The following is a 288,358-nucleotide window of genomic DNA, read 5'->3' on the forward strand; positions in this document are numbered from 1 at the left end:
TGACAGGACTGGTTCCCCTGCCAGGCTAGACGGGCTTGCGAGCCAGCTTCCAGCACGGGTGTGGCCTGCACGCCGAGAAAGCAAGGCCAGGCAGGCGTCGGCGAGGAGGCGGACTTTACCTGGAGGCTGGCGGTCACCGACGCCGGGGAGGGATGGGTGCTTGGGGGCTGCGGTTCCCCCGCCGGGCGGCCTCGAGCGGCCTCTAGCGGCCAAGCTGCGCGGCGCACGCAGGGCTCCCGGGGAGCAGGGGCACTTCTGTTCCCTCTGGACCTCAGCCCCGTGAGAACAGAAAACAAAGAAATTCGGAAAAAACAAACGTCTGTCATTCATTCCATCGTTAGTGCTCAGTCAAAGAAAATTTCAGATACTAAATACTGTTCTGAAATAGAAATAATTTAGGCCAATTCTTCTGAGGATGTATTTATTAAGTTCTAAGACCCTGAATAATTTTTCTTTTAAACATTCAAACGGAAAGAAAAACTAGGAAAACTAGAAATTCAACATCTTTCACAGAAGACTGCAGGCACCCCTATATTACTATTATTCTTTTAAATTTGTATTATTTGCGTACTGAAAGGCGAGCTAGTACTTCCGACAGCACCGGTGGCCGGCGAACTTCATCTTGGCCTCCACTTGATGTCTTTTACTCCGTGGAAATGTCTCTTCAAAGCAGTGTTATCTGCCCATGGAGAATTTAAGCAGGAGTCATCATCGTTTTCTTCCAATTTCTGGAAACAAACATGTTTTACTCAGGAAGGCATTCCTGGAAAGTGTTTTGCAACATCAACAGATCGAAGAAAGAACCCGTGTCCAAAGTCCCACTCCCAGCCTCCCCAGGAGGATGCTTCCAGAGGAGGATGCAGGTGGATGCCCCACAGGGTCCCCGTGGCCCAGGAGAGGCGGGAGCTCCAGCAAGACCCCCTCCCCACATCCTACAGAGCTCGCCACCCCCCAGAACTGCCCTGAGCACTTGGGGGCCAGGGGGTGAACACCCCTGACCCAGCTCTGTGGAAAACCTTCCGTGGACCCGCTACCTTAAGCTCCTCTTGTCTTCTGTGATAGTACAGCATCAGCTGTTTCTGCTCCTCACTGCTGATCACTGGTTCCCGGGCTGGAGCGCCTTGTCCCCTCTGAAAGACGCGGGAGGAGCAGACTGTGGATGACAGCCTCCTTTGCCCACAGCTACGCAGGGGACCCATTCTGATCACCACAGGAAGGCCTGGACTCCAGCAGCCCCTCGCCTGGGGCCCCCATGGGGACCCGAGACCAGAGGCCGCGCAGTGCCATCTGTCATGGCCATTCCCCCGTCAGCCACTGCAGGTCCAGTGGGGCAGGGGAGGGACACTGCTCCCCCAAATCAAAGAGAAATGGCTGTGACAGAGCACGTGACCCGAGCACCTTACGGACACACAGCTAGCTCTATACTACCCACACCCATACAGGCCTTGGACACATCCTCCTTGTTTTGAATAGCAGTACTTGGAAAACTTGAGATCTGTGCTCTAGGCTGTATTTTTCATTTCAAGAAACATTTTTAGTTACTTGTAGCCCATTTCTAAAGTTGAAATCAACATGGCATATCCACTGCCCCCGCCCCCCGAATAAACTCCAGATGGTGGCAATCAGTCCACTTTCTCTCCCAGGTTTTGCTGGTGCATAAAGGGGACAGTTTTCCTTTAAGCCTGGACCACTGGCATTAAAGTACTGGCAGCAAGGATGTTAGGTCAGGTTTACTCTAAATTTTTATCGGTTGGAAAATAATGAACAAAAACTCGAGACATGTTAAAGCCAAAGTACTTACTTGCTGAATCTTGACGATGATTTTGGTTTTTTCGTTCTTGCCCACGTAGTCAGAAAGCGTCTTTGTTCTCCTCAGCTCCTTGGCTGCCCACCACAGTTGCGCCTCTGATTCTTCGATGACACTCAGTCCTGCCTGCGGCCACGGTCAAACCAGCTCTAAGTCTGCTGGGACGCGGCCCCCGGTGTGTGATCCCACCCCGGTGCGCGGAGCCTGGCAGGTGCCCACGCCCCCCCAGCAGCGTGGGGCAGGTTCCGTGTGGGGCCACCCTCCATCTCCCCAACTCCTCTCCCCCCAACAGGAGGAAACCAAACCCTCCAACAAGTCAAAGACCTTGCTCATTTTTTTTTTTTTAAGAATCAAAGAGAGAGAGCGGGAGGGAGAGAGAATCCCAAGCAGGCCCCATGTGGATCCTGACCTGGGGCTCGATCTCAGGACACTGAGGATCCTGACCTGTGCCAAAATCAAGAGTCGGACACTAACCAACGCCGTCAGCCAGGCGCTCCAGCCTGGCTAACTTGAATGCCTTCCCTGATAGTTTTAATTCATGCCCCGACTCAGCTGACTTCTTGCTCTGGGGAAGCAGAGAGCGCCTGATCTCCTCTGCACCTTCTCTAGAAGGTCCTTCCCAGATGGAACTGCAGGACCCTGCCAGCAAAGAGCACTGGAATCCTGCTGGGGTTTACGTACAGGCGTAATGAGGCTGTGTGTCTGCTTCCGCACAGCCCACCTGCTGAAGACGGCTCAGAGCCACACACGCTGCCCAACAGCGTAAGGAATCAGGGAGAAAACCAAGGGAAAATGGAACATAAAGGCAAGAAAATAACATGAAGCAAAAGGTAAGGCTAGAACGCAAAATGCCATGCAAAGGGACGAATACATTTTGGGTAGAAACAGGGACAAACTGGGTTTCTGGCTTCCCAGTGGCCAAAGAAAACGGAAGGTTTTCAGTTGCTCCTGACGGGCAGCCTCACACCTGTCCCATCTGCCCTCCCCCGGGAGCACTACTCTGGGGTCCCTCTCTCAGCTCAGGACTCTGCCCTGAAGCTCGGGAAGCACAGGGCCAGCCCACGCATGGAGCAAAATGCTAGGTCCAGAGGTGGAGGATCAAATCCGACGTGACCCACCTTAAAGAATGCCCAGAGCTGCATACCTGGGTTCCAGACAGATCTTCCTTATTTTCAAACTCCATCCGGATGGGATCGTAGGGCGGCAGCCCCATGGGATAAACAATCATCACGGCCCCTCGAAGCTGGTCCAAGGCGTCTTTCACCATCTCCGTGGTAACGCAGACTCCAGCTTCCACCTGTTTCTGAAAAGGCCAAGGACAGGCATCACTATTTACAACGGGGCTAATCCATTCCGGGCTCTCGTACAAGACTCTCGCCAGCTGCTGCCAGAGCAACAGAAAGGACCCAAATTGGGGCGCCTGGGTGGCTCAGTGGGTTAAAGCCTCTGTCTTCGGCTCAGGTCATGATCCCATGGTCCTGGGATCGAGCCCCAAATCGGGCTCTCTGCAGGGCAGGGAGCCTGTTTCCCCCTCTCTCTCTCCACCTGCCTCTCTGCCTGCTTTTGATCTCTGTCAAATAAATAAATAAAATCTTAAAAAAAAAAAAAAAAGGACCCGAACAGCACTTGCTACCAAAGCCACTGTCTACTCCTGGGGTGTCTGTGCATCGCTCCCCCCGCCCACAGCAGGCAGACCATGAGCGGGGCTGAGGACACTGGGCAGCACCCCCCACAGGGATCAGAAAACACCTGGGGTGGGGTGGGAGGCGGCCCGGTGGGTGGGTGACAGGGTGGAGACGGAAACAGGGAGGAGCGCGAGGGGAGCAGTGATACACGGAGGAGTGATACACGGAGGAATACATCTGCTTGTCCTGGTCCTGGCACAGCACTTCAAAATCCCCAGAATTTCCTGAGCGGTAGGAATGTCTGTTGTTATTCATGAGCCCCTCTGGACTGCACCCGAGTTTATGCTGACGAGGTGACCCACGTGGGACCTCGTGTCCGTGTCCGGGGAGGGGCTGGCCACCCCAGGGAGACCAAACTGGGATTACAGGGTTGGAACTTCCAGAGCCCACTCCCACCATCACCCCCAGGTCGAGGCCGGGGCCGGAGAGGAGTTAAATCATGTGGCCAGACATCTCATCATTCACGCTCAAGAAATTCGGGGTAGATGTCTGCTGTGGGGGAAGGAAACAAGCGGGGTCCTGAGAAACCCAGAGCACCTCGGCTTCAGGAAGGTTCCTGGGAGGGAAAGGCCGACGTGCCGAGAGGGTGAAGCTGCGGAGAACTGATTTCCGGGGAAGGAAAGAGGCCCGAGGGCAGCAGCAGGGTGGACGCAGCCCATGGGAGGGGAGAGACTGGGCACTTCCCCCGTCTTGGGTTTCCAGAAGGGGGATCCAGACAAGCTGCAGTGGGGGTAATAGCAGAAATGCGAGAGCTCGGGGGATGGGAGATGCTGGTCATCCCGAGTCTGCAGGAAGGACGAGGGAGGAAAAGAAAACAGAGAAGTGAGGGCTCCTACCCCACAGCCCTGAGTCTCCGCCAGGCAGGAAGTGAAGCTGCCCACGGAGAGGGAGAGGGGACAGGACACGGGCCATTCGGAGCCTCAGAGCCCGGGGCCTGCTGCCCACGGAGAGCCGCCGTGGCCCAAGGGGGTGAGGTGGTGCGGAAAGTTGGGTTCGGGGGACCCCATGGCAGGGCAGGACGGAAGGTCCTGCACTAAGCGGGGACACATCGCAGCTCACATCTGAGCTGGGACGGTTCTGGATATGCGCGTTACACTGTCACCGAGTAGGAGATGAGTAAGATGGAAGATCCTTGCTTCTGAGAAAATCCAGCGTCCTGGGGCGCGGACGCCCCGGCCCCAGAGAGGGGTGAGGAGGGCAGGTGGGATGTGTGGCCTGAGGGAGGCAGGAGGACCGTCCGCTGGGCGCCAGACTGAAACTCTCCAAAGCTAGGTTCTCCTCTGTGAAACGGAGGGACAGTCCTGCCTCACCGACTCCGGGGCTCATGGATTGCTTCCTGACCCCCATCTCCATTACACACATCAGGCCTTCCCGTGACAGACACATGCCGGAGGAACGGTGAGGGGAGCACTCAGATACGGGGGTCCCGGGAGGGAAGGCTTCTGCTGGGAGCGTGTCACCCGCGCCACCAATGCTAACTGGCGGGGTGCCAGAGTCATTTTCTGTAAAAGCTCCTCCAAAGGCCAAGGGCGGTGAACCCTGGCCAGGGCACATGGAAGGGGACAGAGCAACCTCCATGTGACCAACCTCCTGCCACGGGACTCGAACCCTCCCCCGTGGCCCTGTGGTGTGCGGACCCACAGGGCTAACTGCCCCCACAAGGCAGGGCCTGGTGCAAGACAGTGACGTGCACTGCAGGTCTGGCGGCGGCGTGGAAAGGGCCCTGGGCGAGAAGTTGGGCTGCTGCTCGGGGCCTCTGCAACTGGGGCCCGTCGCTGCAGCAGGGGACCGGAAGGCCGCGGACGCTCTCGCTAAGCTGGGAGAGAACTACACAAACTCATGCACAGGCAGAGGGAAGAGGGGAAAAAAACGCCCAGAACACCATGTGGGGAGGGAAGGGTGCAGGACCGGGCCCAGGCGACGGTTTTCCTAACTTGTCCTGATCGGTGCTAGTTTGACGAGGTGTTAATCGTTATTATCATTAGCAATACTTAGAAAAAAAAAAAATTCTGGGGTCAAATGCATTTTCCAAACGCGGGACTGAACCAAAGCCTTCCTTGTAAGACTTCACAGAGCCTTGACTGTATTGACAGGCACAGAAGGTAGTCTTTCCTGAAACACTTAAAAAGCATGAGTTAGGGGCACCTGGGTGGCTCAGTGGGTTAAAGCCTCAGCCTTAGGCTCAGGTCAGGATCCCAGGGTCCACATCGGGCTCTCTGCTCAGCGGGGAACCTGCTTCCTCCTCTCTCTCTGCCTGCCTCTCTGCCTACTTGTGATCTCTGTCTGTCAAATAAATAAATAAAATCTTAAAGGGGCGCCTGGGTGGCTCAGTGGGTTAAAGCCTCTGCCTTCGGCTCAGGTCATGATCCCAGGGTCCTGGGATCAAGCCCCACATTGGGCTCTCTGCTCCACGGAAAGCCTGCTTCCTCCTCTCTCTGTCTGCCTCCCTGCCTACTTGTGATCTCTCTCTGTCAAATAAATAAATAAAATCTTTAACAAAAATAAATAAATAAATAAATAAAATAAAATCTTAAAAAAAAAAAAAAAGGATGAGTTTGGAGCTTGCAGAATCTGGGACATGGGTTCAGAAGCAGTGGTTTTGCCCAGGGTCTCAAACCCCGACCCCCCAAACTGTGAACTTCATCTGTAAAGGCCTGGGCGGGGGGCGGGGGGTGTGTGTGTGCAAGGATGGGAGCTGCCAACGCATGAACAGCACAACTGACCGAAAACCCAACTCTTCCAACAGCCTGAAGTCCTCCTCCTCCAGATTCGCGCTATCTGCCAACAGGAGGACGTCGGCTTCTCCGTCCAGGCAAGTTTTTGTATTGTCACCAGGATCCACAGAAAAGTAACTCCTATCCGCACGTACTAGGTCAATCAATCATCCAGAGAGCTAAGGCAGGGCCACAGCGCTTCCGTTTCTCTTTGCTAAGCTCTGGAAGCATCCCGCAGGCGCCGGCTCCCGGCTGTCCTACACACGCCGCCCTGCACTCGGCGTCTGCCGTCTGCCCAGCGCAAGCCAGGAGGACACTGTCACCTTTACGGAAAGGAAAAGCGAGGGCCCCCCGCCCCTAGCCTGCTGCTCTCCCTTGACTCTGGGAGGGTAACAAAGAAGAAAAGTCCCGTCCACCGAGAACTCTGGAAGCCAGACGTGGAGCTGGTATTCCAAACAACAGGTTTTAGGGCAGCATTTCCAGAGCTAACCTTCGATATTATCGCTTTGGCCTCTTCTACAGTCTTCTTTAAAACTTGCTTCATTTTCTCATTTGGAGCTATGAAAATAAAACAGGGAAGAGGGAGAGAGATGGCCATCTTTAAAACCGTTCTCCCACGGGCTAACCCCTCCCTGGCTGAGTCGGGGAGCTGGGAGACGAGAGAAGGACCCGCACGGAACTTGGGCCAGGGGCGCCGGAGAGCTGGCTGGGAGAAGGCACGGAAGACTCTCTCACAGCTTAATTTCTTAACAAAGAAAAGTAGAGATTAGACGATGAAAATGCTAGGGGCACCTGGGTGGCTCAGTGGGTTAAAGCCTCTGCCTTCGGCTCCAGTCATGAAACCAGGGTCCTGGGATCGAGCCCCACATGGGGCTCTCTGCGCAGCAGGGAGACTGCCTCCTCCTCTCTCTCTCAAAAAAAAAAAAAAAAGAAAAGAAAAGAAAATGCTAGATGCATAAAGCTGTGTTAGAACAGAAAGGGCTAATTTAAGACAAGGCCGGTTGAAAGACCAATCATGAACCATGAACCGGTTCTTACGAGATACTATTATTTTTCTCATTGGTGTAGTTCCTTTTAAAAAGCAAAGAATCTCTCCAAACTAACAATGAGTCTATGTACGAAAAGATGTAGAAGACAGTCAGCCATTTTCCAGGCTAAAACTCAATGAAGATAATACTAAAAATTCCTATTATCTTCAGTACTTTTTTACAAAATTTTTTTGAGCCTGTAAAGTCCTCATAGGGAGGGGCACCTGGGTGGCTCAGTGGGTTACAGCCTCTGCTTTCAGCTCAGGTCATGATCCCAGGGTCCTGGGATCGAGCCCCGCATCGGGCTCTCTGCTCAGCGGGGAGCCTGCTTCCTTCTCTCTCTCTCTGCCTGCCTCTCTGCCTGTCATCTCTGTCAAATAAATAAATAAAATCTTTAAAAAAAAAAGTCCTCGTAGGGACACTTTTGTATTTCTTTGGCCCCTAACAGTGTTTCAGGGGCACAGCGATACTTAGGTGTTTGTTTAATTAGAGTCTTTTCAGTGGAGCTTTTCCTGCAAGTTCAAAGGGTCCAGCTCCCCGAGCGGGGCAGCATCTTTTCTCCTTGCAATTCCACCCGATTGCGCCTTCGCTACAGGGGGACACTTTGGAATGCTCGGACACGCTCTGAGCTGCGGGCTCTGCTCTACGCCGCGGAGAGGCGCGCCTCCCTGAGAACAGAGACCCGAGGACCGACACTGACTTCCTTCTTTCTCATGGAGTCTCACTACCTGCAAACCATAGCACAACAGAACCTTCGATGCTTTGCAAAGATTCCCCTGCAAATCATGAGGATGAACCACATGAAACTGCCATCTGTTACCCACAAATACGGCAGCTTCAGGTGGTTCAGCTCCCAGATTTAAGAGCAGCAGCACTGGAGGCAGAAACAGCAGCCGATGCGTCTGTCCACTCGCTGCCCAGCTCACTCCGGATCTGCCGCAAGGACTGAGGTGTACAATGCAGCATTTCATCGGTTTGTCCAGAAAACTGAGGCCTGTGTTTTCACGGAAAGGGCCTCTTGCACACTTGCTGCTGTACTCAGGCATGCACACAGAAGATACAAGCTGGATTACCTTGCCCGTTCCTTCGGCCAATATCATCCTTTTTAAATACTGAGCCCCCGCTGGGTACACACTTCTCGCCCCACTCGTCCCTCAACTTCAGTTCTTCAATCTGGTCGTCGGTCAGTCCTTGCATATTGGGAGGGAGAAATATGCCATGTTCTGCTAATTCTTCCATTTCTTCAAAATAAGAGAGAGTTAGACAACATGTATCATGATCACCATTACAACGCTTTCTACCCACATTGAAATGTAAGCTCCCTAGAGCTTAGGGATCTTGCCCGTTGGGTCCCTATTTTATTCACCGAACACTTAGAAGTCACTTGCTTTGTGCCAGGCCTGCCCTTGACCTTTGACAAATGATCACAGACACGCCCTACGTTAACAGCAGCACGGAGAATTTAGGGGCTCACTGTGGTCACCGGCAGCAGCGCTGGACTTCCCTGCTCTGACCCTCGGCTGTGTTGTACTTCCTGGCCCTCAGGAGGCACAAATTCAAATTCACTGATACTCTGAACACATATCCACAGGCAGCGTTACAATTTCCAAGTGTGCTCACATGGATTATTTAATTTCACCTTGTGAGGTAGGTCAGAGAAGCAACATCCTCATCTTCCCTCATGTACAGCTAGCTCTAGCATCTGAGGCTTTCATGGCCTTGCGTTTTTAAATACCCGCTTCATAAATAATTTAGGTAACTGATCAGTGGGGAGAAAGTGAGGCAATGCACACCCTTCCCAAGGGACAGAGATGGAAAGAGACTGGTTTTCTAGTATCATGTCCCTATTCAAAAGCAGGGCTTTATATATTTCCTGTCCCACATACATTTACTCTGAATAATCCACATTTAAGCCTTGCAAAATTGCTTGCCCTTCCTTCCTTCCTCTAGAAAAGTACACAGATCTAGGTCTTCCCATAGCACTGTAGGAAGATACTAAACGGCCTGTAATAACACGATACCTCAAAACAAAGGCTGTAACTTCATGGGGTCTTTGCTGCCTCTCTCCCCACCAGACTCAAAATATCTGGGGGCAGGGGCTGGTCTCAGTCACCCTTGTCTCCTGAAAGCACAGCACCTGGGCCTGCCTGGATCAGTTCAGTGGGGGCTTGAGAACACACGAATGAGTCACTAACATGACTATTAACATCTGGCACCACGTTTTCAACTGGTAATTTTATTATAGAAAATGAAACTGGGAGTCCCTTTTCTCCCCAAGTGCTTTAATTAAAAAAAAAAAAAAAAGTAATATTGACCTTGTTTTAAAATCAATAAATTTTACTAAGGAACTTTATGTCTATCTCACAAAGGTAGAAACCATAACCCTTAAGGAGTTCTCCATGGCACAAAAATCACATCATATAGTTACAGAAACAGTAACATTCTGGACCACATCTGGAGTACGCTCACGTCCTAACGTGGTAGCTACTAGCTGCACTTGACTCTTTATATTTAAATTAAAATGAAATTCAATTAGGGACGCCAGGGTGGCTGGGTCGGTTGGGCCTCTGCCTTCAGCTCAGGTCGTGATCCCAGGAGCTCCCTGCTCAGCGGGGAGTCTGCTTCTCCCTCTCCCTTTGCCCCTCCCCCTGCTCATGCACGCTCTCTCTCTCAGATAAATAAATAAAATATTTTAAGAAATATATATGTAATTAGAAACACAGATCCTGGGTCGTGTTCCGCTAGTGGGTGCCTTACTGGACACACAAATAGGGAACACGTCCCTCCCGGCAAAAAGCCCCCGGACAGCGCCGCTCTCGATCTCAGGGTTGTGAGTTCAAGCTCGGGTCTTGATCTCAGGGTTGTGAGTTCAAGCCCCGCAACGATCGGTGACAAAAGCGACCAAACGCCGTAATATGAGGAGAAGGCTCTTGTTTCCTGGCGAAGGGCAGGAAGAGCAAGACCCTCAGCCGGTCTTCCCACGCCCGGGGCCCCGTCGTTAAGTCAGGTGCTTACCCCCTTGAAATGAATTCACCTTTTAGTTACTTTAAAGTAGAATCCACGCCCAATGTGGAGCCCAAATGCGGGGCTTGAACACAACCCTGAGATCAAGACCCGAGCTGAGATCCAGTGGGACGCTTAACCGAGACACCCAGGCTCCCCCGAATTCCCTTCTGAAAAGGGCCGGGGCCGTCCCGCCCCCCCCACCGCACAACCGCACGGCACCTGCTCGGCGGCCCGGAGTGGCGCGCCCGCGGGTCATCCCCTCTCCGGGCCTATTTCACTCCCGGCCCCGCGGCGCCGCGCCCAGCCCCCGGCCTCGCCCGCCCGCCCGCCGGGTGCCGGCGTCTGCTCGTCCCCTGGCTCTTCAGGCACCTCCGGGGGACCCCGGCGTCCCCCCGCCAAGAGCGCCAGCCGCACGTCTAAGCACAACTTAGCAGACCTGCCCCGCACCCCCAGGCCAGCCGGCCGGAGCAAGGCTCGCGGCTCCCGACGCACGTCCCCAGGGCAGAGGACCCGCTCCTCCTCCCCGCCCGGGCCCGCCCCGGCCCGCCCCGGCTCGGGCTCCACGGTCCGGGCCGCAGACTCGCGCGCCGCCGGGCCTCACCTGAGCAGACGCGCTGCACCTTGAGCCGCGCGTTGTAGACCCGGGCCACCCGCACCGTGAGCTCCTCCAGCTCCGTGCTCCCCGGCGCCTGGAGCAGGAACTGGCTCTCGTCGCCCCGTTTCACGTGCAGAAGAACCATGGCGGCCGCGGAGACCCCGCCGAGGCGGCGAGGAGGCCCGGGAGGCCTTAAGCCGCAGGCGAGCGGCGACCGCGCACTAACCGCTGCGAGGAGACGGAACTCGCGGCTCGGGCTCCAGCGGTACCGGGACCGGGGTGGGGAGGGCACTCGCTCCCGGAAGTGGCTGTTGCCAGGAGCAACAAAGAAACACATGGGCCTCCGGAAGCGTAAGATGGTTAAGCCGCAGCGCGCGAGTCCAGGCAATGTGTTCCCGGAAGCAGGTGCTGCGGGGCAACGACCCACGCAGTCGGAGAGGGCCACGGTCCAGGCCGGCACCCCGCAGCGGAGGGGGGAGGGCAAAGGGGGTGGGGACTAGCCGAGCCCCGCCCCCGGAAGTGCCTGTTGTCTGGGCGACCGCCCCCACAGAAGCCAAGCCGCCGGAAGGGGGCGCAAAACGCCCCGCGACTCGCCTGGGCCCGGGGTTCCACCCGAGGAGATGGGTGGTGGGAGGAGGCTGCTGCTAGGTCGGGACTGGGTGGGGTGGTGGGCAGGTCCAGAACCGGAGCCGCGCAGCAGGAGCCCACGGCCGCTCCGAGTCTCCGCGGGGTTTCCGCCGCCCGCGGTCACCACTTCCGGAAGTCCTGCCCGCTGTTTCCGGTCTGCAGAAGTTCCGGGAGGTGCGCGCGGGGTGCTGGGTCTGAGCGTCGCGGGGCTGGGGAGAGCGGCCGCGGCGCCGTGTGCGGGCTGATTCGGAGTCGGTATCCGGGGAGGCTCAAGCGGCTGCCGCCGGAGCGACTGTCCCCAAACTGTCCAGCGACCCACCGCCCAGCAGATGCTTACTGAGCAGGCGCTGTTTCTTCCCTCCCTGCTGGCCAGAAGTTCATCCCTCGTTTATCCTGAATACATTCTGTATTCATGGAGCCAACGACTGCTTCAGACTTGGCCGATGGTGCCTTGTGAGAACCATTTATCCACAGACTCCTCCTGTATTTCAGGGTCTCTGGGTATAATTTTTAATATTAAAAGTGTGCAAAACTCATGTACTGGCCATCCACTTTTGTTCAAATATGTAGTTTGTTGATCATTTGGTAGAAGATCTGCCAGATTTCCACAGATCAAGCCCTTGAAGTACCTTTAATCTTTGTCAGCACTGATTTTTGCCTTTGTAGTCCTGCTAAACTTTATTCTTTTATTATATTCCTGTCGGTGGTTTCTTGTGTTTGTTTTTGTTTTTTTCTGCTCATAGAGGCCATGTCTCACAATTTTGGGTGTAGCTTTTTCTCAGTGTGTTTCTGGTGGTCATAAATTTTTCCAAAATCTCGTCTTGCCACCACGGCAGTGGGTTCTGAATTTTCAGACAAAACGTGAGATTTGTGTGTTCTTGTGCAGTTTGGCAACTTTCCTCTGAATATTTTAGGTACTGTTGCATTTCTATGGTGACGGGTATCTTGGACCATTTGTATCTAATGAAGCAATCCATTAGTGATGACTGCTGAGGGCTAGATAATTAATAGGTCATTCATGAGTGCTGCTAGATACCAGGCAGCCAGGGAAGAAAAGAACACATTTTTAGTGTATTGAAAAAAGTTTTTTAAAAGCCCTAATACATTAAAGATACAGTTAAAGTTCCTACATATCGCTCTCTGATTCCATTCTCTTCTTCCCCTTCTCTACAGGTAAATACTACCCTGAGTTTCTCATTCCCATTGGCTATTTTTCTACCATCAACATATGTATGGCTCACTAAAGAACAGAGTTTTATATAATAAGTTTTATATAAATGGTTCATAGTGTGTTATTTGATAACTTGCCATTGGTTCCATAATGATTTACTAATTTTTTATTCTAACTTCATTAGATTTACTAATATTGCCTTCACTTGTTTTCACTGCTGTATTGTATTCCACTGCATGAACAGGTCACTCCATTCCCCTGCTGGTGGTTATTGTATTTCTGGTTTGTACCATTACAAACAATGGATGTCCTGCTCCATGTGCACTATAATTTCTCTACAAGTTAAACTTCTTTAGATAGAGTATATGAATCTTACTGGACATTGTTAAGTTGCTCTCTAGAATTAATTTGCTGACCTACTCTTCTCAACAACAGTGTATGAGTTCCCATTCTTCCACATGTTCACTAAATCTTGATGTGGTCAGACTTATGTTTCTAAAACTAATGAACAGGCATTTTTGATTTATACATCAGTTTTTTGTGAGTTTGGTCATCCTGTGTCAATCACCATTACTATAGTTAGTTTGTGGACTTGAGGCTACATGTGAAGGGGATGAAAAGATAAGTTACAGATTGGAAGAAATATTTGCAAAGCACATAGCTAACAAAGGGCCAATATACAGAATAGACAACCCTCAAAACACAATTGTAAAAAAAAAAAAACCCCAATCCATTTAGAAAATAGGCAAAAGACACATATTTCACTAAAGAAGATATTAGGTGGCAAATGAACACATGAAAAGACGTTCCCTACAATCAGCTTTTTTTGTTTGTTTGTTTATTTGACAGACAGAGATCACAGGTAGGCAGAGAGGCAGGCAGACGTGGGGCGTGGGGTGGGAAGCAGGCTCCCTGCCGAGCATAGAGCCTGATGTGGGGCTTGATCCCAGGACCCTGAGATCATGACCTGAGCCAAAGGCAGATGCTTAACCCACTGAACCACTCAGGCACCGCCCCCATGATCAGCTTTTAAGGAAACAAAGCCACAATGATATATCCTCCACTAAAATGGCTAAAACAAAAAACCACAAATGCTGGCAAGTACGCAGAGAAATTGGCTCACTCATACATTGCTGATGGGAATGTAAAATAGTCCATTCTGGGAAACAGGTTGGCAGTTTTTTTTAAGATACAAGCATGCTACTACGCTATGATCCACCAGTTGTACTCCTGGGCATTATCCCAGAGAAGTGAAAACTTATGTTTACCCAAAAATCTGCAGAGGAATATTTGTAGCAGCTTTATTTATAATAGCGCCCAACTGGGAACAACCCAGAAGTCCTTCAATGGGCGAGTGAGTGGTTAAACCAGCCGTGGTACATCCATACCATGAAATGCCACTTGGCGATAAAAAGAAGTGGACTAGGGGTGCCTGGGTGGCTCAGTCAGCTAAGTGTCTGATGCTTGATTTCGGCTCTGGTCTTGATCTCAGGGTCCTGGGATCAAGCCCTGTGTTGGGCTCTGCCCTCAGCACAGAGTCTGCGTGGAATTCTCTCTCTCTCTCCCTCTTCCTCTGCTCTTCCTCCTGCTCATGCTCTAACATAAATGCTCTCTCTCCAAAATAAATGAAATCATAAAAAAAAAAAGAATGGACTATTGACACATGCAATTTAGATGAATCTCCAGAGAATTATGCAGAGTAAAAGAAGTCAATCCTGAAAGGTCACATACTACTCTTGAAGTGGCAAAATTATAAAAATGGAGAATAGATTTGTTGTTGCCGGGAGTTAAGGACAAGTGAGGGGAGAAGGGATGGGAAGGCAGCGGGGGAAAAGGGCAACACAAAAGACCTTCCCAGCGATGGAACTGTCCTGCATCAATGTTAAGGTCCTGGTGGTAGTATTACACTATGGTTTTATAAAATGTTACCATGCAGGGAATTGGGAGGGGGGGACTGCTTAAAGAGCACATGGGATCTCTCTGTATTATTTCTTACAACTGCATATATATACATCTCAATCATCAAAATCAAAAGTTTTTTAAAAGCTTATCATTCTCGGGGCACTCATGTGGCTCAGTGGGTTAAGTGTCTGCCTTTGGCTCAGGTCATGATCTCAGGGTCCTGGGATCGAGCCCCACATCAGGCTCTATGCTCGGCGGGGAGCCTGCTTCCTCTCTCTCTCTGCCTGCCTCTCTGCCTAAATGTGATCTCTGTCAAAAAAATAAAATCTTAAAAAAATAAATAAAAGCCTATCATTCTCTATAACTTTTTAGAGGTTAATGAACATAATTCAGTGATTTAAGAATCAAGGTTGGGGTGCCCGGGTAGCTCAGTTGGTTAAGCATATGACTCTTGGTTTTGGTTCAAGTCATGATCTCAGAGTCATGTCATCGAATCCCCCAGTGGGCTCTCCGTGCTCAGCAGGGAACCTGCCTGAGGTTCTCTCTCTCTCCCTCTGCCCCACCCTCCCCCATGCTCACACTCTCTCTCTTGCTTTAAAATAAATAAAATCTTTTAAAAAATAAAAAGAATCAAGGCTACTGTCTTGAATAGCAATCATATAGGACTGAAAAAGTCAATACCCAGAAGAACTACCAGCCTTGGGTCTTCTTGGGTCAGTCTCTTACGCCTGGCTGTCCTTGGGCTGATCTCCCTTCTCCCCCGACTTGTCTCTTTTGCTGTGGGTAAAAAAAATCATCGTTCCGGCTTCAGTCTTATTTTCAAGCCAAGAAGACTTGGAATGAGGGCCTCTCTTACAGAGTAAGTGCATGGACTTCTTAATGATGATTTATAGTCTCAGAATGTCTTCTTACTTCTAGAGTATTACATGGAGAAGTGAAACAGATGAAACAGGGTCTTGAATTAAAATAACCTGATTTGACAATGCGAGTTAATCCCCAATTGTCATTAAACTTGGATACGAAAAGTTCAAAGAAAGTGGCTGAGAAAAATTCTTCCCTCTTGAGCAAAGCAGTCAGCATGGTAAAGACACGTATATTTATTTCATATGACAGCACATTTCACAGGATATGTACAGAATGTTGGTATACCACTGACTTTAATACTGTATTTCTATAAAGTATATAGTTATAAATATTGTATGCCACATAAGCAATAAAATTCTTACATATAAACAGCAATCTACTATAGAGAACAAAGAATTCACGAAGAGATCCTTAGTGTCTAATGTCTGCTCTGCTTTTAACAGAACTGGTAAATATTTTAATAACACAGAATAATGGCTAGTTATTTGCAGCATACCTTTGACTTTCAGAACTCTGTGTCCTTTCAGCAACATGCCAAATATAGTTTTCCTGATAAAGGCTGAGCTGCTGCCTGATATGTATAGTGTAGACAGTAGTTTATACTCAATAGGAAACATTGCTCACAGAACCGCGATCTGCACTAGTGAAGTAGATAATGAATTCTGCTAAGGGAGAGCAAATACCATATACACTAATCACATAGATGTTAAAGCCACAGTTTCAACACGTTAATTCACATTCTGAAGCACACTGCTTATAGTAATACTGCTGTTTAAAATATACTACTGCTGAAATGATTAGAACCCTCAAAAAGCACAATATAAAACTCACAAGAGTTATTTCTAACAGCAAATCTGGGCTGTCAACAGAGAGAGGATTACTTCTATAAATATAGTATTTTGATAACATTTGAGCATTTAGAAAAGTGCTTTTTTTCCTACTAGATTTGCTTTACATATTTGAGTGCAACTCAGTTTGCTGTGCTTTTCTCCATTTTACACAATCTTAGCCCGAATTCTATTTTCTGATATTCTCCCAATGCACCTCTCTGAAGGTTAAATGTGGACAATGGAATTTAGGTGGACATGTACAACTCTTTATATAAAAGGAACGTTAATATAAGTCTTACCCGGTAAAGATGATTTTAACTTAAACAACAAAACAACTATTGCCCAAGGAGTTTTCTTTTGGGGATTACTGAATGGTATCAAAATACTACACTGTGTAAAAATTCTGTGAACTTCATAAAATTAATAAAAGCAGGATCAGTTGCATACTGGCAGTGCAGGAGACAAAACCCACAGGTGATTTGAGGGGTGGCCTCTATTGATGTAAAGCAGCATCACGGAGCCTCTCAAGGGGACAGAGCACACACTCCAATTCCCCAATTCCAAGCATTCTGAGTAGATCCCCAATTCCAGGCATTCTGAGGACTGCTGCCTTCCTGCTAACGAAGTTCCAGAGTGAAAGCAGCAAAGACGAAGTGTGGGAGGGAAAAGGGCGACATACACCTTAGTGCAGAGAGAGGGGAGTGCGTTTAGCTCTAAAATTTCTCATTAAACTTGGAGGTATGTGTCTTCCTGACAGATAAGGCCACAGTGCTTTTTTGTAAGGGCCGGAATGTCCATCCACAAAATCGACTGCTTCCAGCTGCAAGAACCCCCTCCCAGAGAGAAGCATTTGGGGGTGCTGGAGTGCAGTAACAAAGATGTGTGTGTTCAGAGGAGCAGGACGGAATGGCAGGACAATCTGGTAGTGAGATTCTAGGTTTGGAAAGAAAGTCAATGAAATGTCCAAATTTCATTTATAGCCATCCTTTCGGTAATGAAATACTGAAAAGCGAATTCTGTTAGAACTTTTAGGTAAAATCTGGTCTGAGTTACAGCCTAGAATTTAAGTTATGAGTTTTACAATTCTATAAAAGTGTGTATGTGTGTGTGTGTGTGTGTGTGTGTGTGTGTGTGTGTGTAGTGTATACACACACTTTTTTTTAAAGCCACGCCTTTCAAAACTGTTTCAGTATAACTTTGATAGCTCTTTGGTGAATACTTGGAAACACCAATTGTTTCCAAGTACAAAAGAGCTGGCAGAAATGTCAGCTAGAAGTTTGGGGTTTTTGAGTTTCTTCAGAGAAGACTGGCAAAGAATTTCTGAATAAGGACTACTTTTTTTCCAAAGTAGTTTTGAGCACTGTTTGTGGCTACTACTCTCTCTTACTTATCCAAACAGAAACACACCAAAACTCCAGGTATTAATGAGAAGGACTTTTTTTTCCTTATTTCCAATATACACATATTCCAACTCTGTACACATTAAATAGTGGTATTTTATGACAACATCAGTGCACTGAACAATTACTTATTGCACATAATGAATAACTAATGCCCAATTCTTTTGGCTCTAACCTGCCCAAACAAAACAAAACAAAACAAAAAAACAATTGTTTTCTATTGCATAACCTTATCTTTCTGTAAAATCTAGTGTAGGTGATGCTTTAGATGCCAAGGTTGTGAAAGGGGCTCCCGAAGGGGTGGTGGCAGGGGGGAGCAGAGTGACAGGAGGTGGAGGTGGTCTTCTTGATGGCAACGCACAGAAAGGAACATTTGTCCCTTTATTCCAGTCATCATCAAAGGTCGTGCTGGAGCCAGAAAGTGAACTCGGCTGGTGATCCAGTAAGTCTGGACAAGCTAACTTTGACTTCCCTTTCACACCAAAGTCATCATCTTCCTCGAAGGTTACCCATCCTTTTGGGTTGCTGATTTTTGCCGTGGACTGGCCCTGCAGATCAAAACTGTCCTTAAAACCATCCAGTGAAGATGCGGGCTTGCTACTGGTACGACCCAGAGGCTTCAGAGAAGGGAAAGGATTGTTAGCAATAGGCTCTTCTTTGGAGAGCCATGAAGTTGCCTCAGATTCTTGAGACTCGGCTCTAAATGGGTTTCCGGGAGTGGCGGTCCTGTCCGTAAAAGGATTTGTGCTGCTCAAGCTAGTAACAAATGGGTTTGGAGAACACCGCATATTTTCCTGGGATTTACTCCGGGCTGGAATTGGAGGCATGCAACTTACAGAACTCAAAGTAGTCATGTTACTTTGTGTTGCAGAAGGCAACTGAACCAACCCCTTTGGGTTTGGAGTTAGAAGAGATGATGTTTGAACAGATAACTGAGGCTTGGATACAGCAAGCACATTAAATGACAGATCTTCAAACGGGTCACTCTTTAAGGGTGATTCCAGTCTGACAGCAGAGACTCCATTTGCTTTTACCTGAAAAGACAGCACTCAATAATCAGGAAAAAAAAAAAGGTAATATATAGTTTTTAACACCTCCCTTATGCTTCCTGTCTCAATTATTATTCATTCTGGAGGGGCAAGTATACAAACTTGAAAGTAAAAACAGCTTTGTGTAGTTCGTTACTCTGGTGGTTTCGGTAAGATGAAACAACTAAAACCTTATTCTTTAAAAACTCTCTTCTCAATAAACCCTTTTACACACATTTTTTAAACCCCGAAGAAATTAAAAAGAGACTGTTCCGTTCATGCAAGCCCTAATATGGTAAAATGGAGGTACAGGATTAGCAAATGACATTTGCTCATGCCCTGTTCTATCAAACGTTAGCACAAACTTCAGAAACCCATATCCAGAACTTACGCTAAATCTATACATTAGGCTTCCAACACCGATCTATGATGATGATGTGGTTTCATTGTTCTTTTAAATATATTTTCATTTAATGTTAATGTTACTATGGAAACTCAACTTCACAAATGAAATCGATTTTATTAGTATATTTGTATTCATAAGCTAAAGACAACACATCTTTTCTATTTTGAAAAAAGAATTTTCTGAGCATTCTTTGCCTTTTAAGTTCTCCTTCATAGACCAAACAATGTGACAATATTCCTCAGTTGATCCTCTTCATCTTACGATAAAATGTTCCAAAACAGAAGTGCTTATTAATAGTCATACCCAGTGACCGTTTAAAAGCAGGGGGGTTAGCCCATTTTCTATTTGGTGTACTCTAAAACTGAGATGAGTGCGACACAGTCCTTTCTACGTGACAGAGTTGGCTGTGAACTGGGAGGAGGAGTGTTCCGAATTACTTCTTGGTCGTAACAGGTGTGCACCCTGTGCCTAGCTCACAAAGAAACCAGCGGAAGTGGAGCGCAGCTATGAGCCTGAGCAAAGGCAACCTTTCTTATGGGAAGGAGAACCTTGGCCTTATCAGCAAATAAGCTCATCAGAGGCTTCATTTTAATTTAAAAAAATAACAACTGTACCTAATTATTGAAACTAAAGAGATGACTTGGATATTGATGCCGTATTTAAAGAGAAGACAAACTTGTTGGAAAGGGCAGGGGAGGGAGAATTTTAGCTCAAGCCCTGCAAGTAACAAAATGGAGCACTACCCGAAATGAATTCAGATAGTTGTGAAGTCAAAATAACTAAATGTTCATGAACTGCGCTGAAAAAGAGAACAGCAGTTCTTCCCCCAAAACATAATTGCATATTTTGAAACAGTAACTTGCTACTTTAACCATAGGGAAGGCTGTTCATTTGTATAAAGAAATCATGGGTAATTTCATTAAGTGAGTAACTTTCAAGTATATGATTGTTTTATTCAATTGTCCTAGGACATACTTTATAATTGAATAAACAAGCATGTTTATCTTCAACTTAATATGTAATAAATTTGTACAAAAGTAAACATTTAACAGATGCAAAACTGTATTCTAAGTGTATTAAAGGTAAACATATTTATATATGAAAATCTGCTTAAGAGAAATCTATTGGAGACATAAAAAATTACAATTAACTCTATATTACTAATAATCTCTGGATTATTACGATTAATACAACAAAATGGCAGTACCCAGTCGGGTCTGGGACCCAATTCTCCCATGACAGATGAACAGTCCACAACACAGAAAGGAGAATTTTATGTTTTGAACACTTTAGAATAGCAGGCCCTTGGCAAGTGAATGCTCTACATTTAAATATCTTTATTTTTATATGCAAAAAAATTTGTTTTCAAAACATATTAAGTATAATTTGACAGAAGCAGGATCATTTTACCCAATAACACTTGAAATTACAATGAGAGCCACAACACCATTCACTGTATTAGAATTAAGTTATAATTTCAGCAGGATTTGTGAATTAACATTTTTAAAATGATGGTAGCTTTACAGAGAAAGGTGTTGGAAGGACCTTAAAATAATCCTATTATAATATTAACTTTTATCATTCTAAATCATCAGTTCTTCCTTACCAAAAATAATCCTTTTAGTAAAATTCTTTGAAAAAAACAATTCCCAAAAGAAACCCAAGAAAAAAGGTTGAATTTTCTATTTATGTACTTATGCCATTATTAAAACCATGACCCAATTTGGTCTTGCCAAACAGACTTTCTAATACCTAAAGCTTACCTTCTTGGAGTTATACTTTTTAGTTTTGTTAATTTTCATAAAAAAACAAAGCAAAAAAATGGTAAAGCATTAACAAGAACTAAAATGGTTCCTAAAAATTCGAAATATTAAGAAAACAAAGCACGTTTATGGTATGATAATAGAATTTATTAATGTGGACAGGTGGTTTTAAAAATGGGTGAGACTTTAGATGTATGAAGCAAAAGATTCATACATCTAATGTGCTAAGACAGATGAAAAGCACAGATAAGATTGAGAAAGAGTCCAATACCTGTTACCCTGATGCTTGCTCCTGCTTTGAGAAAGGGAACACAGACATCAAAGGAGAGCGTTAGGAGGACAATCTGAGACCAACCGGCAACCCTAACAATTCAGTCTTCAAAATGCTTTTATGTCTGTATTATACACAGAACCTGAGGGCGGCAAAATGTGCAGGTCACAGCATGCGTTCAAGAGACAACTCTAATTTCTTTTGTAATTTTGCATTAAAAAAATGTATCCTTAAATTCGGGCTCAAACTTCAGTTCTGTCAGAGGCGGATGACTAGCCACTTTCAAATTTTGTTCCTACAAAAGTAATATCCCAAATAGGTTTTGGGATCTCTAAGAAAAGCAGTCTAATGTCCCCCTGCTGCTGCCAAGTCCTAAGGCGAAGCCCTAACTCTCAGTGGGATGGTATTCGGAAGTGGGGCCTCTGGGGGGTGACTGGGGTTATTTGAGGCCAGGAGGGTGGGGACTCGTGAGGGATCTGTGCCCTCATGAAAGGACATGTCAGAGAGCTGGCTCTCTCCCCCTCTGGAAGGCCCGAGGAAAGGTCATGTGAGCACACAGCGAGAAGCAGTCTGCAAGCTGGGAAATGAACCCTCACCAGAACCCAGCTGTGTTGGTATCCTGATCTCAGACTTCAAGCCTCCAGAGCTCTAAGAACACACATTCCTGTGATTTCAGCCACCCCGTTTTTGTTACGGCAGCCCAGGAAGAGGACAACGCCACAAGACAGCCCATGGGGTTATCACCATGAGAGAAAAGTACTTTGTAAAGGTACTACCCTATTGAAAAATCAGTATTTATTTTAACAAAATGACCAGGATCCAGGCATATTCTATATTAAGCAAATTTTTAGAAGGATGATAACACTATCATTAATTCACCTCAGAATTTATTCGTGGTAAGGTACAACAAAATAAAAAACCAGAGCCTATTTTTGTTGTTTAAAAATGAAATCATCTTTCCATAACACAGCAGTATTTTTTTTTAATACAGTCTCAAAAACAGTTTTGAGCAAATCTTCCCCAATATCTAAAGCTTACCTTATTTTAAAATATCAAAACTCATTTTTACAATTGAGGAAGTCACCACTCTGAAGTATATTAAACGTGAATAGAGTTTCCTGATTACTAAACATGAAGACTCCTGAATTTAAACGAGTACTTTTTCGATGATGTCAGGGCTACGTGTCTTGGCTTTGGCACTAAGAGAAGAAGGTCGGAGGTATTGACTAGATCCAGAGATTTCCTACATGGTCTCTTCCGTGGTCTTCCCTCCCTGTCAGCTCTCAGGACTACAGTATAGCAGTGAGGCTGTTCCTTCATCTCTGGCTGAATTTCCTGACTTCCAGTTCTTAGATGACAATCAGATGACTAAGGTGCCAGATGTCAGGCAGAGAAGGAAGGCATTTCTACATTTTGTACATGTTATATAGTCATCTGCATTGGACAAATCTTCTCTGTAGAAAATTATAGAGTCAAAGACCATTTAAATAATAATAAAAAGGAAAGCTGGGCCATGTATGTTTTTATGTTTTAAATACCTTGTAGATTTGGAGAATTAATAACAAAGACTTGTAAAAATTACCAAGTGTTCAATTCTAAGACGATTTCACATATTACCAAAATATCAGATACATCCTATTTTAAATTCTTATCGTTTTCAACCTATAGCTCTGGGAGATTTTTAAATTTTAGGCATTTAATATTTTTTGAATAGGCATTATTTTTATGGTTCAAAATCCAAGAGGTACGAGAAGGTACAATGCCTCCCTTCCTTCCCAACCCCCAGCACTCTCCTCTCCGTGGAGGAAATGAACCACTCTGTGATCCTTTCCGAAGACAAGCCTGCACACAAACAAGACCCCCTGCTCCCCCAAGAGAGAAAAGTGTGTGTGTGTAATGTTTGGAGGAATCTGGTATCAATGACTAAAGTAAAAAGAATATTTAGAATTTAAAACAAACATCTTTGGTAGTTTCAAAGAAGTGGATAATACAAGATTCGAGGAGAATGTTCTCTACCAGGCCACACAGGAAGCACATGCTGTCTGCCACCAAATCACCACACCCATTCCGATGAAAAACAGAAATCAAAACAACAGAAAATGACCTAAGAAAATGATAATGCAGTAGTCATGGGAATATTCGCCCTATGGTACATCCGTGTTGTTTTCTACTGAAAACTGCAATCTTACTGAACAGTTGGCTCTTTCTCGAGTTTTCCAGAGTACTCTATCTATGTTCATACTGGTCTAAGAATACTTAAACCGTTACAGACTTAGGAATTAAGGTTCACTTTTACTATAAGATAGAGGCTCACTTCCTCTCTTAAAAAAGTAGTAGAAAGCTCTAAGATGGCTAGTTTGAAAGTTTTTTGCTCTCCAATTACATCTAAAAAAAGTTTATTCAACATTCCTTTGGGTATTCCAATAAAGTTAAAAAAAATTGTTCTTTAAGATTTACTTATTTGAGAGAGAAAGAGAGGGTGTGCGTGTGTGCATGGGGAAGGGGTTGACAGAGAGGGAGAGAACCTCAAGCAGCCTCCCCATGAGTGCAGAGCCCGAGATGGGGCTGGATCTCAAGAACATGAGGTCACGATCTAAGCCAAAATCAAGAGTCTGGTGCCCAACCGACTGAGTCACCCAGGCACCCTGCCCTCCAATTACATAAAAACAAAACAAAACCAAAAAAATCAAGAGTACACATTTACAAGAAAATGAGAAGAAAAATTCAGGACTCACTAAAAGGGGGCTGGAAGAGAGAAAGGAATAGTGGACATTTGTGGTTTGAAGGATTTCTACAGTGTTTTATATATCACCAATGTCCTCAATTTTCTGAACTAAAAAAATGTAGAATACTTTATGCTATTCATCAGCTTAAGAGAACATTTTATTTCTCTCAATTACATATACTTCTTGAGTTTTTACAAAGGTGACCAACTGTCTGGGAAAGAGCTGAGTGTTAGCAATAGTCATTTTAAGACCCATGTTTACTTTAATATCTGTATTTCACCACATAGAAGCCCAAGAAGCTGTTGACTTCTGCCTACTAGCTGGACATCTCCAGATATCTGAAAAAATAGATACAAACTATTATTTATAAATGTGCCTAAGGGGCATTTGCCAATGTGTACTATTTGTGTGTTTTAGATCTTCACAAAGTTTAAAAGCAGACTTCTAAAGCTTTACTCATTTCTTTGGCCTTGATGGCATTTTCAAGTTAAAACTTTGGGATAAAATAAATTGTAAGGCTGGACAACAAAAAGTGTTCTTACTAAGCACGAATTTTAACTATTTTACCAGAATCTATATAACAAAGTAAAATCACATCCAATAAAGTAGAGCAATTTAACTTGCATGACGACCCCTGTATAAAAATAACTGTATGTACACACCACAAGTCTTTCCAGTGTGAAGTCAGGTCGGTAGAGCAAAAGTCCTTGTGATCCTCTGATTTTCACCCACGAAGGCAATGGCAATGCTTTCTGTGCAACACTAATGAGGTGACCTCATTCTTTGGATGGTTTCTACTTGGTCATTGAGCACACAGACAAAACATCTAAACTGGTCCAATGACTGACCCGGAAACACCTGAGGACCCCAGGGCCCACTCCGCCACAGAGAAGGACTACCAGTTGCCGCTGGAGGAACCAAAGGATTATTCTCTGCTTGCTGGAAATTCACCACACTGCCAAATGGTAAGGCATCTCGCTCCAGAAAGTGAAAGCCCAAACTAATATACTAGCTGTGAACAACGAGAAAAATACACTCCTGTTCGTCCTAATATATTAACTATCCAAAGTAAAATGTGCATTTAAAAAAATGAAAAAGTCACAAACACTGTAAATGTTAACAAGATAAAACAGCCCGGGAACCACTTGGAAATGCCCTCCAGGCCCTGATTTCAAGCTTGCTCTCTGAGAACCCCTGATCTCAGCGAAGACTACGCCAGAGGCTTTTTAGGGCGATCTTGTTCATCCGCGGGCCTTACCTGTGGTTGTGAGGAAGGCTCCGAAGGCAAGCTGTGGGACGACCTGCTGCGAGGGGGTGGCTGAGGCGGCGTTTCCAAGTTGGGCTGGGCGGCAGACTGAGGCGAAGGGGCCGCGAGAGGGACAAGAGGCTCCTGCAGCTTCTGACCAGGCGGGGGCGGAGAAGGCTGCACAGGCAGGGCAGCCTGAGGCTTCAGCGGTTCAGGAAGAAGAACAGACCCTACGCAATGAATTTTCAGATGTTAGGTATTTTCTAGAAAAACATATTCTGTTCTTCCTGCTGTGAGGTGTTGGGTGTTCTTGTCCCCCGCTCCCCCACCGAGCAGCCTCATTTCTTGCTGCCGGGAGAAGGAAGGGCATCCCGACCTGAGTACGTTGCGGAAGGTGAGAGGAGGGAAAAGGGCACGTGACAAATTTCAGAATGAAACTAGAATTTCTAATACGGGGTCTACCTTTCGCCACTTCTGGTGGTTTGCTTTGGCCTTCAGGGGTCAGTCTGCCAGCAGATGCCCGAGCATGGCTCTGCGGGGCACTGATCACTCCAGCACGGGGCGGAACAGTCTAAAAATGGGGAAAAAAAAAACATTTGAGACATTTACTCAGCCCAGGCGCCCGGCCACAGACACGTTAATGCGGGGTGTAATATTATATGCGGTAAAGGACTTTTAGGGTGGGTGTTAACTAGACAGCTACAACAGGGAAGACAAAGCTTTCTGTCTCAGAAAGGCTCTACTCGTTTCTTACTAGGAATTAGAAGCGGTTTCATCAGAAGCAGCCCCTGCTCTTCTCCGAGAGCTCCAGCTCCAGGGTCCCACAACTAAGCAAGGGCCCCCATCCAGTGCCAGGCACCACTGGACAAGCCACTGGTTCTGGTTTCCGTCTTCTTTTATTACTTACTTGTTAGAACCCAGAGAAAATGTTTATTTGGGTAAATATTAGAGTAATTTCGTGTGTACAAGAACAAAGGCTAAACACAGAAAACCCCAGATTTACAGGGAAGGGAAAAGCCCTGTGGCACCATCCACGCCTGGACTCTTCCTACCTTCAGAACCAGTTAGTACACGGACTCCTATCATAAATGTTCTCCCTTGCGATCCGGCTATAAAATTCTTCCTCTCAAAGGATGACTTTCTATCCTCATTAATTACTCAGATAATGCCTTAAAAAGCTTAAAAAGCTGCCCACACACACTGCCATCTCATAAACTTTGAGATTCTAAGTTATTTAGGGACCATAATTACTGAAGGACATCACTTTTGTTCAAATAATAAAGTATGTGTGTGTGCGTTTGTATATATTTTTTATATATATATATATATATATATATATATATATATATATTTATTTATTTTAGGGAAGGAAAATTCTTACAAAACTTTATTCACCATGAATTTTTCTACACTTCTAAAGACTTTTCTGTAAAACAGAAAGCTTTGGTTTAGTGTCAGTTAATACTATGGCAATAAAACAAATCACCATGAGAGACTATGCACTCTGAAAAACAATCTGAGGGTTTTGTTTTATTTGTTTCAGGGATACAGGTCTGTGAATCATCAGTCTTACACAATTCACAGCCCTCACCACAGCACATACCCTCCCCAATGTCCATCACCCAGCCACCCCATCCCTCCCCCTCCACCCCCCAGCAACCCTCAGTTTGTCTCTTATGCTTTGTCTCCCTCCTGATTCCAACTTATTTCATTTTCCCCTCCCTTCCCAGAACGATCTCCCCACTCTGCCTCTCAAATTTCTTATATCAGAGAGATCACGTGATAATTGTCTTTCTCTGATTGACTTATTTTGCTTAGCATGATACCCTCTAGTTCCAAACACGTTGTTGCAAAAGGCAAGATTCTGGCTTTTTGATGGCTACATAGTATTCCAGCGTGTGTGTGTGTGTGTGTGTGTGTGTGTGTGCGCGCGCGCGCGTGCGCATGCAACATCTTCTTTTATTTATTTATTTGTTTGTTTGTTTGTTTGTTTTTAAAGATTTTATTTATTTATTTATTTATTTGACAGAGAGAAATCACAAGTAGATAGAGAGGCAGGCAGAGAGAGAGAGAGGGAAGCAGGCTCTCTGCTGAGCAGAGAGCCCGATGCGGGACCCGATCCCAGGACCCTGAGATCATGACCTGAGCCGAAGGCAGCGGCTTAAACCACTGAGCCACCCAGGCGCCCCACGCAACATCTTCTTTATCCATTCATCTGTTGACAGACATCTTGGCTCTTTCCATAGTTTGGCTATTATGACATTGTTGCTCTAAAAACTGGGGTGCACATGCCCCTTCGGATTACTACATTTGTATCTTCTGGGTAAACAGTAGTAGTGCAATTGCTGGCTCATAGGGTAGCTCTATTTTCAACTTTCTGAAGAACCTCCATACTGTTTTCCAGAGTGGCTGCACCAGCGTGCATCCCCACCAACAGTGTAGGAGGGTTCCCCTTCTCTGTATCCTCACCAACATCTGTTTTTTCTGACTTGTTAATTTTAGCCATTCTGACTGGTGTGAGGTGGTACCTCACTGTGGTTTGGATTTGTATTTCCCTGAGGCCGAGTGATGTTGAGCAATTTTCATGTGTCTGTTAGCCATTCGGATGTCTTCTTTGCAGAAATGTCTGTTCATGGCTTCTGCCCATTTCTTGATTGGATTATTTGTTCTCTGGGTGTTTGTTATCTTTGAAGAGTTAATGTTATCCTTAAAGGGTACCCTGGAGGTCATCAAGTGCCATTCCCTCATTTTAGAGTTGAGGAAACTAGGCCCTGACACGTGGTTTTCTGAGATAACACACTTGACTGACAGCAAACCAGAACCCAGACCCTAAACCCACTGGCCCTCAGGCTAGGTGTTGCCTACCGGTCTGGCTGCACTGTATCCAGCAGGTCCTGGGCCTGTGAGTCCTGCCTGAGGAGAAGGCTGATTGCGTCCTGAAACAAAGACATCACACCATGTGTTTAAGTTGTTTTTTTTAGAGAAAGAAATAAGAACCCATGTACTTCTATCCCAAGTGTCTACATGGTCCAGTTTTAAGGTTAAGGAGCTAAATTCAAGTGTTTTTACCTATATTATCTTTCCGTGTAGTTCCAGGGCTTTTGGGTGCTTTGAAGCATGAAGGGGAAAAGAAACGAGTCATAAGTAAGCAATCAAGCAACACTGCGTAACATCAGTTGGCTGTTCTGTTTCATTACCAGCACAGATGGGGGCATGAGATGGGAACCAAAGGTACACTGCTTTGGATAATGATGAAGGCTACTATCTGTCCTGAAGGAAATGCCCCAAAAGAGAGAAAAATTAGAATACTCAGAGTGACATTCATGCGAGACAACTTAGCCCTCAGTCTGATCTCTCACTCACAGGGTGACTTCTAAGGTGACCTTCCCAACAGAGTTCTCTCCTGTGAACCTTGAAAACATAAGGTCAGCTTGTGTGAATGGCGGCAAGATGTGACCCTACTACCTCTGCTCCCCAGCATACAGAGCATTTTCTAGGTTATATCAGGGACTCCTAACAACCCTGTTTTAGAGCTTCATGCGGTAGCTATCACTGTGGATAAAGGAATCTTATGATGAGGTATTTTAGAGTTCTACAACAAAATCCTCTGATTAAAGTAGAAGGCAGGCACATCTCACAATTAAGTATTTGCCTTATGGAAGACAGTGTTAATATGCAGTTCAAATTCACTAGAAAGATATTAGACAAACGAAATGAAATAAATCACTCTGGGGGCCAAAAAGAGCATGGGGGACTATTATGGGTGGCATTTCAAATTTAATATTTTTTAAAGGAAATTCAAGTGCAATTGTCATATTAAATACATCAGCCCTTTGATAACTATAATCTTAATGAATGGCTTTTAGTCTTAATGGTCTTTTAAGCAAATTTAGTTCAGCATCATTATACATAAAAAATTTATGTTATTTGAAATCACCCACGAAATACTTATTCTTGGACCTGAATTAATAGGGTTTCAGGATAATTATTAATTTTTAAAACTGCAGAGTTGGTATAGTACATTTCTAAATGTTTGACTTACTCTGAAAATAATTTTGAAAGGCATTTTTCTTAAAATAACACTGTACAGTAATTCCACATCCTAAGTAGCTATGAAATATATACAAAACAGAGTGCAATACAATGTAAGAATCACAGGGAAATTAACTGGGTAGCCCGTTAGAAACGATCCACAACACGGAATGAGAATAGAGAAAGTACGAGGTTACACGGCATACACGGAGGAGGGGAAGGTTTACGGGCAGAATAAGGACAGATTTAGTGTGCCTTTAACACACTGCGGGGCTGACATTTAGCAGTGAGATGAGAGGTCTGTTTCTGTGATGCAGAAGTCTTGTTACCTTCCATCTCTCGCCTAGCTGCCCCAGGACTGGGAGGGGCTCCAACACCTTTTCAGAGAAAGAACAGAAGCTGTATATTGCTCAGGGCCCACAGCACAGAACAAAAGGCAGGCACACAAAACAATTCCTGCATCCAACTGACTTTTGCTAAAAGGTTCTTTCACTGCTTTAACTTCTTCAAAGATATTAATACAAACCAAAGTGACTTCAGAAGCCTAGCCGAAACCTCAGGCCTCCCCTTCCTCAAACAGGATAGAAAGGCAATGACAATTTTCTTTTTACATCAGGTTACGAGCTCTAGGGAATTTTAAAATCTCTTAATGAAATCCTTGGCTTTATGATCATCTCATTATATTCAGTTATACCACTAATAATAGCTCTAATATTTCACAGTCAAAAAGGAAAAAGAAACCACAGATCAATTTCATTTTAAATTTCTATGGGACTATATTAGCTTTTTAGAAGTTAGTTTTTGATGCATTATTTTAAGAAAACTCTAAAGGTACTGTAATGACTTTCTCTAAGTTACTGCCTTAAAGGAGTTATTAGTTTATAGGGTTCAAAAAGTAAGGTGCAAACATTGCTTACAAAAGAATTATGAAAAGAAGCAGTTTTTAAAAACTAAGTCAGATTTTAAGTTGTTTGATATAACTTTTCACAAATTCATTTAAAAATGTATTTATTTTCTGCAGGTTGCTTTCCTAATTGAAGGAAGAGGATAATTAGGTGTTATCATAAAAATATAAATAAAAGCAGGAGTTTAAAATGGGGACAATTAATTTTTTTTTGTAACTTGATGGAAAAGTTATTGTCCAGCAGCATTCTGCAGAAGCTATCAGGCGGAAATAATTGAGCTTTTATACAAAGTCCTTAAGATCAAAATATAAGCAGAGACAGCCTGGGATAACATGTGAATCGGTCAGCAACGGCATTAGGCAGCCGGAGTAGAAACAGAATGACCACACACGTATAGGGAGTGCACCTTAACAGTAGTAACAGTGGATCTGTAAAGGCTCTTCTACGGAACTATGATTACTTGGCTCATCTTCTCCTGAGAGCTAGATTAAATGAACTTATCAAATACACACATTTAATTGACTTTTGTGAGAAATTTTCATGTAAACCAAAGTATACTTTTTTTAAAAAGACCCATTTGTTAAGAAACATTTCCTTATTGTAAAAAATAAAATCATTCTCATGTTAAAAAAAAGCGAAGCATGAGTTTTATGACAAGTTATGATAAAGCCATGCAAAATGAAAGATATATTTCAAAAAATCATAGCTTCAATTTGCATTGCTAGGAAATTTTGCTAATCACTAGATTTGCTAAATTCCTAGAAAAGGAAAGTACTAGAGCATCACTAAGCAAATACTTGGAAAATGTTCTATATTTACTATACCTGAATTTCTTTTGAAATTAAAGTGATTTGGGGGAATTAAATCTATATAACCAACCTAACTATATTTATTAAGAAAAAGCATTATCAGTATTTGGTAATTTAACTATGTCCACCTGGAGAATGGAAGCCTGTATCAGGTTGGCTCATTAGTAAAATTAAACTCTGATCTTTTACTTAACAGGAAAACAATGGAAGTTTGGAGCTCTTTTTTAATTGAAGTATAAATATCATTCACTTTGGCTTTTACCAAACAAATCTAAAATGTCTTTCCATTACAGGGATCAAACTCTAAAAGATGAATAAACCAAGATGCATGTATTGTAACAAATATAAACGGTTACCTCCGAATTCTTTTCTAGCAGGTGCAGGACTCCTAGCCCCTTATAGTTCATAAGAAAATATGCAGCAGAAAGGAAAGGACATTAAATAAAGAACTGAAATGTCAAAGATTTACTACAGTATTCATGATGTTAAATATCACGTAGGATCTACATACTAGTATCTTGGTACTATAAAAAAGCTATTATTTAAGGCAAATATTTTTAATAACTTAAGTAATGGCACTATACTCACTTAAAAAGAATATTTAAGCAAATATATAAAACTTTATTACAAATAAGTATATGTATGTTCTTCAGTTCTAATTATATATTTTACAGAAATTCGTACAACTACATCAAATTAGCAAAAGCAAAACAAACATTTCATGCATACCGGTAAGAGGGCAGCTAGAAAAACCCATTACAGAAATCTAGTCGGGAGACACTCTTTCTACCTGTGCCACTGCTCCTACATGTTCCTCAGAGAAAGGCTCAGGCAGTAGCAATAATGATAGAAAAACAGTAAAATCCAGAAGCTCGAAGTCTGAAGACATGCAAAACATTTTAAAATCAAATGGAGGAAGATTTTCAATCTAGCAGAAGTGGAACTCAATTTGTTACCTGAAGGAGGAGGTGGTCTCTGGGGGGGAGCAGGGCGTGCAGGAGGGGCAACCGGGCGGGGAGGAGGAGGCCTCTTGGGCTCTAGAGGCTGAGAATCTCTTTGCTGCTGCTGGGCTGCTGGTAGAGTGTCAAGGGGAGAACCTAAAGAAGTACACGAGGTAAGATCAGGTTCCATGTGGGTGTGAACACAAAGGTATGGTACTTCCCAATACCTATGATGAATTCTCAATTCTGCTCATTTTCTCCCTTTGTACTGTAGCGTACTGACAAGCATTTTTATTATCAATAATGTAAGCAGTTCTGCCATTAAATTCCCCTCTGGTATCACGGAAGCAATGATGCTTGCTCCACGTGACGCCTTATCTAGACCACAGGTGCTGGGAGCTGATTTACTGAGTGGCCCAATCAAGAGGGCACAAAGCGTTGGTTGAATAAGGTCATTTGCAGTCTACTGGCCCGTACAGAGAAGAAAAAAGGAGTCTCTTCTTTTCTTTACACCTTGGCTTATCTTGAACTAATCTAATGAAGCCAGTCCTCTGAGAGTGGTATGGGAGAACTGGAGAAATTTACGAAATGCAGGACAGCTTCTGGAGATGTTGGTAAGCACAGAACAGTGATTTAGTCATGCCACATAACAACTTCCAGGACAAATCTTCTAATTCTGAAGGATTAATGACTCTTAAATTTGAATTCAAAAAAATTTTTTGTCTCTTTTTGCTTCATACCATAATATAGGTTATGTCTAGGTTATATATATATAGACAGACAGTTAAGCCCAGATGGTTTTGAGTGCTTACTCTAATAGAAAAACAACAATTTTAAGAGCTGGATAAACCTGAACTCATAGAAAAAAAGGTTTAATGAAAACCACATCTAATGAAAGTGATGATGAGTTTTCTTTCCACTTAGTGCTTACCATCTACAGGTTTCCTCTTTTGTATGCACAGAAAACACAGATCCAAAGGCATCAGAGATTTGACCATCTAAAATCAAACAGATCAGCTAGGGCAAGTCACAGAAAACTTGAAAGAAAATACATACTTTGTAAAGTTGGGTGCCCCGGAGTTCTCGATGGTGCTCGACTTGGTCTTACGGGAAGGGATGGTACGGGACCCTCTGATATGGTTGGTGACTGGCAGGGGCTGGTCCGGGGCGAAGAGCTCGGCGAAGTGCCAAGGCCAGAACTTGAAGACAGCTGGAGATGCTGGGGAAGAATTTCCTCAACTTCAGCACTGTAGTCATCAACATCACCTAAGGAAACAAGGTTATTAAAATTAGCACCATTTTCACTTTCTCAGAGGTTTGTTTTCACCAATCTCAGAGGTTTGTTTTCAAGGGGTTCATTATAACACTGCAAACATGTAGAGGTTAAGCACAGAGACATATATAAAACACATGTACAGAACTAGAACTAGTGTAAACACCCTTATAGATCATGTAACTAAGGAGAGCGACTACCTCAGAGCACCAGGATGCCCGTGGAGACCAACACCTGGAGTGGCGCTGACACAACAGCTTCCAGTGTTCCAAGGAGCAGTGATCTCAGCATTGGCTGACTCCAAAGTTTACTGCTCTCCTTCCAAACCTTCCTACTTTCTCCATGGAACTGCTCCCTCCCCACTGCCCTCAACTCAGCCCCAGCCCTAACGGCAGACGGGCTCTCAGCTCCATGCCCTTCCCCGAAAGTCTCTTCATGCTCCTTCCCCTGTGCTCTCCTGGGGCCTCCCCATGTCCCTCCTTCTCAGGGTTGGAAAGGAGAGTCAGGGTCCCCTTGCAACCTGATTCTGATTTCAGAACATTAAACCTCCAATCCTGACCTCTAAGGGCTACTTCTTTGAGGCTATGCCTGCAGGAATTTATGTTAATGCTCCCACATCCCCTTGCTGCCATAATCTCCAGCCTGCTCTGGCGGTGACTTGAACCCACGCGTCAAGGACTAAGCAGAGAGCAGCAGGATAGTCGCGTCCTACCATCTCTCTGGGTGACATCAAAATCCATGTAGAAGACACATCAACAGCTGAAAACCCTTGGTCTTGTCCTTACGCTCTCTTCCACCCAAACACACACAGCCCTCCCAGGTGCACTAGCTCTGACACATTACTCCAACCCTAGCTCCCAGCCTTTGAGTTTTCTCCTGCAGTGACTCTTCCCTCTTGAGACTTTATCAGGATCCAGGCCTTTGATCCCTCTCCTTTTAGCCCTCTGTGCCATTCTGCTTCTCCGAATCTGTCTTCGGCTTCAGCGGCACTTCAGCTCGGCCACCCCCGGGGCACCTTCTTCTGTCCCACCGCATCACTTCCGTCACGGCACCAGGGCTGCCGCTGGAGAGAATCCCATGGTGCTGGCCATTGTGCTCACATTAAATTTGCAGTTTTCAGCCTCCTCTGGGACCCCGAAGCTGCCTGGTAATTTCATGACTGTCTCTCTGCCGCTCTCCCCCCGCCCCCCAACTCCTTCTCAGGAGCTTTATCTGGAAACTTCTCAACTCTCCTGACGCTGTGGGTTGCCCTACTCCTGCAGATGACCTCAACTTTTAACACTTCTCAGAGGAAAGAGAAGTCTTAAGATGGGACCCCCGCCCCCCCCGCAACAACCTGCTGCCAAGCCAGAGTCTAATCCCAAGGCTGCACTCAGGTCTTTGTGGTTCGGCCCATCCCGTTTTCTCAGGGACCTGCTCTAACACCCCTTCTGCCCAGCTGGTCCCCAACATCGTCAGCCCTTCCCATGGCACGAAGCACTCCCAAGCCTTTCTCACTTTGAGAGCAGTGCTCCCTAGAACCCCAGTCTCCGAAGTGCAACCCCCCTCCCACTCCCCAGCCCCCAGCTTAGCTTCTTTAAAGAGTCTGTAGACACTCCCCGCTTCTGCACCTCTAGCCACACCTCAATTTACCACCATCTGGCTTCCTCGCTGCACCGCAAGTCCTCTCCTGAGTGTGACCAACAGCCTCCGTCACTGTCATTACACCCAAAGGGCAAGTTTCCCCCATGTCTCCTCATCCGTCTGAGACACAGGACTCCGCTCACTGTGCCTTCCTTGTTACCATTTCCTTCTTTGGTTTTTTAGGCCCACCTCTTGCCTCTTGGACAGTGCTAGTTGTTTCTTTTCCATTTCCTTTTGTGAGCAGCTGCCTTCTGCCTGTCTTTAAAATCTGGGTTTCTCTGTTTATTCCCAGGACCAGTTTTCTCCCGTCTCTATACAGTCCTTCTGGACAAGCCAGGGCGAACCCGTGACTTGAGCTGCCATTAGAGTGGTCCTGCGGGCCCAGAGCTCTCTGCAGAGTACCCGCCTCGCGCACCCGCAGCCTCCATGGGAGCCCGGGGGCTCCAAAGATACCTCAGCTCGACATGAGCCAAACCAAATTCATCTTCTACCCCGCACGGCTCCCCTGCTTGATTTCTTTCCTCTCTCGTTACTCCCTCATGAGCCTGCTTACGGACGAGGCCGGAGCCTTTTCCCTCTTCGGTCCCTGCACTTTCCTTCCTCCTGGATCACCCTGTCCACCTCCCCTTCTCGGATTTGCACCGAGCCACTTCGGACTCTCAGTTCAAATTTCAAGTTCTCTGGGAAACTTGCCCTACTTCCCAAATCCGAGGTAGGCCACCGTCCCGTCCCGTGAACTACTGCAGTGCCATTCACGACTGTATCTCTGTCACCTGACTGTCACTGCCAGCTCACTGGTAACACTGCCAAGCTAGGAATTCTGGAACGACAAGTCAGACATCTGTGGCATTTTCAGCACCCAGTGTGCACAGGCACATACAAGGTAGGACAGAAATGTATGGACTAAGTCAAGGAATGAACAGAGGAACGTGAAAGCTGGAGATGTCCTGTACGATGCTCAACTCTTAAATATGTTCTGTGGAATGTGCATGGTCTCACAGTATGATATATGCTCGTTTTATAAACTAAGGGATGCGCTGTCGTGGGAAATATACCTGAGTAACACAGCACATGGCATGAGAAAGCGCCGGCACGTCTTGATGACATTTAAGGAAATTATTATCCAGGTAACTAGGAACTAAAGGTGAAATCTGAAATGGCCACATTTGTATGGGTCCATTCAAATACATGTGTTCCTAGCGTCCTCGAGAATCTTTTTAAAATTGATTTGAAATGTATCTTCTTTTGTAGTAACAACTCTGAATGCCTTTCTGTTATTAGAACACCCACTTTGAACTTCTACTTCTCTATCTTAACCACAACTAGTGGGACCAAACTACACATGAGAATTATCAATTTGTGCTCTGAGCACAGAAGGACATAAACTCACACTTGTAAAGCTCTGAACCCTGAAATGGAAGAATGGCAAATACATTTGCTACCTGAAGTCTAGGTACAGGCAAAACAGACAATGTAATGCAAAACAAAATCTAATTAATTCTGCTCTGTGTGTTACAAGAACACAGAGATGGAAAAACCTGAAGACTAAGTGCTGATGGGAAAGGACAAAGTTATCTAGAAGCACAGAAGTACATGTGTTCCATAAACAAACCTTCCATATCGAAATCTGCTGTGACCTCCGCATCTTCTCCAAGCAGGGTGGAGCTTGTCGATGATGGCAAGGCAACATTTATTTTCTCTAAACTCATTTCTTCCTCCAAATTTTTGATCCAGTCTGGACTTTTTAGGGTAATAGTTATAGTCCGACCCAATAACTAGTTGATTAAAAGAGATGGAAAATAAAAATTCATTAGCATGAAAATTATTTTGGAATGAAGAGACTGCTATGTTACACTATGCTAGTTACACTATGCAGTAAGTCTAGGCTTAATTCAGCTAGACTCGATTCAACATGTACTGCCTCACACATGCTGAATTTTTAAGTGGCTTAAACATCGCTGATTTTCCCCTTAAAAGCCCATGATGCTCGGGAGGGGGTTTGGGAGAGGAGGGTGGGGTTATGGACACTGGGGTGGGTATGTGCTGGGGTGAGTGCTGTGAAGTGTGTAAACCTGGTGATTCACAGACCTGTACCCTTGGGGATAAAAATATATTATATGTTTATAAAAAATAAAAATTAAAAAAATAAATTACAAAAACATATAAAAAATGACTGGAAAAAAATTTTTTAAAAATAAATAAATAAATAAATAAATAAATAAAAGCCCATGTTGCTCAATCTAAGGTCTTCTCTTCTGGAGTGCACACAGATTAGGTTTCTTTTGCTGTAGCCAGTGTCTTTCCCTGGTCAGATGTAAATTCACTGAAAACTGTGCCACATAATTTGATACTTCCTTTGATTCTGGTCCACAGATTAAGTAATTGGTCCTACATGGAACAATTACAGAAGAGACGACTTGGCATTCTGCCTTTCCTATAAATTTGAGCAGCTTTTAGACCAAAGTATAATCTACAACAGTCAAACACATTATAATTAAGTCACACTGTCCTGTTGACATATTCAAAAAATAGTTTCAAAGAACGTGCAGACAGCCACAAGACTCCTTGGTCAAACAGAGACTGTGCACTAGAAAGACAGTGTCCCTTAAAATCCATGCCATGTAACAAACTTGCTTTCTAAAACCTAAGCTCTCTCCTACACAGTTTCAACTTCCTTCCTTTAAAGAGCTTCTGGAGTATATAAAATAAGTGAACTTTTCTGGTATTTCCAAAGGAGCTGTGTGGCTGTGCCTAACATGCTGTGAAGACAGCTGGCCCCTTTGTGGGTACAGATCTTGGTCGGCTCAATGTGCTATCGACATGAGAATTCCTTGAAGGCACCGGATGGAGACACTGAAAGCTGCTGGCCAGAATGGTATAGTCCTTTTTTTTTTGAAGATTTATTTGACAGAGAGACACAGTGAGAGAGCGAACATAAGCAGGCAGAGTGGAAGAGACAGAAGCAGGCTTCCCGCTGAGCAGAGAGCCTGATGCAGGCTTGATCCCAGGACCCTGGGATCATGACCTGAGCTGAAGGCAGACGCTTACAGACTGAGCCACCCAGGAGCCCCAGTACAGTCATTTTTTTTTTTTTTTAAGATTTATTTGACAGAGAGAAAGAGATCACAAGCAAGCAGAAAGGCAGGCAGAGAAAGAGGGGGAAGCAGGCGCTCTCCACTGAGCAGAGAGACCAACATGGGGCTCCATCTCAGGGCCCTGAGACCATGACCAGAGTTGAAGGCAGAGGCTTAAACCACTGAGGCAACCAGGTGCCCTTATAGTCATTTAGCACCCATGCTGAGCTTTGAAGTCAGTGTCCTAAGAAACTAATAATCCTTTACTTGCTTATCAGACCAAATCAATTCCATTTCAGAACTTGGTAATAGGCCTCATGGGTCTTTAAAGAACACGCTCAAGGGGCGCCTGGGTGGCTCCATCATTAAATGTCTGCCTTCGGGGGCACCTGGGTGGCTCAGTGGGTTAAGGCCTCTGCCTTCGGCTCAGGTCATGATCCCAGGGTGCTGGGATTGAGCCCCACATCGGGCTCTCTGCTCAGCGGGGAGCCTGCTTCCTCCTCTCTCTGCCTGCTTCTCTGCCTACTTGTGATCTCTGTCTGTCCAATGAATAAATAAAATATTTAAAAAAAAAAAAAAAAGTCTGCCTTCGGCTCAGGTCATGATCCCATGGTCCTGGGATTAAGCCCCACATCAAGCACCACATCAAGCCCCTCATCAAGCCCCACAGCGAGCCCCCTGCTCTACAGGAAGCCTGCTTCTCCCTCCCCCACTTCCCCTGCTTGTGTTCTCTCTCTTGAATAAATAAATATCTTAAAAAAAAAAAAGAACATTCTCAAGAAGGTCATCTTTTAGGTTTGCCCCACTTCAGCTATCTACTTTCCCTAGCTCCTTCCCTGGAATGCAAGAGCTCTTAAGGATCTACATCCTAGAAGATTTGGGGCTGAAATAATATTATTAACGAAGGCAACAGAATAGAGGTTTGGAAATGTCTAACTTTGAGAAGGACAAATTACACATATTATATACTTTCCATAAACATAATTTTTACAGTATTTTCAAAATATTTTTAGGGTGCTAAGAGTGGGTATTTTCTAAGAGCGTAATACAGGTAACTAGACTTGAGGGTAAGGGACAGGGCTGAAAAGGAGGGGAAAAACTGTGAACAAGGAAAATTAAACTATCAGAGAAAGACAAAAGAAATTCTCGGCAAGGGAGTAAGCTACCGCCAAGTTGAGAGTTACTCTTAAATATTTATATCCTCATGGGATGAAGACATGCTTTAAAGAAACTAAAGCTAAAATTAAATTTAAAAATCAGCAATTTCCATACAGTTAAGATACAATGAAGTCACAAGATTGACAGGTAGGAATATCTGCAGCCCAAATGCAAAGGGACTGAACTTTACACCAAGGCTGCTTCAGAAGATGAGTAAATACCCTGGGAAAAATAGGCTGAGGGTATATGCAGCTTATTTAGAAAGTACCAATGACCAATACATTAAGATAACCAGCGATGAAAATCCTAACGGAAATGACATACCACTTCTGGTTTTTCAGGTTGTCCAAGTTACAAATTACCCAATATTGATTAGGATGTTGACATTAGGTAATCTGAGGCATAATATAATTAGACCCATACTTTCTGAAGAGTACTTAGGCAATAAGCATCAAATTATAATATGCCTATATTCTCTCACACAGCAAATTTACATCTAGGAATTTATCCTAAGGTCAGGAATAAACAGGACAAGCACACAAAATTAGAGCATGTAGAGGACTTTCCTGGAATATTGGTTTTAATAATTAAATTTGGAAGCAATCTAGTTATTAATAAGGGTTTGTTAAATAAATTTACGTATCTATCCATGTAATGAAATTAATGCAGACCTTAAAAACATAATTCCTCATACAGAAAAATGTCCATGATACCATCTGAAGTGAAGAGGTAGTGAGAAAATAGCATTTACAACACAATCTTATTTGCGTTTGTGCATGTGCATATGTACAGATGTACATCCTGCTTGTGTTACTATGTACACAACTGTATGTATAACCCTATTGGTTTTAATACACATGCATCTATGAAGGTTAAGGGAAACTGTTTTGTAATGGTTGGATTAGTATTCTTCATTATTTTTCTTTATACTTTTCTGTATTTCATGATTTACTTGAGTGTATTACTATTACAATCAGGGAAAATGAGCATATAAAACCTATTTCAAAAGCAATGTATGTGTGGCAACTGTCCTTTTACTCCAAGGAAACTGAAGTAATATGACTGAAAAGCAATCTCAGGGAAGACTTTATGAGGTGCCCACTGTTGGAGAAATTAGGTCTGGATTTTAGTCCTTCCTTCTAATGACCATATACTTAGAAATTTAGGATCAGTCCAAAGCATTCAGAAAAAAATAAACAGACACAGCACTTTATAGAAGTAAAACTATTCCAGGCCATTGATGTAAATTTCCTCCATCAATAACATTATAAGTCACAGGTTAGAAATACCTCCACTAACTAAAACTTTCTAAAATATTTCAGTGGGATGAATTTGTTATCTATGGGAATTATTTTATCTACCTCTGAAAGAAGTATCTGGGTACCATGATCCAAGCCAATAAAAGCAGTTCCTAAGAATCAAGAGTACCTTGCTCCCTTGTTTAGTTGTAAATAAAGCATTTTCTTCCTCTGATATAAATCTTTCCTACCACGAATGACCCACAATATCTATCCCAATTAATAAAGTTTCCATGTAATAAAAATCTAGTTAGGTGATAAACATGTTTTCTTCTTAGTCTGTTACTAATGGTTAGTATCTTTAGGGAGGACCAAAATAATTCCTAGCTGGTTAGAAACCTAGTCTAAATAATAAATAATAAAGCATACCATAAGGTCTTTTATAGTCCTGCACTGGAAATACATTTAGATAATCTTGCAGCCTATCTATAACAACATAATCTTTGGATACCTTATTTCAAAATGGTTTCGAATCTACAAATGCTGCCTTACCTCTTTACCGTTTAGGTTCAGAACACTCAAGGCAGAGCTTCCCTCCAAAAATGTGACCCACATTTTATCTTCTACAAACCTTCAAGAAAGAGGAAAATAAAACATAAAAATTAGTCAATATCTTATATATAACTAGCCCAACGACTAGCCCAATGACTATTAACAAAGGCCTACAGAGGCCAGGAAGTAAAAAACAAAAACAAAAACAAAACAAAACAGGGAGAGCAGTAGGGCCACTGGTGACCTGGAGAGAGCACTCTTCCTCGGAAAGCTTCAAATTCAAATTTCTTTCAAATACTATGCTAATAAAGCAGTCAGACCTGTGGACCTCCGTTTGTGATCCCTGCTAATCTAATCCTTCATTTCACTGACAAGGAAAAAAAGGGCCAGAAGTTATAAGTGGCTTGTTCAAAGTGACCTTATAAGGATAATGAGTTACAGGGCTAGACTCCAAGTCTCCTGGCCCTGCAGTCCAGAACTATGTATTTTCATGGTCTCAAAGACTTCCCTGAAGCAAATTTTCTTTGACCAAGAAATAAGATAGGGAGTTTTCATTAGAATATATACATCTGGCTGGCCCCAAGGTACTTTACTTTATTATGGTCCTTTTCTTTATTACTAACAGCCATCTACTCTCTTGCAACTTCAGTGATTCTAAGTTTGTAATTTTGAAATAAGAAACCCCAAAAGGAAAAAAATTAAAAGGACTTTAGAACAAGTTCTGAATAAGATGATCACTGATACTTAATATTGTTATCATTAAAAAAAGAGGAAAACAAAAACATTACCTGTCTTACTTACAGAACAATTTTATACATTGAACTACTTCCAATTATATAAATCAAGATCAGAAATCCTTGCACATTTTTCAAACGGGAAAACATGTACATGTACACACACACACTTAACCTAGAATTCAAAAGCATGGCTTATGGATATCAAGAGGAAGAGGCTGTATTCTCTTCCTATCTTCGCCAACTAGGGCAAAAGCTTCTAGATTTTCCCCCCAACTAACAGAAGTATCTACATTTGTTCTAGTTACATTTCCAGGGAATCTCTTATTTACAAATAAAGTCTACAATTTTTATTTAATAAATAAATTTCATTAATAATTTTATAAATCTCTTATTTATAAATAAAGTCTACAAATAGACTTCGGTCACTCCTTGACAATTGTATTATTCTAGACCAAAAGGTAGTGGTCAGTTTAGCTTCGCTGGTGACAGCAGTCCTCTCCTTGTTTACTTCCATTGTCTCTCTATTCTAACCTGGCTGTCTGCAGGTATAACAACTAGAATATTCCATGTATGGAGACAACCCATAGTTTTATAATGTTAGAATAATACCTTGGTTTGTTATCAATACTTTCTTTTTTTTTTTTTTTTAAGATTTTATTTATTTGAGAGAGAGAAAGTGAGAGAGAGACAGCACATACAAGAGCGGGGTAAGGGGCAGAAGGAGAAGCAGATTCCTTGCTGAGCAAAGAGCCCAATGTGGGACTTGATCTGAGCCAAAGGCTGACGCCTAACCGACTAAGCTACCCAGGCGCCTACCAATACTTTTTCAAGTGATGCCAAGCACTTTGGGGAGAGTTTTTGGCTCCCATTTAATACCAAATTTCTTCAAGACCAGGTTATAAAGATAGGTTGTTTTCCTGTATCAGAGACTTTCATCCTTAATGTACACTTTGGATTCTCTCTAGCCCAGTGTCATAATCTACATTTGCTCGTGAGGACATGCTGCCCACACTGTGCTCCTGGTAGTTTGGCTTTCTGTACTTGGCAAAGCTTACTGTCATCTGTAAACGTGGAGATTTCACTATGTACTTTCTAGTGCCTTAGGAGTTTAGAAATGTTTTATTTTAAAGCTTTGGGGTGGATCTTTGTTAAAAGATTTGAGGGATATATAAATGCAATTTCTTCCCTAGTTGCTCATTTGCTTTCTGGAAGGACTCTAGGTTTCTTGGCCTGCTTCTCACTCTACAGAGAGCACACCATCTCCAGTCTGTGGAGTACTGTTTAGGATCTAGGGAAGCCATTACACAATTCTCATCTTCCCAACTAGATGACAAGTAGGAATCGAGTCTTCAATTTTCCTCTGCTCTACCCCAGCATCTAGTACAGAGATCTATCTACCAAACAGCTATAAAATGTACCTAAATGAGATGAAAAGCACAGAAAGAAAACAAACCTCTTCCTTATGAAATTCAAACACATACATATCATTCAGTCTCTCAAAACTGCTGTACACTTGGAAGAGAACATTTTTTTAAAACAAGGGAAGAAGCATCTGCTTTTGCAAAAGGCAGATGGTTAAGTTAATGACAAAAACCAAGACTGAAATGGATGACTCCTGGCTGTTCATCTGGAGGTGCTGCTTCTCCATTAGTTGGAAAATCAAATGTACTTAAAACTACTTAAAACATGAAATTTCTTAAACTGAGGGAGAAAAAGTCACTCTGCTCTACTCCGAGCTCTCCTTACAAAAATGAAACAGTGATCGCAGCTTCATTTTGCCATGGGGCTTTGTTATATATTAGATTGTTTGGGAAGTTTAAGATACCACATCTAAACGTGCACGTATCTCTGTCATCAATTGTTCACATAACGTTTTATTATTCAACTTCAAACTTTCTAACAAGAATTCAGTTTCAAAACCTATAAACTCTTTGAATAACATTTCTATAGTATGGTCTTCCTATAGTTTGGAAATAAAACTACAGTTGACCCTTGAACAACACAGATTTGAACTGCAGTTGTCCGCTTACGTGGATTTTTCCCAATACAGTACTGTACATGTCTCTTCTCTTCCTTACGATTTCGGTAACATTGTTTTTCTTCTAGCTTATTTTAAGTATATAAGACATATAATATATAAAATCTGTGTTAACTGACTGTTGATATTATTGGTAAGGCTTCCAGTCCACAGTAGGCTATTAGTAGTTTTGGGGGAGTCAAAACTTCTAAGTGGATTTTTGACTGTAGGGGATGATCAGTGTCCCTAACTCCCCCATTATTCAAGTACCAACTGTATTCATATGCTATTCAAACAATAACAAGGTAATTTCTAATACAGAAAATATTCAGGAGTCATGAGTTGCTTTTGGACGTGAAATATTCTACTCACCTTATCAGTATAACTTCTCCAAAATTTGTAAACTGCTGCAGAAGCTCATCAATCAAAGCATCATCGAAAAAATTATTTTCTGGGACAGAACTTTTGATTGAGACCAATACTGTACCATCTGGTGGACCCTGAACTGCAATTACTTCTTTATAAATGTTTTGCCTCTCTTCAGCTTCAACTTCAAATATATCTATATCAATCAGGGCAACGACAGGCCTTAAGGCATAAAGGAAGATGGATGTGTTAGAAATGTTTAAGAAGGGGTGTATTTCAAATAAATTTCAACCATTAGAAATACCAAGACTGTTTAAACCTATGGTCAGAGGTCTTCAGCTCGGCTCTTCCGTAGTGCAGCAAAGTGCCCGGAGTCCAGGTGTAGAGGATTTTGCTTCCATCTTGAAAACTAGCATTGAGAAGATCTAGATCTTCAGCTGTAGTCAGAATAAAACACACACACACATACAGACAAAGAGAAGCCATATGAGCATGACAGATCATGGTGAGCCAGGGGCAAGCTTCTCTGCTTTACTAGCTTCATCTGCTACACCTGTACAGCAGCAGGAAGTCTAAATACCTTTAAGTTAGAAGGGTATTTTGGTTAAATTATCATTTCATGCTTTACTCAGTCAAAATTAAGGCTTTATTTCTGAGATCACTGAAAGATCTGTGAATACACAGTGTTTCATAAGTAATTCAATGGACCAGTAGCCGTTCATAGTATTTCCAAGCCAGATTAGTTATTCAAATTAAAAACCTTCATCAGCACTCCACTGAAATTCTCACAAAAATTTCATAAAAATGTTTCCTTGCTTCTATGTGAAATTATGTCACTGAAAGAAAATAGACTAAAAAATTAAATTATTATAAGCAAATCTGAGAATATTTTTTAAATTGTTTTCTATTTCTTCTATTCTAGAAAACCTGGTTGAAAAAAGCAGCCCTCCTCCCTTGGTATTTACATCAGTCTCTTCTTCCTCATAAAATTTGCATTAGCTCATTTAAATGAAGAAGTCCATGTCCCGACCTGATCTATCAAAAGGCCACTTCCTCCTTCTCCAGAGGACACGGTCTGTCCAGGCAGGGGTGCGGCATTTTTCACTGGTGTCATAGTCGTCCGAAAACAAGTCATATTTGTATGTTGGAGCAAAGGTTACTTTTCCTTCTAAAAATCCTCTAAAAATCTAAAACAAACATATAAAATCAGACAAGCCATTCATTAAATGTCTATTATATGCTGGAGATTCACACAAAATTTGTGTCCATCAGATGAATACTTTTACTGAATGGCACAAAGGTTGAGAAAAAATAACCGAGGACTGTTCATGCCACTTGTTTGACCTTTGATGATACAAAGTGAAAAACATGAAGAAGGGAATTCTACCAGACCTTTGAGCTATAACACTTACAACTATAATGGATTTTAGAAATCCTATAGTCTGACATCTAATTCTCAAATGAGGAAGTAAGACCTAAGTCAGATAATCATGAAGGCAGCATATTAAGCGGTCTCAGTTACCTCTTACTTAAAAAAAAAAAATTATTTTAACCTTCCAAAATTTTGTGGTTGTAAGTTTTAAAAAATAAATTTTAGAAAGGCAGATGATATAAGAAACCAAAGAATAAATAAAGCAGATTACCACAAGGTCTTAAAGCCAAAAAACAGGGGCTCTGAAAACTAAGATTCCAAATTCACTATTTTTGAAAAAGAAAAAACCAAAAATGTGTACTCTTCCACTTGAAGGTGAATCTTACAGAGACCTTAATATATTTTCCTCCTGGGAATTATTACAAGTCTTCTTTTTCTTTTTTTTCAAAATTTTTTTAAGAAAAGGTAATTCTGTATATGTTAAACTAGAGACATGTATTTTAAGTATAAAGAGACTCCAAGGTGGGTGCCTGGGTAGCTCAGTTGGTTAAGCATCTGACTCTTGATTTTGGCTCAGGTTATGATCTCACCCTGAGATCGAGCCCTGCCATAATGTTCCATACTGGGTATGGAGCCTTCTTGGGATTTTCTCCCTCCCTTTCCCTCTGTTCCCCGACCCCCCTCCCCTCCCCTGGCCTTCTCTCCCCATCTCAAAAAAAAAAAAAAAAAAGAAAAGAAAAGAAAAGAAAGAAAGAAAGAGAGGGAGAGAGAGACACTCCAAGAGATTCAAGAAAAGAAAAAAAGGAAAGCAGGTCTCATAACAAAAAAGATTCCCCTTCTCCTCAATGCAAGTATCTTCTTAAATATGTATATACCTGACCAGCATTTTTTTGATTGATAAGCTGATCTCCTGCTATCAGAGAATCCCAATTTTGCTGTCTTATCAGCTCTTTAACTTCTTCATTAGGCAGATCAATGCGGTAGTTGAAATCACCACACCAAAATACGTAGTCATGGGAAAACAGCATCCTTCCCTGAAGGCAAGGAGAAGGGATTTTAGATTCTCAACAGTCCATCTGAAAAATGTTTTGCAACTATTTCTTTGCCTCAGATATGCTTGCCTTCCCCTGGCCAGGCTCTATTTATGTGACCCAAGACTAATAACACATGAAACTTCAATTTAGGTGAACACTGGTGATGTTCCTAGGAACTACCGTATGTTTTCAAAAACTGACAGAGAATTTGGGGTAAATTAAAGTACATATTTCAAAGCTTCATCTTCAAGGACAAGCAGTAAGAGCTTACCATAGGAAAACTCAACTTCCGTGCTATTTCTACAAAATCTTCATTTCTTTCTTTGACTTGTGATTGTCCTGCAGCAAAGTGGCTACAGACGAAGCAGAGGCTTGTTGTATGGAATAGCATTCGTATCGCGACTGCTCCCTTATTTCCAGTGGCGCCTCCCATTCCAGTCTTCACAGTATCGACTGCGACATCCCTTCAAAACAGAAGACTCTAAATCAAAGAGGGGAGCTACCAAGAGTTCTGTGCATGTCAGAAATTAGGAATGTCTACGACAGAAAGATAAAACTACAGTTTGAGGACAAGGCTGTGCAACAGTATGGTAAAACTCTTAGTGACTCTATCAAAAACACACTGAAAACCAAGATGCAGGAGTAAGTGTTTTCTCTGAAACAACAAACATGCCAGGTCTTTTCCTTGTCACGCCATGGTCGGAAGGAGCCTCGGGAGACGCTGTTCACTGACCTGATGAAAGGAGCATGCTGTGGTCTGATAAAAACAAACAGGCACACGCCCACCAACTGCTCCGAGGCCAGCAGCACATACTTGTTGTCTCTGCTGATGGTCTTCTGCAGCTCCACGGCCCACAGCTTCTGGTTTGTTGTGCTGGCAGAAAATATGACAAAGGGAATCTTCTAAAAGACATTGACAATACAGCCTACTTTACAAGGCAATTGTCAATGACATCTTTCTATACCCAAATTTCATAAGACTACCAAACAGTCATGAAATCCACACTGATGGAAATCTTGCTGTAGGCTGGTTTTATGTTGCTTTTAAAAAGAAATCCCTGGGGCGCCTGGGTGGCTCAGTGGGTTAACCCTCTACCTTTGGCTTGGGTCATGATCTCAGGGTGCTGGGATCGGGCCCCACATTGGGCTCTCTGCTCAGTGGGGAGCCTGCTTCCCCCCCAGCCCCGCCTGCCTCTCTGGCTACTTGTGATCTCTCTCTCTCTGTCAAATAAATAAATAAAATCTTAAAAAAAAATTTTGGTCAAAAGAATACCATACTTCAAAGTGCAGAACCCCTTTACGGAGGAAACCTGAGTGTCCTGACTAAACGAGTGAGCTTCACTTACACTTTAGTACTCATTAGAACAGAAAAGTACATGCTTCCAGACACTCCGTCCCCTCTCTTATTTTTCTGTACTATAATGAATGTCTTTTAAAAACTTCCCAAGGAAAACTTTAAACATGCACAAAAAAGAGAGAACCCTAAGAGAAAGCACCATAAACCTATTACCTAAGGTAGCTTCAACAGTTATCAACATTTTGCCAATCTTTTTTCTTTCAACTACCCTCATTTACGTGTGTGTGTGAATATTTTAAACCAAATATAAAACAAATGCCATTCACTCATATGTACTTTAGAATGCATCATCTAATGCAATAGACAGTTTTATTTTTATATAATCACAATGCCCTTATCACACAATTCCTTAATACCATCTAATACTACTCAGTTCACATTTAAATTTTCCTAATTATCTAAAAAATGTCTTCTCACAGTTTTGTTTTGTTTTTTAATTTATTTACTTGACAGAAAGATAGAGAGAACACAAGTAGGCAGAGAGAGGAGAAGCAGGTTCCTTGCTGAGTAAGGAGTCTGATGCGGGGCTCAATCCCAGGATTCTGGGACTGTGACCAGAGCCGAAGGCAGACGCTTAAGGACTGAGCCATCCAGACGCCCCTCACAGTTGGTTTCTTTTTTCTTAAGATTTTTATTTATTTATTTGACAGACCGAGATCACAAGTAGACAAAGAAGCAGGCAGAGAGAGAGGAGGAAGCAGGCTCCCTGCTGAGCAGAGAGCCCAATGCGGGGCTCCATCCCAGGACCCTGGGATCATGACCTGAGCTGAAGGCAGAGGCTTTAACCCACCGAGCCACCTAGGCACCCCCACAGGTGGTTTCTTTAAAATAAGGTCCGGGAGGCCCCTGGGTGGCTTAGTTGGTTAAGCAAATGACTCTTGGTTTTGGCTTGGGTCATGATCTCAGGATCCTGAGATGGAGCCCCACATCAGGCTCTGTGCTCAGTGTGGAGTCTGCTTGAGATTCTCTCCCCCGCCCTATGCCCCTTTCCCAGCTCACTCACTTACTCTCAAATCAATAAAATCCAAAAAAGACTAAAATAAAACAGGGTCCAAGTACGGTGCACACACTGCATTTGCTTGTTACAGCTCCTGAATCTTTAATAGTCTCTCAACCCTCGCCACTCCATCCCCTTTCTGATGCTATTTTATCTTTTAAAGACGTTGGGCCATTTGTCAGTAAAATGTTTGACAGCCTGGATTTGACTGATGTGTCTTCACAGGATTTTGACTTGTCCCTCTAACTCTTGCATTTGCTTTAAACTGGTTAACGTAGAAGCTTAAGAAACCCATTCAAATTGATTTATTTGTTTTGGCAAAAATAACCTCATGGCTAGTGCAGTCCCCCTTGCATCAAAGCGGGAAGCACCAAACCTCTGTGCTGTTATAGCAGATCTGCTGTGCAGACTCTGACAATCTAATCAACTCTTCACAATGAAAAGGTCCCCATTAATCCCGCTAGAGTCTTCACATTTATTGGTCACTGCCATTACTTCATGAGGGGCTGCACGGCTTTGATTTTGTAACCGCAGCATTCCACAGGCACTGTCCTAAGTTAGAATTCTTCTCTAAAGAACTTTTCTCAACTATTCCATTAGTCTGAAACACAGTTCATACAAAGATGGTAGCATAAATGCCTGGGTCTTTATAGATTTTCAGATTAATAAGCTTGAACCTCCAAAGCACCCCAAGAACCTCTAAAGGGAGCAAAAAAGTGTGTTCTCAGAGTTCCAGGCCACACATGATAAGCGGAAAGCCAGAGTACGACCTCACGCCCATTTATTCTAATCTAACACCGCCACAGCACCTCCAAAACACAAACCAGCACATGGATTCTCTTCTACCACCTACCATAATCCTACCACCACAGCTTGGGTTCTGAGAAGAGAATGATGGCTTTCATCTCTTTATCCAGCTCGCTTCTCAGGCCCAGTGCACCCTACCTGATCATTCTATTTAAATTGCACCCCCCCCCCAACTCCACACACTCCTTTACCTGTCTTTATTTTCCATTTCACTTCTACCACGCTACATACAAGCACACCTTGTCTTACTGTGACTTGCTTTATTGTGCTTCCCAGCTACTGTGTTTTCTACAAATTGAAGGTCTGTGGCAACCCTGTGTCAAGCAGGCCCATCAGTGCAATTTTTCCAATAGCATTTGCTAACTTCCTGTTTCTGTGTCACATTTTGATAATTCTCACAAAATTTTTCATTTTTATTGTATTTGTTATGGTGACCTGTGGTCAAAGATTAAGACTAGCAGAAAGCTCAGAAGATGATTAGCATTTTTTAGCAAAGAAGAATGTTTTAATTCAGGTGTGTATGTTGTTGGTTACACATAATGCCATCGCACACTTACAGTATAGTGCAAACTTAAATGCACCGGGAAGCCAAAAAATTCATTTGACTATGTTTAGTGTGGTATTTGCTTTAGTGCAGATTGAGAACTGAGCCTGCAGTATCACTTCAGCTGAGAAAAAAAAATGCCTATATTTATTCTGAAAATCTTAAAAAAAAAAAAAGTCATCAGATTTTAAAAGATGTGCAAAGGGGCACCTGGGTGGCACAGCTGATTAAGCGATGCCTCTCAGTTTTGGCCCAGGTCATGATCTCAGGGTCGTGAGATGGAGCCCCACATCTGGCTCTGTGCTCAGTGCAGAGTCTGTTTAAGATTCTCTCTCCATTTCCCTCTGCCCCTCCCTGCCCCTTAAATAAATCAATCAATCTTAAAAAAACAAAACAAACAAAACACCTTTAGATATATTACCCCAATCTATCTTTGTAAGAACTACTTAATTATCTGCCTTCCATGTCCCTCAACTAGACAATTACCTCATTGGCTTACCTTGCATTCACAATGTTTCCAGCATTCAACTCAACCATTTCTTCAAAACCAATTGCAAATATATCAGTTGGCTTACTTCTTTTATCTACAATTAAGCAACCAAAACGAACTTTTAAAAGGTAGCCTTAATCAAATGGCACCCCCCCAAAAAAAAAAACCCAGCACAACTAAGACCACCAAACCTCATAAAATTTCATTTTTGTATGTTTTACGTGTAACCAAATTCCAATTATAGGCAAAAACAACGAATGGGACAAAATTACTTTAAATTTATCTTCTATTCAGCCTCCGAAGTTTGCTTCTTTAAGACTGTTATTCTTAAAGATCGTTAAGTCCTTCCAGAAATCATTTTGAAAGAATTCTTGCTAAAGTCTGCACTATGGGCACCAGAGAAACAAGCCACTTCTCAAAGGCTTAAGTGAACAAAAGATGGGGACGTTAAGGGATTCTTCAGAAAAGGCACAAAGAGGCTGAGAAATCAGCTCAAATTAGAGATAATAGGAGGGATTTTTCACATTCAAATATGAAAACTAGAGGTTTGACCTTTTTACTATTTCCTTGGTAGAAGAATCCAAGAAAATTAATGGAGATCCGGGTGTTAAGATGTACCCCCCCCCCCCCCCCCCCCCCCCGTTTCAGCCATTAGCACTCTCCCAACAGACAAGGAAGACGAGAGAACAGGAGCTACCTGAGATAAGCAGCCCAGGGGTATCTGGGTGGCCCAAATATTCAGAAATGAAGAAAAGTAGCTAGAAAGGGCCTATAAATAGTATGAACTGGGAAAGGAAACAAATCAAACTCTTTATTAACTGCTATTATGTGCAAGGATTATACATGCCTCATCTCATTTACCACATACTTTATAAGACAGATTATTTTTGTCCTTTAGTTGCAGACAAGATCCTGAGGCTGTGGAGAACCTAAACAACTTGCCCCCAAATTTACATAAACTACAGTGTGGCACAATGACGCCAGAACCAAATCGCCAGAATTCAAATTCTGGTTTTGCCATTAGTAACCACACCCTTGGGCAGGTCACCTCCCCTGCTGTGTCTTGGTTTCTTCATCTGAGAAATCAGAATAATAATAGTGTCTATGTAGTAGGTCTGTTACGGGAAATAATGTACAGTACTTACAGAATTGTGGTGTTAGCTGTTATTTTATTATTATTACTATGACGGCAACTGCAATGTCAAATTATGTTCAGTGTAAGTGAAAAGGGCATTTTAATAGACATCCGGGGGGAAAACCTCTCAGGGTTTGAGATATAACTGATTGCAGATAACTACAAACAGGAAAACCTGTATCTCACATTTCTTCCTATGCACCTCGCCTTATACATATTACTTGCTGGCTGTGTACCATTTGAAAAAGGAATTTGAAGTGACTTTTTAAAAAAAAGAAGGCAGCCTCAAATTCACGATTCTAATAAAAAAATCTAAAAAAGCATCCTCAGCTCAGTGTTTGGTTTGGGCTATTAATGACAACCAAGTTTTTCCAAGGATAAAATCAGTACTGTTAAGTTATAAAGTGCCAACAAATGTCACAACCAGTTTTGTAAGATTTTTCATAATCTACCCCAATACTTACCTTAGTAGCTAAACAGCTAACTAGATTTGAAAAAATGGAACATACTAGGCTTAAAAAATCACCAATTACAAATAAGCTTGCTTTGTGTCAGTTTAAAAGATTAAGAACCAGTTTTTCTTATATGCGTGGTTACCCTTAAAGGTTTGGCCTTCACACTTAAAAATCCAAGTTTCTTTTATAGAGTAACGCATATTATGATGCGTTATATTTGCTTTATAGATTGATAAATCACAGTCAGGATTTAGTAAGTGAATCCATATTATAAAAAGCGGACCTTGAAACTCCTGGATGCCAGCTAACTTGGGTGCATCAAGAAGCCAGTCGGTGAGTGTCTGATTCTTAAAAGCTATGCTACGAAACTGCTTCCCACCATTCACGTTCCAGGTTCCGACACATACTCGAATCTTCTTGGGCTTTGAATACTTGTAGAAATTCTCACACATGCTCTTGAGTACTTTGGAAGATGCTAATCGAAAAGAACACATAACAGAATCTTAGCTGCATTAAACCACTTTCAGAAATTGATTTTTATATCTGAGAAAGGATGGACGGGAAGTATAATTATCATCATAAGCACAAACAAGCATAAGACACATGCACAGCCCAGCACGATGCCAGTAACCAACAAGATTTTTTTTTAAATTTGACATTTACTACAATTGTCACAGTAAAAATGCTATTACAGGATTATTGCAACAATGTAAAACATGCAGAAAAGTTCTGTTTCAATGAAGTAGTAGATTGTTTTACAGCGTATGAAACTAGAGACTCTACATTTTTAGGAATATAGCCATTGATTTTCATATATCTTTCATTTAAAGGCTGGTAAAAATATAAATCTTATTTCTTATTTCCAAACAAAAACATCTAAGAACATTTACATTTAAGATTCTAGCTACTGACAGGTGGCTTGATGAAAAATAGCTCCCAGACAAAAACACAAACTATGTATACTAATGAGAATTCAGAGATTGAAGTCACTACAAAATTCTTCCCATCTCACTGGGAGTAGTAGCCAAAGTCCTTAACAATGGACTACAAGGCCCTAAACAACCCGCATTGCCATCCTGCCCTCACTGGCTACCTCTTCCCTATTGGCTCCCTGCTCAGCCACTGACTCCCTGCTGTTTCAGTAAGAGGCCAGCGTGCTCCTACCACAAGGCCTCTGCACTTGACTGTTTCCACTGCCTGCAACATTCTTCCCCTTGACTCCTTCGGGTCTCTAAGTTCCAGTGAGGCTTTTCCTGACCATCTTATTAGAATTTGCATTCTGTCCCTAACCTTCCGTGTCCCTTCCTTGTTTTATTTCTCTCTATAGCATTAATCACATTTACAAACTGAGTTTTATTTATTTACACTGTAACTGTCTGTCTCCCCTCTCAAGAGTGGAAGTTCCACTAGGGCAGAAAGGTTGGTCTGTTTCGTTTACTGTAGTATCTCCAGTCAGTAGAAGAGTGCCATAGAAAGTGCTCAGTAAATCATTGTTAAATGAATGTTCAATACATTTGGATTCTCAATCTCTTTCCTGCATATTTTTTTAAAGATTTTATTTATTATTTATTTGACAGAGAGAGATTACATGTAGGCAGAGAGGCAGGCAGAGAGAGAGAGGAGGAAGCAGGCTCCCCGCCGAGCAGAGAGCCCGATGTGGGACTCGATCCCAGAACTCTGGGATCACGACCTGAGCTGAAGGCAGCGGCTTAACCCACTGAGCCACCCAGGTGCCCCATCTTTCCTGCATATTTTTGACTACTATCTTTCTTCCTTCTAAATCACACTTCAGTTTGATCAAATTAAATTCTCGGCATTTAAAGTAGCTAGAACCTTAACAGACCTCAATCTAAAAACAGAGAATGAACACTTAATTGGCAATTGGTGAGAGGAAAAGGAAATCACAATGATTCTCAGCTTTTACCACATGATTTTATTTTATTATTATTATTAATTATTTTATGATATAGCAGACTCCTGAGAGAATGAATGACAGTGAGAAAGGCAAATAACATCTTAACGTTATAATGAAAACAGTTTGACCAGTGACTCTCCCCAGGGAGCTGCTGTAGATAAAGGCCCACCCCCACTGTTCCCAGGGACAGATGTGCAGATTTCTAGCCCTCTTGCTATTTGATCTGATTACTTGTAGGAGGTGTTGGGTGGTAATGGAAGCAGATGATTTGTTCTGGTCTGTTGGTGTGGTTCACTGAAATCTGGCCCTACCTAGACAATCATTCTCTATGCCTTTGGTCTTTGGTCTTTGGTCTCTATGGTCTTTATCATTGCCACTGTTGTTATTATTATGAAGACTGCGTCTGTGATCCATTCTATATCAAAACACAAGTTCTGTAATGATTCAGCAGCTTAAGATACTCAGCAAGACAAATAATGAATTGTGTGAAAACATGTTGCCATGTTGTGTGAACTAATAAAGTCAAATCAGTTTATACATGGAATAAAACATTTTAAAAATTTTCTAGTTTATTCTTAACTGGTTGGCACCTTAATGTGCAGAAAGAAATGAGTCTGCGTTCAAACAGATGTCCATTCCTAAATGCCATATCATTTCAGAAAATGGATTTCATTACATAACTCAAAAATATATTCAAGTGTTCTCTTCTTCCATTCTTCTCACAAAAATAACCAATAATTTCTCAAAACATTCTGAACAGTAACTAAGCAAAACAAATTTTCAGTGGTACCAAATCTTAAGTGAAGGGAAGAAATGATGTCTTTTTCTGCTAAATTTCTGGCAAGGGTTCAGCCTTTTTTGTTCCTTCTGCCACAGATTCATGTTTAAGGACAAGTTCATAAACCTTGTCCAGAAAAGGCAGGCATGAGATTGATAGGAACAGGAAACGGTCCTAATCACTTAATTCCTCTAACTTTGTTAGCAATCTTCATGCTTTTTAAAAGAATTCAGATCACATTTTAGTGCAGGTCTTCTGGTTACAGAAAATATTTCCTCCACGGTATGAGAAAATAAGCCTATGCTTTTTTCAATTATTATATATGAGAAACGCTACAAAGTAGTCATCAGTATCACAGACAGTACTCTGAAATTAACCCAAAATAATCTCGTCTGGAGTTTTCCCATTTGCTTATTAAGAGTATAAGAAAGAACACAATGTTTGTTCAATGAAATTTAAAAATGAAATTAAAACTAGATGAGCTACATTTAATTTAAGCATTTGCTACAGGAAGACATATTTCCTTTTAAATGAGGTACTCGGTTTTCTTGACCTTGAAATTTTTCTTCTCAGATTAAAACAAGATATCAATTTATCCTGTTAGAATCTGAGGGCAAAATAAGAGGAAATTCCCATTTATACAGCTTTATTTATTTACAATATCAACTTCAGAGAAATAAAAAAAAATTTGCTTTTATTTACAGATTGGTTTTCTATACTGTACCTGACTGTAATGTCTGTTCAGAAACTATGGATGCATCAAGAAGAAAACAAAGAATCATTAGTAAAACAACAAGTTACAATTAAAATCTAGAGTGTTACGACAATACATTCTAAGATGGCCTCACTTTTTTCTTTTAATTCGATTTGATGACTTTATTTTTTTCTGATGGCTACAGGACACCAAAGATTAAAAGATTAAAAAAAATGACAATATCTGAGGCAAACTCTTAGCATCTAAGAAAAATCTTGCAGTGACTCAGTGAAGTCCAGAGTTTCATAATCAGGAGGTTCTCAGCCTGCTTTTCAGACTGCTCCCGTGTGTGTGGCTTTGTGTGTGTGCATCTCACACGGGGAAATTGTGGGTCTGAAAGCCTGAGGAGCTAGAGGATATTAAACACATGAAAGATACTACCCTAATATATACCTTTTAGTATTCTTTCTCAGACTCAGCTGATAAGTACAACCAGTTTAATTATAACAAAACATATACATTCCAAAAAAATCAGCATGCGGTGCAAAACTGTACAAATTCCCATAGCCACAGAGCTTTGGGGGAAAATGAGCTTAGGACACAACACTCAGAATCTTCAACAGTGAGTGACATGCCAAAAAAGATGGAAACCTATTAAAACCAGTAGTATAGTTTTATATCATTAAATAGCTTGAAAGATATGAATACTCCTTAAATATGGCATTTCATGTTGACAAAGACCTAAAGTTTGCTTGTCAAAGTGGGCGACAGGAAGGTGGCAGCTTGTGAGTAAGGTGACCCTTGAACACATGGGTCTGAACTGCACTGGTCCACTCAACATGTGAATTTTTTTCATTAAATACAGTACCGTAAATATATGTTCTCTTCCTTGTGATTTTCTTAATATTTTCTTTTTCCCAGTTTACTTTATTGTAAGAATACAGTATGTAATACATATAACATACAAAAAAATGTGTTAATCGACTGCTATCAGTAAGGCTTACAGTCCACAGTAGGTAATTAGTAGTAAGTTTTTGAGGAATCAGACGTCATACATGGATTGGCAATTCTAGGGGGTGGATTGGCAACTCCAGGGTTCCACACCTGGGGAACTGAGGTAGAGAGAGGTTTGAAGTATATGCCTAAGTGTATGTTTTGTGTCTTTCTTTCTACCTTTCTACGTTCTGCTGCGTGAAACCACACGTAAACTAATGGAGAACAGACATTATGCCCAAAATGTTCCCTCACAGAGCATCCATGTTGGAACAAATTCCCATTCTCAGAACATGCATTATCGCAGAACTGACTGTACATCTTTTTAGGCTTATTCGACACACAAGAAAATGTGCAGGGAAATAAAAAAAAGTGATGATCAAGTTTGGGAATTTTTAGCTACCTCACTTCTTTCCTTCAATTGTTTACTTTCAGCTGTTGCTTAGTAATGCCTCCATATCAAAGTAGGCACGGGGGAAAGAAATGGTAAGATGCAAATCAGCCAAGTCTCCACCACTGGGAGCCAGGAAGAAAGCCTGAAGTTAAAAGCAGTATCTAAGATCAGACTTTGTTTTCTAGAATTTTAGCAGGGTCTCAGTTCCCCAGCCTAGTTAACAGATATCTGAGGGGCTAACGGTAATCAACTACCCCCAGCGCCACAGAGAATTCTGAAAGAATCCATGATGACCTATTAGTCCATGATGACCTATTAGACTTATTAGACCTATTAGACCAAGTAATTATCCAAGAGTGCATTATTTGATGAGGAACAATTCCTCTTACATATACAGGGAAAACTGAAAGGTTTGGTGTGAGGATAACGGAAAAAGTAAAAATGTTCAGAGTATTTAAAAGTTAAGATGAAAAAAAAAACCATGGAATTAAGGAAGTTAATTCATTAAGTTCTATAATGAATATTGGGTTTTCCCATGATACTAAATACATATTCAATGACATGAGCTCAAATTCTTTTGATTTTAATAAGACTCAGTAAAAGATAAAAAGCTACCCTGAAAACCATATATTTATGTCAATATTAAAGTGTCCTATAATAAGCAATATTCTAAATTATTATGATTTAATGTTTGTTCAAACAATAGTAAGACCAAGTTATAGAAATCTGGGGTTAGTAATTAGTAAAATAACCAATAAAGGTACTTTTTTTCCTCAATTAATCATTTGTTTTCTTATATAATTAGGTTATTGAACATTCTATTAAAGGTAGTAGCTGAATATTCTATGAAACCCTGCCTTATACAAAGTTAGCGATACTTAAACCATTTACCCCCTCAATCATATCTATAAAAGAAAACATGCATGAGCCTCATTTCAGAGCTCAGTAATACCACTGATGATAAAAAACATTCTAAAAGAGCTCAGCTTCTTTAGAGAATGCAATTTTTAAAAACTACTTGGATAGAAATTTTCCCCAAAACTATTGTAGTCAACTCAATCTAAAAAATATTGATGAAAATAAATTAACATTTATTTCTTGGACTTCTGGAAGGGATATAAATAACATAAAGTAATCAAAATATAAAGTAAGTATGCATACCACGCAAACTTCCTGTAGTTAAAAGTGCTCGAGCTTTGTCAGCTAAATCACTATTAAGAGTATTTCCCAGCAGTAAAACATCTATGGCCTCTTGCTTGGAGCTGTCAAAGAAGTTATTCTGAATCGTTCTAGTAACAGAACGAGCACCATCTTTTAACTTTCCAGCCTGTTGGGGAAAAAACAGCATGGATTTTTGTTCCAAAGAGTGTTAATTGAACTCAGTAGGCACTTTGAAACTTTAAATCAGTTCTATATGACTTTACTGCAATTGAAAGGGCCTAATCATTCCATTTTGAATATCAAATCATCATAATAAAATGGCTCAACATTTCATTGTTTCTCTTCCTTTTGGATAACAGCTCTCTGAAAAAAGAAGGAAAAATCTCAATACCACAACCTCACCCACTAATGCTATCAAGAGCTGTAAATGCTTAAAATTGTTTACTATAAAGGAAATTAAGTGAATTGTACCTATTTAAAACAAGAAAATTAAGTCTTACCCTGTAACTTTTAGAACTGGGAATGGGATGGGGGTGAAGGAGATCCAGGATATCGAGCACGGATGTGCTCTGAGACTTCAAAGTATGTTAATGGTAAAAAATTAAATTTGGAATTGCTCCTAAATAACTTTAATATTAGTCAAAACTAAGACTGAAGATAAGAATGAAGGACTGGTCTAAAAAGAAATTTATAATTCCAGTTCATAAATATTAAATGCAAACTACAGTTTGTCATTTTGTTGGTCTTAGATCATTTTATTGCCTATGCAAATATAAATAATAAAAATGATAAACTGAGGCCAATTCCTCTAGTGCAAGAGCTGATTTTAACTTCTTTTTTGAGTACAGTTGAGACACACTGTTACATTAGTTTCAGGTGTTCAGCACAGTGATTAGGTAACTCTCTATGTTACACTAGGCACACTGCCAGCGTAGCTACCATCTGTCACCATGAAACGTTATGACAATACCGTGGACTATATTCCCTATGCTGTGCCTTTCATTCCTGTGATGCTTTCATTCCATAACTGGAAGCCTGTATTTCCTGATTATAACTTTTAATGAACACATATTTTACTTAAGCATGTTAGTTACCATAAAGATTTCTTTTGATCTTACGGATTTTGATGTCTTAAAACAAACAAGTAAACAAAAACAAACCCAAACTCTTGCCTTTTAGAAAACTGCTTCAGTTTGTAATATGTAATTTTCATTCCTTACAGAAATATCAGTAATTTGAGAATTAAAACATTATTTCCTTCCACATGGTAACACATACAAATGACATTATTTGAAAAGACACTCACCATTCACATTATCAGGCAATTAATCAAAAGGAACCCAGAGAAAGGAAAAGAAAGAGCAGTTCAGATGTTAGAGTTTAGTTTAATTCAGACTCGTATATTTAATATGTGAAATTTCATTTCTATTATGTTAGAGACAAAAGACCACTGAAAATATATGTAACCTGTATATATATATTGTCACAGTTACTGCAGAAACAAAAAGGCAGAAGAACAGAATATTTTAAGCAACGGTTGTAGAGAATTAAGCTTTAGCAGTAAGAATGATATTATCTATTTTAAAAGAGTAATAAAGGAGGTTTAACAATTTAAGGTTTTCAAAAATAGGGCCCATTTAAGAAGTAAATACTTGTAAATGTCAACAAAATCAATTCTGTGAACTGAACAAAAGCAGCTTTGCAGGTAAGGCCAATACCTCTGAAGAGAGAGAGGCACGCATTTATGAGACATAGAAGAGGAAGAAGACTTAGAAATTAAAAGAAGACTTAGAGATGATGAATGTAATTATTTCTTACTTATTTCTGTACTTGAGGTAATTTGAAGAACTGTAGAAATTTAAAATGTTATTAAAATCCAACTGAGAACAGGAGGCTTTAAAAGGCAGTGTTTAAGCATATAGAATAAGTCCCTTAATAAGTGCCAAACACTAGAGGAGAAAGTGGCCTGTAGATAAGGCCAGCAACATAAAGCAATGATGAGGCAAGAATTATAAGTAAGCCCATCTCTCACACTTCTTTTGTACATTTTGATAGCCTCCTTTTCAAGGTAAGATAAATAAAAGAACAGAAACTTAATAATCAAGCCCTAAAGGTGTTGGGCTCATAGGAAGTATTGCATAAATAGTCAAGTGATTTGTTCGTCCATCCACCATTTGTCACAATTCTATTAAAAAGTAGGCACTACAAGGGCTGGGAACACAAAGCCAAATGTGACAGGACCCTTCAGTAGGATGACTATGGTTTAAAAAAATCATCTTTATAATCAAAATAAACAACACAGTAAGTAAAACAGGTAGGTAAGGGAAAATCATGAAAAAAAAGTGTGAGCAATACATACATAGGCCTACTGGATTGTATCCCTAAACAACTAAATATGTCATATTAATACCCCCCAAACCTAGGGAAATAACTCTCTTCCATCCAACCACTAGTATCTCCTACAAAAGGAAGTGTTAAAGAGGACATAACGGCATAATAAAACAGAATTCTGAAACACATACTTAAAAAAACCCAACATTCATTCATTCCTTTAGTCATTCATTCATTCATTCCTTTATTCATTCATTTATAAATGAGAGCAAGTGGAGGGGAGGGGTGTAGTGGGAGAGAATCCCAAGCAGGCTCCCCATTGAGAGTGGAGCCTGCGAGGTACGGGGGTGGTCCTCAATCTTAGGACCCAATGGATTATGACCTGAGCTGAAACCAAGAGTTGGTCACTTAATCAACTGAGCCACCCAGATGCCCCCAACTATTAATTTTAAAAGAGATGATTTAAAAGCTTATTAAAAGGAAAATGAGGATCTTTTTAACATTATGATAAATCTAGATCTACCTTAGCCTTTCCTTCAAGAGCTCCGGTCCCTGCGTATATCTTACTGATTGAATCACCATTCACGGACCACATCGACCTAAAAACTTCTTGAAAGCGAGTCACCAACTGAGGCTTTTCAGCTAAGCCAAGAGCTTCCAGCTGTTTTGCTAGCATCTAAAATGGCAAAAGAGAAACTTTTATAAGTATGTTGATTGATACATTGTAATGTGACTTTTTAAGAACTACAAGAATCAAAAAATTCAGTTTATAGGACTATGTGGCACTGGATTCTGAAATTTTACCGGTTTACTAGGCTATACTCTATCCCACCATTTCAATTTTTAAAGTAAATACCACAACAGTGAAGCTTACAAGTACCTTAATATTCCCATGTAGCAATATCCTTTCTGGTTAAATGGTAAAATTAACCTTATTAAAATGTCTCTATAAATCAAACTGGTTTAAAACTTAAAGAACTAACTATTCAACAGCATGCATTGGAGCACATAAAAATATCTGCATAGGTTATCTAAATAGAGATACAAATAACTAATTTTCTCTAATTTTTGGATTGGGTGTTACACATTTGGGTGATTAAAATCACGAGATTATGAAAAAGTAGAGTTGTTCTTGAACTATCACAAAAATAAATAAATTAGTCTTATTTCTGAATAAAGTCATGACAGTTTAATGTATAAAACCTATATTGGTAATGCCTTTAAGGGGAGCTGACGGGAATACATCGTGCAAGAATGCAAGGTCTTCAGGCCACCACAATTCCTTCATCACAGGAACAATAAACGTGTTTAGAAGTCATTCGCCTTTGGAACTTTGGCCTTTAAATCTGTCAGTCAAAGCAATGCATAATCTTTACTCAGTCCATTTGTCTTATTTGGAATCCAATCGTGTTTTATGCCTTGCGTTTTTACTTAACTCCTTCCTGTTTATGTTTCTTTTTATCTGTATCATGATTATCCATACTTACAAAAAGATCAAAAACTAAAATAATATTTTAAAAAACACTAAACCAGGCTCATTTGTTACCTATGGACTTATAACAGAGCTGTTCTTCGTTAGCATGAAGAATAAAACAAAACTGGGTTCCAGCACCATCTCTATCATTTATAGCTCCCTCTTTTCAAGGAATTTGGGAAAACTAGTCTTAGCTTCTAGTTTGGCTCGGCCTACTCTAGCAGTAAATTTTGTAACCAGTCAACCAATTGCTATATACGAGGGAGTACTCTCTCACCTAGTTACCAACAGTGGATACGGGCTAAGTCAGATTCTGAGAACTAATATTTGCTACACTTTTAATGAAGACTTTCAAGTATTTCAGTAAGTTTACTCTCAGAATCTAAGTAAACATATTCAATCACTTGAAAACACAACTCAAAACAAACCCAAACCATGTGATAAATGCCATTCAAACAACCAGACCCCTGCTTTTACTTTTCTCGTCTCTGTCATATTCTCTACATAAATTATAATAAGACTCAATGACAGAGAGTTTAATAAAAAGGCAAAACAGTAAAAATTATTTAGCTACTGTGAAGAATACATTTCTGTAGCAGAGAAATCTATACACTGTGCTTTCATTTTTGAGACAGAAAGAACCTCAGTTGCAAAGTAACTAATTAACCAATGTCCTGGCCAAATTTAAGATCATTAACTGGAAAAAATTAAGAACACATTATTTCTTATTCTTGTTTTTATAGTATCTGAGAGCTAAGCTAAGTTCCTGTGTAACTAAATGAAGACCCATCACAGCCTTATGACCCCTACAGTTGCATAACAGGAAAGACTTAGAAAGCTCAGCATTGCCAGTATGTCTATATTAGACTGAATTTACAGATACGTAGTAAAGAAAAAAAAAAAAACTTTTAAACAAAGACTTTGTTACAGAAGCTCAATCTAATTCACTCTCATTCTCACTAACAACTGCATTTTCATCGATCCTGTTTTTTGTAGCTACTGATCTGAAAACACCATATAAATTGCACTGGGTTACAGACTGTCAAAAATATAACCCTATAGACGTGAAAAAGGATCCTCCCCAATTCTGAAGAAACTACACAAAGAACAAAGGCCAATATGTATACATACATTATGTATGTGTGTGTGTGTATATATATATATTTTTTTTCTTCCAGAAGACAAAAGAAGTAATTGTTGGAATAGTATAAATAGCAGTTTTTAAAGGGAAAATTAAGGAACAACACAGGGAAACATCAGCTATCTAAAGAGAGTATTTAAAACAGGTAAAGGGAACATTTAAATGAAAAGGAATTTTGAGGGAGGAAAAACCCATAAGAGAAGAAATACCTTTAATGAAACATAATTTCATTTTATGAAAAGTAATGAGAAACATAAATATTACAAAAACATTAAAAGGAGGTCGGATTACAAGGTGGTGGGTATTAGAGAGGGCACGGATTGCATGGAGCACTGGGTGTGGTGCAAAAATAATGAATACTGTTATGCTGAAAATAAAAAATAAATTTAAAAAAACTTAAAAAAAAAAGAGGTATTTGATACAAGTCACATACATACATTTCAACTTTTTTTTTTTTTTTTTTTTTTTTTTTACCTCTAAGCCAAGGAATGCCTGCACACTATTTGTTCTATCAAGACAATCCAAGCAGTTTGTTCGAACTGTACCACTCTGGCATCTGCAACAAATTCAGTAAAGTTTAACAGCTAGTTTGAAACACAAATAATAAAGCTAAAACAAAATGAGAACAATTAAGGTGATTAAAATATAATATCCACTTTTTTTTTTAAGCATCCAGTTTTTACTCCCAACTTTTTATTACTACACACACACACACACACACACCACAAATGAAAGAATTTACAGCAAACATCCATATACCCACCATCTAGATTCTACAACTGTTAACATTCTGTCATATACTCCTTATCACATATCTACTTATCTACACCCACTTATTTTTAATTAGGCCAGTAGTCAGAAGCTAAATATGCATTCAAATTTATGACCTCATAGCTCTTCACACATAAAAGATAATCAAATATTTATGGAAGAAATTTTAGGTTTTTAACCTAAGATGTTATCTCTACTGACCTATGCGAAATTCTATGGCATTGAAACTAAATATTGCACAAATTGATAAAGCTAAAAGTTTGAGCTTTGTTCACTGAAGTCTACCTCATCCCATACTCTGACCTTAATTTCTTCAGTACATACTTTCCTCCTCTACCACATAATCAAAAACTGAAGATTTAAATTATACTAAAGCAGATCATAAACTATGCCTTTTACTTCTATTTGCAGTTAATAGTCCTTACTGAAGTCAAGATATATTAAAATATTAGTTTTAAGGGAGAAGTGAGATAGTTTCACTGATAATAGCATGAGGTCTGCAGGCAGATAAATCCTAGCTCTAACACTTTTTAGCTATCTGATTTGGGGCAAATTATAGTCTATGCCTCAATCTCCTCAAAGGTTAATGGGGATAATAACTGAACTGATCCCTTCAACTGCTGGTACAGGTACATGTAAAGACTACATACACTGCCTGGCTCAAAATATGTGCCCAATAATATAAGCTCTTGTTACTACTACTTGTTCAATTCTAAAGAGAGAAAAACAAGCCTAAAATCAAGTAGCATAAAGATACTTTATTTTATGATAAACTTTGGTATAAAAAAAGGAAATTTAAGAGCTCATTGTTAAGAATAATTTTTACAATATAGCAAAGTCCCAACTCAAAAAGAAGAGAAACAGAGAAGTCAAACCTTTGAACTTCACTTCCATTGAAATAAAAAAATCCATAATCTACAAACTTTTGGACTTGAGGTTTAAGAACACTATGCAATTTTTCTGCCTTTCCTCCTTTAACCATTTGATGATAGTCAAAATTCACCATCTGGATATCAGCAGCATGTTCAGAAGCTTTCAAATGACTCTGAAAGTAAAAAGGCAAATACTCATCTAAATGTTAACTAAATACGACCTTATCAAGTAATGTTAAAATGGGACTTTACATTTTAAATTTAAACCTCGGCACGGTCCCTTGAAATCTCACTGATCTCACACAAAGCTTGCATCGATGCTGGCAGTAAAATGGAAAATTACTTTCTGATATCCAGTAACATCTTTTTTGTAAAACCTCACATATGGTCCCCAAGAGATTAGGTGACATAATTAACATCAGATAAGTTAAATAATATTCTCATCTGATTTAGAAAATTAAACCACCAGCACTTCATTTTTTATAAATTTAGTATCTGTATCTGTTACAGAATCTCAAAATAAAGTAACTGATTTAAGACAAAACCCATCAAAAACTGAAAAATTCATTTTTGATACTTTCATTCAAATGTTTTAAAGGTCATTTTCTAAAGTATAATCTGTCTAATAGCATTTATTTCACAAGCTTAAAAACAAAATAGTCAAATAATTAAGTCACTTCCAGACTTCATGAGACTAAACTTCAGAAAATGTTCTCTTAACTATTCTGTTTGATTTGAGCTTACAATCTTATGGAACACCATCATTTATATTAATTATTGATTCAATGAGTGTTTATGAGGAATATTTTTTCTTCAGAAGTTGAACATATCTTTGGGTTCTTTTTTACTTAAAATTCTCAAACTTTCATCAATACAAGAAGGTACAGCTTTGCGTGTATACAAATGAGTTATTCACCATTTCATAGGTTTAAAACAATGACTGTGGTTTCTAGGAAATAGGCAAGACGATGAACAGATGAAGGAGGAAACTGCCTGGTATCTTTTTACCAGTGACAGATGAACATTTTTTAGAGAGGAGGATATTCTTCTGCTTCTCCACGGCCTAAATAAGTACATTTCAGAAAACAGCATCAATTGCTTTGAAAGCTTTCCATAATCCCAATTTCAGCAACATTATGTAAAACTGGTTCTTAGTAGCCCGAAGAGTTAATGGTTCCAACAAGTACCCAGCCTTTTTCTAGGAAGTAATTTCATTATTGTATCATACGATTTTTTAATATCTTCTACACGTCCATGGGCCAGCACAGAAGAAAAAATGTTCATGCCTACCTGGAAAGCCTTACTTAGCATATGTTCACCTTCCTTAGATCCAAGCAAATTTACTATTATTTGTTTACCATATAAATTCTTAAGTGTTCTAAAATGCCTATTAAAGAAAAAAAGAGGAAATAAACATATGTCAAGTGATAAGTGATAAACTAATTTTTTCTTCAACAAACAGAAATCCATTAAATAGAACCTATAAGACGGTTTCCTAAATTTCTAGAATTGGCAAAACTGGATACAAATTCATTGACCAATTCATTCCTCTCAAAACTCTGAATTTATCAAAAATTCAGTTAATGCCTCTGACCCATCAATGCTGAGACTCCCACCTGTGCTGGAGCTGCTGGACCCACCCAGCCCCTCTTCGCTCTGTGTGGCTGGTGCCACCTAAGCACGGAGAACACAAGCCATCCGGCTTGGGGTGGCAGCTATGGCAGAGGGCTGCACCTCATATGTGAGGACGGCACATATTCCGTGGGTATCCAGGAACTCCTTAACGGTTCTAATCTTATGAAAAATAGGCCACCCACCCATCTCCCCTCCAGGAACCCTCCGCTTGTTTCCTAGAGTTAAGAGTCTCTTATGGTTTGCCTCCTTCTCTGTTTTCATCTTATTTTATTTTTCCTTCCCTTTTCCGATGTTCATTGGTTTTGTTTCTTAGATTCCACATAAGAGTGAAATCATATGGTATTTCTCTTTCTCAGACTGGCTTATTTTGCTTAGCATTACACACTCTAGTTCTATCAACATCATTGCAAACGGCAAGGTTTCATTGTTCTTGATACCTGAGTAATAGCCCATTGTATATGCACCACCTTTTTTTTACCCATTCATCAGTCTATGGACATCTGGGCTCTTTCCATAGTTGACTATTATGGACGTTGCTACTATAAACAATGGGGTGCATGTGTCCCTTCGAATCATTATGTTTGTATCCTTTGGATAAATACCTAGTAGTCAATTGCTGGGTCATAGGGTAGTTCTATTTTTAACTTTCTGAGGAACCTCTATATTGTTTTCCAGAGTGGCTGTATCTGTTTGCATTCCTGCCAACAATGTAAGCGGGTTCCCCTTTCTCTGCATCCCAACCAATACCTGTTGTCTCCTGACTTATTAATTTTAGCCATTCTGACTGTGAGTGGGATCTCATTGTGGTTTTGATTTGTATTTCTCCAATACCAAGTGACGTTGAGCATTTTTTCATGTGTCTGTTGGCCCTCTGGATGTCTTCTTTGGAGAAATGTCTGTTCATGTCTTCTGCCCATTTCTTAACCAGATTTTTTGTTTTTGGAGTGCTGAGTTTGGTAAGTTCTTTCTCATTTCCACTTCTGTTTCCCTTGCTTTTGGAGGCGTGTCTAGCAAGAAACTGCTGTGTGCTGAGTCTTTGAAATCTAGTGTGCATTTATTTAACACTTACAGTACATCTCAATTTGGACTAACCATATTTCAAGTACTCAGTAGCCACATGTGGCTAGTGGTTACCCTATTAGCATATATTCAAAGACGTGGTTTTGAGGCCAAGAGATCAAGACCCACAACCCAGTGCTACCAACCCCAGAAGTCATAATACTGGGTATCACTTTCTTCTGGTTAAATTAGGAGTCAGAAGAAATTTTACTTTGAGCCAAAACAAGCTGAAATGAATCAGTAAAATATAATAACTAGTTTTGTTGCTTAACAATATCAAAACTTATACCATTATATAAAAATAATTAGTTTTACCTGTCAAAAGCAGGGGCATTGGCTTCAAATCCCCTTGACATACGAACACGATGAGATCCCACCTACAAGAGAAACACATTTAATCATACCAAAAGCCAACATGTAGACAATACGTAGTAATTCATTTGTTGAATAAAAAATAGTACATTGAATAATTGATTTTCATTCATATTATTGTTTTTAAAAAGGCCAAGTTCAACCTTTCTTTTATTTTTAAAAACATGACCTCATTAAAAAGAAAAAAAACAAACAAAACCTAGAGGGGTGCCTGGGTGACTCAGTTGTTAAACTTTGGCTCAGGTCATGATACCAGGGTCCTGGGATGAGCCCCACATGCCTGTTGGGCTCCCTGCTCAGCGGGAAGCCTGCTTCTGCCTCTCCCACTCCCCTGCTTATGTTCCCTCTCTCTCTGCTGTCTCTCTCTCTGTCAAATAAATAATCTTAAAAAAAAAAAGAAACATTCATAAACTAATAACAATTTTTACTTGCAAAAGATTTTTTTTAAAAAGATTTCATTTATTTATTTGCCAGACAGAGATCACAAGTAGGTAGAGAGGCAGGCAGAGAGAGAGAGAAGGGGAAGCAGGCTCCCCTTGAAGTAGAGAGCCTGATATGGGGCTCAATCCCAGGACCCTGAGACCATGACCTAAGCCAAAGGCAGAGGCTTCAACCCACTGAGCCACCCAGGTGCCCCCAAAAGATATTTTTAAGAGGTCTTTTGTATACATTACCTGGTTTTAAGCTCAAACTACATGCCTGTGTAAGTTAACATATTACTACCATCTGGGTAATAAAAAAATTGAAATGTAGACAAGTGAAATAACTTGTCCCTCAGATCAAGAGAACTAATTAAAACAAACAAACAAACAAACAAAAAAGATTCACACAAGAATTCAGGTCTCCTGAACTAAATTTCTACTCTTCCAAGCTGCCTACAAATGCAATGTCTACATATTTTTCTTTGTTATGCTAAATGCTCTATTACTTCTCCTTCATCCCAAGATTCAACAAATTAAAAAACACTGTTCCTGGGGTGCCTGGGTGGCTCAGTTGGTTAAGCGACTGTCTTTGGCTCAGGTCATGATCCTGGAGTCTTGGCAGGGAGTCTGCTTCTCCCTCTGACCTCTCTCCTCTCATGCTCTCTCTCTTTCTCAAATATATAAATGAAATTAAAAAAAAAAAATCACTGGGGTGCCTGGGTGGCTCAGTGGGTTAAAGCCTCTGCCTTCGGCTCAGGTCATGATCCCAGGGTCCTGGGATCGAGCCCCGCATCAGGCTCTCTGCTCAGCAGGGAGCCTGCTTCCTCCTCTCTCTCTGCCTGACTCTCTGCCTACTTGTGATCTCTGTCTGTCAAATAAATAAATAAAAATCTTAAAAAAGAAAATCACTGTTCCTGGAAAAACAGGCTTTCCAAGTCAGTCTCACAGTCACACACAATCAGAAAATATGGGTTAAGAAAATTAAACAAGATGGAAAATATCCGCCTTCCTGTTTTGTTACAGTTTTTCTTTTCTCACATAGGAGAGTAGCAGAAAGATGACACAAAGTTAAGAAATATATAAGAGATGCCAAGAAGAAATATAAAAGTGACAGCAGGGGCGCCTGGGCAACTCAGTGGGTTAAAGCCTCTGCCTTCAGCTCAGGTCATGATCCCAGGGTCCCGGGATGGAGCCCAGCATCAGGCTCTCTGCTCAGCGGGGAGCCTGCTTCCTCCTCTCTCTCTCTACCTGTCTCTCTGCATACTTGTGATCTCTGTCTGTCAAGTAAATAAATAAAATCTTAAAAAAAAAAATCTAGGGCGCCTGGGTGGCTCAGTGGGTTAAGCCGCTGCCTTCGGCTCAGGTCATGATCTCAGGGTCCTGGGATCGAGGCCCGCATCGGGCTCTCTGCTCCGCAGGAAGCCTGCTTCCCTCTCTCTCTCTCTGCCTGCCTCTCCATCTACTTGTGATTTCTCTCTGTCAAATAAATAAATAAAATCTTTAAAAAAAAAAAAAATCTATCCTCTAAAAAAAAGTAAAAATAAAAATAAAAGTGACGGCAGATTATTTTCCTGAACTTCACTTTTAAACATTTCCCTCAGAAGCTCTGGTATCAAAGTTCCCCAGAATTCATTCTCCCCAGTTTGAACAAAGTGACTTTGAAAGGGCATGGGAAGAGGGCTACCAAACCAGTCACACAGTTTAACAAGTAAAATCAGAAAATAAGCTCTAATATGCTCATCCAGTTTGAAATTTGAATTAATAGTATTATCCATTCATCACACATCCTTCTCTCCTGAAAGTGAGACAATCTAGTGACTCTCCTGATAACCAGTATTTTCTCTTTGATGTTTTTTCTTTTCAATAAGAAATGATTTGCCTAATGTCACACCTATATTCAAGTTCATTTTATGGTGCTTAATAGTCTTTATAAAATTTTAAAATTTGAAAGATGTGTACCCCAAGACATGAAGCATTTTAGACTGAAGAAAACTCAGCAGAAGTCGATACCTTTTCTTTGGAGTACTCTCAGGTAATTGCCTACAACTATATAAAGGTCCAAGCCTCAGCATTTTTCTACTGATTAATATTTATCTTGCACAGTACTGCCAACTGCCAAAAAGGTAAAAAAAAATACAAGTACTGTTTTTCAGGCAATGGTTGTGATGGTTCCCCATCACTCTGGTCTTTGACACACAACTAGCTATACATCATAACTCTTAGTAACACATTGGTTAAACTAGACTGGTTTTATTACTGAATTAGGTTTTAGGACAACTGCCTAAAAAAAATTCTATAATAAAAGAGCTCTTATATTAATGGAGATAAAAGCAGTACTCCAGAAAGTTGTAAGGTTTTAAATAGCCATAAACTTATCCAATTTTTTAAAAGGTTGTACCAAAAATATCTTTTAAAAACAATTTAATTGGGTGGTATGGAACATCATTTTCCATTAATACTACTGCTTCATGTTTACATATTTCTCTAACTTCAATTAGACCCAAAGTTGAGTGTGCAGCACTATACGAGACATAGCTCTGATGAGGCTTTCCATCCTTTAAGGCTAATAGAGCTATAATATAATGTCAGAGTAACAGTTTAAATTGTAAAAGTTAAAGAACTTCTGAGAAAGGAAGTCATAAGTAAAATCCATGAGTGTGCCACCACTTAAAGTACCATTCTTATCTGTGTAACACCTTAGGACAACTCCTAGTAATTCCTCAAACTAATTTATATTGACATTTACCTGTTCCGTAAAAGGTCTACCCACCCCAAACAGATGATAAGCTCTCTCTGAATCATCAGTGTAGTCCTTAAATCTGTCAATAGTATACAGTATGCACTCAGTATAGAATAATATACACCGGAGGACCTTAAGTATTTAATGAAGAGATCAGTGTGGAGGAGGGACTGAAGCCATTTAAGGAGACCTGGGTGCACTCTACTGAAGGACGGCAAACTTTAATTTGGGGAGAGAAGATACTTGTTAGAAGACGCAAGGCATGAAGTTGGTTGGACAGGTAGAGGAAAGCAGATCGTGAAGAAAAGTGCGCCTCACAGAGCTGATGAGCATAACATAACGTAAGTGGGAAGCACTACCGGAGAGCTGGGAGGAGATAGTCCGGAAACCGTGAGAGTCTTCCAGCAATGAGGAAGAGCCGAACTGGGATGCCAGAGTGGGAAGTGAAAGCAAGGGAGAGTCCCAGGGCCTAGGAGGATGCTGGGTTAAGTATCACAGGGCTACCTATGCTGGTTCAGGACTGGCTGTTAGAGCAGACAGGGCTGGAGATGCTTCAAGGTCAACAGAATAACATCAGGTACACAGAAGTTCTCAAATGTGAATGGTAGGGAACTTGGTTAAAAATACAGATTTCTGGTCACATTTCAAGAGATTCTGTTTCAGCTGATGTGAAGTTGAGACCATGAATCTTTATTTTAAAATCACCTCAGAGGATCCTTCAAAATCTCACAATTAAAAAAGCCTCAGAGGAATTATCTGTGGGGATAAGAGGCAAGTGAAGGGACAAGTCCCAAGGAATCTCTGTCCGTGCCTCTCGCGAGGTAACACAAACTTCAAGGAACCCTAAAATTAATTCCAGTCCTGAGAATACAAAGGACACCTAACAATCATTTTCAACCACTCTCTATCAAAAGCTCTTGCTTGTTTTTTAAGGGGAAATAAATTTGGGGACTTTGTATTTTATATATTTAAAAATAAATATCTATTTTTCAGTTTTTAAAAAGTGATGAAGTATTTTCATTCCTTTCTTACCTATTCTTAAAATGAGGGGGGAAATGTTTTTCTGTAAAAGATACTTATGAAACTAATCTACTTCTGTTCAAAAAAAGGTTGACTTTAAAAACTACTAAGCTAGATAACTGATAACTGGGACAAAAGGCCAGCTCTATGACAATTTAGCAGAGTTGTTGGATTGCCTTGTCTTAAAAATTACTATATCAAGAAATGCGTGATTTTAAAATCTGTAGCTTTCAGGGCGCCTGGGTGGCTCAGTGGGTTAAGCCTCTGCCTTCCGCTCAGGTCATGATCTCAGGGTCCTGGGATCGAGTCCCGCGTCGGGCTCTCTGCTCAGCGGGGAGCCTGCTTCCTCCTCTCTCTCCGCCTGCCTCTCTGCCTACTTGTGATCTCTCTCTGTCAAATAAATAAATAAAATCTTTAAAAAAAAAAAAATCTGTAGCTTTCAGCTTTTAAACAGTATGACATGGGCAAGATAGACTATGTGGGCCAGCCCCAGAACACAGCCTCACCCAGGGTGGATCACTCAATGTAACTTAACTATTCAAGATCCAACCATACTGAATAATCAAACACTATGTTTCTGAGCTTCTAATAAAATATCACAGACAGCAGCTAACAGAGGGCCCGTAAATAGGTTATCCCCATTTCTTACACTGCCCTGTCTCTAAGCAAAAGAATTCACATTCCTCAAAACAAGGCTTTAGGAATGTTCTTAAAGCAAACATTCCAAACACCCTTCTCTGATCCCAGAGGCTTAGGAGAGGTGAATGAGGGTTGGGATTCTTTCCCAAAAGAGACTTGGGGAGAGATAGACCTACTTAAGTTACCCCTAAATGCCAAGTCAAAATTTTTTATAAGAACTCAAGAATTGTAACTGCTTTCAATTCCTGTTAATTCCTGGCCTGTCTTACATAAATTGCAGTATTGCAAAGGTTCAAGTGGTCTGCAATCTTTCTCCACTCCAGCTATCCTAAAATGTAAGAGATCTAGCTGTGAACTAAAAGGAGGCAAGATTTTTTTTTGTCCATTTTCTCAGTATTATAGGCTAAAGCATAAAACTTGCTAGACAATACATACTAGAAGTCTAAAATGAAAATAATGTACACTTTAGGGATTAAAGGTTTTTGAATATAAATAAAATGTAATGGGATCAGGAAGGAGACAAACCTTAAGAGACTCTTACTGTCACAAAACAAACAGGGTTGCCAGGGGAAGGGGGGGAGGTAGGGGGGTGGGGTTATGGACATTGGGGAGGGTATGTGCTATGGTGAGTGCTATGAAGTGTGTAAACCTGGTGATTCACAGACTTGTACCCCTGGGGCTAAAAATACATTATATGTTTATAAAAAAATTAAATTAAAAAAAAATCTACACAAAAATGTAAAATCACACTATTATGGGCCATCTAATAGTACAAACCTACAGGAAAAAAATCTTATATTTTAAAGATTAGATGTTTACATCAACAAAGTTAAAAATATCAGAAAGCAAATCAGAGAACATATTAAAGATAACAGGTTACTACAAATTATAAAGTAAATTTCAATAGCAGATGTATTATTGATAACAACAGCTAACCCTCACACATGCTGCGTGTGGGTACCATGCATTGGTCTTAGTACTTTTCATTTTATCCTTACATCCCTATGCACAGGAACTACTAATAGTATTATTTTTCCTGTTTTATAGATAAACAAACGGAGACATAGAGGCGTTAAACCACTTGCCCCAGATCATACAGCTAGTAGTGGCAGAGTAGGTATCCAAACTGAGAAATCTGGTTTCAGAAGCCTTTTTTTTAAAAACTACATTCTTCTAACTAAAGAGGCTAAATTATTATTTATTAAGATACTGAGACAGTAAATAAGAAACAATGAATATCAAGTGCTATGGAAACATTACAATTTTCATATTAAATACAGCAGTTAATTTCTATGGACATTTGAAAGAATATTAAATCAAAAATATCTAAGACAATTCCACGAACTCTTATATTTAGCCCTCGTTTGTCAATCTATCTAATATTACTAAACTGAGTAACAGAACTATCCAATGAACTGTCCTGAAAGTTTAGAAAACATGGAAAATATTCAAGAGAAAAACACAAGATAAAACAATGTTACACAGATACCTGCAACCCTGGTTGCTCCCAGAACAATGGAACAGATCCCCGGATTTGTATGAAAGAAGAAACAGAGTCATCTAAGTACACAACCTACAGAGAAAAATCAGATATAAAATATTTCCACAAAGTTATTTCCTCTACATAACAAAGACAAATTTACTAACATCTGTTGCCTGCTAGTTTTGTCTTATGACCAGACTCTCGCATATAATTAATTGTCCAAACAAAATATCTAGAAGAGGCAACTAAATAAGTTTGACTTTCTTTTAATAAGTAATAGTTTTGCTGTATATTATCCAAAAAAGAGTAAAAACATAAGCATATGTATCATAACTTTTAAAAAGGAATGCCTTCTAAATCTCAATATTTTACACACTTACATTTATATTTAATTTTTTTAGGTTTTTTTTTTTAATATTTTTCAAAAACTAATTTGAAGAACTGAGTCAGGCTTGGGGTGTGGCCTGAATTTCAATTCTATAGTTTCAGAGCCAAAAATGTCGTAATTTTAAAAAAATTCCACAACTCTACACATTTCTCAGTGCTCAACAAGGTAAGTGTTATCTTGACCCCTTTTATCTATTTCCCCCAGCCACCTGCCCCCTCTGGCAACCACCTGTTTGTTCTCTGTATTTAGGAGTCTTTTTTTTTTGTTTTGTCTCTTTTTTCTTCATTCGTTTTGTTTCTCAAATTCCACATATGAGTGAAAACATACGGTATTTGTCTATCTCTGACTGCAAATGCCATAACTTAATTTTAGATGGTATATATATCTACTTTTAAAGCTGGGTTTGATTTAATTTCACAAAAAAGTTGTCTTTTTATTAAGACATTTTTATTAAGTTGTCATGCTCTATAATTGAAGATTTTAAAAATTCAATACCAAAATGTACAGCATTGACAACAGCATGCTAATTAGTAAAATTCTTGTTACTCATTTGAAGAGCCATACCTAAGTTTGTTTATAAATAAGTTTGTCTCAGAGAAGCCTTCCTTAAGGCCAAGAACAACTACAAGATGACATTAAAGATGTGAAAAGGAGTTCTGAATCAAATGAAGATCTCTGGTTTTATTATTTTCTGGGCCTCTCATCTAATACATGAATTAAGCAATATAAAACACTATATACCTGTTCTGTTTCTACAAAATTAGCGACGTGACCGTCATCATTTGTTCCCCGGACGTTAAACCTGGTCCCAGCTCGTTCACAGCTGAGTCTGGAAATGAGGCAAGCCTTTGCCTGCTTATGAGCAGCATAAATTGTTCTGATTTCTACTCCCCCACACATGAGGCGTAATAGCCAGTCATCACAATTCACACCATAGTGCTTGAGATGCAAGTGCAAAGACTGATTCCTAACAGAAAAAAAATAACTCATTAGCTTACTGAATACCAGATAACATAGCATAAGTATTAAAACAATGCTCCTGAAACATTAATTTAATGCTATTCAATTAAAAGGGCCTACAAATAAATCAATTCATTTACATTTACTATACTAGGAATCAGAAGAGAAGGCTAGATAATGCGATTTTTTGGCATATGACCTGTAGGTCTACAGAAAAGAAGCCTATCTTTTATATGTTTTTAGTATCTGTGCCCCATTCTGTTGACTTCTTATATAATATATACATAAACTAACTTTTCAAAAAAACGGATTTCATACGCATATCCCCACACCACTTTATAAAGCTCTACTCTTAACGCTCCACTTTAATAAAGCTACTTAATTTTAATTTAAATAGCCAACTGAACTAGCAGCATCCATATCAATACGTGTCTAGAGTTTTCCATTACTCCAAATAGTTTAGCATTCTAGGTAACAGAGGGGGCCGTGTTTCCAAACCTTTCTGGAGCAGAAAGTTTTACTCAAACACAAGGAAGCCCAGTGATTAGGAAACACATCAAAGCAGAGTCCGGTATGGCTAAAGCAGGGACAGGGGCTGGAGTCCTGCTGGGTTGGCCACCTTCTCATCCTGCTGCCTGCCTCTACTGGGCTCTCAACAGGAACCTTAGTCCTCCAAAAAAAGCACGTGGAATTTCCCAACCAACGGATCACCAAGGAAACTATACTACACAGGAAAACTTTCTGGCTGGTCTCTTCTGATAACAAAGCATTATAAAAATCAATTTTCTATAATATTGAAGATTGGTTCTTTGAGTTTTAAAACTCTTCTGTTTTATGCAAATTTTTTCTTAAGTACTCTGCGCTATCTTGCTGTCTTAGTCATTAATACACAGCACTACTGCTAGACCAGCTGTTGCCCAGCCCTTCTCCGAAGGGTACAGGCTGCAGGACAGGTGAAACAGAGTGGCCATGTGCAGTTCTGGTAAGCCGTCCATGCAAGAAAGCATAATGTAACTGAGTGGTGAGATTACTGCTGGGCTGACACTGAATCCAATGGCCATTATGTATTTTCAAAATGCGACTTCAGTTTTCGTGCGTTGATCGGAGGCCAAGTTCAAACATGGCCAGCATATCCGGACACAACACCAAGTCCCATGACACGGCAGAGATCTAGGCAACGTACTTGCCCCCACTAAAAACAAGTGGGATCCTATATGTTCGTGCTGGTAGAGTTTCTCCCTCTGCCATCGGCTGTCATTTTTCTTTCCTGTCAATGTGTTGCTGTTTTATTTCTATTTAAATTTAAAAACAACTTTCAACGGGCAGCAGCTTCAAATCTCCAGTGGAATGACCTGACTTGGGTTTTGAGATAGGTGTTTGTGATGACAAAACTGACGTGGCCATATCCTGGGAAACAGCTCTACTAAGCTATGAGAGTAGGTACAGTTAATGCATAAAGCTTTCATTTTTCTATGCCAAGTGAAGCTCAAGAATGTCAATCCTTAGCAAAATTGCAAAAAGTGTAAAAATCAAAACTCATTTTTGGTGACTCTTACTTGTCTCCTGCTAGATGAACTCCCTCAATCTGTGACCTAAACTTGTTGCCACCTCCATCCTTAATTGAACTAACTAAATAAATAATTCCTACTGGTTAAACTTAACAAATGTGCTTAATTGCTGATCATTAAGCCAATGCATCCACTCCTGCTTAAAATTCTAATTATGGCAGGAAAACTTTTATCTCTTAATCTAAGGAATTTGGGCAAAGAATGAGCAGGGCAGAGGAGGGAAAAAAAGTGAGGCCAGCTGCCTGGCCCAGCTGTATCACCTTAAATGTTCAGGGATTTCTATGCCTCCTCCATCATGAAAAGTATGGAGCTGACATGAGCAGAGCTCTCTGCACTCAGCTGCCCTCAACCCTTCCTTCCCTAGGCCACGGCCATCATCTCCTCCTTTGTGGGGCTCCAAGTCTCTGACTACAGTGCACCAGAGTCTTTTTTCATTCTGCTACTATGCCACACCAAAAAAGTTCCACATTAGCTACAAAGTTTCCGCTAAAATTAGTTTCTTATCCTCACATTGTTGTTGGTTTTGAGCCCTCAGATGGACGGACAGCCAGAGCGATGGTTCAGACTCGATGTGCTCCTCAAGGACCATGGGTAGACGGTACAAGGGAGAGAGAAAGAAAATATACAGGAGGAACACCTTGATCTGACCTACTAAGGGAGACCCAAGAGCTGAGAGTCCTGGACTTTGGCCTTACAACATGGAAATAGAAAGAAATATAATTGCTACGTGATGTCAAGGAAAAAAATCAACAGTAATGCTGGCTGTGAACAAGAGAAGCACCATTCTAGAAATCTGGTCAGCTGCAATAAAGCAGTACTGATTAGAGTCACATATGCCTACCCTTCATGCGTACTTATAGTACAACACATTTACACATGACAATGAAATACATTTGTTACCTACTTAAGTCTTCCTTTATTATAGTATAAAACTTTATCCTAGTATGCCACTTCTTCATAGTCTATTGCTCTTGAATCAAGTTTATCTACCTATAACCTTTAAAACTAAAAATAAGGCAATGTTATCTTGGAGAAACAGTCTTGTCTCTGCCGGAGACTAGATCTCAAAACTAAGAAGAGTAAATATGGGTAATGCAATTTTATTATAACTAATTCATTCTTAATTTTAACATAAGTATCTTAAATATATTTCAGAAATGAAAGGTCAGTCTAGATCAAGAAGAGCAAATGGGTCTTGTGTCCCATGAGAACTTCAGTAAGCTGGCACTGGATGTGTGACCCGCTCTACTGGATTCTGGAGCAGGGAAGAGCGGTGTGCTCAACCAGCAGTGCCCGTCGCTGCTGTCTCTGGAAATAACTGATGAACACACTATGATCCAAATCAAACTATTGCCCAGCAAGCACATGACTACAAAGGGAAAAAAAATGTTTAACACAAACTCACCAGAAAAATCTATTATCAGTTGTGTGTTCTTGCATGCTACGATGTGCATTAAGACTCAGATCTAAACTAATTCCAGAGGCAGACCATGCAAAATAAAAGTTTCCCGAATTCAAAACTTTTCGCACTTCTGAAATGCGATCCTCATCTGAAGAATCAACTCGTAGCGATATAAATTCAGTGGAAGTAACTCGGAAAACTTCAGATTCTTGAATTTTTCCAACAGACATACACCCGGTGACTAAGACCAGGTAATGTAACATGGTATCACCTGCAAAAACCAAAGAATTAATTGGATTAAAAAGTCCCAATATTTTTCAGATTATTCAGTGTCTCCCAACTTTCTTGTCATGTCTCCAACTTTTTAAATCTGACAGCATGGTTATTTTAAACTGTCATGGACATGTTTATATTTACAACTGGATTTTGGCAGAAGATGAAAAAAAAAACCCTTGTTTAAACACATTTAGTATAACGCAGCATTTAAACATTAACAGAGTATCTCACATTGATGAAATTATTCCTCTACTAAATCTGGGGATATTCAAAATTTATCCAGTAAAAAAAAAAAAAAATATATATATATATATATATATATATATATATATACATATATGTTATCTTCCCCATCTTTCTTTTATGAATGCCAGGAAATCCAGATAAGACAATAAATGTGGGAATTCTTTGTAAATAGCACAGTGAAAAAAAAAATGGGAAAAATATCAGTGTGAGCTGACACATGAACAGAAAGCCCCTGCTAACAACTTATAAAACAATTTGGTTTACGAAAACTTTCACAGAGATTTTTCACTCATTTTGACAAAAATTCTATGAAATTAGCAGGAAGGCGAAATTCAGCGGTGGTGTACTCTGACAGTGGGCTTGGAGAAGGCAAACAAGGCCCTGAATCTTGGCTCCACCACTCCACCACTATCTAGACTAAGTTCAGTGTCTTAACATAACCAACCTGAGATATTCTCCTTCATAAACCAGGATTAAAATAAACCTTGATGGACTGTGACGGTATACCTGAGACAGTATTAGTTATGCATCTAGGGACAGTGCTTTTTACATTCGAGAGATTCATAACAAATGACAAATCTCCACTTTACACACCAGCCCTCCTCAAAGTATGGCTCATAAGCTGTCACAGTGAGAAGGGTGCTTGTTCCAGAATGGAAACCAACTACCTCACTGTTTAGTTTGGCTGACTTTTTTTTTTTTTCCTAGTAAGACTTTATCAGTGATGGAAGCCACGTGTTGGTTTGCGTGTTGGTTTGCATGATGGCGCAAGCTCCTTATCTCATCACAGACCAATAACAAAATGGTTCACGGACTGGTACCAGGCCTTGGGCCACACCTGCAGCCATGCTATACAGACAAACTGGTAATCACAAAGGTTACTCTGCAGCGCTCGGTGACACTAAGTGGCAGAGAGAGACTCAAGCTGAGATCTTTTAAATACAAAGCAGATGTCCTTTCCACTATAAACCAGAGTAATCAGGATGGTCCTCACTAGGACATCTTTTCCTAAAACACTGCACCAAAACCAAACAAAAAAGGGCAATACCCTGATTTTCTCTTTTGACAACAAATACCGATCTTAAATGTTTAAATAGGACAAATGTCTCTGGAACTTAAAATCACAAGAGCCTGAGTAAGTAGCATGCCTCTGTAACCAACAAACATTTTCCCAAGATTAGCGTAATTAGGGTTTAAAAGATGTTACCGTGCTTTTAGTTCAAATACAGAGTATGAAATTATATGTAAACAGTCTCTCAAATCCTTAGAATTAAAAATATGGAAAAAGATGAATTATATTGAATAATGAACTTACCAAGATTTAATCGTAAAACACCTAAGAGTCCATATGCATCCAGTACTTTGGAGTATGTACCCTTGATTGCCTCTTTTTCTGCAGATGCTACAAAAAAAAAATTTCAGGGTAAGAAAAATGGCCTGAAACATTAGATTCTATTTAGCTATAAAGCCAGAGTCTCAAAAAAAAGCTGCTAAATCGAAATCTGATTCTTTTTTTTTTTTTAAGTAGGCTGCATACCCAGTATGGAGGCCAATGCAGGGCTTGGAATCCACAACCCTAAGATCAAGACATGAGCTGAGATCAAGAGTTGGACAGTCAATCAACTGAGCCATCCAGACGGCCCTGAATCTGATACTTAACCTAAATGTATCACATAAACTATTTTCTCAACTAGTAACTCAAATGTCCTACTTGAAGAGTCAACAACTTGTCCCAGCACCATTGATGAATTAGTCCAGCTTCTCCCAATGATCTGAAGTACTGCCCTGAATAATACTTGCATGTTTTGGAGGTTGTTTTTGAATCTTCTTCTTTGTCCACTGATATGTTTGCCAATGTTTACTACCACCACTACCCTGGGTTATCATACCCCTAGTGGACATTATCCAACCCTTTTACCTACAATCTTTCAGAATCTGGCCTCAACCTTCTCTTTCTGCTTCTGCTTCATTTTTCATTACTCCCACAACCTGCGTTCTATGCTCTCATCACATTAAACGGCCCATTAATTAACCAAACGTGCTCTTTTATACCCCAGCACCTTTGCACAATTCTAACTTTCCTCTTGCAAGGCTCCACTTAACCTTCACCTTAAATAAACTTCACCCAAGGCCACTTTCTGGAAACCTCTCTTTACCTCTACAGGCACAGTTCTTTCACAGAACTCCCTCTCCATGCTGCCGAAACATTTCCTATAGACCCATCACTTGTCTTTCCCATTAACCAGCCTGATCCTAGAAGGTGGGAGGGAACACTGTCCTAAGCATCCTGTCATCCCTGACATTTAGAATCGGGCTTGAAACACAGAAGATGACAAATGTTGAAATGATTAAAGCTAATGGCAACACTTGACAACAGAGTTTAGCGTAGGAACACAGATCTTCAGTTTGGCCTTTGTCTTGATTCATTTCTTCATAATGTTGATGTTATCTTGCCATTGATTATACCCCCACAGAATCATATCCCTAGGTCAGGGTGTTGTGGTTACTCTATTGAGAAACAAAAACAAATCCTGAATCTTTAAAGGAAAACTCTTCCTAGAGCAAATACAGTTACTAAAAAGTTGACCCCAAAACTCCAAAGAAATATAAGCCACCGTTGTATCTCAACGGACAATTCCAAAGAATTCTAAAGTCCACCAAATCCAGAAAGGTATGATCCTCTTTCTCATTCTCTCCTTTCTCTTCTGTTTTGTTCCTTCTCTACTGTTCTCCCTTTCCACTCTCTATTCCACACCGCCAACTCACCTCCTGGCTGACTAGTTCACTCCTTATTTACCCTCATCTCTTGCCCCATACCCCCTTTTCCTTTCCTCATTCATCTCCTATACAGAATTATAGTAGATTTCAGCAATAGTATGTGTTCCACATTAGAAAAGCATGTTATGGGGCCTCTGGGTGGCTCAGTAGGTTAAGCGTCTGCCTTTGGCTCAGGTGAGGATCTCAGGGTCCTAAGATCCAGCCCTGAGTGGAGCTCCATTGAGCAACCTGCTCAGTGAGGAATCTGCTTCTTCTCCTCCCTCTGTACCCCCCCGAGCTAGTGCCCACTCTTTCTCAAATAAATACATAAAATCTTAAAAAAGAAAAGAAAGCATATTATTAGATCCTTATGACCTTCCCACTTCCTGTCAATCTTTATGGCCAAAAAAAGGGCTATCTTCTCTGCCTACTGCTTTGCCGAATACTTCTGAGTTCTTTGTATTAGAGAGCTTTTCCTTTTCCGCCAGAGCTCTTCTCCAGGGTTCTACAGACCATCTCATCTTCCCTGCCTCCTTCACCTCTTTTCAGACCATCTACTCATAAGACTTCTTCTTAGTTAACCCATTTCTGTCTTGGAGTGAGTTGTGTTCTGCTAGCTGGCAGAACACGCTAAAACTAATTATTCAATTAATCACTCAATTAGCAGATACTGTCATAATTCTCTAGCATGATCATTAAGTGTGGGCCTTTACCTTTATCAAAGCACCCCAAATGAAATTAGGGAGTAAGATTTCCCTAAGCCATTAAAGTTATGGGGATTTGTATTTCATTCTGCATTTGTAGAGTTCTTTTTATGATTACACCATATAGTTAAATAACAGTTACTCCTAACATTAAATGACAAGCGACACATATACAAAATGTCACATTAATTTTAATTATATTTTGTAAAGTAAATCAGGACTGCCCGTCCCTAAACACTCCCTCATTAAGAGTACTGTATACATTAAGGCAAACATTAGGGGCGCCTGGATGGCTCAATTGCTAAGTGTCTGCCTTTGGCTCAGGTCATGATCCTAGAGTCATGGGATCGAGCTCCACATCGGGCTCCCTGCTCCATGGGAAGCCTGCTTCTCTCTCTCCCGCTCCCCCTGCTTCTGTTCCCTCTCTGGCTGTGTCTCTCTCTGTCAAATAAATAAATGATATCTTTTTTTAAAAAATGAAGCAAATATTAGAGACTTGTTATATCTCTGATGACAGAAGGCATGGCTTCCAGGGAAAATTATTAGAGTTTTAGAGGTTACATGCTCTATGTATTTAACCCCACTAATACAGTAATATAGATATTACTAGATGTATCCGTTTCAGCACCTAAATCATTATTTAGGTTCAAATACCAGCAACCAGTAAAATTAAAAAGAAAATGAATTTTAATATTAAGCCATTACCCTCCCTTAAAAACAACAAAAAAGTCATTTTATAACTTAAATTACCATGCAACAAAATGGTCTCTCTTCTAATAATATATAATAATGATCTTTTCATTAACTGTGCTCCAAATATCTGAATATGTCATGTCTCTCAGGCCCCATGAAGACCCATCTATGAAACTGTTATCTGATTCAAACACGGCAACAAGTGTCATTTACACTTTTATGTTATATTCTAAGACTCAGGAAACAGGCCTACACACAAGCATACGATTTAAACTGAAGTGCTTATTCTTACGTAAAAGTATGCTAAAGGAAAGGAGAAATAATTTGAAGAGTAGATATCACTTTCCTTCCAAGGAATTCTTTTGCTTTCTCCTCAAACTCTTAAATGAAATTTTAGAGTGATGAATGGCGTTTCAGCTGAGCTATCTATATACTGCTTCTGTGGTGATTACGACAGAACACACATTATTCAATTTTCACAACACCCCCATGGGCAAAATTACAACTATTTCCCTCTGACATGAGGAAACAGGCTTAGAGAGGTTATCAATTTGTTACTAACTTGCCTAAGCTTCAACAGCCTGAGTCAGAGAACGCAGCTTCAGGAGGGAAGGGCTTTTGCCTAGTTCACTGCTCTATCCCTAGGGGCCTAGCTCAGTGCCTGGTGCTCAGCAGGAGTTCAAAGATTTTATGTTCAATGAGTTTGTCAATGAAATTTCAGAGCCATATGCAATTTTAACTCCAGACACTTCCAATTCCCTAAGAGAAAACCATATTCTTCCTAAACATCTTTTCTGTAAAAGACTGTAATGCTTCATGCTTCAAAGGCTTGGGGTGGAACTGAGGGAGGTCTTTTGTAGGCGGGCAGAGCCCAAGCAGAGTAAGAACAACAGTCCCGTGCATGGATTTGAAGAAGAGGAAGAGAGGGCGTCCACTTGGGGGAGGGATAGGCTGGGATAAGTCTGAGCGGGGTGAGGAGGGTGGTGTCCACCAGGGATGTTGGGAGTTGCCTGGTATGGTAGGTTGACGCTTGGGTAGGGCAGGGAGGGCAGGGTGCACTGCAGGGAAGCCCAAGGCAGGGTGCGAGAGCCCATGGGCCGAGGGGGGCACCAGTACGTTGGAGGAGGCTGCAGAGGCAACAGAAAAGTGGTTGGTCATAGAGGGGAAGGATCAGGATAACGGGGACCAGGTTCCTCACTGTCAGAGAATGAGAGTGCAGTACGGGAAGAGAGAAAACTAGAATGGGCACTCCGCCTTGACTGAAATTGGAATTACCAGTGTGAACTTGTAGTTTTCCAGACGGACTGAAAACATGGATATACGTGGGTGTGTATAACCATTTATACATATTCACACACAATTACATATTCTCCTTAGCTCTGTCCATCGACAGGGCCTGAGATCAGCAGTACTCCAATGGTGATAACCACAGCCAGCACCCAGATCTTGCTTTCTAATACCATTCTCCACTGTTAAGGACTCCTTGGAGAAATGGCTGGTAACAGGGCAAAGGCGGCACAAGTTAAGCCTGGAATATATTCTTGTGCCAGAAAGAAAGTGCTCGAAGAATAATGGAGACGTGCCATCAAAATACAGAAGCCAGCTTGAAGGGGCTTCTACTAGAGAAATCTGGAACAATTTGAGCTTTAAAACAAATTATAATAGGAACAGGATTACAGCACACCGAAAAAGGCCATAACCAGAAGTGTGATGAGTAATGGGGATGTTTATAGGCTCTCGAAGTACCGGACATCAAAACACTTTTTATACAAGAGAAGGGTGTCTTCCAGGGACCATCTTAACCTAAGAATCAGAGTGAACACCCAATGGTAATGGGATAAGACAAAATCGTGTGCCCCCTGACAGGATACCACAGAAAGGACACAGCACCACTTTGGTAATATTCCTGCTGATACAGAACCTCAACCTGAGCACGAGGAGCCATGAGACAAACTCACAGTGATGTACACTCTGCAAAACAACTGGCCTTTATCTCCAGAAGTTTTAAGGTTATAAACATCAAAGATTGAATAACTTCTCCAGATTTAAAGGGAATAAAGCGGCATGACAATTAATAAAATGACAAATCTGAACTATATCTTTTTGTTATTATGAGTCATTGGGACAACTGGTGAGCTTGAATGGAGTCTGAGATTAGACAGAAGTACAATGTAAACTTTTTTGATGGTTATATTGTAGTTATGAAGGAGCAATTCTTTCTAGGAAATAAGTAACAATATTTGTGGGTGATGGGACATCATGTCAGCAAGGTATTCTGAAATAATTCAGAAAATAGTTCCTTGCACTGAACTTCAGCTCTTCTGTACCTTTGACAGTGTTTCCAAATTTTTTTAAAGAATTGAATGTAATCATCAAAAATAAATTTTAAAAATACACATGCACTTTCCTAAATTAAGAAGGTTTTATCTCTACATAGTACTAAGATAAACTCTTACAGTACTATGTTATCCCCTCCCCATACACTTTTTTTTTTTTTTAAGATTTGATTTATTTATTTGACAGGCAGAGAGGCAGGCGGTGAGAGAGGAGGAAGCAGGCTCCCTGCCGGGCAGAAAGCCCGATTTGGGACTGGATCCCAGAACCCTGAGATCATGACCTGAGCCGAAGGCAGAGGCTTTAACCCACTGAGCCACCCAGGTGCCCCCTCCCCATACATTTTTTAATGGGGGAAAAGATCCCCTTATTTTATGAAACTCCATGAAATATAGAGAAATACACGCTGTAAGAGAGAGAGACTTAAATTATTGTCCTATTTCTCTGGTAATTTTTAATTCTAGAAAATAACCTGGGAATCTTCCACTATAGAGATTATTTAAAATAAAAAAGCCATACTACTTTAAAATAATGTGTATAACTTTTAGATAAAACACAGAATGTACAGATCGTTCACTCACTCATCCCCATCTTTCCTTTTCCCTAATACTTTCCCCTTGCATCCTACACTGCAGCCAAAATGAATAAAAAAGGAATAATGGGTGGCTCCTTCTGTGCGCCCCACATTGTTTTCCCTCTCCCTTTGTTCACAATGTTCTTTCCATCTGGAACACCCTTTAGTCATCTTTTGTGTTTCCAAATATCACCCATCCTTCAATACCTAACTAAAATGCCTCTTCCTTCTTGAAGTTTTTCCCTGATCACGCTGGAAGTAGATCTTTCTTCCCATTGTTTTATATCTCATTCACTTTAATACGAATAGCAACAGAAATTGTCTCATTTCTTTTTTTTTTTTAAAGATTTATTTATTTGAGAGAGAGCACACTCATGCACACATGCGTGGATGTGTGCACACAAGCTGGGGTGGGAAGAGCAGAAGGAAAGAGAAAAGGAGAGAGAGAATCTCAAGCAGATTCCCTGCTGATGGGGGAGCCCAACCTACAGCTCCATCTCACCATCCTGAGACCATGACCTGAGCCAAAATCAAGAGTCAGACACTTAACCGACCCACCCAGGTGCCCCTCGTTTCTTTTTATCTCAACGCAATACCAACCTAACCACAGATGCTGAACACCAAGACTATTAAGTATTCATCTAATAGACAAAAAATCCAGGAGCTATAGCACAAAAGGGAATGTTTTGTGAGTTTTAAAATAATACTTAAAAAGATAAACATTTAACTTTACTACCAGCATCCGAATGCCCTAAGTTTAACAATTCCTCACAGTGACATCTGGAAATGTTCAAATGTGATCTCTATGGCGGTACCTCTAGTGGCGTGAGGGTGGGAATGGGAAGACAGGCCTTGTTAAATGATTCCTAACCAGGGCTTAAACTAGCGAAGTTTATGCAATGGTAGGATGTGTCGAGAGCCCCGAGGAAAACAGAGTGAAAGAATGAGAGGAGAGAGTTCAGGGGGAGAGTTCAGGGGATACGGTGATACGAAGTTCAGGTTACTACTTGCCAGGGCTGTCTTTCAAGGTTGTCTACTGGGCTTTCAATGAGGGCAACAGCCTGCTCTGCATTTTTTTTTTCTCCTGTTCATGTTCATGTTGTTTAGTAAATAAGATGCTAGGAAAAACAAACTTTTCTTTTTTTACAAGTTACTGATTTCTAACCACCATCCAGACCTTGAGCAGCCCAGCTCAGGTAAGGAGGCCTGTACCTCTTGAGCTCACCTATTCAACATGTAAAGTAAGGAAGAGCCCAACCCCCAGAGTTACTGCTCTAACACCGCAGGGAAGAAGAGTACCTAACTCCCTCAAGGGCTTATTTTAAGGAGAAAATCTCTTCTTCTCTCTTTTCTTATCATGCCCAACACTACCATTCACTAGGCCTTCAATTTCTTCTTAACTTTCCATCTAATGTGAACATGTAGTTCCTGAGACATAAAGCTACCTTATGCATAAATCTAGTAATTACATTTTTCAACATATCCACGCATCCATAGAACTGCTAAACTGAAGGCTCTCTGATTCCAATCCTAGTGAATATGTACATATGAATAAGGTCACAGAACAGAATTTAAAGCAAAATAAAACATGTGCCATAAACACTTATTCTCATAAAAAATATTTATGGATGAAATTACATGATATCTGGAACTTACTTTAAAATAAGTGGGGAGGGGGAACTAGTGGACAGGGATATAGATAAACACAAGGGTCCATGAGTTGACAATCATTGAGGCTGGATGACAGATATATGGAGTCAGTGAAACTACTCTCCCTTCTTTGATAAATGTTTGATACTTCCCAAAATCAAATGATAAAATTTATTCTGACAATATTCTTTGGCATGCTGGGTAAGTTCAGAAAGAAGAGAAAACAAGATAACTCTGGACAGTTAGTAAGAGTGGAGGCTACTGGAATTCTAAGCAATCTGGGAGGTGCTTTCCTTCAATTACCCTAGACCACAAGTACACTCGTCAAAAGCTCAATGGGCATCTGGACTTTCATTATTTGAAAGGAAGCAGTTAGTCCTACTGCCTGTAGAATGACCCCATAGGGCATGCCTGGGTGGCGGTGAAGTATGCAACTCTTGATTTTGGCTCAGGTCATGATCTCAGGGTCATGGGATTGAGTCCTGTGTCTGCGCTATGCTCAGTGTGGATTCTGCTTGAGAGTCTCTCTCCTCCTCCCTCTGCCCTTCCCCCTACTTGTATAAACATGCATGTGCTCTCTCTCTCCCTCTCTCCAATAAATAAAATCCCCAAAAAAGAAAAAAAGGATGACCCCATAGCTTACTCTCCGGCCATCATATAATCATCAATAATAAATACATAATAAATTGGGAAGGAAGACTCTGCAATTAGAGAATGAAGACCCCGGGAAAGGTAAATACTGCTGTACTCTGCCATAAATGTTTTCCTTATTCATCCTAAATCACTTAGCTTTAGTATCCTCCTCTGTTGAAAACAGCCTTGGAGAATAACGAGCTGGCCCTGGCTCGTCACAGAAGAGGTTGAGAAATACTGAAAACTACACTAAGCCATGCAGTAGTAACATCCACACCTTAATTCGGACAACTTAACTCACTCAGTATTTTAGTTCTGTGCTGCTTTCAAAGTTCTTATAACCGAACAAATTATGACTGAACGTAGACCTAACCTACGTTTCCTACCAAAGCGACAGGAAAGGAATGAAGAGAGAAGCTACAGAGATGATCTATTTAGAGACAACAGAAAACACTCAAGAGTCTAAATATATCAATTGGCCTTTATCAAAACTTAATATACTAATTGTCCTCTAGCATGTTTCTCAGCATCCTCCTTTGCTGGAGTGACTTGCTTTTATAGCACTGTATCATATGACATCATCGGTATTATTCAGCATTATTGGTAACACATTCTCTTCTCAAATTAGAATATCAGGCAAAAAAAAAATGAAGCATAAGCTCATCTCTGGAAAGTCAGATGAAAACACAAGCATATACCTATTTCTTGGTTCTCATGACTGTGACTCTAAAACAGAGGTTTATTAAACATAGGATAACTGGTGATCAGACCTGCACGGCCAACTCTACCACCTGAGCAGAAAGAAACAGAATTCACTTATTATCTGGGATCCCCAGGTGATTACAAAGTCATCTGTTTTAAACTCCAATGGTACTGAGGATTAATTTTAAATGTAAATTTCTCTAACTTTTGACAATTACAAAAATTCAAACTAAACAGGGGTGCCTGGGTGGCTCAGTGAGCTAAGTGGCTGCCTTCCCTCAGGTCATGATTCCAGGGTGCTGGGATCGAGCCCAGGGAGCCTGCTTCTCCCTCTCACTTGTGCTCTCTCCCACTCTCTCTCAAATAAATAAAAAAGATCCTAAAATAACAATAATAATAATTCAAACTAAACAATGAAGCTACCTAATGAAGGTCCTGCTAACCCAATGTCAACATTCGGCTGTGGCTCCAACCTTCCAGACGGGCAGCAAACTGTCTTTTTTTTTTTTTTTAAGATTTTATTCATCATTTGACACACAGAGAAAGACCACAAGCAGGCAGAGAGGCAGGCAGACAGAGAGGGGGAAGCAGGCTCCCCGCTGAGCAGAGAGCCCGATGCGGGACTCGATCCCAGGACCCTGAGATCATGACCTGAGCTGAAGGCAGAGGCTTAACCCACTGAACCACCCAGGCGCCCTGCAAACTGTCTTTCTTCAGCTGATACTCCAGACCAAACCAGAGAAAGTCATTAAGAATGTGAAAGCAAGATTACACATTAGTATGCTCTTCCTAGAATCACAATTTGCCTGTGGTTGCGAGCACTGCAGTTTGTGGTTGGCTTATTTGCATACAGGTATCACTTTGGGGTAGTACCAGAGAGCCTCTCGTCAGAGGATCCTAGAGACGGTGCAAAACAGGCCACTCATTTTCAAAAGAAAAAACTAAGAATTTAGGTGATTCATCCAAGATTGTGTAACTACCTGGCAGTAAAGCCACTTTCCATTTTATCATACATAAAAAGAAAAATTGTTTTAAAAGGAAAAGGCTCTCTTTGTAGAATTAAAAAATTAAAATTCCAGTTGAAAGACATTAAACTCTCCAAATTGATGTTCTGTATAAACAGCAAATCCCAATGTTGGCAACATTTCAAAATAATAGTAACCTTTCACTCATTACGTAACAAGTATTTATTGAATGCTTACCATGTACCAGGACACTGGCAAAGTTCTACAAAGAAAAAAAGCCGGTGCTCTGACACCTTTTAATAGGAAGATAGCTATTATGTAAGTAATATATGCAAAATCATAAATGATAGTAAGTACTATGATGGAGTTACGACAGAGTACAACAGGAAGACCTAATTTAAAATTATTGGGGGGACAGCAATGGATAGGCCTGCCTGCAGATGTGCCCTTTAAGTTGAAATCTGAAGAATAAACAAGAAGTTAGCCAAATGAAGAGTGGAGGGAAAAACATTCCATGCAACATACAAATACTTTATGACCCAGCAATCCCATTCCTAAAACACATCCAACAGAAATGTGTATGTATGTGCACCAAAAGACATTTATAAGCATGTTCATACGAGTATCATTCATAAAAGAAAGAATTAGAAGGAAATGTCAACAGAACCAATACTGGAATACTTATACCATGGAATACCACATAATGAAAACTTTTTTTTAAAAAATACTTTATTTATTTATGACAGAGAGAGATAGCAAGAGAGGAAACACAAGTGCAGGGGAGCTGGAGAGGGAGAAGCAAGGCTCCCCAGTGAGCAGAGAGCCTGATATGGGGCTCAATCCCAGGACCTTGGGATCATGACCTGAGCTGAAGGCAGGTGCTTAACGACTGAGCCACCCAGGGGCCCCAACAATGAAAACTTTTGCCACCTGCTACAACACAGATGATCTCCCAGACAGAACACTGAGAGAAAGAAGCCGGCCCCAAAAGAATACATATTGAATGATTCCATTTACGTTAAGTTAAAAACTGGATAAAACTAATCTATGATGTGGGGTGCCTGGGTGGCTCAGTTGGTTGGGCGACTGCCTTCGGCTCAGGTCATGATCCCGGAGTCCCCGGATCGAGTCCTGCATCAGGCTCCCAGCTCCACGGGGAGTCTGCTTCTCCCTCTGACCTTCTCCTCGCTCATGCTCTCTCTCACTGTCTCTCTGTCAAATAAATAAATTAAAAAAAAAAAACTAATCTATGATGTAAGAAGTCAGGCAGTGATCATCTCTGCAAATCATAACAGAGAGAATAACTGGGGAGGAATGCGAGGGAATCTTCTGGAAAGCAAGTAATAATGTTTATTTCTCAACCCGGCAGTGGTAACATGTATGTGCTCATTCTAATAATTCATCGCATTCTACATTTATGATTTACGTATTTTTCTAAATGCATAAACACATTTTTAAATAAATACTGAGCAGAAGAAACAGCATATGTGAAGGATCTGAGATCAGAAATAATTGGGTACATTCAGAACTAGAAGGCCAAAGTGGCTGGAACACAGAAACCAAGAGGCAAAATAGTCTTAAGACTGAAGAGGGAGGCAGAGACTCAATGATATAATGCAGATCATCTTAAAGAGCTCGGATTTTAAGTTCCAAGTGGTCAACCATGAAAGGGGCTTAAACAGGGAAACAATATGATCTAAATTGTATTTTTAAACAGACTGGAGAGTGGGGGAGGGGAGTGGAAACAGGGAGATCAGTTAAGGAGGCTCTAGGAATGATCCATGGAAGGCACTACAGTGGCCAGACAGTAGCAGAACCAGCTAAAATGGTGACTTGCATGGATTCTCAGTGAAATTAGAAGGTTGGGCACACTGGACATGGTAATTGAGTGAATGTGTGAAGCTGGAGAGGAGGAAGTATAGAGGATGACTCTCAACTTCTGGTTTAAACAACAAGGTGGATGGATTGCAATCCACTCTGATAAGGGAGACCGAAGGAAGAGCAGGTCTGAAGGAGAGCAGAGATCAATGTGACTATTAACCCAGGACCACCTATTCCAACCTTTCCATACTGTGTAGTCCCCATTCAGGTTAGGGTATCATGAAAACCCAGACAATGATAGTAATTTCTACCTTATTTTGCTAATCAACAGCCCAATGCAAATTACTTATGATATTTCTACAACCACAGCAATTCAATCAGGAAAGGACACAAAACTCAGTTTGACCCAGTGCAAGGGGAAGAGCATGTTCCTTTTTTGGGTTTCAATCCATTCTCTCTGATAGAAAAAGCTGGATTTCAACTGTGTCATCCAAAATAAGTAATTATTCTACCCAGCTCTGTATCAGTCCCACACAGCTTTGCAACATCCACAAATCTGGTAAATATACTTTCCATCCATTCCCCAAGAGAATGATGAAATCATTCAACAAAATAAGCAAAAGACATGGGCCCAGTGCTGACCAAGGACAGACCACTAATGAGCTAGGAATTTACTTAATTATAAGATTCATTCTTCCTATATTTCACACAAGGTTCTTAGGATTACAAAACTGTATTTACCTACATTTCAGTAAGGTACTCAACAGACTACACCATCCTATGGTCTACTAGTGAACAGAATATGAAACTATATAAAATGAGGTTCGGGAGGTTGTCAGAGAAGGCCAGATAGGGAGATGGGACTTTCATCCCTAACGGCCAGTAATAAGATACCACCCACCTTAGTGTTAGTGGAGATACAACTCAAAATAAATATTGGTAAGAGCTAGTTTATGTAAGTAAACGCACTTTATATTTAAAGTTATATAAGAAAACTATAAAATGGAAGTGAGTATTTTAATAAGCATAACATTCAGTATATAGAAGTATTTTATGTTTGGGATGCCTGGGTGGCTCAGTTGGTTAAGCAGCTGCCTTCGGCTCAGGTCATGATCCCAGTGTCCTGGGATCGAGTCCCACATCGGGCTCCTTGCTCCGCAGGGAGCCTGCTTCTCCCTCTGACTCTGCCTTCCACTCTGTCTGCCTGTGCTCGATCTCGCTCGCTCTCTGACAAATAAATAAATAAAATCTTTAAAAAAAAAAAAAGAAGTATTTTATGTTTAAGGCAATAATTCAATCAGAAATATTTCCTTCCTTCCTTTTTTTCCCCTTTCCTTTCCTTCCCTTCCCTTCTCTTTTCTCCCTTCCTTTCTCTCTCTTTCTTTCCTTAGTTATCTCAGTATCATCTAGGAATTCAAAGAACCTAAGTTTCAACCTAAATGAAGAGAGTAATTAAATAGTGTCCAATTGGCCAACAAGTTAATCCATCTCCCCAAATGTCATATATACTCACAATAATGCAACTAGTTCAGCGGCTGTGAAATGCACTCTAGTGTGAACACATGCTTATGTAACATAACAATGGCTTATCTTTGCAAACTCTATTTTAGTAGAAAACAATAAAACACAAATTCTTACTTTCAACCATTAAAAAACCCAAGCAGATTTAAATTGTCACCAATAAAAGTATAATATTCAATTTTTAAAGCTGTACCTCCTTTTGGCACGCTAATTACAAGGCTTACTCCAAATGCACTAGGCTACCCTATTTCGTTTCTTTCAAAAGCACAGTTTATTTTCTTAAATTTTGTTTCATTACTTTCAAAAACACAGTTTAAATGTAACTAAGTGATAAACTTTCATTGATTTAGACTATACCACCTCAGAATTGTTGAAAATGTCGGTACTAGATGCAAAGGAAATCTATTCTATTTAAACTGCTACCCATTATACTTGGCTTATATATTTTTCAGCTTTTGGGTATCTGAAAAAGTCTTTATGTCATTTTAATTGTGGTTGGGCATAGAATTCTAGGTGTATGGTTTGTTTTCTTCGTCTTTCTGTGCTTTCAAGACGTCGTTCTATATCCACTGGCTTGGATTGTTTCTGAAGAAAAATTTATCATTATTCCTATGTCTTCTTTCTTCAGTCTTTTCTATTATGTCTTTTCATATTTAGTCAATATGTGTTTTTTCTTGATCTGTTTTTAAGATTTCTCTCCATATCACTGGCTTTAAGCAATTTGATAATGTGTTTGGGTATAGTTTGCTTCGTGCCTCTACTGCTTGAGGTTCATTTAGCTTCTTGGATCTGTGGATTTATAGTTTTCATCAAATTTGGAAAACTGTCAGCTGTTATTTCTTCAAACATTTTTTTTGCTTCTACCCCCTCCTTCTAGGATTCCAATTACCCATATATATTGGCCATAAGTTGTTTTCCAGCCCATTGATGGCTCTGTTTATCGATTTTAGTCTTTTCTCTGTGTTTCATTTTGAGTAGTTTCTATTATTATGTCTTCATATTCATTGTTTATTATGCAGTGTCTAATCTATTAATCCCTATCAGCGTATTTTTTTTCATTTCAGAGAAGTTATTTTTATTTCAATTTGATCTAGGTCTTTCATATTTTTCAGGTTTCTTTAAGATTTGATTTAAGATTTGTTGTATTAATTAACTAATGATTAGAGAGAGAACACAGAGGAAGAGGGAGAAGCAGACTCCTTCCTGAGCACAGAACTTGACACGAGGCCCAATCCCAGGACCCCCGAGATCACCACCTGAGCAGAAGGTAGATGACCAACCAACTGAGTCACCTAGGGCCCCCCACCATGTCTCTCCTTAATGTGTTTATTCTTTCCTCTACTCCTTGGACTTATGGAGTATATTTACCATAGCTGTTATGATGTCCTTGTTTATTCATTTGTTTTTTGAGAGAGAGCATGCGTGTGAGCCGGTGGGAGGGACAGAGGGAGAGGGAGAGAGAATTTTAAACAGATTCCACATTCAGGGCAGAGCCCAGTGTGGGGCTCAATCTCATGACCCTGAGATCATGACCTGAGCTGAAATCGAGTCAGATGCTTAACTCACTGAGCCACCTAAGGGTCCCTCCTTGTTTATTAATTTTAACATCTCTTTCTACAGATTGACTTTTCTCCTCATTACGGGGTGTGTTTTCCTGTTTCTTTGCATGTATGGCAATTTTTAATTGAATGCCAGACATTGTGAATTTGTTACAGAGTTGAATACTGGCTATATGGATATATACTTTGTATTCCTATATTCTTAAACTTTGTTCTAAGATACAGTGAAGTTTTTTGGAAATTAGGTTATTTGGAAACAGTCTGATCCCTTTGGGTCTTGCTTTAAGCTTTGTCAGAGAGCACCACAGAAGCGTTTAGTCTAGGGCTACTCTGCCCCATTACTGAAGCAGAATACCCTTCTGAGTATTCAACCCAATTCCCAGAGTTCCATAATATTTCTCCATTCTGGCTACTGACAACTTAAATACTCCCAGTCCTAGGTGAGGTTCAGAAAACTTTCTTCCTGCTGCTTTTGGTGGTACTTTCCCTGCCTTGGGTAGTTTCCTTCCACACCAGCAGTTACCAGTACTCAGCTGAAATCTCACGCGGAACCCTCTGCACATTTCTGAAACTCTCTGTGTAGCTACCTCCTCCTTGGTTCTAGTCCTGAGAATTCTCATTGCCTTGGTTTCCACAAATTCCCTACTCTGTCTCCTCAACTCAGGGAGACTGCCGGGCTTTCTCTGGGTGCATCTCCCTGCTACTGCAGCCCAGAAGCACTCCAGGTAATAAGCAGAGTGATCAGCTAGAGCAATCGTAAGGCTCACGCCTTTGTTTCCCTTCCCTCAAGGATCAGTGCCTCCTGCCACCTGTTGTTCAAAGTCTGAAAACTGTTTCTTTATTTTTATCTTTATTTTATTCTTTGTTATGTAAAGTGAGAGGGTCCCTAGTATACCATCATGGTCAGAAGCAAAAAAATCCCGTTATAGTCTTGTACTAGTTATATTTTATAAGATAAGTAAGAACACCTGGTAGACCTGAAATTATATAATAAAGTCACATAATGGGATTTTATTGTTCAATGAAAGACACACTGTGCTTCGCCTTTTATTTTCTCATAGCAAAGTTAAGTGCTTTGTTAGCACTTAGGAACTAATTTGGCTCTATGTTAACAAGCAAATTCTGCTAGCTGGCCCAGGAGTGAAATGTTAATTTTTTTTAAAGCATAGATATTTAAGTTGCTGTTTACTTTCTGTTCTATCAAATAGAACATTCCAAAAATTACTTACAAAAGGGAAACAAATTTTTGCAAACCTAACACAAAGTAATATGTAACAAGTCTAAATTTCATCATTCTGTGCAGAAAAAGTCAACTATAAAAAGTCACTTCCCTCAACTTGAATTTTTTTTTTCTTAAAAAGAGACAAGATACTGCAACTTAATCTAAAGGGCAATCATGCTGACTGCCAGCATTTGGCAATTAAAAACAACAACAACAACAACAACTATACACACTGCTTGTCATCACCACCTACTACACTTGTTATCCAAAATTTCAGAATCTGACATTTAACTTGGCTCAGCAAAGCAACTTTATATTTTTAATGACCAACTCTAAACCAAATCATGTTCTCTCTAATATATTAAAGTTTGTAGGCAAAAACAAAGCAAGTTTAATACTTCCCTCATTAGAAAATACTACCAATTTCACTCTTAACTTTAAAGTCCGCTGGCGGCATTCCCTTGTTTTTGCTCTTCATTCCTTGACCCCCAGAATAACAACCACCACCCTCACAGCAACCCAATCATTAAAGTAAAAAATCAAATGGTAGACTAGGTCATCAGAGCAGTTATTTTCTCTCTCAAGCCTCAGTTTGTACATCTGTGAAATGGAGATGAAAACACAACCCACAGAATTAAATGGAATCAAGGGTGCCCAATACCACATCTCCCTCAACTGCAGGTCGAGACACTCCAGGACACTTCAACAACCTCCCATAAGAGCTGCAGGAGATTTTTAATTTAAAGAGGCATAGAGATACTCAACAGATGTTGCACTGCCCAAACTATTGGCTTGAGGTAGTTCAGAGTTTTCACATTAGACTGCAATACATTCCCTTGATGATACCATATCTTTGTAAAGCTGGGTTTTCAGCAGTTGAGGTGATAAAAAGCAAATACCACTCCAAAATCAATGTGGAACAGGAAATGAGGGCGGAGCTGTCCAGTCTGATTCTAAGGCTTAAAAAGCTATTCAATGCTCAACAGGTACATGCATATCCCATTAGTAAGTAACTGGTTATTTATGAAGGAAATAAGTTATTTTCCATTTACTTGCATTATTTTTTTAAATAGCTACTAGAGTTGTTAAAGCAGACGTATTAACGTTTGGACCTAATTATTTAACAAGCAGAGCTGTGGCCTGGGGGTGCTGTGAAAAACTTAATGAGACACCATGAAACAATAAAGTTTAGGAACTTCTGGCTTAATGTTGTGACTTGCAGAGGAAGCTTTCAGGAAATGGCAACTATTATTTCACTATTATTACTTCCTTACAATGTGCAGTTTCATAAAAAAGTCAGTGTAATCCACATTCTGTAACAAAGATCTCCAGAATGTTGTCCTATAGTTTTATGGCTCATATTTCCATAAAGAAAAAATTAGGTAAATGAAGAAACTCAGATGAACAACGTGGTAAAACTAGGTCCAGAGTATAGTGATACGGCCTTGCCGTCTAGGAAGTACATGATTTGGGTCCTGGCTGAGTTGGAAAGCTTGAAATAATCTTTCCACTAGACAGAAGCAATTAGTTCTTACTTCCATAGTAGCATATATTGAAAAGCTCTAATATTAAGAGTTAGGAATTTATATCAGCACCTCCCATCTCATCTTTAAGACAGGTGATCTATAACTTCTGTTTTTGGATTATCCTCCATTTCCCATGTTGACCTTCCCTTCATTTTCTACTTAGGATACAATTATGAAGTAAATTATTTACCTCTACTGAAGCATGAGATGGGTTGAAAAATTATGGGACAGCTCGTGTGTTTAATGCATGTTTGGTCAGACTGGCTACTTGTCCTTCCTCTGTTGTCGTCTTTTTGTGTGTAACTATAGAAAGAGGATGAAAACTGAACCTGACACAAAACTGGCAGATGGCTTTTTAAATCTCCTATTTGTTTCCAATGAAACACAACCTGTAGTGTTATAACTTGCTGACCATCACACTTGCTGCTTACACTGGTCCAGACACAGTAGACTAGTTCCACAGAGAACACACTTGCTACACTGCACATCTACATGTCCACAGACATCAAATTTCAGTTTAATTAAACAGTTTTCTGGACTGCTAATTTTTAATGCCTTTTATAGCAGTTCAGTCAAATAGCAATTCTTTAAAAGATTAAAAAAATAAGTTTTATTAAAAAGAGTACTGTAATTTTGAACATAGAATATTGTATTTTTGTCAACTTTGTAAGCTAGTTTAGGTTAATTTTCCTCCCCAACTACTTCCCCCACCCACCCAGGGCACTAATTTAGCCATTTATTCCCTCAGTGAGCAAAACACTGTACTAAGCACTAGACGTACAGAGATTACTACATGGGTCTTTTCCTCAAAAGTACAGCGCCCAGACACAGAAGTTCCACAGAACCTGAAAGCACTGTATCAAAAGTGCTATGGGACCATTAGCACTTGGTTCAGGCGGAAGTTTCAAGAAAACTAGTCATTAGCCCAATAACAGTCAACAATAGCATTAAAATTGATGGAACACAATTACTTTGTGTTACTTGGATAAAACAAGTAACTTTGGTTACTTTGGATAAAATTTGTAAGCTAAGAATGTTATCCCATAATCTATCCTAGAAAGGCCTATATAAATTATGCTCAGAGTGATCATCCCAACCTAATTACATCAGAATCTCTAGGGAGCTGGAGCCTAGGCAGCCGCATTTATAACCCCCCACCCAGTGATTACGATGCGCATCCAAGGCTGAAAACCACTGGCTCACTAATTGATTAAGTCACTGTATCATGACTGATTTAAGTTTAGAAGCCTAGCAACATACAGACAGATTCCTCAGGCTAGATTTGTAGAAGAGATTAGTAGATGCTCAGGCTCTACAAAGATCCATGATCTAAAATTCTTTTCACTGTGTTTGTACTCGCACCTTATTTTTTGATATGTGCTAGTCATACAAAATAGAAGGTTTTATGTTGGGTATCTCTTGCACTTCTGGTATAAACCAAGAAAAATAAGTGACTGTCAGTCCTCAATGGTATGTACTACCTAAGATGTCTCATTTTGTCAACTTTAAAGCCAGAACAAGTGGGGCCTGTAGAAATCATAACTTTTCGGTGCATGACTGAATCCTGCAAGGGTCACTTCTACCATTTACTTCCAAAAAGAACACCTGCACATAACCATGTAGAGAACCAAAAGCCAGCACTTAAAAAGGATTTATCCTGGGGTATGGACTAAGTGCTAGACAAATGAAGAAAAGGAAGAACAAGAGTGAGATTGAAGTGGGCAGTGGGGCAGGTCCTCAGGAAGAAGACTTGAGAGAGAATACAGTCTTGGATTGGAAAGACAGAGAAAAGCATTCTAGCAGTCGTGAAGGAAGAGGGTGTTCACAGGAACAGCATGATGAAGAGAGAAAAAAAAAACCCGGTACCTTGTGAAAGCACTAAGGAGACACAAGAATTTCCTTAAAGGAGACCAACATCCATGCTGGACGAACAGGGTGGGGCCACGTTATGGAAGACCTGGATGGGCAGGTTGAGGATTTTAAACTTAACCTTACTGAAAAATGGGGTTCTACTTTGGTTTAACATTGTACATGATTTGAGAAGATTCTTCTTGCTGATTAACAAGCATAATGTATTGAGATTAAAAGGGCTGGGATTATTGAAGAGAAAAAGAACACCTCAGTACCTTCCAAACACTGCTCCCTGAATAAAACAGGCATTTAAGAAATGTGAGATTTTTAAAAATGAACACTCTACAGCACAATATGCACCTTGATACTGCTCCCAAATGAATGTCAAATTAATTTTATAGTCAAACGATTTATAAAAAGGTCTGTTAGCTCTTAATATTCATATTTTAAGTTATTACCATGAAGTTTATTATAGGAAAGCTAACAACATACCCACAAAATTATATATCCATTTATGCTTTTACCGAAAAGGGCAATATTTAACTTTTTCTCTTGACAGAACTGCTTATGCTGTCTAAATCTAATGAAAATAAATATAATCAGTAAATGTTAAGACAGTATTTTTAGGATTTTTTCCTTAAAATAAATGATAATGCCAAAACGGATGGTTTAGGGAGTTTGCCTTCTTAACCATTATTTGGCATAAAAGAGAGCTGCTGGACATTTGGAAGTATGATTATCCTTAGGTTTCCTAAGAGTAAAATACAGCAATAATCCTAATAGCTATGGGTAATGCATACTGTGTAAACATGTGACTCCCTATTATTACTAATAACCACAATTGAAGAAACATTTAAAATTTAGACAAATTAGAAAATCAGGTAATATCACCAAAAAAACCCACAAGCAGCTAAAAAATATTTCACAACTAAACCACACCATTTCCCCCCAGATATTTTTAATTAAGAATTCATCAGTATAAGAACTGTATTTGTAGCATGAAAAAATAGACTATGCAAACTAATATTATAGCAAGATTATATTTCAGTTTATTTAAATGTAAAAAACAGTTTGAATTAAGTCCATACTAAGTATAACCCATCTTATTAATACTTGTTTCTTAGAACACAAATAGCTCTTCCTGCTCACTCAAACCATGTTACTATATGTACCAAAACCATATACATTTCTTATACATTACACTCTGCTTAAGCTTTTCCATTATGTCACTACCCTTTTTTCCCAGTCAGGATAAAATTTTATTATTTTTAGAATATTAAGATCAGGTTAACATTTTAATAGGTTAATATTCTGTATGCAAAAGTTAGGGTCTTATGTGCTCTTCACTTACTGAATCTGAAGAAAGGTTAGCAGTTTAAAATATCTAGAGCCTTTTATTTGTAAGTATGACTTTTTTTTTAAGAGGCTTATTTGTTTGAGAGAGCGAGCGGGCGAGCCCGGCACACAAGCAGGAGTGAGAGAGGGAGACAAAATCTTGAGCAGACTCCCTGCTGAGCACAGAGTCCAACGCAGGGCTCAATCCGACCACCCTGAGACCATGACCTGAGCCAAAATCAAGAGCTGAATGCTTTGCTTAACTGACTGCGCCACCCAAGCACCCCTGTAAGTATGAGTGTCAAATGCTATTTTTAATTTATAAAATATGACCAGTAGCTAAACTGATGCTAAACAAGGCAAAAAATGGCAAAAAACAAGTAGCTATTACTAAAAAGCCCTTAAAAACACAATCACATTTCAAATAACTCCAAGCTGGAGTTATCTGCCAAAATCTTAAATCAAGAAATAAAATTAATATTCAAATTAATATATTTATTTTTAACTTCATCCATCTGTCCAGAAAATAACCTAAACCATTCTAATCCACTATTTTGCTTGTGGTGCAGCAGTCCTTTTCTTCAAATTATCAAGGATAATTTTTTAAATGATGTGAAATCAATCATATTATCTCAAGACATTTTAGAAGTTTACAATTCTCTTAATAAAAATGGAAGGGCCTCACCATAAGATACTCCAAAAAATATCAAATAAATAAGTACTCTTATAGTTCATTACTGTAACTGATATATAAGAAATCCCATTCATTACAGTAAAAATGTCAAGCAAGCCTTTACGGGTTTATGTGACATGATATAAACTGTTAACGGTAATTCTTTGGAAAGTAAGATGTTCTTTTAGAAACAGCCAAAGAACCCAAGAAAGCAAAAACCTGTAACCAAACGTGCATTTCCCCCTGAACCCCCAAAAGAAACCTGCAGCAGGGGACAGAAAAAAAAATGAAAGTTTAAAATAAGGTTTGATGCAAAAGAAAATAAAAACATCATCTGCTTCAGGAAATACAGCGAAGGGGTTGCCGGGGTCTTCTCTAGAGAATGGTTGAATCGGATGGTTTCAAATCACAACAGAGACCCAGTCAGTTGGGCTAGGACGGAGGACTTACAAAGCACAGCTACAGCCCCAGACTCGAACATGAGACATTCCTCCTTATGCCTAGTTTCCACTATGAGACTGAAAGGTGGGGGATCCAATTTGTGATAGATCCGAAATCCTTTGCTGAACGCCATTCTCCTTTCTTCGGAGGCGGCCCTGCGAAAACCAAGCAAAGCAAATGAAGCTAACGTCTCCTTCTGCAGCAAGGACTGCAAGGCATCCCGAAGTCCCTCCCTGCCAGGTTTGGGTGGGGGGTGGGGTGGAAAAAAAAGGGGAGCTCAGGGAGAGAATGGTTTATTCCAAAAGATAAGCCGTCACTTAATTTGACCAAAAGCCGGAGGAAAAGCTACCAATTCTCACCCCAAGGGAACCTAAGGTTTGATCACTCTGAAGTCCACCAACGGTTTGGCTAAGATGAGTTTCCCGTTTACTTCATGTTTACCAAAAACGAAAGATTTTTGAGCGTATTTCGTTCGGACTTGTTTATCAGCTTCCTGCTTCTGGATTTGTCACTACGCGGAAAGGGAACAGATTCGGAAACTTCAAGCCATTCCCTGGCCGGGGAAGGAGAGGAGGTGGGAGGGAAGGTTAACGAGGCTGCTTCAAAGCTCCTTAAGGGGCAGGAGGGAAAGGATTACCCGACGCGAACGGCTCTCCCGGGGGCGGCCGAGAAGGGCAAGGGAAGCGGCACAGGTTAACGCTGCCTCCCGCCCAGCCGCAGGCCACCGCCGGCTGCGGGGACGGAGGCGCGAGCCCGTAAATATGAATGGCCACCCGGGAAGACTCACGACACGGACCCGACCGGGGCTCCTCGGGGGTCCCGGACAGCCGACCCCCGGGAAAACGGCTCCTTCCCAGGGGGAGGAAGCCGCCCGGCCGCCCAATCCCTCCATTATGCGCCAGAGGCGATGACCCGTCGCCCAGACCGACGTGGTTCCTCTCCCGCGGACAGCCTGACAGCCGCTGTCACCACAGCCCCCCGCCCGACGCAGCGCCCCGCACGACCCGTAGTCTCCTCACAACCCCGCCCGCCCTCCCGAGCCAGGGCTGCCCGCGGTCGCCCCTCACCGTTCCCGCCCAGGCTGCGGCGGGGAGGCTGCTCAGGAAGCGTCCGCCCGCGCGCCCGGCTGCCGGTGGGTCTGGCCGCGGCCGCTCCCCGCCCCCCGCCGGCTTGCTCACCTCTTCCTCGGGCTCCTCCTCCTCCCTCTCCCGCAGCCGCCACCGCCACAGCCGCCGGGAACGTCACTTCCGCTCCAGAGGGCCATCTCTTCCGCATTGCGCCGCGGCCGGGGGCGGAAGGACCGCCCCCCGGGGGAAAAGGCGGGGCGCCAGGAGGCAGGCCCCGCCCACTCCGAGGCTCCCTGCGGGTCCGAAATCGTAGGCTGTTTACCGGCCTCTCAGTGTAGCGACCTTCGCCTCAGGCGGCGGGTCGGCCAGGTCGCAGCTACGGGTCGGACCGCTGGGGAGCCGGGGACGAGGAGGATCGGCCTCCCTGGGCCCCGCGCGTGGGCTTTTCAGAGCTTACCAGCCCTCCCCGTGGGCGCCAGGGAGGGGCTCCGGGGAAAAGCTTTGGGGACCGGGTACTGATATGTGCCCGAGATGGGTGTCAGGATCACCCCCTGCCGCCCCCAGCGACCTGAGGGCGCGGGGGGGAGGGCTCGGGACAGCCGTGAGCACGCCCGGCCGACGGGGCGGTGCCCGAAGAGCTGTCCATGGTGTCTCCCCGCAAACAGCGCCCAGGTCCTGTTCCGAGCATCTGGGTAGGTAGCACGAGAAACACGAGGGCCCTCTTTGGAGCAACTCCCTCGGCTGCCTTTTCTTCTGGAGTGTTCCAGAGCTCTCAGGAACACTACGGGAAGGAGTGCTCCGCTGTACACACGGTGGAGGATCGGAAGTCACAAACCGGACCTCAAGGCCGAGCTGGAACATGGCTGTACCGAGGCGGCTGTGGCGGGCTCTGCATGGCGAACAGCTTTCGTCAGCGTGGACTTGAACCGAAAGGCGTCTGAGCCTCTCCTCTCCTCATTTTTCAACCAGTCATGCTACGTGGCTAATAGTCGTGTGTCCCACGGCCTTCTCATTCTCTTTCCACTTCATAGACCTAAATACGAGAATGAAGTCAAAGCCAAGAGGGCCACAAGGAATTGAAATCCTGGAGAAACTGTTTCTGCTTGCCCTCGTTTTTTCTTTACCTCTTCCTCTTCTTGCTTTTATTTTAGCAGCGAAAGCAGAATTTAAATTTGTTGTATTGCACAAACTCATTTCCCCCTCTGGGCCCTGTCATGTGGCTTGATAGAACATTTCTTCACCCATTTTACAGAAGCTGGACCCACCCCGGTTTCAGGACTTCGGAAGCAGCTATCATTCACTAGAAGAGGAACCTTTTCTTTTCTAGAAGGAGATATGCAAAGACACATCGAGTTCTGAGAACTGGAGAGGGTTTCTCATTTAGTACTATTTACTTAGAAAAACGTTTTGCTCTTAGTAGTGGTTACTGACAGTAGCCTCAGAATTAAACTTATATTAAGAGTCTCTGCTGGACTGTGGTTGCTTCCCCCCTAGCCCCCTCCATTTCAATTAGAGGCTGCATTCAACGGAGGAAGTAAATGGGAGTGGGTGGGAATGGAAATTTTCTTATTTGCCTATTCAGTTACAAAGCCTCTCCAGCCCTGAAGGAATGCCAGATGTATGCACCAGAAAAACATATGGAAGGATATTGCTGCGGGAGTGATGTTGATATTATTGAATACTTTGCTTGGGAGTTGTTTTTTTTTTTTTTCTTTTTTTTAAAGATTTTCAGAGAGAGAGAGGGGGAGAGAGCGAGCACAGGCAGACAGAATGGCAGGCAGAGGCAGAGGGAGAAGCAGGCTCCCTGCTGAGCAAGGGGCCCGATGTGGGACTCGATCCCAGGACGCTGGGATCACGACCTGAGCCGAAGGCAGCTGCTTAACCAACTGAGCCACCCAGGCGTCCCTTGGGAGTTGTTTTTTATGTCAGCTGAGACCCAGGAAAGAGAAGTTGTTTTAAAAATTACTCAGTTTCAAGTGGAATTGGAATCTGAAACCAAACATGCCCACCCCTATCCTAAGATCACTTCCACCATGCCTGTCTGAGGCCACACAGGAAACCCCTCCTTCTCAGAGGGTCAATCATGCATGTTGGGCTCTTCTAGAAGCAGGTGCTCTCCCTGTTTCTGCTTTTCTTTGATTTTGAACTAAGGAGATTAAGGTGAAGGTTTCTTGGTTCTGGGTTTGAATTGCTGTTTCTTCCTTCAGAATGAACTGGAGGGGAAGGGGTTTTGGTAAGCAGGACTCTTATTCCTAGAGCTGTCTGAAGGCCAGGACTTTTCCAAATCCTTTCAAAATAGATCATTTTAGTCATGAAATAAGCGCATGGCCTGCGGTTGAAAAATAAGGGTCATTTTACTAGTGAATTCTTATTTTCATTTACTTGTAACGACAGACCAAAATCTTGTTATAATTGGTGAATAGTGAGTCCCTTTACTCTATGGACATTACCATGCTAGAGATGGATTCTTGTAACAATACAGAACCACTACAATGTAGCAGCCTACAACATTGCATTTTGCAGCTCTACATCTGACCATTTTTAGAAGGCTTTCTTGGTTTCAAGGGAGATTAGCATTTTTAAAATTTAAATTCAATTAGCATATCATGTACTATTAATTTCAGAGGTAGAGTTCAGTGATTCATGAGTTGTATATAACACCCAGTGCTCATTATATCACATGCCCTCCTTAATGGCCAATCACCCTGTTACTGCATCCCCCCCTGAAATTAGCATTTAAAACAAAATGAGGCACTTGTCAAAACTCATGGAATTGTATGCACTTAAATTTAAGAGGGTTAACTTTACTGTTTATAATTTATACCTCAACAAACCTGGCTTTACATTTTAGCATTCTCTCATGAGGAAAGTGCTCACTGTGAGGTTATGTAATCTGGGGGCCAGTTCCAAGAGAGGATGTTATCATCACCACAGGCAACTATGACTCAAGTCAACTGAAGCCCTCTGGGAGATGACGAGGAACATACTGGAGAGATTAGAAGTTGGTATGGGAGAACTGAAATTGCCCCTCCCCAAATCTCCCACAAGGAGACCCTGGGCACCTATGACTGAGTGCGGTGGGAAGACCAAGGCCAGCTCCTGGAGACCTTAACTCAGAACTGCAACTCTGGGTTGAGGAGTTCCCATCAGCCTTGCTGAGCTTTCTTAGTCTTGCATCTGAGACTTAAATCTTCCCATGCTTGCTTCAGATGTCATGCCTGCCTCATGATCTCACAGCTGTGGGGCTCTCCCAGCCCATTTCCTCCATCTCCTTCGCCTTTCCCCCTCAATGATCTGCTGTATTATCTAATGCTAGCTCATCCACAGCTCCCTAGAAGGCTAGAACTCAAGGGTTATTTCTCCTCCCACTCCCTTCTTTGGCTGAGGGCTGTTCTCTGGGACATTATCTGGTGGACAGTCCAGCCTGTTGCACAGGCTGAGAAAGAGCCCTCAGGCAGAACTTCGAGTGCCTGGAGGACCCCAGCAGGTCCTCGGGGGACATGGGTGGGGCTCCACTAGCATGTGCTATAATGTCACCAGCAGTCTTTGTGACTGTGGTTTATATTGCCTCAATAAAATAGCTTTCCTTTTCAAAAACTCCTCTCACCTATTTTGGAGTTAATTCAGAAGACGGATCTAAAAGAAAAAACTGAAGAAGCAAACCTTTAGCTTTATTAAAATGTCACCCCCTATCTTTTGCCAATTCCCTTAGTAAGAAAGGACATACTGTGGCTATTTCAGGAACAAAACTTCCAGCTGAGATAGGAGAGCTACTTGTTTTATGCACACATCTACGCTGAATTCACCTTCCATCAAGGTCCCTGTGTGGTATTCAAACCCATGCCTGAAACCAAAACAGCCTGAGGGCTTGCACAGGATAAAGTCTCCAAGCTTACTGCAGAAGTCCTTAAAAAGTAGACACAGGAAAAATCACCAGTCGAATGGGCTTGGAAACACAAATTTAAGGCACACGTGTTGCGCATGTCCTCTGTATACATGTTTATATCTTCTTATTCTGTTGACATTCTCATTTGAATTCTATTTAGTAGGCCACTACGGTGTAACAGAATGAATATGTAGTAGTAAGGAAAGTTCCTACAATAAAGATAACACTGATGAAGCACTTAAGAGTGCACGACACCGTTATAAATATTATTTGACCTGGCCAAGGGTACTCACACTACTAGTCTATGTTAGAGTCATATGAAATGCTCTAAAATCAGTCACCAGCAAAATACAACAAAGGATCTATTTAAAAATTAATTTAATGCTTGGCTAAAGCTTAATTACATATATAATTATCAAACAATAGTCCTTAATTTCCAAAAAGTTCCTCTTTTGAAAATCACAGAATCAGAAAGCATAAACTTTAAAACAAGTTCTCTGAATATTTACAACATGGTATAAACATTATAGAAGACCAAGGATATTAAATTGCCTGGGTGTAGCTAATCAGCAAGGCATATTCTTTATTGCATATATAACTCACATATGTGGGATTTTAAATAAAATGACAGACTACTAAAATTCAAATGCATGTATTTTTGTAAGCCGGTCAGGGGGTAAAATCATGAGATAGGACACTCAGCCCAAAACCATGCAGTGAGGTTTGTGGGGCTCTTATTTCCCAAAGTTAAGCTTCTGTGTTCTCCTCAAAAACCCATGTTGCATATATTATTTAGAGTTCATATTCAACCCATATTTGACCGTAACGCTGATTCAAGGAAAAAAGTTTCCATTCACCCAATGACTAAGTCCACATCCGACTCTCAATTTTAAGGCAGCAAAGCTACAATGATAGCAACTGCTAACCGAAAGGTAATGAACACTTAGTCACTTGCCAGCCCTTTTGTTGCAACAGTGTAGTAATTTCCCTAAGACAATTTACTACTGAATAATTTTCTGCTGTGAAAAGGCTTACTCTGTAGAAAAACACCACAAATTTCCAGTGTGAAAGTTAAATCCATGGTGGTATAAATATATATATATGCATAATTACACAATTTACACTGCACACATCGTTTACAGAGAACAATGAACTGAGAGGGTTAATCTGAATGACCATATAAAATACTTCTGTAAACAGAGTATGACAGGCAGTAAGGAAAACATGAATAGGCTTCCTAGAAATAATGTGAGTTCCATTCATTCCAAAGAAATTGCATTTAAGGACACAGTAATGAATATTAATGTTCTTTGTATTAAAACAAGAATCAGTATTTTACAGTTTAAGAAACTTTACATATATACAAAATTTATACACTGGGAATGGTATTAAAGCAAATAGGGTCTATTTTCCTTCAATCAAAGACTTAAATTCTTTCACATTGTGGTCACTTGCAACTGACATAGCATGATCCAGAGCGCGAACACTTGCAAGGAGTTTTACTATCTGTTTTATGTTTTCCCTAAAAAAAGAAAAAAAAATGGCAACATCTTATTAATTAATACAAAAGCCTTCAAAGGAAAATTTGTTACTGACTTTATGGCCACTTCTGAGGTTTGCAATCAATTTTTTCGAGCATATATTTTTAAAGAAGACAGGTAAGCAAGCCATAGCACGTAAAGAAATAAAATAAATTTATCCATATAAAACAAAACTTGTATATGTTTAAATGACTAGCCTGGAAACCAAGTATCCACTTTCCAAAATATAAACACCCCAAAATTTCATTCAATGATTTCCAGAATGATTTTCCAGAAAGAAAAGAAAGCAGTCTATTGCTGAATTACTTTAGAGCCCTGCCTCCCATTCCCTCCCAAATCATTCAATGATTTCCAGAATGATTTTCCAGAAAGAAAAGAAAGCAGTCTATTGCTGAATTACTTTAGAGCCCTGCCTCCCATTCCCTCCCAAACCAGAGTCCCAGGTCTTTCAGAACGTATCTAGAACACAAATGTGTTTGTCTGTTTCATCCCCAATCCAGCATCATCTCCACTCTTCCTAAATTCACTAAGAAAGATAAGCTGGCTTCCTCTGTCACCCCAGCCAGCTGTCACTCTGAATAGGCCTCAAATTTCAGCATATATCAAAATTACCTAGAGGGTTGGTGAAACACAGATCACCAGGCACTACACACAGGAGTTCAAATTCAGTAGGTCTGGGTGGGGCCTGAGAATCTGCATTTCTAACAAAGCTGCCAGGTGATGCTGGACACTGCTGATCCAGGCACCACTTTAAGAAGGACTGTTTTAGGGGCACCTGGGTGGCTCAACTGGTTAAGTGTCTGCCTTCAGCTCATGTCATGATCTCAGGGGTCCTGGGATCAAGCCCTGCATTCTCCCTCTCCCTCTCCCACTCGCCCTGCTTGTGCTCTGTCAACTAAATAAAATCTTGAAAAAAAAAAAAAAAAAAAAAAAAAGAATGACTGTTTTAACAGTTGGAACCCTGGTGAGAAACAGCACACAATGTGACATTATTAGCTGTTTCTTCTCTGCAAAACTGTAGCAAGCAGCTTTTAGGGAAGGATTGTATTTGCAAAATTTTGTAACCCACAGGGAACCTACTTTATGGGCTCTGCACACAGCAGATGCTTATCACAAAAGTTCCTTTTTTTTTTTTTTTAAAGATTTTATTTATTTATTTGACAGACAGAGATCCAAGTAGGCAGAGAGGCAGGCAGAGAGAGAGAGGGGAAGCAGGCTCCCCACCGAGCAGAGAGCCCGATGCGGGACTCGATCCCAGGACCCTGAGATCATGACCTGAGCTGAAGACAGAGCCATTAACCCACTGAGCCACCCAGGCGCCCCTGAAGTTCTTTTCTGTAGAAAAGTGAATCCCCTTTGTTGATATTTAACTTCCCAACAAAAACAGTTAAGTATATATAAATCAAAATGACCCAGGCTATGGATGAAGTTAAAATATAAATCAAAATTTACCTGACAAAATATTTTACCACTAAAATCTTTACTATCTACTTGGTTTTAACTTTATTGTAAGAGGTAGCAAATTTTCTCAAGAAAATAAGGTTTTTGCATGGAAGGGAAATGAGGAAAAAGAAAAACGTTTTGTTAGAGGGATATGACTAATGGTGTATATTCTAAAAAGGAAAACTATGACATTAGGAAGAATATATCAAATAAAACTTAAAAAAAAAAAAAAAAGAAGAATGGTTCATTTATTCTTTTTTTCCTTGCAACCCCTGGTAAAATGTATGTACAAGCTGCTCCCCAAAAGTCATGAGTGATGACCTTTATTCTATGATATGGATAAAGGAAAACTCCACACAGAGCACAATTGTCCCAAAACTGGCAAATAACTTTTCATATACTTAAGTTTCAGTGACTAGCTTTCTGAGGGTTTACATCTGTATAATGAACCTCCAAAGATTAAGATACATGACACTCTAAGAGCCTGAAATCTCCCCCAATTCTTGAAGGGAGGGGACCTAGAAAACCACAGTTCATTCATTTGCCTTAGAGCTGGTGCTTATCAGAAGTCCTTCCTAATCCCTTCATAAATAATACACTGAAAAAAAAATTAGGTAAAACTGAAAAAAGAAAAAATCATGGTTCTTTTTGGTGGTTTCCAATACTAAATCAATGCACAGTTTAAAGTAAAATATAAACATGACTCTAAGACATTTTAATAGTACTAAATGTGACAAAAACTGAAGACTCTAGATTACCATTTCATTGAACAATTACAGAAAATTACCTTGCATTTCTTTTTTCCACATCGGAACACCCGATACTGTTTCTATAGATTGTGTCGGCTAAGTGTACAAGGTACCGACAGAAGTTTTCTAACTGAGAAATAGTTCTTTCTCCTTTCAGGTTCATGAACCACTGCTTTGGGAAACAGTTGATTACCTACGGAGAAGACAGACATAAATTAACAAAATAAAGTATCTAAAAGCTGAACCTATACAACAAGGATTATATGTGAAGGCCTGCTATTGAACTATACATAACCAATAGCTTTGACAGGATATTCTTTTAAACCTGACTTTCCATATTAACTATACAAATAAACCTGAATATATCTGTATTTTTAATTTCAACAGATAGGTACTCAAAACAAAAGATAAATAACCTTCAATATTTAAGTAAATTAGGGACATAAAATTGATAACCAAATGCTTCATTTTCCTGTGTTACAGGAAGCCCTAAAGGAATTGAATTGTCCTTTTATCAGTAGCTTTTGACATAAAAACATGTGCAGCATAAATATCACACTGTAGCCCCTCCCCATCCCCAACAATTTAGTGAGGAGGCACCCGTGCTGGCCCAGAGTGGGGTCAAGAGAGCACTGCACCAGGGGAGCAGCTTAGGGCAAGAACAGAGCACGAGGCTGGTACAAAATCCAAGCAAGCCAAGGCTGACTGCAACAGGGTGAGGGCAGTGTATTAGCAGGATTCAGTCAAGTGGGCAGAGAAGGCTCCCCACTAAAGAACCCAGGCGTGCTTGGAGAAATGACTGATTCCTGGGCTGGAGTCAACCAAGCAAATGAGCCCGGAACATCATGCGCCAGAAAGCAAGAAAGTGCTCCCCCAAAATGAGATGACATGTTACAAGATCACGGAGGTCAATCTGAAGGGAATCAAATGAAATCTGGGACAGTTTCTGCCAAAGATGCAGAATCTGAATCCAATCATGAAAATATCCAACAAACCCAAACTGAGGGACACTCTGCAAAATATTCAGCCCATCATCTTCAGAAATGTCAAGGTTTTGCAAAGGTCAAGGAAAGACAAATACTCTTCCAGATTAAAGGAGACTAAGGAAGACATGACAATTAAATGCCAAGAATGATCTGGGAACTTCTTTCGCCAAGAATGTGATATTATTGACATAACTGACAAAACCTCCATAGTCTCAAAGCTTAGGTGTCAGTAACAGATCAATGATGTTGATGGTTACATTGTAATTATATGTAAGAACATCCATGTACATATGAACAGACATAAAAGTATTTGGGGCTAAGGAGTACCATGTTACAAAATTACTTTGACATGGTTGAGGGGAAAAATACTTTGTATTGTACTTGCAAATTTTCTTTTCTGTTTCAAAAAATTTTTTTAAAAAGAGAAATTGGGAGTGCCTGGCTGGACCTCTTGGTAGAACATATGACTCTTGATTTAAGGGTGGTAGGTTCAAACCCCATGTTGGATACAGAGATCACTTAAAAATAAGATCTTGGGACGCCTGGGTGGCTCAGTGAGTTAAAGCCTCTGCCTTTGACTCAGGTCATGATCCCGGGGTCCTGGGATCCAGCCCCGCATCGGGCTCTCTGCTCAGCAGGGAGCCTGCTTCCTCCTCTCTCTCTCTGCCTGCCTCTTTGCCTACTTGTGATCTCTGTCTCTGTCAAATAAAAAAATAAAATCTTAAAAAAAAAAATCTTTAAAAAATAATAGTAATAAAAAAGATGAAGCTCTGTAACTCCCATAAAGTAGAAAACAAAATAAAATTAAAATTATTTCTTAAATGAGAAAGGGACTATACATCCAACTATTAAACATTTATTATTCTAAAATTATAACTTTTATTACTACCTGCCAAAATAATGATATAATAGATATACAGAAGGACAGATACAAATGTTGCAGTACACATTTTTATGTAAAAAATGATGAGGGCGTTCAGAACTACCTGGGAAAAAAACAAACTGTCGACATTACACCAAGGTCCATAATCAAAGGACTTTTCATAAAATTCTAAAATCTCTCTTCTAACAAAGGATACAATTCATTTTAATTTACATGCTTTAAAAATTACAACACATGTCATTTAACTCACATTTTGGGCTTTTTTGATGCTGTCATCTCCATACTCTGAATTCTGAAAAGCCATGAGAATGTATCTATTTAATAAACCATCTATTGACAATTCCTGAAGAGTTTTATTCGAGAAAATGCCATACCACTGAAGAAAATTCCCTAATAGCTAGAAAGAGAAAAGAAAATTATTCTTCCTCATAATGAGATGTAATTGACATATAACATTATATAACGCATACAATATACTGATTTGATCTAAGTATATGTTGTGAAATCATCACCACAGTAAGGTTAGTATCCCTCACCTATTTTTTTCCCTTGTGATGAGAATTTTTAAGATCTATTCTCTCGCCAGCTTTAAATATACAACACATTATTACTACCTATAGTCACTATGTTGTATATTACACACACACAGAATTATTTTACCTTGTAACTGGAAGTCTGTACTTTTTGACCCCTTCACCTAATCCCCCAACCCTGGACTCCCCACTTCTGGCAACCACACACATCAGACCTGTTTCTAGAAGGCATTGTTAAGCAACTAAATTAAGTCAAAGAAAACAGTTACGGAGTAAAACTACCTTATGAAATACACTGGACCATGTTTTGCCGAAGTACTAATTAACAGTTTTTTTTTTTTTTTTTGAAAGATTTTATTTATTTATTTATTTGACAGACAGAGATCATAAGCAGGCAGAGAGGCAGGCAGAGAGAGAGGAGGAAGCAGGCTCCCTGCCGAGCTGAGAGCCCGATGCAGGGCTTGATCCCAGGACCCTGAGATCATGACCTGAGCCAAAGGCAGAGGCTTTTAACCCACTGAGCCACTCAGGTGCCCCCTAATTAACAGTTTTAAAGGGTCCCAAAGTTGCCTCAAATGACTGAGGATATGAATTTTAAGTTTTAATTAATTAAGATTAACTAAGACATAAATAGCCACATAGGGCTAATGGCTACTTTATAGGCCAGTGCAAAAACACAACATCTTCCACTGTGATACCAAGTATTGCTGGGCAAGCGCTGATCCTTCGATAAATGTTCTTCATTCAAAATCATGCTTAAGCGAGTCCTACAGCCATCCACAAGAAGATGGAATTCTCTTTTTGACCACAACACGGCATGTTTACCAGATCTCGCAAACCTGAACTGAGCTATGTCACTTCAACTGCTCAAGCTCAACACATGCAAATCAGAAGCCAGTATTATAAAATGGGAGTTCTCAACCCACCCACCATAAAAATTCCCAATTTCTCAGTATTTCTCAGTTCAGTTCGTGGTAACATTATCCAATCAACTGATTAGGTCAGAAATTTGGATGTCATTCTTCACCTCTCCCTCAAGTTGTTTGACCACCTCCATCTACTGTGTTCACTTCTCTCAGACCCTGTTGCCGCCCCCTAATCCAAGCTGCCATCATCACCTACTGAACCTCACAGTCCCTCAGTGATCATGAGCATTAGCTCTGGAGGAGTCTTTCTCAAGCAAGGGCTCTGAGAGAAATTAAACCTACAGAAAAGAATTTGACTCCTTCCTTAATTTTCCCAAAGATGGTACAGCAAGTACCATTCTAGATGCAGGGAAAAGAGAATTCACTACGCTCAGTGGAGGACTTGGGGCATTAGGTATTGATTATTTCACAGACCCCAGCTGAGAAGATCTCATCAGTCAGACTGGCCTCAGTTAGACTCCCATTTCTACACCGAACAAAGGAATGACTCTGGGCTGGTTATTCTGTGCCTACCATGACAGGACTAGAGTGAGAATAATAGTGTCTAGTTATAGGCTACTGTGACAATTCAACAAGATAAACAATAAAGGGTGTGGCACAGTGCTTGGCACACAGTACATCCATAATAAATTTTCACTGCTTTGATCCATTATCCACACAACAGCCAGAGTAATCTTGATAACGGCAATTTGTAAATGTCCTTTTCATGACCAATATTAAATTTTCAAGAAAGGTACACAAGCAATTCAATACAGACAGCCTTAGCATTATTTATAACAGTCAAATTATGGAAGCACTCAACTGTCCATAGATTGATGAGTAGACAAAGAAGATCTGGTTGTGTATCCACACCCCACCCCCAGAATATTATTCAGCCATCATTAAGAATGAAATCTTGCCATCTGCAATATGGATAGAGCTACAGAGTATAATACTAAGTAAAATTAAGTCAGCCAGAGAAAGACAAATACGATTTTTCTCATGTGGAATTCAGGAAAACAAACAAGCAAAGGAAAAAAAAAAGAGAGAGAGAGAGACAAACGGAGAAACAGACTTAACTATAGCGAACAAACTGATGGTCCCCAGAGGCAAGGCTGGGGAGAGCGGGCTGATGAGTCAATCAGGTGATGGGGATTAAGGAGTGCATACATCATGATGAGCACTGAGCAATGCATAGAATGGCTGAACCACTATACTGTACACCTGAAACTAATACAACGCTGTACGTCAACTATACTGGAATTAAAACAAAAATTTTAAAAATTAAAAAAAAGATGGCCTTTTCAATTAACAGTTCTGGAACAAATGAATTTTAATCCGGGCCCCATACCTTAGGTAGAAATTAACTCAAAATGGATCATGGACCTGAAACCATGAACTACCTACATGAAAGGATAGGAGAAAAACTCTGGCCTTGCGTTAGGCAAAGATTTCTTAGGTATGACACCCAAAGCACAACCCATGACAGGAAGAAGTGATAAACCGGACATCATCGACATGAAGAACTTCTACACTATGGGAATGAAGACAAGCCACACAGGAGAAAAGCAAAAGTCTACAATCCATACACCTGATATGAAGAATTTGTATCCAGAATACAGAACTCAAAGCTCAGTAAGACGATTTTTAAAAATGCAAGATTTGGGCACCTCGGTGGCTCAGTCAGTTAAGCATCTGCCTTCAGCTAAAGTCATGAATGATCCTAGAATCCCTGAGGCTGGCTCCCTGCTCAGCAGGGACAGGGAGTCTGTTTCTTCCTCTCTCTCTGCCCCACCCCCTGCTCTGCCTCTCAAATAAAGAAATCTTTAAAAAAAAATGCAAAAGATTTAAACAGATACTTCACTAGAGAACATATACATATAGCAAATAAACACATTGAAAACATGCTCAACATCGTCAGTCATTTAAAGAAACACAAATTAAGACATTATAACAAGACCACTACACACCTAGTAGAATGACGCCAAAAAAAAAGACAACAAAAGAAACATCAATCCAAAACTGACAATACCAAGTGTGGTATGTGGTGAAAATGAGGTATAATTAGATAGCATTAATATATTGTCGATATGAAAACCAAATTTGCGCCAGTATTTATCCAACTGAAATGTCAGCTCACATACCCAGAAAAAGCCACTATGCAAATGCTTACAGCAGCTTTAATTCATAATCACTCCAAACTGGAAAAAATCCAATATTCCTCAATTGGGGAAAGGATTAAAAAAAAATATAGCAACTTGTGGCATCATCTACCTTACAAAGGAACACTACTTAGCAGTAAAAGAGCTTAACCACCAGTAACAGATGACAACACTGATGAATTTCAAAAAATTATGTTAAGTGAATGAAGCCAGACTAAATAATTCCATTCATAAGGCACCTTTACAAAGAAAACCACAGGACAAGAAAAAGGGGTGGCCATGGTGCAGCAGTGGGCTTGACTACAAAGGGACATGGGGAATTTGGGAGACAGAAGAAGTGTTATGCATCTTGATCTGGACAGTGAACACAGGTCTGTATGTAAATTACAGCTCCTATACCATCTGGGAAGTTCCTCTCCCCACCCAAGTCTGGCCATCTTGGACTTTTCTCAGTTTGTCTAGCGTATGCTGCTCTTCCTTACCTCAGGGCCAGCCTACTCACTCTTCTGGTCTAATAATCCAAATAGCACTTCCTCGGGGCAGTCAGGAATCTTCTGTGACTCACCAGTCAAGGTCTCTGTGCCCTTATTCTATGCTTCGATTCTACCTTGAATTTCTCCTTTCAGGATTCACCACACCTGGGATAATACTGGTTTGCTGCCTACAATGCTGGATTATAAACTCCACAAAGGTTCCACCTCTGTCATATTCAACGCTATATTCCCCAACCTAGAAAAGTAACTGGTATTCTACTCGCTGAATAAAGAAAGAACTGTGGCTTAGCAAGGCATTTTGCTGGCTAGTTTGGACCTTGCTTTGGAATTCAATTATATTTTCTTGTGTGGAAACATCACACCTGAATAAACTTTTGGAATAAAATTAGTTTGTAAAATGGAGTTTGTATACATACGTCTATCTAAGCCTACAGATTTTCTTAAAGAGCAAAATGCCTTCCAAAATATCTGAGTCAAACAAAATCTGAAGTCTTTTAGATAGCCTAGAGACACATACCTTAACTGAAGACCAAAACTGTCGTTGAAAAAACAAGTAAGGCCCAGAATTTTTATTTTCCAAGACACTAAGAAAAAAAGAGAAACATGAGCAAATATTTTATATGTTAAGTGCCATCTGATTCCTGGAAAAGATTTCTACAAGTAAAATAGCTGAATAAAAGAAATTAAGTAATTTTTCAAATTTTCAAATAATTATATTCCAGAAGACAGGTTTTAAAAGAAAATGGAAATTTACTAAGAGACACAAAAGGAGAACAAAGAGCGTTACTTGCTTTAGTCTGCTTAACAGAACAATTTTTCCACTGAGCTAGTCTCTTTGGGTTACAGGTTTACGCTAAATACATATGGTTTGTATTTTGTGCTACCTTTAGTTTTTCTAGAACTTAAGAAACCTTCTCTGGAAGATAATGGAAAATATTATCATCTTTAACGTTCTGAGAGTTACTTACTTTTTGGGATATAAGGGCATGAAAACATCGTCATCTAAAGTTCTCCTCATTCTTAGTAAGAGGGCTTTTAGGTACACCTAAAGAATTAAAAACAGAGCACACTTATATAAGAGTTATAATAAAACTTAAATTTTAATCTAAATCAGTATTCAATTACAAGTCAACAGTCTTCTCCTACTTTCTTTACCTTCCTTACTTGAAGGCATTAAGGTCTTTAATACTTACTACTCCCAGTTCAGCACTCAACTACCAGGCACTGAAGCCACTTAGAAATCTATGAACCCTTCAGCTACTAAATATATATCACTAAGATTTAAAATCAAACACATAATATTTTTCTCAAAAGGAAAATGTGAAATGAAAATGATAATGGACAGCACCTTTTCCAGGGTGCCTGGATGGCTTAGTCAGTTAAGAGCCTGCCTTTGGCTCAGGTCATGATCTCTCTCTAGGCCCTGGGACTGAGTCCTACATTGGGCCCCTTGCTCAGTGGAGAGGCTGCTTTTCCCCCTCCCTCTACAGCCCTCACTCAAGCCTTCTCTGTCTCTTTCTCTCAAATAAATAAATGAAATCTTTAAAAAAAAGGAAAAAAAAAAAGAGCACTCTTTCTGTGTTTAAATTCTTACTTAAGAATGCACAGAGTGATAGCAAAAATCTGATGTTTGAAAACTAATTGTTTGTTTTTAAGGATTTATTTATTTGACAGACAGAGATCACAAGTAAGCAGAGAGGCAGGCACAGAGAAAGGAGGACGTAGTCTCCCTCCTGAGCAGAGCCTGATGCGGGGCTCGATCCCAGGACCCTAAGACCTTTAACCCACAGAGCCACCCAGGCGCCCCAGAAAACTAGTTGTTTTATATGCTGTTCAAATATTTTAACAGTTAAATCATCAACGGTTACCCATTCTAGTAGTTTTACATTTTTCTTTTTCCAAAAAAAACCCCCAAAACAGTTCTTAAAGGGATTTCTGATTAGTGGGAAGTGGGGAAGTGAGAAAGATGAGGGGCTACCTGGAGTAATGACATCCCCTTGCCAGAGAGAGTTGAAAATTAAAAACGATCATCTCAAATTTCATGTATTTTGGGCTATAAAGGACCAGAGGGCCTGAGGGAATCAGATTTTCTGGCAAGCCTTAGAACATAACCACTCATTCCGTCAACTCTTGCTCATTTTTTAATTTTTAAAAAGACTTTATTTGTAAGAAAGAGAGTGTACGCGTGCGCAAGAGCAGTGGGGAGAGGCAGAAGGAGAGGGAGAAGCAGACTCCCTGCCAAGCAGGGAGCTGGATGCAGGGCTTGATCCCAGGACCCTGAGATCATGACCTGAGCTGAAGGCAGCCGCTTAACTAGCTGAGCCACCCAGATGCCCCAACTCTTGCTCATTTTTGAAAGAAGAGGGAAGGAAAAAAAACTTTCACAGATAATAAACCATTAAATTACCTGTGTATTTTTGTTTTCTGCATTCACTACTGAAGGATATCCATTTATTAATTTTAGTGTAATTCCAACCATTCTTGAAGTCTGTGTTGTAGAAAAAGGGTCCCACATATTTTCAGCTATTACTATGAAGAGAAAAGTAGGATGTGTTGAGACACAGAAGTAAACCGCAGCAGACTGCTTAGACTGCTGTCAAGCAGTCCTCAATTTACAAATGCCAATCCTGATTTACTTTTTCTCTCTCTAGATATAAGGTCCACTCTTCTTTGTCCTCTTAACTGTGGGAACGTTGAAGATTAGGCAAATGTGGGGAGGACATAGATTCATTCTATTCTCTGCTGCTCGGTGATTTATTAAAATTGGCAGGGAAGAAAGGATTTCTATATCCTAGAATATGCCTCAGCATCCAGAATTCCTAATTAAACTTGAAACTCATTTTTAATATTTCGAATAGGTTCCCATACCAATGATTCCTAATCTTTTTTGAGAAATTGATGGAAGTAACGAAATTTCTCCCCAGGAAAACACATATTCCCCCTGCCAAAACTGTGTTCGGTTTTGCTTTAGGTAGTGCTTAAGAGTTTCTAAAATTCATCTATGGATCAATTACTGCCTCCAACTCTAGGCCCACCCTGAGTGGTCTCCAGTCCTAGGTTAAGAGATGTCCACCCTTTAGCCATCTCTGAACCCAGTGGTTATTTTATCATTTGTAATATAACTTCCATGAGGGAATATGCTCTCGTTAAAAACAGATTTGGAAAACTCATGTGTTTAAATGTTCAAATTCAGAAATCTCTACCTGTTAGTTTCGGAAGAATCACCTTTTCCACAATGGTGGGCAGCAGCGCAACGTCTACATCATCTTTCTCTTGCTCTCGTTCTTCACAGCCATAAAACAGCAAAGATTCAAACCATAGCATATTCTCAAAGTCACGACATTTTGCCTAGAAAAAAAGAGTATTAAAAGAGAAACATTTAAAATGCTTGCGATTTCTGCCTCTAGCCCTGGTTAAGAGGAACTCAGGATCAGGATTTAACCTTCAGTCGTAAACAACTAAAGACAAACTACATGAACCATCCATTTTCAGACACTGGATACATGCAGTACAGGACTATGACCACCCCCTCCAACCCCCACAAAGAGAGAGCATCAAATGAGGTGAACCCCTGGAGGGAGGGAGGAGCAGGGTGGGGTGGGGGGGTCACAGGCAGAGCAGTCTCGCTTAGTTGTGGAGACAAGCACTGGAGTTCAGGGAGGCCAAGACAGTTGGAAGCTGTGGGGCAGAAGAGAAAAAGAACTCCAAAATGCACACAGGTCCCCTTGACTTCTGCTGTGTACTAAGACACACAGGCACAGGGTGAAACTCCACAAGGTCTGGCAAAGAACAACTGCCAGCTGGGGGCCAAATGGTTCAGTTTTTTCAGTTGTTTCCAGGGCTCCAACCTCAGCCCTCTTCTCCTTACAGTCTACACAATCAACACAGCTAATCTCACTCATGCCCATGGCTCCATCCACCTGCAGGTAACCTCCAAAACTCTCTCTTAAACATGATCACTACACATATATAGGACCCTTATATACCAGGCCACCAGGTCCTCTTGATTCCACCTCCTAAGTTTGTCAATTTGACTCTCCCAATTTCCATCACCCCCGACTCAGTTCAGGTCCTCATTTCACATCTGCCTCACCCAGCTTTCCGAAGAGGGTCCAAGATTTTCTGGGATCAAAGGACCAAGGTCTGACTATTCATTCACGTTCATATCTCAGTATCACTACATGTCAATTTAGTTAACTGAGAGAAGCACTGTGTGGAACTTGAAAGTCACAAAGGGCTCTCTTGAGAAGGAAGGGAGCGTAAAGATGATGACATTATACAATTTGTATTACAGCCCTGTGCCCAACCTCCGCTCTAGCTTTGAGGTTAAAATTACCCAGGTACCATGTTATGTTGCTTTGTACTAGTGACACAAGCCACTCACTTCAAGAGGAGTCCAAGTGAGAAGCTGCAGCCGTATAAGGGGGTTGAATAGCTTTGGCAAACAAAGACCGATGTAAGCATCCTTGTAGGACAGATAGTATTTTGAACGCCATGCCTCAAACTGGGACTTAATACAGTCGATTGAATAGAAACTTTCAAGGACATCTTCAAAAACCTTGCTGGACTCCTTTGAAATGCGATCTAAAGACAAAAATAAAAACAACAAAAATCCCACAGAGAACCGTTACTTAGCATGTAGAAGAAAAAACACAATTCAGTATTTTCAGCATAACTTCAGTATCAGGTGAACTCATTAACAGAGAAATCATTACTAATCACAACTTAACAGAAAGCATAAACATAAGTAAGTTTAGGTTTCAAATGTCTATTATGCAAACCAGACTACAGGCAGTGCTCATGTGCATGGCTCTAATATGTACCATTTCCGGTCCCCAGAGTTTAGTTAAATCCCACTTGTCCCCCAACTAGTCAGTTCAGTTTTCAGGTACAGCAGAATATTAACCAAGAGTAATTACATGACGTAACTGCTCTTCAGTCCACAAATCCCTGTATAAATATCAGATGTGCATCATGATCAGTGATCAAGTCTAATCAAGTCTTCAGACCTAAACAGCAGCTTACACAGAAATATAGTGAATGGAAAAATTAATACTATGAGGAAACAGAAAAATCTAGAATTTAGAATGTAGGAAGTTCAGCAAGATAAGTGGCCTGGTCTCTTCAAAAACTTAATGTCTTAAACAAACAATGGGGGTGCGTATATGTGTAAGGTACTCATGGACATTCATTAATTCTAGGGGGAAAATGCAATCACCAAAAGTGGGGCAAGAACTCTTGTATGGATCCTGGTTTGGAAAACACAGAATAATCCACAAATACAGTCCCAAGAGTTTTGTTTTGGGGGAACTGCTACTAAACAGACACAATATAAAGAACTTTTAGTTAAATATGCTCAAGTGTTTAAAGTATCATGGTGTCTACAGGCTACTTTCAAATGGTTCAACAATACACACATGCGCACGCGCGCGCATGCACACACACACACACACACATCCTTCAAAAAGTTAAGGCAAACTTGGTTAAATGATGGTAAGAACTGTTGAATCTGGGTGACAAGTACATGGGTGATCACTGTGCTATTCTTTCTAATTTCTGTTTAAAAAGATTCAGTATAAAAAATGGAAGAAAAATAGACTTCTTCAACTAAGTTCCAAATGGCTTGCAGCCAACAGAATTCCAAATAATCACAACCAGTGGTGGGAAATGAAGAACTTCTGAAGACTCTTCCAGAAACGCCTGGCACACAACAGTATTTACTACTCATCTTGGTTGAAATTATTCAGAACTCCCCAAACCAGGAGTTTACTTCAGGGTTGAGTGTCCCCTGTCCCAGCTCTACATTCCTAGGACAGGATGCGTTAGGGCTATTCTTGTGATTGGACACACTTTTTTTTTTTCTTGTCACTTAAAATTCTATGGTTCTGAAGAGTAATATCACTTATTACACAAGTACTAAATAGTTTCCATAGTGTAGTGGTTATCACGTTCGCCTGACACGAGCACTAAATAAAGCCCGTGACCAGGTGTCATCACTACTTTTGAGACCTCATTATCATTATATTCAGTTAATGAAAATGGGTGCAAGTTTTTCCCATTAAGAAGAAAGTGACTGATTCCAATTCAGGGGCCACAAAATTTCACACCATCTTACGTTAAAAAGCACACCCAAGTAGAAACCAAAGTGGCAATGAATCTCACTTCCAAATAAATGTCTGACCTTTTTCCAGATTGAAATTTGTAATATCTGTAGAAGTTTCTTCATCATCACTGGAAAGGCCTTCAAGGTGATCTGCCATCTTACCGGTTTGCTCTCTGGCTTGTCTCCGACGAGTCCTAAATAACAAACATCATGTTCCCAAACCAGATAAAAGATTCCTCCCTTTGCAAACAGAGCAACAGCAAGCATTTTTAAAATTACCTCCTGGCCTCCCGTTCTGCAATCCTACGTTTTGCATGCTCTTGATACAGTGCCCGATCTCGCCCAAAGGAATCAAGATTTGGTGCCATCAGAGCTTTATCTGTAAAACAACGATGGTTAAAATTAAAAACCTTCCTTCAACAATCTTGAGGAAAGAGTTTGCACAGAATAAGCCATAATGACAGACTGTTTGCTAATCTCAACGACAGGATTCTGTGGTAACTGGTAAACCAGATAGTTTTATAGTTTAGAGTAAAACTCAGTATTATGCTGTGTACCCATGAAAAGGAGTAGAAAAATAAATGGAGAGTTCAATAACCCTACACAAAAACAACTGGGCTTAATCACTTATTTTTATATCTACTTGTAACAGAACTAACTGGTTGACACTATCATGATGACCAAATAAATTAAAAATCAAAATTACCTGTGCAAAGGGAAAATAACAGATTACTTTTAAAGGAAGAAGTTAAGCATCCATATATTGAACGATACAACAGAAAAGAAACATGGGTAGGAAGGATGAGAAAACAGCTTTGTTTCAGGAGTTTACTAAGTTTTCCTGTTTATTCTGATTTTGCTGTGTAGAAACTTATTCTTATTAGTATTTCTAGAATAAAGGGCAGAATCAACATATAGAATGAAAACTGGATCTAAGAGAACCAACCTATGCTTTCTCAAACAAATTCTTTCAAAGCACAATTCCCTTCTTTTTTTTGCTTATTTCCTCTCTCTCTCTTTTTTTAACTTTCTGGGACAATTTTCTAGCCTTAGCTTCCAACCTTCCTATTTAAATTTGTATTTCCGTTACTATCTTTTTAATTCCTAAGAGATGGCTCTTATTCTGAGAATACTTCCTTTCTGTAGCATCCTCTACTTCGCACATGTAGGCACCTCCTATTACCTTCCGAAGGATAGCAAATCTTTTTTATATTTTCTTTTGCTGCCTGCATTGTCTTTGTTTCCTCAGTCCCTTTGGTTCTACTGTGTGTGCTGCTCTTTCTACGATCAGTGACCACCTCATATAAAAGAATGAAATTGGTAGTGCTGTGGAGAAAGGGGGGAGGTAACTAAAAGGTCTCTCCATCCGGTCCCTGAGACAGAGTCTTACACTGGGGGCTCCCAGATGTTAGCGTCTCAGGGTCTTTTCTCTGGACCCATTCTTTCTTCAGAGAATAGTCCCCTAATCTCTTGATTAGGGTAGGAGAAGGAGTGGGGGCAATACCTGTAATACTTCCCTCATTTCTACATTTTATGAAGACAGTCTGTAAGACAGGGGCTGTAACAGATGCAAACAACCCAAGGGACATGATGCAGGGAAAATCATACATAAAATAAATGGCACAATTTAAGGCTTTTGATTCTTCTTCCCCAAAATCAGAGATGTGCCGCCAATAGCAGCAAGAGGAAAAAACAAACCCCCAATTAGCACTCTATTTCAGTGCACCCGAACTGTCAGAGACCCAACTATTTTTAAAAGCTGACTTTCTGAGTTGTTGGTTCATACTTCAAAATCACTCTGACATCAGGAAGGACATTCCAGAGTTCAGCAATTATAAAGCAAGATGAGCACGATAAACAAGAAAGATGCCCCTGTTGTACCTCAAAAGAGTTCACACACCACAGGTCAATCAGTTCAAGTCCCAAACTATAGAAACGATTCCTGTCTCTTTATGGGGTATCCTTCATTCAAGAGATATTTTAGGAATGTTCACTGCTATAATAAATACTTAAAACATCTCAATGTTTGTAAGATTCTATAGTATATTATGGAGATATGAGAGTAGATGACTCGAGGGATAGCCTCCTTCACCTAAGAACTACATGCAGTAACTGTGGGAAGTTCACAAATCTCAACAGATGAAATGCAGGGTTTTTGGTTTCTTTAAAAAAAGATCAGAAATGGAAGTAATTAACTTCAGTGTCCTATTTAATTTTCCTCCAACATTTAACAATGAATATTCCCCTCCAAGGCAGTATTTTTCTCTTTCTCATTACTTTTCAATTTCTTTCCAACTCTCAGTCTAATTAACATATATCATTCAACCTTTACTTCCAATATCATGTAAATAAATAGCTTCAAATTATAAAGAACAGATAACAGGCAGGAAAAGGTATTTGATGAGATGCACAGCTCATACAAACCGTTCAATTTAAAAAGGAATTAATTTCCTTTCATAGGTTACCTGTAATCTGCCTCAGAAATCTGGTTCTGCCAGGATCTAAACTGATCTGGAAGGCCTGCGTTAGTCATCTAGGTGCCCAATACGGCAGTAAACCAATTTAAGTTTGTGTGGCAAAAGAAAAAGGACAAAGCCATTCATGTGTCTCAGGTCTGAGTCTCACTCAGCTCCAAGGGCCATATTATCACCTCTTTACAATGGTCCAAAACCCATCCTGCACACAGGATGCCTTCTCAAAGATCCAACATCTAATTTAGGGGACACCCTGTGTGACAAAGCAAGGTTTTCAAAAAGAGTAACACTAAGGCCCTTGGACTGTTCAACAAGAAGATACTGGTCACCATCCAAGACCTAGCAAAAATCTCTGGGGACAGGACCAAGAAACCTGCATTTTAAATTAATATTACAGGTAATGCTTATGTACACCTCATTTAGAACTGCTGACACAGGGAACAAAGAGATGACAAAAGAAGCCACATGAAATCCAGGCTGGGAAAATCCCTAGCAGAGCACCCAAGAATATGGAGCACAATGGAAAAATGGAATTAAAAGGTTTAAAACTTGTGGTTAAAGAATCTCAGCTAAACTATTTAATGAGAGATTTCCAATTAATTTTGGTTTTCCATAGCACATCTCTTAATGGAAGGAATATAAACCAAATTTTTGAATTTTTACATTAAAATTTTAAGAACTGGAGGCAACAGACTTATTAAAAAACAAACAAACCCAGTATAAAAGGCAAACTAAAGAATAAAAAAAAAAAAAAATTTGCTTTTCTCCAAGACGTAAAGCTCAAAATCCCCTAATCTTGGAGCTGTATCATTTGTTATGTCATTAAAACCCCCTCTCAGTATTTTCCTTGTCCCCAAACTCAGAATCTTTCACTGTGATCAACAATAGCATTTGTATCAGTGCTATGAACAGGATGAAAATGGTGGTGGGGGGGATCAAATGGGGTCAAATGATAGTGGTTTTAAGATATAATAGTGCTCTTATCTTCTCTATACTCTGAAGAGTGAAAAAATATGTCCACAGAAGAATAAGATTGATAGAATATCAGTGCCCGTTTTTGAACTCCTTTGCAACACTCTATTTTCTTAAACACAATCCAAGGACATGCTGCTGTAACTTTTAGAACTACCTGACACAAGAGCAAGGAAATGTGTTTCTTTAAAGAAAAAAAAAAAAAAGCTAAGCTCTCTAATTTTCAATTAGGCTGCACTAAGTAAACAAGGTTGTTTAATGAATAATAAAAACCTTCAAGATGGACTGACTTGAATGGCTTGAAAACTCCGAAGATTCATCTTTAATATCATCTTGTCGTCTTTGGACAAGGCGGGAAGCTCGCTGTTTGTACAGCTGATGTATTGCTGATTCAAGTTCATTAATCAGTGGCACCTGTAAAAATACAACACACTCCGTAACACCAAACTCCTCAGTTGCTTACTTAGTTGAGGGTTCCACACTATTTCCGGATTTCTGAAAAAGTACTCTCTATGGACAGAACAATCATGAACTCCCAATGGGACACAAACTGCAATTCAGTTCTACGATGTTTGGGAAACATCTCTTCTTTTAATCCATATATACAGTTATAATGTCCAGTGCCTAGTTATTGGAGTAAAAGTTTGGTTAGGAAACTTAACACTTCAGTATTAGTAAAGAGAGCAAGTAAAGAAATGTCAAAAACTGTAGTGCTTTTCTTTCAGAATAAAGTACTTGCAAGTCTTTTAAAGTCCATTTTTAGTTTTCCAGCGGCATGATCTACCTCAGAATTTCTGTAGCTTAAAATAAACCATTATTGCGGTGCAGTACCAAAAAAAAGGCAAGGGCTCCATGAGCAGGTAAGAATGGGAGTCTGCTAACTGCCCAATTCTGGACACTTAAACTGCTCTGCCACATGTACGTGCCAAGTACCTTAACAGTAATGTAGGAATGTCACACTACACTGTAGCTTTACTACACATTCTTAAACTTGAACTGCATTCACTTACAGCAGTGAGGCAACATTTCCAGCTTTCACTAACCTAGTATCAATATCTCAAACTCAGAAAGCTAGTAAATATTTAAATTTTTCTATATTTTGTAATGAAATAATAAAATTCATCACATGAGTTATCAGTTTACAAAGTCAATGAATTTTTCCAGGTTAATACCCACAGCTAAGCATTCACTCGGTTCATACAGAGTACAAAAGCTTAGAGAAGGAAACCTCACTTAAAAAGAAAAAAAAAAAAAACAGAAAACTTTCTTTATCAATATCTTATCTTATAAACCAAATGCTATGAAACTTTCACAAAACACTAACAACCACTACACATACCTGAGGAAACCAGAAATTCTAGTTTCCTGATGGTTAGTGCAAATGGAAAACACATTATTTAGAGTTTGGGAACACTGGCACCAAGTGTTATAGCAGCTTCCTGAACTGAACAGACTGCAAATGGAAAATAAAAAAAGGTAGGTGGAATTCAAAGATGTCTGTAATAAAAGCAATTTTATACACTTGCATGATTCTGTTGAAAAAGTAGCAAATGTTCACAGAAAGATCAAACTGATGGAGTTATTTTAATCTCTAATATGCCACACCATGGGCAACAATGTCCCCAAATCTGCACTGATTATCTTAGACAGCTGGGCCCACAGGCTCTATCTTTAAAATTTACAATGAGTAACTTTTTTTTTTTTTTTTTAAGCATTTAGTGCTGTATTACTGGACTTACACTTCTCCACCCCCTTATTTTTTTCACACCAAACAGGATGAAAAGTAAATGTACCTATATATCTAAGGTGCATTCTTTCAGTCCTGGAGATTATTAACATTCCTCTACTGTGAGAGCTACACACCTAAGGTTGCATCAGACAGAGTTATTCAATTTACAGTTAAAAATTCTGATAATGTAAATTTTCTGTTTCGGTAACTGGAATGCCTTTCAACAAAGCTGAGAAAATTCTGAGAATAAAAACCTTCAAACACATTTTTCAGCTCTCTCTCATGTTTTTTAACATTATTGATTTTGTCTCAAGAGTATGCACCATGACAATTTCTTTACCCTCTCCAAACTCAAAACTGTTCTTGACTAATTTTATTTCAAGACCAAATTTAAGGTGACGAACACAAGAGGGAAGATGCACTACAGGGAAACAAAACAATGGAAAGTTAAAATGATCTTTAAATAATTAAAAAATCTCAATTCAAAACTACTTAAACTTTCATAACAAAAGAGAAAAAAAAACAAAAAAATTATCTTCCTATGGCCTTAACAAATTTTTATAGTATAAAATGAATATTCACATGTATCTAATTATTCTTAAATATTTCCAAGGCGACAATATATGACAATATCAACTTAGAAGCAGTCTCTTAATAAAACTCAATGCATATGAAAATGTCAAAATGAAATAAAATACTCATCCTTAAAAGAAAGGATTATCTACCCTGTAAGTGACTCTGAAACCACATTAGCACATCTGAAGTGATTTCTCTAGGAACGTGGTAACTGATCACGATCAATAAAGTATATACTACTTATTTCTAAAACAGCAATTAAAAAATTATATGAACTAGGCGTTCTAGTAGTCTCTTTAGTTCAAGAATGACATAATCTAGTTGATCACATTACCATCAATTTTTAAGAGTTAAGCTTACAGTTACAACTATTTAAGTTGACCAAGTTCTAAAGCAGAGGCTCATCTACTTCCAGGAAAAAACTCCACAGGGACAAACCTCACTTACAAAGTATGGTTTAAGACAAAGATCCTTTCTCCAGCCACAAAAAGTTGTTAGACTCCCACCATTTCCGCTGGGCTCAAAAGGACTTTATTAATAGGAAGGACACAACCACCAGCTCTGACACCTATGTGTCACCTATGTCTGTCACCTATGTCTACTTCCCACCTTGACTCTAGCCCCCTGCAGAGTCAAACCTAGGTTTTTTCCCACCTTTGCACTTGTCACCCTAAGCCAGTGATCTGCCACAAGGGATATCATTGCTCAGACTATAGTTGCTTGTCCAGAAATCAGGTGGTAAGACAAGAATGTGATAAATGCTACAGATAAGACCCGGTGAATGCTATCTCAGCCTACATCAGACCACAGACTGTCTAGAACCATCAAGACCCAGGAGGAAGACAGGCTAGCAGTGTTCTTTTGTGAGTCTTTGGCTTTAGGGTATTGAAGTAATAAGAAGAGATGACAAAATGCTCCTTCAAACATACTATGCTTACAGATTCTATGCTAACCCACACAGCCAAGAAAAAGGGGAAAATGTGCCTTCTAATTCTAAATCACTTGGAAGTTTAGAGATAGGATATTCAAGGATGTTAATTTTTCTTTAAGTTTACAAATGCTTAATAAACCAATGCACCAAATACATTGATCTTAAAAAAGAAAAATCAATTAAGAGGTCATTTGAGAAGAGGATCCTATGTACAGCTAATTTTAAAAATGCAAATAACCAGTATAGTAGAATGCAAAAAACTACTCCAAGTGACTAGCATACAAAGAAACAAAAAACAAACTTGGAAGAAATGAGGCCTTCAAAGAAATTATGACCAATGTTATAGTTCCTGAAATGCACGAAGCATAGGCTTATTTAGATTAAAAACTCTTAGCAGCAATGGTGACCAACTTTATTTAGAGTTAAAAGAAAAAAAAAAACTAATAAAATTTTGCGACTTCATGCCTATTTGGAATAATCTGTAGAAACAGTTTAAAAAGAAGTTTAGACCTAAACCGTAAAAAAGAAAATTCCACCAGAGTCCCTTATATTCCAATTTTTCAGGGCAGGCCAAATCTACCAGTATATTAAGCACAACTTGCCAAAGTCTTATTTAGATACGCTTTCTCTTTTTTGTTTTCAGCAAAGGCACTGTTTTGCCACCCCCAAGATAGAGTGTTGCTAATGAAGGAAATGAAGCATGGCTTTTCATCACTTCTAGAGCTCAGTTCAGTGTACACTTGTGAGAAATACAGAAAAGATCTAAACAAGGTCGTCTAGACCTCCCTAATTTTGCCTTAGTCAAAGAGATTAATATTTTTGCATTCTTACCTTTTCACTGAAACACTCAAGCAAGTCTTGGACATACCCTCGCATTTCTTGCAAAAATTTATACCGTTCACCAATACCCCCAGAAGACCCTTCTAATCTTTCAATAGCCCTGGTAGAGTCCACTCGGCTTTGCAGATGTTTCTCATGCTGCTGTCGATTTGTTTTGTGCAGTTCTTTCATGGAGTCCAACCTTAAGAACACAAAAGGATAAATATAACACATTTACATCCAAAAATCTATGCTGTCAGGACTCTTGCAATATTATAATAATGCACTTAGTTCCACTATTAGAATTTAAAAATATTTGGGAGTGCCATCTTTTCATCTGTACTGCTTTTTTGTCAAAAAGAAAAAGAAAAAGAAAAAGAAAAAAAAAGCAGTTTACAGACTTCATATAAAGTTATTTGGTGTGCTAACCAAAATCTGTTTTGCTTTTCCCCCCATATCTTGACTACACTTTTCAGAGTCCAAGAGGTACGAACTCAGAACTGTCTTCAACAAGATCATGGAGTGGCATTTTTTATAACTTTTCGAGGCTTCCACAGAAGTAATCCAAGAAGGTAGCAGAACAAAGTATGAAGTCATCTTCTGTTTAGCTTTTGAAGATGGGCCAGTGAATCTTCTTTGCCGATATTCTGCATCTGCTACCCCAGACTACATGTTGCCTGAGGGAACAGAAAGCTAGAGGACAGGTCTTTAAGAAGTTGATCTGCCCTACCTGTCTTTAAGCTGTTTCTTTACCAAATCAATAGTAACGGGAGTCATCTCATTACTGGGAGTTTTGAAAGGGACTGTATTATCTGTTTTTTGAGATTTGGCATCAGATGATCCGTAGGCAGTGTAACTATAAGGAATGCCATAGGAGGAACCGTAAGGCATCGTCTGGTAAGTGTTCTGGTAGTACATATTCACTTCAGTGGGCTGACTTGATTGAACCTAGAAAAAGAAATGGGATAAATGTGAATTGGGGTTAAAAAAAAAAAAAAAAAAACAGCAAAAATTATACCATTTTCCAAATACTATGTTAATTAAAATAAATAGTTGCAGAACTCTTCAGAATCAATTAAAGGTAGGGCCGGATGAACATCCTAACTCTAATGGGATGACCAGATTCATTTCTTTCTTTTTTTAAATTTCTTTTCAGTGTAACAGAATTCATTGTTTACGCACCACACCCAGTGCTCCATGCAATACGTACCCTCCATAATACCCACCACCTGGCTCCCCCAACCTCCCACTCCCCACGGCTTCAAAACCCTGACTAGACTCATTTCTAATAATTTTCAGGAAAACATGATATCAAAGAAGTTTAGAGTTGAAAGGGACATAAAGAATAATCCAAGGCCACCATGTTATCAATGGAAGAGAACAAATGACTTGTTGTAAGAAGAGAATAAATAGATAGCAGATACTAGAGAATGCCATCTAAGTACCCTATTTTCTTAATGTAAGCCAAACATGCACAAAATTCTGTCAAAACACCGGTAACAAAAATAGTTTACATTTATGCAACATTTCCACTGTTCTACTTAATTCTATAAAGCAAATTGTTATAACTATTAAGGAATAGACTTTTCATCTACATTTAAGTTTTTGTATCACAGAGAACTCCATCTTCCACAAAATAATTTCTAAAGTCAGAAATAATAAGCTCTACAGAAAAGAAAGATTTCATGTGAACAGTGGTTCTCAAGTTCAGTGTGCATCAGGATGACCTGGGAGTGGCGGCTGTGCCACCCCCCCACCCCTTTCTCATTCACTGATCTCAAGAGGGTGAGAATTTGCCATTTCTAACAAACTCCCAGCTGCTGCTAGTGGTTGAAGGGCCACTCTGAGAAACACTGATGTACAAAACCAGAAATCTTTCCATCATTCTTTTTCTTTTTTTTTTTTTTAAGATTTTATTTATTTATTTGACAGAGAGAGAAATCACAAGTAGCAGAGAGGCAGGCAGAGAGAGAGGGGGGAAGCAGGCCCCGCTGAGCAGAGTTCCCGACATAGGGCTGGATCCCAGGACTTTGAGATCATGACTGAGCCAAAGGCAGAGGCTTAATCCTCTAAGCCAAAAATTGGGGCCCCAATTTTTCCATCATTCTGGCTATAAAAAGCAAAAAGTAATACAGTTTCTTTTAAAAGCTTATTGGAATTTAACGTTATGTGATTTTCTTAATTACATTAGTTGAATGAATGTCAAAGATTCAGTTCAACGGTGCAATACGTTTTTAACTCAACAAAACAGGCAATAAAGGTTTTCCCTTTACTTTTTAATTTTTGAAGTGAAATCCTGCAGCTCTTACCTGAGGGATATTAATTCCTTTTCTTATTTGCTCCTGTTCCCATCGGCTGAGCTCTTCATCTTGTTCTCCAGTTACTAAGGCATCATCATCACTCCCCTCGATGCCTGCAGTCATGGCAGTGAAGAAAATTAAATATCAGAAAAGCAGGGAGGGAAGAGATGCTATCCTGACACTTCGCAAAGATTAGGCAAACCACTGGTATTCATTCAGTCTCCCTAAAACGTCAATCATGAGCTCCTCTCCTTTGATACTCCTGACTTTGTCTTAGCCAAGGGTATCCCTTGAAGCAAAAGGATAAGTATTACATAATCTTAAAACTTTAGGAGGGTCTCCTAATCTGTGAGCTTGACATCAAATCGACAAAGAGAAGAACAAAACCTGAAAGCCTCTAAAGAATGTTAAGCTGATTACATAAATTTATGCATGTAAAGTGCCCCGTAACACAACACTGCCTACTCAGGAAGTGCTCAATAAACATTCACTATCACAACCGTGCTTTGGCTTCAAAAAAATTCCAGTAAGACACTTGTACCCAAGCAAAAACAGTCCTCAAACATTAAACATAGTTAAGTCAATGTGGGTACTTTGTTTGACTCTATTTAATAGCAAATCATATTCAACAGCAATGCAACAGGCCTATTATCTTATTAAATCAAGTTACCTATTTCCTCAGCGATTTTTTGTCTTTGTGACTTTTCCTTCACAGAAAAAACTATGCGGCGCTTCTCATCATCATCTTCATCATCGCTGGCATCATTCTCGTCTTCTCTAACAAGGCGGCCTTTACCAGGCTCATTGTCATGAGGAGTGAAATCTCCTAATTCTCGGGCCATTTGACGCTTCTTCCTTGCAGCATGTATAAAAGCTGCATCGGGAATTTCTCCTGCAAACATATGGCAAGGATTATGAAAGACGGAGATATTAAGGCGTAACATTTCTAGTTTCTTGAAAATATGAGGGGTAAAATATTCTCACCAAGAGAACCCTGTTGTAGGGATGGTCTAATGTTAGTTGCTGGTGCCCCCTTCCCAAACTGTGCCTATAGTCCAACTAATTTACTTTGAATTTAGGTTAAATGGAAACTAGAAGTTGCTATAAGAACACTAAAATATATATATGTAATGGCAATACGTATGAGAAAGAAGGGAAGGGAAAATCCACCACAGCAACTTTAACTGTGACTTTTTTTCATTTTTCAGAAATAAAAGTAATCAAATCATATTACTGAACTAGAAAGCAAACAATAAAAACGGTGCCCACGAATACATCACTCTGTACTTAATTTTGCCTCATATTAAAGCAGAGTATGTTTTTTCCATGTTGTTCGGCATAAATACAATTTTTAAAGGCCTAACAATATTCATGGACAAGATAAAGCATAACCTACTACATAATCAAACTGACCTTTCACCTATAGTAAAAATTAATGCTTCGTTACTTGTCTAATGTTATTTTAATAGCTTTGGAACTTCCCATCATATAAACGTATCTTAATTTACTACGCTGCTCCTCCCACGCTACACACTTTTATTGGGAAACTGGTCACCCGGTAAAGAGATTTGTGAACTATTTCTTAGAAGTAAAAGGAAGAGTGTGGGGGCATAACACTAATAGCAATTACTTTTGCTTTTAGTAGATTTCTAAAAATTAAGTTTAAGTCTAAATCTGAAATACATTAAAAAAAGAAAAAATTTTAGTCCCATCTATCCATTTACTTTAAGCCCCACATTTGCTCTGATTAACAAAAGTGCCTGAGAATGAACCTAGAAAAACTGGGAAGTTTCTAGTTCTTTCACTTTATTTGCAAAAGGAAACACCTGGGCTTCCAACAGGAGCGTCATAGGAAATGCCACTTAGCTAACGCCTTCTTTCACCATCTTTCCACATGGCCCCTCCTCGGGGGCTTCCTTCATTTCTGAAAAGTATCTGCAAATACACACCTGGACGGAGAACATTCAAAGAAGATAAAGCGTTTGAAAAGGCTCCACCAGCTTTCGGCTTTTCTTCCTCCTTCTCACTTTCCATATCCATTTCATCTTCACCGTGTTCACTGATGATCAGCCCATCCTCTTGACTGGTGTCCTTAACATGTCCTGATTTGTCCAAAGGTGGTTCACCTACATTTGTGAAAAAAGCTATTAAAATATATTTAAAATAGAATGTATAGATTAAGTAGGCACTATTTTATTTGTTTATAGGCTTAATTTGTCTCAGTTTAAACTATTTTAATTATTTATAAAAAAGTCAAACCACTAATGTATGAAAAGGAAATATCCAATAATAGGCATTAATTGGGAAGTAAAAGTAATACAGGAGTCAAAGGGGTACATTGGCGGTTCTGCTCAATTTCGGTTTGAGTTCATTTAATCAAAATTTTATTAAATTTATCAAAATTAACTGTTTCTTCCTCTAAACTCCCACTGGTAACTGTTCATACCTCTTTGAAGCACTATTTCACTTAGTATCAGCATTTCATTAAACTCTAAGCCCCTTTGAGGCAGCTTTCTATCAAGAACAGTGTTTATGGACCACATACACCTCTCTGTAATGAATACTTCAGGATTATCTTCATCATTCACAACCATTTGTCATCCACCACCTGAAGGGGTAAGACCCAAAAGCCACGTTTATACAATCTAACTCTGACCCCACTGCTGTGAGTGAATGTTCAAGCATGTTTTGTGACCAAAACAGAGACAACCTAATTCTCTTTCCGGGAACCTGGAACTGAGACAGCGAAGCAAGTCAGAGACCAGGTGGCACTAAAAACCACCACATGTAAACCCGGAAGGGGGCTGCAGGAGTGCCATATTCTACCATATGGACAGCATGCTCCCTAATTCTGAGGCCTTTCACAAGACGAGTTGTAACACTGCTTTCCTGCCACTGCAGTCCAGGAGGCATCACTGTAACTGTACGGTGCTTTACATCCTTGTAACTAAATAATCCTACTGCACCGTCAATTGCAGGCAAAAATCAAGAAAATCAAAGTGTTTTGCACCTCGGGCACTGAACCTTGCACACAACAGACACAAAGAATATAATGAAATAGTACAAGTTTATTCTAAATATGATATTCTTCTCTTGTTTCCCTAGTTATATTCCACTCCCAAAAAGCATTTCAAAGATTCTCTATTCTTTTCAAACCATATTCCATTCCCCTCAATAGTAATCGAAGGGATAATACCACTTCCCCACAACACTTTATACTTTACTAAGATTTAGGTCATTATGCCTTAGGCTCCCCAGTTTCCTCATCTACCATCCTACCTCATTAGCCAAAGCCTTCCTTCTGAAGTGCATTCTGATGCTGTGAGATTTAAAAATTCACCTTATCAGACTGATACGGTTAGATGGGAATCAAAAACAACCCATTTCCTTCTACTCTAAACCCAAACTAAATCAATGGCTTTTAACAGAACTGTTAAAGGTCATATATGTTCAGATAATGATTTCTGCATATTTTAAAAGACCAAGCAAATACATTTTATGATCAAACCCATACAGGTGCACAACGTGGTTACAGTTGAATTTTTGTTAGTGGACATTTATTATCCTTCAAGATGTCTTTGTAAAGAGATACTAAATAACCTTTCTCTAGGCTCTCAAAGGACCCTCAATTTCTTCTACTACCAAATCAGGAAACTTATTCCCATGAACATTCTCTTTACCTTAAACTTGATTAGGCTCTTCCTTGTCTTTCTTCTGTCTACAAACACAGGTTTCTCCTTATCAAAAAACTTCTCTTTGATCCCAATGGTCCCTCTGGTGACTCTCCTCTACTTCTCTCTCTGACAAACTTCTAGAAAGCAGTGTGCTGCCTTCTACTTCACCAACTTGTGCCTCAACCTGGGCAAATAGCCTTTGATTTCTTTCAGTCCAAGCTCCCATAACAGCTAACCCAATGACTGAAGCTACAACGAATTCATACAGTATTGTTGAGCCCTTTAGCAAAAGATGTTCCTTCATCCAAACAGATAGAGCTTGGCTAGCAGACTTGTCTCTTCTGCCAAACACCCTCCTCCAGAAAAAAAACAATAGCAACACTACCTATGGCCTCTCCTTGGTCCTTTCTTTCTGACTTTTCTGGTACTTTTTCATACAAATGAGCATCATCATCTCGAAACTTTTCCTATCTCTTTTTTGGCCTTTATGATTTTATTTAGTAAATCCTCTTCTCTGTGTGTACGCTTATTAAAGGTAGAAGTCTCTGTCACAGACAAAGGTCACAGGTCACAGAAGAGCTCATAAATTCCAGACTCGCTTCAATTTCTAAGTGCTCCTTTCTCAATTCTCCTGACCTTATCTGCGCTATTATATTGCATGCAGTTGGGTTTTCAAAAGATTTGGGAAAAAAAGCAGTTTCCTAGACTCTGAAATAATTGGTTCCCCTAAAAATACTCCTCTTCCTACCTGCCTTCCCTATTTCTATATATAATACAGCATTTTTCTCTGTCACTGTGTCACAAAAGTTCAGAGTCTGTTTCTTTTAAATCCAACAGCTAAAGTATATATCAAGCCTACCCGATTTTTCCCTTGGAATGTTTTTCAAATAATCCTTTCTTTCAAATAATCCTTTCTTTCTTCTCCCACACCCATAAGTGAACAGCTTTAACTCATCCAAAATTTCCCATTGAGTCAGGAAAAGCCTCAGTGTCACTCAACTAAGACCTTTTTAAACACACTATTAATGGATCAAAACCGGCCCTTGATTTTAAAACTGTTTTAGGCCTCCAATCTCTCCTTGTGCCAATCCATTCTGCATGTTAATACCAGGTTAAAGTTTCAAAAGGCATTTATCATGTCACCATCTTGGCAAGCCACCCAACAGCAACTCTAAACCCCTTACTGGATACTAAACATCCTTCATAATCTGTCAACAACGTACCTTTAACCCTAAACCTCTACTTCCTCTATAAATCATCCACTTTGACCTGACAGATGTACTTGCTCTTAACTCAGTCACTTTAAAATATGGTAATACACCCATCATCTTCCCTCTTCCATCTTTTGGAATTTAAATGATCAAAAATCCACTTTCATGGGGCATCTGGGTGGCTCAGTGGGTTAAGCCTCCGCCTTCAGCTCGGGTAATGATCTCAGGGTTTTGGGATCGAGTCCTACATCGGGCTCTCTGCTCGGCAGGGAGCCTGCTTCCTCCTCTCTCTCTCTCTCTGCCTGCCTCTCTGCCTACTTGTGATCTCTCTCTGCCAAAAAAATAAATAAATAAAATCTTTGGGAAAAAAAAAAATCCACTTTCGTATTCTACTTTATATATGACATTCCTTCTCCTGACTCTAAAAAAAAAAAAAAAAGCAGTTCCTCTTTAAACCATTCGTTGGACATTTTGCCAAACACTGGGTCCAATTATACATTTAAGTGATGCTGTCTCCAAAATTAGACTGTAAATTTGAGATATAATGACATACTTTTTCACATTAAGCCTGAGGCTGAGAACCCATGAAATAATAATTCTATCCTTAATTCCACAGAATAAAAAGGTTGCCCTAAGACATATACATGAGAATAACTCAGACCACAGGATATTATAATGGATCCACTTCCCTCCAAGACAAATAATGTCTTAAAACTGTTAAGCTTCAGTTGTGAAAGGGTGTTGAGAAATGTCTGTACAATGTAGGCAGGAGCCTCACACTGAGGAGTCGTCATCCACATATCTGATAGGGCTGCTGAATGAGAAAGTATTATCAAGAAACATTAAAACAAGGGTGTTCAGGGACACCTGGGTGGCTCAGTTGGTTGAGCAGCTGCCTTCGGCTCAGGTCATGATCCCAGGGCCCTGGGTTCAAGTCCTGCATCGGGCTCCTTGCTCACAGGGAGCCTGCTTCTCTCTCTGCCTCTACCTGCCACTCTGCCTGCTTGTGCTCTCTCTCTCTGAGAAATAAATAAAATCTTAAAACAAAAACAAGGGTGTTCCTCAAAGTTCTGCAAGAATTAAACTAACTGCGGAAATACCACCAAAGAACTGAACATCTGTCTCTATAAAATCCAAGTACAGGAACTTACACAATACTATCTTAAACCAGAATAAATCTGGGTCTCAGGCTTAAGTGGGAAACTTCCTTTCTCTGGTTAATAGCAGTCTGAACACTAGCAGGAAAATTGGAGGAAGATTCAGGTGTTACAGCAGAAACTTTCCGATGGCAAGGACTCTGTCTTTTTAAAAAATGCATTTACTGGGATGCCTGGGTGGCTCAGTTGGTTAAGCATCTGCCTTCGGCTCAGGTCATGATCCCAGGCTTCTGGGATCGGGTCCCACATCAGGCTCCTTGCTCAACAGGGAAGCCTGCTTCTCCCCGCTACTTGTGCTTACCCCCACCCCTGACAAAAAAGAAAGAAAGAAAGAAAGAAAGAAAGAAAGAAAGAAAGAAAGAGAGAGAGTAAGAAATAGCATTTACCTGTATTAGAATTAAATAACAGAACTGTATCAATACTCAATCTGGACCTTTGACAACAGCAGAATCAACTGAACAAACTCATGATATATACAGCAAAAACAATCAATCCCTGTGAAAAGAGCTTTCATTTTGTTATTTCAAATGAATCCTATTAGTTTGGTACTTACTGTCTGTTGATGAGTTGAGTTCTGTTTTAATCTTTGATTTTTCAAGATCTTCTTTATATTCTTTCTTAAGTAACTTTACTATCTTTTTGCTGTAACTTGATTTCTTCACTTTGAAAACTTCTTCGTTTTCTAAGAAAAATTAAATGAAGTCTGTAGCAACCATTTCAGACAGTATCTTCCCATCTAACTTTCATATGGTCTTAATGTGCTTTTTGCATTCACCAAATGGATACTCATACACCCCAAAGCATTACATAATTTGAAATTATTCCAAATCTGTCACAGACTCTCAAAAGCTGTTGTCCACTTCATAAATTAACCTATATAATGCAAATTTGAAACTTTCTGAAAGGCACTTGTGACTACACAAAATTTTCCTATGTCCTATTGTCTTCCTCAGTAGAAAAACAAAAACACTGAAAAAGCACTTAATCACTTTATTATAAGAAAAAAAAATATCCAAAGTCAAAAGATGCTGGGTAAGAGAGCTGTCAAGTCTGAGTAAATCTATAACCATCACAACATGACATATTTCAAGACTAAGCTGAGAGCAAAGCACTTTTCAAAATTAAGTTTTGGTAAGTATCCACCGTCTCTGATTTGAAAATTTTAAAGTCAAATGCAAACACTTTACCGAATAGTTTCTGCATCATCATAAAAAAAAAAAAAATCTGGGGGTGGTCCTCTCAAACAAATAAGAAATAACAGAAGGCCAAAGAGAAACAGAAAGGCCCGCCTTCCTGGAAAGATGAGAGAATCTTGCATCAAGATACAAGTGAGATATCCAAAAGTCTCTCTTTTTTTGTAACATGCACTTAACTGGGTTACATACACATGCAACTGTTCGGGAAGTTAGATTTAAGGCTCATATATAATCAGAAATCCAAATCCACTGCAACCTAGCCTCTTGCACCCGACTGGATAAATTGCTTTCAATCTCTATTACGCCGTCTCTCTTCATTGTCCAAAAATCAATGCGAGGAAAGCGGTACATCTGTACCCCTTATTTTCATGGATAAATTGAGGCTCGGCGTCTGCAAGGGGCTGGCCCAAGGTCACTCACAGCCAGAGCTTCAGCTCCGGGGATTCTGTCCCCAGATTTAGGATTCCTCTTTACAAACCCAGCCTTCTTGGTCAAGGATGTGTGGACAGATCCCCCCAGAGGCGTGGACACAGTGACCTGCAGAGGACTCAGACCGTGCCACGAGCAGACAGGGGATCCAACTCAAGTTCACCCTGAAACACACCCGCCAGGAAAAAAGCAGGACAGGGGGCACTTTATTCCCATTTGACAAACTCAGAACGACGGATCTGAGCTCCTGGCCCTCAGAGCAGGAAATGCACAGGAGGACGGTGAGGAGGAGGCGGTTGTTAAGAAAAGGCTGGCGGTGGCGCGGGAACGCGTCCTCCGCCAGGAGCAGAAGGCCGGAGGCGGGGAAAGATGTGCAGCAGGTCGGGCGCGAAGGGGCTCTGTTCCGGGCTGCGGGGGCTGGGCGTCCAGGGAATGCGGGGACTAAAAGTGGGGGCCCAGGGTAGGGATGCTGGGGTCTGGGGTCCGAAGCGCGGCGGTTACCTTCCTCCTCGTCCTGGAAGCTGAGCAGGCTGGCGCGGGGTACCTCTTTGTTCTCTCGCGGCCTCTTGCGCGGCTTCAGCCCATTGCCGGGCTCCGCGCCGCCGGGGAAGCAGCCCCCGGCCTCAGCCCCGGAGCCTGGGGTCAGCGCGGAAGGCGGCAGCAGCCCGGGGCCCTGCAGCGACTCCCCCCCAGGGGCCCTGTCGCCGCCGCCGCCGCCGCCAGAGCCCGGTTCTTCGCCGGTGCCCGGCGGCGGCAGCAACGGTGGCGGCTCCTGCTCCTCATCGCGCTCTCGCTCCTCCTCCTCCGAGTCATTCCGCTTGCGCACGTTCACTCGCCGGGCCTTTCGGAACATTCCCGCGGCTCGCACGGCGGTCTCACACCCGCTCCCACACCGCGGCCCCGGCGGCGGCAAGCTCGCGACGGCGCACGCGCGCACTCTGGGGCGCCAGCCGGGTCCCGTCTTCCCTCAGTCTACCGCGCACCAACGAGCGCGCATGCGCTCGCACCCTCCCTACGTGGAGAGATCTCCGTCCCTCTCGCGAGAACGTCAGCTTTTTGCGCTGTCCTCTGTCGGCGTGGAGGACTGTTTGCACGGAACTCTGGGAATCCGGGGCAATCCGACTGGTCACAAAGAGGATCATAGAGACGGAGAGGAGAGAGTAGGCTCGGTTGACCCGCGGCCCACGGTGCTGCAGTGCGTCTTCCGCTCTTACGCAGAGTAGTCAGTCAGGAGAGGAAACCTCCCGCCAAGGTCTGGGCGGGGCAAAGAGAGCGGGAGGAGGAGGAGAGAAGGGAGGGGGAGGAGGAGGGTTGAAAAGTAGAGAGGGACGGGGTGGGGGAGGAGCCAGAAAGAGAAACCAGGTTAGGAGAGTCAAAATAGGGTCCCAGGGTGGATGGTCTACCCCAAACCAAGTTGACTTGTGCTGTGGTAATAATTACGAATTCTCTTGGGTCACACTTCGTATTTCTGTATCTTTGGAGCTGCAAAGCACTTTGAAAAGCATTGAATCCCATTTATGATCAATTAGTTACCTGGCCTGGTGTGTCGGCCCCTTTCTCGGTTATGCGCAAAGCCAAAGTGTTTCAGCGTTTGGGAAAGAATGCCAGGTCTGCGAGCAGTTCGGAAACCCAGCTAATTTCAGAAACGGAAGGGACATGGGCTTGCCGGAGTGGGACTGGTTGTGGCGCACTTCAGCCTTGCGTCACAGACGTCGCCGCCGTCACGGTCCAAGCGGGCAAGGCCCCCTCCGGTACCGGACCGTGCGGTCGAACTCACAGCCTTGCCCTTCCTATCAACAGACTTGAGGCCTTTTCCTGCACGTGCGGGCGTATATGTGAATTCGTTTTCATGTCTCAAAATCCAAAAGGTTACCAAGGGCCTTCCTGTAGTGAAAAGAGCCCACCCCTCCCCAGAAGCTTTCCAGTAACGCAGGAATTAAAATCCCCCCGAGATACTCCATGAACATAAAAGCAAATAAGTGTATCTTTATGAATTACCTTTTTATGCATATGTAAACTGTGTTTTTAGTTGAACGTAAATTGGAGTTCGGTGTATGTCCATACATAAAGTTGGCTTTCCTTTTACCCAGCGGCCTACCGGTCTATTGTTGGAATGTACCATGATTTATTAAACCAGCCCCATAAAAGTTGATATTAAGGTTATTTCCCATCTTGCTGTAATATTCAATGCCACAGTGAAAAGCTTTGGAAAATGCTTTTCACACCTGGAGAATGAAACAGAATTGGAAGTACTAGATCCAAACGTGTGCATTTATATTTTTGCTAATTCTAAATTGTGCTTTATAGAATCTATGCTTGTGGAGGCCAAGAAAAACAAGGCTGTACCTATCTCAAGTCTAGCCTTGACAGAAGTGCAGCCATCTTGGCCCCTGCAGCCATCTTAGGTCTCCGTGATGGGTAAATGACCCCTGGTTCCTGGAAGACTGACCAAAGGTTTTGAAAACAAAAAAAAACAAAGACAAATCAGGAATAGGATAGCTTAACGTTGTAATAAATCATGCCAGAAAAACAAGAACATAGGGCCAGCAGTCATGGCCCAATCACCTACTGCTGAGTCCACCCTACTCCGCCTTTAGAAACTCTGACTGTAATCTGGGTCGGGGTCCAAGTCCCTACTCCGCTGTGTCAGGTATGCTTGGACCCAAGCTTAAGCTTGCTGGATAAACCCTCGTGTGAGTGCATCAGTATTGGCTCCTTGGTGGTCTCTTGGGTACAAAACTTGGGCACAACATTTGGAGGTTCCACTGAGATCTGAGAGACCCCCAGGACCCCGACCCGGAGGTTCCTGCGATGGCTGGCGAGTGCACTCGTTTTCCTGTTTGCGTGCATACTTTCTGGGAGCTCCAATCTGCATTTTTACCTGTAGGAATTCCAAGCAGTACCTGGGTCAACATCTGCCCAATGGACTGATTGCACTAACCAAGGCACTAACAATGGGAGCAGGCTAGCGGATAAACATCTAAACTGATAGCAGGTAGGCCTTTGCCACAGCCCGTATTCATGGAGCCATTTATAGGGAAAGAGGGCTCTAAACAGCAAAAGGAAAGACTATTTAAAACAAGGTAGAAATCCTTGAGCTCCTGAGGGCCCTCTGGCTGCCTAAGGCACTGGCCATTATCCATTGTCCAGGACACCAAAAAGCAGATATGCCAGTGGCCAGGAGAAACCGACTGGCTGACTTAAAAGCAAAAGAGGCAGCTCTTTCAGTGGACCATGTCTTAGTGACCACACTGCCTGATCTGGGAACACCGACATGCCAGACAACCCCAATTACACTGAGGCAGACTTACAATGGGTCAGGCGTCTGCCCGGGACACAATGCTCACATGGCTGGTGGAGAGCTGCAGATTGCAGCATTAATCCTACCAGAGGAACTGGGATGGTGAGTCCTATCCAAAATGCATAAAAGTACCCACATGGGAACAAAAAAATGGAAGACTTGGTGCAACATGTAAAGATCACCATCAAAGACTCCCGATCAAAGATTAAACAGATTGTGGCAAGCTGCCACGCATGACAATGAACTAATGCCACCGCCCATGGATCTAACCCTGGCACCCAGCTCCCGGGGGACCGCCCAGGAGCCTACTGGGACGTGGACTTCACTGAGGTAAAACCTGGAAAATATGGATACAGGTATTTGCTAGTGTTTGCAGATACTTTTTCAGGATGGACAGAGGCATTTCCCACCAAATATGAAACAGCCCAGACTGTGACCAAGAAACTGCTGGAAGATATCCTACCAAGGTGTGGTTTTCCTGTTAAGATTGGATCAGACAACAGACCCGGATTCCTCTCTAAGGTAACACAGGGAGTGGCACTAGTACTTGGGGCAGATTGGAAATTACATTGTGCATATAGACCCCAAAGCTCAGGACAGGTAGAGAGGATGAACAGAACATTAAAGTAGACCTTCACTAAATTAGCCCTGGAGACTGGCGGGGACTGGGTGACTCTCTTCCCCTTCGGCCTATATAGGGTATGAAACTCCCCATATAAGATGGGACTTACTCCCTTCGAGATCATGTTCGGTATTCCTCCACCTATTATTCCCAATTTAAAACCTGAGGTGCTTGCTGAGTTTGATGATCACTGACTCCTTTTCTCCCTCCAAATGTTACAATGAACCCATGAACAGGTGTGGCCTAAGCTGAGGGCCCTTTACGAGACTGGGCCACCCCCGGACCCTCATCCATATCGACCGGGTGACTGGGTGTACTTCCGGAGACACCAACACCAGACACTTCAACCGCTCTGGAAGGGACCCTACATCGTGATCCTGACCACTCCCACCGCTCTTGAGGTCGACGGGATTACTCCCTGGGTCCACTACACCCACGTCCAGCCAGCTGACCCACACGCTGTTCTCAAGGACTTTGTTCCAGAATGGAAAAGTCAGCCCAACAAGGACAATCCCCTAAAGCTAAGACTGCGCTGTTCTCACTTACCCCACTAATGTTACTTATGCTATGTCCTCCTCACGCCAGGGCCAATCCCCACCAACCACTTAACCTAACATGGCAGGTAATACATGTTTCTACAGCAGAGGTTGTATATTCCCTTTCAAAAATTGCCCCACAACAGGCATGGTTCCATGACCTTACTCTTGACCTAACAAAAATACTTGGGAATACCCATCTCCATGGATTGAGAAGCCAACTATACAAGGGGCATTTTTATGTTTGCCCGGGACACCTTACAGGAAACTGGGCAAGACAGTGTGGGGACTTCTCTCACTTTTACTGTGCCAGCCAGAGCTGTGTCTCCACTGGCGAAATTTGGTGGATGGCCCCCTACAAAGATGACTTAATTACTCTTAAAAGAAACCACGCATCGCAGAACTCTGAAACCAGTAATCTGATCACCCTAAAATTCACAGAAGCTGGCAAACTAGATACAAGGTGGCAGGTAGGACTTACTTGGGGCTTAAGAATCTATGATGTAGTAAGACTTGGTTATCAGGACCCACGTACACTATTCACCCTGAGACTCTTGGCCCAGAATAACCAGGTTAACCTAGGCCCAAACCCTGTATTAGCACCGTCCAAAACTCAGATAACTCCTATCCCCCCTCCGCCGCCCTCCCCAGTACCCACCATATCATCTGCATCCAGTAACATCTCTAATGTACATATGATCACTTCCGTCCAGACCCCTTCCCACAAGATCCTCTTTCTCCTCCTTACCTTCGGGCCCTGCATTATCAATAGGTTAGTTACTTTTGTCAAAGACAGAGTCAGTACAGTTCAACTCATGGTACTCAGACAGCAGTACCAACCACTGGACCTTGTTACTGAGGCCAGCTTGGACCCATGATTGGGTCCTTCCTTAGGTTCCTTTGAGAGGGGGAAATGTGGAGACCAAGAAAAACGAGGCTGTACCCACCTCAAGTCTAGCCTTGACATAAGTGCAGCCATCTTGGCTCCGGCAGCCTTCTTAGGTCTCCGTGACCAGTAAATGACTCCTGGTTCCAGGAAGACTGACCAAAGTTTTCAAAAACAACAGGCCATACCAAAGACCAATCAGGAATAGGATAGCTTAATATTGTAATAAATCATGCCAGAAAAACAGGAACATAGGGCGAGCAGTCGTGGCCCAGTCATCAACTGCTGAGTCCACCTCTACTCTGTCTTTAAAAACTCTGACTGTAATCTGGTTCAGGGTTCAAGTCCCTACTCCACTGTGCCAGGTATGCTTGGACCCAAGCTTAAGCTTGCTGAATAAACCCTCGTGTGATTGCATTGGTGTTGGCTCCTTGGTGGTCTCTCAGGGTACGAAACTTGGGCACAACATGCTAACTTGTACTCTTACCAGCAAATATGAGAGTGCCCTTTTGTCCACACCATCCTGTCAAAATTGCATTTAAGATTTAAGTTCCAAGTTGAAGCAGAAGATCCCAAGCCCACCAAGAATTTCTATGTCATTCACATCTGCCTTATTTTCTCTGGCTTTCTTTGTTTGAATTTGAGATCTGCCCAGTCAGGACCCACTTTTGGAAACTCGAAAGTTGATCTAGACTAAAAGCATCCTCTGTAACATTTTCTTCCAGTTAATAGAAAAAGTTAGCAACATCTCACTCTCATTCTGTTCTCATTACTCTAAGTTCTTATATTCTGGCTACTCAGCATTGATTTAAGTTCTGATTCTGACAGTGTTTCATTGGTGAAATTGAACTCCACTTCCCATCACAGAAGATTCAAATTGTGCCTGATCAGCCTCTAGACACCTGAGCCAAGAGACAGATTTGCAGTAATATGATTAGGGTTAGAGGTAACAAACATAAGGTCCAGAGGAGAATATGTTAATATCTTGGCTTAAAATTTCAAAAAGATCTTCCACTGTAAAAATGGTGGCTGAATACCGATAGAAAGGAGGACATGTCATTTTAACATCAGCCAAGATAGTGATTAACAATGAATATATTTATAAGTTTGACAGTCTACCTATTCAGATAATTAAAGGGCAAAGTTAAACACTTGAAAGTTGTTTTGCTATGCAAGCAAGCCAAAGTTCCTTTTATAGAGGTTATAGATCTTGTGGAAATTGAATTCCTAAAACTGAACTAGCTGCTTTGGTTGCCTGTCAGCCCATATATTATCCAAACTGATGATTTTATAAAATGCTTTTGTGCTTTAAGTGTTAAACAGACTAATTTGTTTATTGCATATAGTATGTCATTACCATTTAATATTGGAAGGTGGTTAGTGTTCTGGGAAAACAGAAACTGCTTACATGGAACTGTTACATCAGTCATTTTGTTTGAATCAGTAAGTTAGTTCAGTTCTTTTTAAAAGTCATTTTTTCCAGGCAATAATTCTGATTTTTTTTTCCCACTGAATTGTGAGTTTGAATGGATTAATTGACCCATAAATTAAGATAAAACAGGCAAACCAGTTTCGATTTGTTTGCTGACTCAGTATTAGACTCTGTAGTCTAGAACAATGGTTATGAAATGCAAGTCTATGAACCTGTGAAAAGTTTTCCCTAGTCAGCTGCCAAATGAGAACAGTAAATTGTCTGTGTAGAGTAGCCAGATGTCCTTTCCTGGGGGGGGGGGGGGGAATGTTCGTTTATTCTGCGATTGTCTTTCTCTTTCCATATTAAGATACTAAGATCTCTTTCCTTCCGTGAAACAATGATGATGTTATACGATAGTGTGTGTATGTGTGTTTGCATTCGTTTTTGGCAAAGTAAAAGTAAAAGCCATGAATAATCCTAAATTTTTTATTTTACCTAGAAATTTTATTATTTGTTTTTTATTTTTTTAAAGCAAGGTTTATTAAGGGATAGCAAAGTGATAGTACAAAACTCCTGAGGAGGGAGTGGACCCAAAGGAGTTGCCCTAAAAATTGTATCTGGCAGGTGAATCTCATAGTCTAGGAATACCCAATCTAGGGATTTTTCTTTATTTTCTAAAACCATAACCATAACCATAATTCTACTCTGGAAAAATCATTCAATTATTTAAATATCTTTAGAGCTTGCCTTGCTGAAGGCAGTTCTGCATTATCTTAAAGTAAAATGTAAGCTTCATGGGAGAAGAGATTTGATGTTTTGTTCACTGCTATCTTCACAGCACCTATTATGGCACCTCGTACACAACTGGTAATAAATATTGTTGACTGAATGGTACTGCACATTATCTGTTTATTTAATTAGTGATAAATATTTCATCCTTTGTTGATATAAAGTACGTTTTCTACAGCTTACATTCCTTTATTCTCAAAACAAGATTGCAATACATTTGTTATAAATTCCTGGGTAGATGAGGTTTTTTTTTTTTTTTTTTTTTTTTTTTAACTTGACAGAGAGAGAGAGAGAGAGAGAGAGCAAGCACAAGCAGGCACACAGAGAGAGGGAGAAGCAGGCTCCCCGCTGATCAGAGAGCCCTACACCACTGGGGGCTCAATCCTAGGACTCTAAGATCGTGGCCTGAGCCAGAGGCAGAGGCTTAACCCACTGAGCCACCCAGGCACCCCTAGTAGATGTATTCTTAAAGCAGTAATAGATAGCTCCCCATTGGCCTTTAGGAAGTGCCTCCAGTAGAGAGAAAGGCGCTCTCCACCCAATGATAGCTGGAAACCAGGTTACTTAGTACTGATTGGCAAAGATGGGCTCTTGGTCCAAGGTAAGCCAATCAGATTCTCCCAAGATTTTGCACTTGAAACTAAGACAATGAGTCCCTGCTTATGGCTTAGAATTGCAATGAACTCAGGAGCCCAAGGGAAGCCATAAATTACCATGTCAATTCAAACGCTGAGAAAACTAGTCTGTAGCAGAAGAATGAAGCAGATGTGCTAAAAATCAAAAGACAAAATAGCATGTGGGGTTCCTGGGTCTTTCCTGGCTCTTGTTCTCAACGCTTCTTGAAGCAGGACTGCACTCCTATCTGTGGGCTCCATGAGATGCCCCCAGAATCCTTAGAGTAAATTTCTTTTTGGTTTTGCTGCTGTTGAGCTTGTTTTATTTTGTGGGTGTGTCTGCTTTAAATACTTCACATTTCCATTAGTTAGAATCAAAGAACCCTAGGACCAAAGAATTCTAGCAAAATAAAAGTTATTTTAATTCTGTAGTAATATTAATTTTATCTGTGCAATTTATACAACTTTTTTTTTTCTTTCAAGATTGAAATTCAAGTTGGTTCACATATAGAGTAGTAGTAGTTTTGGGGTAGACTTTAGTGATTTATCAATTGCATTTAACAGCCGGTGGTCATTACATCAAGTGCTGTCCTTAAATCCCATCACCCAGTTACCCCATCCCTCTACTCGCTGCCCCTCCAGCAACCCTCAGTTTGTTTCCTATAATTAAGAGTCTCTTAGGGCGCCTGGGTGGCTCAGCGGGTTAAGCCGCTGCCTTTGGCTCAGATCATGATCTCAGGGTCCTGGAATCGAGTCCCGCATTGGGCGTTCTGCTCAGTGGGGCGCCTGCTTCCCTCTCTCTCTGCCTGCCTCTCTGTTTACTTGTCATCTCTGTCTGTCAAATAAACAAATAAAATCTTAAAAAAAAAAGAGTCTCTTAGAGGTTTGCCTCCCTCTTTGTTTTCATCTTATTTTATTTTTTTCTTCCCTTCCCCTATGTTCATCGGTTTTGTTTCTTAAAATCCACCTAAAGTCAAATCATATGGTTTTGTCTTTGACTTACTTCGCTTAGCCCAATACCCTCTAGTTCTGTTCACATTGTTGCAAATGGCAGCATTTCATTCTTTTTGATGACTGAGTCATATTCCGTTATATACATATACCACGCCTTCTCTCTCCATTCATCTGTTCATGGACGTCTGAGCTCTTTGCATAGTTTGGCTATTGTGGACATTGCTGCTATAAATATTGTGCTACATGTGCCCTTTCGAATCACTGTGTTTGTATCTGTGGGTTAAATACCCAGTAGAACAATTCCTGGATAACTCTATTTTTAACTTTTTTTTTTTTTTTAAAGATTTTATTTATTTATTTGACAGACAGAAATTCACAAGTAGGCAGAGAGGCAGGCAGAGAGAGAGGAGGAAGTAGGCTCCCTGCTGAGCAGAGAGCCCGATGTGGGGCTGGATCCCAGGACTCTGGGATCATGACCTGAGCTGAAGGCAGACGCTTTAACCCACTGAGCCACCCAGGGGCCCCTCTATTTTTAACCTTTTAAGGAAACTTCATACTATTTTCCAGAGTGGCTGCATCAGCTCACATTCCCAACAGTGTAAGAGGGTTTCCCTTTCTCTGCATCCTCGCCAACACCTGTTGCTTCCTGACTTGTTAATTTTAGTCATTCTGACTGGTGTGAGGTGGTATCTCATTGTGGTTTTCATTTTTATTTCCCTGATGATAAGTGATGTTGAGCATTTTTTTCATGTGTCTGTTAGCTATTTGTATGTCTTTTTTTTTTTTTTTTTTTTGAGAAATTTCTATTCATGTCTTTTGCCCATTTCTTGATTGGATTCTTTCGGGTTTTTTGGGTGTTGAGTTTGATAAGTTCTTTATAGATTTTAGATACTAGCTCTTTATCCATTATGTCATTTGCAAATATTTTCTCCCATTCTGTAGGTTCCCTTTTAGTTTTTTTGTTTCCTTTGCTGTGCAGATGGGTTTTTTAAAAATTATTTTATTAACATATAATATATTCTTTGTACAGGTCTATGAATCATCAGGCTTATACACTGTGCAGAAGCTCTTTATCTTGATGAAGTCCCAACAGTTCGTTTTTGCTTTTATTCCCCTTGCCTCCAGAGACATGTCCAGTAAGAAGTTGCTATGGCTGAGGTCAAAGAGACTCCTGCCTGTGTTCTCCTCTAGGATTTTGACAGATTCACATTTAGGTCTTTCATACATTTTTAATTCATTTTTGTGTATAGTGTAAGAAAGCGGTCCAGTTTCATAGTTCTGCCTATGTGGCTGCCTAATTTTCCCAACACCATTTGTTGAAAAGACTGTCTTCCTTATTACACTGGATATTCTTTCCTGCTTTGTCAAAGATAAGCTGACCTTAGAGTTGAGGGTCCATTTCTGGGCTCTGTATTCTGTTGCATTGATCTGTGTGTCTGTTTTTGTGCCAGTACCTTACTGTCTTGATGATGACAGCTTTGTAATACAGCTTGAAGTCTGGAATTGTGATGTCCTGAGCTTTGCTTTTCTTTTTCCACTTTACTTTGTCTATTCGGGGTCTCTTCTGGTTCCATACAAATTTTAGAATTGTTTGTTTTAGCTCTGTGAAAAATGCTGGCAGTATTTTGACAGGGATTATGCTTTTTTTTTTTTTTTAAGTTTAGCAACTTAATAAACTCTTCAGCTTTACTGTAGTTTATTAGAGAGGAGTTTTGTTTCATTCTTTTTTTTTTTCTATTGTTAAGATATCCATATGGGTATGTTCATTGGCATTTAAGTCACAAGCAAAAGTGAAGAAAGCTCTTTATCTTGCAAGTCTGTAGTTATTGCAAGTACAGAGAAACAAGTAGTTCCATCCAGAGCATGTGAGTGGTCCTATTAAAAATATTAGAAAATTTCTAAATTCTTTGCCTCAAACTCTATTGAAATATAGTCATTGTATCTATTTCCATAAGATTATCTTTTCTATCAAATTGTTATTAATGATGGAATCCAGATTTAAGAGATTCAGTCTCTTAAAAGTTAATTTTTTTTTTTTTTTTTGCCACATTAGAATTTTCAGGAGAGAGACACTCAACTTTAAAGAATGTTTTGGCAATTCAACTGTAATGGCTATTCCTTCATTTTCTGAAATGTCAGTTTCTTCAACAAAAAGAAAGTGAAATTTCTTCTCATCCAAATTTAGAGTGTCATGAAAGTAAACAATATTTTATTTTCTTGCATGGACATATTGGGCTTGTTCAGTATTTTAAAAATGCGTCTGCCATTTAGACCAGGTAATTCTATTATTATCCATTTATTCAATGAAACTTATTGAGCATCTGTTATGTTCTAGGCATTGTTTGAGGCAATAGAAACATAATAAATAAGACAGATGTGTTCTTTCTCCTTCCAGACCTATAGACAGGTGCTGGAGACATAATAAACAAGTAAATAAACATTGATTGCTAATTGCCATTAATTTATAAGGAAATCAATAGGGTACAACTACATCTAAGAATCACAAATGTAAAATCATAGAAATTTTAATTTGATTCATTTTTTCCCATGTGTCAATGACCATTTAAAAATTCTTATCTTTACTAAATATGTAAGAATTTCTAGGACTGAAGCAGAACACTTTAAGATGATTACAGTTACTACAGTTACTACCTCCTGGATGAAATTATAAAGAAAAACCCATGCCTGATTTTATTTTTATTTTTATTTTTTGCATTAATTTACTTTATTTTTTATAATTTTTTATTATATTATTCACCTATAGTACATCATTAGTTTTTGATGTAGTGTTCCATGATTCATTGTTTGCATATACCATCTGGTGCTCCAGGCAATACATGCCCTCCTTAATATGCATCACTGGGCTCACCCATCCCCCCACTCTGCTCCCCTCTAAAACTCTCAGTTTGATTCCTGGAGTCCATAGTCTCTCATGATTCAGCTCCCCCTCTGATTGTTCCCCCTTCATTGTTCCCTTCCTTCTCCTAATGTCCTCCATGCTATTCCTTATGTTCCACAAATAACTGAAACCATATGATGATTGTCTTTTTCTGTTTGACTTACTTCACTCAGCATAATCTCCTCCAGTTCCAACCATGTCGATGCAAATATTGGGTATTCATCTTCTCTGATGGCTGAGTAATAGCCCATTGTATATATGGATCTATAGTCAACTAATCTTCAACAAAGCAGGAAAAAATATTCAATGGAAAAAAGACAGTCTCTTCAATAAATGGTGCTGGGAAAATTGGACAGCTATATATAGAAGGATGAAACTCCACCATTGTCTTACACCATACACAAAGATAAACTCAAAATGGATGAAAGACCTCAATGTGAGACAGGAATCCATCAAAATCCTAGAGGAGATCATAGGCAGTAACCATTTCTTCGACATTGGCCGCAGAAACTTCTTTCAAAACAGATCTCCAAAGGCAGGGAAACAAAAGAGAAAATGAACTTTTGGGACTTCATCAAGATTAAAAGCTTTTGCACAGCAAAGAAAACAGTCAACAAAACAAAGAGACAACTCACAGAATGGAAAAATATATTTGCAAATGACACTAAAGATAAAGGGATGGTATCCAAGATCTATAAAGAACTTCTCAAAATCAACACCCAAAAACCAAAAAATCCAGTCAGGAAATGGGCAGAAGACATGGACAGACACTTCTCCAAAGAAGACATACAAATGGCTAACAGACACATAAAAAAGTGTTCAACATCATTAGCCATCAGGGAAATTCAAACTAAAAGCACATTGAGATACCACCTTACACCAGTTAGAATGACAAAAATTGACAAGACAAGAAACAACAAATGTTGAAGAGGTTGTGGAGAAAGGGGAACCCTCTTACACTGTTGATGAGAAGGCAAGTTGGTACAGCCACTTTGGAAAACAGTGTGGATATTCCTCAAAAAGTTAAAAATAGAGCTACACTATGACTCAGCAATTGTACTACTGGGTATTTACCCCAAAGATACAGATGTAGTGAAAAGAAGTGCCCTATGCACCCCAGTGATCATAGCAGCAATGTCCACAATAGCCAAACTGTGGAAGGAGCCTAGATGCCCTTGAAGAGATGAATGGATCAGGGCACCTGGATGGCTCAGTGGGTTAAGCCACTGCCTTCAGCTCAGGTTGTGATCCCGGGGTCCTGGGATCGAGTCCCACATCGGGCTCTCTGCTTCGGCGGGGAGCCTGCTTCCTCCTCTCTCTCTGCCTGACTCTCTGCCTACTAGTGCTCTCTGTCTGTCAAATAAATTTTAAAATCTTTAAAAAAAAAAAAAAGAGATGAATGGATAAAGAAGATGTGGTCAAGATATCCAAGCCTGAAACCAGAGATAAGGAAGAGCCAAATTAATTATGAGAAAATGTTATATGGAACCCAACAATAAGACATAGGAAATTCTACAGAAAATGTACTTTCTAGCAAAATACATGTTTCACAAAACCGACTTAAGAAGACCCTAGTGGCTCTTAACAAACCAATAAGCAAAAAGAAGCAGGTAAGATATTAAAGAGGTAAATAGAGTTTTTGTTAAAGATCTAGGAATGATCACAGAGTTGTTAGCAGTCTTTTTTCCCTTCACCCCAATGAAACCATGACAAAGGAGATGAAATAGCCTTCTGCATGTGAGGGATTCAGTACATTTATCCAGGACTTTTAATCTGTGTCCTTGGTTATTTCCTCTCCCATACCACGAGACTAGTGCATCACTTGTCCTCAAAGCCCTTCATGTGTCCCCAACTAATAACTACATAACTCTTTGCTGAAAAGTTCAGCTCATCACTTATGCTCATGTAAATCAAAAAAGAATCCTTCTTCCTATCTAAGAACAATCTATCAAGGTGTGCACCACATTCTCTTTCTTTAAGGACTTCACTCTATTGGCCATCCCCTCTATCTTCTGCTTCCCGTCAGCACACATGTCTACTTTAGTAAGTTCCTCCTAGAACTTCCTTGGACATCTGGCTCCAACTTCTTTCCTCTGGTCTCCTTCACAACTGAACTTCATACATTTGTCTCTACTCACTGCCAGCACATCTTCATCTTCCATTCATTCCTCAAACCTCTCCAGTCTGACTTCTGTCTCCATGACTCTGCTAACACTCCCCTTTTAAGGCCACTGAATGACTTACCTCTTGCAAATCCAGAGGTTGCTTCTATGTTCATTATATATGATCTATCAACAACCTTCAAACTAACTGACCCCACTCTCCTACTTGAAACACTGTCCTCTCAGTGGTCTGCTAGAGCTGACTCATATGGGCTTACAAGAGCTCATTATACAATCTCTTCTCAACTTCATCTTCAGTGATGTCACATTGTAGCTTGAAACTGGCCAAGGTAAATGGAAATAAGCAAATGGAAATCAGCAAATGCCTCAAGTCAAATCTCTTCTTCCTGGAGAGCTAGTTATCAAACATTTAGCAGATTATCCCTGCTTCAGAAACACCCAGGCCCACGTTATCTCCTCTTTCACTAACCTTGCCAGTCCTCTAGGGGATCTCCTGTTAAGTAATCACTAAATATTCAAGCGCTTTGTTGTTTGATCTTGGACCAATTTTTAAAAATCTCTTGTTAGATGATTAAATTAAACCCTGTGGCTTTAATTTTTATCATGATAAGGATGACCTCAGGCCTGTGACCAATATGGACCAGGCAGTTGAATTGAATTGAATGAGGTAAATTGAAGTTGAATTCAGCTAAGTGACAAAGAAGTAGTCTCCTTTTATTCCTGGCTTTCCCAAAGCCCAGATAGACTCTTGAATGCCTAACCATGGGAAATCAAGTGACCATGTGATCTAGCTGTCCTGATGAACTAAAGTTATCTATTCTCCTAAAACATAAAGTTGGGCATGCAAAATAGCCCTCTAGAATTTAGTGCAAGTAGTACCTATGGGTTTGGATGCTGGTGGGTCTTGGAGACACATCTCCCTGTGCTTTGTCTCTTGTACTCTTGATGCATTGCTACCTGTCCTTGGAATACCTATGACTTTTTGAGGTATTCTCGATGATCAACTGGTTAAGGAAGAAAAAAATTCAAGACTAGTTTACATATGGTTCTACATGATGTGCTGGCACTGCCTACAGTGGGCTTTGTAGCACTATAGCCCCAGTCAGGAGTGGACATGAAGGAAGCCATGAAGGGGAAATCCTCCCAGTTCATCCAGGTGCTTGCTTTGCTGGGGGAAAAGCATGGCTAGAAGAACAGATCTATTCTGACTCATTATATAGTCACTAAAGGTTTGGCTTAATTTCCACTTTTCAGCTGGGGTGCCTCAAGAGAATTAGACTTGATGTCCTAAAGGCATCCATTTTATGTAACAAATTAGCTTATCTTTTATTTTGTTGTTGTTCTTATGCATCTAGAGTTAACTTATCTTGTATGCATCTAAGTATGTTCCATCTTAGGAGAATTAAGAAATCATTTTCTATATAGTTTAATTTTCTTGCAGAGGCCAGAACAAGAAAGGCCGGGGTGAATGGTCAGGAACTTGGAAGGAATTAGACAAGGTGATGTGGGCACAAGTGATATGAATAGACTCAGAATAAGGATAAGTAGGGAGATACTTGTGTCTATGTAAATACTGCAAAGTCCCCTCATCAAAAAGAGTGCTCTCAATAATCGGGTGGATCAGATGACTCATTCTATGGATACCAGTCTACTTCTTTCTCTAGGTACTCCAGTGCTTACCAGTGGCCTTCTGAACAAAGTAGCCATAGGGACAAGGATGAAGGTTTTGCATGGATTCATCAATGTGGACTTCCTCTCATCAAAACAGATCTCTTTAGGGCCCAACCTGTCAACAGCTGAGACCAGTGTTGATCCTCCAATATGAAACATTCCCTGGCAGGACCAGCCATTTTCATTATTCTAGACCCTTCCCATCATTAAGGGGAAGCAATTTGTCCTCACTGGAGAAATGAGATGCTTATTCTATGAACTTTTCCCCCTATCTGTCATGGTTAATTTTGTGTGTCCTCTTGATTAGGCTAAGGATGCTGGTAAAACATGATTTCTGGGTGTGTCTGTGAGGGTGTCTCCCAAAGAGATAAGATCACCCTTGTCAGTTTGGGTGGGCATCATCCAATCTGTTGAGGGCCTGAATAGAATAAAAAGCAGGGGAAAAAGATGATGCACTCTCTGCTTGAACTGGGACATCCATTTTCTCCTGCCTTTTGTAGCTGTTGTTTTTCTCCAGTCCAGAGTCCAGTAAAGATTGTGTATTACATTCAGTTGTCATAGCTGGTTACTCTCCTTTATTCTAGAACAGCACCATCAATCTCTTGCCTTTTTTTTTTTTTTTTTTTTTTAGTTTTCATGACATTGATATTTTTAGAGTCCAGCCCAGCTTTTTGAGTTTTTTCCCCCCATTTTTATTTTTGCAGACTGTGCCTTAATTTGGATTTGAATTAGATGTAGACTTAACAGTTTTAACAAGAATACTACAGAGGTAATGTGCCTTCTCACTGTATTCTTTCTTGTGATAGTACAAACTCCTGGAATCTTTTCAGATCAATATGTTGGAAACCGTTCTGTAATTCATCATACTGGTGCTCAGATGGTCCCTCTTATGGCCAGCGGAATCCTTCAGGCTGGCTCCTGTATTTTTTTTTTTGGATTCGTTCCCATCAATTTATTGAGATTTTCTTGCTTTCTGTCACAGTAAAGATATTCCAAGCTCAGCTCATACTTTTGCTGCCCTGATCCCCTGGAATCAGCCATTTCTTCAAGGACCTATTTTGTTGTTGTTGTTGTTTGTTTGTTTTAATGGGGAGTGGTTTGGAGAAACCAAAATTTAGGTATTAGTGTGTTCTTTGTCATTTCTTCTTGGGTCTCTCTGTGGATAAAGCTAAGTCATGCATGTGTTAAAAATCATAAGTTTGTAATACCTTTAGTTCCAAACCTAGGATGCTGCTTTTCCTTCCCTTAGTTCATATTCCTCCCGTTAGAACTGTGGGTCCCCCCAAACCTTCAATATATTTACTCTTTTGCCCAATCCTATAATACCCATGAAATACTTTCAGAATTGTGCCTACTCCTACCAACAAGCAGCCTACTAAGTAAAATTCATAATTTATTTGCAGTTTTAAAAACTAATATTGTTTTATATCTCTTGTTTAAAAATGTTTTAAATAAACTTGTGTTTAAAAATGTTTTAAACAAATAAGTGAAACCATATGATAATTGACTCTCTCTGCTTAGAGAGAAGGGGGTTGGGGTAAATTGGAAGGGGAGGTGAACCATGAGAGACTATGGACTCTGAAAAACAATCTGAGGGTTTTGAAGGGGTGGGGGGTGGGAGGTCAGGGTACCAGGTGGTGGGTATTATAGAGGGCACGGATTGCATGGAGCACTGGGTGTGGTGAAAAAATAATGATACTGTTATGCTGAAAATAAATAAATTTAAAAAAAAATTTAAAAAAATTAAATAAAAAATAAAAATGTTTTAAATAAACATGACAAAATGGTCACATTTGTCAATTCTGGATGACAATTTCATGAGTATTAGCTGCATTATTCATTCTTTTCTTTTTAAAACATTTTTTTATTGCTGTACAATGTGATTTTTCTTAAAGTGTGTTTTTTTCCTAGGTGAATGGATAGATAAATTTCTATTAGTTACTATATGTGTATTTGTGGGGGAAGGTGCTTATGGTAGATATAAAGAAGTAGAATTAGCTAGTAGCTTATGTGTGTTTTAAGATACATTACCAAATTGTACTTAAAAATGGCTGCACCAGTTTTTTATCCCACCAGCATTATATGAGAATATCTATTTGCCTATGAGTAAGACAAACTTTTTATTAAGTAGCTTTTTTTTCTTTTGCCAGTTTGAATAGATGAACTATCAGTGTCTTATTGCATTGCTCTTAGTTCTCTTAGTAGAAGCAATTTTTTATTCAGTTATTGCCTATTTGAGTGTCATCTCATGTGAATTGCCTGTTTATTTACTCCCCTGTTTTTTTTAATAGATTGTTAATCTTTTTCTTTCTCATATTTTAGTGTTATCTGTAGCTTCATTTTACTATTATCCTACTTAACGTAATGATGTTGGTTAGGAGGTCAGGCTGTAGCATTAAATAGTAAGCACTTATTCCAGCATTTGTTTATATAAAAATAGTCTTACAGGGTTTTCCCTATTATAATAGTGATTGTATGTTTGTTCAAAAAAAAAAAAAAAGACTTTAGGAAATCAAGATACTCCAGAAGGAGAAGATGAAAATTACTTTTAATGTCATTACCCAGATACAGTATCATTAATATTGTAGTGTGTATCCCTCTAATCTTTTTTCCCCTCTGCATACCATTTATTAAATTTCTTTCCCTTTTTTAACCTCTGCACACCATTTATTAGATTTCTTTTCCCATGAATTTGTGACTTTGTTTTTAACATGTGCTGATTTTTTGAAATGGGAGAATCTGTTTTTGAGCTGTTCTTACCACAGTTTTTATTCGTCTGTGTGGTGATGTGCCTGTTTCACTTAAATTGGTGAAACTTTATGATACACTGTGCTCTCTGCAGAGCCAGCCATCCTCCACCCATCAGTGCTTTCCTGGAGGTCCCATCAGGTAGCCTAGGTAGCCTGATGACACTTGCGTATCATTCTGAGTTGTAGCTTTGACTACAAACTCCGCTAAATTTAAAATGCATTAAAAATTTGAACAGAAAAGGACTCAGCATAAAACAACTTTTTGTTTTGGAGTCATTTTTCCTGTAACAAATGAGATCAGATCTACAAATGTCCGCTGTAGATTCTGGAGAAAGATCCTGAAGTTATTAGTGAGCAACTCTGGGAAATGGAAATTGATTGCCCTTTTCCCATTTTTAATTTAATGTGTGTAAAATGCTCTTAATAGCTTTTCTTGATTCTTCTGTTCTTCCTTCCTTTCAGGAGCATTTCATAGGTTCACTCAAGAGTTCTAACCCCTAATTCTTTTTTTCTCGTAAGGCCTTAGATTCCTCACTCCCCCCACCCCCAATCTCCATCCAAGGGCTCTTAGGATCCTGACTCTAGATGTTGAAGAGTGAACTACTGCCTGGGAGACGAGGGCAAATTTCCTAAAATTCCCACCTGTAGCTCTGAAAATGAGGAAATAAGGCATATCAATATTGCAAGTGGGGGTGCCTGGGTGGCTCAGTCAGTTGGGCGTCTGACTCTTATTTCAGCTCAGGTCATGATCTCAGAATCCTAAGATTGAGCCCAGTGGCAGGCTCTATGCCCAGCAGGGAGTCTGCTTGGAGATTCTTTTTCTGCCTCTCCCTCTGTGCACCCCCCACCCCCTGTGAGCACATCCACATGCACACATACACACTTTCTCTCTCTATATATATATAAAATAATAAATAAGTATTTTAAAAAATACTGCAAGTGATCTTCCACAACCCTGAGGTCATTGTCTTCAGTCCAGTCCTTCTGCATCTCTTCCTATTGGTCCGTGGTGCACTGGAACTCTCTTGCCCTGACTCACCAGAGTGGACCATTAACTTTCCAGAAATTTTGCAAGCTGGTTGTTAAATAGTCATTATTAAAAATTAAATCACAGAAACTTATAATTTATTATATTAAAACACCAAAGATAATCCTCAAAACTCACTACTTCTTCATTATTCTACTGCATTTTACTGTTATTTGTGCTGTTGAGATGGTTTGTGCCTATTGCATCTGTAGGTAGAAATGCTATCTACTCATGTCCTACTGTGCATCTTTGCTCAACTCTGTTCATGGCTTCTCTTGGTAGCTTTAAATTGGTTATGATGTCAGTGTTTACACCACTAACATTGGAAACACTACACATAACAGGGTTTGATTTGTTGTCTTGTTGAGTGTGCTGGAGAAAATGTTAATAATACAGGCTAAGCTAAATTTTAAAGTATCATTTCAATAGCCTTAGCATTCTGAATAGTTCTCCAAGTAAGTAAGTATTCCTCCAGTATTTGAAAAAGATTATTTGATTCAGCAAAGAATATCCTTACATCATTGACTAGCAAATGCCATTCTCACAAAAATATTTGTTAATTTTCCTCTTACTCCTAATGTAAATAAAAATACCAGCCAACATTCATGCCAGGAACTATACTCACTCATCAGTCACAATACTGGGTTAGCTTTGGACATAAGAATTTGCCAAGAATCACCTACAGCATTCTTTGGGAATTAATTACATACATACAGTTTATAATAAGGAATACAGTATATTTTGTTATCATTTTGTAAACTATGTTTGTAATAAATTTGTAATAAATTTATGTACATGTACATATGTATCCATGCATTTTTTTTTTTGAGAGCTGGTGGTGAAACTTTTACCAGCACACCACTGATCAGAGGTGACTAATGTCCAGCCCCAAGCTTAAGGGGACCACTGACACACAGTGATCCTGAAGTCAACAAACAAACAAAGAGGCAAAATAGTGTGCCAACATTTACAAATTGTGAGATTTCACACAAAATTCATGAAATTCCTAATTTTTTTTTGAAGGATGAAATCTGGCCCCATTGTATCCTCCCACAGAGACATTCAGCTAGAACTGAGCTGCTGTGGACCCTTCAGGTGGGGTATATACTCTCAGCTTGCCACTATTCCCACTGCCTCCTGCTGTCCCCCACCCCAACCCTCACCCTCTGCTGAGCACTGAGTGCCGTTTTCCCCCATGTATGTTCTGTGGATTTTTCTCTGTTCCTTATTTATCCTCTGTCAGTGCATCCTGAACCACATTTTCAGGCCATAAATAAATCAGGCAAGTGATTTATTACTAAATTAACTTTCCTTGTCTATTGATTTAAGTCCCATTGTTCTATAATTATTTCTTACAAGAATCACTTACAACATCTGTAAAAGTGCTTTGAAACTATTCAGAGCCACCAAATGGAAGATAATGCATATTTTTCCCCCTTTTATTTATTTTCAGCATAACAGTATTCATTATTTTTGTAGCACACCCAGTGCTCCATGCAATCCATGCCCTCTCTAATACCCACCACCTGGTTCCCCCAACCTCCCACCCCCCACCACTTCAACCCCTCAGATTGTTTTTCAGAGTCCATAGTCTCTCATGGTTCACCTCCCCTTCCAATTTCCCCCAACTCCCTTCTCCTCTCTAACTCCCCATGTCCTCCATGCTATTTGTTATGCTCCACAAATAAGTGAAACCATATGATAATTGACTCTCTCTGCTTGACTTAGTTCACTCAGCATAATCTCTTCCAGTCCCGTCCATGTTACTACAAAAGTTGGGTATTCATCTTTTCTGATGGAGGCATCATACTCCATAGTGTATATGGACCACATCTTCCTTATCCATTCTTCACTTATCCTTATCCATTCGTCCGTTGAAGGGCATCTTGATTCTTTCCACAGTTTGGCGACCGTGGCCATTGCTGCTATAAACATTGGGGTACAGATGGCCCTTCTTTTCACTACATCTGTATCTTTGGGGTAAATACCCAGTAGTGCAATTGCTGGCAGGGTCATAGGGAACCTCTATTTTTAATTTCTTGAGGAATCTCCACACTGTTCTCCAAAGAGGCTGCACCAACTTGCATTCCCACCAACAGTGGAAGAGGCTTCCCCTTTCTCCACATCCCCTCCAACACATGTTGTTTCCTGTCTTGCTAATTTTGGCCATTCTAACTGGTGTAAGGTGATATTTCGATGTGGTTTTAATTTGAATCTCCCTGATGGCTAGTGATGATGAACATTTTTTCATGTGTCTGATAGCCATTTGTATGTCTTCATTGGAGAAGTGTCTGTTCATATCTTCTGTCCATTTTTTGATATGATTATCTGTTTTGTGTGTGTTGAGTTTGAGGAGTTCTTTATAGATCCTGGATATTAACCTTTTGTCTATACTGTCATTTGCAAATATCTTCTCCCATTCCGTGGGTTGCCTCTTTGTTTTCTTGACTGTTTCCTTTGCTGTGCAGAAGCTTTTGATTTTGATGAAGTCCCAAAAGTTTATTTTCACTTTTGTTTCCTTTGCTTTGGAGACATATCTTGAAAGAAGTTGCTGTGGCTGATATCGAAGAGATTACTGCCTATGTTCTCCTCTAGGAGTCTGATGGATTCCTGTCTCATGTTGAGGTCTTTTATCCATTTTGAGTTTATCTTTGTGTACGGTGAAAGAGAATGGTCGAGTTTCATTCTTCTGCATATAGCTGTCCAGTTTTCCCAGCACCATTTATTGAAGAAACTGTCTTTTTTTCCACTGTATATTTTTTCCTGTTTTGTCGAAGATTATTTGACCATAGAGTTGAGGGTCCATCTCTGGGCTCTCTACTCTGTTCCACTGGTCTATGTGTCTGTTTTTATGCCAGTACCATGCTGTCTTGGTGATCACAGCTTTGTAATAAAGCTTGAAATCAGGTAACGTGATGCCGCCAGTTTTATTTTTGTTTTTCAACATTTCCTTAACGATTCGGGGTCTCTTCTGATTCCATACAAATTTTTGGATTATTTGCTCCAGCTCTTTGAAGAATACCGGTGGAATTTTGATCGGAATGGCATTAAAAGTATAGATTGCTCTAGGCAGTATAGACATTTTAACAATGTTTATTCTTCCAATCCAAGAGCATGGAATGGTCTTCTATCTTTTTGTGTCTTCTTCAATTTCTTTCATGAGTGTTCTGTAGTTCCTCAAGTACAGATCCTTTACCTCTTTGGTTAGGTTTATTCCTAGGTATCTTATGGTTCTTGGTACTATAGTAAATGGAATTGATTCTCTAATTTCCCCTTTCTGTATTTTCATTGTTAGTGTATAAGAAAGCCAGTGATTTCTGTACATTGACTTTGTATCCTGCCACGTTACTGAATTGCTATATGAGTTCTAGTAGTTTGGGGGTGGAGTCTTTTGGGTTTTCCATATAAAGAATCATGTCATCTGCGAAGAGAGAGAGCTTTATTTCTTCATTGCCAATTTGGATACCTTTTATTTCTCTTTGTTGTCTGATGGCTGTTGCTAGGACTTCTAATACTATGTTGAACAAGAGTACTCATTCTTCTCAAGTGCACATGGAACCTTCTCAAGAATAGACCACATACTGGGTCACAAATCAGGACTCCACTGATACCAAAAGACTGAGATTATTCCCTGCATATTCTCAGATCACAATACTTTGAAACTGGAGCTCAATCACAAGGAAAAGTTCAGAAGGAACTCAAACACCTGGAAGCTAAAAACCACCTTGCTTAAGAATGCTTGGATCAACCAGAAGATCAAAGAAGAACTGAAACAATTAATGGAAACCAATGAGAATGAAGACACTTCGGTCCAAAACCTATGGGATACAGCAAAGGCGGTCCGAAGGGGGAAATACATAGCCATCCAAGCCTCCCTCAAAAAAAAATGGAAAAATCCAGAACACACCAGCTGTCTCTACACCTTAAAGAACTGGAGAATCAACAACAAATCAAACCAACTCCACACATAAGAAGGGAAATAATCAGGATCAGAGCTGAGATCAATGAGGTAGAAACCAGAGATATAGTAGAACGTATCAATGAAACTAGAAGCTGGTTTTTTTTTTGAAAGAATAAGATCGATAAACCATTGGCCACACTAATCCAAAAGAAAAGAGAGAAAGCCCAAATTAATAAAATTATGAATGAAAAGGGAGAGATCACAACTAACACCAAGGAAGTAGAAACAATAATCAGAAGTTATTATCAACAGTTATATGCCAATAAGCTAAGCAACCTAGAGGAAATGGATGCATTCTTGGAAAACTATAAACTCCCAAAATTGAACCGGGAAGAAGTTGACAACCTGAACAGACCGATATCTAGTAACGAGATTGAAACAGTGATCAAAAACCTCCCAAAAAACAAGAGCCCAGGGCCTGACGGATTCCCTGGGGAATTCTACCAAACTTTCAAAGAAGAAATAATACCTATTCTCCTGAAGCTGTTTCAAAAAATTGAAGCAGAAGGAAAACTTCCAGACTCTTTCTATGAAACCAGCATTACCCTCATCCCCAAACCAGGCAAAGACCCTACCAAAAAGGAGAATTTCAGACCAATATCACTGATGAATATGGATGCTAAGATTCTCAACAAGATCCTAGCCAACAGGATCCAACAGCACATTAAAAAGATTATCCACCATGAGCAGGTGGGATTCATCCCTGGGCTACAAGGATGGTTCAACATTCGCAAATCAATCAATGTGATACACAAATTAATATGAGAAGAGAGAAGAACCACATGGTCCTCTCAATTGATGCAGAAAAAGCATTTGACAAAATCCAGCATCCGTTCCTGATTAAAACGCTTCAAAGTATAGGAATAGAGGGAACATTCCTGAACTTCATCAGATCTATCTATGAAAGACCTAGAGCAAATATCATCCTCAATGGGAAAAAGCTTGCAGCCTTCCCGTTGAGATCAGGAACATGACAAGGATGCCCACTCTCACCACTCTTGTTCAACATAGTATTAGAAGTCCTAGCAAGATAATGCATCTTAAGGTACTCATAATTTCTAAATCATTTAATTTTGTACTTTATTAATAAAAATACATTAAAATTCAGTTTTTTGTATTTTCAGTAACTAATGATAGTAAATATATTTATTTTTTGTTCTTTCAGTTATATTATTCCTGCTTTCCTTTTTCCAAATCCTTTTTTTCTCCTTGTCTTTTTCTCTCACTTTAAACTTACCTCTCAAATACAATATCAGTAATGAGGTCATTGCATTATTCTATTAAAAGTCATACTTTGGTCTTAATTTTGGCCTGATTTAAACACTGACATTATGGACTCATGCTAATTAGCCTGAATGGCCAATTCCCCCACCAATTAAGCAAATGTCGATATTTCAGGTTATTTCAGTTACCCTATGTTAAGGGTAAGAGAAAAAAGTGTTGATTGTGATCTGAAATCATCAACCCCAAGACATCCTGTTATTTTATAATAAAATTCTTTCTTACCCTTATGACATTATAAATGCAATTATGTTTCTAGTTCCTTGCACTCTAAGTTTGGACATTTGTATCATAATTGCCATGGATTCTTTACATTGTATCTCAGTGGTAAATTGAGTCTGTGAAGAAAATTTTTCTTGGTACACTAAGATCAGTTTCCTTTTTATTTATTTATTTTTAATATGTTGCCTTGGTTCCTTCTGTTGTAATACCTCAGACCACTTTGTATCAATCATGTCATATAATGTGTCTTAACTTTACAGTTAAACATCCGAATGGACTGAGCCCTAAAAGTTCTTTGGTTAATTTTCTTTTAGTCATATGAGCATCTTTTCCCATAAGAATAACATTATAAATGATTATTGCATTCCCAGGCTAGCCCCTGGTGGTGTTAAATGCAGTTCTAATGGTATTAATCCAAATTCTTATTTCTGGAGCAGGAGGAGGAAGGGGAGGGAGAGGATGAGGAAAATGGGAGAAGAAAGGTGACGTTGTATGGTGGGGACAAAGAAGTAGTCAAAGAAAAGAATGAAAGAAAAGGGATGTAAGAGAGAAACTCCCTGCGTTTAGGCCTTGCTCTAAGCAAAATTTTGAGATATATGTCATTGATTTTTGTGTCCTCTGGTTTTCATTTCTGTATCACATTCCTCTAAGCTTAATGCTCTCCTTTGGTCCTAAGGTCCCACCCCAACCTGACCTGTTCCACTCTTAAAACTCCCCTTTCTCAGCACATACATGCTTGGCAAGTATCGGTCTAAGAGGTATTTGGAAAATATGTTGGAAAATATGAGTCTAGGAGAACCTAATCATTGTGTGGAACTCACAGTCCCAAAACCTGTGAAATCTATCCTTCTCCTCTTAGGGGAATTCCAGTCACTGTATCAAAATGAAGCAGAATAAAAGGAAGGCAGTGTTTTGAAGGAAGATGTCTTCCTTGGTGGTCATCCCCAATGCTCAGTTCCGCTAAGCAGTCCTTGGTGTGTATTGCTTTCTCCATATCTGATCTGACATTTCCCCCATAGACCCCCCAGGGGCACAGACCCAGCTACTCTCAAGACTTTCTGGACACAGATCATTTTGTTTGGTTGGTTGATTGGGGGTTTTTTGAGTTTTGTTCCTTTTTTGTTTTTTGAAATCACTCCCATGGTTGAGCAAAGAGTAGAGCAGAGAGGGCTGGTGTATGTGTGGCTCTGTGGTGAATGGGGGCTGGGCAGACAGGTGAAGTTGTAGGTAAGGATGCCCATGGGCTTGTTCCCAGCTTTCTTGTTCAAATTATCCATAGCTTGCCAAAGTTCCTGAAGGTTGGCCTCTGTTACAACGTTAGTAAATGAAAGTGACGACATAGCTTTCATTGCTTAAAATTGGGAAGGTTTCAAAGTAAGAAAAGTAAGGAAAATTGTTGGCAATGCTGGCAACGTTTTCAATACTGTATGCTTTTAATGATGATTTCCTGTTGAAAAGTGCCAGATCTAAGAAGGAGATGTACATACATGTTTGCCAGCCTCTGGGAAACCACACGGGCTGCTCTCTGGGTTCCCTTTCCCCACCATTGAGCATGAGCGAGCTCTGCTCTGGTGATAGGCACTTGGCCTGGGTGTTGACCCGAAGCCTCTTCAGACCACAGATAGCGAGGTAGTCGGTGGGCAGAGTGTTGGTGCCACACAGAGAAAGCTTCAGGTCCCGGACCAGCGTGAAGTTCAACAGGAGGCCCAGGGCTGATGCATCTGTGAACCAGATGGTCAGATGGTCACTGTAGCTGGTTTGCTGGAGGGCTAAAGGCAGGACGGTTCTACAGCTGCACATCAAGTTGGCCAGACTGTAGTCACAGTCCTGGACATCTGCAGGGCAGCTGCAGTTCCGGATGGTGTTTTCCTTGGTGAAAATCAGCGTGCTGTTCTTCTGCCCTCCCGTGAAGCAGTGGAGAACAAAGATGCCCAGCGTGCCGGCCAGAAGGACCCTGTGCCCAGAAGGTGGTGCCATTCTGATCTCAGCGTGTGCCATCAAGCGTGTGTTTCCCCTTCGTGAGCCAGTTCACTGGAACTCACCTGAAAGGAAAATATGCAGCTTGGTTACCACAGGCTCTCTTTAAAAATGTATAGCTTATAGGCACCTGGCCAGCTCAGTCGGTAGAGCCTGGGACACTTGATCTCGGGCTCCTGAGTTTGAGCCCCACGTTGGGAGCTGAGATGACTTAAGGGATATGCAATTGATAGAAAAGGAACCCGTGAGATAACCCATGGTAACCTCCTCTCTCTCATAGTTCTATCAAAGGCAGGCAATGCATGGAGCCCAAGTGCAGACACTATCTTTTCTCAGAGCCCCATGAGAGACAGCAGCCAATCTGTTCATCTGAGACATAAGACTCCCTGTGATGTCTGTTGACAGACTAACACACCAACAGCGAGCAAGACAGGGTGCCCGAGATGAGACCCCGGCGTACCCTGCTGTCCGTGGGCAGGGATCTGTAGTGCTTTGACTGTGCACATTCTCCAAACGTCTTTTGTGGACTGAGTACCTGGCAGTCCCTGGAACATGCACATTCCCTCCTCCCCCTCAATATCGGACTTCCTGGAATTCAGGAGACAAACACTTCCGTGTTGGATTCAGCTCCCCAAGTGCTACCTGTTAAACAGCATAGCATGAATACCAGTGAAACATTTAGTTAATGATAAACTTTAATTTCTAACTAGACAAGCATGCCCCCCCATATTAATCTGTTTATAGATCCATTGATACATTCCTGCTTTCCTACAAATGTAAGTGTTAGATTTTAACTGTGTTCATAGACAGTGAAAACACTAATCACACACCAATTAATCACAACGAACTTGCTTATCTGCTCCTTCCCCGGAACAAATGTTATAAACAGATTTTATCAAATAGCTTAGTGTAGGGCTCCAAAACGAAGCAATATATTAGCAGAGATCAATGATCTAAATAAAGTAGGAGCGTATGCATGGTTTTAGGAGTAACGCCAATGTCCGATCTGGAGGAAAATGCCCTGGTACCTGGCATATAATAGATGCATGGTCTTCTTTTATGGTGAGCTAGGAATGAGACACACGTTATGAAGTAGGGTGCCAGGTTTTCAGTCTTGCAAAAATAATTTCCCCTGAGTTAGCTGACAGATGACCAAAAGATGCAGGACCAAAGATACCATTCAGTTCTTCTGAACTGACCAACGAGACAATTCAGTTCATCTGCATGTACAAAGCACCATGGGCATGGCAAAATACTTGGAATGAGATCTCTGACTTAGAGAGTCCACGGCTAGTGACAGGACCCCTACAGGAAGTGCTGAGCAGGGATACACGGGTCAGTCTGAGAGGCTGAATATGTGACAGCAGGAAAGAAGCAAGGCAGACATACACCACTTAGGTTGCAAGCTGAGGCCACAAGGTGGCAAAGCAAGGCAAAGGGAAGTTCAAGAGGGCAAAGCTGAAAATGCCGGGGTCAGGTAGAAGATGGAGAGCACAAGTTCATCAGCTGGTGGCTGGAGTGCAGGGAGACTAACCCGAAGCTCAACCAATAAACCTGAACAGAAGGTAAGACATTAGTTCACAGCCATCACACTTCCTTCATTCAGCAAATGTTTACTGGGCATTCACTGGGTGGCAGGCACTTCGCTAGCCCTGGGGACATAGCCCAGAAGACAACAAGCTTCTAGAACTTGTGTTCAAAAGGACTTGATTCTGCTTCCAGGCATACCTATGAGGACCAAAGGGGCCGTAGCAATAGGGAGGGAGAGAAAGCAAAGGCAGGAGTCAGGTAGGGTTCAGCACGGGCCATGTGCCAGGGTCAAGCAAAAGAAATAAAGATGAACAAGACGTACCCTTGCCCTCCTAGAGCTTATAAGCAGAAGAGGAGGACAAATGAGGCTGCACTGAGAAAGACCCTATTGAACATACCAGTGGTTATAAGAACATAGCAGAGAGATAGGTTAAAGTCCATTTGGGGATCTGAATAAGGTGCTTTATAGTGTTTTGTGTTTATTTTGAAGTTGGCACAGGCTTTTCTGAAAGAGTGTATTCATTGGTTCATTTTGTAATAAAAGAAAGGTCTTTAAGAAATGCCTAGGGCCAGAATTCTTCCTGAACACAAGATTTAACAGTTTTAAATAGTTTTAAAATGTGGTGGTGACTACCCCACTTAGTAAGGAGCAGTAACTTATTAATTACAAGATAATTTTAGATGATCAGTTGTCCTAGATTCCATTGGAGGTTTCTAGGTCTTCATACCCCAGTAACCCTTTCATCCCAGAACTAGGAAAGCTGTCATCAATGCCAATGGCTTGCTCTGATCCCAGCCTGGAGGGGAAAAGGGAGGCGGAAAAGTTTCTACCCATCAGCCTGGAACCTGGTGAGAAAAGTGCCAACTTCATTATTCCAGATGCTGGTACCATTCAGAGACATGCATGGAAGAAGAAAAGAGGTGGGAAGAGAAACGGATGATGATTTCCTGAAATGAGTGGGGCTAGAGATCATAAAAGGGATTTGTGAGCAACCCCCTGTCCCCTGCTGTCAGGGCCCTGGCTGGACCTCAGGGTGACACCCCCCCCCCCCCCCGCTTTTGGATATCAGGGAACTTGAAAGCTGAAACAAGAAAGCCTCCTGATAGGGTACAGAGTGGGACAAATATTCCTGGTAATAAGCTTATGGGGTTTCCAAAAAGATGCTGTTGGACATTTTTCTCCTTCAGTTTTATCCTGGGTAAAAAACCACTTGGTTTTTTAGATTTGTTGAATGTGGATTGTGAACACCTGAGTTTCACTGTGTGTTTATTCATTTGTGGGCAGATTCCAGCCTGGAATTAGGAGAATGGGCACAGATACATCACACTGTCCTTGCCCTTAGCTATGCCCTTGACCATCATGGGGAAAGAAACTATTTTTCCTCTGGGGGTTGCTCATCTAGTTAGAAGGGAAATCAGGATCTACTGGTGACCATCTTGTCTCCAGAAGGAGTGAGCTTGCCTGACAATGAAGCCAACACAGAGAAGAACAGGCACGAAATGGAGAGAGATTCCTAAAAACCTTCTAGAGCACTGAAATCAAGCCATGTCTGACATCCTTCCTTGATTTTTGAAATATTTGAACCAGGTTTTTTGTTTTGTTTTGTTTTTCCCACTCAAACCAGTCTGAACTGGATTTCTATAACAAGCAATGAAACGAATACACTGACATTTGGTAAGCTATCTTTTTTTATTCATTCAATAAACCTTTGTTGAGTCCTCGCTGTGTGCTAGCCTCTGTGCAGGAAACGTAGAAGAAAGCCAATAAGATCTCCCTCAAGGGGTTATTCCCCAGTAAAGAGACACTTGAATCGATAATCACAGTACGATGTGACAATCACTATAACAACATTTTGTATAGAGTGTTATGTCTACAACTAACTTTGCCTGGAAATGAAAGGTATCATGATAAGCTTCATGGAAGAGGTAGTATCTGAGGAAGGCAGTAGTTCTCGAGTAAAAAAAGAAGAAAAAAAGTTACCTATGTAATTAGCATAGGGTGATCAGAATTTGGAAAAATCAAAAGTAGGACCAAGAGATTGATGGACTATGGGGATATTCTTGGGATAGGGGAGCTGAGGGGTCCTGTAGGGTGGAAACTTCTGACTTGCCCTGACACATCATTTTCTCAGCATCCCAGCTCTTTGTGTGCTCTATCATTAGGATTTGCCTCCTATGTCCCAAGATGATCCCCTTCCCCACCCCTACGATGGGCAGGAGCCTAGCAATGTGACGGGTCTATGCTGTTCTGCTGATGTTGTGCTGGAGTTTGCCCATAAATGGAAAACTACATAGTAAAGCTAGGGCAAAGGTTGATTCCTCCCTCATGTTGCAGCATAATGCCATTAAGGAGCCATGGGGGTGGGGAGGGTGTGCTCTGCTCCACGTGGTCATGCAGGGACTCAAGCTTTCCTCCCTCGCTCTATCCTCTCCCAGGCCTTTGGATCCTCTGCAGGATTTTCCATTCACATTTCATCGGCCAGAACTCAGGCATGTAGCACCTCTCTCTGCAAACAGCTTGGAAATGAAATCCAGCACCGTGCCAAAGGAGGAGAGGACAGCCTACATATTGGGACAGCCTACATATTGGTGGGCACTAGAGATTTCTGACATGCCTAGGTTGTAAGACGTCATACGTGGCTTTATGCAACCATGATCAACAGGTAGTGTCAATCCACCCAAATTTCTCTGGCAAGATATGGAAAACCATGTATGATCATTAAGTCTTTGAGCCTTTAAAGCACTGAACATGTTGATAAACCAGGGCAATGATTCAGAATCAGTCCTAATATTCATTTTGTATTGCCACAGAAGAAATCTCAACGGCAATTAATACCAGCAATTAGCTGCACGAAAGCAAAGATTTCTGAATTGAGCAGATATAGACATCAGTAACTTCAAAACAAATTCCACACAGATTCTTTCTCAGTCTAGGATTACACCCAGTGTTTAGATAATGTTTATCCTTGGCTCCAAAAGGAATGTTTCAAACTGCACTAGTTCTGTTTATAAGAAGATATTACTAGTAAGGAGATAGTGTGTCTGTCGGTGGGAGGATACCATTTGGACCATTTGCTCAAAACAGATTTGAAATGTCTTGAATAATGATGTTTTGAACTCTGTAGTCTCAACGCAAAAGAGAAAAAATATTATTGTGGAACAGCATAGCGGTATTCCCCACTTCTAACAGCAATTAAAAACTAAGAGTGACTTCAGATTTTTAATTCAGAAATGGGTTAAATTGAAATTAGAAGGGATCTTTTAATTTCAAAGGTGGAAAGGCACTAAGAGAAAAGACTCAGCTGAAGAAGCTGGGGAAAAAAGACCAGACACAAAGGAGATGCTCCAGCAAGAAACAGATGGTCCGAAAGAGAAATCTTCACTGCAGACAGAGGAAGAAAAGGCAGAAGACAGCCAGGATCCAGGCACCCCAAGAAATCCACTTTGAAGCCAGAACTTGGAGAGCTAGGTTAGGCTCTTTCACAAATGCAGTTCTCAAAGTGTGTTTCTGCAAATCTCCTTGAAGATTCCAAGGGGGCGAAAATGAGAGAAATTCCAGAAAAGGAGACAATGTAGAATTGGGGGTATATCCCACAAAGAGAGAGCTACACCTTACTATTGAAGTGTATTTCATCAAAAAGCTTCCCACTGTTGCTAACCCTGAGAGCAATAGGATGGCCTCACTTACCCCAGGGGTCTAATGGGTTGCCCCAGGAACTTGGCATGTACTCTGAGAACAAGCAAGTAGCAACTAATTATAGGGCAGGGGGCAATGTGATTGGTGGGTGCTTATTAAAGACACAGAGTAAGTGTTGGCCGGAAAGACCAGGAAAGTCTCCCAAAAGGGGTGTTATTAGGGCCATGCAGAGAATGGGGTGGGGAGAGGGAAGGGGAAAGGCTGCAGATAGAAGGGTCACTTGAGAAAAATCCCAGAGACTAGAGTGCTTGGCACATCTGGGAGCCCATGGGGCTGGAGGGAGGGCAGGGCAGGGGTAGACAGGACCTTGCAGCCAGGCTCAGGGTTTTAGTCTCCAAACTGTTGTGGCCCTTCCTTCTCTTCCTCCTCCTCCTCCTACCTCTTCTCCCTCTCCCCTGCCTTTTTCCTTTCTTCTTCTTCTTTTTTTTTTTTTTTCAGAATGAAGAGAGGTTTCTTTTCCTTTTATTTATTTATTTGAGAGAGAGAGCACTAGAGTGGGGTGAGGGGCAGTTGGAGAAGCAGTCTCCCCACCCAGCAAGGAGCCTGATGCGGGGCTTGATCCCAGGACCCTGGGATCCCAGGACCAAAAGTGGATGCGTAACTGACTGAGTCACCCAGGCCGCCTCTCTCCAAACCCTTCTGATCCTCACCTCATCAATAAAAACTTTAAAAGCCCCTCCCCAATAGATACAACCTTTCATTTATTAAAAAAATCATTATAAATATCATATTTGTATATCATCTACATTGTAAGCTATACACAGTAGATTTTTTAAAAATTTGAGGTGGAAAATAATGAAAGTTGGAGGACCTTCAGCTCTACCCTGCTAGCCTGGTTTGCACACTCCCTTGGATGCAAATACTCCCTTAGGAGGCCCCTGAAGGAGGCAAAAAGGAGGCGCTGAAAGTTCGTAAGCAGGGCAGACCTCTTTAGTTCCAGGTATGAGGAAGGTCATTTCGGTGCCGGGCAGAAATGAAATTGGAGTAGAGACACAGAGAGCACCCTGGGTTCTAAGTAAGAGAACATTTTTCTCTTGTATTTTCTTTGAAGGTTTGCCTCTCTCCATTTGCCGACTTCTCCCTCCAGGCTCTCCGGATAAATCTATTTCAGTATCCGGAATCCGGGGCTGGGTGGAGTGGACCAAGAGCGGGGGATTTGGGAAGGAGGGATGAAGACAAAGCCCCTACCCTCCTGCAGGCAGGCAGCCGGGACACCCGCCTGAACGCCTCAGGAGGAACATGTGGTGTAGGAGGCAGGGGGTCCAGAGTGGGAAGCACTGGAAAAGCTTCTGGTTTCCTTCTTAGCATCCTACCTGGCTTACCTGGGACTCCACTCCTGAAGATGCCCACTCTGTCCCTGACCGCCCAGAGAAAAGGCAGAGTTCACTGAGTCAGGAGCCCCTTGGTGGGTTCATTAGGCTGGCAGTGAGACCAGCTGCTGGCAATACAAGGGACAGGCAAGACTATGAAGTGGCTACAGCAGCTTTCCCATCCCCAGAGTCCCCTTGCTGGGCCTTCCTCTTAATTCCTTGGTCAGGGCTCATCCAGGTGCCTGGTGTTAAAAACCCACTCTCATACAAGGCTCTAATGGCACATGGCTAAGCCTTCATTTAAATAAACACATTCTCGCTCAAGGGTATTTGCACTTTAAGCCTTATTCCTACGTGTCCCTTGTTAGAGAGAAGGCGAGGATTAAATAAGAAATAGGGGAGAAGTGTGGGATGGAGACTCCTCTGGAGGACCCTAGAACCGAGAGATCTCCTGTTCTCAGGTCCAGGGCAACTCATCCGTAGCTGTGCAATCACCCTTCCCAGGCAGGTCAAGGAGGAGGTGCCGGCTCCCCTGTATTATGTGGATGAGATGCTCATGAGAACCCTTTAGGTGCAGGACCTTGAGAAGCTCTTTGAGAAAAAAGATCTTGGGCATTTTTCTTTTCTTTGGCTCTGACCCACAAATGCACCGCGGGAGGCAGGTTACAGATAAAACACTATGAAAGATGATATTAAAGAAAGGAGTGATAGCTTTGATGTTGACTATTTCAAAGTTTGCAATGTTGAAAGTCACATTGATTTGGATCTCTCCTTAAAGTTTTCTTAACTGTGATAAGTGTTGTCTTTTCTTTCTTCTTCACATTCCGCAACAGCACACCCCTATCCCTGGTATGAGCCACTGAATGTTCACATGCCCTCCCCAGAGTCTGCCTCTGGAGACACCGCTTTGGGCAGTCTCTGTTGGTGAAAGCCACTTCGCTGTCATTGAGCGTGACATGGTTCATTGTGAGAGGCACAAAGCTGAGTTCAATGTGATTCAGAGATGATTGGGATCTCGTTGGATTTATAGAGTAGGAGCTAAACGGTTTGCTGTCATCTGCTTTATTTCCTCATCCAGAAAATGAGGAACTCAAAGTTCATGTCTCCATGAGATGACATTTAGACAAAATTAGCCTCAAGCATGCAATTAGGATTTCAAGAGGACACAATTTAAAGTATTTTTGTGATGGTTCCTGTTCAACTCACTGTACAGGGAGTACAGTGTGGGCCACCCAGAAATGACTTTCTGAGCCATTTCTCTCAATATGACATGGGGGTGATAATTCCTACCACACTAGGATACAATACGAGTAGAGAAGGATGCATGTGGAAATATATATAGTCTATTAGTGCTACTCATGAGTACTGCTAACTACTAGTAGGTATACTATGTTATACATAGTATTATTAGCTATGATATTTTGTAAAGTCAGAATTATAATGATAAGAGGGATATATTAGCATGCTCTGTCCAGGCATCCCAAAAGTCACCCCAAAGAAATAGAAAGTTACTGGTTCATTCAATGCACTCCTTACATCAAAAATTTGAATAAAGAATAGATTCAACATAAAGCAAAAATGCTTCTTTGCACCATTTTTCTTGTAACAAACAACTCTGATTTACAAACATTCCTCTGTAATTCTGGGGAATGGGAAGCCTCAACATTCTTAGTGAAATAATCTGGTAAATGGAAATAAGCGTCCATTTCCCATTTCTACTAATTCTACACATTCTAACTTAAATGTGTGTAAAATGTTTAAAGGAGCCGTAGGGTATAGACAATGATCAAAACACGTTCTTCCTGGTCTCTTCTTATCCCTGCTAGATACTGTGGGGGGCCGGGGGAGGCGGTGGGCAGGGTGAATAAGGGCCACTGGAGGTACATGTCCTAATCCCTAGTACCTGTAAATGCTATTTGTAGAGCAAGAGGCACTTTGCAGAACAGATGGGGAGATCCAGGAGTATCTGGGTGAGCCCTGCGTCATCATAAGGGTCTTCTAAGAGGAAAATAGGAGGAGACAGAAAGAAAAAAGGCAATGTGACCATAGAAGTAGGGATCAGAGTGATATGGCTATAAGCAGAGGAACGCCAGCCCAGCCACTTCCAGATGCTGGAAGACACAAGGAACGGATTCTCCCCTGGAGCTCCAGAAGGAATCAGCCATATTGACACATTGACTTTAGCACAGACTCGTTTTGGACTTTGACTTCCAGAAATGGAAGAGAATAAATTTCTTTTGTTTTAAGTCACCACGTTTGTAGACTTGTGTTATGTAGTAATAGGAAACTAAGACAGAGGTTTAAGGAAGCGACAAAACACCCTTCAGACCAAATGCACAGGTAACTCTGTTTACAGCCCTGCAGCACTTGCTAGGTGTTTCTCATGTCTTACTCCTCTCACTAGCCTGGATTACTGACAAGTTTGGGGGGTAACTAGATCTTCAGCTCCATTACTTGTTTTCAGAAATACCAGGCTCGAAACTGTCCAGAGTAGTCATGCTGAATTGGACCCAGCCCAGCCTAAACAGATGCATCTGGACCCATCTCATGAATTCAGAGGGGGGCCTGTAGCCAGCGGTTATTTGCATGTGTGGAACTGTCAAGGAAGAAAGAAGGAAGCGTGACGATGATGTGTGAAGGCCTCGGGCAGGGATGAGTGGAGGGACAGGATGGCACCTGTCTCTCCTCAGCCCAGACTAATTAATGCCTTGGGCTGAGTCCAGTGGAGCTGCAGGCAGAGGCTGCCTGGACTTCTCTCAAGAACTCTGAGCGGTGGGGCACAAATGGTCCCTCTCTGGGTGACAAAGTGGGACAGTGACCTGGGGACAGAGCCATTCTCCCCACTTCTGCACTGAGTGCAGGACAGCTCCAGCACAGTGAGGAAGGAGGAGCAGGCAGCACCATTTGGCCCTTCCAGGAGGACAGACTGGGGATGTCCCTGGTCACTGCTCTCCTATGCCTGTGGGTCTCCCTGGAAGCCATTGAGTGACATCTGCAAAAATCCCAAAGCCAACCTCTTTGGCTTTGCCATTGAGGACCATTTAGGTTTGCAGTTGCCTTGGAACTTTCCTGTAACTGTTGGGGACACAAAGCAAAACACACTCACTTGGAACGGGGACCAGGAGCCCCAAGGGAGGGCCCCAGATCCCTGTCCTTCCACCTCCCTACACCCATCCACCCAGGCCTTCCAGTAAGAGTGAGCAGAGTTAGGAGATATTGATCTCACAGATATTTGTGAGCTTTAGAAGCCATCGCCCTAATTGCTCTCAGTTGAGGGACTCTAATAGCCCACATCGCAGACCTCCCCACAACTGAACACCGAAGCATCTAGTTTTGTAAAACTAGCGTGGAACACCTTTACTCCAATTACTGGGCCTGTATTACATGAGTGTGAGGTTGCCAAGGAAAATGAGTCAGAGTAATCCCTTTGCTAAGAGATGAGAGGAAGAAAAAAAGAAAAAGTCTTGTAAACCTTTACTGTTTTAATTACCTGCTTCCAGAACAATAAAAAGGGAGTAAGATCTTCCACCTAGTGTTGTACATTATTACAGCTCCATAAAGTACGTTGAACTATATCCCCACAATGTAAGACTTAAGCTTTTTCCTTTCACTTATATTCAACTATTCCAAAAATTAGATTTTAGAAGAGTTAAGAATTAAATTTTCCTTTAGTGGTTTTAGTTACAAATATTGGGACCAAAAGCAATTTAAACCTTGCTGCTTTCTTTAAAAAAAAAAAAAAATTATTTATTTTAGGAGAGAGAGTGAGAATCCTAAGCCGACTGTGCTGAGTGTGGAGCTGGACACAGGACTTGATCCCATGACCCTGAGATCACGACTGGAACAGAAAACTAGAGTCAGCCACTCAACTGACTGAGCCACCCAGGCGCCCCAAACCTTGCTGCTTTCTTGAAGACTTGTGTCTTTAAATGCCTCCTGGGAATGATGACTAAAGGTAATGTGTAATTCTGGAACAGAAATAGGACATTCTAAGGAAATCTGAATAAAATGTGGACATTAGTTAATAATAATAATGTACTGATATCTGTTCATTAATGGTGACAAGTGTATGTAGCATACATACGTGAGACGTAATAATAGGGGAGATGGAGTGTGGGTCCAGTGGGAGTCTCTGTGCCATCTGCACAATTTTTCTAACACTAAAATAACCCTAAAATAAGTGGGAGTTTTTTGTTTTTGTACAACCATTCTTTTGTTGACTGCATGTTAACCTATGGACTTCAATATCGTCTGTATGCTGATGGTGAACCTGTTCCCACACTCTTCCCTGAGCTTCATGCTTGTGTATCCAGCATCTTACTTGATAGCTCAACTTGACAGAATATCCAAAGCACCTCAAACCTAATTGGCCATATACACACTCTTGATTCCCATGAGAGTTCGGGCTGCTGGGTAGAGAAGACATGTTATTGTATCAACATTTTATTGCATCGACACAGCTCCTCAGCCCTGTGTTCCCAGGACTAAACCAGCTAAATATAGAAACACCGATAACAGATAATGTACTTCCAAATAAGAGGTGTGGAAGATACGTGGTGTTGAAAGTTGACTGAAATTAGGAACTATGCGTATGCTTTATGGATTAATAATAACAGTTAATGAATGCTTCTTTGTCCCAGGTACTCTTCAAAATACTTTTACATGTTTTATATCATTTAATCCTTGCAGTCACAGTAAAGGTGGATATTTTGAGCCCATTTTTAATATCAGAAGATGGAGAAATACAGAGCTTAAATAGCTTTCCCAAGGTCACAGAGCCTGAAAGACAGGGCTAAGATTTGAACTCAGGCAGCCAAGTATGTTCTAGGGAGTCGTGGTGGAAATTCTAATGTTATTTTCCAGTCCAGACTCATGTTCCTACTCTAATACCTCACATTCTATCACTAGATTCTGTGCCCTTTAACATAAAGGGTGTATAGCAAACTCATGTTAGAGGCATAGGAAACAAAATGAATGAAATGAGTTCCAGTAGACATAAACATTTTGGGAACATTTTTTAAAATGAACATTTAGGGGCACCTGAGTGGCTCAGTCGGCTAAGGGTCTGCCTTTGACTCAGGTCATGATCCTAGGACCATGGGATCAGCCCCACGCAGGGCTTCCTTCCATGGGGAATCTGCTTCTGCCTGTCCCACTGCTGCTCCCCCTGCTTGTGCGCTCAAGTGCTTTCTCTCTCTCAGATAAATAAGTAAAATCTTAATTAAAAAAAAAGAATATTTAGAAATCAGATTTGAAAATAAGGACATCAGTTGTATGCTGCTTCTGCATGTAGGACACAGATTAACTCAGAGAGTGAGCCAATGGGAAGGCTTAACTAAAATATGTAGCTACTGCCTTCTCTCTTTGACACATGGCGTTAAGAGAAATTGTTCCCCAATGACTGTGAACTTCTCAAGACTTTCCTTTGAATGACTTGGTCTACGCTCAGCTGATTAGAACACTGGGGTTCAGACCCTCCAGCATGGCACATACACCCATGTCTGTGCTCTCGATCATATGCCCATGAGCCATGTGGCTTATCTGTTCTCCCCAATAACACAGAGACGTGATCTAACTGGACACTGAATTTAAAAAGTTGATTGTGTACTAGCTTTAAGCAATACAAACACTGGTTTGGAAGAGAAAATTGGGAAATCCAAGTCAGCTGTGAAAAAGCACTCTTTTCCATAAATACTTTATTGAACCTATTATTTTCAGAAAATACCCAGTTTCTGTAAAAAAAATGTTTTTATGAAAATATCTTTTTTTCAAACATATTGCATTATTTGGGCCAAAAATAAAAGTTAAAAACTTCCCAAAGATCCCTGTTTTCATTAAAAAATTTTTCAAACACACGACGCTGGATATTTTTGGTAGTTTTTAAAGACAGGTTTTTACAGAGTATTATGTACAAACTCTTCTGAAACATTTCCTCTACTCAGTTCATGCCAACACACTTACTGCTAAAAAAAAAACTGTTAAAAAACATGCTTATTAAACAATAACATTTATGCAGAACTGTGTAAGGGCTCCTAGTTTTGACTAAAAAATCCCCGTGCTCTTGCCTTTGACTATAGTACTTATCGTATTTTTTCACTTTTAAATAAAGGCACATATTTTTCACTAAGTTAACCGATCCACGAGTAAAATGCTCCTCTAAGCATTCTTCTTCTCTTTCCGTGTTTCCCATTGAGCAGTGCAAAAAAGCAATAAATGTAATGCTGTTAGATAGAAACAGAGCAAAGGAACAGTATCAGCTGATGTTTTGAAAGTTCCCAGTTTTCTGTGGGATCACGATAAGGCAAAGAGGTCATCTCTCGTGTGTAATTACGACTTTGCATTGAAGAGGGACTGGGAAATAGAGCCAAATCTTTTAAATAGAAACAAGCCCAGGTTCCACGGAGATATCTGTTGTATAATATTAGCCTACGTGAGTTTATCTGCTTAGAGACTAAATGAGAAGACCATTTCACTCTTTGCTGAAGACACTGAAAACATTTCCTTTTAAAGGCAGAATCTCAGTAAAGAACAATTCATGTGCCTAGAAGCCTAAACAAAATCGTTTCATGCTGAAAGTGTACCCGTTAAGTGTACATTTTGTTCAGGAAATGTAATTTCTGTGAGAAGAAGGGGCGCCCACCGTGGCTGTTCATGTGGTCGCAGAACTTGCCTGCCAGCCAGCAGAAATTCTGAAGCTACGAAAAACTGTCTGCCCGGCTAGGCATGCTTTTCAAAAAAGAACAGACAAAGTACTTACATCTCAGAGTTCTACCGTGAGGCTCACTTTTCCACTTTGCAGACCTCTGCCTGATTCTTCACTCCGGCTTGACAGCTGTTTTAATCTGCAAGGCAGGAGGGAATGTGTGGTCTTGCACTTGCTGTTCTTTTCCGTTTTCAGAGGGCCAGTGGCCCTGGTCGTTCTCATGGCAACCAGGAGGAAGCTGCCGGCCCACCAGCTTCATTAACCACACAGCAGGACAGAACCTGCCTTGGTGAGTTCTGGCCACTCTGAGGGTTGGACAATGGAAAGTTTCCAGAAGAAACTAGGCAGGGTGCTGCTGTATGCCGACCCTGAAGGGCTGACAGTAGTGGGAGAAGTTCTACTTTAGCAGGAAATGGAATGGGCTAAGTTTAGAGCATAGATTCCTAGATGCTTTTGTTTTCATGGTTTGTTTCATTCTTTTGGGCTTGAGGGATTGTTATGTATGTAGATGCTTGAACTAGGGGAAAAACACTCTTGTGGTTGTTTCAAAGAGCAGATGAACACATTTCAACTCCAAAGATGTTGTCCTGTTCTCTCTCTCTCTTTTTTCAAGCACTTTTAAAAATGTTTAGAGCCGGGACGCCTGGGTGGCTCAGTTGGTTAAGCAGCTTCCTTCGGCTCAGGTCATGATCCCAGCGTCCTGGGATCGAGTCCCACATCGGGCTCCTTGCTCAGCCGGGAGCCTGCTTCTCCCTCTGCCTCTGCCTGCCATTCTGTCTGCCTGTGCTTGCTCTCTCCCCCTCTCTCCCTCTGATAAATAAATAAAATCTTAAAAAAAAATGTTTAGAGTCACAAAGCAAATAAACATGTAAGAAATATTCTGTGTATCTTAACTGATGACGGGTCAGTAAATACTGGAGAAATCAGGTGGTGGTGATAGAGGAAGGTCTCACTAATTAAAAACACTAGGGAAAATCAGTTGATCTGTGTTACCCTGATATAGATTATCCACTATTTTAACAAAGAGAGTCCCTCTTGAATGAATTAGGGAAGTTCATTCTGTTTATTTATTATTCACCTAGGGAACCCTTACCACATGCGTGTGCTGTGCCAAGAGCTGTAAGGGACAAAAGGAATTAATGACATAGTTCTTATCTTCAAGCTATAATCTGGAAGGGGTATTTATCTCAGTTGACGGTGAGAAATGTTTGAAGGGAAGTACAAGAAAACACACGGGAGTTGCAGGAAGGGTAGAGCTACACGTTGGCGGGAAGATTGGACACATCTTTGTAGAGGGGCCGCATCCGATCTGGAGTGGAGAGATGTAAGGGGAAAGGGCAATAATGTCTCATGGAGTGAGTCTTTGGCCAATAGAGAATGTGAGCTGATGGATGAAGCCTTCCTCCTTTCTCACCCCATTCAGTCCTGACGCCCAGGTCATCTGAAGTCTTAGTCCACAGGACGAAGCAACTCAAGCAATTAAGAATGTTGCTAGAGCAAAGGTTTGGAGATGGCAGAGTACTAAGCCTATTCAGCTCTTTGAAAGCCAGTGAACCACAGCCAGGAGCAAGGGAACTGAGAATAGAGAGAATCCACTATTCCCAGTGGTTAGTTTTGGCAAAGCAAACATAAATGCTACCATATGAGAATAGCGGAACATGGGCTTTGGCTCAAATCTTGATTCTACTACCTTTTTGAACATTGCTATTCAAAATCCGTGAGCCTCGATTTCCTAATCTATAAACAGGATAGCAATACTTCATTGAAAGGTTGAGGTAGGGATTCAATGAGATGACATGTGTGGGCAGAGCCCCCTGAGAACAGAGGAAGGGAAAGCTGACCAAGTACAGGAATTTGACACACTGACCTTCTTTTCCAGGGCCTGCTTCCACCAAAATACTTAAAGAGTCTACAACTACCAAGGCAGCTGCGGCTCCAGATAGGATTTAAGTTTGACTGATCACATCTCCTTGATCTGGAACTAAGTCACATGGAGAGAGGACCACAGTGTTTTGTTTAGGAATTGAGTCTGGTCGGGAGTGAGAAGAAAGTTCTGGGCATCTTTCTTGCAGGCACGGGCCTTAGCAGAACTGGCCTCGTCTGGGAGCAAGCACTGTGGGGGCACAGCTTTCTGGTCGACTTGCTTCCTGGTCGTAGCAGATGTGTCAGGGCTTGGAGCTGAGGTCTGTGGTCCTGGCTTCCGGCTGGAGAAGGTGGCCTCTTACTTCAGCAACTTCCTGATTGTGGAAGAGGCAGCAGCTCCCTCCATAGCTCAATCCCCCGGGGACTTTCTGAACTCAGCCTACCGTCAGTTCAGCCCTCTCCATGATTCAAGAACTCTCTGTATGTCTTCAGAAACTCCTTTCTATTTAGATCAGTTAGAGTGGGCTCTGTCCTCTGCAACCAACCTGAACCCTGAATGACACACCAGGGACAAGTTCTAGCCAATACCAGCTGAGTGGTGGTTTGCTAGCACTGCCTCCTCTGCTGCTTCTTCCTGTGTGAACACAGAGATTGCAGGAATATGGAGCAGCCCAGTACCTTGAGGACATTGCTACATCCCCATAGCCGCTCTGTACTGCCCTGTCTGCTGGAGAAAGAGACCATTACCTGCTCATAGACATTTTATGGCCACGAGAAACTACCTGAAGCTTTTCTTTCTTTTCATTTTTCTTCTCTTCTCTCCTCTCCTCTTCTTTTTTCTTTTCCACAAGAGCAATGCAGACTCCTGAGAGCACATGCAGATGATACTCAGTGCATACTGATACACACCTCTCCAACTTATCCTGCAGAAATAAAGCCAATTGTAATTCTGCATGGAGGCAAATCGTGCTTTGTCTTCAAACTTTAGCAACTGCTTTGATTGTTAATTAATATGTTGGTCTCTTTTAAAGCAAAGCCTCAAACACCACTCTTTCCAATAGTCTTTCTCCAGGTATTATCATCCGAAGTCTCTATTACCACTTGCTAACCACCTCCAAATCAACACCAGTATCTTCTGTTAGCGTTTACATCATCCTGGGCAACTTCAGGATGCATCTCAAGTCCTCCCTTACCATCCCAACTCCTTCTGTGCCAACCTGAACATTCCTCAGTTCACTGCAGGATACCCAGGCTCCTGTCCTCACCTGGGAGCTCTGATTGTGCTCTAGACCTTGTCATTGGCGTGTGACCCTGTTCCACGTTCAAGCTGCCAATGTTGCCTTTGTGTTCTTTCTTTCCCTCGCTCCTGCTCTGCTTTACCCTCGCAGAAACATCTGTGCAGGCTTCACTTTATCTACTCCACCCACTCTTGACTCTGATCAGCTGTTTCCATGCTGCCCTCCCCACCATGCTGATGACTCCCCACCCAGGAGGATGTACCGCCATACCATCCAGCCCTGGATTGCTGCCTCCCCCCCACCCAAGTCTGCCTTCTCAGCTCCTGCTCGAGGGTGCAGGTACTCATGGAGAAAATGTGAAGAGCCAGAAGTTCATAATGCTCACTTCAAATGGACACCTGCACCAACTGGTCATCCTTCCCGTCTGCTCTTGCCCAATGGCTTTCTTTGATGACCCTCCTCTACTGGGACTGAACGTTCATGTTTCAACCACAGCACCCTTGCTCTTGGAAGAGGTCCTTGCATCTTATTTTCTTGAGAAAAACCAGTCAGCTGGTCTGGGTTTTCTCATCACCCTGCTCACAAAAACACAGGTCTTGAAGAATTTTTTAAAAAGGCTTTATTTATTCATTTAACAGAGAGGGAGAGTAGAAGTAGGCAGAGCAGCAGGAAGAGTGAGAGGGAGAAGCAAGCTCTCTGCTGAGCCAGGAGCTAGATGTGGGACTCGATCCCAGGACCCTGGGATCACGACCCAAGCGGAAGGCAGCTGCTTAACAAACTGAGCCACCTAGGCATCCCCAAAAACACACATCTTAAACTACAAACGTTTTGGAATACCAAAACACCACTTTGGATTCTTTCAGCCATACTTGTTTTCTGCTCCAGTAACCACGATGGTAAGCGGTGCGGCCATGGGTCCAACCAGTTGCACATGAAGGTGAACCGCAAGCACCTCTTGCCTTCTATAAGGCTTCTCTGTTTGCACTATGGCTCAGGACTAGGCGGACGACCCCTGGCATCCTCATAAACACAACCTGGAAGTGCTGGGAAGTGAATGCCTCATGGAGTATTCTCTGACCAAGAGAGGATGCAAGCTGATAGACATACTCTGCCGGCTATCTCACCGTGTGGTGTGAGACGCGTATCCCATGGCCTCTTAGGTAGCTTGTGTGGGCAAACAATGCAAGTAAGAGAACTTCCCAGTGCTTTACTCTTCTTCACTGCTGCTTCTTGGGATCACCATCCCCAGCAAAATATTTGCAGATGTATATTTTTGTCATGTTCATCTCTCTGGGGAAATCAGGCTAAGACACATCCTTTGTTCTTCTTTCCAGATTCTAAAATACTCTTCCTCCTTTGAACTAAAAACTAGCCCTTCCTCTTTCCTGAGAGGGCTTTCTTCTATATCAATATCTTTACCTCCTCCAATAAGTAAAAGCTTGATAGCTTTAAGGGATGTATCCTGAGAGTTTAAAAAAAAAACCAAAACCACTTTTTTGAGGACCTCTCTTGTATATATTTGTCTCCATAAAATTAGAATACCTGAAATACAAAAGTGATGTTTTGAGACCCTTAAATGGTTTTATAAGGTACTCTTTCTAGGCCTTAATCTACGTATGCTCTGTGTTGTTCTTGACTATAGGCGAACCCTTCCTCAGTTCTCTGTTTTCATCCATGATTCTGTGATTTTTTTCCTCTGGCGTTTACTTATTAATTACATCATTTCTTTCTCTCCCTATGGCTCTTTTTTTCTTTTTCCTCTCAGCACTAAAGCTCATTGCTTGTTTCTGATCTTCTTTTACATTTCTTCTTTATGAATTCCAATCCTCTGTTTCAATTATCCTTAGTTTACCCCCACATGGGGAACAAACTCAACACAGCGTAATTCAACTCAACACAGGAGGGCCATGTTCTTAATACTGGGTAATCCCCCCTCAGCCAGAATGCCTCCAGAAATGAAGGTCTTACCCTCTTTACATGGCAGCTTTTTTCATTTCTGGATAGCTCTTTTGTGTAAAGTGGTTTGTTATATATGGTTGAATCTGTCTCTTGGTAATTTGGGGACATTGACTCTTTTTTTGTCCTCCAAAGAAACATTGAAAAAAAAAATCTTCCCTCTTCTTTTTTATAGTCCTTAGCAATACTCTGTTGTCTCATACTTATCTCCTCTTAGTCCCTCAGACCCCAAACCACAGAAACATTTTTGATTTTTCCTTCTCCTTTGGTCCATACAGCAAATGGGTCACCAAATACTGCAAACCTTGTTTTGTTTTTTTTTTTTAAGATTTTATTTATTTATTTGACACAGAGAGATCACAAGTAGGCAGAGAGGCAGGCGAGGGGGGGGAAGCAGGCTCCTGCTGAGCAGAGAGCCCAAGGCGGGACTCGATCCCAGGAGGACCCTGGGATCATGACCTGAGTTGAAGGCAGCGTGCAAGACTTGTTTTGAAATTCCTTTTCCAGAAGGAGCTATGAGGGTGTTCAACAAAGATTGGGACCCCATCGCCTAAGAGAGGGCGCCTATGGAACTCACTATGGAGGGCTGCTCCACTCAGGGCTACCATCCTTCACTATGTCCCACATTTCCAGTTAGTCTTGTGTATCTAGTTAAATACTCACTTCCAAGTATCTACTAAGCTATCTTTTTTGTAAAAAAAAAAAAAAGGAAACAATTTTGGACAAGTCACACACACACACAAAATTTTTTTTTTTTAATTTTTTTATACAAGTGGGAGTTTAATGATCTGTAATGTTCTGGGTTTGCTATTTCCTCCCCCAATAAATTTTAAGGATTTATAGCAGAGAACCAAATCACAGATTTGACCATGAACATCCCCTGACCTGCTTAGACCCCTGAATAGCTAAGCTGCCAACCTTCTCCATCTTCAACCTCCCTGCGGCCACCCACGTCCAACCACCTGGCCAGGTACTCCACCTACTGGTGAACTTGATTCTCACAAACCAAGACCTTGAACCCAGCTGTCCCAGGGCTTGACTAACCCGTAGTTCGAAAGACTGTTATTTTAGAGGGGTCGCTCACACTCCCTTTCTCCTATCACTACTAGAAGTTTCAGACTATTGACAAAAAAAATAATGTCTGTTAGAGGTACTATCCATGAATCAATAAGAGATTAACTTATTTATAAACCAGGCACTGATAGGGGGAAAGCAGTAACAAGACCCAGCTTCTTATCTTGGTAGGAGGGAAGCCCAACTAGTCAAGAGAGTGGCAAGAAAGGCCATCTGCATTCCTTATTCGACCTTGTCCTACTTCTACTTGGAACCTTCAAATCTGTGACTTGGTTCTCTGTTATAATATCCTTAAAATATATTGGGGAGGAAATAGCAAACCCAGAACATTGCAGATTAAACTCCCACTTATATAAAAAAAAAATTTTTTTTGTGTATGTGTGACTTGTCCAAAATTATGTTTTTTAACAAACCCTTGGAATCCTACTAACATTAGATGACAAAATGATTGGTTAGTCAGAAATGAAATGTAGGGTCCAGGTTTCTTGAAAAACCCAGATTTTTTGAAAAACCCATTCTTTGGTATTTTAAACCACCTCGCAAAAGTAGGCAATGCTGCAAATGTGTTCAACTGGCTGATACATTTAGAATGACAATAATAAATTTTCTAATGAAAAGGATGGTATCATAGTAAAATTAGCACAGAAAAGCCACACCCTTACTGTGTCAAAAACATAAAATATTATATCTACATAATGTTCCTGATTTTAGCAACTGAACCATAAGCCTGCGCATTGCAGTTTGTCGGTGTTTGAAAAACATTATGTAAAAGTACTATGGAGTTGAAGAACTGCTTTTTTAAAACTAAGAAGTCAAAAAAACTTGTAAAAGATGAGCATAAAAGAACATCTTATTGCAAAGCGTGCTGGATCTCTAAGGAATCTCTGTTTCACTGTTTCTGATTTCTGTGGCATCTTACCAGAAAACGTGCCTCCAGATAAAGAAGACATCATCTGGGGCATATTTGCAGCATCAAGTTTGCAGATTCTGTCTCTTGATCAACTGATTTTTATTGAACACCCATGATGTACACGCATTTCAGAGTGTGGGAGTGCGGCAGAGACAAAGAAGGCAAAACACACCCCATACAGCTTCAGTTTGGTGGAGACAGTTTGCGGGGAGGATGTACAAAGATGAAATGATTAAATGAAGTGATTGATAGAGCAATTTGACTCACATTTGTTCGTTTTTTGATGAAAACATCGTGAACTCTTGTCCTTTCGTTATTATGGTTTTCTGTTATTTTTTCTTTTTCATTACCCTCCAGGATTGATCAGCCTTTCTTCCCTGCATTACTAAAAATTTTGGAATTTGTTAGGCATAGATTTGCCAAATTGAGAGCGTTTGCCTTTGTAACCAGGTGTAGCTATTTCTCTAACAGCAACCAATAACAACAACATCGTGTAAAGCACGTAAGAAGTGTCAGGTCGTTTTAAACACTTAATGCACGTTGCTCATATAATCCTCTCAACAACACTTTGAGGTAGGTTCTGTTATTACTCTTCAAAAAAAAAAAAAACAAAAACAATGCTGTGTTTGTACACAGATGATCTAAACCTCCTATTCCTGTTCTCTACTGTCTCTTTTATAGAGGTTTGTCAGAAGTAGTTAATTCTCTGTGACAGCTTGGTTCATATGATTCTCTGGCCACCCACCTCCTAACTCAAGGCCTGTCTTTCAAGGCCCTGCCTTTTTTAGAGAGAAAACTCCAAGTGGCCTCCCAAGCCAAAAATGTCACCATCAGTGAGGATCTACAAAAACACACTTAGATTAGAAACATATTTATTTTGAACCAAACTTCATGTGATTTAAATGTTATTGGCTATATTTGGCAACATAGTGACTGCTAAGGTTACAGCCCTCTTTACGGCTGCTGTCTTTTGAAGTCAGGATCAGCCCGGTGGCTGATGTGCATGGTGGAACCTTCTGCATTAGATCATTTTCTAATTTTTGTAACTTTCAAGGGAGGAGACACATGGGATTACAACCAAATGTGATAAAGTTCTCCATCTTGTCCACTGGATTGATCTGGATTCCTACTTTGCCGTTACGACCTACAAAAAAAATTAGGGGAGCATTCTGAAAGAGATTTCATCAAATTCTTCTATTATTCTTCTAATTTTTCAGATATGGAAACTAGAGAAAAGGGAGTACCTTGTCCAGGTTCTTTAATGCTGGTGAATTGTGGAGCTCAGATTGGATCCCGGGCAGCCTAGCTCCAGAGCCCTTCCCAATCTGATGTTATAAGGATATGTTCATATTTTCTTCTAAACATTTTATTTCATTTTAAAAGATTTTATTTGACAGAGTCACAGCGAGAGAGGGAGCACAAGCAGGGCGAGTGGAGAGGGAGAAGTAGGCTTCCTGCTGAGCAGGGAGCCACCCAATGTGGGGCTCGATCCCAGGACCCTGGGATCATGACCTGAGCTGAAGGCTTACCAACTGAGCTACCCAGGCACCCTCTTCTGAACATTTTAAAGTTTTGCTTTCCACATTTGAGGTTTTAATATATCTATAACTAATTTTGGATGAATGTAATATAGGTCTCCATGGTTAAAAATTGATATATAATTGACATATAATGTTACATTAGTTTCAGGTGCACAACATAATGACTATTTGTATGTATTGCAGAATGATCTCCACAATAAGTGTAGTTAATATCCATGACTAAACAAAATTTTTTTTCTTAAAAAGAGAATTTTTAAGATTTACTCTTACAAACTTTACAATGTGCAATACAGTATTTTAACTCTAGTCACCATGTTGCACATCACATCCCTATGACTTATTTTAAAACTAGAAGCTTGTATCTTTCGATCCCCTTCACCAATTTCATCCACCCCACGCTCCACCTCAGTCAGCACCAATTTGTTCCATCTCTGAGATCAGTTTTGTTTTTGCTTTTTTAGATCCCACATTTAAGGGGGGAGAGATCATATGATATTTGTCTCTCTCTAATTTATTTCACTTAGCATAAGGCTTTCAAGGTCCATCCATGTCACTGTAAGTAGCAAGATTTTATTCTTTTCTATGGTTCAATGGTATTCCATTGCACATATATATATGTTATGGCTTCTTTCTCCATTCATCTGTCGATGGACACTTAATTTGTTTCCATATCTTTGATATTATAAATTATGCTGCAATGAACATGGGGATGCACATATATTTTTGTGTTAGTGTTTTATTTTTCTTTGGATAAATACATAAGAAGTGGAATTACTGGATAATAAGATAATTCTATTTTTCATTTTTTGAGGAATCTCTATACTATTTCCTCAGTGGCTGCATCAATTTACATTCCAAACAACAAGACACAAGGGCTCCCTTTTCTCTACATCTTTGTCAACATTTGTTATTTCTTGTCTCTTTGATAATAGTCATTCTGACAGGCATGAGGTGATACCGTGATTTTTGACTTACATTTTCACTGATGATTAGTGATGCTGAGCATCTTTTCATGTATGTTTTGGTCACCTGTATGTCTCTGGAAAAATATCTACTTAGAACTTCTGCTCATTTAAAAATTGTATTTTTTTTAAGCTACTGAGTTGTATGAGTTCTTTATATATGTTGGAGATTAACTTCTTTCCAGATACATAATTTGCAAGTATTTTCTCCCATCTAGAAGCCAGCCTTTTCATTTTGTTTTGATTACTATAGCCTTGTAATAGAGCTTGAAATCAGGGAGTGTGATATCTCTATAGCCTTTTTCTTCTTTATCTAGGTCTCCATGTTTATAGGCATACCTCATTTTATTTTTTTTTCCATTGGCATACCTCATTTTAGTGTGCTTTGCAGATATTGCATTTTTTACAAATCGAGTATTTGTGGCAATCCTGTGTTTCGTGAATCTATTGGCACCGCTTTTTCCAGAAGCATTTTCTCACTTCTTATCTCTGTGTCACATGTTGGTAAATCTCAGTATTTCAATTTTTTTTTCATTATTGTTATATTTGTTATGGCAATCTTTGATCAGTAATCTTTGGTGTTACCACTGTAACTGTTCTGAGGTGGTCACAATCTGTACTCATTTGAGACCGGGGAACTTAGTTGTATAAATGTTGTGTATTCTGACTGTCCCACCTACTGGCAGTTCCTTGCCCTCCTCCCTTTCCTTGGGCCTATTCATTAAGACACAATGTTGACATTAGGCCAATTAATAACCCTGCCATTGCCTCTAAGTGTTCAAGCAGAAGGAAGAGTCACACATCTCTCACTTCAAATAAAAAACTAGAATGATCAGGGTAATGAGGAAGGCATGTCAAAAGCCCAGACAGGTCGAAAGTTAGGGCTTTCGTGTCAGTTAGCCAAGTGGTGAATACAAAGAAAAAGTTCTTCGAGGAAATTCAAAGTGCTACTTCAGTGAAGACACGATCATTTAAAAAAGCAAAAGAGTCCTATTGCTGATGAGGAAGTCAGAATGGTCTGGATAGAAGATACAGCCAGCCATAATGTTCCCTTAAACCAAAGCCTGATCCAGAGCAAGGCCCCAACCCGCTTCAATTCTGTGAAGGCTGAGTGAGGTAAGGAAGCTGCAGAAGGAAAACCTGAAGCTAGTGGAGGTGGGTTCATGAAGTTCAAGGAAAGAAGCCATCTCCATTCCATCAAGTGCTAGGGGAAGCAGCCAGTGCTGATGTAGAAGCTGCAGCAAGACCTCCAGTCTAGCTCAGATCACCAAGGAAGGTGGCTACGCCAAACAGATTTTCAATGTAAACAAAACCGTCTTACAATGGAAGAAGATTCTATTTACGACAGGCTGCCTCTTTTGTTAGGGGCTAATGCAGCTAGTGACTTTCAGTCAAAGTCAATGCTCACTTACATTCTGAAATTTCTACAGCCCTTAAGAATTATGCTATATATACTCTCCCTGTGCTCTCTGAATGGAACAACAAAGCCTGGATGACAGCTCATCTGCCTACAACATGGCTTACTGACTAGTTGAAGCCCACTGTTAAGAAAAGCTGCCTTTCAAAATGTTACTTGCTCATTGACAGGGCACCTGGCCACCCTACATCTCTGCTGGAGATGGACAATAAATGTCGTTTTCATGCCTGCTAACACAACATCCATTCTCCAGAACACGGATCAACGTGTAATTTTGACCTTCAAATCCTCTTATTCAGCTATAGCTTCCATAGACTGATTCCTCTGATGGATCTGAGCAAAGTAAATTGAAAACCTTCTGGAAAGCATTCTCTGTGCTAGATGCCATTAAGAATCCATTTATGATTCATGGAAAGAAGTCAGAATATCCACATGCAGGAGTTGGGAAGAAGCTGATTCCCACCCTCACGGATGACTTGGAGGGTTTGAAGGCTTCCGTGGAGGAAGTGCCTGCAGATGTGATCGGAAAACGGAAAGAACCAGTATAGAAGGGGAGCTTGAAGATGGGACTGGATTGCTGCCATCTCATGACAGACCTTGACCAGATGAGGAGTTGCTTCTTATGGACGAGCAAAGAAAGTGGTTTCCTGAGATGGACTCTACTCCTGAAGATGCTGCAAAGACTGTTGAAATGACCACCAAAGGTCGAGAATGTTCTACAAACTGAGTTGATAAAGCAGCGGCAGGGTTTGAAAGGATTGACTCCAACTTTGAAAGAAGCTCTATGGATAGAGTGATTTCAAACAGATCACATGTTGTTCAGGAAAGGAAGAGTCAATGGAGGTGGCAAACTAGATTGTTGCCTTATTTTAAGATGATTCACTGAAAGCTTAGATGATAGAATTTTTAAAAATTAAAAAAAAATTATTTGTTTGAGAGAGGGGAAGTGAGAGTATGAGTGGTGGGAGGGGCAGAGGGAGAAGCAGACTACCAGCTGAGCTGGCATCCCCATGCAGGACCCGGAGATCATGACTTGAGCCAAAGTCAGATGCTTAACCCACTGAGCCACCCAGACGCTCCAGCCCTGCCACAGTCTTAAGGACCTGAGGGAGGGCAAATGGAGAAGCCCAGGTCCCACTGCTGGGGGAATCATGGTGGCCACAGGGCCCACACCAGCTTCCCTGTGGCTGCCGTGACCTCTTGCAGACCCGCCCAGGCTCCCTGAGCACCCAACTCAGGCATCACCACCTCACTCTGTTGGACCAGCCCAGGCCAGCCTGGCTGTGCCTCCCGCACCCCCACCAGCCAGCTGGAACCCCGCACATCTGCCTCACCGTGAATGGCTCCTCTCGCCAACCAGGAGCTCCACTGGGTCAAGAGGAAAATCCCGGCTGTTGGCAAACAGGCACGTGGGGTCCGCTGGGCGCAGGCACTAAGTACTAACCCAGCATCAGGGCAGGACCTCCCGCCACCTGTGTTCCGCAGGTACTCCGGATGAACAATCATATTCCCACGTTTGAGAAACGGAAGCACAGAAAGGATAGGTGACCTGGCCAAGGGCACACAGCCAGCCTGGGGTGGTGGCGGGAGTCAGACCCTTCGCTATCAGGTTGTGCAGGGTCAGCGGTGAGGACGCTGGTCCAGCCACGGAGCGAGACCCGACGTGGGAGCGACTACACGCAGCACAAAGGTAAGAGGCTTCCGAAGGTGAAGGGGCGGGAAGCATCCACTCTGGCAGCCCTCCCGGCCTCCGGAGTGCAGCCCCCCAGGTCCTGGGCTGGGGCTCCAGGGCCAGCAGTGGAGGAGGACATCAGCCTCAGCCCCAGAGCCGCTGCCCAGGAGCTTCTGTTGTGGGTCGGGCCTGTCTGAGGCCGTGGCCAGGAGGTCCCTCCCGAAGGAAGGGGGGGCAGCCCCGCTACCCCCTCCAAGCTGGCCTTGAGCTCTCCTCATCTCCATTCTCCCCGTCCTCCGCCTTTCCACCTCTCTGCTTCCCTTTTCTTACCTGACCTCCCTCTGGCCAGGACTTGAGCTCCGGGCGCCCACAGGCCTCTTCCCCGAACACATCCACCGAACAGACTCCCGTCTGCGGGTCCTTCTCCAAATTCACGCAGGGCCCTTCTCTGGCCTGCCTTGTGCCCCAGGCTGCGGACTCCCCTTCCCCGAGCGTGGTGCAGCTCCTCCAGGGGTAAATGGGGACACAGGAGGGAAGAGGGTTGGGGGAGAGGGTGGGGGCCGGTTTGGGGTTCCTGCCCAGCTTTGCCTCCAGGATGACAGCTCAGACGACACCACATTCCCCTCCGGCCTCGGGGGCCCAAGCCCCCAGGGCTGGAAATAGCTTCCAGGGTGGGCAGCTAGCGGCTGGGGGTCTCCCCAGACTCACTCTCCCCGCCCCACCCCTGCCGGCAGCTCCGGACCCCGCTTTCCGCACACTCTTCCTCTGACCGCGAGCGATGAGAGATTTCTTGTTGGACTGTCTCATCCATCAGCCCCCTTCCTCCTTCAGTGTGTCTGTGAGTTAGGGATCTTCTGTGTCAGCATGATTTTCTTTCTGTCTTTAAAAAAAAAAAAAAATGTCGCAGCTTTATCTTATTCTATCCTCTGGTTCTGACCCACCAGCTGAGAGTCCCCGTGTCTGCTTTGTCTTTCGTGGACTTGCGTGTTTGCCATCAAGGGAAAGTTGTTCACTGGGTCAAATTTAGAAACATCTAAACAACACACAGTGTCTTAAAACAAAAAGCTTTAAAAAATATGAAAATCTAAAAATTGGTTCCAAATGTAAACTTTCTTAATCTATGAATTTAGGGATAATCTAATGCAAATATTATGAAGTTGGAATGGGGTGCTGTTGTTTAGGATTTTTTTTAAATGTTTTTTAAAAACGAGTCAAAGTTTGTTCAGGTAACTATTAAATTAGTCCTACAGACTTCTCCTGCCCGCTCATGTGTTTTAGTATGGTCCCTAGAAAAGTCGCTGCTGGGCAGAAGCGGTCTTCACTGCTGTGACCACATCCATGCCAGATTTCAGTGACAGCTCCAGTCATGGTGGCTCTCTTCTTTAGGTCAAAATACAAGAATTATACCATTTAATTCTAGAGGATTGGCTGATGCGGACGCAGGGAACACATGCAGATGGTCGTGAATGTTGGGGACCCCGCTGCCCGGAGCCGAGTCACACCTGCAGGTGACCCTCGATCCTGGAGCCCTCACGGTGTGATCTTCTTCCTTCCTGGTGGGCCAGATGATCTCAGGGACCCCCTGACATTTCCAGATCCCTGTGGGAGGCCGGTGGAGCAGTGGGAGCAAGAGGGCCCCTTGGGAAAGGTGGGTTGTTGGATTTGATGTTGGCCAGCAGGTGTGTGCGGGGATCACTTCTTAGCTCCTCGAGCTTTCTCTCGGTCAGCAGGCGGCCACCCAGCCTTCTGGAGCTCACTTCTCATGAGAGGACCTCCCAGGGACAGTGGCAGGTGCTTCTCTCCATCTCTCTGCCCAGGTCTTTGACCATTTTCCCATAGAGGTTGTGAATCTGACCCATGTAGCTCATGGGTCTGCACAGGCTGGCCAGTTTCTTCTTGATTGCAAAGGGGGGCATTTCCTTTTCAGACCATCTTCTCTGAAGTTGCAAGATGTGTTCTTGATGCAATTCAGGCAGAATTTGAAGCTTCAGCCATGGAATCTGACTTTTAAGCTGTCAATTTTCATGCAGACAAGTTTTCTTGAGAGCCTATTTCCAAAGCAAGACCATTAATCTAGCATACCACACCGGGAAGTTTGGCTAACATGCGCACCCTGTATTCTGAACCCATGGGGCCAGTAAGCGAAGTTTTGACAAAGAAATCATAGTATGTACATGGACAGGGGGGAGTGCCAGTAAAAATGAGGGAAATGGCAAATTGATCATGAAGTAAAGATCCCTTTATTCTCTCCTCATTTTCTTTCCTGTCTAGCTCAGATTTCTAGTAATTTCCATAGGAAAGTGGTGCTTGATTAAATTTTCTTCAATTTACCAAAGTACAACATTTAACAGGGAAAGAAGATGATTAGGACTTTTTCTAGGAGAGATTAGACGTAATTCAGCTTAAAAGTGAGATGGCATTGGGGTGCCTGGGTGGCGCAGTGGGGTAAGCCTCGGACTCCTGGTTTTGGCTCAGGTCCTGATCTCAGGGTCTGTTTAAGGCTCCAAGCTCAGTGCAGAGTCAGCTTAAAATTTCTCTCTCCCTTTCCCTCTGTCCTTCCCCCTGCTCCCTCTCTCTCTCAAATAAATAAATCTCAAAACAAACAAACAAACAAAAGAGGTGGGATTGCACTATCAACATTCAATCCACAGTCACACCCAGGAGAGGAGAAGGGAGTTGAGGGAAATTGGAAGGGGAGGTGGACCATGAGAGACTATGGACTCTGAAAAACAATTCGAAGGATTTGAAGGGATGGGGCGGGCGTGGGAGGTTGGGGGAACCAGGTGGTGGGTATTAGAGATCGCATGGAGCACTAGGGGTGGTGCAAAAACAATGAATACTGTTACGCTGAAAAGAAAAGAAAAAGAGGCTATAAAAGTTTAAAAAAAAAAAAAAAGGAAAAAAAAAAAAAAAGAAAGAAATGGGAACGCTGTTTTTTCTTGCACTAGATGGCAGTGTTTCTCTGCAAACCAAACCAGAGTTCAGGCTCCCGGACAAGCTAGCCGACTCCCCTAGGGGGTGCCGGAGGGCTCCCAGTAGTGCTGCTGACTCCAGGAGACAAATGAGAAGTGGTACAGGCTTCTTGGACCTAGGGAGGAGAGCGGCGGTGGTCCCCTGAGGCTGGCGACCAAGTTAGAAGGAGGGAAGGGAAGGCAGTGAGTGGGGGAAGAGAAGAGAGAGCCTCTCAACTGCAGCAAACATCTCCGTGAAAACACAGTGCGGAGCAGGTGCTTTTCTGAGCAAATAGTCTTCGACCTAACTTTAGATCTGAGATTGGGTCTTGATTTCCTTCTCTTTGATGTACATTCTTCACCCGATTGTGTTGGAAAGAACCCAAATGAGAGGCAGGACTGAGTTAGGTCTTAGGTCTTAGACGGACTCCGGGTTCAGTGCACCTTACAAGATGCTTACCTTCTCATGTCACTGTGCCTCCTAATTCAAACATTTTGTTCCTAGTACCTTCCTTTTAGTATCACCACTTCCATCAATAGACATTATGGAGATAAGTCCATGTTAAAAAAATCATGCTAACTCTTTGGTAGGTACAAAGAAGTATTAGATATTCTGAATACTGAATAAAAGTATTGGGACATCAAAAATAATACAGTCAGCTCTCTATGTAGGAAGGGGCTGTATTTTCAAATCTTTGGACCTAAAAATATGTTTTCTAATTAACATTTTATATGGTGGTTAGTTTTCCAAATTAACCATTAATATCACTACATTTTATCATTTTCCTCTATCATTTGGGTAATCTGTAGTTATTATCCAAAATACAAACACAAAGAAAAACATTGTAATCTCCCCAAATTCCATTTCCTGAGATAATCACTGCTAACATTTTAGTGCCAATAGTTTTCTCTGTGCATTCCTGAAAATTGTCATAATTTTTAGTTATTGGAAGCATTTCCCTTTATCGATAGAAATTCTTCAAACCTGTGAAGTCATTTGATTTCTGACCTCCCTTTCTTTATCTGCAAAGTGGAAGTAATGAGAATCCCTATGACACAGGATTAATCATAAAGGAGGTAACACAGGTAACGTGATGGCCATGGGGACAGTCACATAGGAAATGGCCAATAAGTATTAGTATTAATCTTGTTGTTACTCTTGTTATGTAAACCTTTCTCCTATTACAAAATGAATATAAAAAGTTTGAAAAATAAGTAAAATAAGTAATGTAAAAAATAATGTGTAATCCCACCACATGGAGATAATCATTGCTAACATTTCACATTTGGTTTTAAAGATTTTTATTTTGATTGTTTTACAAAGAGAGAGCTACCGGTGTGGGTGGGGGTGGAGCGGAGGGCAAAGGGAAAGAGAGAATCTTTTTGTTTTTGTTTTTTTTTAAAGATTTTATGTATTTATTTGACACACACAGAGAGAGAGATCACAAGTAGGCAGAGAGGCAGGCAGAGAGAGAGGAAGGGAAGCAGGCTCCCTGCTGAGCAGAGAACCTGATGCAGGGCTCTATCCCAGGACCCTGAGATCATGACCTGAGCTGAAGGCAGAGGCTTAACCCACTGAGCCACCCAGGCGCTCCAACTGATCTATGTTTCCACCAGTCTCAATGACAGTGTGTGTCACTTTAAGTATCTCCTACTTTTAAAATTTTAATTTGGAATTAAATTAAATTTGGAAAGTAAAACATACAACCCCATTTCACTTGGCATTACTTTGATGGACAATAAGGTGAGATGTCTTTTTAAATTTTTTTATTGTTCCTATTATCATCTATCTGCCCTGTGAAATATACTTTTCTTTTGTCTATTCCCTATTGTCCTATATTTTTAATTTAATTTATTTATTTGAGAGAAAGAGAGCACAAGCAGTGTGGAGGGGCAGAGGGAGAGAGAAAAGCAGACTTCCTGACCCTGAGATGATGACCTGAGCCAGAAACAGACATTTAACAGACTGAGCCACCCATGTACTCCCTACTGTCCTAATTTTTAAAAAGATTTATTTATTTTAGTAGACAGAGAGAAAGAACACGAGTGGGAAGGGTAGAGAGAGAAGGAGAGAGAATCTCAAACAGACTGCACTGAGCACAGGGCCTAACATGGGGCTCGACCTCATGACCCTGAGATCATGACCTGAGTGGAAACCAAGGGTCCAACACTCAACCACCTGTGCCACCAAGGTGCCCTGTTGTTTTATATTTTTTTTAACAAGTCAGTTTGTGTAGGTTTTTATATAATACATACGATGACTTGCTATACTGGTCATAGTAGTTACTTTTCAAATTTGCAAGTTGCCTTTTATTGGGCTTACAGTGGAACTTTCCTATGGAAAAGAAAATATAAATTTGTAAGCAGAGGGACCTGTTCTATGTGTGTGTGTGTGTGTGTGTAGTGTGGATGGGTTTTTTTGTCTGTGCGTTTGTTTTTTGTTTTTTGTTTTTATGCTTGAATGCATTCTTTGTCCCCCAGAGATCAGTTTACATTTTCTTCTGCAGTTAAATATCAATCTGTAGGGTGATGCTTTGAGATTGTGTGATGCTCCTGTTCCCCCAACAAACTCTTACCCACTGGCTTTAGTGTCCATGGAGAATTCTTGCCTGAATCAATTATTTCATTAGTGATTGCAATATGTCCTTAATACTTTAGAACTGAACAGTTTTAAGCCATCAGGAATTTGGTTTGAATACAGTATGAGATGAAAAGTTCAAGGGGCACTTGGGTGGCTCAGTTGGTTACACATCCAACTCTTGATCTCAGTTCAGGCCTTGAGCTCATGGTTATGAGTTCAAGCCCCACACTGAGCTCCATGCTAGGTGTGGTGCTTACTGAAAGGAAGGAAGAAAGAGGTAGGGATGGAGGGAGGAAGGAAGGAAAGTTCAATAGACTTTATTCCCTCCAAGCATGAATATTTACTTTCCATTAATTAGTTTGTTTTCATTGAAAAAGTAATATGTGTGATAAAGTGCAAATAGTAAAAAAGAAAATACAATAGAAGTTCTCTTCCCCAGTCTTTCCTTTCCCCTGTGTATTCGCTCAGTCAGTGCTTCCTGTTCCTTGTGTGACTCCAGAATTATTCTAATATACAAGAGCCATGTGCGCACGTGTGTGTATCCATTCTTACACAATGGAAACATACTACACAAACTGTTATGTACCTGTTCCTCTCTTTACTTTTCTGAAGTCAATTTCTTATCATCAAGGGTATCTCAGGGTTTTTTTGTTTTTTGGGTTTTTTGTTTTGTTTTGTTTCGGTTTGGTTTGGTTTGGTTTTTGATGACTGCAGAGAGTTACGTTGTATCAAGGATGTATGCTTATTTGACCCATTTAATGTATTTAATGAATTTAATGTAGACTTTTGCAAGCTGGACTAGGGATGTGCCATGCGTTCTCTTTGCTTTTCTGTGGGGCTATGTGTTGTCCTTGGGAGCCTCTGGAGTACTTCCAACCCTCACTAGTTGGTAAGCTTGCTGAGGGCGTTTTTCTTCTCTGTTGTATTCCCAAGTGTCCATCACTGGGATATAAATTAGCCTCTTGTGCCCCCTAAACTTCTCTTTTTCAGCAATCATCCTCAACCTGTAGTCCTGAATAGAGGAGCCCTTTGGCAAACCTCCTTTCCCTTGCCCAGCTGGTGGCTTCTATGTTCTGCGTCGTGAGCGTGGTAACTTGGAGGTGCCCGGACAAGTGGAATAATTAGAGAATTGTTAACAGCTCCCTCTGAGGGACTGATCATACATGCAATTTCGTAAGTGCTGGTTGGCGAGCACACGGCTGGGCATGACGCCCTGTCAGTCATTCCCAGAGCCTGCAGCTCCTTGCTCTTCCTGATCTTTGGCTGCTGCCTCTGATCTTTGGAACACTCAACTCCCATGATGTCTGATCCGACCTGGACCTATGGTCCCTTGTTCCTGCCAATTTGTCACTGCTGCTTCTCATTGTCCTGTCCTCCCTTCCCGCCCAGCTCAGCTTACATGGCTCCATCATGACACACAGGCAAAGGGGAACAGGATGGGCAAGTGTAGTCAGAGGATGTAGGACTCGAACTGAGCCCCCCTCCCCCGATAAATGAATGGGTGACCTGGCCGATGAGTCTGCATGGCACCACACGTGGGGGGCTTAACAGAAATGATTTTCTCGCTGTTCTGGAGACTAGATGTCCAGGATCAAGGTGTTGCAGAATTGATTTCTTCTGAGGACTCCCTCCTTGGCTTGTAAGCAGCTGCCTTCTCCCTGTGTTCTCACCTGGCCTTTCCTCTGTGTCCGTCTGGTCTGTGTCCTAATCTCTTCTTATAAGGACACCAGTCATATGGGATAAGGGCTCATACTAATGACCTTCTTTTAACTTAATTACCCCTTTAAAGACACTCTGTCCAAATATAGGCATACTTAGAGCCTCTGGGGGGTTAGGAGGTCAACCTATGATTTTTCAGGGGGACGCGGTTAAGACCCTAACACTTGGAAAGGAATGGAGAAGTGGAAAGGTTGGCCGAGAACAGAAATGTGCCAGTGATGCTGGGCAGAGTGAGCGGAGGGTGGCCTGGCCAGCTGAGGGACCAAGGCGAGGTTGGCTGGAATTGGGGAGGATAGTGGAAGCCCAGGTGATCAGGGGCGGGGGCCAGCACAGTAGGGAGGGGTGGGCAGCAGGGCTGTGACCGGCCGGTTAGGATGGTCTCCTATCAGTGCTCCTGAGAGCAGAGCTGAGGTGCTGGGGGAGGAGCTAGGAGGCGCGTGGAAGGTGGGGCAACTGGGAGGAGAAGCTGAAGACTTGAGAGTTTGACACAGTAGCACTTGGAGACAAAAGGCATAAGGGCTGGAGAGGAAAAAAGGCGGACATTTTCTAGCTGAGAGACGGGAGTGTGGATGGTGTAGGAGGTGGGAAGCCAGGTGGCGTTCTCTACCCAAAGACAATCTTTACCCGAACAGTTAAGATCTTGCTGGTCAGAACCACAGAACTGGAGAGTTGAGAGGCCCCAGAGGTCATTTAATCCACTCTCTCCATTCCCTCCACATGGGCCAACAAGTCCGTGGGAAGAGACTGCTGGCTAGCGCGCTACAGGGAGGAGCTCACTGACCCAGGAGATGCGGCTGGGGGCCTGACACTCCACCTCCCGTACCAACGGGGCAAACGTAGGACATCCCCAGGCCTGGGAGCCTTGCCTGCCTCAAGGTTGGGTGAGAGCTAAAGGCCAAACCAGGTGGCCCCATAAGGCCCCCATAGCTTTGAGACCTGGGCGTGGAGCAGGCCTGGTCACCAGAGTGAGTGGCTCTAGGTCCCCCATCAGTGTTGCCATGCTTGCTTGGGTGACAGTGGCTTAACCCCCTTTCCATCCACTTAGGAGACAGGGGTTTTAGATTTAAACAGAAGAGGACATCTTGGTGGCTCCATCAGTTAAGTGTTGGCCTTTGGCTCAGGTCATGATCCCAGGGTCCTGGGATCGAGTCCCACATCAGCTTCCCTGCTCCAAGGGGAGCCTGCTTCTCCCTCTCCCTCTGCTGGTCCCCCTGCTCATGCTCGCTCTCTCTCTTTCAAGTAAATAAATAAAAAATCTTAAAAAAAAAAAAAGATTTAAATAGAAGAGGTAAACTGACTACTTAAAACACAGGAAGGTATCAGATCTTTCACAAACAGCTGGAAAGAAGAAAGGTGCCAAGAATGAGAAAAGAGGAAGCCATGGGCATTCAAGACAAACAGGTACATTTCCTACTGGAGTCCAAGGGTGGCGTGAACCGAGGTGTCAACCTTGTCCACTGGTCAACCAGACTTCCAGGCCCTCTCTTCCCATCTTGAGAGCCGAACTGGGAACCTCTTGGCAGATGGGTGAAAGGGGCCCCAAGCCACCATGTCCTAATGAACCGTGGGCAGAGCTAGAGCCCCACCCGGAGAGGTGGCCTGTCCCTGGGCTCTGATTTCTCCCCCAGGGGCTTCTGCAACTCTCCCAAATTTTATTTTTGTCGCCAGCGTTATGCTCCAGTGCCGTCAGTATGGTTCCAGGGAGCAAAGGATCACAGATAGACTTGCTTCCATGTTTTACTTCAGAACCTTAGTCGTTAGCAGACTGAAGCCCGCCAGTGAAAAATGACCACACACTTGAAAAAAAAAATGTGTGCCTCTAAAACCACCCTCCTTTGCAAAATGTCACTATTATTTTCTATGTAATTTGATAGCTGTTGAACTACAGTGGAAAAGTTTCGGAAACCCAAGATATCAATTGTCTCCGTTAATAGAAATATTCCTGTGCTTGTTCAATGGACTTGCGAGGCCACTAAATAAAGCTCACAAAGGGCCGCCCCTTGTGGTTGCAGAGGCCAGAGTCCTTGTCTCAGTCGTCCTTTCCTGCCTGGAGCTGCAAATGCAGGAGATTTGTTTTTTAAAATTGTGCCCCGATGTCTTTTTCCCAGGGCAAACTTATTCTGCAACTTGATCTCTACCATGTTCAAAGGATGCTGATCATCCACAGGTCAAGATTAAAATGTGTTTTGCAACTTGCTCTATGAATGAAGCAATTAATGCAACAAATGATTGTTTCCATTTATTTTAAAATCATCTCTTTCTCTTTTTAAAAAAAAATTCTATTTATTTATTTGACAGAGTGAGCACAAGCAGAGGGAGAAACAGGCAGAGGGAAAGGGAGCAGACTCCCCACTGAGAGGGGAGCCCAATGTGAGGGCTCTGTCCCAGGACCCTGGGAATCATGACCTGAGCTGAGGGCATACGCTTCACCGACTGAGCCACCCAGGCACCCCTCATCTCTGGTTTTAACAGACATTTTATTTATTTATTTTTTGCATAAGATTCAAGTAGTAACAGACGTGGAGAAATAGCACAAATTTAAAAAGCCACCAAACTGTAAATGAAATGAAAACTGATGGAGTGCCTGGTTGACTCGGTTGGTGAAGCGTCTGCCTTCAGCTCAGGTCATGATCCCAGGATCCTGGGATCAAGTCCCGCATTGCAATCCCTGCCACGCAGGAAGCCTGCTTCTCCCTCTGCCTCTGCCTGCCACTCCCCCTGCTTGTGCACGCACTTCCCTGTGTCTCTGTCAAATAAATAAATAAAACCTTAAAAAATTTTAAAAAAGAAAACTGATAACAAGTATGTTTCAAATTAACTTGGTATAATCTGATGCTAATTTAATAGACCTCCTATTTCCTCGTGTAACTACCAATGACATCTTAATAACATCTGTTTGGATATGAGAGAACTAGCAGTTTAATTGTAATTTTTAAACAAAGAAATCTTATAAAAAGATTCGGGGTTTTGGAAATATTCCTTGTTTACCTAGAGTCATTTGCAATTACCATTAATTCAAATGTGGCCCTTCTAAAATTGTACCAGGGCTAAGGAATGAGACAAAAATCAATAACAAAGCATGTTATATTTAGCTCAGATGATTAATACGATCATAATGTTACTGTATCTCCCAAGAAAGGAACGATGCAAATTAATATGGAATTGTGTGAGAAGACAAAATCCTTCCTATTAGACCATACATTTTAAAAGAAGAATACAATTTCTATGTTTAGAGAGGGTGAGAATATTTTTCGTTTTCACTTGACAACTTCTTACTTGGTTAATTGTTAACTTTACTTTGACTTTTACAAAGTACACCATAGTCAGAAGCCGAACCACAAAAACACAGAACCTTGCATCAAATCTGTTTAGCAACAGACTAATACATGATCGTGCATCGTGTTTGTATGTGTGTGCCCCTCCCTGAGGTGGGGCCGGCAGCCTCGTGACTCTCCCCGGGCAGGTCGTGCAAGCGGGCGTCACTCGTCTAAGATGTGGATCTCTCATCTCCCAGGGAGGCTGGTTGTGTTGGGAAGTGAGCAGAAGCTTTGGGGTCAGACAGCTCATCCTGCTCTGTCCTCAACTCCCTGGTTGTGCACGTACTTCCCTGGGTGATCATCTCTCCCAGAACCCCAGTGTTGGTGTCCTTCTACAAACAGGGTTGAGCAGGACTGACCTCTTACCCAGAGGGGCTGAAGTCTTGCATGAGGTAACATGAGAAACATGGCTGGTACCATGCTTGGCACATTCTTAGTAGATACAAAATAAAATACCATTTTATGTAGACTTGTAAGCTTCAGGGAGGGTTTAACCTGGTTCCAATGATCTTAGGCAAGTCATATGACCTCCTTGAACCTCAGTGTTTTCATCTGTAAAATGGGTCCATAAAGCTCAATCAAGAGAGAGGACAGTGAAGTGATTTGTAAATGGTAATGCATTAAGTAAAGGTTACAAACGTATCTTTCAACACACGTTTTTCTTACACCAGCCTGGTGGGCAAGGAAATGGAGACGCATGGAGACAGAGGCTCAAGTATGTCAGGGTGAAGTCAGACAAGATGTAACCCAAATCTTATCATTATAATGCTATCCTTAAATATCCTTATACTCAGATATTAGTTAGTGCTTTAATGTTATAATATTAATACTATACTCAAGTAGTTTGATAGTACTAATATTCACACATTACAATACATATTCAAATACTATACTGTAGCATCCACATTCACACATTATAATTATAATGCCATACTCAAATATTATGGAAAATACAAATACTCAGATATTGTGATCAAAACATCATACTAAAATATGATAGCATTGAACTATTACTCACATATTACAATCATAATACATTACAATAATAAGAATATAATCTTTAGACTTTGTCAGGGTTATCTCTTTGTTTTCTGAATTGCATTTATTTCCAAATCCTGTCTCTGTCACCCTCCATGTCCTGCCTCATGGACAGGGGCAGCTGAGCACAGTGACCAGGCACGAAATGCTTCCGGAGGACCAGCGGCCCACGTCTGCTCTGCTGTCATCGATCTCAGGCAGGGCGAAGTGTGTCTCCTCTCTGAAGACTTTCTGCTTGTTCCAGTCTCCCCAGTACACAGTCTCCTCATTTCCTGATCTCCCGGGCACAGAGCGGCAACACCACTGGAGTTCCAAGTATGTTCCATGTTCTGTGATGGTTTCCTGTCATTGTTTGGGCTTATTGTTTCCTTTGACAGTAGGAACCATGTTTAAATGAGTGCTTAAAAACACTTAATAAATCTTTGTCGATTCATCCTGTGGCTGATATGCAGCTCCCCTGCCCCCCAGGCCTCAGTTTCTCACAGGTAAAATGTCAGACCCTAAATTTGTCATTTGCCTTCTACATGAGGTAACTCCCACACAACAGAAAAGGACCAAAGACCCAGGGTCGGGCACCACCTCTGGATAAACCATGGCAGAGGGACGCATGTCAAGGAAGAAGCTGGAGGTTGAATCTTGGTTTTGAGAGCTCATTGACTGCAGAATCTTGCAAACATTTTCTTTCTCTCTCTCTCTCTCTTTTTTAAATTTTTAAAAGTTTTCTTTTTAAAAAAAGATTTTATTTATTTATTTGAGAGAGAGAACGAGAGAGAGAGAGCATGAGAGGGGGCAGGGTCAGAAGGAGAAGTGGACTCCCCGCTGAGCAGGGAGCTCCATGTGGAACTCGATTCTGGGACTCCAGGATCATGACCTGAGCCAAAGGCAGTTCCTTAATCAACTGAGCCACCCAGGAGCCCCTTTTATAAACATTTTATTCATTCATTTGACAAAGTGAGAGAGCACAAGCAGGGGGAGGGGCAGAGGGAGAGGGAGAAGCAGGTTCCCTGCTGAGCAGGGAGCCCGATGTGGAACTCGATCCCAGGACCCTGGGATCATGACCTGAGCAGAAGACAGACACTTAACCGACTGAGCCACTCAGGCACCCACTGCAAACATTTTTATACGTAAGGGACATTTTAAAGCTCAAGTGGATTGCTCTGCATGATATACTCCTTCTCACTACACTGGGGAATTTACATTCTTCAAGAAATGGTCTCAATACTGTATAAAACCTCACTTACTGACAAACGGCAATCCCATACCGGAGGAATAATTTTCCATACGGGGACTCACGAAGAATTCAGACTTCGCCAGTAGTCAAACAGCAGACATGGTGGCAACTTATATAATTGGCCAACGTGTTCTACCTTTTTTTTTTTTTTAAAGATTTTATTTATTTATATATTTGACAGAGAGAGATTGCAAGGAGGCAGAGAGGCAGGCAGAGAGAGAGGAGAAAGCAGGCTCCCCGCTGAGCAGAGAGCCCAATGTGGGGCTTAATCCCAACTCTGGGATCATGACTTGAGTCGAAGGCAGAGGCTTTAACCCACTGAGCCACCCAGGCGCCCCTACCTTTTTTTTTTTTTTTTAAAGGTTTATTTATTTATTTGAGAGAGAAAGCACGAGAGGGAGGGGCAGAGGGAGACGGGGAGAGAATCTCAACCAGACTCTGTGCTGAGCAGGGAGCCCAATGCAGGGCTCGACCTCCTGACCCCGAAAACACAACTGAAGCCAAAATTGCTCGACCGACTGTGCCACCCAGATGCCCCACCGTGTTTTAAAATGAAAGTCTGTGGGGCACCTGAGTGGCGCGGTCAGTTTCAGCTCAAGTCATGCTCTCAGGGTCGTGGGACGGAGCCCCTCCCAGGGCTCCACTCTGGCATTCCCTCCATTCCCTCTCTTTGCCCTTCGGCTCCTCCCCCTGCCTGGATGCACTCTCAAATCAATCAACCCCCGATCTTTAAAATGAAAATCTGCTGTGCAGGGGAAGCCTTGGCAAGACTCTGCCTCCATCCACATAGCCCATTACAGTTAAAATTGGTTCAACTCTTGAGAATCAGGTAGCACTTCAGACCTGAGCTCTCGCATCATAAAAGTGTTCGTAACGTTTGATGCAGTCGTCAGATTCCTTGGACTCTCTTCTGGGCAAAGAATTGAAAAGAAGGTGCACACTCTGTGTCTGAAAATGTTCCCTGCGGCCTTTGCTGTTAGCATGGGACATTTGGAAACCTGCCAGCCGAAACTACCACGTGTCACCCTCCCTTCATAGATGAAGAGACTCATGTTCAGAGTGGCTAAGGCACCCAGAGCACATGGCTGGAAAAAGGGCGGGGGCCGCCTTGCCCCTAGTGCGATGTCCCTTTATGTATCTTTCCTGCAGAAGGGTAAAGATGAACTATAGGAACTTGATAAAAAACACACCTAACCATTAAAATCATCATTACGGAAGCAACACAGCAATACTAAAAAATGCTTGACTAGAAACCCCACAAAGAACACCATTCACATCTTGGCTGCAATTATTTTGTAGAACTAGATAGGCACAGTAGTTAACAGACTGGACGGGAATATCTTGAAGGCATTGAAAGATTTCCTTGGATTTTAGTACCACTGTGTTTATACTTCTGTAGCGCTAGGAGCCAGTGGCTACTCTTTAGCTCCTTTAGTGGAATCAGAAATATTTTTTGAGGGGGTGGTGTCTGGGTGGCTCAGTGGGTTAAGCCTCTGCCTTTGGCTCAGGTCACGATCCCAGGGTCCTGGGATGGAGTCCCGCATTGGGCTCTCTGCTCAACAGAGAGCCTGTTTCCCTCTCTCTCTCTCTGCCTGCCTCTCTGCCTACTAGTGATCTCTCTGTCAAATAAATAAATAAAATCTTTAAAAAAAAAAAAAAGAGCTTTCAGGGAAAAAGATATATAGAGAAAATAGAGAAAATGGTCCCACTGGGCTGCACTCTGTACGAGAACTCCCTAACTATGAAATCGTCTGGAAATGAAAACACAGCTTTCACGGAATGATGGATCCACAGAGTAACAAAGGCTGGGAAGGATGGGTCCGTGCTGGTCCCAGAGGCTGGGCCTGGCGGTCCCCAAGCCCCACGTCCTGGCTGTTTCATCTCAATGACACTTGTGAAGCCAATCTTGTGTGGAGCACGGGGAGGCGGGACCTCCTTGTGGGGCTGACAAAAGAGGGCTGGGCTTGCCAAATGGAATCAGGCTCTGGGAGGCTGGAGGAGCCTTCATTGTCCTCGGCTCCAGTGATTAAACGCCCGGATTAAAGAGGAAACATTCCTTCCCCCTTCCTGCCCCCCAGCCTCAGCTCATCAGGCCCATTCACAAGGCTCCTTCCAAAAAATATGGACAGGGGTGCCTTCTATTCATCGCCCTCACAGCTGACCCTGCCACCCAGACCAAGGGGTGTCAGGAGGTTAATTAAAACCAGGTAATAGAAGGAATCGAAGCCCAACACTTCAAAAATGCCACGGGGGCTCTGAGACAGGGGAAACACATATGGTTTGAGGACCACCTCCCAGATACTGCCCCCCTCACACTCTGCCTCAGGCTGGCACTTGGCGGTTTTCTCGCTGGATGTGAAGAACCCCTCTCTCCCCGTGTTTTATTCTTCTCCGGATCAAGCAACTGTGTCTGGCGGCCCATCTCTGGCTAGCTAGTTCTAGCTTCTCCAGACAAGACGCGTTATGGCTGGTGGCGTCTCTAGCAGCCTCTCCATCAAACTGATGTGGATATTTCATTCTCCTTCGTTTCTGAGGGCATGCCCTCCAGGGGCCCCCCACTCCGGGTCTGCCAGGATGCCATCAGACTAAGCTAGTCTCTTGGACTAAATTTCATATTCCCTCCATCTGACACACGGGGGCAGGGAGGACAGAAGTGTTGGAAGGTTGGGGAGAAAGTTTTTTGGAAATGCCGCCTGGATGAAAGGGATACAAACTTTAGACCCATTGCTTAGTGCTAACTACCCATCACAATACTCATTTGCTTCTTTAAAGGCAAATGCATTGTGTAGTACCTTCAAAAGAAGAGTCCTGCGGTTAATACACACTGCAGATTGAATAAATGAGGCACTTGAAGACTCAAAGCATATGCTCCCATGCCAGATTGCCTGGACTTAGTCATTTACTACCTGGGTGAACTTGAATCAGTTACTCAAGCTCTGTTTCCTCATGTAAAGAACAGAGATGGTGACTGTGACAATGAGGACAATGGTGCTTTCCTCACAGGGCTGCTCTATGGATGGAAATGCTAAAATATGCACCACTGTTAGACTAGCATCTGTCACAGAACACATGATATCTAAGTGTGAGCTACAATTATTCTTACTATTACTTGCTTTCAGCAAATAAATTCTAAATTCTAAAGGTATTACTAACAGCCCGCCTTCCTACAGAGCCAAAGAGAATAGAACTATCAGTAAGGAGAGGGATAATACTAATTCTTTATATTATATATCCTTAGGTACAATTCTGAAGGAAAATGTTAGCATATAGAATTCAGGAGTTTATTAAAGGACAACAATCACAGGAATGCAAGGATAGTTTGAAATCTGACATCCAACCTCACTATATGCAGTTATAGGGCAATCCCACAATTATATTCTTGGTGGCCAAAAGAGATTTTTGTCAAAATTTAACAGTCATTTTTTTAATTTAAAAAGTTTGGATTAGGACTAGATCTTGAACACAATAAATTTACATGTAAACACACACACATATTAATTGAAAAACCTTCACCATGCCTCATGGTAAAATGTTAAAAGCATTTTCCTATTATCAAAGAGCAGAGACTACTGATCACCATGGAAACTATTATTTACTATTATTCTGGAAATATAAGCCAATGCCACTCGATAAGAGAAACAAACAGAAAAAACTCTACAAATACAAGGAAGGAATTTTTTGCCATTGATATTATTATATATTTCTAAAACTCATGATCATCCATTTAAAAACTGTTAGAAACGACAAGATAACTAAGTAAGGTGCCTGGTCACAAAGTTTGTTATAAGTAAATATGGTGGGATGAAATTGATCACTTTCAAAAAAAGTTTGCTGATAGGTTAGATTGATTTCTTTGCCTCTGCAAACTGGGCTTCCTTCTGCCTCTGGGCAGTGGGCTGCCCCACAGTGGATTTCTGTTGGAGAAATGGAAGGGGTGGCTTGGACAACAGGCAACTCTTCATGAAGACACACCTGCTGACGGGAACAAAGTTTGTTGTATGGGGGCCATGTGTGTCAAATCAGAGTCTTTGAAGTTGTTCAAATAAAGAGGATTAGTCACAGTTCTAGGGAGTCATAAAGACTAAGCCAAAAGAAGCAGAGTTCATATGGTTTCATGCATCTGTTAACCTGGCTTAGATACGTTTCCTTGTTGTAGTATGGGTATTTTATGCACTGTTTGCCTTGAAAAAGTCACAGATTTAATCAATTCTTTATGGTACTAGACCTCTCGTGTCCAGAAAGAAAGAAGATGTTCCATCATTATCTTAATAGCACATCGCACACAGAGTGGCAATCCAATCCAATCCATTCAGAAAGTTATTTCTCAGACCATTACGTTTATACGTAAACTCCAAACACCATATATTACTTTTAAGCCTACTTTCTGATCTCCTGCCATCAAACCTGACATGTTGCTTTATTATGATGAACTCTTTGTAATAGTTTACTTTTTCTTTTTTTTTAATCTAAAATGTGTTTTAAGGGCCGAGGCAATTTTCACAACATTTTTGAAGCGATGCGATTTATTCTTATTTATCCTCCACTGTCAAACAGACATTGTTTAAAGATGTGTTGCCATTTAGAATATGGTAAGTGGTAGAAAGCTCGACTCATAAATCCCAGACGCCTAATGCTGCATTCCCACTTCATCTGTCCTATCAGCGGAATTCTGCTGAATAGAGCATGTACGCAAAGAAAGCAGATGTGATTGCATATGTTTGTAGACATTTTTAATTAAAATAATGTTACTCATTTAGAAGAGACCTACAGATTTATTTTAAAAATCAGCTTGGAGAATGCTGATTATTTAATATTGTTTTGACCATGGATATTTGAAAAATATGTAAGAGACAAAAATAATTATAAAATATAACACCATTCAGTTTTATGCTCCTTACATGTATGTGTGTTACCACGTGAACAAAGGGAATGGGAGTGAACTTGACCATAAAAGAATCCTTCATTGGAAGTAAATCTAACACTAACCCTGAAGTATTTTTAGAAAATTAATTTATGGTCATTATCCCCTTTTTGAAAAAAAATCTTTGTTTCATTACAGGAGACATAGAGACACAGACACACACACAGACCCACACAGACACACACACACACACACACATACACATTGGTTTATTTAAATAGGAAGCTCCTTGGGGCGCCTGGGTGGCTCAGTAGGTTAAGTCTCTGCCTTCAGCTCAGGGTCTTGGGATCGAGCCCTGCATTGGGCTCTTTGCTTGGTAGGGAGCCTGCTCTCCCCCGCCTCTGCCTGCTTCTCTGCCTACTTGTGATTTCTGTCTGTCAAATAAATAAATAAATAAATAAAAATAGCAAGCTCCATTAGTATAACTAAGAGTATTTAATTTACAAAAATTAATGATACATACATCTATTTAAGATCTCATTCAATAATTTTTTTGGTTCCACTTTTTCTGGCAGATACATCTTTACATCCCCAATTTCTATGGGGTTTGTGATCAACTCGGGAGTACATTATAAAATAAAAATATATAATAAAATTACTTAACATTCTTTTTTTTTTTTTTAAAGATTTTATTTATTTATTCGACAGAGAGAGATCACAAGTAGGCAGAGAAGCAGGCTCCCCACCAAGGAGAGAGCCTGATGCAGGGCTTGATCCCAGAACCCTGGGATCATGACCTGAGCCAAAGGCAGAGGCTTTAACCCTCTGAGCCACCCAGGCGCCCCATTACTTAACATTCTTATGTTGCCTTTTAAATTTCATTCATTCATTCACTCACTCATTATTTCATTCAACAGATATGTACTGAAGCCATATTATGTGCCAAACATGTTTGCCCTGGAGTTATAGCAGTGAACAAAATTCCTGTCCTCATGACGTTAAAGTTCTGATTCTGATGGAGGTAAAGAAACTGATGACTTTAACTTTTTAAAAAACTCTATGCTGAATTTGTCACAAAGAAAAAAGGGAAAGAAAATTCAGGTTAATACATGTATCCTGCTAATCTGAATCCTTCTTGGGAAGTAGGCAGTTCTTAGTATATGATCATTGGGCACTTCTCTACCTGTATTGCACAAATAAAAAATAATCCTTTGCCAACTGCCACTCCTGATTGGTGAATCATTTGGTGGGAGCTATGGGCTACTGGAAGTTGCCCACAGTTTCAGACCAGTGGGACATTCTGGGAAGAATGCCTGTCTCGATGTCAGAGGAATTTGCCTTCAGATCTCACCTCTTACTGGAACATTGGTCGAGTTGCTTGATTTCTCTGTCTCACCTGTTAAACAGGTATATGACTCCTCCCTCAAAGGACTATCATTCAGGTTAAGGAACTAGTTGCTAGAAGGTGGTTAGCAGGTGGGATTACTTTACCTGAGGTTCCTATTTAGTGGCAGAGCCAAGATTAGAACCCCTGTCACCTCACTCGGTGGCCAGTGCTTTGTCTTGTACCATGTTTGCACTTGGTAATCTCTGTTGGTTTTACCCATAGGACAAGATGATAGACATATTCATCATTTATCCAGCCCTATGCTGTGTGCCTCATGGACCCCGTGGGCCTCAGTCATCCTCTTATGTAAGATGAGGAGTTGGGTGAGATGGTCTTTGGGGTCTCTCTCAACCATGCACAGCCGTGACTTTAGATAGAGTGACCAACCATATTGGCTTGCCTAGGACTATAGGGTTTCCCTGGACATCCAACTTCCAGTGCCAAAACAGTCAGAGTTCACGGAAACTAGGGGAGTCCACCCTCAACAATTCCGGGCTTCCTTTCAGCTTGGTTTCCACCATCACTTTTCCAGATATGCCTCTCAGCCCCTGAAACTGAGCACATGCGTACAGCAGAATTCAAGCACCAAGTTAGCAAACAAAATGGCAGCCATGCAGCCTTCACCTCTTCATCCTTTCTTCTCGCTTAGAAGTTTCCTCTCTAAAAGCTGTTTAGCAAATCTGTTTTTAAACAGCCCCTGCTGTGGTTTTATCTTTGGTAGCAAGCTACAAACCCAGCGGACCAGCCACCTCAGCAGACTAAGGAACAGTCACAGATGTTCTTGACTTCTCTGTTCACCCCAGTGGGAAGAAACCAGGATTTCCACAGTCCCACTCAGCCTTATCCACTATGTTCCCTGGTGAGTGGAAGTGCAAGTTTCTGCTCCTGCTCCTCTTCCTCTTTTTATTTTTCTTCTCCTTCTCATTATGACTTTCCTTCCTACCAAAAGGCAGTCACCTCTATGGGAACAACAACAAAAAGGGAGCTCTCGGAGCATGATGTTTTGATTCTGAATGGAGCCTGCACACCTTTTGGCTGTTCCCTAGTGGGGACACTGGCTCTGCCAGCCCCAGCTGAGATATCACTTAAGAGCATGGGGCCTTCAGGGGCAGGACCAGTCCAACATGTTTACAAGATGTGTAGCCATTAGCAACATCTTACTGCTCACACTAATTAATGGAGAGAGAGGCTGATGAAGGCCAGCTCGAAAGAGGGCCAAATTGCATCAGTGTTTGGGCTTTAAATTGATACCAAAAAAATAACTTGTCACAGGGGTGTTAGGAGAAGCACCTTCCCCCAGCAGGTTGGTTGTTTGCTACGCTTCAGCCGCAGTAGATCCCAAAGTGGCCCAAACACCAGGGTTACGGGTTTATTAAGGTCACTTAAGTTGGTTAAGCACATCCATGATTAGAGCTGAGTGACAAAGACTATACACAGGCACCAGCTCCCACGAATCCTACACCAGGAGCCGCGTGGTCAGGAGGTCCTGTCCCCGCCATTGTTGGGGGGGGCATGGATTTGTGTTGTGTCCTAAACCTGGTGACAGAGGGTGCCCTCTCCACTCCAAGATGCATGTGCCCCCCATTATTCCAGCAGAAACACGAGGTTTCCCTCTTATTTATAATGACATCGCTCCACACTGAATTATTTTACTCAGTTCAGTAGATGAGGTCTTTTTTTTTTAATAAAAGAATGTTTTTTACTTTATTAATAGCTTCTTTGACAGATAACAACCTTACCTCTTGTTTTTCAATAACTTCGCTTATTCGAAGTGTTCAAGGTTACAGTCAGTTGAGGAAAACAACGTAGAATTTTGAGGTCACCCAAATTGCTACTCTCCTGGGTTTTATTGTCCTGGATACCTAGGTATTTAGTGCCTTTTTTTTTTTTTTTTGGTTCCCTGGTAGGAAGATGGTGAGTTTTATCATGTCCATTTTATGATGGGTAAAAGAGGACCCCTATGACACTGTATAATCCTCCCAGGGTTAAAAATAATGAATTAGGACAAAACACAAACCTCTGAATGCCCAAGGTCAAAGGCTAGGTTATGTGTGAGATAGTCCCACCAGGGTGAAGTTGTGGGAGCATTCTAGCTTATTCTCTGCATTGCAGAGGAGATTCTAGTATCTACTGGGACATCTAGGACCCTTTCCCAAATATGTGACACACCAGTAACAGCGGTTGCCCTTGGACAGAGGGAGAAGGATGGTCAGTGGTTAAGACTTTCACTTTCCATTTTCTCCTCTTTGGTATATTTTGAAATTTTTATTTTTTTGTTTTTAAAGATTTATTTATTTTGAGAGAGAGAGAGAGAGAGACGTGTGAGCAGAGGGAGAGGCAGAGAGAGGGAGAGAGAATCTCAAGCAGACTCCCCACTGAGTGTGGAGCCCAGTGTGAGGCTTGATCTCACAAACCTGAGATCATGACCTGAGCTGAAACCAAGAGTTGGCCACTTAACCTATTGGGCCATCCAGATGCCCCTATTTTAAAAATTAAAAAAAAAAAATCCATATCTTGTTTTTCAATAATACAAAAAAAGTTTTTTTCAGGCTATGACTCCGTGCTTGGTTGTGTTTTCCTCTGAGCAGACATAGTAGCAGCTATGGGCTTTAGGTTGTCCCTTAGGACTGGTGCAGCTATATGGTGAGATCCCACCAACCACTACCTACGGACCGGGGGGTAGGAGGTACCCAATGGTCATCTTCTATTTTGCCTGATTTTGTTGGGATGTAACTGATGTACAGCTCTGTGAAGTTTAAGGTATATGGCAGAATGACTTGACATGCCCTATGGCAATCTTGGTGGAACCCCTCCACCCAGGTTGGCTCAGCCTTCTTCCTGTGAGGGCGCTTTGAGGGGAGGGTGGCAGAAAGAGTTGCAGCTGGGAGAGAGGAAGGTGGCTGAGTGCTTTTGACACCATTCCAGTGAGCGGCAGGGATGCTGTGAGGATTGCTGTTTGCTAATTACACTTTGGTGAGAGCTCCTGCTCCTTGGAGAAAAGGCCAACCACATAAATACAAAATAACAACCAAACATTGCTGCTAATGCTGCCTAATGACTTTTCTCCTGAAATTCAGTCTTGGGCTGTTCTCACCTTTCAGCGGCACATAAACTACCTCCCATGAACAAGAACCACGAGGCTTCTGCCCAAGCGGCCTTCGGGCTGGTCCTTTCCTCCACCAAACACAATCCTATGTGTCTCCTGACCCTTAAAGAAACACCTTCTCTCTTTCAGCCTTTTATTTTATTTTTTTTTTAAAGATTTTATTTATTTATTTGACAGACAGAGATCACAAGTAGGCAGAGAGGCAGGCAGAGAGAGAGAGAGAGAGAGAGGGAAGCAGGCTTCCTGCGGAGCAGGGAGCCCGATGCGGGGCTCGATCCCAGGACCCTGAGATCATGACCCGAGCCGAAGGCAGCAGCCCAAACCACTGAGCCACCCAGGCACCCCTCTTTCAGCCTTTTAAACACATGTGGTTATTTCTTGATTCTAAAGCAAATCCCCAGTCTGCTTTGTGCCATAAAGGAGGAGAAAAATAGATTTCAGGGAGCTTGGTACCCATCTGAGTTGCAGAAGTGAGAACAGGTTTCTGTCCACTTTTTCTCTCAGAACAAGAGGGACAGTTGATCTACCCCTTCTAACCTGATTCTGCTACTCCTTTGCGTCTCACGCATCTTAGCTGTGTTTCCGACAGCAGCAAGCCTGTAATTAAAAGTGACCACTCTTACGAGGCATTGTTTTGCCAAAGCAAATACCCTCAGTGTGTTGTTGGAGGCTTCGGGGAGCTGGATGAGGCCTCTTGTGCAATGCCAGGCTAACTACTTTTGAAAGAGGACCATATGTTGCCTTTACAACATCCCTTTGGTGTTTAATTTGATGAAACAATGTGCCATAATCAGCCGTGAGGACAGCGGTCCTGATTGATGGAGAGGGGTTCACGTGGTACAACTCTGATTTCAAGATCACCATGCTAATCCCATTATTCGCTTGAGTTGGCTTGTTTTGGGCTACCTTCAAAAAAGTTATTTCTTTAATGGTCAAATTGCCGTGAGGTCTAGAAGATTTAATGTATCATAAAACTCTTCAGATAACCAGCTGGACAACCCCCACTGCTGGGTAGTGTTCTGGCAAATGGGGGGATCCTAGCCATTCCCTCCTACACCCATGCCCCCAAGCCTCAAGGGGTGAGTTTAGAATGTAGAAAGAAGGGTGCACTCCGTTGTCAGCATTCCTCAACATTTAGTGTGCGTATGAATCATCAGAGTGTCTTACTGAAACAGATTCTGAATCAGCAGTTCTGAGCAGAGTCTGGGATTCTGCACTGCGAGCCACGCAGTGATGTCGATACTGCGGTCCTGGGACTGTGCTTGGAAGAGCAAGACACGGGGGGGATCTTGAGAATACGCAATAATAGCAGTTAACATTGATTTGTTGTGGTTTTTTTAAAGATTTTTTTATTTATTCATTTTGAGAGACAAAGAGCTCGAGCACAGAGGGACAGTGAGAGGAAGTGAGCAGAGAGCCCGATGCAGGGCTCCGTCCCAGGACCCTGAGATCATGACCTGAGCTGAAGACAGACACCCAACCCACTGAGCCACCCAGGCGCCCCGCAGTTAACATTTATTAACCATAGCATCTGTCTCGAGTGCACCTTACTTGTGTGTTATGTATATGCCTTTAATCCTTACTTTTAGCCTCCTGGTAGATGGGATCAGCCCCACCTGATTCTTGAAGAAACCAAGACACAACTAGCTGAGTAACTTAGCCTAGCGAAATCACACAGCTTCTCTGGAGCTGCACTAAAATTCCAAGCCATGTCCTCGGCACTGTCTCCATGACTTTTGTTTTCCTTTTCCTTTTCAACCCCTACATTATATTCCTTTTGACTTAGGATTTAATCCCCTGGCCCCATCGTTAGTGAAAGAGCTGCGTCTGTGACAGAGATCTTCCCGGGGCTGGTATGAGGTCCACAATGAAATTTGTCTTGGGGGCTTTAGCTTTCCCTTTCTGTATCCCCTCCCTAAAAGATAATCTCTGCCAACCTGTGACACTTGTCATACTTGCATTTTAGAAGAAATCTGTCAGATCTAGGTGAACGTAGCCCAAGCCAGAAGCTGCTGATGTCCCAACCTGAGCCCTGAGTCGTTGTTTCAGCCTCTGTTCCTTCACACTGAGCTGGTGCTCGCAGGGAAGCTGGTCTGGCAGCCTTCCCAGAAGGGGGAAGGTCAAAGAAGAAAACAAAAACCTTTATAGGTTTCTGGGGGAACTTGGGATCTTAGAAAACCTGTGTTTTCTCAATCTGTTGTAACTGGCATTTTTGCTCACCCTTCATTCTACCCTGGGGCCATGATTAGGGACTGTTTTCTCAAGTCAATGCATTTTTTGTGTGTGGGAAATGTATGTTTGATGTCACATTTTCAAAAGAGTTTAAGTGACAAATAGATTTGTTTCATCTTATTTACTTGCTTCACAAGTAACAAAGCGATAACCACCACCCCTGCCCTTCAGTGGAAAAAAAAAAAAATAAATAGACACTGTAAGTAATTTGTAAAAATAGCTCTTACAGATCCATAAATGTACCTAAATGGCAGAAAGAAACCAAACAATGTCAATTCAGAAGACTCACGGAACTCATCCAAATGCCCCATTTTGTACAAAGTAGGAATCATTCATCAAAAAGATGAATTAGGTCATAGCACCTACAGCATTTCCTTTGAAATGAATGTGCATGAAGAACATTATTAGACAGGATGCCTGAGTTTTGTGAATTTGAACCTTGGTTTCCTCCTCTGTGAAATGAAGGAGGTAGACATCCAGAAGTAACAGATGGTGACATAAGTCTCCCTTGGTGAGGCAGCAGCAAGTAAGAGTTACCCATCAGGTTAGCTTATGAAGTTATACCCATGACTCTCTGCTTTCCATTGGGTGTATTGAGTGCCTTGTAAGACACTAATATTTCTCTACTTCTCTAAATGAGAGTTCTCAGCAACCTCAACAAGTGTATATCGATAGGTAATACAGATTTTATTTATATTGTTTGATTGTTGGACCAGGCAAAACCAAGACTGTGCAACTGGACAACAGTATGAGGTACTATCCTTCCCACTTCACAACAGGGCAGGGAAGCTCTTGGAACAGTCGCTTTGCTACCACAGAAAACTGTACGTATAGGTCAACAACATTTCCTTCAACAGAGACCTACACAAGACACCCATCCCTCCCGGCTAACTACATGGCTTTCTGTTGTTAACATTGGGTTTCCTTTTTAGAGAAGAAAGGTTCTGTGTTTCAGTCTATCGTTAGCTGTTGAGAAATATTTCTGCTAGCAGCTTTTGTTTCTAAGACCTTAAGTAGCCCCAGGTACTTACTCCTTTTTCTTCAATCTTTGCATGGAACTTGGGTCAACTTTGGTCTCACTCCTCCTTAGGTTCTTTTCCATCTTAGCACATTATTAAGGAGAAGTCAGCCCAAGCAGGTGACTGACCACTGAAAGTCCTGCATTTGCTGATGGCTTTCCATTATAAGGTAGTTGCTGCCTTATGAAATTCACAGGGAAATCCCCTGTCTCTTTAAAAATATTTCATTTAACAATACATTCCTTGGACCAAAGCTCTTTATGAGTCATGGACTCTGTCTTTGAAGTGTCCTGAAATGTCATGACGTAGGAAAGAAAAATCTTAGGTTTGACGGAAAAGGGATGGATGTTACTGGAAAATGTTTGCAAAGCTCTGGGAGTGGTAGGGAGAGTTGGAAACTGGGGAAGAGGTCTTTCTATGGGCAGCCATGGGGTAGAATTTGTTGTCGCTGAGCTGTTTGCAATTTTCTCTGCTACCCGTGTCCCCAGATCTGAATGACCAGTTTCGGCTTAAGGGCTCACATGTGCAAGATATTCTGCAGGCTTAGATGAATTCATTCAAAAGGACCGCGCCATGTCTGGAAAGAAGGCTGACCCACTGTTCTCTCTAATGCTTTTGCTTTATTCAGATTCCCAATAGCCAACTGTCACTGACTTTGCACATTTATGAGGTATAATTATACTTAGAGAGAGTATAGATATAATTATACTTAGAGAGAGTTTGGAAACTCTAAATGCTTCAAAATATCAGTAAAAGATTTAGGCATCGATAAGGGAAAAGTTTAAAGGAATGTTTGAACTAACTCACGACCGCTGCTTGCAAAGTTGCCAGAAAGTCTGATTTTTGAAAAAAATGACCTTTACAGTGCATGGAAACATGTGATAATGAACTTCCTGAAATATGAAAGAAACCAATTATTGTTGCAAGGCTGGCCAGCCTCGGGCTGTATCTGATCAAGGGGAGAGTTTCCAATTCAAATGTGTTAGATCAAGCTTGAATCTGAAAAAATTCTTAGTCTGTTACCTTTCTTTGTTTGTTTCTCTTATAGAGGGATGGAATTACATCTTACTCTCATCTACTGTTCTGCTGTAGTCATAACGAACCAACGAGATTTTAAACCCAATCCCAGACTGAAAACGATCACCCAAATGAGGATAAATCACGAGATAAAAATATTCACCGGACTTCCTGTACAGCATTCTCTCTCAAAGATTTTGCAGGAATTTAACTTATTCATCGAACCATTCCAGCTGCCACAGGAAAATAAAATGGGCTTTAGTTAATTTACACATAATTGTCTTTGAAAAGATTCAGAAATCTAAACGACCCATTTTGAAAGATCAACGCAGTTAGAAGAGAGGTATAACCAGTTTTAAGCAACAGGTACTAAAATGAAACAGAGACGAAAGTTTCTGATCTTCCCCTCCAGTGTCTCTGCTCTACCTTTTAAAATCACACGTCTTAAATTAATTCCGTTAGATTTTCAGCTGCTTTCCAAGAAGCAGGGTGCCCGAGCAGAACAAAATGTTTCCTGCCAAACAATGGTCCTGCTTAATTTGGTGCCTTAAGCAAAAACCCCACAATATTCCATGAGACCACTACACCCTATTTTGTCCTTTTCCTTTTCTTCTTCTTCTTCTTTTTAATGTTTCACTCGCAGGAGCAGGGAGGGGAGGGGAAAAGGCTAAAACAAACTAATTTTTGGTCATTTTATTCCTTTCGCAAACAGTTTGAAGACTAACCAATTTGTACTTACAAATCTGGGGCATTAGCAGGCGGGGACCCTAAATCCGCATGCACACAAGCAGTAACTGCTTGTACGCCAAGCTGTTTGTAAGCCTGATTTGACAGGAGAGAGCTATTCATTCTTTTGTCAACTGTCAGTCTAAAAACCTTAACCTGCCCGGGGCCCGGGCTATGGGAGCGCTAAATCTTCCCTCCTACAACTGTATAATGAACAGACTGTTTCATTAGTGGGACAATTCACTCGACAAATCCAGCCCAAACAACTTATTTCACAATTTGTGAGCAGAATTAAATTTAGGGGGAGCCGCAGGAGGACGGTGCGAGGGAGGCGGGGGAGTAGGTGAGCGGCACACAATGCGTGGGGGGATCAGTGTGCTGGGACAAGTGTTCCAGGCAATTTTACTGGCCATTGCGGGCTGAGGCTCGCGAGGCCGTGGCATGCAGATCAGCGGATTAGGGGGGGGCCCGGCATTAGGTCAAGTGTCTCGAGGGGGGCTGATAAACACCCCAAACCTGACAACAGATTTTCCTTTCTTCCTGCACCACTTGTTAAGTGTCAGAGCAAATCTTTTGAATGGCAGTCGAGTTTACTTAGAGGCCTTTTCTTCAAGAAGACACTCTATCCATTTTCTGAAGCCCATTCCAGGCTGCCCGGGGAATAAATTTGCCCCGCATCTTGCACACAAAAAAACGTCTTTTTCCTCCACATCTTGACTATGAGCCTTTGTCTCAAGGTGTGTGAACCAGAACAAAAATCCACATCGAGAGCTCCTGAGGTTTCAGAGCCTCTGGATTTAGCTTTAATACAAATTAAACACTTTGAAGATTACACAAATACTTTTTGGGGGGGGGGGTCACCAAAAACCCCCTCTCATTTTTAACATTAGCAATGTATAGATTCTGCTGAATGGGAAAATTTCAAGCAGCAAATGGTTGTAGAATAACTTGATCTTAATAGGATCCCATATGGACATTGCTGTTAATTCAAACCAAGTAAATAGCCCGCATGCTACATTTCTTATGTTCTAAGAATCCCAAATGGGAGAAGCCATGCTTATTGTATTAAGTTGTATCTCTGTGTTAACGCAAAGTGCATGATAGAAAATCTGTGTTGTAACATCAAACATTTTCCAGCTAGGTTTGGGCAGAGATGCTTGTTTTTGACTTTGAGATGTTCTAAAATGTTTAAATAGGATCAACGTTTGAAAATCCTTTTGTTACAGCTTGGCTTTGCTTATGGTTTTGCTTCTTATTTCTTTTGGCAGTGAAATTCTAAAATGATCAAATAGGAGAACCCTCTGGAAATTACGATGTTGCTTTCCTAGACGTTTAAATTGGAACTCTTTGGGGGTAATAATTTTGTAGATATTTTCCTTTTAATATGTATTTTGGTTATATTTTTAGAATACAGGTTTTTCTCTTTAACTTAGTTGGTGGAAACTGTGTTATTGAAATATTGAAAATTCTTTAAAAGGGGAATGTTTTTTATTTCTTTGCTAGCTCCAACTACTCTATAAAGAACATTCAATCAGGCACATGAGTGATTAGTCCCCCAGAAGCTTTTCCTCATCCAGAAAATTTTACATTATTAAGTTAGTCTACTTTCGAACAGATAATTACTCACATCTTTGGTCGATGAAGACTTCAAAGCTGAGTGTAATAGTTACAGGGATATTCAAACTCTTTTTTAAGAAAGAAAAACTCACTCTATCTCGTAGTGCCGAAAATACAGCATTCAAGATAGTTTTCAATCTACAGTGGACCTTGATGAGTTACTATGCTGCGTGGACCAATTTCTGTCCCACCTCCAAAGACAGTGGTGTTTCTTCAGAGGGTTAGTTTTGGTATTTCCTTTCCCTGCACAGGTCCCAAGCTAACTGAAAAAAGAAAAAAAAAAAAAAATCCCAGTTAGCCAGGCTGTTCCAGTGGCGCACTGAGTTCTATGATGGCAGGAATTCTATGAATAATAATAGGACCCGCCATCCTGTGCAGCCTCCCAGGGAATTCAGTCTAATCACCCGGAAATTCTGCTTGGTCACAGTTCTTTCTCTTTCCATAAACTGCTTTGGCTCCCTCTTTTCTTCCACATCATTGAAGCCTTTCTGCCACCCTCAAATCCATTCATGGGGCTTCCATGGATCCTCATCCTGGGGTATCCCAGGACTTCCCAGCAGCTCTGGTCCGGAGCCCTCCTTCCGGGACCACAGCTGCTCTTCTAGAACATTCAGGCTACACGGGGCAGAATAAGGAACCGACATTTTCCTAAATTCTCCACCTAGAGACATCCTCCACCAACAGACTGGAGACCATTCTTCCAGATGTCTCCCTAGCATTTGTACGTTTTATATGTACAAATGATGCCACACCACACATGCCATTTTATAAACTGTGGTTTGCTCAACAATATATTACAAAGATTTTTTTTCCATATCCCTGACTCCAGGTCTGCACATTCTTTTTAAAGGTAGTGTCAGAGTCCATTATTCAGGTACTCCTTATTTATCCAACTAAGCCCTTTTTTTGTGGGCCAATTAGGGTGTATCCATTTTCTTCATATTATAAAGAACATTGAACTGAGCATCTTCGTGCAAACATTTTTGAGTACTTCTCTGGTTAAAGAGGAATGATTGGGTCAATGGATCTATATAGGTTTGTACACATGTGGTTAAGCTTTCCTCTGGGGATGCATTCCATAATACAAATCTTCCCAGCTGAGTTTCTCTAGGCAGGGTGCACAGTGGCTGGGAAGCGATACCAACCTGTATAAATTCAGGCTCTCCCGACCCGCAGCTTGCATGCCTTCAGACTGTGCAGACTGTGGTTGTCTTGTGTTCTCTTCAGGTTCTCCCAGCAATTTGCAAAATAACTCTGCTGCCTTCTCCCTCTTTCTTTTTCTTACCTAAACAGCGTAAGACATGTTGGGGACCTACTTTCTCATGCTTTCAAAAGTCTCTTGAATTATTTGAACAGGTTGCATACCTAAGGCAGAAACTTTAATCCTTATATTTTGTATGTCCTATGATTTACTTGGCCTCTGGGTAATCTATCCACTGCTTTCTCCAGCTTTGTCATCTTCCCTTCATCTTTTTATGTGTAAGGGTGTACCTTGGCACATGCCACACACTCTAGCTGTGGTGGAGATTCACTCTATTTTATTTTTAGTCAACAGTTCTTGAAATTATAAAGCCAACATTGTTCAATTCCATAAAGATAGAAAAGTGGGGGGGGGAACCCACCATTTCTCCGAGTTGTGACTAATCTTCATTGATCTATATGTCTGTAGTTTTGTACCAATATCATACTGCTTTGAGTGACATCATCTTCAAAATGTCCTCCAGAAGGTTACACAAATGTTTGCCCCCTTCGTGAAGCCACCACTCTCTTGTGATTGAAATGTGATATTTCATCTTAAACCAAAGAACCATAGCTACAGGGATTTATGAAATTTCAGAACATTGGCTTCTCAAAATAAACAATGTTTTCTCTTTCTAAAATAAGGTTAATTTGAGGGCTAAAAATGAACTATTTCTACCAGTGCAGTACATAGCACTTGTTTGGTTAAAAAAGAGGGTACCTGGGTGGCTCAGTCAGTTAAGTGTCCTACTCATGATCTCAGCTCGGGTCATGATCTCAGGGTTGTGAGATCCAGCTCTGATTTGGCTCTAAACTCAGTCAGGAGTCTGCTTGAGATTCTCTCTCTCCCTTTGCCCCTCCCCACCACTCTCTCTCAAAGAAAAGAAAAAGAAAAAGGAAAACAAGGAAAGAAAAGAAAAGAAAAGAGAGAGAGAGAAGGAAAGAAAGAAAAAAGAAAAGAAAAGAAAAAAAAAAAAAAACAGAAAAAGAGGAAAGGGACCTGGCCTGAGTTTTCATGATTTCATCATGGAGTAAATGACACACCTTTTGTAGAATGAAGTCACAGCAACAAACTTTGGGTCCTAGTAAATGAATTTCTGCATGTTTGGGACAACTTTCCACGGTGGTGTAGGAGGGATGAAGACAGCTGAAGTCGTAGATGTGATCTCAAGATTGGTCCGTCTTCTGTGTTGTCCGGCACCTCCCCTTCCTGCCTCTCCTCTGGTGCGACAGCAATCATCCACCTCGACACGGGGTGTCCCCTGGAGCTTTGCTTCTTTGATGTGTGCGCATGGATTCTTGCGTTTGGGTATTTTGACATTCTTCATTTCCAACAGCTGTGGGCTAAACACTTGCAGGCAGTGCGTGGTTCCATTCTGCTAGCTGCCAGGATCTTTGCCAAAATTTAATGTCCTCTTCTCTTGGATGTAAAGCCTTTAAAAATGCTTGGTTTTCTCTTATTTCCAGCAGTCTTGCCCTGTGTTTTTAGATGTGGCTGCTGAATCTGGATGTTATGCTGGAGGACTGTGTTTTCATGGGGTTTAATTATTTCTCTCTATGAAACTTGCCTGCACACTGCTTCTTCTTTGTAATCAAGAGTTGACTCATATTTCTAACTCCTACATTCACCGAACTGTGTCAGTAGAGAATTTGGGCAGCATCTTTGATTCCAGCTAGGTGGTTCCTGAAAATTGTTAAAATAGCCACCTCTAAATGGAAACTAGAACCAGGAATTTAAGTCAAATTGAATCCCTGGAATGGGAACTCCATGAAAGCGTGGAGTGTTTTGTCTGTTTGTTCATCGCAATATCTCCAGCAGCACCCAGAACCTACAAAGCGCGGGGTACATATTTTTAGCATGAATGAAGGAGAAAATCCAATGAAAAAGAATGATATACTCTGACTAAGTCAATGTAGTAGTGATTGAAAAGCCCTTTCTCACGTCTCATTGATTTTTAAGTAAATAAAATCTCTGTGACTTTGTCAAGTGTCTTGAGCTCTCTGACCCCCAGTTTCCTGTCTGTAAGGTAAACACTTGATAACCTCTAAAACTCTTCCAGGCTTAGACCTTTATCATGATGTGTGAGGCGCACGTACCAGTGATGGTCTAGCCTGTGCTCCTCCTGCCAGGCAGAACTGCTACAGGAAAAACAAAGTGCCAAACAGAAGTGCCAAATATTTGGGAATGAAGGTACTGAAGAATGAGTGTGTAATCTCAGGGTAACACAATCGAAGGATAATGTTAATTTGGATGCACAGGTTCCCTTTCTCCCCTTCTCCCTCCTTCCCTACTTCTCTCTCCCTACGTGTCTTTGGTCTCATCACCACTCCAGGTGATTCGCTGGTGAATCACCATTCTAAGTAAAATGAATTTTAAAATGATTCAAACAAACAATCAAAATAAATAAGGCATTTTCTAGAGTACAACATTTTGTATTTTCAAACCTGGGGAAACAATATATAGCTTAGTGGCATAGCTAGAATTTTCTTGGTCAATACTGTCTTAGTTATAATAATACAATGCTCTGGGCACCTGTGGTTAAGCCTCTGCCTTCAGCTCAGGTCATGGTCTCAGGGTCCTGGGATCAAGCCCCGCATGGGGCTCTCTGCTCAGCAGGGAGCCTGCTTCCCCCTCTCTCTCTGCCTGCCTCTCTGCCTACTTGTGATCTCTCTCTGTCAAATAAATAAATAAAATATAAAAAAAAATAATGTGATGCTCTGAAAAACAAATTTTAAAACAATATATTGAGTATAATCATATTTTAGAGGTAGCTGGCTTTGTTCTGGAGTGAATTTATTTTGTCTATTTTAAAATGAATTAAAGTGCTAGAAATTCTATTGCTGGTCACAGATTGCTCTATGTTTTAGTGGCTCTCGTCTTTAAATGTTTTCATGTCATTATATTTTTCTCACTAGTTATTTTTTAATCTTTAAGGGAAAATGAACTTGTAATTTTATCACCATTTAATCCTTTAAGGAAAAAAATCCATCCATTTGTGCAGTTGCTTTTCTTAAAGTTGTATGCCTCGTTCCAGTATATTAGTTTGCTGAACATTATTGCCCTGAGATACAGAGGGGATTATAAGGACTCATCCACTTAATATATACTGATACATTTTTGAGAAGGGAAAGAGAATGAAAGAAGGAAAAGCCCCATGGCTGTCTGTAAAACAATGGTAAAAATATCCTGTGGACCAAACACACAAGCTTCACTTTTAAAATTTAATGATGATTCCATTTTATTTTTTTTAACATTTTATTTATTTATTTGACAGAGATCACAAGTAGGCAGAGAGGCAGACAGAGAGAGAGGGAAGCAGACTCCCTGCTGAGCAGAGAGCCCGATGTGGGGCTTGATCCCAGGACCCTGAGACCATGACCTGAGCCGAAGGCAGTGGCTTTAACCCACTGAGCCACCCAGGTGCCCGATGATTCCATTTTAAATGCTGGTCATTTACTTTTGTTTTAGGGAGATTTGTTAAAAAGGGAAAACAGAGGATGCCTGGGTGTCTCAGCTGGTTAAGCGGCGGCTCTAGATTTTGGCTCAGGGTCCTGAGACCCAGCTTGTGTTGGTCTCCGCACTCAGCAGGGAATCTGCTTCAGATTCTCTCTCTCCCTCTGCCTCTGCTCCTTCCCCGCTCACACTTGCTCGCCTCTCTATAAAATAAATAAATCTTTCAAAAAATAAAATAAAAAGGGAAAATAGATATATAAAGAGAGAGAGAGAGAGGAAGGAAGGAAGAAGGCAAGAAGGAAAAAAGGGGGCGCCTGGGTGGCTCAGTGGGTTAAAGCCTCTGCTTTCAGCTCAGGTCATGATCTCAGGGTCCTGGGATCGAGCCCCACATCGGGCTCTCTGCTCAGCGGGGAGCCTGCTTCCTCCTCTCTCTGCCTGCCTCTCTGCCTACTTGTGATCTCTGTCTGTCAAGTAAATAAATAAAATCTTTAAAAAAAAAAAAAAAGAAGGAAAAAAGGAAGGGAGGGAGGTGGGGTGGGGAGGAAAAAAACTAGCTCTTGCTGAGGCCACGCCCCTTGGTTATCTGGGCAGAGAACATTACTGTGGTAAAAGCTTTCAAATGCTCGGCCACCCACGGAGCCTCGCCGTCCCCTCCTTCCGGCCAGTCGTCTCTCAGTTTCACCTCCCTACCTTCCAGGTTGTATCTTAGCCATTCATCTTCCTTTCTCCCTCCTGTCCCCGAGTATTTCTGCACTCTTGCTGTGATGTGCCCATCACTCGGGATCCAGCGGAGACACCAGCGGCATGATAGCACGCACGTGGAGCTGACCCTCTCCTTGGGGAGGGGAGAGACAAAGCAGAAAATCACAGGGACTAATGCAACTACAAATGCTGAGCAATGCTGTGACGAAGGTGACAGGAAGGGAATAACCGGGGGACACATTAGACAGATGGATCAGCAGAGAACACTCTAAGGAAGTAAAATAGTTCAGCTGAGACTTGAAGGATGAGTGGAAGTTCTCCAGGCGGCAGGGGTGTGTGTGTGTGTGTGTGTGTGTGTGTGTGTGTGTGTGTGTGTCGGGTTAGAAGGTGCTGAACTCAGGCAGAATGAATAACAGGTGCAAAAGAAGGCCGAATGTGTTAAAGATGTTGATGGTGGCCAGAGCTGCCGGGGGGTGGGGGGGTGGGGGGGTGCGGGGGGGAAGCAGGGCTGGAGATGACAGTGGGGTGAGGACCAACACAGATCAAGCCTTGTGAATGGTGTCAGCACTTCGGATGCTGTCTAGAACATTCATGGGAACCCACTGAAGAGCACTGAGTTGGAGGTTAACATGATCTGAGGGTCTTTTTGTTTTGTTTTGTTTTGTGTTTTTTGCATTTTACTTATTTAGTTGAGAGAAAGAGACAGAGATAGCAAGAGAGAGCATGAGCTGGAAGGAAGGGGAGAGGCAGGCTCCCCGATGAGCAGGGAGCCCAACACGGGGCTCAATCCCAGAACCCCAGTTTCATGACCTGAGCCAAAGGCAGACACCCAACTGACAGAACCACCCAGGTACCCCAACGTGATCTGAGCTTTAAGGAAATTTTAATAGTGTTAAGGCTTTTCTGACCATCCTCTAGGGAATGGATGGCAGCGATCTGAACTAAGGAAAGCCACAGGGTACCTATGCAAAGCGTCACCATAGAGCATAACCATGGGAGTCAACTCCTCAGGTTCAAATCCCAGCCCCGCACACGGTTAGCTGTGTGGTCTTGGGTAGGTGAATGAAGCTCTCTGCATGGTTCCTTTATTTGAGAAAGTGGGATGAGAACAGAATGAACCTGAGGATGAAGCGAGCACGACATCTGGCACGTAAATGCTCCATTATGATGACCCATTCCTGAAGGGAATGAAATCCATTCCCATTTCCCTCTTGTAAGACACAGGTCTGTCAAAAGGTAAAACCAAATGAAACTTTAAATAAATGGGATGGCATTTTAAATGGTTTCTCGGAAAAGTAGCCCATGGAGAATCTGTGACTAAAACAAGTAAGTGAGCAAACAGCACCCTGTTATCTTTCTAGTTGGAAAAACCATTTCTCACAGGAGGTTGCTTTGCATGGGAATGGTTGTCACATGGCCTGAGGAGTCCTCTAAGGCAGTGAACCAGCCCAGCCTTCCTACTTTAATTTAATCCATCAAATATACGACTATCTCCTACCTATAAGGTCCTGGTATAGGTTGAATTTGTTTTGGTTGCAAGAGATGAAAACTTCCGCCATCAGCTCAAACCAGGAAGCGCTCTGACTTTGACGTGGCAAGAGATTCAAGGGTAGGGTGGCTCTGGCTCTGCCTCTGCCTCCATCTTTTTGGATTCCTTTGGCTCTGCCACCTTCTGGTGCCGGCTTCAGCAGGCTGCTGTTCAGAGAGTCAACTTCATTCCACGTGTCTCAACCAGACAGACAGCATCCCTCGTAAACAGAGGAACAACCTCTTCCTGTATCTCTTTTTAAAAGCGAAGCAACCTTCCCCTGAAGCCTTTCCACAGGACTCCCTCACACCTCATCGGCCGCAAAATCTAACCTGCAACTAGGTTGGAATCGGTCATTGGCAAGGGGAATGGAGTCATCATGATTGATTTCGACTCCTCCTGGTCCGTGTCCTTGGGCCGTGGCTTCCTCTAAAGCATAGAGACAAAGATGAAAAGGAAAGACACCTGAACAAAATCAGGCTTGTGTCAGGATGGGGGAGAGAAGCGTCTGAAGGTGTGGCAACAAACAGCATCTGCTATTTCCTTAGGCAAACCACCACCCTCAAAACCTCACCATTGCAGAGGGAGATGGAGACACACACAGAACTTGAACATTGATCAGAATGCAATAATTGCATTCTGAATAGACTCTTGATCAAAGGACATAGGAGTGTGGAAGAAAAATTGATTGATTCTTTCCTGGCTGGTATCTGGGCTAGTGAAACCTAACCAGCTCACTGAGGAATTGAGCATGAATCTGCAGAAATATAGATTTCTTGGTAGGCGTAAACCTTACTCAGGAGGTCCCTAAAACCAAGAATGATTTTTTCCCCCAATGTATTAAAAAAATTTAAATTACGGTAAAATACACATAACACAATTTACCATCATGACCATTGTTAAGTGCATAGTTCTGTCGTATTAAGTACGGTCACGTTCTTGTGCAACCAACTTCCAGAACTTTCTCATTTTTGCAAAATTGAAATTCTACATGCATTCAACAATTTCCCATTTCTTCCTCCTTCCAACATTTTACTGCTGTTTCTGTGAATTCGATTACTCTAGATACTTCCTAGAAGTAGAATCCTGCAGAATTTATTCTTTCATGTCTGGCTCATTTCGCTTAACATAATGTCTTCCAGGTTCATCCATGTTGTAGCATGTGTCAGAACTTCCTTTCTTTTTAAGGCTGAATAACATTCCATTGTATGTAGAAGCCACATTTTGTTTATCCACTCACCCATGGATGGACACTTGGGCTGCTTCCACGTCTTGGCTATTGAGAATTTCACTGTTACAAACATTGGTGCATAATGAGCCGTTCGAGTCCCTGCTTTCAATCCTTTTGCATAGATACCCAGAGGTGGAACTGTCAAGTTTGATTTTGAAATCTCCAATGGAAAACCGTGTTCTTTGCATAAAGTTAGTAGTTGAAGTTGGATGCATGACGTCTGGGTTTGAGTCTGGCCGCTCAGTGTGGTACCTGGTCCAGCAGCAGCTTTAGCAACACCTGGAAGGTGGTTAGATACGCAGGATCTCAGCCTCAGTCTCTCTCAGCGTGCCAGCATCTACGAGTCACCGGGAACCCCAACTGACACAAATGCACGTTCAAGTTTGAGAAGCCCTGCTTGCCAGGACCCCTCGTTTTTCTTCCAGAAATTCATGATCAGATGTATCCTGCTCTTTGAAGTTTTACCTACGTTCAAAAATTTGCTCTGCTTTCCCTTCCGGCGCTATGGATGCATCATTTGCTTTCGGGGATTTGATATGGAACGCTGCAGCTGCATTCGTCCCATTGACTGTTTCATCTGCCTCTAAAGGAGGGAGAAATTAGATCAGCAGGAGTCAGAAAAGAAGGCCCACATAGAGGTGACTGCTAATTAAGTCCCATCTTGAAGATTATTAGTTTAATGCAGCGACCACGCAAACAAACGAAAAAAGAGCAAATTTGAGTTAGGGTTGAGAAGGGTAGGACGGGGAAACAGAGGTATGTGAAAAGAATTGCTAAGTGGCTGGTAAATGGGCTTAAGTTGTTTAAACTGGCACCGAGCGCAACTTAAACAGTCTGTTCCGCATAATCTAAATTTCCAAATACCTGGAGTATATTTGTAAACATGGCAATCTAACGTGTTATTGAACGGCACATTCGTATTCAAATGAGCATAAATGAGGATTTAACAGCTGATTGCACAGTGTGAATGATAGTAACTAATTGTCAAGTCGGAAAGTTGCAGAGATAATGGTACTAATGCGATCAGCCCGCAGCCGCAGCGATGGGACTTACAGTAGCAAATCCGCGAACTTGCTGCGCGGGCTGCCCAGGTCCCTGTTCATAAAAGAACGGTTCTGGATTAGGGCGATGTAGGCAAAATGGGCAGTCAGAAGGGGAAAGGAGGACGAGAAAGAAGACTCAGAGCTAGGTTTGAGGGGCGGGGTGAGACTTTTCTTTCCCTGCACCTCTTTCATGGCAGCCATCAATGGGGCTCCCTGGCCATTCAGCGCTGTCCCTCTTAGAGGAAGCAATTGTTCAGAGGTGTGGCTCATTTCAGGCATTAATCTCCAGTGAATGGCGGCTGTGTTACCCATTTTGTCTCTGCCCGGAGCCTGCAGGCAGCTGGTCAGTGGAAAGTAACAATGACCACAGGAGGAGAATGGGGCAGAGGCTTTGCTGCAGATGCTGCGTCCCCAACATTGACCTTGGTCATTTCCCTCCCAGGGTGGCTCGGCCCCTCACGGCGGGAGCCTGGCTCCCCTGGGCTGCCATTGTGGGCGAGGAGGCAGCTACCTGCGGAATCTGTCCCCTCCTCAGGACATTTGGACCCAAAAGGCAGGCGCGGGGAGGGCTGGACTCTGAGGCCGATGTGGATGAGGCCGCTGAAGGCAAAACACGAAAACAATCCCCTCATTTCCAGGGAGGGACCTTTTCAGCGGTGATTAGCAGCTACATTCTCAGCAGGTCCGCTGGTGGGGGCGTGGGGGGCGTTCTTCTGATCTGGAGCCTGGTGGTAGGCATTTGATGGCGGAAGCGGCTGTTGCAGCCCTGTACTTGCTTGCTATGTCCTCCGGCCACCTAGGGCCACCACCAGCCGCCAGCCACCAGACCGGCGGCTCTGGGGGGACTCTGCTCTGGGGCGGTTGCAGGAGGAGAAATGTAACAAGCAATCCTGCTTCTGCCCACCCTTGCCCTTCTATACCTCTGACTCCCCAGGGGAGAGGATATATGCCCCTTATGTCCCTGTCCCCACACCACACCCGTGTCATCCCTACCTCCGTTTCCATCTTCCCTGCCTCCACTCCCCCTATCTATCTCTGTATCTATCTATCTCTATCACCTCTATTTATCTAACACAGAAACACAGATTTGGTCAAATACCACTTACCACCTCCCTGATTAAACCATCAATGATTCCCCGTTGACAACAGCAAGCCCAAACTTTTTCCTAGAACACTGTCTTTCATAAACAGTCCCACCATTTTTCACCCTTTTCTTCCTCCCTCCCTTCCTCGCTCAGAGGGGACAGGCATGGTGGCAGACTCAGGACACCCTGCCACTACCTCCCACCCACTTCCCACTGACCCCCTTCGTCACCCCCTCTCGGCCTCTCCCCCACCCTCACTACAAGGAGCTGGTCTGAGTCACCTGAGACCTCCTGTCTTCCCCTCCAAATACTCCCCTCACTCCCACCCCACTCTTTCCCTCTCTCAGCCTCTGTCGTTGAGGTGTCCTTCCTGGAATCCTTGTCCCTGTGAGCCCACATCCTGTGGCATGCATGGCTCCTTCTTTAGAGCTCCTACTGGTCAAGACCAAACACGGCCACACCTCTCACCCGTCTGAGGGTTCCTTTCTCATTGGACCCTGGTGCCTAGAAGGGTTCCAGGTGAGTAATTTGTGCAGGTGAGGAGGAGGGGAAATAAGCTCCCAGAGCCCATTCCATCTAGACGGAAATCAAGGCATCGGGCCCTGGAAAAAGGCTGACCGCACCATCCTTCCTCTGCCACTTGCCCACTAGGCACCCTCGGGCCACTTAACTCATCTCTCTGAGCCTTGTTTCAACCAAGGCAGGGTGCAGCTCTGAGCACTGAATGACTGAATCGGTGAAGAGCTTGCAAGAGTGCTCAGGGGCCCATAGATGCTCCCTCAGAGGCTCCATAAATACAGTATGAACTCCCTGAGGGCAGGGATGCCGGGTCCTTTCATTGGTGAACCTTCAGTACCTAAGACTCTGCCTGGAGGGAGCATGAAGGTGGGGGAGCTCTAGCCACAGCCAGAGCTGAAAAGAGGAGCTGTTGGTGGGTCCACAGGCTGGAGCAAACGTGGACTAACCAGTAAACCCCTCTTCACTCTGCATTTGGAAAACCTGTGCCTAGGGCTTCACTCTTTGGTTTCCATTGTCCCAACACATCTGGAAACATGCAGCTCTTTGTGCTGTCCTTCAGGGGGGTCTGGGACCCCGCACTTCCCAGCCCCACTGCACGGTTCGAAACTGTGTTTTCAAAGGTGCCTTCCTCCAGCTCTGTACTTTGGAGATACTTCCCTGCTCCTATACCTCTGGGTGGGTCAGCTTGTTGGGAGGTCTTGGCTTGCCATCCCATGTTTACCTTGGTAGGTCCTCCCATAAGCTTCACGTGGGACACAGCCAACACTTGAGTCTCCCACCTCTTATACATCTTGGTATCTTCTGACCAAGGTTATTTTGGTTTCAAGTGCCCCAATTGAACTGAAGTGACCATAAGGAAGACCAAAGCGCTGTGTATGGTGGGGTGGTTGATTGGGAGGAATCAGGAGTAGCTCGCAGAACTAACAGTCAGGAAAGGCTGTAGGAACCAGCAATGGGAGCTTGGCCAGGAGCAGAGGCTACCTTCTCCACTGCACAGAGCCTGCAGACGGACATGCTTGGCGGGATGGATGTGGGATGTTAGGCTCTGGATCTGCGTCACCTGAGAGCAGGTGCCACTCCAGGGCAGGCTGGAGGAGAGTTTTGGCTATGGAACCAAGATTTCCTGATTCCCAGTGGGATGTGTGGTTTGCTGACAGTCAGTTTAGGAAGAGTTAGTTTCCTGATGCTGGTTATTTTGGGGCTCTGCAAAAACTGATCTTTAGGTAGTTGTCTTCTGAGGCAAACCTAGAGGAAGGCATGCTGGGAAAAGAGACTCTAGGGAGACAGTTGTTAGGCTCTGGTGCAGCTGGGGTCCCCCATCATGGGACATGGGACCCCACTTTAGCTCAAGAGGGTGCCCTGGGCTGAGTCCACCCTCACACATAGCCGTTCCCTGGGCCAACTCAGAGGCCAAAGTACTTGGAGGGGGTGGGGACTGGAATTGAGACAGGAACAGGGGACAGTGAGATGTAGGTGACATGAAACAGAGTTTCTCAGGGATCCTCCCTCTGTTCCTCAAACTCAGGTTATACATTTCATACCTAATTTTGGTTTCTGGGTTATAAAAGGATGATTTTTAACCCCAGGATAAAAATGTGCATTTTAGGATTTTTGTATTGATGGTAAGTTGTTGAAGACTAGCATTGCTGCACAGAATAGAGAGCCAGGTTCCTCTATATTCACCCAGTCACAGTGATGACAGGGTTTATTCTGGGTCTCACTTTTCTATTTCAAGTAGAATTGTCTTTCTGTTTGTTTGCTTTTCACATTCTTCTTCTCTTCAAAGTTCATAAACTTTACTTTTGAGAGAAGCTTTAGGTTCACAGAAATAGAATTGGTTTTGTTGTAGCTCTTACATGATTCCTCTTTCACAGAAAATGTTCAAAATCTATACATCTCTATTTTTGCCCCGGTAAATCCCATTCTGTTTTACTTTTATAATTTTCCCACAAAAGAATAAAAATGAGAGAAAAGTCAAGCTACCGAGTGGGAGGAAATATTCAAGGATCGTACTTCTCAAAGGACTTTCTCTGGAATATATAAAGAATTCTTATCCATCAATAATTTTTTTAAAAAATCCATAAAAACTGGACAAAAATCTTTAATAAGCCCTTGGCAAAGCAAGATAAACTTGAACAGCCAATAAATACATGAAAAGGCATTCGACATCATTAGGCAACAGGGAATGCAAATTAAAACCACAATGAGACACTGTAACATGCTCATCAGAATAAGTCCAAAATTGTAAGACGGATGTTATCAAGGGTTGGCAACATACTTTGTGGAAGATATAAAATAATATAATCTTAGTTAAACATGTATCTACCTTATGATCCAGAAAACCATTCTGGATATATACCCAACAGAAATGAACATGTACAGGTGCCTGGGTGGCTCAGTCGGTTAAGTGTCCAATCCTCGATTTCTGCTCAGGTCATGATCTCAGGGTCGTGAAATTGAGCCCCATGTCAGGCTCTGTGCTGGGCATGGAGCCTGCTCAAGATTCTCTCTCCTTCTTCCTCTCCCTCTCCTCTCCCAGTTTGTAAAAAAAAAGAGAGAGAGAGAGAGAGAATTGAACACATATTCCCCCAAAAGATATGTCTCAGAATGTTCATGGTGACTCTATTTATAATAACTGGAATCGCTAACAGGAAAATGGATAAACAAATGGTGATATGTTTTTACAATGGAATTCTATTCTTCAGTTCAAAGGAGCAAATACAGGCAATTGTGGATGAATCTGAAAAATGTTATGTTATGTTGAGCACAAGAAGCCAACACAACAGAATACATATTTTACAATTCCATTAACACAAAGTTTAAGAATAGGCAAAAGTTATCTATGGGAATAGAGATGAAAATAGTGCTGGTTGAGAGAAAAAAGGCACACGGGAATATTCTGGGATGATGGAAATGTTCTGTATCTTGCTCTGGATCTGGCTGATAGCTATATGGGTTCACGTTTGTCAAAATTCAAAGAGCAGTGGATTTAAGATGTGGGCATTTTACATTGCAAAGTAGTGCTGTCAGCACAGAAGAGAGAGAGACAAAGGGAAAGAGAGAGACTTGTATTTCAGGAATTGGCTCTTGCATTCATCAAGTAACAGAAAATGGAAACAGCTCTTCCCCCCCTCAGATTATAGACATAAGCAATACACTGCCGAGACTGTATCCTATGCCTTGGGTTCCTAGAGGACTTAAACTTTCTTTTCCAAAGTAAACTAGGGAATAATGATTCTCATTGGGGCAAAAACCAAGTTGAACTTGATTCTAAATTCAAGTCCATGCCAGAGTTGGTAGCATTAGGGACTGCCTCCCCAAGCTCCAGGTCTCTGTGCAGCTCTAAAAAGTTGGCAGTTCTGCAAAGGAGACACCTCCTACCATCAGCTCCCTTAACTTGAAAGCCCAAATGGCTTGAAGATACTGTGTCTGTACCCCCGTCAGCCTCCCACCTTTGACGGGTTTCTCCTCTGCTCCAGCTATGCCACAAGAGGCATTTTACTGGGCCCTTCCCAGCAAGGGACAAAATTGCAAACATATTGGATCTATCCTTTTGTTTTGTTTCATTTTTTAAGGAAGGACTGCTTACAGCCGAACCCCGTGATAACCACAATTATTAAATTGTAGTTGCTGCTGCTGTGGCCTCAAGGGGAAGCAGACGGGCTGGGTCATCTCTTTGGAGACATCGACATCAGATACCTGTAAAAAGTGCTGGGTGCCATTAGATGACCTGTCAGTCAACAGTTCTTATTATTAATCCTGGAAGACTTGTATCTTTTTAGGAAGAAGGGGTGGGGAAGGTAATCTGCAATTCTCAGCTGTTCTCTGTGCCCGCCACGGTAGAAGCGAAGTCTCTATCAATCCACGTAAATAAAATTGATGATTGTGAAAAATGAAAAGGTCAGGGAGCAGGCCCACAGATTCCTGCAGGGCATCGGGTGTCTTGTGACCTGAAGATGAAGGCCACACTAAGGATGTTTGGTCAGGATGACAGAAGAGCTGGTCTCCTCGATGACGTTGTTGACCTGCCAGTCCCCCATCTTCTCGATGAAACCAGAGTCAATATTTCTGTCACCAAATTGTCACCAATTTGTCACCAATGCCAAACCCATTTCTTATTGAGAAAGATTCTTTCATAAACAGATAAATCAGGAGGTAGATATTACACATGTATATATTTTTGTTTGTTTGTTTGTTTTAAAGCTTCAGAGATAGAGGATGGGTGGAAATGAGCAGAGGCTTTATGCGTGGTTGTGGAGTGAGGCTTATTTTGCTCCAGAATGTGCCCCTGGGAGCTGCTGTTCCTGCTGTGATAGAAGACAAAGGGACCCCACCTGCAGCTTAGAGTTCACCCCGCTGCCCCCAGCCTGAGGGACAGCCCCCCAGCAGAGCCCAGCCGAGATCAGCCAGATTTCAGACAATCTACACACCATGAAGGTAACAGTAACTGTTTTCGGTCAGCCGTGGAGAATGGGGTGTTTCGTTTTGCAATAACATTGTGGCCAATCAGCCTAATATTAATCCTACGGCTTTACAGCATAATCGTTTAGTTAGCAATATATCGTAAACATAAATGTGCTTCTACAACTTGAGTTTTAAAGGCTGAATAGTATGCCATAGTATAGAATATCCTAATTCTTTTAATCAATTCCCTGTCATAGGACAGTCAGGTGTTTCTAGTATTTCACTGATAGAAATAAAGCTGCCATGAGTATCCCCGTATGAGTCTCTGCCCATGATTTTATGCTCCCTAGAACAAATATTTATTATCTTTGTTTTTTTCCAAGATATTTATTTATTTATTTGAGAAAGAGAACAAGTGGAGAGGAGAGACAGAGGGAGGGGGAAAGGGAGAAGCAGGCACTCCGCTGAGCAGGGAGTTTGATGTGGGGCTCAATCCCAGGATCCTGAGATCATGACCTGAGCTGAAGGAAGACACTTAACCCACTGAGCCAGCGAGACACGCCTTCCCCGGGACAAATCTTTAAAGAAGGAATTCCTAGAAGAGGTGTTGTTAAGCCAGAGCGTATACACATGTTAAGACTTTTCATACATACATACATTTGCCAAATGACCCTTTGCAAAGGTTGGAAAAATTCACATTTCTACCAGCAAAGAATGAAAGTACTCATTTTCCCAAATCTTTCCAGATTAGATATTTATCATGTTTTATTACTTTGTGTCAAGTCATGATATTGGATGACAGTAACTCTTCTTTTTTAGTGATTTTTTTTTATTATAAAGGAAATGCAGGTTAAATATGAAACAACAGGTATGTGACTAGAATAAAATGCAAACCATCTCTCAGGCCATTTCCAAATGCTTTCCAAAGCTAACATTTTATATAAATCCTCTAGTAGTTTATATATTCATATTTAGGTTTAAGATACCTACACTTATGATAGTTACATGTTATTATTGCCAGGCCCAAGACTTTACTGGTCACACACTCAGATGTAAATAGAGAAATTCAGTTTATTTCTTTATAATGGAAATAAACTTGCTCTTAAGCCCTTAATCTAACTTGGTAGAAGAAAACACTTAACTCGCCTACCTGTTTTGGACTGAATGCTTGTATTCCCCAACCTCAAATATCAAAACCCTAACCCCCAGTGTGGCTGTACTTGGAGCAAGGAAATATTAAGGTTAAATGAAGTCATAAAGGCGGGACCCTTCTCTGATGGACAGGTGTCCTCCTAAGGAAGGACACCAGAGAGCTTTTTCTCTATCCTGCATGTACAAGAGGGCACGTGAGCCCACACAGAGATGGTGGCCTTCTGCAAGCCAAGACAGGAGGCCTCAGGACGAAACCTACTTTACTTGCACCCAGATCATGGACCTCCAGCCTCCAGTTTAAGCCGCCCAGCCTGTGCTTCTTCTTACATGTACTAATAATACATGGCCATTTGGTTATTTCAGGTTATAGATAAAACCTAGTGTTCAAAATCTCAGCGAAGTCTATGTAGGAGAGTTTGCCTTTCACACCTTCCTGACCTTCAGTTCAGGCTCCAACCCCAACTTCCTGAGGCTTCCAGTGCCCTTAGGTTAGGTTTTGGGGATCCTATGGTTCTATGGCCTTTGTGGCAACACACCCTCAGATGTGCCCTTTGTTCGCACCAACCCCTCCTGTGGATCTTCCAGATCTTCCCTCTCAGACACATTTTCCATTCCTTTATTTTATTTTTTTAGGATTTATTTATTTGAGAGAGAGTGCGTGCATGAGAGAGAGTATGGCAGGGAGGCGGGGCAGAAGGAGAGGGAGAGAGAATTTCAAGCTCACCCTGTGCTGAGTGCGGAGCCCCTGTGGGTCTTACGACCCTGAGATCAGGACCTGAGCGGAAACCAAGGGTCAGACTTACTCAAATGACTGAGTCACCCAGGGGCCCCTCCATCCCTGTTAGATGCTGTTCTTTGCTAAGTAACAAAAGCTGAGACGCTAATAATTTCTACTTGGTTGAAGAGTTGGTGTATTAGTTTCCTAGGGCTGATGTAACAAAGACCTACACATAAGGTGACGAAAAAGCAGCAATTTATTGTCTCGCTTCTGGAGGCTGGAAGTCTGAGATCCGGGTGTGGGCAGTGTTGTTTGCTTCTGGGGGCTGTGAGGGAGAAGCTGCTCTCTTAGACTGGGTGGTTTGGTATCAACCTTTGGTGTTCCTTGGCTTGTGGATCCATCATGGCCGTCTCTGCCTTCACGTGGCATCCTGCCGTGTCTCTCCACGTGGTCTTCCTCTGAGCACATGTACCCGTGTCCACATTCTCCTTTTTTCATCAGGGCACTACTTTGGACTCGGGCCCACCCTCATGACCCCATTTTCACTTCCTTACCCCAGTAAAGACCACATTTCTAAATAAGGTCACATTCTGCGGTATGTGGTATGAGGGAATCCTCAGCCTGAACCCCAAATGGACTTCAAGCATTTGAACAGAGAAGTAGCAAAAGAGCTATAGTTGACCCTGGAATAATGCAGGGGTGAGGAACACAGACCCTTCCACTGTTGAAAATCCAGGTGTAACTTTTAACTCCCCCCAAACCCCCAGGCCTTCAGCATATATTTTGGGGGCCCATTTCAACCCATTAGTGGTCGGTCAGCCAAGTGGCACAGTTTCATTTTAACACAGCCTTCTGGATATCTGGATATCCACTGTGACTCCGGCAGGAGAATCTGAATGTGGGAGGGAGCCTGTTCTCCCCTCCCCTTCCCCTGGTCCAAATTACCTGACCCTCAGTCACCTCTCACTGGGGCTAAGTTCTCCGTATATCACAGTGATGCCTGACCTCAAAGCTTTATTGAAATTTCCATCTCTGCAGAAACCTCATGGAAACAGTGCCAAGTGATGACATAGAAAGAAATGCAGCACTCGGGCGCCTGGATGGCTCAGCGGGATAAAGTCTCTGCCTTCGGCTCAGGTCATGATCTCAGAGTCCTGTGATCAAGCCCCACATGGGGGGGTCCCTGCTCAGCGGGGAGCCTGCTTCCCTTTCTCTCTCTCTGCCTGCCTCTCTGCCTACTTGTGATCTCTGTCAAATAAATAAATTAAAAACAAAACAAAAAAGAAAGAAAGAAAGAATGAAAGAAAGAAAGAAAGAAAGGAAGGAAGGAAGAAATGCAGCAGTAAGCTGGTTGAGTGTGTCCACAGAAAGGCTATGGATCTAAAACCAATGGCCAGGGACCATTTTTTTTTCAACCAGAGAAGCTGATGATAAATATTAACAACAGAAAAAATGTTCCGGAAATCAGGCCAGCCAAACTCAAGCAGGAGTGTCATGTACAGCTTCTTATAAATGCTTCTTGTTGTCGTTAATCCTGGTTTTAATTTCTAGCCTTATTAAAGACTTAACGCTTTATCTCCGTTCCTTCCCCCTGGAAAACCAGATGCGTGTAATGATCTTTATTTCTGTCATTTTCTCAGTGGTCACATTGTCTGTGCTGTTTAATCTTTTTTATTTCCACGTGGATTAATGAGCGCTGGGTGGTTCTACCTTTGTCCCCCTGATGAGTCCCAGAGACAAGCATCTGTGGGATTCAGCATCATTTCTGAAAGCTAGATTTTTTTCCAGGTAGACAAATGCCACAGCGGAGGGGGCAAGTACTGGGCACCAGTTTGGCTGCAGTTGGTTGGAACAGAATCTGGCTTCACCAGCTTTTTGTCTCCCCACAACTGTAATTATGTTCCACCCACATATGCCTACTGCAAGCGCAAGCCGCCCCCCAATAACACAGAGTAACAAGGAAATAACAATCACAGGGGTAGAGTCTTGGAGCCAGAAATGACCTTGAAGAGGATTTAATGCAGCCTGCCTTCAACAAAACAAAACAGAGCAGAGCAAAACATCACAGCGGTTGTGTGATTTTCTGAAGGACGTACAATGAGCCAGGAAGAGAAGATCTGGTCTTCATCTAATGTTCCGCTGACTGCAGCCTAGTGACCCATTTGTAACCAAGGGTAGATATTTGTTTTTCACCTGCTTTGAGGACGTGTGCAAAGTTACAGGGTGGAAATTTCAGTATCCGCTGTGGGCATGTCCTTATTCTATGAAGGGCCACGATCTTAATGAATACGTGCATTTTGTAGGGGAGCAGGGCTTCATATCTATGTTATTTTTCTTCCTCCTCAAAAAAAAAAAAAAAATGGATCTGAGGACATTTCAAGAGCATAAATTCCAAAAGTGTATATGACAAATATTTTTAAAGCGGACTTTAAGCATTTGAACTAAGAAGTACAAAAGAACAATGTAGGGGTGAGGAGCAGTGACCTCCTCCTCCACAGGTGAAAATCTACATATAACTTTTGACTCCCCCCAGAACAACTGAGGACTTCCTATGTGTATGGAAGCTGAAAGTGGCTTCTTTGTGTCCCCTTTCTCCTCTTTATTCTAAAGGACAGTAGTTGCCTCTGGAACTCCAAGGGTATGGCTGCTAGGGTTTCTGCAGCTAGGACTACTTCAAAGATGTTTTCTCCAGTTTCTTTGGGATCTAACTGACATATAACGTTGTATTCATTTCAGGTAGACAACGTAATGATTTGATATATGTACCAAATGATCACCACAGGTTTTCCAGTTAGTATCCATTATCTCACATAGTTAAATTTTTTTTCTTATGAAGAGAATGTTTAAGACTACTCTCTTAGCAAATTTCAAATATACAATCCAGTGTTATTAACTGGAATCACCATGCTATACATCGCATCCCCAGAACATTTATTTTACAATCAGAAGTCTATGCCTTTTTTTAAAAAAAGATGTTGTTTATTTGAAAAGAGAGCATGGTGGGGGGGAAGGGCAAAGGGAGAAGCAGACTCCCTACTAAGTGGGGAGCCTGATGCAGGGCTTGATCCCAGGACCCAGGCAGACACTTAACTGACTGAGCCACCCACGTGCCCCAGAAGTTTGTACCTTTTCAACACCTTCCTCCACTTCCCTCACCCTACCCTTTCCCTGTCCCTGGCAACCACCAATTCTCTGTATCTCTGAGTCCAGTGTTTTATTATTATTTTTTAATTTTTTATTTTATTTTTAAAATTTTATTTATTTATCTGAAAGACAGATCAGAGTAGGCAGAGAGGCAGGCAGAGAGAGAGAGGAGGAAGCAGGCTCCCTGCTGAGCAGAAAGCCTGATGCAGGGCTCGATCCCAGAACCCTGAGATCATGACCTGAGCTGAAGGCAGAGACTTTAACCCACTGAGCCACCCAGGCATCCCTATTTTTAATTTTTTAGAGAGAGAAAGAGAGATGTGGAGGGGAACAAAGGGAGAGGGAGAGAGAATCTGAAGCAGGCTCCATGTCCAGTGAGGAGCCCGACTCAGGGTTCAATCTCATGATCCTGAGATCATCATCTGAGCTGAAATCAAGTCAGATGCTTACCAAGTGTGCCACCCAGGGACCCCCTGAGTTCTACGTTTTTAGATTCCACACATAAGTGAATGAGATCATGCACTATTTGTCTTTCTCTGTCTGACTTATTTCACGTCACATAATGTCTCTAGCTCCCTCTATGTTGTCTCAAGTGACAGTATTTCTTTCTTCTTTTATAGCTGAAAAAATTCCATTATGTGATTTTGTGAGTGTGTGTGTGACATTTTCTTTATCCATCCTTCTGTCAATGGGGATTGAGGTCTTTTCCATTAGCTATGATCATTAATGCTGCAATACACAGGGTGTCTCTGCAGATGCTTCTTTGAGGCAGTGATTTCATTCTTCAGATATGTACCCAGATATATAGAATGACCAGATCACTAGTTCTATTTTTAATGTTTTGAGGAGGCTCCATACTGTTTTCCCTAATGGCGGCTCCATGAGTAACATTTTTAAAAGTTGATCTAATTTCATGGCTTCTTAAAAGATGTTCCATTGTTTCTGACTTTAGCATATCCCTCTTTAGTTTATCCCTGTAAAGAACCAAAGAGTAACTATTTCATGGTTTGGGGGCTCATCACAAGCACTCCATTCAGCCACTGTACCACAAAGGCAGCCATAGCAAGTGAGTGTGGCTATATCCCAATAAAACCTTTTCTGGATTTCATATGATTTTCACAAAATATTTTATATGCAACCATTAAAGAAATGTAAATTCTTAAATTTCTGGCCATATAAAAATGGACAGTGGACCCTGGGAGGGCTCACGTAATCCAAGGAATTGTTGCCCAATGGAGACGCAAGAAGGAAGGACAGAACTTGACTTTAGGAACAACTGCTTCCTGGGACCCCACAAGTTCCAAGAATCTCTCTGCCTCTTGTCTCCGTGTCTTCCTTCTCTGCAGCTGCAAAATGTAGTTTTCCTCATGGAGGAAACATGATCCCTGATGGCACTGGGGCCTCATGTTCCATTGCCATGGCCATGAAGACTTGTAGAGCTCACTCTGCGTCTCAGTTCTACACATTCTGGGTCAGGGAGGTACTGGTGCAGTTGGGTCAAGAACCAACCCAGGTACAGACATCTGAGGCTGGCAGAGGGGGGAGGCAGGAACATGGAGGATCCCTTGGGACTCCTAAAGGTATGAAGGGCAACCCCAGACAAGTAGAAGCTTGGGGTGGACCAAGCAATAGCTGTCTCCCTCAGGGCCTTATGAAACCGTGTGTGTGTGTGTGTGTGTGTGTGTGTGTGTGTGTAGTGGGTAAGACAAGACATTCAGACATTATTACAAATCCCCATAGGATCTTTAGAACATGTGCTGGCTCAGTAATTGCACACATCACCTTTTAAGGACCCCTAGGAGTGATTAACAACAGTACCAGGAAAAAAAAAAATGTTTGAGGCAAGCTGTTGAGGAAGAGATGTTAACACTGAGTATTTTTCATTTGAAAATTTTAACATTCCTCAGGATTTGATAAGCATTTTTCACAGAAGAACTTTTTCTATCTCTGTACCCGATATTTGCTCTCATTTCAGAGAGAAAGTTTTAACGACTCCTGTTCTTCTAACAGGGAAGTTGCTGCTCTTTTTACAGAAGTTTAACTAATGGCTTCTCAGCAAGATCAGAGCAGACGGGTCGCCACAAACACCCAAAGGTCTCGGTCTCAGATGGAGCCAAAGGGATGGCAATACAGGGGAGGACGAGCCGGGGCAGGGGGTCAGCCGGCCATGTACCTGTTTTCAGCCTGTTTGCTTGTTAGTCTTTGGGAAAGCAAGGGATCTCACAGTCTAAGCAGAGGAACAAACCCACATGGACCAAAAGCTCGGCAACAAAAAGGCTGGTGGGTGGGAGTCAGTGCTCATCAGCCTTTCTAAACCTGCATGTTTCCTCTTCCTCCACTGTAGATGGAATGCTGTCTGGTTTCCTTAGTTGACCAGCACCCCAGAAACAGGAATGCAGAGCGCTCATGGACCCATCATGGTGTGGTCTGTCGCTACAAAAATCATCCACAGCCACTGGGAAAAACTAAAATATTACCCAGACCAACGCATTTCAAAGCTAGTAGGCGCTGAAGGAAGCGGGTCAAGCCCCATGTGAAGAGGGGGCAAATTGCCTTTGTGCCTGCGTGGTAAGGAGGCACATGCAACACGCATTTGGGAAGTGGGCAACCTTTGTCTTCTGGTCTCTCTTCATTCTCCTCTTGGTATCTCCTCTCACTGCTGACATCCTCATTCATTCACCAAACAGTAACTGAGGACCACATATATGTCAAAGACCCTCTTGGAGGGCCTGCGCTGGGAAGAAAGAATAACATGACTGAGGGAAGCTTACAGTCTGGGGAGATAATCACACATGTGGGCCAATAATTAGGATATAATTCGGTAAGTATTAAAAGAAAAGAAGACAATCAGGGTGGGCTTTAGAGAAGAGGTGACATTTGACAGAGGTCCCGAGGTATCAGTGAGCTCCACCAGGTGGCAAAAAAGAAAGGCTATTTTAGGCGGAGGGAGTGGCAGGAGGTGAGAAAAGTGGCAAGTTCCAGGGGGTAGAGAATTGGTGAGTGATTCAGGGATGAGACCTCAGGGCACCCAGCAGGTGGTGATTCGAGCAAAGTCCAGACGGTTGGATTGGAGTCAGACTGTACGTGGTTCCTTGGCATGTATTAGGTGCTCAATTAATATTTATTCAAAGAAGAATAGCACATACATAATAGTAAAAATGACCATGACAGTAACAGTAACGGCTGTTTACTGATCGCCTACCTATTGTTTCACAGATTATGAGGCATTAAGAGAGGAAAAAAGAATGACACAAATTCAACTATTATTACATTGCACTACATAACTATCCATCTGTCCATCATCTATCACCATCAGTGACCTTCAATTAATCATCTATCTGTGAAACAGACAGTAAAGATTAAGAGCTGTAAAAGCAAACTTTGGGCTTCTCAGCTCTTGAGTCCTTCCGAGACGCGATGACCATGGGGAAGAGGGGTGACGTCAGGCCATCTGCCCTTTCCCCTCTAGCATCTGTTCTGGGGAGTGGTCACTCTGAAGATGGGACCAGACTCCTAGGAGATGCTGAGGGCAGCTTCTCAGGGGCAAGTTTCCTCCCAGGGGTCCCAATAATGCCCATTCATGGACGCCTTCTTGCACCGTAAGGGCCTGACCTCAGACAGAGTTCACCAAGCTGGCCAGGTCTGAGCCTTGACCCTTGTGTGAAGAGGGAGTCGAGTTACCTGGCAAAGCATAGTGCCTTTTTCAGAACAAGGGCTGAGTTAAGAGTACATATGTTAACACGGAGACCCTTAAAGATTTGGGGGGATGAGCAACAGCAGGAGACATCTGCATGGGTCTTCTGAGATGATCTTTTCACCTGTTCTGAGGGTCAGGTCACTGCCCAGGGCACCATCATCTGGCAGGTCAGTGGGAGGGAGCTGCTTTCAACAATGCAGGGAAAGTGTGTAACAGACCCCTCTATGTTGCAGAAATTCTATCTCTGCAGTAACTAGAGAGAAGGCACGAGGACTGAGCAGTAAAGAAGGAGGTGTCCACTTGCGTGCTTCATGTAGGAGCTGGTTAGCACACACGGCCAACAGCATACTCGCCCTGCTCAGCTAACTTTCTGGTCTATGGTCACCCGGGGAAGCTCCAAACACACTCCCCCATTGCATTGCCACAGTGCAGACACTTTGGGCACCCCCAAACTACTTTCAGAGCCTGTTTATGAATCATAAAAGAAAGTGGGTCTCATTATAGTCACATCTCATTTAGGACCCCAGATAACACAGCTCAGATTGGTCCCTACTTTATTTCTCCAGACAAAGTTCAATCACAACACTTGTAGTAGGTAACTGTTATTAATCTCTTCCATGTGCCAGGCTCTGTGATGAGCACTTGGCGTCATTTACTGTTCTTAAGAACACTAGGAAGAATAAGTGATTGTTATCTCTATTTTACGGATGAGGAATCCAAAGTACAGATTTACCACTACTGATTATAATCTAAAGAATGTGCCTTTGGCTCTGCAAAGAATTTAGAAATAGGAGCCTCACACTGCTTTAAGTCAATTAGATACCAGCCCATTGAAATAAACATAACACAAAGGCTTTCAAGCCTACAACTTGGAAGAGGCAGCACCAACACTGAGCTTTGATTTGCATGTGGCAGGTGCACATACATGGGTCTCAGAGTAAGGCGGCGCGAGGAAATAGGCATCACAGCAAATTCTGTCTCCGTGTCTCTGTGACTCTGGCGAGGACGACAGTGACAGAAACCCTGAGTCCAGTGTCTACCATGGTGAGTGCTATGTCTATGTATGCCTGGTGGGGCAGTCGTGGGATCTTTGTTCCACAGTGTGGCTGGGTTTCTTGGCCCCCGATCTTCTGGTCCTCCTAAAGATGGTGAACTCCCTATGGAACACTTTGATGAGAAGCTTTTCTCCATAAGCTAGCTGGAGTAGGTTCTGCTCTTTGTTGTTGAGAACCCCACTTAGGGGCCACTGGGTGGCTCAATTGGTTAAGTGTCAGACTCCTGATTTCAGCTCAGGTCTTGATCTCTGAGTTGTGAGCTCAAGCTCTGCATTGGGCTCCATGCTGGGTGTAGAGCCTACTTTACTTGGGGGGAAAAAAAAAAGAAAGAAAGAAAACCCCACTTATGTCTCTGGGATCCTACTCCCTGCATATGTTGACTTACCCATGTACAAAATGGGGTTTGAAGTAACACTCACCTTGCAATATTTTCACAAGGATTGTGATTCTTTAAGGAGCGATCACTTTGCAGGCTCTAAGTGACTGTATAAACATCAGTTATTTGGATTTAAGTTAATGGAAGCAATATGATGTGGCCACTGTGGAAGACAGTCTAGCAGTTCCTCAAAAAATTAAACATAGAATTATCATGTGATGCAGCAATTTCACTCCAGAAGAACTGAAAGCAAAGACTTGAGTGGATATTTATACAATGTTTATAGCAGCTCTGTTCACAATAATAGACAAAATAGACACAAAAGGAGTTTGGAGACAACCCAAGTGTCCATTGACAGAAGAGCAGATAAACCAAATGTGGTCTCTCCATACAACGGAGTGTAACTCAGCTTTGACAAGGAATGAAATTCTGACACGTGCTACAACATTCTTGAGCCTCGAAAACGTGCTAAGTGAAAGAGACCAGACACAAACACACAAATACCGTATGACTCCACTTATGTGAAGACATGGAATAGACAAATTCATAGAGACAGAAAGTAGACTAGAGGTTACAAGGGATGGAGGGGGCGGGGGTGGGGAGTTGGTGTTTACTGGCCTACGTTTCAGTTTGGGATGATGAATACGTTCTGGAGATGGGGGGTGGCGATGGGTGTGCAACAGTGTAAACACACTTAGTGCCATTGGATTTCACACTTAAAAATGATTAAAACGGTAACTTTCATGTTATGAATATTTTATCATGGTAAAAAAAAGAAGCCCAAAAAGACAGAGAAAAAGAAATATCTGGTGATACACTAGATTTTCAGAAACTTTGGTGTCAGGTGTTTTTCATTTAACAGATTGATAAAAAAATTCCATCGGTTTGGTAGTACATTCTGCTTGGCAGGCTGGGAGGAAACAAGACATCCTTAGCTAGGGCTGGTGGGCATGCAAATGGGTACAACCCCTAGAGGGCAGCTGGGCAGTAGTTATTAAACTAGCAAGTGTATCTACCCTTTGAGCAGCTTTTGTAACTGAGCCTGACTAATACACCTGTTATGGCCCCCACCTGTTCATATCTGGTCCTTCCATTCTCAACGCCACCTGTGGATATTGGTGGGACAGAGATCTCAAAGAGGGGGAGTGAGTGTATATGAAAGTTGACATTTCTTCTTTGTATATAGCTGAATATTGGCAAGATCATGTTTGTTTAGAAAAGTTTTCACAAATCCTTTGTCATGAAGATTTCCAGGAAGGTGATGGTGAATCTTGTTAAAGTGCCATTTTATACAGCAATTAAGTGTTCTGATTCAAGGACTGCAGTACATGAAGAGAACTTGCAACAGCCTTGGGTGTATTGATCTGAGCAACTCATCCGTGCCCGATAGCTCCTTTGCTACACAAATGACCAAGCTTACGGTTTTTTACCCTCTCTAGCCTAGGTTTTCTTTCCCTCAGGAAATACAAACATTTCACTGGCTACTGCCTCACCATCCTCCTTTTTATGTCCCGGAGGGGGGAAAACTCACAGAAAGAAAAGCAATTTTTCCTGCTACTAATATGCTACATATGTGCAAAAGGGTAGTTTATGAATTTCTTTCAAAGATTGTGTGATTTGAAGTAAGGAATGTGGTAAACTGTAATGGATAATTGTGAGAAAGGAGAAATTAAAGGGGCTTGGAGTCTTTTATATATTTCAAATTTAAAAACAATTTGGTCTCTGCATCATTAAAACTAAACCTTCACCTGCTACGAATTTCCTTCCTTGTTCCACAGGCTATTGTTTGTTTGAACAGAGAGGGAAGGAGGCTGGCAGGGTCCCTTCATGCAGCACGAATGAGAGCGAAACTCAGAGGGGCCACAAGAGTTCCTGAGAGAGTAGCTGTTTATCAGAGCGTGGGCTTGGGCGCAGACACCTTATCTGAATTTTAAAAGTTTTTCAGTTGGTCACTGTTGGCTACAGCAAAATGAATTACTTTTAGAAAACAAATATTGAAGGATTCAAGGTGTTTTACATAATTAGGGGCACACTTGGGTCATGACTTAAACTTCACATTTAAGCAATCAACGCATACTTAAGATACCTAGATCTCAATATGTATTCCTGTACATATATTTCGAAAAATATATACAGAGATATAGCATTTATACTGATACATCTAAAAATAAATTTCTTTCAATTAATAGAAAAGTACTGCAGTTTCTTCCGCTACTGATTCACGGAAATAGTACTTAACCCATTTGTTGTGGATCTAGTATGTCATAAGCCAATCTGTCACATGGTTTTTCCATCCAATATTGTCTCATTTTATCCTCAGAATAATATATCCTAATAATATATAATATCCTCAGAACCTAACTCCGCAGGTCAGGAATTATTCTTCCCATTTTACAGATGTGGGAACTAAGACTCAGAGGATAATATTGACTAACAACTGAGACAAATGTTTGAACCAGGGAGATGGATGGGAAGATGATGAGTCTCTGAGAAAGAGACTGAGAAAGGCAAATAAAATAAAAGGCTGAATTAGTGTGAATATAGTAAACTTGATTAGAAAGATGAGAAATGTTACTCTCCCCCTGGAGTGGGGGCCAGTATCAGTGTAGGACACTGAAATGCAGAAACGTATTTAATATAAGGAAATGTGCTTCCATTAGTATAAAATGGCCAGAGAACTGGAAGGCAGGAGGCATTCGCTAGTCGTCAAGATCACATCACAACATGCTGGTCCTCAAAGCCAATGTCAGAGTGGAGCAGGAAATCTGGCTGGCACAATGCTTACCTCTGGTGGACTGTACCCATTGGACACCATATCCATAGCAAGAACAGTGAGCGGTGCCTCACCTCTGACATGCAAATCATGCACAAGGGCATCTGATTGGCAGGACCTACTTGCATCTAGCTCCCTTGTGGAACAAATTCTGGGAAATGCACTTCAAGGCTTCCAGTTTCTGAATATGTGGGGGCATTGAAAGAGGATGGGGAAAGGTGGTCTGAACTATGGTGACAAAAAACTCCCCACATTCAGTGCTGTTAGGAATAAAATGTTTTGGGGCACTTGGGTGGCTCAGTGAGTTGAGTGTCTGACTCTTGATTTCAGCTCAGATCATGGTCTTGGGGTTAGGGATTGAACTCTGTGTCAGGTTCTGTACTGGGTGCAGAGTCTGTTTGTCCCTCCAACCTCCTTCTTTCTCTCTCAATTAAATAAATAAAATCGTTTTTTAAAGGAATAAATATTTTATTATTCAGGTGGTTGTCGGGGTAGGGGTCTGGTCAGTGGCAACTCTACTCCATAGAGTCTTGCTGGGACTCAGGCTGTTGATGACTTTGTTGTCTTGAACATGGGGCTTCCAAGTTTGTTCATCATCTTCCTGGTGTTCATCCTCTTGGTCAGCTTGAGGAAGGGCAGAGCATGGAGGAACATGTGTGAAAAGGTTTTGTGGGTGTGCCTGGAAGTGGCAACATCGTTTTTTGTTTGTGTCCCAAGAAAGAACATAGTCTGGGATGTCTGCATGACTCATTTGGCTAAGTGTCTGTCTCCCACTCAGGTCATGATCCCAGGGTCTTGGGATTGAGTCCCACATCAGGTTCCTTGCTCAGTAAGAAGCCTGCTTCTTCCTTTGCTTGCTGCTCCCTCTGCTTGTGCTCTTTCTCTCTCTGTCTAAAATAAAAATAAAATTGTTAAAAAAAAAAAAAAGAACCTAGTCTGACAGCCACAGTTAACTGCAAGAGAGGGTAGAGGATATTATATAGCCGGCAAATATGTGCCCGGTGCCTCTTCTAGACTGGAACAATACAAATATGGATGTTAGGATAGCTGGTTATCTCTTTTAATGGGTGGAAAGGATGCCATTTTCTAACAGGTGATATCTAGCAAGGAGATAGACAGTCTCTCTTGCCAATTTTTATTTCCCATTATTTACAGGTGCGATTTGGAGTGAAGTTATCCCAGAAGGAGCTACCTGTCTCATAATAAGGGGAACTGTGCATTTCCTCCCTTGCTCCTCACAAAGATAAAAAGCATATTCTATAGTCCAGAATTAATACATTCTGCTCTAGCTGTGTTTCCATTTATGGTCAGTTGTGATGATATTGCAATTTTAATTTCCCATGTCAAAATAAAAAATCCCCTGTGCTGACCTGCTGTTATGTTATGTATTTTGGTTTATAAATTCACTATTGGAATATTTCTCTTCACCCTTCACATACCCTCCAATACCACCTCCCCCTGCAACACACACACAGAATATTTTGCCTGCAATTACAGGTACAGCCAACAGGTGGTAGTAATGTACAGCAAAGAGTAATGTTCTGCACTGAGGGCATATGGTCTTAGAAATAAAACATAAATTTTAAACTGATTTTTAGAAAATAAACAACGTATTTTTTTAAATGCCTATCCTTACAAACTATTACTGAACACTATATTTTAAAACTACATATACACAGGCTTGAAGTCATTAAATTTACTAATGCACAAGTGAGATCATGTCATATCTTCTAGGACTCTATTAAATTCATGTTCTCTTCTCTAGTTTGATCCCTAGTTATTCTTACTCACAGTGTGACACTTACTGCGTCCTCTGATCAAACTCTTGAAAATAGACTCAACTTCCTAACTCCCAGACTTTGCTCAAGCAAGACTTGGGAATCTTCCTGCTTGAGAATTTTTCCCTTTTTCACATTTCAGGACCAGTCATGATACTATCGTAAAAGGGGACTCCCTATCTATAAACTCTCTACCTCTCTTAAGACCATTACTTTTCCCTTTATGGTCAATTTGTTTGTCAAGGTCTCTCCCAGAACCAGTTTGCAATGATTCTGATTGCTGCTGTTAGCAACTGACTTTAGGTAGAGAAATATTGGCAACCTTTAGTTTTGTGTTTATTTCTACATTTTTTATTGCAGAAAGCTGTGTATAACAAAAGTTTACCATTTTAACCATTTTTAAATGTACAATTGAGTAGCAATAAGTATATTCACATTGTTGAGCAATCAACACCACCATCCATCTTCAGAATTTTCTTCTTCTTAGGTTGACACTTGGTACCCATTAAATAATCAAACTGCATTCCCCATCTCTCAAGCCTCTGGTAATCTCTATTCTCTATATAGTAATCTATATTCTATGGCAAAGTAGAATATGACCATGACTATTCTAGATACCTCCTATAACTGGATTAATACCGTACTTGTCCTTTTGTGTTTAACACATTCTATTTAATTAACATAATGTCTTCAAGGTATATCCACGTTGTAGCATCTGTCAGAATTTCCTTCCCTTTAAAGGCTGTATAATACTCCACTCTAAGTATATACGACATTTTGTTTATCCTTTTATCCACTGATGGGCGTTTGGATTGTTTCAATCTTTTTGCTATTGTGAATAATACTGCTATGAATGTAGGTGTATCAATATTTGTTTGAGTCTCTGCTTTCAATTCTTTTAAGTATTAATCTAGAAGTAGAATTACTGGATCATGTGGTATTCTATGTTTAGTTTTTCTGAGATCCACCAGATTGTTCTGCACCGTTTTACATTACTGCCAACAATACATAGGGCTTCCAATCTCTCCACATTCTCGCCAACACTGGTGATTTTTTGTTTTTTTGATAATAGCTACCTTAATGGGTACAAGGTTGTATCTCATTGTGGTTGTTTCCGATTTCAAGTAATGAAAACACACTAATTTAATTTTTTAAAGATTGAAGGGAGAACTGTTTCTGTTTTTCTTTCACATCACCAATTTGTAGAGAAACGCTTCTCAGGGCTCTGTGATCATGCTGAGCAGACAACAGCTGACTTGACTCTTATCACATACCCATTCTTACTCTTCTGTAAAATGAGATGATGTGAGGAATGGGGGGAGTTCCACCTCAAACTGTTGGACCCATCAAGGGACATGAAAGCATGAGCAGGGCTTGCTTCAAGGCAGTCTTCCTGGCTGGGGGTGGGGGGGCCCATGGGCTATGTTAGCCAATAATGGCTGCACTCTGTGTGATAAATTAACTTAGCACCTGTGACTATGTGTGTGCCTGTCTTTTGAACAGTTTTATTGGGATATACTTCACATGCCATATCATACACCCACTTAAAGTATATACTACACTGGTCAATACAGGCTTCCAGTTATGGAATGAGTAAGTCATGGGAGTAAAAGGTGCAGCTTAAGGAATACAGCCAATGCTGTTATAATAGCATTATATGGTGACAGATGGTAGCGACACTCGCAAGCCAATAAAACATAGAGAAGTTAAATCATTAGGTCGTACACCTGCAACTAACATGCCATTGTGTGTTGACTATACTCAAATTTTTAAAAATGTAAAAAAAATATAAAGTGTATACTATAATAGTTTTGGTATATTACATTACTCATGTAAAATTTTGTTTATATAGCACACTGATGCCATGTGTCCCCCAACATGCTACACGGTGGAAGACACCCATTACTTAGATTGTACGTGTACCAAAAGTGCAGAGCCTGACCCTATTCAGCTCAAACCCAGGTTGTGGCATAGCCTACAGAGCAACTGGCTTGCACTCTTCAAAAATGTTAATGTCATGAAAGCTATAGAAATACTGAGGAATTTTCCAGATTAACAGACACAAAGGATACATGGCAATGATATATAATACATGATTAAGATTGGAGTTTGGGTCAGGGGATAATTTCCATAAAGAACCTTCTTAGGATGATTGACAAATTTTAAATATGGACTATGTATTAGATAATAGTGTTACATTAATATGGGTTTTTTAAATTGACAACTACTGTGTTTATGTCAGAGAATATCCATGTTCTTGGGAAATACAGAGTGACGTGTTTGTGGGTGAAGGGGTTAATGTCCGCAGCTAACTCACACTGTTTAGGAAAAAAAAGGTGGGGAAGGTGAATTTCGGGTGATAGAAGCGGGGAGAAGGGGAAAGAGAGGAAAAGAAGGAAGAGGGAACAGATGATTAAGGAAATGCAGCAAGATGTTAATAGGTCAGTCTTGCTAAAATTTGTTTCTGCTCTGGCTGTTTTTATACTATTGCAACATTTCGGTAAATTCGGAATTATTTCAAAGCAAGTAACACACAAAAATAAAGAATTGGCTGAAATACAAAGAAGACTCCAGCATCTAAGACATTTGCAATCCCCTATGGCCTCCTCCTTACCATGCTGGGTGGCTCAGTGGGTTAAGCCTCTGACTTCCACTGGGGTCATGATCTCGGGGTCCTGGGATCCAGCCCTGCATCGGGCTCTCTGCTCAGCAGGGAGTCTGCTTCCCCTCTCTCTGCCTACTTGTGATCTATGTCTGTCAAATAAATACATAAAATCTTCAAAAAATATATTAAAAAAAAAAAAAGATATGAACCCAGTTCATCTGAAGCAGGTTTGAGCTGAAATTGAGAAGGACCAACATCATGGCTGGGATTGGGAGCAATCTGGGACATGGACATTGTAATACCAGAAATGAAACAGTGTTTGTCACTTAAAGTGACTGTCCAGCTCCTGAGGCCTGCAGGAACTTTTATCCAAGAATTGGGGAAGATTATTACCACTAAATATTCAAAGAAATGGCGCAAGCCTAGAGATTATGGTGTCCCCTCGGTGAGTTTCCCACTCCTGGCCCACAAGGAGAAGGCAGTTCTAGTTGGGGAAACTGCTGCTTCTTCACACTCTCACCTCATAATTCCTTCTGGAAACCTACACTGAAGAGAGTTCTCTCACCTGTTGTAAACCTCTTGGATAGCGCACTAGAATAATCCGTTAACTCCCTACTTACTAGGTGACTCTGGCCAGGAGTTCCTAAGTATGAGGCATTTGAGTGGCAGCTGGTGGGGACAGAGGAAGGAAGAAAGGACAAAGAGATGGATTGAAGAGGGGGCGGGCAATAGAAAAACTTTGTCTGTCATGCTCTGGGTGGGGCCCCAAAAGCTGCTTCATGCTGACATGGGCTGCTGATTTTTGCTTATACAGTGTTGTCCCTATGTGATTTGGTGATCCCTGGACATCCAACATTCCCCAGCTCCACGCCCCCAGCCTTTCATCTTGTTGGGTTTCACCTTTGTGGTCACTTCCTTCTCCTCAGAAGAACTTGCAAAGGGCTCTTCTCACAGGTTAGCTCAAGGGTCACTCACAGAGACAGAGGCCAAAGGAAGGAGGGACCAGGAGGTCAGGATGGCCTCTGTTTGGCCAAATAACCTGGGGTTTATGACCCCACCCCTAGCAGCTTCAGTTTGTCTCATCTGTGAAAGGAGTGTGGTCTCAGTCCTTCCCAGTCTGCCAGTCTTTGATAAATCTTTGGAGAAATCCTTGGCGAGCTTTAAGTAACTCTGTATGATTCACGGTGTGTGCAAGAAACTGTCTAAACACATCGTGGTATTTGGGGGGAAATTCAATCGGGGCCAACTGACAAGGTGTGGGCTGTGGGAAGGGCACCACAAGGACAAGTGCTTCCCATCTAGGCTGGCAAGAGTGGCCTGAGGGCACAGAATGGAGACAGGGCAGCATGGGGGTGACATCTGACCGCAGTCGATGGAGGGACTTGGCCAGCCTGCAGCAATTCCCCAGAGAGGGGCTGGGGGAACACAGGGTCTGACCTCCTACCTCTAGCTCCCACTCACCTTTGGCGACATTGACTGATGACCCTGGGAAGTCAGTGTGGAATCCCCCCCCCACCCCAATGCAGTCCTCGCAGGTTAGCATCCTGGATGCAGAGCAGAAAGATGGGGGTGAGGAACAGGGTTGGGGGTTACAGACAGGAGATATCTAGCACAGGTCACACCCTCTGGCCTCTAATTTTTACTCTCATCCTCTCCACTTGGAAAGTGTGCAGCCCCAACATAGGACCACATGAAGTTCCATCAGTTACTTACCATTGTGGGTTGGTATCAATTCAGCCAAACTCCCACCATTAGCTACCATCAGTGCTCTCCATATTAGGTAAAGAGGAAAAGAAAGGTGGAGAATGGTTAATTCATGACATGGTTCTTTTTTGTAGCAGATCACAAATCCAAGGTGGTGACGGTAACCATAGCTGCCCTTGTGTTCCCCCTTCTGTGTTCCCCCTTCCTCATCCTTCTGTGTTTCCCCTTATACTATGCCAACTTCAGCGAGGTTGAGTTCTTTACTTAGAAGGATCACCTGAACCTTCATTCTAGAAGGATCTGAGTCCTTGGTGATTCTCTTTCCATTGTCTGGGGCTACTGGACAAGGAAGTGCTAAGAAGTATCCTGGTGAATGTCCTGGGAACCACACATGCAGCTGCATCCCCCAATAGCTGATCTGCCCCATGGTTCATGGGAATGAATTGGGTTGGAATCAGGCACCCTGGTCAACACAGGGATCCCCTTCATGGTTGATTAGGTGGCATGAGTGTCCCTAAAAAACAGCCATGCCTTGACTTCCAGGGTGAATCATTTCCCCCCTTGGATACCATATCAGTCAGGATCCCACCAGAAAAAAAAACAAAAAAACAAAAAAACAGAGCAAATAGGTTGTAACGTGAAGAAATTTACTGCAAGGAACAAGCTGCCTGAGTGTGGAAGCTGACTGGGTGTGAGCCCCACAGGGCAGGCCAGCAGGAAGGGCAGCCTGGAATTCTTGGGTAGGCACAAAAGCTGCCATTCCCAGGGAGTCTCCTCTCCTGCAGGGAAACCTCAGCTGGGCCCTTACGGCCTTTCAACTGATTGGATCAGGCCCACCCAGATTACTGAGGATTATCTTTACTTGCTGTGAACGGATTATAAATGTTCATCCCATCCACAAAATACACAGCAACACCTAGGTTTGCATCTGATTAGATAATGGGGCTAGCTTGGCCAAGCCGACAGATCAAATGGACCATGACGGGCACTGAAAATTCTGAACCCTCCAATTCCAAGATGGGAGGGAGGCAGACACCCCTTCAGAGGGTTACACTGTATAACGGTGGAAGGGATACTCTCACCCTCACTGCCTCGCTTCCCAGCCCAATGTCTTCTGGCTGAGGGGAAGATGGCCCCATACAGTGGTTCCCTCAGAAGGTGTGTGGCACAGGTGCACATAGTATTGTGACCCACTGTGTGTCATCTCTCAGCTAGCCCTGTCCCTCAGACGTCAGCAGGCCATCCATTCTTCTAATAAGCCAGAAACATTGAGTAATATGGTATGTGGACATTAGCCCCTTGTCACACTACTTTCCCCCCACAAAACAGAGGTATACAGAAAGGGAAATTTTTGGTAAGAGATATGTTGGTCAAGATTACAAGGTAGAAATGATTTTTTTTTCATTTCTAACCAACATTCATGCTTTCTACAGTATGCCAAATGATGAGGCAAATGATAGCAAACCAAAAAGTGTTCTCCCTGGCGCTTAGGTGCTTGAATTTCAAAAAACAGAGTTTCAGATCATCTTCTTGAATTCCATGAAGCATTTTATAAAAATGGAGAAAATATAGATTATTAGTCCTTTGTCCTAATAGACACTGGAATTTGTTAATCGAGCAGCACATTTGGCTGATGATACAAATGTACATTTCAGCAAGAGTCCATTTTGGTCTATAATTGTCTTACCAAAGAAAATGAAAAGATCTTCCCTGCTAATTGTCCTGAATTTAGGGGAAGTGATTTTCCTATTGGGGATATTGATGCTTTTGTAATGGACGTTCACAGTCAACGTTTGGTTTCCTCAAAATATGTAGAAGCACTTCCTGAGACTTGCCACTAGATAAGAGACAACCCTCTGGGCACCGTGCCTGCAACACGGATGTCATTATTGCCTGCCACGGGAAAGATGCTGGCCTGTTGGAAAATCCTATATTCAAAGTTTGGGACAAGAAGAATGTGCTTCTTTAATTTGGAAAGACATTAAGGATGAGAACAGAGAAAAGGCTGAGAACAAAACAATGAATATGCTCTTGAACAAAAACTGTCCGTTGGTTTTTGAAGGGGCCACAAGGAGCCTAGCAAAGGACAAACTGACTGCCCTTGAGTTGTGCAAGGTTATGTGGGGGTTGTCACAAAAGCTCATACTTTTAAAAAAAAACTTAATTTTTTAATAAGACTTTTGAAACCTTTTTAAAAAATCGCTTGAAAAGGGGCCCTTGGGTGGCTCAGTTGGTTAAGCATCTGCTTCCGCCTTGGGTCATGATCTCAGGGTCCTATGATCGAGCTCCACATCATGCTCAGTGGGGAGTCTGCTTCTCCCTCTCCCTCAACCCCTCCACCCATGCTTGCTCTCTGTCTCTTTCAAATAAATAAAATCTTTTTTAAAAATCTCTTAAATAATATAAAAAAAAAAACCTCTAAAAAAAGGGCAACAGGATTTTCTCTCTCTTTCTTTTAACTAAATCAGTAACTTACACTCTCTATCTGTAAATTGTACACCAACTTAAAATTTCCTAAGTTAAAATGATTTCTGTGCTAAACCTGGCGATTCACAGACCTGTACCCCTGGGGATAAAAATACATTATATGTTTATTTAAAAATTTAAAAATTAAATAAAAAAATAAATTTAAAAAAATGATTTCTGTTTTAAAACCACTATTCCTGAGAAAGAGAGATTTAACTTGTACCGTCTAATGTGCTTCCAAATATATAAAATGATGGGCGTCTTGGACGTGAGTACCCACATCGTGAGTTTATAGATGCAAAGTTCCTGAATGAGAAATCAGTGGCCTACCAAAACAAGCCTGTGGGCACAAAGTGGGTGAGCAGTTTGGAGAGCTGGAAACAAATTCTTGCAAGTCTAAAAACTTGCTCTTGATAGTTTATTAATCAGAGCTCTCTGTAGAAACAGAGGAGAGACAGAGATATACAGAGAGACAGAGACAAGATTTTGAGGGATTGGCTCACATGATTGTGGCAAGTCTGTAAATTGTGGGGTGGTCTGGCGGCTGGAAACTCAGATAAGAATGACATTTCAGACTTGAATCCAAAATTCATGAGGAAGGTCCACAGTCTGAAAACTCAGGCAGAGGTTTCCATGTTGCTGTCTTGAGGAAGATTCCTTCTTCCTTAGGAAAACAGCCTTTGCTCTGAGGGCCTTCAGCTGATTGGATGAGGCCCACCTACCTTATAGAAGGTCACCTGCTTCACCTTCAGTCAAAGCCAACAGATAATAAGTGTTAATCACATCTAAAATATGGCTTCAGAGGAACATCTAGACTGCTATTTTTCCAGAAAACTGGGCCCCACAGCCCAGCAAAATAACATATAAAATTAACCTCCACAGCCAGTAAGGAAGCTTTCCAAATGCTTTTGTTGAAAAGATAGTCAGCTCAATGTCATCACCTTGGACTGATGTGGGCTTCATAAGAGAAGAGCTGTAAAGGTGCCTGGGTGGCTCAGTCGGTTATGCATCTGCCTTCAGCTCAGGTCATGATCCCTGGGTCCTGGGATTAAGCCCCAAGTTGGACTCTCTGCTCAGTGGAGAAGGAGGGGTCTGCTTCTCCTTATCCCTTTGCCCCCCCCCCCCCCTGCTTGTGCATGCACATGCTTTCTCTCTCTGTCTCAAATAAATTTTTTTTTTTTAAGGGAAGAGCTATAAGTTAAAAGTGAATTTTCTTTTGACTATGTTCAGCTTTACCACCCCATACAAGAAGAAAAAAGGATGCCCTAAAAGCTGAAGGTAGTTCAGAGAAGAATTAGCAGAGGAGGAAATAGAAAGAATAAAAATATGTCTATCGTGTAAAATAAATAAATAAATAAATAAATATGTCTATTGTATCACTAGACAGAAATAAACATATTATTGCCACATTTTACTAAATATAAATAGTGAAGTAGCCCTATTGTGTTTATATTTTCCTTCTAAAGTTCTTACAGTCATTTATCTTGATATAGCCTATAAAACTTAAACATCCAATAAGGAGTTAAAATAAATTGCTGTGTTAGAGGACAGAAAGAAACTTAAAGTATTTTTATATTTTCTCACATATGCTATTTGTTTAATTAGCCCTGCTACTAATTACTACTAATTCACTAGTTCTGCTGCTGTTTTATTTAAATAATAGCATTTATGTAACAGGAAAGTTGGTAATATAGAATAATATATAATTTCAGGTACTTATTTTTCATATTTTCCTCCTATTATCTTTTTTTGTTGTTGTTGAAGTACAGTGGACACACAATGTGACATTAGCTTCAGGTGTACAACACAGTGGTTCAACAACTCTGTATGTTACCCTGTGCTCAGGGCAAGCATAGCTACCATCTGTCACCATACAACACTACTGTAACATTGTTGATTATATTCCCTTTGATGTACCTTTTTATTTTTCATATTTTATTTTTTAAAAAGGATTTATTTATTTATTTGAGGGAGAGAAAGAGAGAGCATGAGCAGGGTAGGGGTCATAGGGAGAGGGAAAAAGAGAGATTCCTTGAGCAGACTCCCTGCTGAGCATGGACACCGATGCATGGCTTGATCTAATGACCCTGAGATCATGACCTGAGCTGAAATCAAGGGTCTGCTGCTCAACCAACTGAGCCACACAGGTGCCTGTATCTTTTATATTTTCATGTTAGAGGAATAACACACATGTATCTAAGTATACATCTGAGTATATGTTATGTTGCTATAGGCGGTGATTATTGTTTAGTCTTACATGGCTGTGTCCCAGGTTGACTTTCTCAAAGGCTGGTCACCCTGCCTATTGGCCAGTCCAGCCAGGAACCAGAGGGCAAGGGAGTCTGTGGAGGTAACTGATGCTGATGTGGGACCCAGAGCAGAGTAGAGGTGACATGAAGTGGATGTGGAGGAGGAAGCAGACACCCTCTCAGTTTCACAGCATAAAAGGTGGACTACATATCTGGGTGTAATTCAGGTGTCCAGGACCACCAATGGCATAACAACATGGACAGATCTGGGAAATGGGGAGTATCACTTTCCAAGGAAAAACCAGCATTTCCTTAGGGCTGCTTCCTAATCTTTTTCTGAGAAGTAGCAATACTGCTGGTGCCCCCGAGGGTGTCAGCTGAGTGTGACTTTTCATTCATGTACCTCCTGTGAGTCAAAATCTTGCAGTAGTTTAAAAAAAAAAAAAAGTGTGCCCTAATCCTGTGGTTCAATTTTTTCAACTGCAGAATGGGAAAAACAAAGCACAGATTTACTGTGAGACTATGGATACCAGATATGAAAGCACCTTACAAAACTGAGCAGTTAAAATATTTTTTGGCACTTCTTTCTTCTGTCTTTCAGGTCACTGGAAACTTTTGAAAAAATAATTCTCTGAAGTTGGATATTTGATTCAAACCAAGCGGTGATAAATGCTGTAATAACAGCAGACATTTACTGAGGGTTGACCATGTGCCAGAATCCGTGGGAAGGGCTTTTGCTTGGATTATTTTATTTAATCCTCATAACAACCTTGGAATGTTATACTACTGATACATTTCATGTTGAGGAAAATAAGGCTTAAAGCCTTAGACAGTTTGGCCAAAGTATCCACAACTGGCAAGAAGTAGATCTGGGATTTGAACTCAAGCAGGCTGACTCAGCCCACACTTCTGAGCATTTTGTAAACCAAGATAACAAGCAGGCAACCCTTCTCTGTAGGGAGATTTTTTATATGATATTGTAAAATGGTGATAAGACACGTATACAGCAGTGGATATTCAACTCCATCAAGATTCGTGATTTGAGCTTTCCATTGGCACTAACACAGAGTCATGATAGATTTTTTTTTTTAGTTGCCATGCTCAAAAGAGAAGACATCTCCATGATCCAGGAACACAAAACATAAAATAAGACTGAAGGTACCAGCTTGCTGGATGGGAGCTTATTGGTTGAAAGTCTAAATCATGCAAAGCAGGGGATGGAGCCAGGGATGGAGCATAGCTCTCCCTTACAGAGATGCTAAAACATGTTTCTATCCACCACTGCCTAGATTGCGGATGCACACCTATTAAAATGAGGAAAGGCAAAGTTTTGCAGCCAGAATCTGGGCATTTTACCAAATGGCTCAGTAACTACAACTATGATATCCCCACCTATCTCCTTAAGATGAACACTCTGAAAACCCACCAGAGGATGTAGTTCTGAACAGATCATAGGGGGCAAGTGAAAACAACAACCCACTCCTCCACCCCTGAAAGGAAACAGTGAATACAGCTATCACAAAATGAAACAAAACAAAAATAAACTAATTCTGGACAGCCACACCAAATCAACAAAATCAGGTCAGGGAATGAAATCACTTTAAAGAAAATAAAAATAATAGTGCAATCTGAAAAAGACTTTTAAATTATGTGCTATCTTCCAATAGTTAAAGGAAAAAGTAACAAAGATGAAAAAGATAAAAAAAATTAAGGACTTGAGCCAGGCAGAAACAGATAATGAACAGATGGGTATGAAAAGGAACCACTTAGAAATCCTGGAGGTAAAGTAGCATATCACTGAAATTTAGAAAACTTAATAGGGCAGGAGAAACTCTAGATTGAATGACTAAAGAGAGAGTTGACAAAATGGAAGATCACAATGGAGGAATTTACCCAGAAAGTAGCACAGAGGAATAAGTTGTCTGAAGAGACAACATTATGAAGTGTTTAACATCATTAGTCTCAGATTGCATTAAAAAAAAAAAAAAGCTAGATACTGTCAGTCAGTATCTAGTATCTTTCAACAAATGTTGAAAGAAAATATGAGATATAAAAAGTTACCATGACTAAAAGCTGACCATAATGCCATATTAGTCAGGGTTCTCCCGTGACACAGAACCAATAGGATGTATATGTATATATGTGTGAGTATGTATATGTATATAAAGAGATTTACTATAAGGAATTAGCTCATGTGATTACAGATCAAGATCTGTAGGGTGGGCTGGTAAGCTGAGGCCCAGGAAGGCTGACAATGTAGTTCTAGTCCGAAGGCCCACAGGCTTGAGACGTGGGGACATCTGATATTTCAGGTCAAGTCCAAAACATTGGAAAAAGCAGTGTCTCAATTCAAAGGCCATGAGGCATGAGGAATTCTTTCTTACTTGGAGTAGGCTCAGCATTTTGTTCTATTCAGACCCTCAACTAACCGGATGCCCCCACCCACATTAGGAACAGCAGAGACTTTATTGAGTCCACTGATTCAAACGTTAAGCTCACCAGGATTACCCTCACAGACATACCAAGAATAATTTTGAAAACATTTTTAAGATTTTTTTGTTTGGGAAAAAGACAGGAAGAGAGACAGTATAAGTGTGGGAGGGGTGGGAGGGGTTGAGGGAGAGAGAGAATCTCAAGTAGACTCATCACGCCAAACCTGATGTGGGCCTGGATCTCACGGCCTCATCATGACCTGAGCTGAAATCAAGGTGGGCACCTAGCCAACTGCACCACCCTGGTGCCCTAGGCTAAGAACAATTTTGATCAAATGTCTAGTCTCCCTGGGTCAGTCAAGGTAACACATAAAATGAACCATCACACATGGTTCTGGGGAATGTACCAGGCACAGCATCCTGGTCAGTCAGGGAAATAAAAGAAGGAAATGCCCCTTCTTTTTTGCAAGATATGAGAATGGGTCCTAAGGATGGGGACTCTTGGTGCAGATGGCTGTGATTCTGGATGCTGTAGCAGAAAACACATGTTCTTTGAAACCAGGGACACCTGGATGAGACTCTCACCCCTACTGGCTACGTGACATTGGCCTTGGACATGTCACTTTAATTATTCTGAGTCTCAGTTTCCTCATCTTTTCAAACAGAAGAATTAGAGTACTTATGTCAAAGGGATATGGGGAAGATTTTAAGAGATAATGTATAAAACCCTTAGCAAAACAACTCACCTCTATTAGCTGTGTAGTGGTCAGCCCTGGATTCAGACAGCTGACCCGTCGCTGGTCACAGCTAGATCCACTCTCATTATGACCAAGAGAGGATCCCGCAAAGGAGGGATCCAGGAGATGGCATATGACGGACTTGGGTTTGAACCCTGCTCTGCCTCCTGCATCCTAGCTGTGAATGAGTCCCCCCTTTATACTCTGTTTGCTTCTCATCTACCAACTGGGGGCAATATACTGCCTCTAGAACAATGTTTCTGAACAGGGAGCAACACCCCCCATGACATTTGGCAATGTCTGGAGGCAATTTTTTAAAAATTTAAGTTCAATTTTGTCAACATACAGTATATTATTAGTTTCAGGGGTCGAATCTAGTGATTCATCAGTTGCACATCACACCCAGTGCTCATTCCATCACGTGCCCTCCTTAATGCCCATCTCCCACTTACCCCATCCCCCACCCACCTCCCTTTCAGGAACCCTCCGCTTGTTTCCTAGAGTTAAGAGTCTCTTATAGTTTGCCTTCCTCTCTGTTTTCAACTTATTTTATTTTTCCTTCCCTTCCCCTATGTTCTTCAGTCTAGAGACATTTTTGATGGCCACAGTCAGGATGGGGTTCGCTTCTGGCATCTGGTGGGTGGAGTTTAGGGAGGCACCGCAACATACTGCAATGTCCGGACCAGTCCCCCACAGCAAAGAACGATCTGGTTTAAAGCATCAGTTGTGCTGAAGTTGAGAAATTCTGGGATAGAAAACTTCGATGGAATCATGTTTACAAAAGGCTCGGCTGAAGAAATGAAAATTAAAGCTATCATCGTCGTCATCAGCACAGGAAAGGGAAGGGAGAGAGAGTATGTGGGTTTCTGCTTTTTTTCCCCTTCCTCCTCCTCCTCTTCCTCCTCCCCGCATGGCTGGGTACTAAGCAAGGAGAGGAAGTGTGACTGGTCCACTGGCAACATTCTTGTGCTCAGACCCCGGGAGGGGGAGACCACTGATGACCTCCCATAAAGAAGGGTCAGGAGCTGCAGGTTCAACGGCCGCGTTCTGGAATGCTGCTTCCAGACAGTCACACCCAGAACACCTTCTGGGGTTCTCCCCAGAGACAGCCTTCCATAGCTCCTGGGTTGACTTGGCTGGAACCTTGGGCCTGGGGGTCTCTGCCACCCAGCCCAGCCACCCAGACAGGGCTCTCCCACAAGGGTGTCTGCCCCACCTCCAAGCTGCCCTGGAGATTTGGCACACTCTGCTCAGCCCTTAGTCTTAAAGGAGGTCTTAAAGGAAATCTTAAAGGAGGTTTTTCTTTATGACTCTGTGACTCTGGGCGAAGTTGTTCCGTGCACAGGCATTGAAGGAGGGCGGGGTGGCTCAGGAGAAAAGGAGAGAGGAGAGAAGAGCCACATCCAGCCCCCGCGGGAGTGACGTCCCACTCTCTGGACTCACTCTCCAGAAATTTCCCAGGACAGACGGTCTTCCTCCCAGCTCTGCAAGGGAGGCCAGGGGAGAAGAGGCAACCACACAGAAGTAAAACACAAACAGAACAAGTGTCCCTGGCCAACGCATCCATGCGAGCTCTGGCCGTCTCTCCAGGGCCCTCACCTGGAGCCCAGTGTTCCTGATCCTGTCCTCAGCGGGATTTAAAAGGCAGGGGCAACAGCACCTCTCTGAGAAAGCATCACTGCTTTTCATGAGCTTAGCAGAGAACAACAGTCTAGGCACCAAACTTCCCCCGGGGGTGGGGGGCTGCAGATCTCCCCTTTGAAGTAGTTCCCAACAATAATACTGTGACCTAAACGAAGACTCCTCTTCTCAAGCGGAGCCTGCTTTCTCTCGGAGAACCACAGCAGGGGTGGGGGGTAAGCCTTCCTCCCCAGAACATGCTTTCCTGGCCGGCCATGGGTTGAACTTTTTTTTTTTCTTTTCCACCAGAGAGCCATAAACACAGAGATACCAAAGAGTTAATTTGCGTTTTTTAAACCTCCTTCCCAATGCCCGCTCTCATTCCTGCATAAAATCCTCATGTCCAGACATCAAATCAGTAAGCCCTGTTGCCTGTCAGAAAATACAATGTCAGGCCATTAGTATGTTAATAAGTCCGGAGGGCGACAGGTGGCCTACTAGACAGCTCAATTAAGCTGCTCATTAAACACACGCTAACGAACAGCCCAGGCAGGGCCTGAACAGCACCATTCTGTAATGACATGATGTCAGAGTGAACAAATGAGGAAAAATAACAAAAACATTACAGCAGGGACAGACGCCACTAATAAGGACCCCTCGCACTACATCAGCCCGCAAATCAATGAGCCACAGGGATCAAAAAACTCGACCCAACATTCTCAGGAGACTGAATGCAGCAAGATTTTTTTGGTCAGTACTTCACAAAAAAAAAAAAAAAAAAAAAAAAAAAAAAATCCAACCCCCCCAAACCTAAAAATGATCGCAGAATATCACAAATTAAGTGTTTAAAAAAATTAAGAGCAGAAGTTGGACACAGGGCTCATCACAAAGTCTGAGAAATGTGTTTTGTTGAGTTTTAATGAAAATCATTATTTAATGGGATCATCATTTACATTTGATTGGCATCTTTTTTTTTTTTTTTTTTAAAGCCCACAGGTTCGAATCATTTGCCTGCTCTGCTGCTCAGCCAGGTTAAGGGCACAGAGGAATTGTGAAAGAGCTGGGAGCCAAGTTTCTTAGGTGAAGATTCTTCTTATTATTTGAAAAGAAGGGATTTCCAGCAGTCGCTAGAGGTTTCTCTCATTTTCAAGTAAGGGGCTTCCTGAATAATAAAAAATCAAATCTCTACCAGGCCTGGCTCTGACGTTGGACACGCATAATGCTAAACTAATAGGCTGGTTTGCCATTAGAAGGTCATGATCTTGGCTCTTATCTTTTGTTAAGTTAGCAGCTGACACCTTCTCTGTGTGTAGACTTTCTTCAAGCCTCACGGAGGTGCTGTTCCTCCCCAGGCTGGCAAGCTAAAGGCAGGCAGGAAACCATAACCATGGCGTTCTGAGCGACTTTTATGGGGTTGAGGTGGAGACCCTTGGGAGTTCTTCCCACTTTGGTTAAGCTACCTCTGTCCAAATCCATGGTCTCAGTGTATGATCGGGGCAGGCTGTACCTGGGTGTCCCTGAGCAGGTCACTTTACCTCCCTGACTCTGTTTCTTTATATATACATGTGATTAGACTGGATGTTCTCTCCAACGTTCCATTCTAAGAGGGTCTCCAGTACAATGTAAGTGTAAGATGCTCATGCAATTTGCCATTTGGTTAGCAAGATAAAGCTTGTTCCTGACAACAAAGAATTCAAGAACAAGTCCGGTGTGCTACCGCGAAGTGTACTAAAAAACTGAAGACATCAGGAGTTGGTAAGGGCTTCTATGTCTGTTCCTGGGAAACCTGCTGAGCCAGACTAGACTGGAGTGTGCAGGGAGGATGGGGCTCCTGCTGGTCCTTGAGAGGCCAGACCGGGAAGTAGAAGGGCTCGATGTAGGCTAGGGCAGATGCTGTTTTTTGCACACACTCCAATCAATAAAAATAAGTTAGCTCATACTCCAAATAGTGTATTTATTTTGTTAGAAAGCATATATTACTACACTAATATATTACCGACATATTAAACTATTTGGCAGAATAAGGCAATTTTAAATATTGAGATTTTTTTTTAAAAAACAGAAGTCCAAACATATTTTTCTCTGCACTCCAGAGGATCATCATGGAGAGCTCCTGGGGATACACACACCACCATCTGGAGACCACTCTTCCAGGTGTGAGGACAGAGGAGAAAAGATGTTGAAGGACAAGCACAGAGTGCACACGTGTTTGCACGTGTGAGTGTATGCAGTGTGTATACAGAGGGTTGGGCTGTGCATGACCGGACCGACCTCACAGAGGCAAGGTAGGAGCTGCAAAGCAGAGAGACATAGGGTAGGATGTGGCAAAGCCACAGGAGGTAATAATGTGCAAGGACAGAGGTGAGGGGGAGCTTGTGGGCTTGGGGACTAGGGGGACATGCAATTGGGCTTTTTGTCTTAGTGATGCTAAGGTATGGTCCAAGGCCGGCAGGTGTAGCAGCATGCAAACCTCTAACAGAAAGAAGGTCCCTCTTTGCTCAAGGAACCGTAGGGAATACAGACATGAGAACATTTCATTCCTGCCCTGAGGGAGTTTACAGTTCAGTCATTCATTCAACTCACATTTATTCAGGAACTTCTGCTCGCTAGTCTCTGCTGTATGTGTTGGGAATAATGGCAAATGATACAAGCTTGGTCCCAGCCCTCATAAGCTATGGTCAAGTGGGAGAGACAGGCCTATTATTTAACTAACTGCATTTCAAGCCAGACTGTGTTAAAGAGGGTGGCAGGGGAAGGAACAAAGGCTTGCAGGAACATAGATGTGGCTGTGATTAATTCAATCTGTAAGAATCAAAGGAAGTTCCTGGCACCATTAGGAGCTCTAGACCACTGCTATCCAATAGAACTTTCTGCAGAGAAAAAAATGTTCTCTATCTGCCTGTTCAATAGGATAGCCCCATAGGGATGTTAAGCACTTGAAATGTGGCTGGAGTGACTGAAAAACTGAATTTTTAATTTTAATCAGCTGAAATTTTAATAGTCACACCTGGCTAGTGGCCACCATATTGGGATAACACAGCAGGTCGTGGATGAAATGACTGGGTATGACTTTCATGTGGAATGACACGTCTTCTTTCTTAAAACCTGTACTTTCCCTCTGTGCAGGGTGATGGCATCCTAGAATTTGGGGGAAATAGCTGTTCCCTCCGTAATGCTGAATTCCTGGTGATAGTTACGAGGCCACACACGGTGGGTGTACTGATTGATGCTGGCATGGGCGTAGTGATTGGTAGAAAATGAAAAAGAGCTTTAAATTTAGAACATCTTTCCAGCGCTTCTCCTCTGGTCTGAGTTCAAATGTCACCTCTGGCAATAGTAAGTGGACTTCCCTTCAGACAGCACCATCTTGGAAAGCTTGGAGAACCCTAAAAGCAGTACCAGCTCACCCACCAGGGGGCAGTATATGTGCTTCAAGATCACTCCCACACATCAGCAGTTCTTGGACCTGCCTGGCTGCTGTTGTTTTCCAGGGAATGGGGAGAACCAGTTAAGTCCTACCTTTTCCTTGCCTTCGTTGCTGTATTAGATGATCTAAAACTAGTGAAGTGGAGAAGAGAAGTTTTCTTTAGATGTTAAAGCAAAGTTAATCAGATGACAATGGACATTGGAATGGACTTCAGTTTTGTTTGGGTTTGCATACTTCATTGTCACTGTGATGAAGACAAGAAGAGAAAATTTCCAAAGCCAAGACTACTTACTGAGTGGGGATGGGAGGAAGGGGAACTTCTATTCAAAGACGGCAAGTTGAACACTGGGTTTAGTCTCCAGTCCCGCCTGAAACCTTCCTAAAACAGCAGCAGAGGAGATATTCTGGAGAAGACACAAACCTACAGGATGAAGAGAACAGGAGTGATGATGGTAATAAAAAGATTGGAAGCTGGAAAGCAAATGTAAGCTTGGTAACTGATGCGACAGAGCTGAAAAAGTGGAGTCATAAGCCCCAAATGGGGACAGCAAAAAGCAGCCCACCTGCTCAGGAACTGATGACATTTGGGACCTATTGAGGTGGGAATAGAGGTAGATCTACTAGCAGAATGATCGACTAAAAGTCCTCCTAAGAAGTAGTTGTATCTCCAGTCTTCGTCTGTTCTGTAAAGTCAGGTCAGAAAAATGTTCACATTTGGAATGTTGAGATCTCCATCAATTTTCCTGATCTTGTTTCCAGAATAGTGGTAGCAAGAGTTATAACTTCCACATGAGAGATTATGAGAAGTTTCACCGCAGCTCTTCCAACAACGCAAGAGAAAAGATTTCAAGATACTGAGATCCAAAGTTTCCCAGAAAAATGGCCCAGGAAGATCACTGAACCAAAGCCCATTGTTGCCAAACCCTATGCATGAGCACAGAGCATCAACTTTTAGTGCCCCACTTATGAACATGAAGAGACATTTAAGGGTCAGTTCATATTTGAGAACAGCCTCTAACAGAAAAGGCAGAACCAGAGAGGAGGGGGAAGTAACTTGGAAGCAACAGAAGTGATAGAAATTATATGGGGGGAAGGAAAAGTTTAAGAATGATTATTAATATTCTCAGAGAGTAAGGAGAAAATAGTGCATCCATGAAATAAGAATAGGATTCTATTCTGTTGTACACCTTAAACTGTCCATCTTTTCTCAATAAAACTGAGGAAAAAATAATAGAATTCTGATTTTAAAAAAAACATTCAGGGAGTGCCTGGGTGGCTCAGTTGATTGAATGTCTGACTCTTGATTTCCGCTCTGGTGATGATCTTGGGGACGCGATTGAGCCTTGTGTCAGGCTCTACATTCAGCAGGGAGTCTGCCTGGGATTCTCTCTCTCCCTTTGCTGCTCTCCCCTGCGTGAATGTGCTCTCTCTCTCTCTCTCTCTCTCAGGGGTGCCTGGGTGGCTCAGTTAGTTAAGCATCCGACTCTTGATTTTGGCTCAGGTTATGATCTCAACATTGTGAGATCGAGCCCGAATCAGGCTCAGAGTGGATCTCTCTCCCTCTCCATGTACCCCTCCTCCGACTCCTACTCTTTATAGGCAGGTAGATTGATAGATTTTAAAAAATCTCTAAAACAAATAATAAATCTTAAAATGCATTCAGAGAACAGACAAGAGTGCTTGGGAAGAGCAGAAATTTTAAAAAGCTAAGGACAGCACTGAGAATGTACAGCAAAAACACAAAGAGAAAAAAAGCAGTGACGAAACGACGGGACCACACCAGAACACTGAAGTCCAAATGTGGGAAGCAGATCCAGACACAATGGGAGGAAATCTCCCAGATAAATAATGCATGAAAACTTCCTAGATATTAAGTTCCTGAAGTTCATAATTTATATCCAAGCGCCGTGGATGAAAATTGATTTACCAAGACACATCATTGCGCAATTTCTTCACACTGGGGATAACCAGCAGATATTAAATGTTTCCAAGGGGGAAAAAAGAAAAAAAAAATAGCTTTATATGAAGGATCAAGAATCAGAACAGCATTGGACTTTTTTTTTTTTTTAAGATTTATTTACTCATCCTGGGGGGTAGGGGCAGAGGAAGAGGGAGAGGGGGTTGCCTGGGTAGCTCAGTGGGTTAAAGCCTCTGCCTTCGGCTCAGGTCATGATCCCAGGGTCCTGGGATCGTCCCTGCATTGGGCTCTCTGCTCAGTGGGGAGGCTGCTTCCTCCTCTCTCTCTCTCTCTGCCTGCTGCTCTGCCTACTTGTGATCTCTGTCTGTCAAATAAATAAATAAAATATTTAAAAAAAAAAAAAAAGAGGGAGAGGGACAGAATCCCAAGCAGACTCTCCACTGAGCACAGAGTGCTACATGGGGCCGGGTCCCAAGACCCATGAGATCATGACCTGAGCCAAAATCAAGAGTCAGATGCTCAAAAGACTGTGCTACCCAAGTGCCCCAGCACTGGACTTTTTAACAACAATATGAGAAAAGACAATTGGGAAATTTTTCAAAATCTCAAATATGTATGTGTGTGTATTCACACACACACACACACATACATATATATAAAATAGTCAATGCCAAAAAATTGGTATATATATATATATATATATATATATATATATATATATATATATATGGCACATATATTCCCAAAGGTAGAATACTATACTTAACAAAACTATTAATCAAATGTGAAGGTGTAATAAGTATGTTTTCATATATGCAAGGGCCTTATAAGGAGTCTACCGAGCTATTGTTTATAAAAAAAAGAAGTAGAATTTTCAAAAGTGGAAGACGCAGGGTCTGGGAAACAAGGGGTTCCAGCACAAAAGAGAGGTGAATTTACCTCTAATAAAATGGCTGCATAGTAGACATAAGGGGTTCAGAAGGTTCTGGAAGTACTTCTTCAGAAAGATAAAATTATTGTGTGAACACATTGAGAAGAGGGCAGAAGTGAGGAAGAAGTTATTAAAACAAACCAAACAAACAAAAAAAAAGTAATTGTTAACTTTAGCAAGAGCGTGAGTTGTTCAGGGATGGAAAAATAAACACAGTATCTGGGAATTAGCTATTCACAACATTTAGAGAATTAAAATAATGTAAAAGCTTTAACATTAATCACCCCCAATTTTTTTTTTAGTATAGTTGACACACAATGTTACATTAGTTTCTGGTGTGCAACTTAGTAATTCAATGTCTCCATACATTATGCCTCGAGTACTGTGCTATTACAGTATCATTGACTATCCTCCCTATGCTGGATCTTTTATTTATTTATTATTATTTTTAAAAAGATTTTATTTATTTATTTGACAGAGATTACAGGTAGGCAGAGGGGCAGGCAGAGAGAGAGGGGGAAGCAGGCTCCCCGCCAAGCAGAGAGCCCAATGCGGCGGAGCTCGATCCCAGGACCCTGAGATCATGATCTGAGCTGAAGGCAGAGGCTTAACGCCCTGAGCCACCCAGGCGCCCCAGATCTTTTATTCCTGTGACTTCATCATTCCATAACTGGAAGCCTATACTTCCCATTCCACTTAATCTCCAAAATTTCAATGAAACCGTACAGGGAGAATGGAGAAACACATCCGTGTGTATATGTGTATGTGTGTACACACGAGTATGTGAGTGTGTGTATACATGTTGTGTGTGCCAAAAACCAAACACCAAGAAACAGCAGCACCTGGGTGCAGCACCTGAGTGGCTCAGTTGATTAAGTCTCCATTTCCGGTTCAGGTCATGATCCCAGGGTCCTGGGATTGAGCCCTGCTTCGGGCTCTCTGCTCAATGGGGAGTCTGCTTCTCCTTCTCCCTCTGCTGCTCCCCCTGCTCATGCTCTCTCTCTCTTTTTAACAATGAAATAGCAATAAGATCATATTCCTACAGACACATAGATGTAAATATCAAGAGAATCAGTTAAAATGGAAGTGATTGCCTTGGGATTAAGAAATAGTGGAGAGTTGAGGAAATGCTGTTTGTTGTGAGCTTTTCGAACCTATCTGACTCTCTAAATTCTGTGGATTTATAACTTTGATTAAAATAAAACTAAAATAAAACCATTTTGAAATAAAGGGAAGAGATAAATGGCCCAGAGTTACAGAGTGGGTATAGGAGAATGAGACTTGCTTGAAAACTTGCAGAAACCATCAGGCTACTGCTTGGCAAAGAGCCGGGTGGAAGATTGGGCCACCCTCAATGCTACCGTCTGCCTCCATCCTCGATCTGTCCTTAATAGGGGACGCTTTGCTTCGTTAACCACGTGAAAACTGTTCAGATTCATCCCACAAACATGGCCCCACTCTCTGCCAGTGTTTATTCAACACGTATTGACAGTTTGCTTCTCGATGAGTCTCTCCAGCTTTGTGTCTCCCTCTCTATGTCTTCTCCCCTCTAAACTACACACATGACATCTCAGAGCAGCACGCACATTTCAGCACGAGTGTAGCAAGCAGAAGAGATGAATCCTGCCTCTAGCTGATGCCTCACAGAAATTAGTTTGTGAAATCAAAGGAGTTGAGTATTTCCCTTTGCTTTTCCCTACAGAGCTTCACGCTTCCTCCTAAATTCAAGCCCTAGATCATGCCCTACCTCCTCTAGGAAGTCTTTCTGAACAAGGACCGGCTTCCCAAAGATCTCTTTGATGTTCATCTCACCTTCTTTTTGCAAGGTGTCCAGAGCCCTTCTGAGCAATGGGCCAAGTGCCTCCTGCTCCAAATTGTTTATTTTATTTTTTCAAGTGCCACCTGAGGACAAGGGAACAGACCAGATCTTGCAACTGGCCCCAGACGGTATAGGAAAAGCTCAGTTGAAATTTGTAAATTTGGTTCTGGGAGCCCTGCAAAATAAAAGGAAATCCTGAACACACCTACACAAATACACACACATTCTGTGGTTACATTTGATGAAATGAATTTGTTCTTCATATTTTTCAGTAATTATAATCATCTTTAAATAAAGGGTCCTTATCTTTGGGGTACCTGGCTGGCAGGTTGATAGAGCATGTGACTCTGGATCTCAGGGTTGGGAGTTCAAGCCCCAGGTGGCACATAGAGATCGCTTAAAAAAAGTCTTTATCTTTTACAGGTTTATGGTAAATATTTACATATGAAACTGTATGATATTTGGGATTTGCTTCAAATGAACTGGGTGCCTGAAGAGAAACAGGTGGTGGTATAAATGAAACCAGAGTCCAGGAATTGGTGCTTTTGTACCCGGATGGAGAGTAACTAGAGGCAATGTGTGTCATTTCCTCTACTTCTAGTTTGTTTGAATTTTTCACAGTAAAATGTTAAATAAATAAATATCACAGATATGTACAATTTATATGAATCGAAGTGGAGGAGTGTGGGACATCGGTAATTTATTTCCCAGTTCAACCTCCTTTACCTGACAGAAGGGCAGGTAGAGGAGTTAATGACTTGCCCGAGGTCACAACATGGCTGATCGGTGACAGTGTTGGGTGCAGACCTCAGAGCTATTAACTCCGAGTATAGTGGACTCTGGGACAGCACAGGTGGAGGAGAGGGAAGAGGAGGAATGCTGGCTGCTTTATCTTTTCATCTGCAAGTTGTTTTTTTTTTTTTTTAAAGATTTTATTTATTTATTTATTTGACAGACAGAGATCACAAGCAGGCAGAGAGGCAGGCAGAGAGAGAGGAGGAAGCAGGCTCCCTGCTGAGCAGAGAGCCCGATGTGGGACTTGATCCCAGAACCCTGGGATCATGACCTGAGCCGAAAGCAGAGGCTTTAACCCACTCAGCCACCCAGGCGCCCCTCATTGGCAAATTTTAAGTCTTCTTAAAAATATAAATTTCCTAGTTAAGGTAATAGTTTCAGCTGTTATCATGCAATTATACCTCAGCGTGAGTGAGTGTGACATCCTCTTCTGAGAAAGAACCCGCGAAGACCCTCCAGAGGAAAAGGAGGAGAGGCTGAGGGAAAGTGCGGGACTTCAAGGACAAGGGCTCTGACCACAAAGGTATCTACTCAAAACGTCTGAGGCCAGAAGATACTCATCCTGGCTTCTCTGGCTGTTGAAATTAAAGTTGGGCTTTTTAAAAATACATTTTCATGGGCAGCCTGGGTGCCTCAGTTGGTTAAACGTCCAATTCTTGATTTCAGCTCAGGTTATGATCTCGGGGTCCTGGGACTGAATCCCACATCACGCTCGGTGCTCAGCTCTCTCTCCCTTTGTCCCTTCTCCAGCTCACTCGCTCCCTCTCAAATAAAGAAATCTTTTAAAAATACTTTCTTATATTTTCCACGTTTCCTGCAAAGAAAACATATTACTTTTATTATTCCTTCACTCAGTTATTTAACAAATATTTACTGAGTGTCTTCTATGAGTCAGACTCTATCCTGGGTGCTGGAATGCATGGTGAATAACAAATCTGGTTCTTCCTTTTGGGGACTTGTGGTAGAGGTGGCCTTGGGAACACACCAAGTTCTCCTGGAGACCCCTGAATCTAGATCAACAGATTGGTGCTGGAGGGCATCACACCCACCTCCATGAAGTGAAGTTCCTGGTGCTGAACTGTCTGAGTTTAAGTCCCATTTCCACTGTGTAACCTTAGGCAAGTCACTTAACCTCTCTGTGCTTTAGTTACCTCATTCATAAAATAGGGATAGTAATAATTATACCTAGTTCTCAAGGCAGTATTGGGGTATACAAACTAAAAAATTGTTCACTATCAGAAATTCACATTTAGGGGTGCCTGTGTGGCTCAATGGGTTAAAGCCTCTGCCTTCCGCTCAGGTCATGATCTCAGGGTCCTGGGATCCAGCCCCACATCGGGTTCTCTGCTCAGCAGGGAGCCTGCTTCCCTTCCTCTCTCTCTCTGCCTGCCTCTCTGCCTACTTGTGATCTCTGTCTGTCAAAAGAATAAATAAAATCTTAAAAAAAAAAAAAAAAGAAATTCACATTTAGCCAAGCTTCTGCATTTATCTGGCAATGCTTCTTCCCCAGTGTCCTCAGCTAGGAAGGTAGACGCTCAGAAGGACTCAGCTCAGGGACTTCTGTCTGTGCTGGCCTGCGCAAGGTGTGCCTGGGTTGGCTCATTCCATGCCCTAGTCCCCTCCAGGCTGGGCTCTGAGGCAGCATCTGTGGGCTCCAGGCAGGCAGGGGCACGCTGGCCTTGATCATCACTGTGCCCCAGCACTCTGCATGGAAGAAGGCACAGACGAGGTGCTCTATAAAGAGCTGAAGAATACATGGTTGATTAAGCTATCTGGGCTCTTAGAAAAATGAAACAGAAAGAAAAAATCAGGTGCTTTCTAGCATATATCCTTTCTTAGAGGGTATTTTTCTAAAATCCTTATTTTAGAAGCTGTCAGAGAACAACTAATTTCACCCAGAAATGCCTGTAAATGCCTCACTGTGCCGGGAATTTCGTTGCAAGAAGAAATGTGGAGACTTGGATTTAATGAAATAACCACCACCCCCAAGGAGGCAGTGAGTGCCCACTCCATGCCCGGCGGGAGGCACAGAGTCTCAGCTACGGTAGAGGTTGGAGTCAGTGCAAAGCAGAATCAGGCCCAAGAGCCACCACACAGCAGATCCTGCTGCCCATCCTGCTGAGCTTCAGAGCTTTCAGACTCTGTGTGTCCTGGGCCATCATCTTGAGCTGTACCTTGGTGAGGCTTTGTTGATGGGGGGACGTAGACAAAGGCTAGTTTGTTCCACTTTATAAAGGCAGTAATTAATTTTTTCAGATCAGGGTGTTCAAGGTCTAGAACAAGACAAGACCAAGGAGGTCAGGCCAGCAGCAGATGGTCTAAAGCAACAGCATTCACACTTTGGTGTGCTTTCAAATTACTTGGTGTGTGAAAAATATAGATGCTCAGACCTTACCTGAAACCTACTGAATCAGACAACATAGGATTGGTCCTAAGGACCAGTCCTGAGCTATTCCCCTGAGTGAGTCAAGACAACTCATGGATACTCACGACTCTGGACAGAGTTATGGTTCTTCAAGCTTGGTTTCCTGGGACAGCACGTTGTTTTCTTTGTGTCTCTCCTTTCAAAAGCAAATGTTACCCTCTGTGGTTGACTGCTAACTGGGCTGAAGCAGAGGGTCAAGTCTCATTCGTCTGGGTATAGATGGAATTGTGGAACCACGACACCTGAGAGCTGGAAAAGAGTGAGTATGGAGGTAATTGACCCAACTAGATGAAGGACTAGAGACCCGGAGATGGACTATTTCTTGCCCACTTCTCCAAACTCACGTCCAGGTTCTGCTCTATCTACCCGGTTCTATGAAAGGAGACTCCAGGCCCCAGCGCATGGGGTGTGGACAAGAGGGTGCTGTTCGTTCCACTCCAGATGATGGGGCCATCGTGCAGATGGTTGAGTTTTGTGGTTATACACTTCACATCTGCCTGCTTTGGGGGCTCCAGGAATCCCCCCTTCCTTCTGCCTTAACACTCTAATCAGTAATGAGGCAGTAAAGGGACCCATGCATCGCCCAAACTTTGCAACAGCGGGCATCCGGAACCTAGGTTCCCTCACCGTGTAGGCTGGTTACTTCACTACGCAGTGGCCTCTCAGAGCCGGTGGCACCCAAGGGGCAGGAACTGGGCCCATGGCAGGTCGCTCCTGCAGGCTCCATGGAGCACTGGCCTCTCTTCTTTGCCCCGTCAGGCGACCCCTTGCGTGGGGTTGCTGGCCTTGCCTCCCGTCCCTGGCAGGGCAGGGAGGCGGGTGAGGACGAGTGTGAAAATCTACCAGAGCCCTCTGCAAATCCACAGTGGGGACTTTGTGGCCGTATTAAAGTGCCTCCCCTTCCTCTGAAAAAGGATTAAGGGTAACAAGTGTTTGAGCCTCCAGCTCTTTTGAAAAGAAACTCGGTCTTAAGTGCTAAGCTCAGATTCCAGGAACCCGGCTCCACCACTGCAGCTGCTCGGAGCTCAGGGTCACCACTGCATGGCGGATGGATTTGCACCCGCTCTCGGCATGGGGGTGGGGCAGACCAGATGTTTTAAGGGGATTATCGCCTAAAAGACAAGTCCGGTTTTCCTGTGTGTCGCTCATGCCTTAAGAGGCAATTTTCCCACATGGTGCCACCAAAATTGGAGGGAACGGAAAATAAGAGTCTGCATCTTCTGATTTGCATACAAACCCCCACCCCCACCCGAAGGCTTCAAGTGCCTGATCTTATGTAATCCTCACAATGAGCACATTACAAGGGCTGCCCTGTGTCCTTTCCAAAATTCCTATGTTGAAGTCTGAACCCCCATTACCTTGGGATGTGACTCTATTTGGAGACGGGGTCTTTAAAGGGGTAATCAAGTTACAGTGAGGTCATTAGGGCGGACACCCGTCCAATATGACTTGCGTCCTTACAAGAAGAGATTAGGACACAGAGCGAAAAGCCAGGTGAGGACACAGGGAGAAGGTGACCGTCCACAAACCAAGGAGTGAGACCCAGAAAGAAACCAACCCTGCCAACACCTTGATCTTGAACTTCTGTCCTGAAGGACTGTGAGAAAAAAAAATTTACATTGTTTAACCCACCCAGTTTTGATATTTTATTATGGTAGCCCTAGCAAACTAATGCAATCCCTGCTTTACAGAATGGGAAACCAGGGCTTAGCCAGGTTAGATAAGATGTCCAAAGGTAGATAGCTCAAGTAGCCCATCTTGGGCCCACATTGGTTCCCAACTGTGTTTGCAAATGAAAACCATGAGAGCAGTTTAGGAAAATCAAGAACCGTTTTTTGGGACCCAGCTAAGAGCCCCTTGAGGTGGTCTCCAAGAGCTGCATTTTTGGCAGATTCTCAGAATGATTCTAATGCCTAGTCAATTTTTAAACCAAGTCAGTAGATAAAGCACACACAGGGCAGAGCTCACTGATGGGGAATATATCTTCACACATGAAGAACAGTTTATTTAAAAGACAAATTCACAGTCAAGCCTCTGTTTCTGTCCCCCACGTGGCTGGTATGATTTATAGTGTGTGGAGGTACGTCAAGAACTCAAGACAGTCTCTGTCAGCCTTTAACCAAAACTCCCTGCCAGCTTCGAATCCACCTCATCCCAGAGGCAGATCCCTCCCACCCCTATTAATTTCCCTGTGGTTGTTGCCACTGCTCCTGTGATTCCTACTATTATTCCTACAATACAACGCTTATCATCCAGGGAAATAAAATTATTTTGGCCCTGGAACTGCGTTTTCACACTAAGGACACCATATAGTGGCTTAAGAGAAACAATGCAAAAACCATATAATTATAGATGTAATTGTATGATATTTGGAGGGAAGAAAGCAAATATGGAAATTGAGGTTCTTCAAATGATGTGTGGCTATTAGCAAGGGAACTGGGTGTCTGCAGCTGCCCGTGGAAAGCCAGGGAAACAGAGTGCCTCCAACCCCTCTTCCCCAGGGAGAAGAGCTGGGGAACCTGTGACTAGGTGTGGGATGGGGAAGTCTGATTTCCTGCCCATCAGCCAGTCTGTGGCCTGGTTAGGGTGGTAGCCTCTTGCATCTGTATCTCCTAAGCTGTGAAAGCTGGTAATGATTCCTGCCTCAGAACAGGTCTGTAGAAAGGACAGCATGAGACAGGGCTCAGCACCGTGCCTGGTACAGAGGAAGCCCTCAAATAACGGCTGCTACTTCTCTTTACCAATGTCATTAATTATTATTTTTATTTTTTAAATTCCAGCATAGGTAACATATAGCATTATATTAGTTTCAGGTATATAAGATGGTGATTCATCACAATTCTGTTATTCAGTGCTCATCAAGAGAACTCATCAAGTTCTCATCAAGAGTACACTCGTAATCCCCATTATTTATTTCACCCCTCCCGATCACCTTCCTTCTGGGGACCATTGGTTTGTTCTCTGGAGTTAGGTGTCTAGCTCTTGGTTTGTCTCTCTCTCTCTCTTTTTTCTCCTTTTCTCATTTGTTTTGTTTTTTAAAGTCCACGTAGGAGTGAAATCATATGGTATTTGTCTTCCTCTAACTGACTTATTTCAGTCAGCATTATACTCTCTAGCTCTATCCATGTCGCTGCAAATGGCAAGAGATCCTTCTTTTTAATGGCTGCATAATATTCCATTCTGTATACACACCACTTCTCCTTTATCTGTTCTTCTATCAATGGACACTTGCACTGCAATACCACTTATTATTGATTGCAACAATCCTCATGGTCATCCCAGATAGTCCCAATGTCACAGGGGAAAACACTGGGCCCCATGGCCGTTTGCCAAGCTCATGGTGGCAGCTGGTGAAGTGTCACAAATGTGGCTTTGGATGGTGGAAATGGACTCCATCACCACAAGTTCTTCCCATCGTGTGACTTCAAGCAGGTGATTTAGTCCCTCTAAACTCGAAATACAGAGGAAAATAAACCCAGCCTATAAGCCTCCTTGAGAATTTAATAAGAAAACATATGAAAGAGTATTCTGGAACAAGGCAAAGGCCTTGCAAATAATTTTTTAATATAAATAGTGATTTTGTAATGTTAAATATATGTATATTAAATAACTTAAATATTCATAAAACACTATGTATATCGTATATTTATATTATATGTAATATATGTATATTAAATATATACCACAGATGGGAATATTAAGTTTTGTTCATTGGACCACTGGTATCACAATAAGTTAGCATCAGATTTACCAAAAATAAAAAAATAGGTTATGTATGACATCCAAAAGTCAGAAATGGTGGCTCCATTTTCACAGAGGGAAAGGTACTTCTTGTTTGTTTGTTTGTTTGTTTTTAGTTTAAGGAGCATGCGCTCAGTCCGGAAACATCTTTGACTCTCAGTCGGGAAGGAAGTGCTCCCAGTGTCAAGTGGCTGGAGGCCAAGGATACGGCTCAGCATCCCACAAGACACAGGACAAACACACCCATGCACACACACACAGAATGATCAGGCGCAAATGTCAACCGGGCCAAGGTTGAGAAACAGCTTCAGAAATTATCCTAACTCTCTAGACGGGCCCAGAGGAGTGGGACCGGATTCTCATTCCTCTTGCTCCGACTGGGCTGGTGTGAGGTTACAGGAACGGTGAGTGGAGCTTGGACAGACGACAAAATCTGAGGTTGCAAAGAGCACCGGGAGCCGTGAGTAGGCAGTCTGAACTCTGAGCTCAGATTTGCTACCTCTGCTGTCCTTGGAAGCTTGTTACATACTACACACAGCAAGTGACTTATCCCAAAGTTCTCCTCCTGCGTCCTAGAGGTAGAAAGTTCTACTTACTTCCGGCACCTTTCAGACGGGGGAACGAACGACGGCTGTCATCACTTGAGAACACCAGAGGGCGCTCAAGAGAGGGGGACGCCACCAGGTAACCCCAAGGTGTTCTGTTTGTCTTCCAGGGGGCGCGTCTCAGAGGCTGGGGGAAGAAGCTGGAGAGTCAGCCTTTTCCTTTTCCTTTTCTTCTCAGCCCCTCATGAACCAGCATGGCTCCTCCCTTTCTTCTGCTCAAGCTTCCTGATGTCTTAGCTACACGAACTTTGCCATAGGGAGCCCTGCTGACACAGAGGTTGAAATCTTGGGCACCTTTGTAGTCTTGGCCCCTTGGTGCTTGACTGGGAGATTCTATTTTAAAACAAGCCTCTAGGGACACCTGGGTGGTGCAGTGGGTGAGGCGACTGACTTGGTTTTGGCTCTGGTCATGATCTCAGGGTCATGGGATTGAGCCCCATGTCAGGCTCTTCACTCAGCCTGGCATCTGCTTAGGTTTCTCTCTCCCTCTCCTCCCCCTCACCATAAATAAATAAATCTTTAAAAACAAACCTCTCCTAGAGAGGGATGCTGTAGGGACCTCTCAAGGCAAGGTCTACAACGATTTCCTTTGGCAGTAAGGTTGCTACAAGAATTCAGAGAAGGTGAGCTATATATAGGGCAGGTTCTCAGGAGACTCAGGTGTCCCCTAACTACCTAGTGACATGGCTCTCTTGGACTCAGAGGCTCACCCGTAGGCTTGGGTGGAGCAGGCGTTGTATTAATTTCCTGGGGCTACTGTAGCAAAGTACCATGGACTGGGGGCTTACCCAACAGAAATTCATTATCTCACACTCCTGGAGGCTGGACATCCAGGATCAGAGCGTCGGAGAGTTGGTTCCCTCTGAGGGCTGTGAGGGAGAATCTGCTCCATGCCTCCCCTGTCTTCTGGTGGTTGCTGGCAATATTCGGCATCCCTTGGCGGGTAGGGACTAACTCCATCTTAACTTGGTCATCTGGAAAGACACCATTTTCCAATAAGGCCATGTTCACAGGTCCTAGAGGATTAGGACTTCAACATTTTTTGGAGGGATACAATTCAACCCATAACAGGTGGCTTCTAAAGTCTCCTCTGGTCTTTTGACATCACTGCTACGGAGTTCTGAGAACAGGACTGACTCCACGTGGGGCTAACGGTCCATCCCCAGAATGCTTCCCAGGACGGAGGGGCGTATTTTTTTCAGCCAGGGAAAACCGATTCCAGTTTGGTGACTGGAATGTTAAAGTTCATTGGCGATGATTCTTCCCAAGGGGCTGTTACCCCTGCTTATTGCCACCCTCGGTGTTTCAGACTCACTTTGGTGCCAGTTGGAATAAATGGAAAACGTGTTTAACTTAAAAAGCGAAACATACAATGCTATCATATTGCACAAGCGAGTGTGCAGTGGGGCAGGGGGTAACTACTGTTTCAAGATGATTTAAGAATCTGATCAAATGTCTGGCTGCACCACTGCACGCTTTGAAAGGCAGATGGGTTTCATAATTGAGAAATGCATTTGTTCTTTGTTGGTGTATAAAAATAACATGACTCAAAGCTTCGGGTCGGGTATCTTTCTGAAAGTGATTTCCCTCCATCATGCATGCATAAGCTAGTACGTTTTCACAGAAATGACATGGCGGTGGGAGGGGGGAAAGGCGGGGTTATTACTGCACTCTTTCGGAAAGAAGCCTCCATGGGGGAAGAAAAAAAGTCAAAGGAAGTTTGCAGACACCGCAGAAGGAAGATGATAACCAAATTCAGTCTCTTAGAAGATTTGCTTTGTGTTTAGAAAAATGAGCAAAGAGAAATGCAGAGCGGAGTGAGCTTCCCCACGAATCATTCCCTTCACAGCATCTCCAGAGCCCACACTACCAGAACAGCTCAAAGTCTCTTGTCACCTCTGTCTGCCAGTGAGAAGGAATTTCCTTTAAAAAGGAAATGAGCCTGGGTGGCTCAGTGGGTTAAAGCCTCTGCCTTTGGCTTGGGTCATGATCCCAGGGTCCTGGGATGGAGACCCGCATGGGGCTCTCTGCTCAAGCAGGGAGCCTGCTTCCTCCTCTCTCTCCTCCTGCCTCTGCCTACTTGTGATCTCTGTCTGTCAAATAAATAATAAAATCTTAAAAAAAAAAAAAAAAGGAAATGAGCTTTTCCAAGTATCACATGGCTCGAACTTCCCACGGGCAGGTGAAAAGAGGGACACTCCCCCAACCCTGCTTACTCGGCTCCCATCCTGTTTGGTGGTTCGGGGCTCCAAGACATTGTGTGAATTTTCAATGTTCCCAGGCTTACTGCTTGCTTGCTTTTTATTTTTATTTATTTTTTTTAAGGTTTTATTTATTTATTTGACAGACAGAGATCACAAGCAGGCAGAGAGGCAGGCAGAGAGGGGGAAGCGGGCTCCCTGCTGAGCAGAGAGCTTGATGCTCGGCTCGATCCCAGGACCCTGAGATCATGACCTGAGCCGGAGGCAGAGGTTTTAACCCACTGAGCCACCCAGGCGCCCACTTTCTTTTTTTTTTAGAACGAAAAGGAAACCTGTCTGGTGTTTCCTTTCTGCAAGACCTATGGACAAGAAGTTTCCAAGGGTATTTTCAGGAATGAGAAACACATGGGTTTTCATACACCTGCATTCAGTCTGAACAAGTTCCTCAAATCATAATATACTAATACATGTGTTCACAATGGGCTCCACCTGAACTGTTCTTAGTTCCAAGGCCTGGGTCCTGTTTTTGCAGAGGGATGCACGGAGAGCCAAAAAGCCACTGCTGTGGCCCACAGCAGAGAGCTCAAACTCTCACAAATAGGAGAAACCCCTGGAAAGCTTGTCAAAACCCAGACTGGGCTGGGCTCACTCCAAAGTTCTGGATTCAGTAGTCTGGGGTGGGGACGGAGAATTTGCTATTCTAGCAAGTTACCAGGTGATGCTATTCTGCTGCCTGGGGACAGCGCTTGGAGAAGCTCCTCTGTAATAAGGGAAGAGTGGCAACCAGTGCCGCCTAAGGATCTCCCACCCAAGGTCTCACCAGGCGCATCGGGTCCACTCTGCTGGCTTGAGCTTACCATGCGTCCTTAGGAGCAAGGGGATGCGTGCCCCAGGAAAATGATCCAGGGACAGGTCACCATGGATGACCTAGGAGCAAACACAGTCTCCCCGGGCTCATGTCCAGCTGGCTCAGGATGGGCTCACAGGAGTGTGACAGAGAGAGGCCCTCCAGGAGGGGCTGTGGTCCATGTAGCACACGTCATCAGGACGTGAGATGAGGGTCTGAAGTGCGAAGGAAAGTGGGAATGTCTTGGAGTCAGCATGCCCTCTGTGGGCTGTGGGGTGCAGAGAGGGTTTCCCTTCCTCTCCCCTTGTAAAAGGGGTTTCAAATGTTGTTTGAGCTGTACAATCATTTAAAGATAGAGAAACTAGGGGCACCTGGTGGCTCAGTGGGTTAAAGCCTCTGCCTTCAGCTCAGGTCATGATCTCAGAGTCCTGGGATCGAGCCCCACATCGGGCTCTCTGCTCAGCGGGGAGCCTGCTTCCTCCTCTCTCTCTCTGCCTGCCTCTCTGCCTACTTGTGATCTCTGTCTGTCAAATAAATAAATAAAATCTTTAAAAAAAAAAAAGATAGAGAAACTAGAGAGACAGAGAGGGTGGGGAGAAGGACCCCTCTTGGCACTGCCCTTGCATGGTCTTTCTCTTGGTCCCTCGGTGCTTGACCTTGCAGTACCTCCAGGGAACCCCTGGGCTCCCTGGAATACTGTTTGAAAACCACTTGGTGGTTCTTCCCTTCTCTCTCCTTTGGGCATCCCCTGAAGGCTTTCTGAAACACACAGAATCCCGCAGCATACTTTCCACCTTCAACAAGGGAGAAACCATCTAGAAAAGGCTGGGTTATAGTTTCTTGGAGAACTGCTGAGTAATGCAATACAAGGAGTGCATCTGGGCTGTGAGTGATCATGGGTGGATTTGCCTTGCGACGGCAGCCCTAACAGAGACCTAGAAGCTTGACTGGGTAGAGGTGACTTCAGGCTTCGGTGGAAGGCCCGTGTGAATGAGTGTGTGTGAGCGTGTCGGTGCGCACATGCGGCAGCTGGGATTCTTTTAGGCAATTGGACTTTCCCATGTGGCGGGCCCTCGGGGAACATGCGACTGCTCCCTCTGCTTTCCCATAAGACACCCTATCTATTCCAGGACAGGGAGATGGAATAGCCTCACAGTGAAGGACGTGGACTCCAGCGCCCCGTGGCTCAACTTCAAACCCCAGCTCCTTCACCTACTGCCTGGGTGAGCTCCGGCAAGTTACTTAGCCTCCAAGCACTTACTTCAGAGAATTGTTGAGGAGGCTAAATTAACGTACATGAGGCACTTAGAAAAGGCTTTGGGGGACACCTGGGTGGCTCAGTCAGTTGGGTGATCTACTCTTGATTTTAGCTCTGGTCATGATCTCGGGGTCATGGGCTCCAGCCCTGGGTCAGGCTCTGCACTGGGCGTGGAGGCTGCTTAGGATTCTCTCTTTCCCTCTCCCTCTGCTGCTCCCTCCTCCTTGTTCTTTCTCTCCCTCCCTCTCTTAAAAAAAAAAAAAGAAAGAAAAAGAAAAAGAAAAGGCTTTGGTATACAACAAAGACTATTAAAATGTTTGATATTTTAATTTTATTACAAGAGTTTTTTATACCTACACATCAAACTCTCAATAGATACTTGATTTTCATTTTTAGGGGGTGGGACTGGGAAACACTGGAAGTGATTTGTTTAGAGGCCTAAATTGTCCAACTTCCATCAAAGCTTTAAAAATAATTTTTTAATATCAGGTGCACCTCCAAGGTCAGCTGTGAATGTTGTGGCACCGTGGGAACAGGGACTACCTGGTGTAAGGGCTGTTGCTCTTAAGAGATGCAGAAAGGGGTGAGATCCAAGACTGACCCCCGACCTTGAGTTTTTGACTCTCCCCCCTTCTCATAATTCAAGAATTAAAGCTAAAATTGAGGGGCAAGTAAGAGAAGCATCCTTCAGATGCTTGATCTATGATCTTGAAGCTATGATCACTGGAACAGCAAAACTGTTAATGAGCACATACTACATGCTCTGGGCTGTGCTAAGTACTTGACACATATTCTGTCCTAGGCTGGGTTTCCCAGGAGACCCAGAAACAATGGCTTGTGTGTAAATGATTTATTCAAGATACACACCCAGGGAAATTGGGTAAGGAAATGAAGAGCAGGACAAAGAATAAAAGGAAACTAAGCCAAGGTGGTGTGATCTTAGAAAAAATTGCCCAGAGGTAGCTTCTAACTGTTTGTGTAGGGAACGGTGGAGTGTCCGTTGTCCCCAGGGGAGGCAAAGAGGGTAAGACTTTTTGCTTAAACATCACCAGTTAGAGGAGAAGAGTCATTGCCTTGGGGGGAGATGAATTCCCAAGCACTTCCAGCTCTATGTCTTCCAACAAAGCAGGGTTCCTGTAGTTCAAGGCGGGGGATGGGGGGCAGAGCTCTTGGCTGGCTACGGGAAGGATAAAAAGGGATCCAAGGAGATCTCAAAGGAGAAGGGCTTCCAAAGTGCAGTCCCTCCATGTCAATGTGACTTTGCCCCAGGAGACAAGACCTAGAGGTCAAGATCTTTGCCTCCACCAACCTATTGTCAACAAGGGCTAGCAGAAGCAAGTGGTAGATGGTCAACGATCATCTCTTGAGTTGGATTTCAGTCCTCCTCCGTTGACCTGCTATATGAACTTGGTCATCTCCTGGGGCTCATATTCCATATCCTTAAAATTGAGAAAAATAGAACTTATTTTGAAGAAAATTGTTCTGAAAATCAGATGAATCATGACATGTAGAGCCCTTAAGACCTCATCTGGTATATAGTAGGTCTCCATCCAGGACAGCTGCTACTGCACAGATGCAGAGTGCTCACACCAGGAACACAGAGAGGGATGGGCTGGCCAGGAAACAGTGGGGTCTGGCACAAACTAAGCAGAAAGGGGCTCATGCAGCTTGCTGCCTAAGCAGGACACATGTCGGAGTCCAGGGAGTTCCGGTCCAGGCAGAAAGGCTCAGGCATCAAGCACAAACTGGGTTAGGCTATCCAGACCCAGATCCTGAAGATGAGGCATTTAGCAACATGAACCCTTAACCCCACATTGCGGGTACAGTCTCTTTGTCCTTGGTCCCATGTCATTTTGGCTGCTGGTTAATTCTACTTCCATTTAAAAAAATAATCTTTGTTGAGGTAAAATTTGTATGTCATGAAATTCCTTCATTTAAAGTATTCAATTCAATGACTTTAATACATTCACAAAGTTGTATAACTGTCACCACAATGTAAGTTCAGAATATTTTCATCACAAGAAAAGCCTATTAGCGGTCACACCCCATTCTCACATCTCACCAATACCTAGCAACCATGAATCTATTTTTTTTATAGATGTGTCTATTCTGGACATCTCATATACATGGAATTGTACAGTATGTGGTCTTCTGTGACTGGCTTCTAACACTTAGCATAATATTTCCAAGGTTTATCCATTTGGAGCATATCTCAGTTCCATACTCCCTTTTATTACTGAATAATATCCCACCCCATGTATATACCACTTTTACTTATCCATCCTCCAATTGATCGACATTTAAGCTGTTTCCACCTTCTAGCTATTGTGGATACTGTGGCTACAAACATTTGGATACAACTGTTTGTTTGGATGTATGTTTTCCTTTCTCTTGGTTAAATAACAAGGGCTGAAATTCCTGGGCCATATGGAACCTCTATGCTTTTTTAAAGATTTTATTTTCAAAACATGAGCAGGAGGAGGGTCAGAGGAAGAGGGAGACAAGCAGACCCTCCGCAGAGCAGGGAGCCCCTCATGGGGCTCCAACCCAAGACCTCAGGATCAGGACCCAAGTCAAATGCTCAACCGACGGAGCCACCCAGGCACCCCATCTCAATTTTTAAGCTTTTAAGGAACTGCCAAACTGTTTCCCAAAAGAGCTGCATCATTACATTTTAACCAGCCGTGGATAAAGTTTTCAATTTGCCCAAATCCTCACCAGCACTTATGATTGTGTACCTTTTTGATTCTAGTCCGTCAGTGTGTGGGGCAGTACCGCATTGTGGTTTTGATTTGCATTTCCCTTGTGGCTAATAGTATTGATCATCTTTTCATGAGCTTATTGGCCTTTTGTATAGCTACTTTGTAGAAATGTCTACTCACATCCTTTGCCCAGTTTTAAATTTGGTTATTTATCTTTTTATTATTAAGTTGTTAGTGTTCCTTATGCATTGTGGATACTCACATATACGATCTGAAGACGTCTTCTCCTTCTCTGTGGGCTGTCCTTTTACTTTCTTGAAGGCCTTATTTTCAGCACAAAAAGTTCTAATTTCGATGTGTACAATTTATTTATCTA

The 288,358-nt window shown here is 41.9% G+C and overlaps 4 protein-coding genes across 17 annotated transcripts; all 4 read right to left on the minus strand.

Annotated features, from left to right (window-relative positions):
- Positions 1 to 404: 404 nt before the first annotated feature.
- CFAP298 (cilia and flagella associated protein 298) lies at positions 405 to 11,326 on the minus strand. 2 transcript variants are annotated; one of them, XM_032353806.1, is made up of 7 exons: positions 10,842 to 11,326; positions 8,308 to 8,424; positions 6,697 to 6,764; positions 2,952 to 3,110; positions 1,802 to 1,933; positions 1,035 to 1,130; positions 405 to 728 (listed from the first exon to the last, which is right to left on the minus strand). In XM_032353806.1, exons 1-7 carry the CDS (start codon positions 11,170 to 11,172, stop codon positions 618 to 620), a joined length of 1,014 nt encoding a protein of 337 aa, XP_032209697.1. In that variant the 5' UTR covers positions 11,173 to 11,326; the 3' UTR covers positions 405 to 617. The 2 variants fall into 2 exon arrangements, with proteins under 2 accessions (XP_032209697.1, XP_032209695.1); XM_032353804.1 differs by having other exon boundaries at positions 8,308 to 8,475; positions 10,842 to 11,316.
- A 4,290-nt stretch (positions 11,327 to 15,616) lies between these two features.
- Positions 15,617 to 102,980, minus strand: SYNJ1 (synaptojanin 1). 11 transcript variants are annotated; one of them, XM_032353817.1, is made up of 33 exons: positions 102,859 to 102,979; positions 101,690 to 101,835; positions 80,035 to 80,121; positions 78,201 to 78,468; positions 75,009 to 75,234; positions 73,886 to 73,969; positions 67,519 to 67,580; positions 65,800 to 65,896; positions 64,513 to 64,682; positions 63,341 to 63,422; positions 60,775 to 60,927; positions 57,921 to 58,086; positions 55,403 to 55,426; positions 52,269 to 52,460; positions 50,405 to 50,489; positions 46,934 to 47,074; positions 46,472 to 46,664; positions 46,042 to 46,200; positions 44,825 to 44,981; positions 44,114 to 44,231; positions 43,801 to 44,016; positions 40,675 to 40,753; positions 36,265 to 36,427; positions 32,813 to 33,022; positions 31,772 to 31,912; positions 31,172 to 31,210; positions 29,431 to 29,478; positions 28,139 to 28,177; positions 27,935 to 28,005; positions 25,532 to 25,640; positions 25,082 to 25,299; positions 21,098 to 21,121; positions 18,546 to 18,663 (listed from the first exon to the last, which is right to left on the minus strand). In XM_032353817.1, the coding sequence occupies exons 1-32, from the start codon at positions 102,942 to 102,944 to the stop codon at positions 21,101 to 21,103; spliced, it is 4,050 nt and encodes a 1,349-aa protein (XP_032209708.1). In that variant the 5' UTR covers positions 102,945 to 102,979; the 3' UTR covers positions 18,546 to 18,663; positions 21,098 to 21,100. The 11 variants fall into 11 exon arrangements, with proteins under 11 accessions (XP_032209700.1, XP_032209699.1, XP_032209703.1 ...); XM_032353818.1 differs by having other exon boundaries at positions 18,552 to 18,663; positions 21,098 to 21,118; positions 102,859 to 102,980; XM_032353809.1 differs by lacking the exon at positions 21,098 to 21,121 and having other exon boundaries at positions 15,617 to 18,663; positions 57,921 to 58,077; positions 102,859 to 102,961.
- A 4,014-nt stretch (positions 102,981 to 106,994) lies between these two features.
- On the minus strand, positions 106,995 to 140,898 carry PAXBP1 (PAX3 and PAX7 binding protein 1). 3 transcript variants are annotated; one of them, XM_032353836.1, is made up of 18 exons: positions 140,402 to 140,898; positions 138,829 to 138,957; positions 134,183 to 134,377; positions 132,904 to 133,125; positions 132,243 to 132,346; positions 130,664 to 130,881; positions 129,946 to 130,135; positions 126,169 to 126,292; positions 122,712 to 122,811; positions 122,511 to 122,626; positions 120,714 to 120,913; positions 119,533 to 119,677; positions 118,737 to 118,858; positions 117,298 to 117,374; positions 116,847 to 116,913; positions 112,486 to 112,527; positions 110,405 to 110,559; positions 106,995 to 108,155 (listed from the first exon to the last, which is right to left on the minus strand). In XM_032353836.1, exons 1-18 carry the CDS (start codon positions 140,751 to 140,753, stop codon positions 108,038 to 108,040), a joined length of 2,676 nt encoding a protein of 891 aa, XP_032209727.1. In that variant the 5' UTR covers positions 140,754 to 140,898; the 3' UTR covers positions 106,995 to 108,037. The 3 variants fall into 3 exon arrangements, with proteins under 3 accessions (XP_032209727.1, XP_032209715.1, XP_032209722.1); XM_032353824.1 differs by having other exon boundaries at positions 112,486 to 112,632; positions 140,402 to 140,897; XM_032353831.1 differs by having other exon boundaries at positions 112,486 to 112,632; positions 134,183 to 134,359; positions 140,402 to 140,896.
- A 23,705-nt stretch (positions 140,899 to 164,603) lies between these two features.
- Positions 164,604 to 180,636, minus strand: C1H21orf62 (chromosome 1 C21orf62 homolog). The gene is made up of 2 exons (XM_032353842.1): positions 180,222 to 180,636; positions 164,604 to 166,992 (listed from the first exon to the last, which is right to left on the minus strand). Exon 2 carries the CDS (start codon positions 166,946 to 166,948, stop codon positions 166,268 to 166,270), a length of 681 nt encoding a protein of 226 aa, XP_032209733.1. The 5' UTR covers positions 166,949 to 166,992; positions 180,222 to 180,636; the 3' UTR covers positions 164,604 to 166,267.
- Between the last annotated feature and the right edge of the window lie 107,722 nt (positions 180,637 to 288,358).

This window comes from Mustela erminea, chromosome 1 (genome assembly GCF_009829155.1).
Source record: "Mustela erminea isolate mMusErm1 chromosome 1, mMusErm1.Pri, whole genome shotgun sequence".
NCBI classification, from domain to species: Eukaryota; Metazoa; Chordata; class Mammalia; order Carnivora; family Mustelidae; genus Mustela; species Mustela erminea.

Bases quoted from the DNA above. Each gene is read 5' to 3' on its own strand.
- PAXBP1 (XM_032353824.1), bottom strand. From the start codon at position 140,753: ATGTTCCGAAAGGCCCGGCGAGTGAACGTGCGCAAGCGGAATGACTCG. The intron at 126,293-129,945 runs GTAAGAATGCAA...GTATTTTTACAG, and splicing joins TTGAGTGTTTCAGTGAAAAG to GTGCCACTGATTAATGAACT. The intron at 112,633-116,846 runs GTATGTGTCTCT...TTCTCTTTCTAG, and splicing joins AGTTTTGGTCTTCAGTTAAG to CTATTAGGGAATTTTCTTCA.
- C1H21orf62 (XM_032353842.1), bottom strand. From the start codon at position 166,948: ATGGCACACGCTGAGATCAGAATGGCACCACCTTCTGGGCACAGGGTC.
- CFAP298 (XM_032353804.1), bottom strand. From the start codon at position 11,172: ATGTGTTTCTTTGTTGCTCCTGGCAACAGCCACTTCCGGGAGCGAGTG. The intron at 8,476-10,841 runs GTGAGGCCCGGC...CTTATTTTGAAG, and splicing joins GGTGCAGCGCGTCTGCTCAG to AAATGGAAGAATTAGCAGAA. The intron at 729-1,034 runs GTAGCGGGTCCA...GTTTGTTTCCAG, and splicing joins GAAGACAAGAGGAGCTTAAG to AAATTGGAAGAAAACGATGA.
- SYNJ1 (XM_032353808.1), bottom strand. From the start codon at position 102,944: ATGGCCCTCTGGAGCGGAAGTGACGTTCCCGGCGGCTGTGGCGGTGGC. The intron at 60,928-63,340 runs GTAAAAAAAAAA...TTGCCATTTTAG, and splicing joins AGGCATTCCTTGGCTTAGAG to ATGCTAGCAAAACAGCTGGA. The intron at 47,075-50,404 runs GTAAGCCAATGA...ATTTTCTGCCAG, and splicing joins GGAAACATTGTGAATGCAAG to CACAACAAACCAGAAGCTGT.